Source organism: Malania oleifera, chromosome 11 (genome assembly GCF_029873635.1).
Source record: "Malania oleifera isolate guangnan ecotype guangnan chromosome 11, ASM2987363v1, whole genome shotgun sequence".
In the NCBI taxonomy this organism is placed as follows: Eukaryota; Viridiplantae; Streptophyta; class Magnoliopsida; order Santalales; family Ximeniaceae; genus Malania; species Malania oleifera.
This window is the reverse complement of record NC_080427.1, coordinates 2,366,694-2,655,051: the sequence shown is the minus strand read 5'-3', so window position 1 is coordinate 2,655,051 and position 288,358 is coordinate 2,366,694.

Below are 288,358 nucleotides of genomic sequence, written 5' to 3'. Positions count from 1 at the left end.
AGCATAAACGCACTTACGTATGCCTGAGACTATACCGGGGAGTTTAAGCCCCATCCTTGAGAAAAGAATTATAACTCACCAAGCTTCGTGGACTCATACTATTAATTGGATTTATTTTTTGAGTTCGATTTGTTCCATTACTTATACTATGTTAAAAAATCAATGCACTCTCATAATTAATATCAGTATGAGTAGCTAACATGTCTAATGCATAGTAGAGATGCTTCCTAGATATTTCATAGCTTGAATAAATTCAGGGGGAGCTTTCAAATAAATTTTTAAAGTCTAACTACTATAACTGTTGATATCTTTTAGTGGATTAGACTTTGTGAAAATTGATTATTGTTTGTAATGCATAGTTCTCTTATCTACAACATGATAATGATGGACTTTATGCTTTATTGCAATGATCATACTGGAACTATTTGAGTAGTTGTGACTAAATTGCTAGGATTTATAAACTCAAATAGGTCATTATTTATACAGGATTTGTTTTGAAAACTCCTATTTTCGAACGGCACTCTACCGAATTTTTTCAAAATTTTCCAAAACATATAATGTATAAAAATGATGTTTAGCCATTGCATAGAGTTGCTATTTTTTTTTTTTTTTTTCCCTTTTTGCTATAGCCAAAAGGGAGAGATGAAGAGGCAAAAAAATTGGGTTGAAATTAGACTGCACTTAATGCATATTGTTAGGGGGAGCCATCTCTGGCTATACGCATATTTTTTGCATGATGCATTTTTCATCATTAAAAGGGGGGAGAATGTTGACCTTATAGGTCACGCTTGGCTTTGATAATGACAAATACCTATTGTATTTGATGCATGTTTGAGGATATGTGCAGGTTTACAGTTGACATATCAATGTGATGGCACAAGGAGTTGAAGTTGAAGCCTTGAAGGCCTTATTTATAATTGTATTCAATTTCCATATTCATCATGGGTCTGAAATAGTAAATAGGGTCTGGCTTGTAATATTTGTATGCATCACCTGCATGGTATGTGAAGTAAGCTCAAAATGAAAATTATCTTTGAAAGACCTTAGGGATTCGACTGACGCCGAATTTTTTGGTGTCTTCAAAAAGACCTATAAATGACCATAAGACACTCACTTACTCACTTATATGTGTTATTCATTTGAATAGGGTGTTTGTTGGCTAAAACAAGACCGAAATGCACTAAATGTACACACTCGATCGACCGGCATTTCATATACAATTTACCCCTAGTCGGCCAACTAATGACCGGGTCAATTGGTTGACTATAGCCCGGTCAACTGAACTCTCGCAGTTCATTTGACCTTGGTTGACCGAGCTCCCCTAAAGTCAACTTTATTGACTTCTTGGTCGACCGAGATTATTTTGTATATCACCAACCTGGTTGAACGAGTTCCCAAGTGTGAGAACTCAGCAGTCTGGTCAACCGACCGGCTTAATTTAAAATCATCCCAGTCGATTGAACCTCTCAAAACTGGAAAATCTCCTTTGGACACACGAGTCAGGTTGACCAAACTCATAGTTCATTTCATGCCCGATCGATCGATCCGCAAGAACTTCGGTCAACCGAACTTGTCTTGGTAGACCGATGCTCTCGGGTTGCTCCAAATTTTTTACCGCGGTTAACCTTTTCAAACGACGTTAAATTAATTAAATATTATTAAAAATTTTCTAATTATTCCACTTGTGTCCCTAATGGTTACAATAAGGAGGAAGTCTATATATACCCCTTCATTGGGAATAATTAGGAAGTAGATTAGAAAACCAGATTAGCAAATTTTCTCTCAAAATCCAAAATTCATACTAATCATTTATAAGATCCATACACTCATTCTTACTTTCTTATATTGCCAAAAATCCTTAGTAATTTGTTTTGAGTGTTGATTAGGTTTGCACTCCTAAGTGTTTTTCTTGATTGATACGATTTTTTTTAAAGCAAAACCTTAGGTATTTTTAGGAGACTTTGTTAATAAGTCTCTCATAAGAAGACTTCGATTTAACTTCTAAGTATTGCATATTCATTGCAATATCTTTTGAAGTTCGTATTTCATTTTGGCTGCAAAATGTTTTCAAAACATTTTCAAATATCTTGTGTGTCTTATCTTGACAAACCTCTAAAAAAATATTTGTTTATGTGATAAAAATCTTTGTTGTAATATTCATTGATTTATATCTTTTGTTGAATACAAAGATTAAACTCTTTTTGCAAATCAATCATATGCATTACTTGAGCCTCATACGATTGAGAAAATCTACTGATTGAAATATATATACATATATTGTTTGGCTAATATCTTTGTTTGAGTACTTAGATTGAATACATCTTATGATACAAAGATTATATTGATTGCACTCTCACACAATGATTACATCAATTGCAAATATAGATTATATTGATTGCACTCTCACGCAATGATTACATCAATTTCAAATATATTTGAGAGTTGATATATGAAACCACATTGAGCTTACTCATTATATCTTATTAGTGGTGTATGTGATTGCGCAAAACTGGGTACATATCTGCTTTACATGAAAGCATAATCACTGTACCATTCCTATTGAGAAAATATTGTTGTATTTCCAGGCGTGGCCTGAGGAGGTGGTAATCTAGCCTGGTAAGGATTGTGTAAAGGTTGGGGTCAGCATTGTGAATTTGACCTAGGGCCTTCTCCGCCCTGCAAGGAGAGTTTGTAATAGTTGAGATCAGCCTTGTGCTAATTGACCTTGTTGTAATCGGTGCCGCTCCACCCGTTAAGTGAGCCATTAGTGGAATCTTTGGGCTTGTGAGCTAGAGACGAGGATGTAGGCACAATTGGCCGAACCCCGATAACACATCATGTGCCTTGATTATATTTCCGCACTTTATATTTACCGCACGTGCATATTATGGTGTGAATGATGCACATGATTTAAATCTCTAGATATTATATTTATTGGCGCATTTGGAACTACATAGAAAGACCCTAGATTGTATTGTACAACTATCTCATTTAACCTAGGAGATAAAATTTTAAAATTCAAATTCACCCCTCCCCCCCCCCCCCCCCTCCTCTTGGGAGTACACCAATTCTAACAAAATTTCTCCTACTCATCTCGAAAATATTTTTAGAGAAAAATATTTTGGAGGTTTTATTTAGAAAGGCTTAACCTTATATTCAAGTTTATATATATATAGCTTGATAGCCTTTTTATTATCATTTTCTTCAAAGATCAAATTTCTCCCATACCTTTTATTTGAAAATATTTGGAAAATTTTATTTTCAAATTATCTTGGAGGCTTAAGCATATATTTAAACTCATACATATATTGCTAGAAAGGCTTATTGAATTTTTTTTATATAAAGGTCAATCATTTTAAATGTATACCCTGACTTCTCCTATTCATTTATTTGGAAATATTTTTATTGGAAAAAATCTATGGGTTAGTTCAAGAATGTTTTGAGCATATATGTTCATTGATATATATTGTGCTTGAAAAGCTTCTTGACAATGGCTTGTGCTAATATTCACTTTCATATATTTTTCTCGAAAGCCTTATTTAAATTAAATATTAAAAGGTCATTTTCATAAAGAAAATTATTTTCTATACTCTCATTGGTTTACGTGAAATACCATACTCTACTAAGCATCATTTTAATATCATATGAGAGTGCATTTTAGCTCTACATTGAGTACATTTTTTCTTTGTTTGAGAAGTACTTCTTTGTATCCAAAATTTTATTATTATTGTTGTATTCCTGGCGTGTGGTCAGAAGAGGATTGCACTAGCCTTTTACGTGCACAAAATTGGTTCAGACACGGTTAGGAGAACTAGGAGCATCTTTTTGTATGGTGTAGTTATTGGTTGTGGCTCAGCCTTGAAATTTGAGTTTGGGTTTACCACGCCCCTTAAGGAGAGGTTTTAATGGTATTGCTACACCCAATAAGTGAGCAAAGGTAGTGGAATCCTCTAAGCTAGTTTGGCTTGAGGTGGGGATGTAGGCAGGATTGGACGAACCTCGATAACATATCTTTTGTGTGTGTGTGTGTGTGTCTTTCTCTCTCCCCTCCCCTCTCTCTCTCTCTCTCTCTCTCTCTCTCTCTCTCTCTCTCTCTCTCTCCCTCTCCCTCTCTATCTATCTATCTATCTCATTTAAATTCCACACTTTAATTTCTGCATATTTATAAATGTTTATTTATTGTCATTCTCATTTTTCATACATGCTTTAATTTTTAAATGAGATTTCATGTGGTGAATTAGTGAAGTTTGAATTAGCAATTTTGTTTTAAATCCCAATTCACCCCCCTCTTGGGATCACACCAATTCCAACAATAGTCCTAAGTCAATATTACCTATCAAGTATCTGAAGAATCTTTTTATGGCTATTTGGTGAGATTCTTTAGGGGCTGACTGAAACTAAGCACACATGAATACACTAAATATAATTTTTGGTCTACTAGTTGTCAAATATAGTAGACTTCCTATCATACCTCGGTAATATTTCGTATCTACTTGTTTTCATATTTCATCCTTATCAAGAGTTATGGATGTACTTATTGGGGTTCCTATAGGTTTGCTACCTTCCATATCAAACTTTTTAAGCACATTTCTTATATATTTTGATTGATTTATGAAGGTTCCATTTTTAGCTTGCTTAATTTGAAGTCCTAAGAAGTAATTCAATTCTCCTATCATGCTCATTTCAAATTCATCTTGTATACATTTGACAAAGTCCTTACATAGATCTTTGTTTGTAGCACCAAATATGACATCATCTACATAGATTTGAATGAAAGTATATATTTATTTTTAGATTTAATGAACAATGTGTTGTCCACCTTTCCTTTCGAAAATCCATTTTCCAGTAGAAATCCACTTAACCACTCATACCAAGCTCTAGGGGCTTGCTTTAATCCATATAATGATTTTGTGAATCTAAACACATGATCAGGGTACTGAATATCCTCAAAAGCAAGAGGTCATGCCACATAGACTCCTTCATTTATAAGTCCATTTAAGAATGCACTTTTGACATCCATTTGATAGATTTTAAATTCTTTGTGAGATGTATAGGCTAATAGCATTCTTATATCTTCCATTATAGTTATGGGAGCAAAGGTCTCATGGTAGTCTATTCCTACTTCTTGATTATATCCTTAAGCTACTAGTATAACTTTATTGCGTACTACTACACCATTTTCATCCCTTTTATTCCTAAATACCCATTTGGTTCCAAATACTGAATGATCAGCGGGTTTAGGAAATAAATTCCATACTTTATTTCTTTCAAATTGATATAATTCTTCTTGCATAGTTACTATCCAAAAGTCATTACTTAAGGCTTTTCTCGATGTAGAAATGCATAATGATTGCATAAATTTTTCAATGAGGATCTAGTGGATACACCACATGAAGTTTCACTAATGATTTGGTCTTTTAGATGATTTCTAACAAACTTCCATTCTTTTGGTAGTTTATAATTTTCTATAGGTTCATCATTTGAGATTGAATCATTGCTTTCATCTTTGTCTTCTTTAATTTCTAAGTCTTCTAGTTTTTGTATCGTTTTAGCTTCCTCACTATCAATTGTTTTAGTAAAAAAATTTGCTCCATCAAAGGATACATGCATTGATTCTATGATTTTTAGTGTTATTTTGTTATAGATTCTAAATGCTTCACTATTTAATGCATATCCTAGGAAGATTCCTTCCTTTGATTTTGCATCAAATTTTCCTAAGTTTTCTTTATCATTCAATACAAAGAACATACATCCAAATGCATGAAAATAAGATAGTTTAGGATGTCATCCTTTCCATAGTTCATAGGGGTTTCTATCTTGGCTTGATCTTATGGAAACTCTATTTATCACATAACATGCGGTATTTACTGTTTCAGCCTAAAAATACTTAGGTAATTTATGCTCATTAAGCATGGTCCTAGTCATTTCTTGAAAGAGATATATTCTTCCTTTCAACAACTCCATTTTGTTGTGGAGTTGAGGTACTGAAAAATTGTGATTTATTCCATGTTCATTACAAAATTTGTCAACCTCTTTATTTTTAAATTCTTTTCCTTGATCACTTCTGATATTTAGAACTCGATACCCCTTTTCATTTTAGAGTCTCTTGCGCAGGTTAATTAACATATTACAAGCTTCATATTTGGAGGCTAAAAAGAGTACCCAGGAAAACCTGGAGTAGTCATCAACAATGATGAAAGCATATTGCTTTCCTCCTAGACTTTGTGTTCTAGTAGGGCCAAATAAAATCTAAGTGGATAAAATCTAAGGGCCTACTAGTAGAGATGCGTTTCTTCTATTTAAAACTAGTCTTATTTCTGGAAAGCGTCACAAAAATTGACTTTTACGAAATTTGTGCTAGGAAGACCTTTGACTAATTTATTTTTAGCTAATTTCAATAATAGGTCCATACTATGCCACAACCAACTAGCCTTATTCATGGCTGTTAAGCATGTGATTTCTTGAGATTTTAAATTTTCAAAGTTTATACAATGCACATTATCAACCCTTTTTTCAATGAATAAGACATCATGCTTTTCTTGATTTTCAACTATGCATTTTTATTTTTTAAAGATTATGTCAAAGCCTTTGTCACTTAATTGACTTATACTAAATAGATTATGTTTTAGCCCATTTACTAATCGAACATCATCAATGGTTAAGGAAGGTTCATTACCTACTTTCCCAATACCAATAATTTTACCTTTGGAATTGTCGTCAAAGGTGACATATCCACCATCTTTTTGCATCAGCGTAGTAAATTTTGATTTGTCTCCAGTCATATCCCTTGAACACCCACTGTCCACGTACCATTTGTCTTTTGATGGAGTGGTCCTAAAGCGTACCTATAAGAACAGTTCAAGATGTTACCATTTTGTACCCAAAACCTTCTTAGGTCTTTTTATTTAAGGTTTATTTTCAGATTTGACTCTCCATACTTTATGGATTTTAACATTTTTCCTTTTAAATGGACATTCACACTTTATATGTCCCTTTTTCTTACACAAGAAGCAAGTAGTATGTTCATAATAATTTGTGGAAGATGTGTTGACATAATATTTTGATTCTTTTACAATATATCCCATATAGAGATTCATTTTATTCTTGTTTTCAATTCCATTGTATCCAATTCCTTCTTTATCTAATGACATTCTTTGTGCTCCAACTTGCTTTTCAAAGTTTTCCTTTCTGTTTGTAAAATTGTAGAAGATTTTATCTTTGTCCACAATTTTAGTTTTAAGGTTACTTATTTCTAACTTCTTCTTTTTTTCGCCATTTACTTGTAGCTTTACCAAGTCTTGAGACATCTTGTTTATTTTCTTCATGAGATCATCAATGTGTGAGTCCTTTTCATTTTCAGCTAATTTTGAAGTCTCTAGTTGACTTTTGAGTATTTCATTTTGTTCTTTCAAGGATAAGTTTCTTTTGGTTACTCTTATGAACCTTTTATGCAAATAAAATAGTTTAACATGAATTTCTCTATATGAAGGCATGCTATCACACAAGTTACAACAAAATTCATCACTAGACTCTTTAGATGATTATATTAGAAATATACCTTAGCATCTTTAGCCATCAAGTAGATGTTTACCACATATTGATCACTTGATGGATTTTTTGATGAGCTTGAGCTTGTGTCATCCAATGTAGTAGCTTTCATTGCCTTTTTTTTTTTCTTCTTCTTGTCTTTCTTGAGCCGTGGACAATCAAGTTTTATATGCTCAACCTTTGTACAATTATAACATATAGGAGGTTCATTCTTAATTTACTTTTTACTTGTTCTCCTTTATCAAATTTCGAGCCTCATAACTTTCAAGTAAATTTCTTATTTTTCTTGAAGAATTTTCAAAGTTTCCTAGTAATTAACACTATATCATCATCGTCTAATTCATTTGCTCTTTCTTCTTCACTAGAGCTATCTTTAGAAACTTTAAGGGCTATTGATTTCTTAGGTTTGTTACTTTTTGAATTTCTTTCATTCATGGCCATCTTATATGTAAGTAGTGATCCAATCAATTCACTAAGAGAAGTGTTTTTCAAGTTTTTCCCTTCCATAATTGCTGTGGCCTTACGTTCCCAAATTTGTCGAAGTCCTCTAAGGATTTTCCGGATCATCTCATAGGTTGAGTAATTTTTCCCTAAGGCATTGAGGAACTTTATAATATGGGTTAATTTAGTATACATACTAGTAATGGTCTCATCAAGGTTCATCCTAAATGCTTCATACTCGCTAGTGAGCATATCGATTCTACTATCTCTTACATCAACCATTCACTCACAAGTTACTTCAAGTTTATCCCAAATTTCTTTGGCTGATTTGCATGCCATGACCCTATTGAATTTATTTACATCAAGGGTGCAATATAGTGCATTCATTGAACTTGAGTTGATTTGGAGCATCTTTAAGTCATTATTTGCCTTCCATTTTTATTTTTTTGGAATTTCGTTAGTGTCCATACTTTTGGTAGGGACAAGGTCACCATGTGTGACAACTTTCCAAGCTTTCCAATCCATGGTTTGTAGGTATATCCTCATTCGTCGTTTCCAAAAGATGTAGTTAACACCACAGAAGATGGGTGGTCTAGAAGGGGGGGGGGGGTGAATTGGGTTTTTAAAATTTTCTTTGACAACTCTTTGTTTCACAAGTTCTTTTTATTTAAGTGTTAATCCCAGCCAACTTTCTTTTCAGTAGTCACAAAAACATAATGGTCAATAATCCTTTGAACTTTAACCAACTATCTTTCCAAGTTCAATCTTTTATGTTAACAACCAACTTAATTAAATTCTCAAAATCAATGAATAATGATAATATCAAGATGATTTTCACATGATCAAATAAATCATGCTTACAACTTTCCTTTAACAGAATGATGATTCTTAGCACAATAACTTTAACTTGTGATATTCAACTTATAATAATTCAAATTAGCTTTTCTTTTCAGATTGTAACAACGTTAAGCTTTTCTCAAGATTAATCTCAGCCTTAACATTCAACACTAAGATTTCAAAGCTTTATCAAAAAAGCTCAATCAACAAATCAATATAGTTCTTTTGATCAGTGATCCAGAAATTCCAAATGAACAATTAGCTCTCAGCAATTAATTAAACATACATGCTGTTGATATATTTACAGTAAATTAAAGATAGTAGAGAAGAAGATCTTGAAACCATATTTTTACAAGGTTCGGCCTGCAGCCTATGTCCTTGCCCCAAGCAATTACTATGAGGATTCCACCTTTTCTTAGGCTAAGTTATAACCTCTCTCTTTCTTAGGTTGAGATCCCTCTCTAATAATAATATCCCTTCTTGTTAGCTAACGATTCAAAAACCCTAAATTGTCAAAAACAACAAGAGAAAACAAGAAACGATCTTGTGTACAATAAGAACTCTCAGCACGAGCATATTAGTACAATTGAAAAAAATATATACATCAATCAAAATCAATATAGAAAGATGAAGCTCAAAGTAAATATCACTGGGTTCTTTCTTAGATTGTAGAACTCATATAGAAGAGCTAAGAACTGTGAACTTTTATCAACAAATTCACAATAGTCACTTCAACAAATGTAACTATTAGAATTGGTGTATTCCCAAGAGGGGGGGGGGGTGAATTGGAATTTTAAATTTCTTTCCTAGGTAAAATTAGATGTCAGCTAAATATAACAACCTAGGGTCTTTCTATTCAGATCCAAATACGCTGATGAATATAATATGCGAGATTTTAAATCAAGCGCATCATTCACATAATAATATACAAGTGCAGTAAATATAAAGTACGACAATATACACAAACACACGATATGTTATCGGGGTTCGGCCAACTGTGCCTACGTCCCCGCCTCCAACTCGCAAGCTGGAGGATTCCACTAAAGGCTCACTTAAGGGTGGAGCGGCACCTTTTTACAAACTAGGTCAAATTAACACAGGGCTAACCTCAACCTTAACCAGGTCAATTAGCGGGGCTAACCTCAACCTACACGCCTTAGCAGGACGACGCACCTAGCTTTCCTAACCAGGTCTAAGCCAATCCGGGACTATTCCAGGGCTAGTCTCCCTCTTCAGGCCCATGCCTGGATATATAACAAATGTGTATATAATCAAATGGTACAGTGATTGTACTTTTTTGTAAAGCATATATGTACCTAGATACGCGAAATAACATACACCACAATATGATTTAATATGTAAGCTCAATGTGGTCTAGATGGTTCAACTCTCAAGGGTATTTTCTATCAGTTTAATGTGCATGTGAGAGTGTCAAAAAAACAATCTTTGTATCACAAGATATGTTCAATATAATAGTTCACACAAAGATACTAGCCAGACAATGTGTATATTTCAATGAGCAAGTTTCCTCAATCATATGATGCTCCAGTAATATGTATGTTCGGTTTGCAAAAGATATTCAATCTTTGTATTCAGCAAAGGATATGTGAGTTGATGAATATTGAAACAAAGATTTTATCACACAAACAAATATCTCTTCAAATGTTTTTCAAGATAAAAGCACAATAGATATTTGAAAATGATTTTGAAAAGATTTTGCAAACAAAATACTATACGATCTTCTCAGGATATTGCAATGAAGGTGCAAGCTTAGAAGATCTAACAAAGTCTTCATAGGATATACCTATCAACAAAGTCCCATAAGAATCCTTGGGTTTTGCTCTCAAATAAAGTCGTGTCAAGCAAATAAAACAAGGAGATCAAGCCCTTCCAAACACACACTCAATCCACTTACAAATGATGTAGGCACTAATAGAATGTAAGCATGAGTAAATGAGGCTCAAAGATGAGTAGTCTAGGCTTTTGGATTTTTCAGAGAATTTTTCCTTAATCAAAGTGGCATATCCATACTAATTTTCTCAAATGATGTCATATATATAGGTATAGGAGAAAATATGACCGTTGGGGACCTTTTGGGTATTCTTATGGAAGTTTAATGATGTTTAAAACATTTTAACCCTATTTAAAAAATATTTAATTGCGGTAAAAATTAGGGCAACCTGAGAGGTTCGGTCGACCAGAACAAGTTCGGTCGACCAAGTCTCATATCCTTCGGTCGACTAGGGGACTTTTGAACTGAAGGCTTAGTCGACCAGGAGAGGGAGATTTCTCAATTTTTTGAGGTTTAGTAGACCAGGCCATTTTGAACTGGCTGGTTCAGTCGACCAAACCACTGGGATTTCTCTCAAGGACCCTCCGGTCGACCAGGTAGTTGGAGAACAAAAGTGCTCGGTCGACCAGATGGTCAAAATGTTGACCTAGGGAGGTTTCGATCGACCGGGGCTTTTTGAACTACCTGGCTCGGTCGATCAAGGCCTTGGTCAACAGTTGACCCAGGCTTGGTTCAGTCAACCAGGGCATAATGAACTTCCTGGTTCGGTCAATCGAAAGTGCACCAAGTGTGCATTTCGGTCCCGTTTTGAGACATACAAACCCTAATGAAGTGCCTAAAAAACATATGTGCAAATGTGTGTGTCCTAGGGTCACTTGGGGTCCAATTTGAAGGCACCAAAAAAGTCCAGTGTCGGTTAACCGAAGGTTGACTGAAGGGTGTTCCCTAAGGTCATTTTCATTTTGAGCTTACGTATTAAGCCATGCAGGTGATGCATGCAATTATTACAATCAAAGCCCTCTTTACTATTACAGACATTTCCTACTTAAATATTATAGACCCGATTATAAATTACAACAAATAAATTATATCTAGGGTCTTCAGAGTCTTCGTTTTCCTCCAGGTCTCCGAGTGCCATGATAGGATACTACCAAGATAAACCTTCATTTTCCTCCAGGTCTCCGAGTGCCATCATAGGATACTACCAAGAGAAACCTGCACATCAACTCAGAAGTCATTAAATACCTGAGTATTTGTCATAATCAAAATAGGGTATGACCCATAGGGTCCACAGTAACACCGCAATCTGGGTCTGCCAGGGAGCATTGCGTCTCTCCTCCTCCACCTAGATTAGACAATAGGGGGTCGGGCCTTATTGTACTAATAATTGGCCCCAAAAACCAACACGTGTCCTTTTTAGTGTGTTTTTGTCCGCACTTACAAACTTCCTTAGAAAACTTCCCCGAAGATCACCCGTCCCAAGAATACTCCAAGTCAAGCATACCTAACCGTGGAGTTCTTATGGGAAGGCTCCCGGAAAGGATGATGTACATTTTTTATATGGGTTGTAGCATCTAATCCCTTTAAGCCTTTCTTCCACGAGGTATCACATTTTCCCGTACTTACAAAATGCAACGTCCTCAATGCGAATCCACATTTCCAAACCTTGGCGACATGAATCTCATCACACTTTCGATTGGGTAATTTCTTTGATACCATTTTGTAATGCAACAACCTGGGTCTGCCAAGCAGCACTGCATCTCTCCTCCTCCACCTGGATCAGGCGATAGAGGGGCGGGCCTTATCAGACTAATGACTGGTCCCAAAGACCAACACGTATCCTTTTCAGTGTGTTTTTGTCCTCACTCACACACTTTCTAAGAAAATTTCCTAGAAGGTCACCCATTCCAAGATTACCCCAAGCCAAGCACTCTTAACCGTGGTATTTTTATGGGAAGGCTTTCGAAAAGAAAGGTGTACCTTGTTGATATAGCTAGTAACATTTAATTCTTTTAAACCTTTCTTCCACGGGGTATCACAGCAAAAGCATTAGAAAAAGAACTTTTAAGGGTAGAAAGAGTTTAGTTTGATTGCTTCTTGTAGGTATGTTAAATCTTAAGTTTTAACATGTATTTGTAGATAGAGAAACTTAATTTTAGTATTCCTCAAGTTACCTGGGGTGTTTCCAAAGTTTTCACAATATTTGGGGACCAAGTAATTAATTTTGGAAACTTTCCCTCGCTATTTAAAATATAAATAGCCAACAATCAGTCAATTGTGCTTTACAAGGTCAGTCACCTAATCCTATATATTTCAGCAAAATATAAAATTGAGAATGGAGTTAGTAACCTGATGCTATTCTATTTGCTCAATTTATTCAGCAAAAGAATTGTCATTCAACTAAGTGATTATAGTCAGTCGTCTGATCTTACAAGGTTAGTCACTTGAACTTGCAATTTTGCTTTTCAACACTTTAAACATTAGATCTTTGAAAATTTGAATGAGACTTATTTAAAAAACATTTTTAGGGGTTTTCAAAACAAGGTCTCTAAGTCAATAATTGTTCCTAAGAGCTTCATACTACCATACTGAAATCTTTTGATGTACTTACATGAGACTTGTATAATATAAGAATATCTTAAACACTAAGTTTTCATGCTTCAACTTCCATTCTTCATGATTAGCTTGTCTTTCAAGCGTCAACAGTCTTAAGCTTCATAAGATCTTGTAGTAATAACTTTGTGCTTTGAACAGACTTTGTCAAGCACTTTGATATTGATCACTTGAGTCACTTGATATTGATACTTGAGTTATCTAAAACATCATATCTTAACCAAATATGTTAAGTTCCCTTGATTTTTTATCATCAAAGTAAGATTCTTAAGCCTTGTTACGCCAACAATCCCCCTGAGGAAGCTTATAAGTTTTGATTGTGTCAAACCCTATAGGTGGATTTTGAATTCGACACATCAAATAAGTTAAGTGGAAGGTCTCAGGGAATTAATATGTGTCAATTCATTAATTTGTAAGTAATTTAATTTAATAGACGAGTATCTATAGTCTTTATATGAGGAGATAAATAAGCATTTAATAATAGGAACTCAAAAGTTAATTTCGAATATGATAAGGAGTGCAATTATAATTCTTTAGTGATATGAATTATAATTAATGTAATTCAGGGTGAATTCGTTTTGGACTAGGAATTATTAATTACGTGAGAAGCCCTAGTCATGTTTGCCCATAAGTCCTTGTTGTACCCTATATACACGTGCTCTATTCAACAGCTAGGGTGAGATGAGCGAACTCTCATAGAGGTAGACATTTTTCGTGAGAGAAGAAAACCTTAGCATCTACCTATGAGCCCACTCTCTTAAGAGCAATGCATGTTCAAGAAATACTGTAGAAGATTCTTGGTCATCCTCAAGAGCTCGTTTTCATACTTTTAGATTCGGGATCAAACTAGACAAATCTCACAGGTATAACCCTAATCACATAATTAGGTTTTGCATGATTAGATTTTTATTTTATTTTTTTGGTTATCCGTATACACTACAGCTGGATGTTAGGTCTATTCTGCAAGTCCCTTCAATTGGTATCAGAGCCTCAGTTGATACTGTATATGAATAATATTACAATGTTCTTCAAAAATTAAACCAATGCATGTTAATGGTAGAACGTGTGTATGCTCTAACCTCTATTTTACAGCGTTCTGTACAACAATTATAGTTAAACGAATATATGTTTTGTGATTGCGATTGTTTATTATAAGATTCGTAGCATGTGAACTCCGGTTATAGAGGCATAGGTGTTGACCTTATAGGTCACACCCGATTTTGATTATGACAAATACTCATAGTATCTAATGGGTGTTTGAGTTTTTGTGCAGGAACTAAGATTGTTAAGATCAAGATGGGCACAAAGCAAGCAAAACCTAAAGACCAATTTCTATTCAATGTTGTAATATATTTTATTTAATTGGTCTGTAATAGTAACTAGAGCTGTGGTTTGTAATAAGCTCACACACATCACATGTATGATAATACGTAAGCTCAAACAAACCGTAAATGAGAAATGACCTTAGAAAAACCTTAGGGTTTTTCCTTCGGTCGACCGGTCTTTTTCAGTGTCTTAATTTTGGACATAAATGACCCTAGGACACATAGATTTGCACATATGTTTGCTAGGCACTTAAATAGGGTTTGCATGCTTCGAAACGGGACCAAAATGCACACTTGATGCACTTCCGGTCGACCAGCCAACACAGTTCATTTTGCCCTGGTCGACCGAACCGGACCTGGGTCAACAGTTGACTAAGGTTCTGGTTGACCGAACTAGGTAGTTCAAAAAGCCCCGATCGACCGAAACCTCCCTGGGTCAACAATTTGACCATTTGGTCGACCAAGTTAGTTTTGTACTCCAACTACCTGGTCGATCGAGGGTCCTTGGGAGAAATCCCAACGGTCTGGTCGATCGAACCAGCCAGTTCAAAATGGCCCGATCAACCGAATCTCGATAAAATAGGAAAATCACCTTTGGAAGAGGACTTTCGGTCGACCGGCCCTTTAGTTTCAAAATCCCCCTGGTTGACCAAACCATATGAGACCTAGTAGACCGAAACACTTCTGGTTGACCGGACCTCTCGGGTTGCCTTGATTTTTACCACAGTTAAATATTTTTTAAACAGGGTTAAAATATTTGAAACATCATTAAACTTTCTTAATAATACCAATAGGTCCCCAATGGTCATATTTCCTCCTATGTCTATATATATGAGATCATTTGTGAAAATTAGATACGGATTAACTACTTTGATTAGGGGAGAACTCTCTGAAAATCCAAAAGCCTATACTACTCATTTTTTAGCCTCATTCACTCATGCTTACTTACTGATTAGTGCCTACATCATTCGTAAGTGGATTGAGTGTTTGTTTCCATAGCTTTGCTCTCCCTGCTTTAGTTGCTTGATATAATTTTCTTGAGAGCTAAACCTAAGTATTCTTAAGGGACTTTGTTAATAAGTCTCTCCTAAGAAGACTTATACATATATAACTTTTGAGTATTGCACAGTCATTGTAATATCTTGAGAAGTTTGTATTTATTTTTGGATTGCCAAAAATTTTTAAACATTTTCAAATATCTACTGTGCTTTTATCTTGAAAAATATTTGAAGAGGTATTTGTTTGTGTGATAGTGATCTTTGTTGCAATATTTACTCACTCATATAATTTTTTCTGAAAACAAAGATTACACATCCTTTGCAAACCAAGCATATACATCATTTGATACTTGCATGCTTGAGACTTCCTGCTGATTGAAATACTTAAGACTTGACATCTTTGTGCAAACTTATTGGTTGAATATATTGTGAAACAAAGATTGCTTGTTTGACACTCTCACGTATGCATTACACTGATAGAAAATACCCTTGAGAGTTGAACTATCTAGACCACACTGAGCTTACTTATTATATCATATTGTGGTGTATGTGACATTGTGCGTAATTGGGTGCATATCTACTTTACATGAAAGCACAATCACTGTACCATTTGATTATAATACAAATCTTTTATATTTTCAGGCACGATCCTAAAGAGGGAGACTAGCCCTGTAATAGTCCCGGATTGGCTCAGACCTGGTTAAGAAAGCTAGGTGCGTTGTCCTGTTAAGGCGTGTAGGTTAAGGTCATCCCCGCTAATTGACCTGGTTAAGGTTGAGGTCAGCCCTGTGTTAATTTGACCTGGTTGTAATCAATGCCACTCCACCCTTAAGTGAGCCTTTAGTGGAATGCTTGAGCTTGCGAACTTGAGGCAGGGATGTAGGCATAGTTGGCTGAACCCCGATATCATATCGTGTGCCTTGTTTATATTTCTGTACTTTATATTTACCACACATGTATGTTATGGTGTGCATGATGCGTTTGATTTAATTTCCACATCATATTTATCTACGTATTTGGAAATTGCATAGACAGGCTCTAGGTTGTATATATATTGCTATTGGATAGATTAACCTAGGAGAAAAGTTTAAATTTCCAATTCACCCCCCCCCTCTAGGGAATACACCAATTTTAACAATAGGATTTTATAATCTGATGTAGCTTCATCCAATAAGGAGACACAATTGCAGCATGTGAATAGTTGTCGAAAACTGGGTGAAACCCTAGTTACAAAATAATGATCAGATGGTCGGTAGCGGCACATAGCAGTGGCGAAAAATAAGAAAAAACCCTAAAACAGTGATGCGGTTTTTCGTATAGGTTTTGGGGGTGCCACCCTGAGCCCCTGCTAGGGGTGCTATCTCCAGGCCCTCGCCGAACCTTGGCAATGCATAATGGCAAACAAGGATTCACGGTGCTATGATGCAAGCTACTTGTCCATAATACTCGGGATATTTATTATATCATATTTCTTATTTATATATGCTTGCTTGGCATGTTTGTTGTTCTTGTGTTATGTCATTAGCATGTAAAATTTAAAATTTCAATGTTGGTTTATGCATGTGCAACTAGAAAATAAAATTATAATACAAATTTTTTTATAAAAAATATTAAGGGAATTTGAAATTTAATTTTTTGCGTGTATTTAAGTTACGAAAATTGGAATATTAAATTGATTAATTATTAAACACGTGTTTGTATCCCTCATAAATTAAATAACTAAGTGGGTAAGGGAATTTATTACATATAAATCTCATGGTCTCCATCACTCGTTTATAAGTGAAGTAATTGATTTTTTGTGATGATATGAGTATCTTCCTCCCCATTAGATAGAACTAATTACAGACTCACCAAGTATAAACTGTAGTAATTGTTAGTATTGGGTCACCTCTCTGTCTAGGGATTCACTACGGGACAATAGTTCTAGTATTATGTGATGGTATACACTTAGCTATGAATAATAGTATCCTCACCATCTAAGTCAATGCTATTGTGTATAGGACAAAAGCCAAGTCAGCAGTTTAATTTTGCTTGGCATAGTTACTTGCTTAGATAGTAAAATTAATAGGCATTCACATGTCTACGCAAATTTTGAATAGTTGACGACCTCCCATCGAGGTATATTACTCACAATGTGCTGCTGACAGATTCTTTAAAAGAAAATATTGGTAAGGGGAACAATATTCTTTTAATTAAATTAAAAGTTTATTATTGCTCATCATATTTTGTTATAATATGTGATTCTTAAGATTAAAATGACTTTCAATCCCCTGGCTGTTATTCCTAACGAAACAAACTAGTTGGACCTAATTATATTGACTGGAAAAGGAACTTGGATATTGTACTAACTACAAAGGAGTAGAAGTATGTGTTTGTAGAGGTATGTCCATAGAAACTCGAGGAAGGGGCAACCGATGAGGAAACCCAAGCTTACCGAAAGTGGATTAAGACTTATGAGATGGCGTGGTGTTATATTTTGGCATATATGTCGAATGTTCTACAACATCAGCATCAGTCTATGCCTTTTGCCAAAGATATAATGTAGAACCTCAAAGAAATGTTTGGGGATCAAAATCGTGTTGCTAGGTGGACTACTATGAAAGAACTTATGAATACTACTATGGCAGAGGAGACCCAATAAGGGATCATGTTTTGAAGATGATTGGTAGGCTCACCAAGGTTTGGGTCCTTAACTACCAAAAATAATATTTATAAAACCTAACTATCCCAAGTTCAGTAGAAAATGGGTAAGTTGGGTATCAATCCATAGAGACTTGAAGCGCAGTTATTAAATCACTTCCAATTTAGTATACTAAAGCCTTGTTATGAAAAAGAACTCAAAGATGGTATTTTGCAATGGTGATTATTTAACAATTACTGGAAAGCATGTAACTAAAAGCAAATAAATCTAAAATACTAGAAAGCGATACTGTCATCTGAATAAGACATTGGATGCCATGTTTAGAACTACGCTGAACAAGACTTCCATAGAAGTACTAACCCAAGCAGGCCAAAGCGGGAGAGGGGTGATCAAGGGCATAGGGTAGCAAGGGTGCACCAACCGTTTGGAGTAACGGTTGGGAACCAGAGCATATCCTATCTCAACAATAACGAACACCTCCGCAATTTTGTAGCTGACTATTTCCCTCTGACTTATACGTAGCGGTGCTTATCTTTATCTACAATCTTTCATCAAACACACAGCAAGTAAATGGAAAGTAGTAATGAAAGTATGAGTAAAGAGATCATCCCTTTATCATTCAAAACGTCTGTCACTAATGCCAAAAGTATATGAGGAGATCATCTAATATACAAGGCTATTGTATGAGTGCCGCTGATTGTTACAGGCTGTCGGAAACTCCATACATGAACCCAAACTACTCTACTCCTACTCTAACTTGGCTCTTAATGACTTCCTAGATCTGTCATTAACCTAACAGAGGTTAAAGTTGTGTTCGTAGAGAATACTTATAGGCTTTGGGGTTTACAAGGGTTGCTTTATAAGTTAGGAAAGTTTGTAGCAAATCTCATAAAGCAGATCGTCGCTCTCGACCAAAATGCCCTTCTATCATTGTCGTGTGTGCCCTAGTCGGATCTCATGGGAAGTCAATGATTCAAATCTTCAATATCTTTGACTTCGTCACGCCTCAGGTTCTTGATGGTCTAGTAGATGGTTGAGACTTGCAGTATCTCGATCTTTAGGAAATCTTGGTATCTCAACATAGTCACCCCGGAAGGTCTTTTGGTCGAACACTTCGTCGAAACTTTTGGTAATTCTAAATTTTGATTCTATCTCTGTATCTCGACGTGGTTGCTCTAGGGTGTCACTTGGTCACGTACTTGGTCAAACCTTGCAACATTCTGATCCCAGTCTGAACCTTTTAGTGTTCAATGGAAGACTAAGTTGCCCCTGTGTTTGCTAATCGCGCCACATGGTTGAGAATCATCTTCTTTTCTATTTATGATCTGAAGCTTCTAGACCTTGGCTAAATGTCTAAATTCGAGTTTTGAATCTTCCAAATCCTACTTGGCTTCTTGTAATGTCTAACTCCATGGTTTTAACATGTTTTTCTTGAAAAGGCAAACAAACCTTGCATAGCTATAAACAATGATAACTCTAGGTAAGTACATAAAAAAATGAGGATAAATAAAGGTAAATGAGGGTCTAAAATCATGTATTTTAGGGACTCGTGACAACCCAGAACTTACACTTTGCTAGTTCTCGAGTAAATAAAAATCTAAGAAAATTACCAAATCCTACCTATATTCTCTTTTGCGGGAAATACGATCGCATTAACCGTATGCAACAAGACTTTAACCTCATAGGTTGATCCTAACGGATTAATTCTAGTCTCATAAGGGTTTTCAGGGTGATACCCCACAAACACTAGTGAATTAAACGAAATATAAGAACACATGCAACATAATCATACCATTTTACATACAGAGATATAACCTTATTACATACAAATTCCTTCATTCATAACTCCATTATACACACACTCTGCAGCATTTCAATCATGCAAATCTTAACACAACACAACCATCTTAAGACATCACTCACAAGGAATCATCCCATAATTATAATTCAATGTTAATATTAGCATGTAAATCCAAGTATGGATAGGTCGTGTCATAGGGCATGTGTAAAGGATGTGATTTCTCATAATCAGAATGCTCGGAGGCACATAAAGAATGGTCATCTTAACATAGCCTCACTGGTTTATTCCCTCAAAATTCACTCATAAAGAATGGGTTCACTCTCATTCTTGAGGAAGAGTGTCATGATCAAATGTCTCACATATTTGAAGAACTAACACTAGAAGTATGGAGTGAACTAGTCTTATAAGAAAGGAATCAAGCCTTTACTGAGGTGTCAGGTCCTTTACCCTAGCATTTTCTTACTCACTCACTACATTTAATCAAGACCGCCCTAGAGGGACTTATTCCTAGACTTGCGTGAATTCAACAAATGCATTGGTCTGAAGATCCTTCATACGTGCAGATTCGTAGTGTGTGTCCTTAGCTTGACCTTTTTATCTTTTCTCAGAGCAGGTGTATATTTTTTTTTTCTCTACTCATATTTCTTTTTATTTTTCATTTTCCTTCTTTGCATGGTCAGCTGAAACAATCATCAACCTTTTATATTGTCTTCATGTTTCCAATGAGAATGTGGTTCAAATAGAAGTATGTTAGCTTTGATGTATTCCCAAGAGGGGGTGAATTGGAATTTTAAACTTTTTTTCCTAGGTTAAGTCAGAAGTCAATGTGATTTGGTAACTTAGGGTCTTTCTATACAATCCCAAATGCGCAGATGATATAAGATGTGGAAATTTAAATTAGGCGCATCATTGACATCACAACATACACGTGCGGTAAATATAAAGTGCGAAAATATAAATAGACACACGATATGTTATTGGGGTTTGGCCAACTATGCCTACATCCCCACCTTGGTTACACTAGCACAAGGATTACACTATAAGCTCACTTAATGGGTGGAGCAGCATCGTTCACAACTAGGTCAATTAAAGGGGTGGACCTCAACCAACACGCCTTACCAGGATGACGCACCTAGTTTTCCTAACCAAGTCTAAGCCAATCTGGGACTATTCAATAGGGCTAGTCTCCTTCTTCAGGCCCGCGCCTTGAATACAACCCATGTGTATAAAATTTGTACACGAAAATATGCTTCTTGCATAAGTAGGTATGTATACCAGTACAACTCAATATAATCAATGCACCTTAATGATGTAAGAACTATAAGCTCGGTGCTCTATGTGTGCAATCAAGACTCAATATTATGGATAATATGAAATATGCACAAGAGTGTATAAGCAAGATTTTTTTTGAAACACAATACAAAATATCTCAATGCAGGCTTAGGGTTTCAAAGATGCTAATCAGGGTATTCAAACAACCTCAAAAATATTTTCTCAAATGTATCTAGTACAAGAGTTGTCTGAAATCTAGTTTTATAAAATATTTTGCACATAAAAATAAAACTATAGGAATCTTGCAATGACAAGGCAAAGATCCTTACGCTTATGAGTTTATCCCAACACAAGATTTTATCAATAAAAATATGTGGGATAAACTATGCCAAACTCCCCAAAATCAATATCAAATATTCAAGCAAGACAATGGGAGTATTAGCTATACCTAATAAGCACTAGCACACAAAATATACTCACAGTGCTAAGATGTATCAAGGGAATGAATATATGAGAGTATTTGGAGTAGAATAGGAAAAAATAGGCTTTGAGTTTCAGAGGATATTTGCTAATTATCTTGCTAATCTCATGCTAATTATTCTAAATGAGGGGGTATATATAGACTTCCCCAAAAATATAGTCGTTTAGGACACACTTGGAATTATTAGGAAAGTTTTAATACAATATAATTATTTTAACCTCGTTGAAAAATATTAACCACGGTAAAAGTATTGGGGCAGCCCGAGAGCACCGACCAACCAAAGTTCGGTTGACCGAGCTGTGCATGGTTCGGTCATTAAGGAACAAATTGAACTACAAGTTCAGGCAACCGGACATGGAGGTCCAAGGGCAATTTTTTCATTTAGTGCGGTTCGGTCGATCAGACACTTTTTGAACTATCTAGTTCAGTTGACCAGATAGTTAAGTTCCACACGTGGGAACTCGGTCGACTAGGTAGTTGGTTTACATTTTGGGTTCGGTCAACCAGGTGGTGAAAAAGTTGACTCCTAGGGAGTTCATTTGACCGGGTGATAATGAATTGGGTAAGTTCGATCGACCGGGCCATGGTCGAGCTATTGACCCGGCACCGATTTGGTCGACCGTGAGGATTTGTACTTGAATAGTACGGTCGACTGAACATGCAACTTAAGTGCATTTCGGTTCTATAACCTATGTATATTAACCCTATTCATATGATGATTAAATTTAAGAAGATATGGCATATTTTCATGTAGTATGGGGAGTCCTAGGGTCAATCCAGGTCATTTTGAGGACACCGAAAAAATCCGCTGTCAGTCGACCGAAGGGTGTTCCCTAAGGTCTCTCAAAGGTCATGATTTTGTGCAGGGACCTAGAGTCATTCTAAAGTCTTTGACCTTGTAGTTCCTACATGCATGAAATGCAGATTATTACAGACCTTTTCTTAATTAAGATTATAGACCCAAATGGAAATTACAACAAATAAATTGTAGCTAAAGTCTTCACGGTCTTCATTTTCCTCCAGGTCTCCTAGTGCCATCATATTTTATTGCCAAGATAAACATGTACATTAACTCGACAGACATTAAATACCTGAGTACTTATCACAATCAAAACAGGGTATGACCCATAGGATCAACAATCTCCCCCTTTTTAATGATAACAAATACTTGCCTACTTCTCCCCCTTTTGGCAACAGCAAAAAGGGCCTAGATAAATGTTTAAGTATATGTAGGCAAATAAGAGGAAAATATCATTTATATACAAGATATGGTTTGGGAAAATTTTAAGAAAAAATCGGCAGCATGCTGTTTGAAAAACATATAATTTCTCAAATCTGTATCGAAATGACCTGATTGAGTTCAAATTTTCAACTATCCACAACAATAAACTCAAATAGTCCATTATGATAAAAAATAGTAAATATGAGTATAACTACCAACATGCAAGAAATATGATAGTCATGCATTTTAAGGCATAAAAATATTCGCAAAGCATGAAATATAACAACGAGGCACACACAATAGTTTAACTGGTTATTTGAAAGTTTAAAATGACATGTAAAACATGGCTAGACTAGAAATATACAAAAACCACTACAATTGAAACATATCATAAGACCCATGGAAGATTTGAGATAAAGACACACGACATATGATATCAAAAAGAAGGTTTCTGCATAAAACAACCAAACTAGTTCGCATGCATTTTTATGTGAAGTTACGAAACAAGTTATTCAAGTTAAAAGCATATAGAATATAATAATAATAATAATAATAATAATAATAATAATAATAATAAAACTAGAGAGAAAAAATTTAGTTTTGAAATTAGTTTTTGCCAAAATTATTAAAATAAATATAAATATATGTATATATTTAAATATATATCCCCCTTATAATGTTTGCTTAAAGTACTGGGGGTGCCTACTGAAAAAGGAACTTTAATTTTAAAACAAGTAAGCAGCATTTTTCTAGTTTCAGCATTTAAGTACGTTCATAACATAACTGGAAAACCAAAACCATAATGATCCTAAAAATTCAACAATCACATGCAAGATCATATGGCAAACAAAAAAAGTTGTGGCAATATAAACATGCTTCATATTATGATTTTCAGTAAAAGCATTTCATTTAATCACATGCCACAATGAGTTCACAATAGATCTAAGCTAAGCATATTTGTGAGCAAAATCAAATAGGAATTTATGTTTAGATGCTCCCCCTATCAATTTGAGTACGTGCTTTGATTCTTTAACTACTTATACTAACCAAAGATTAATTTCATTATGCTTTGTAGTATAAGCCATCAGTCCAAATCTTTGAAATCAACTATACTGAGTATTTGTCAATTACATTTTTCACTTGATTAGTATAGTTGTCCCTATAGAATATAGATGCATCGGAGAGTATATATTGAGGCGTGTAATAATGTTCATGACCCATGAACATTCCATATTAAATCATAAGTCTCTAAGCACTGGATATAATGTTTACGGTTTTCTCAAAAGCCTCGATATTTAGTAAATGAGAGTGATGCATATGGATCATTTATGCGCTTCCTGTAGGGATGGATCTGAGCCTTTCAGAACGATTGATGATTATGGTAGGGTGAATTTTAATTATCGATTTGGTTTCACTTATCCTTTCAAAAATGTTTTAACATTAATTTTATCATAATAATCTTTAGCACAAGGTCTTATTTTGGAAAAATTCTTATCGAAATTTGGCAATATGTCGTCAGTAAATCAGACATTTTCCCATAAAACTTGTACCTGATAGGTTCAACTAAGTAATTTATAATTAAGTTCAAGGCACGCGAGAACCTATTTTTGCTACCAATATGCAATACACAACATACTGCATTAGCCATGCAGTTGGCGTTCCATACAAGCATGCAAATAAATTAGTTTCTGCAACAGCCTTGCAGTTGGCGTTCCATGCAATCCAGTATTATTCAAAATACTAGATAATCACAAATCACTATCCATCAAGATATAATATGAATAATAAGCAATAGTTGATAGTTATGAGTTTAGTATAGTATTGTTATTGATTAAGGCATATGGACATAAATGTTACAAGATAAAGGGAGCATTTTAATTTATATAAATATGAAGGATAAAAGCTCCCCCCTAAGATATGCACTCAACTCATTTTATGTCTTTTTCAGTTTTTCAACTTATTAAGCCAAGTACCCTAAGATTTTCAACGGTTTAATCTTGGCATGAATGCTTTAGGCTTATTTGATCAAAAAATCACAATGTATATTAGTTTAAGTGTGATAAGCCTATGTCTGCCTCTTTTCTAATAATATTTCAATACATGAGAAAGGCTCGAGTTAGAATGATTTTCGACTTTAAATTACCTTAAGATTTTCAATGGTTCTAATCCCTATGTATATTAACCATATTCATATGATGATTAAATTTAAGAAGATAAGGCATGTTTCATCAAACACACAGCAAGTAAATGGAAAGCAGTAAATTGAAAGTAGTAAATGGAAGCATAAGTAAAAAGATCATCCCTTTATCATTCAAAACATTTGTCACTAACGCCATAAGTACAAGAGGAGATCATCTAATATACACGACTGTCGTATGAACGCTGCTGGTTGTCACAGGCCGTCGGACACTCCATACCCCGAAACTACTCTGCTCCTACTCTAACTTCGCTCTCAATGACTTCCTAGGTTTGTCACTAAACTAAGAGAGGCCAAAGCCGAACCTAGAGCTTGTGTTCATAGCGAATACTTATAAGCTCTAGGGTTTACAAGGGTTTTTTTACAAGTTAGGAAAGTTTGTAGCGAATCTCACGCAGCAGATCATTGTTGTCGACCAAGTCACCCTTTTGTCATTCTTGTGCACGCCCTAGTTGGATCGTGTGGCAAGTCAAGGATTCGAATCTTCAATATCTTTGATTTCATCATGCCTCAGGGTCTTAATGGTCGAGTTGATGGTTGAGACCTGCAGTATCTCAATCTTTAGGAAATCTCAGTATCTAGACATAGTTGCCCCGGAAGGTCTCTTGGTTGAACACTTCGTTGAGACTCTCAATATTTTGGAATTTCAATTTTGTCTCAGTATCTCAATGTGGTTGCTCTAGGGTGTCACTTGGTCACACATTTGGTTGAACCTTGCAGCATTCTGATCTCAGTCTAAGCCTTGGAATTTTCAGGGGAAGACTGAGTCGCCCCTGTGGTTTGCTGGTCGTGCCACATAGTCGAGCATCATCTTTTTGTCTATTTATGATCTGAAGCTTTTGAAGCTTGGATTAATGTCCAAATTTGAGCTTTGAATCCTCCTAATCCTCCTTGGCTTCCATTAATGCCTAACTCCAAGGTTTTGACCTGTTTTTCTTGAAAAGAAAAACAAACATTGCATTGCTCTTAACAATGATAACTCTAGGTAAATACATAGTAAAATGAGGATAAACAAAGGTAAATGAGGGTCTAAAATCATCTATTTTAGGGATTCATCAAAGATTGGTCTTCTCAATGAGCTAGAGATCCTTGGAGTTGAAATCGATGGGGAAACCTAGGTCGATATTGTTCTCCAATCGCTCCCTAACTCTTTCAAGTAGTTTTTCCTGAACTACAACATAAATAAGCTTTCTTACTCATTTGCATAACTACTTAAAGAGCTTCAAGCAGTTGAGCACCTCATCAGGAAGCCAACTATTGCTCTTGTGATTGAGAAAGGTTCTTCTTCTAGGCCAAAAGGCCGAAAGAAGTAGAAAACAGTTCAAAAACTACAAGGAGTTCCTTGAGTAATGCGTGGGCCGTAGGATGGAGTGAAAAAATCTAAGGGAATGTGTTTTCACTACAAGCGGCCAGGACACTGGAAATCATAATGTCCAATTTATCTTGCCAAGCAGAACAATAAAGGTATATTTCATTCACTAGTAGTTGAAATATGTTTAGCGGTGATATTTACCAATACCTGGTGCATAGATACGGAAGCCACTAATCATATTTTCAATTCTTTGTAGGGGCTTTAGCAAACTTGCCAGCTAAGTGACGGGGAGTGTAACGACCTACCTAGTTTACCATTTTTCCCACTATAATAATATCCAATATAACAATCCTAATAAATCATAATCAACCTTGACCCATGGGTACCAGGCATATACCTGAAATGCAACACGGATACCTAAGCAGCAAGAAACGTGAAATCATATACATATCAAATTATCCAACCAACATAATACAAGAGTTTTACTACAACTGTCGTATACATACACGTATCCCAAAAATATCCAAAAGTGGCCTAGGTCATCACCCAAAAATCTGTCAGACCCTAGCAAAATGACTTACCCTTCAGACAGGGTAGAATAGTTAAACCCTAGCGCTACGGCGCTCTATCTGCTTTTCTATCTAGGGCTCCTGAAAAATTTATATAGTTAGGTGAGACACCTCTCAGTAAGGGAAACAAACTAATATCAGTGCATGGCAACATGAGTATTTTTGTGTTATACATATAACAGTATATAAATCATACTTGATAAAACTATCTGTAACATATCTGGGAAAAACATATTTTATCATAACATGGTATAACAAACTAAATTTCTATACATATAAATCATTTCATATAACTATCCATGGAAAACACCCTAGACGGATAGCTAGCTAGTGTCATGTCTTACCCCCACATGATTGGGTTGTACTGCCCGAAGGCCGGACCTAGCAATAGCTGGCCTACCATGCTTGATCAACTTAAGTCTGTAAGTACGATGGGTCTGCCCCTCCTGGTCCAGACACCAGAGAGATGCATGCACTACAATAAACCGCATCGACTTCTGATCTCCCACTTCCCCTTACAACAAGCCGTAGCACTAACATATACATGATTGTGATCATACAACTATAGTAACGTGCTTCGTGAAAGCTTAAACCAAGCCAACCAGGTTTTGATAACATATAATATATTTCCAAATAATGATACATGGCTATTTCATAATAATATCCATCATGTTAATATTTTCATAAAACCTTGCATAGCATATCATATAAAATTTATGGCCCTTATGCCGGCATAGCATATCATATAAAAACACGACCCTTACGCCGACACATCATATAAAATCTTCAGCCCTTACGCCGGCATATCATAAAAATCCATAGTTTGAAAATCCCTGTAACATTTTAATATTTTCCTAAAAGCACTAATAACATGCTTATTTGGTAAACATAATATTTCATCATCATAATTTTCATTGTGAATGTTACTCATGCCATGGAAAAAGGGTATTATTCAAAACATAAATTATGTTATAAAATTATGTTTTTGATATCATATATGAAAAAAAATATTACTGAACAACAGCATTATTCCCAACGTAATTCTACAATATACATATTTACTTGAAATTAAATGTTGTAAAATAATAAATACATTTTCATACGAAACCTAACTTAGTTTATCCCTTTACCTGAATTATGAAAAAGCCTAAAAAATAACTGGTCCTGCACCCACAGTCAACACCCTGAAAACACAAATACCCGAACAAAACTTCAGTATTTCTTCAAATGCTACCTTTTCTATAATTGTAGGAAAGCCAAATACTCAACATAAAGTCTTACCCTAAACTTGGGATGGAGTCCAAGTTAGCCCCATCAACGATCTACTCCACAAGACTTGAAGAGAACTTTCCCAGGAGTAGTGTGGCGGCTTCAGATTGTCGATCTGAAGAAGTATGGACCCAAAATCTTAGAGAGAATGAGGATAATGCGTTTTAAAGAGAGAGAGAGAGAGAGAGAGAGAGAGAGAGACCATTTTGCATGCGAATTTTATGCTGAAACCCGAGCTTAGGGCTATTTATACACCTACCCTCATCAACGAGACACATCACTTCGTCGATGAGGACATGAAGGGAGTTCGTCGACGAATGCTTATTCCTCATCAACGAGACGTGTGTCCACATCTACAATCCCATCAAGCGTGTTCGTTGACAAGACCCCTGTTGAATTCAAATTACAATTTTTTTTCTCTCATCTTCCTATTAATATAATTCACTGGGTCTCTACTGGGAGATTTACGTATTTCTAGGAGATGGCACGAGTGTGTCAGTAGTTGTAGTAGGAGATATTCGCATTTCTTTTGGTAGAGATAGGATTTTAATATTGAAAGAATCTCTTTATGTACATTCCATTAGAAGGAATTTGATCTTAGTTTCCAAGTTCGTTGATCATGGATATTCCGTTTATTTTAATAATTCAGTTGTTATTAAGTTAAATAAACGTTTTATCTGTTCTTGTACATTGGTGGATGGTCTTTATCTTATTAATCATGTTTCTCCTACAGTGCAACTAAATGTATTGAATACACTGATAAACTACCATGTACGAAAAATAAACCATCTGAATTGAACCAAACTTATCTTTGGCACTTACGCCTAGGTCATATTAATCTGAAACGAATTTCAAGGATGGCTCAGAATGGGCCATTAGGTTCATTTGAAGTGGAGGCGCTACCAATATGTGAATCTTGCTTAGAAAGTAAGATGACCAAGCGGCCTTGGGCTATAGAACAAAAGAGGCATTCGAACTGGTTCACTCTAATTTGTGTGGTCCCATGAATATCCAAGCTAGAGGTGGCTTTGAGTATTTCATTACTTTCATTGATGATTACTCAAGGTATGGGCATATTTAATTGATGCACTGTAAGTATGAATGCTTTGAGAAATTCAAGGTATTTAAGGCAGAAACGGAGAAGCGTCAGGCTAAATGTATCAAGACCCTACAATCTGATCATGGTGGTGAGTACCTCTTAGGAGAATTTATGCATTACTTATTAGAGGAGGGAATTGAATCCCAGTTGTCTACACTTGGTATGCCACAACAGAATGGTGTAGCAGAAAGAAGGAATAGGACTCTTATGGACATGGTCAGATCTATGATGAGTTATTTTGATATGCCTAATTCATTTCGGGGCACGCACTAAAAACAACAACTTATATTTTGAACTTGGTCGCATCTAAGTTAGCACCTACTAAAAATTCAGTCTGCGACATGTTTGAATATGGGGTAGTCCAGCGCATGTGCTAAAAGGGAAAATAGATAAGCTTTTTTTTATCAATAAATGGTAAATATATTGATCAAAGGGATATGTACAGTAATCACTGGGCATACCCAGGAGAATGGGAAACAAAGTCCCTATCTATGTTGAAAAGCATTACAATCAAAAGTCAAGCCCATTAACATCCAAGGCATATTCTCAAATCTACAAGGTCTAGTAAAGCTGATAAATATGAGTACATATCATACTTGCCATATACGATTCTATATGTTTGTGTCTGGATTGTCTTCACCAAGCTATCTGGATCTATTCCTTTTTAGAGATGCTTTTAATGTAGACATACTCCTTGTTATCCCTGACCAAGATTTGATAGTGTCCCACACCTATTTGGTTATCCTGCATTTAAAGAATAGGTGGTCTAAAGTTTCCATTTCAGCTCTGCAGTATACACAACTTTTATCTACACCATCCCCTTCTAATTTATCTAGTGCGAACAACTTCCCTTCTATACCCTACCACAAGGTAAAAGCATACTTAGGTAGACTCCCACACTTCCATATCTCCTTTTTCCACGGGACTCTGCAGCCCCTTATTCTCCAGAAATTGTAGATTTCTAAAGTGTAGATCTACCCCTCAACTACCCATTGTTTAAGCATCGTCACTACTACATCTTTTCCCCCCACAAGTTTGTAGGAACTAGTTCTTAATGTCAATGATCTTTTTAAGCGAAGGAGAGTCTTCGTGTTTCAAAACTGTATCCCAAATGCTATATATTTGATTTACCCATTTGGCCCATAGGGCATCAATCTTTTTATGAATATTCCACAGGGCCCTTGATAAAAAAAAAGCCTTGTTCTAGCTTTTTAAATCAAACACCCTAAGGCCTCCTTCTGTTTTTGGTAGACATATCTCATTCTAGGCCACTAGTGGCTTTTCCCTACCTCCCCACAGAAATTTTCTACAAAGCTTAACCACATGCTCCAGCACAGAGATAGGAATGGGGAAGATAGCAAGCCAAAAGTTTTCAAATAAACAGATGTATGTTTATTTGTTGGCTACTTAAGAGGAATGAAAGGTGGTTTATTTTATTTTCCTAAGGATTAGAATGTCATTGCTAGCACCAATGCTCGATTCTTAGAAGAGGACTATGTAATGAACCACAAACCCACAAGTAGGATTGTTTTATAAGAGTTGTGAGGAGATATACCAACTATACTAATAGTGCAAGAAGAACCACCACAAGAAAAAGTTATTGACATCCCATTACCTTGTCGTAGTGGGAGCAATGTTGTAACTCGAGATGAGTCTAACCCATCACATGCAGCTACCATAAATATGCTGGTTGTATAACCAGGGCATAATGATGATGCACAAGGAATAGGATCAACATAGAAAAACGTGCCCCATAGTAGTGAGAGGGTTGTACACCATCCTGATCAGTATATGTTATTGGGAGAGTATTATGATATGATCCTTGATGAACTAGATACCGAACCCGAAAACTACTGTGAAGCACTTCAGGATAAAGATGCAGAACTTTAGCAGAAGGCTATGAAATCAAAGATGTAGTCCACGCACTCTAATAAAGTCTAGGATCTCGTAGAGCCACTTGAAGGGATAAAACCCATTAGATGCAAATGGATTTATTAAGAAAAAGAAAGGAGCAGGCGAGATGGTGGAAACCTTCATGGCTAGACTTGTTGTGAAAGGGTTTACTCAAAAAGAGGGAAACGACTCTGAGGAAACATTTTTGCTGGTAGCCATGTTAAAGTCTATCCGGATTATCTTGTCTATTGCAACTCATTTCGATTATAAAATTTTGCAAATGGATGTCAAGACATCTTTCCTTAATGAAAGTCTTCATGAGTGCATCTATATAGTGTGACTAGATGGTTTTGCAATAGTAGACCAACAGAATATGTTGTGCAAGCTTAAGAAGTCCATTTATGGACTTAAGCAAGCATCTAGGTCTTAGAACATCCATTTTGATCAAGCCATTAAATCATATGGTTTTGATCAATGCCCTGATAAGTCATGTGTATACAAAAAACATGATGGAAACGTGGTGGTATTCTTGATGCTATTTTTGGATGATATCTTACTTGTAAAAAATGATATGGAAGTATTATCTTCGATTAAGGTAAGATTATTCAAACAATTTGACATGAAGGACTTGGGAGAGGCCAATCACATCCTTTGGATCAAGCTTTTGAGAGATCACAAGCAAAGGAAGTTGGGCTTATCACAAGCTACTTATGTCAATATGATTCCTACCTATTTTAGCATGCAGGATTCCAAGAAAAGGTTACTCCCTTTCAAACATGGAATCTCTCTATCCAAGGATCAATATCCTAAAACACTGATAGAGGTAGAGAACATGAAGGCAGTTCCTTATGCATCAGTAGTAGGAAGCCTTATGTATGCTATGCTTTGCACTAGACTTGACATCTATTTTGTCGTAGGCATGGTCAAAAAATATCAATCTAACCTAGGGCGAGAACACTGGATTGTGGTAAAAAATATAATCAAGTATCTGAAAATACTTGGGATTATATGTTGGTTTATCAGGAAGATAGTTGAGTACCCATTGGGTACACAGACTCAGATTTTCAATCAGATAAGGATTCTAGAAAATTAACCTCAAGAAATGTGTTTACCCTAAGAGGTGGATCCATTAGTTGGAGGAGTATCAAGTAATCATATGTAGGTGATTCCACTATAAAGGCCGAATATGTTACAGCCTCTGAGGTAGCTAAGGAGGTCGTTTGGCTTAGGAACTTTCTATTGGATCTAGGAGTGATGTGTTCAGTACAATCACTTATTTCACTTTAATGTGATAAAAGTGGGGCGGTTGGTAACTCAAAGGAACCCATGACCCACAAGAGGGCAAAACACGTCGAGTGTAAGTATCACCTGATGTGAGATATCTTGCAGAAAGGTGATGTGATGGTGACCAAGATTGCATTGGAAAGCAACCTAGCAGACCTATTTACAAAGAGCTTACTAGCTAGGACTTTTTATAGTCATGTAGAGGGAATGGGAGTTAGATGCATGGCAACATGACTTAAGTCTAAGTGGGAGATTGTGAGGGATTTATACTGAAAGACATGCATTATGTAATCGATTTTAGTATTTATTAATACTTTAGTTATTCCATTTTAATGAAAATCTTTGTGAGCAATGTTTGCCTAACATTATTTATTTAATGATCATGCATGTGTGTCTTTTATTATATAGTAGGTGATCTAGTGTGTAGAGTATGACTTATGCACAAAATATTAGATCATTAGTTATTATAGAATATAAGTTTATTGTTCATAGTCTTAAATGAAATTAGACACACCATTGGTAGGATTGTAGCACAATGTTTTAATAGGTCTATATTGACTATTGGAATGGTACAGTTCCAACTCCTTGTGCTAGTACACTTTGTGTGTATTGAATAGGATCGTCTTGAGATAATTATTTTTTACTGAATATATAAAATAATTAATACCTCATGGTTATTATGAGTGCTTGTCCTCTTAATCCTGATATGATTATTGGACACGTGCATATACTGTTTATTACTTTGATTCATAGAAGAGTGAGATTCTTTGTGGGTTAAAAAACTCAATGAGTTGGGTGATGACATTATGTGTATGGTGAACATCAATTATTCATGGAATCCATGCCCCAGTATTGGGATTGATAATGCCCTATTGAGGAAGCTTATGAGTTTTGATTATGTCAAACCCTATAGGTTGATTTTGAATCCGACACATAAAAAAAGTTAAGTGGAAAGTCTCAGGGAATTAATATATCAATTAACTAAATTGACAGTAATTTAATTTAATATACGAGTATCTGTAATCTTTACGTGGGGAGATAAAAAAGCATTTAATAATAGGAGCTCAAAATTTTATTTTGAATATGACAGGGAGTGCAATTATAATTCTTTGGTGGTATGAATTATAGTTAACGTAATTAAGGATGAATTTGGGTCGGATTAGGATTTCTTAATTACGTGGGAAGCCCTAGTCATATTTTCCCAGAGGTCCTTGTTGTATCCTATATACACACGCTCTATTCAGCCACTAGGGTGAGACGAACAAACTCTTATATAGGCAGACATTTGTCATGAGAGAAGAAAACCCTAGCAGTCACTTACGAGCCCACTCTCTCAGGAGTAAGGCATGTTGAAGGAATATAGTAGAAGCTTTTTGGTCATCTTCAGGAGCTCATTTTCGTACTTGCAGATTCAGGATCAAACCAGACAGCTCTCGTAGGTATAGTCCTAATCACGTAATTAGGGTTTGCATGATCAGATTAATCTTTTTTGTTATCTATATGCACTACAGCCGAATCTTATGACTATTCTGAAAGTCCCTTCAATGACACCTTGTGAGGTTATGTTGAGCCTTTTATTTTTTGTGAAAGTCATTTAAATGAACTCCGAGTTCACGAAACTCAACTTTCCTTTTCTGGATATTCTTTGACTGCTAGTCTCTATTTTTGCATTGCTAGCCTGGAGGTGATGTCTAGTAGGGAGTATATACCTAGGTTTTGTAGCCTACTTAAGACGCGAGAATACAACCACCTCTAGAAATAGGCATATTTCATGGACTTTCATTTTGAGCTTAGTTTCCTATTGGTAACAAGAAGACGAAAAAAGTTGTGAGAATTGTCCTAGCCAACCATGAATGAAAAATGTAAAAAGAATGAGTAGAAGAGAAAAAGAAATGAAAAATACCTAGAATACCTACTCCAAATCCAAAAGGGTCAAGCTAGGGACACAACACACATGGTCCTACAAGTATGAAGCTTTTTCATGTGTCCAACGCATATAATGTATTCACATCTAGCCTATGCATAAGTCAATCTAGGGTGGTCTTGGTTGAATGTGGCGAGTAGGTGAGAAGGCGCTAGGGTGAAGGACCCGAAACCTCAATAATAGGTTGGATCCCATTTGTATAAGACTAGCTCACTCCATTTTTAGCGTTAGTTCTTCAAGGTATGTGAGATGCTTGATCATGACATTCTTCCTCACATATGAGAGTGAACCCACCTTCTTAACTGTTTTTGTGAGTATACTAGTGAGGTTGAGTCAAGACGACCACTCTGTAGGTGTCTAAGGGTAACCTGAGTGTGATGAATCATTCACTTTACACTTTTTTTGGGATGTTGCCTATTTATTCTTTAATTTATATGGTAATATTAATTCTGAATTGCAATTACTGGTTGAATCTCTATGAATTACGCTTTTCTTGATGGCTATGCACCGTTGAGACTTGTGTGAGTGATCTGTTTCGATGTTGTTTGTATAGTGAAGTTATATATGATGGAGCCTACTTTTAATTAAGTTATATTCACGTATTTGAAATGACATGATTGTGTTGCATGTTGCTCTTATTGTAAGTCCACCGATATTGGTGTTTATGGGCACCGCCTTGGAAACCCTCACAAGACTACAACTCGTCTACTAGGGTCACCTAGGGGTTTAAAGCCTTGTTGCATATGGTAAATGCAATCGTGTTTCCTACGAAAGAGGAAGTAGATAGGATTTTCTTGTTTTCTTAGTTTTTGCTTTGCTCAAGGACTAGCAAAGTATAAGTTAGGGGTGGTGAGGTGTTCCTAAAATGTAGTGTTTTAGACCCCCATTTACCTTTGTTTTGTCATCATTTATCATGTATTTACCCTTTGTTATCATATATCGGAGTTATGCAAGGTTTGTTCATGTTCAAGGAAAAATAGGTTAAAACCGAGAATTTAAGCAGTACAAGAAGCCAATGGAGTATTTACAAAGCATAAAGCTAAAATTAGATGCTTAACCTAGCCCTTAAAGCCTCAATTCATCAAAGAAAAGAAGGCCTTGATCGACCATACGGTGCAACCAGCAAGCATAGGGGCCAGTAGGTCACAAAAGAGAGACTCCAAGGTTTAGATTGAAAGTTAATTGCTGTAAGGTTCGAGCAAGTGCTTTACCAAGTGACCCTCTAGGGCGAGCAAGTCGAGAACCTGAAGATTGACTGAGCTAGACATACTAAGAGTCTCAACTAAGAGATCTTAAAGGGGTACCAGGTCAAGATCTTGAGCTGAATTGAAGAAGAGATCCTATAAGCCTCGACCAATAGTTTGACCAAGAAGACCCAAGGGTGAGACTAGGTCGAGAATGCCTGAAGTTTGAATCTCCAATTTCCTACGAGCTTTGACTAGGGTGCGACCAGGGAAAGACAGGGTGAAACCTGATCGACAACAACGATTGTGTATGTGAGAATTTCTCCCGAAGTTTCCTATTTTTAATTTTAAACCTTGTGAACCCTTTTAGGTATAAAAGATAGCTTTGTCTATGTTCTTAGGGTTCCTGTTTGGAAAATTTTAGGTTAGTGACAGACCTAAAAAGCCATTGAGAGCCAAGAAGAATAGATTTACTACTTTTCCATTCAATTCCAATACTAGTTCGTGCATGGAATGGTTGAAGGCTTGTCACAAACTTCAAGTTCCTTGCACTGTAGCATAGAGTAGATGGTTCTTAGTTGTATTCCTGGTCATTAGTGACAAACTTTCAACTTGCAATTGAAACCAATTTTATATGCTTTATTTACCTGCTTTCATTACTACTTCCATTTATAAATGGACTTTGAATACCTACACTTTAATTTCTATGCAAGTTTTCATATATGGTTGTGTTGAGATCCTAGGGTAAAGGATAGCCTAGCTAGGGATTCATTCACTTATACGGACTAGGCTATTACTCATGTAGGGGGTGACCTCTTGATCACTATGATAGAGTATACCCTGGTTCTCGATCGTGCTCCAGACGATTGGTACAACTTTGCTACTTTATGCCATCGAATGGTTCACTTAGCCATTAGCCCAAGATGGATAGCTAATTGGACATACTTAGCACGCACGACAGTTTAGGCTTGATGCATAATTTGAGATATGCTTTGTTAGAGTAGTGATAATCTAAATTTACATGCCTTCAGTAGTTGTTAGAAAAGCCTTCCCAAAATATCTCCTTTTTAGTGTTTTACATAAAGTTTAGTAAATTAGGTTAGAAGTGGTTAACAACTGCACACCAGTCCTTGTGGATCGACACCCGACTTACTCATTGTTCCATTGAACTTGAGATAGTTACATTTATAAATTTTATTTTTGGTAATTAAGGACCCAAGCCTTGACGAGCCTACCATAACCATCCATAGTTTAAGCAAATTGTCAACGATTTAGGGGTAACAGTCAACGGTATAAGGAGAAACCATCAATGGTTTGGGGAATTCATCAACGATTTTTGTCGGAATTCCAAACCTAATGGCTATAAATGACTAGTTTTTCAAATATTAAATTGTTAAACATATCCAACAACCATAAAACGGTTATAACTCAAGTTGGCCTATAAATACAAAGCTAAATACTTATTCTAGTATTGTTTTTAGTGATTAACATCCAGCAAATATTATTTCCAAACACTTTGCATTTTTTTAGTTCATCATTCAAGTGCTCTGTAACGACCCCAAAAATAATATGCATGGAAGTGCAAAAAAATAAATAAATTAAAATATTTAAAATTAAAATTAAATTAAATAAAATAATTAATTAATTAATTAATTGAATAATATAATATAATATAAGAATATATTAATATAATATTATAATATTATAATAATTACATATATAAAGGAATAGAAGCTTAAGGATTCAATTGAAAATGAATCAACAGAGACCCCCCACCCCCTTTCTCGCCACACTCTCTCTCCTCCATCCATCTCTCTCTCTCTCTATATATATATTTCATGGATGTTCCTTAGCCAAATCGAAAAAAGAACATCACATTTGGATCCTAGCTCTGCTCTTGAACATTTTAATCGGAGTGGATTCAATGTTTGAACGTCGTAGGCACCACTATAGGGTTAAGGTAAGGGGAATAGATTATGTCAGTTATTTTCAAAATTGAAAGGATTAAATTGAGGGTTTGGACACCGAAATGCTATATATTATTTTTCTAAACTATTTAGGCATTTGGAAACAATGATTTTTGGTTATTATGTGTGTATTTGGGGAAAACCAAGTGAGTAGGGTAATCACCTCCCATTTTCCTGAAAAGTGTATATTGTGAATTAAATAAAAAAATTTATAGATATGATCAAACCATTATTTTCTAAAAAATATATTTTCTCGGGAAGTTTATTATATTATGGCATAAGCATTTAAACTGTGCGGCATGAGAATAATTTATTTTAATTACAGAATTAAATCAGTTGGGAATCTCTTTTATGATATTATATAGGGAAATTGTGAATTTTATACTAGAATATGTATTTTATACTGAGTTATGAATATACATAGTGAATTGTGATTTTATACTGAGTGGTGAATTTACACTGGGTTGTGTTTCCTATTGAGTTGTGAATTTATACTGAAATCAAGAAATGCTTAGAATAAAGTAGAATTTATTAAAATTCACGAAGTTTTATAGATCATGTGATTGTTGAGAATTATATTGTATATTATATAAATTTCAATACAATGTTGGCAGGATATGACGAGGTCCTTATATTGTTATTATATAATATTATGTAAATTGCAATATAACGTTGGTAGGTTATGAGGATGTTAGTATATTGTTATTATATAATATTATCTAAATTGCATTACACGGTTTAAGAACCCTGATGGACTAGTTATGTTGAGAGTACGGTACCATAGCTATAGGAAGAGATATTAATGCAGCTACGCTATTCAAAAAGTGTTTGTAGAGAAAGTTGATTTGGCTAGCGAAAAAGGGTTGAGTATGTTCTCGGTATACGTACAGGTTCAGTAGGCAAATCGAACAAAAAAAAGGAGTTACTTGGACTTAGCATTGGTTGGCTGGCCATGTGCTAAGTGCAGCCTTTGGGCAACACAAACCGTCATTGGGGTTATACATGTCGTTTATCCATATAGGGAGGTTTTTTTACTCATATTGGCAGATATAAAGGAAAGTTTGTATTTTTAGTAATGGGAGTGAGTTGCAGTTATAAAATGTAGATTTATTTAAACTTAGAGTAGTGGTTATATTTTGTCTACACTAAAACTCATGTTAGCCACACACTGATGATAATCTATTCCTTCTTACTGAGACGTGTCTCACCCCAATGAATGATTTAACTTTTCAGGACCTATAGGAGATCAAGCTTACAGAGCTTTGGGAAGGGATTTGTGTTATAGTTAGAGTAATTGTTACATTATACTGAACTATATATGTTTTCTTTCTAATCTTTGGGTTATAATAATGCTACTTAGAGATCTTTATGTTCTGATGGTTTAGTACTCTCATAATGTATTAAGGTTGTTTAAATTACTTCTGCTGCTTGTATAATAGCTGTGGTATCAAAGATTTATAGTTTTAGAGGATTTATGGAATGTGACATTCTGGACCCCACTTTTGGGTTCAAGGTGTTACAAGCGGTGTCAGAGCCTAGGTTATAGATTCTGTGGACTTTAAGGATGGTCATTACCAAGTTATAGGTATGGATGCTAATGAGGATAGGAATGGGTAGACTAGGTATTGGAGCGTTATGGATTCTTGTCTCCTAGCGTAGAGGTAGAAATCCATCAATAGCATCCTATTATATTTTTTGTAGCAGTCGATGATTACAGATAAGCCACAACAAACCAAGAATGGTTTTGCTTCTAATCGGTGAGACTGGATCTTAAATAGAGAACTTAGGGGATTAAATTGACTTAATTGTGCAGGAGAAGTTCATAAGGGAAAGTGGAAGTATTTCAATATGAAGATATAGTGCATTCTATGGTTTTTAGTTAATTTGTTGTGCAGGTCGTGTGTCAACATTAGTAATCTAAAAATATTTTTGTCCTTTCCTCAGAATGGACTTTGGAGGTAAGAATGAGGATGTTAGAAGAGATAATAATGGAGGGGAATTCCAGCGGTAAGGGCATTGCTTCTACCTTAATACTACGCGGGTTGGCCCAGTAGTTCATGGTAGAGCTCATGCGCAATGCTAGGGGGTATAAATGTTCCACCACTAACCTGGGTTGTACCATTAAAAAGTTTACCCGCATGAAACCTCCAACCTTCAGAGGAGGTGCCAACCCAATCATTGCAAAGAATTGGGTGCAGAAGATAGAAAAGATACTAGCAGTGCTGTGCTGCACTGATGAGCAAAAGGTATTATATGCGAAATTTAAGCTGACGGGAGAGGCTGAGCGGTGGTGGGTAGCGGTGAAACTATTGGAGGAGAAGAAGCCAGTAGATTTGACCTAGAACCTCTTTAGAGAGATCTTCTTTGATCGGTACTTCCCCTCCTTTATGAGGGATGCTAAGGCAAAGGAGTTTTTGAACTTGACTTAGGGGCATCTAACTATTCTACAATGCTTAGCCAGGTTTGTGAAGCTATCTCCTTTCGCCCCATACATTGTTCCAGATGAGTCCAAGAAGGCATAGAGGTTCGAGAAGGGCCTGAGACAGGATATTTACGTGTAGATGGCGGTCCTACAGGTGCGGGATTTGTAGAACTGGTGGATAAGGTCACCATAATAGAGACGACTCGGTAGAGAGGTGCAGAGATGCCAGATCGAGGGAAAAAGCCCATGCATCCATATTTTCACACTATTGCCAATCAAGATTCATGGAAGAGAGATAGTGATGACGTGGACCAAACGAGCAGAGTGGGGTTTGGAAGCTATCGGGGAGATCCATTATGTCCTCCTTATCCTAGATGTAACATGAGGCATTAGGGTGAATGACGGATTGGAAATCCTATTCGTTATTAGTGTCGTAGGATTGGCCACATTGCATGCAACTATCATGGGTTGCCAAAAAATGCACCGACTCCTAATTAGTACTAGGGAAACAACCAGGCACCTCGGGGGAACTATTAGAGGAACACCGCCCCGATGCAGGTTTATCACTTATTTTGAGAGGTGCAGGAGATGCTGGTGAAGAGGGGTCAGATAATATCTTTATATTATCAAAGATTGCAATAGTTTTACTCTATTTAGGAGTAATGCATTCACGCATATTTCTGGAGTAACGCATTCACGCATATTGATTTAATGGTATCTTTATTGATTTATTTATGGAGATTTTATGGTGATCAAATCATTAGGGTTTCAGGATACTATTGCTTAGGAAGCAATATTCTAGGTTGTATGCATTAGTTTTGATAGGGATTAACTTAAACCTCTTGAGTCCATAATGGATTTTATTTGGAGTGATCTTTAGCAAATGTCGAGGACGAAATTTTTGTGAGGAGAGGAGAATGTAAGAACCCCAAAAATAATTTGCATGGAAGTGTAAAAAAAATTTAAAATTAAAATAAAAATTTAAAATTAAATTATATTAAATTAAATTAAATTATTTACTTAATTAAATTAATTATATATATATATATATATATATATATAAAGGAATACAAGCTTCGGGATTCAATTGAAATTGAACCAACAGAGACCCCCCACCCCCTTTCTCGCCACACTTTTTCTCTCTGATATAAAGGAATAAAAGTTTTAGGAATCAATTGAAATTGAATCAACAGAGACCCCCCACCCCCTTTCTCGCCACACGCACTCTCTCTGATATAAAGGAATAGAAGTTTCAGGAATCAATTGAAATTGAATCAATAGAGACCCCTCACCCCCTTTCTCGCCGCACTCTTTCTCTTTGTTGACTTTCTGAGTCTAATCCTTGTTTAGATGTTGACAAAGCCTAAATATCTTACTTGTGCACCAAGCTTATGAACAGGGTTAATTCTTAGCATGCACAAATGGTAAGGACACAAAGAGGTCGTAAGGACCACAAAGATAATACTTCATGATGGCTTAATAAAAGGCAAAAATAATGAAGATATTTTTGTGTCGTATTGTAATGCATTTAATATTTGGGTCCGTAATAATTATATTATGTAATATTTGAATCTCATGCATGATAAGGGTTGAATGCTTGAGATACAAATGAACATAGCCTGACCACTAGGACCCTAAAACCTTATTACAAAATGCTATAACTTATTCCAACATTGTTGAATAAGTTTAAGGTCAAAACCAGGGCATACAAAGACTTTGGTCGATTGATGTTTGATTTTTAGGCTTAGTTAAAAAGTTCGGTCGACCAACCCATGGCATTATAAATGCGTCAGTCGACCAAACCGGTCAAAAGTCAAATCATTGACTTTGCTCGGGTGACCGAACGAATTTGGAGCTTAACGTCCATAGTCAACCAACCTTAAAGCTGACCTTATTTACCTTCCCCGACAGACAGAACTATCAGGTCAAAATACCCTCGGTCGACCGAATTGATGCACTCAGCAAACTGGCCATTACTCATGGATGATTGAACTTATGAAGATTTGGTTTTTCACCTTAGCTCGGCTGACCAGCCCTTCACATAGCAAATCAAACCCTAAAATAAATTCAAATTCTTTGAGTCTATTTGACTGACCAACCAAAGCTTGGGTCGACCGAACCTCTCGGGTTCAACCATTTTTACCACAATTAATCAGGATTAATTTTTATTTAATCTTTTCCAAAATTCCCATTGTGTGCCCAATAATTATATTTTTTTTTTTTGGAAAAACTATATATACTCTTTCATTTACCCTGATTAGTGAAAATATTAATATTTGATTAGCAAAAATTCTCTGAAAATTCCTTGATCTGATTTTCATACTCTTGCAAGAAAATACTCCTTTCTTTCATAGTCTCGGTGTTTTCTCACTAACGGGAACATACATTCATTGATGAGTGGCCTTCATGCATTCATCGACGAGGCGAGGGGACTAGTCCATGAGTTCCCTGTTATTCAACCTTATTAACCTTCTAAGATGCATATACACCCTAAGACAAGTGCATTTGAATATTTCATGAAAAACATTCATCCTATGGTCCGTTTATTGGTCATTTTGAGCTTCCAACTATATCTTATGAGACATGTAAATACAAATACGACTAAATGCACCTTACAATTGAAAAATTAGATTATCTCCATTGTTTTGCTCTTCTACTTCGATGAAATAAGCCAAGCCGTATGCGCTTCAAATTCCTTATAGCTTCCATAGCATTCTTACCATCCGTGCATTATAAGTAATTATCATGTTCAAAACCTCAATGCACAGGTAAGATACTAAGTGATTTGTCATTATCAAAATAGGATTGGACTCATAGAGTCAACAATCTCCCCCTTTTTGATGATGACAAATACACGAGGAAAAATGATTTAAGCCTAAAAAAATGCTCCCCCCAAGGATATGCGTAATTTAAAATGTGAAATATTTTCTTACTCAAAATATGTCCAAATTCGCTAGAAAATATTTCTCCCCCTTTACTAGAAAATATGCCCAATTTTGCTAGAAAATATTTCTCCCCCATTTGACATCAACAAAAAGGGCTAAGGCAAAAAAAAAATGTAAGTATTTAAATAAATCTTTAACTTAGAGAAATGTCTTGTTTGAAAAAAAAATATAACTATTTTAGAGAAAAAAAAGTTCATGTTAAAAACAAAACATCATTTTAATCGACATTTATACACACATGCAACCAGTTCAGTTCAGTATAATCCAAAATTAATACTTTTATCAAGATGCATCAAATATCCATAAAATAATTTAAACATATAGTTCACTATGAATAGCAATGGTATTTCTTACAAAGTATGAAGTATATAAGTAAAAATAATTGTGAGAATGCGGAATTTTGGGTTAAGTTGCTCCCCCTCAATTATGCACTCCAATATATCTTTATGCAACTTCTTTACTATGCATCAAGCCTAATTCAAATCTAATTTCGATAAACCTATCCTCTGGAAGTGGTTTCATGAATATATCAGCCCACTGCTCATCTGTGTAGACAAACTCAAGTGCCACATCCCCCTTTTGCGCATGGTCACGAATACAGTGATGTCTAATTTCTACGTGCTTAGTTTCTATGTGCTTTTAGATATTTATTGCTCTAGCATTATGACATTTTATAGGAACATATTTATAGTGCAATCTAGAGTCCATGAGTTGTGCTTTATATACAGCATTTAAACACAATAACTCCCATCCACTATGTATTCAACCTCTGTTGTGGATAATGCATTTACTATCAGCCAAGTCAGCATCAAAATAATTGACAATCTCAAAAGAGGTGCACTTAGGATACCATAATCCTAATTCAATAGTCCCAATAAGGTATCTGTGAATTACGGTGTTATCCCAATAGGGGGGTGAATTGGGTATTTCAAAATTATTTAAGTTTATTTTACCACTTAATCCCTATTTTAATGTTTAACAAAATAATCGCAAGGGCTTCAAATTAATTCAAATTATTATCTCAATAAATACAATTATACCCACTTAATTATCAAGTGCATGTAATATTAATCAACATACAAACATGCAAAAGCTGATAATGAAATGCAAGCGGAAATTTAAAAGTTAAGGCAAGAGAGAGAAGGAAAAAATGATTTTATGAGGTTTACCCAACCCGGCCTACGTCCTTGCCTTGATCAACCCAGTCAAAGATTCCACTAAATCACTACTGCTTTAATCAGGACGGAGCTTCCCTTACAATTCGTTGCTTACAAGAGGCACAGTTTCCTCCTACTCCGCCGCTTACAAGAGATACAACTTTCTCCTCAAACATGGTTCATAGAACGAACTGTGATTACAATATAGAAATACAATTTTTGCAAAAAACTCAAATGCTTCTACACAAAGCTAGTGAATACAATTGAAATTCCTAACACATATTCATATGATAAAACTTGAAACTCATTATGTATGTAACGATGAGATCATTATATGAATGATATGCTTCACAAATTTATCCTTTAAATCAATATCTCCTAAAAATGATTTTATAAATAAATGCTTTGGAGAAACGTATGGTAAAATTTCAGAATAGTTTATGCAATATTAGAAAATAAGATCCTTTCAACAATAATCTTGAATAATGTGCAGATCTATGTTCTTGCTATCAATAATTTATAAAGTTGAATCTTTAAACAAATATATGACTTTGAATATTGCATAAATTTAAACACTATGTTTTAATAATAATATTCCTCGAGAATATGTATTTAGAAGCTCTTAGTATTTGCAATCAAATAATTCTTACACTAATAAAATAGCAAATCTTTGAAAGAAGATATGTTTAAAACTTTCTTCAAGATTTTAGTTTTAAACAAAAACTTTTCTCAAGTAGTGATCTTTCAAAAAATGTATATATAAATAATAATCAAGATCAATCTCTCAAAATGAATATTCAAAAATAAGTTTGCAAGATGAAAAATTCTTTGAGAATAAATAAATAATTAGTTTGATAACCAAACCTCAATACCCAAGTTGTTTGCATAATATTTGCTAGAACTCCTTTTTGAAAATCAACGTAGCCCAAGCTTAGATATGATGTAAATGCTTTGAAATCGAAGGGAAGAGCTTAGCAATATGTTCAATGCTTTCTAGAGTTGTGTATATGTTCAAGGCTCCCAATCATATGCCAAAGGTGAGGCACTAGTGTTTAGAGGTTGTTTTCATAAGTAATCACAGCCTTAGGTTAAGTCTTGATCTTTAAATCAATCTGGTTAAGTGAATAACCCACATGTTTTCTTGCTAAAGTTAATATTTTTAAAGTTTCTTTAGGTTCATACGATTGAGCTTTCAGGTTTAGACGTTTGATGTTCTTTAAAGCACTAAAAATTATAGTGTAGACACAATGTCAAACAACTGAACTATAGGTTCAGTCTTCTGAAGTTCTAGCTAAGACGACTGAAATGAGGGTTCAGAGGTCTGAAGGTGTTTTGCCTATTTTTTATTTCAATAATTAAATCTTCAGATGACTAAACTTATTCCTCAGTCTTCAAAGGAAATTCTTTAGACGTATAAAATAAAAATTTAGTCATCTGAGGTTGTATCCTTAGACTTTTGAGGATACACCTCAGTCGTCTTGGTAGACCAACTGTTGACCTTATTGGTCACAACTAGTTTTGGTTATGAAAAATACTCTTGGTATTGATAGTCATACTGAGAATTGCATGCAAGTTCACCTTGTGCATGCTTTAGGACTGAAAGACATATCATGATGGCATGAGATGTTTGTGCTGAAGAATGAAGATTTATGTGCTGTATTTTGTATTCATTTGACTATTTATTCATTATAGGATGTAATTTATTATGAACTGTGCACATGTATGGCTTGTAATAATTTGCATCATGCATGGTAGGTAGGTATGCTCAAAACAACCATAGTTGGACTTTAGCTACCTACACATACCTTAGGGATCGGTCGACCGACACCAGATTTTTTCCAATAGGATAGAAAGACCTTAGGTCTCTAAACAAATGCACTAAAACGTCCTCATTATCATCTTCATATCAGGGGAATTAAAAGTAGCTAAATATGGACTTAAATTGAAAAGGTTGAGAGGGTTCGGACAATCAAACCCAAGCCGTGTAAATTGGCTCGGGCGATTGAACTAGTTAACTCGTTGACTCTGTATTCGGGCACCCGAAAAAATTTTGAACGTATCTTCCTCGGGCACCCGAATGCATGTCAGAGCACCTTTTTCAACTACATGAGCGACCGAACGTTTACATTCAAAAGAGGCTTGGGCAACCGAATTTCCTAGTTCGGTTAACCGAATTGAGAGTCGAGCACCCAAACTATCGAACATTTGCTACATACTTTGAATCAGCTGACCAACTCTTCGTCCAGGCACCCGAACCTTTGGCCGATATATATTAGTTCATTTGTCTTAATTAAAAGAGGATTAGCAAACTCGATTAGGGCAAAAATTCTCTCAACTCTCAAGACCCTAAAAACCCTATATTAGCCAAATACTTCTTGAAAACACTTACACACTCCTCATTTTCTTTCTCTAAGCATTATGAGTATTTATTTAAGGATATTGTGCTTAAATATCTCTAGCTATTACTCTCTCCGGATATATTGATTGGTTGATTTTATTTGAGAGTATAGCCTAAAGTTCTTCCACCGATTTCATTTGATAAATCTAGTGTGGCAAGACTTTGAGGGTTTTTGGTTCATGCATTATTATTTCAAGTTACCTAAACAAATATTTTTTGTGCTAAAATTCTTTTATAAAAAGCTAGTTTTTTAAACAACTCCATTGTGCTTTATACATTGAAATATCCTATTGAGTTTGTTTGATTTATCTTGCTTAGCATATTTGAAACCCTGATCTGATATTGTGACACTCAAATATTGTGTTTGAAATCTTGCTTAGATACACACTCTAGATCTTGATTGATTATCATACTTGATTGAGTGGTTAGCACACATTAGAGCACTAAGTATATTTACATATCATTCGTGCTTGCATTAGTGACTGAGCTATATTGGTGCACACATCTGCTTGTGTTAACGCACATTTATGTGTACAAACAATTTATACACATTGGTTGTATTCCAAGCACAGACCTGAAGAGGGAAACTAGCCCTATGGAATACTCTCAGATTGGCTTAGACCCGGTTAGGAAAGCTAGGTGTGTCATCCTGTTAAGGCATGTCGGTTGAGGTCATCCCCTTGAATTGACCTAGTTGTATTAGGTGCCACTCCACCCGTTTAAGTGAGCATTATTGTGGTAATCCTTGTGCCGGTGTAGCCAAGGCGGGGATGTAGGCACAGTTGGCCGAACCCTGATAACATATCGCGCATGTTCTTTACATTTCTGCAATTTACATTTACTGCACGTATATGTTTTCTTGATGATTGTGTAGACTGACCCTATGCTTAATTACATTGTTGTTAATATCAGTAGACCTAGGCAACAAATTTTAAATAACCAATTCACCCCCCCCCCTCTTGGGGTTGCACCATAACTATCAATTGATATTAGAGCCTCGTTACTTAGACTTTGAAATTATTTAGTAAAGGATCATGATGGCTCGTGTTAGTGCATCCCCTTCCTATAAGGGAAGATTAGTCACACACCCACCTATATTCTGTGGTATTGATTAAGCTATATGGAAATTTAGAATGATTGTATATGTGTAAGCTCTAAATTGGAAATTTTGGAGAGTCATTGATTAGGGTTATTGTGTGCCTATGAAGTCTATTGGGTGTACTGATGTTCCTAAATCTGAGTTTGAAATGACTAATCATGATACGGACTTAGTACAGGTAAACTTTGATGTCATGAATACCTTACTACATGCTTTAGATTCTAATTTTTTATGTGAGGTTATGGCTTGTAGTAGTGCTAAGCAGATTTGGGACGAACTTGAGTGGAGATATGGTGCATCCATGCAAAAGGGAGTCATCTCTCCATGCGACTCAAGCTCCACTAATCTTAAGGAAGGTAACCAATGTTATGTAGCTTTAACCAATGATGAGATTATTTCAGTTCCTTTTGTCATAGTAGATGAATATGAGCATGATTCTTGTGCTGATTTGAATACTGCATCTGATATTGAATCATATGATAGCACTAATAGTGAAAGCATGCCTACTTATGAGGAATTGCAAATTGAAAATCTTAGGACTCATAAGTTACTTGTTAAATGTAATAAGAAAAATTCTGTTTTGGAAAACAAGTATGAAGCTTGCATGAAAGAATGTGACTCTAAAGTTATTTCTAAAAGAGAAAATACTTTGAAAATCAAAAGACTAGAAAGCAAGAATGAATCATTTGAAAATGAGTTAACTGCTTTGAAATCTAAAGTTTCTAATGATGATAATAAATATTACTTGATTATTGATCTTGAAAGTAAAGGAAACAACATATCTAAAGAACTTTTGAAACTTCAGAATGTTTGCAAAAATTTTGAAAACTCAAAAAGTCAAGATTTAGAGAAGAAAATAGAAGACCAATCTAAGATCATCTATACGCTCACTAGTGGTAAAGAAAACTTTGATAAACTGCTAGGTGCACAAAAAATGACTTCAGATAAAGAAGGTATAGGTTATAATGGGATTGAAAATAAGAAAAGAAAGAGCATATACACGCGGTACTTTGTAAAAGAATCGAAACACTATGCCAGTAGCTCCTCTAGTCCATACACTCACACCACATGCATCTTATGTAAAAAGAAGGGGCACACAAAAGTTGACTGCCCATTTAAAAGAAAAGGTGTGAAACCCAAGCAAGTATGGAAATTCAAAGAATTACCAACTCCTAACCCATCAAAAATAAAAAGAAGAAAAATGTTATGAGTGGTTAAGAAAGAAAAGGAAGGACTTGCTCAAATAGGAGTTACATGATTATATAACTCTTCCTTAGTAGTTAGGATTAGCTGTAGGGGGTAGCATTCTCTAAAGGGTTAGGTAGTGGCTTGGGGCGAATTAATATGAAATCTTGTATTTTCACCAGTCAAAAGCATACCAAGCATCTTGGAGAAATAAGCCAATATGTAAATTCAAGTACAAAACCAATCTGGTCTAAATATATTCTTGTTGGTTTAAATATAAATCATTAGATGTTTAAATAAAAAATCCTCTCCTAAATGGACATGACATGAGTGCCTTGCAATTAATCTTCAAATTTCTTAACCCCTTGCTCAAATATGAACATCTTACGTTAAGCATACTTAGTCCATTGTTTAGCTTTGAGGTTTTGAATTAAAGTTTCAAATCTTGCCCTAATCTTACCTTGAAGCCATTTCAGTGTCCCCCCTACAAATAATCCATAGGGTCTCTTGCTTCAAGAAATAGATCAAATAAGAATAAATAGACCCAGGTTGGGCGACCAAACCCTTAAGTACATTTGCACTTCAGTCGATCGAACCAGAAGGTTGGCCAAGTCGTTGACCATATTTTGGGCGGATGAATCTTTGTGTTCAAATCTACTCGGGCTACCAAACCGTCTTTAGGTCCCCGAATATATATTTGGGCTACCGAACTGAGCATTTCGGGCGACCGATTGAATTAGTTCAAAATCTCTTTGGGTAGCCAACCCTCGAAAATACAAAATGGCGCCTGAAATTTAGCCGACCGAACCTTGCTTTGAGCTGCTGAATAGACTCAGTGAGCCCTCATAATTAAAGCTGTTCGGGTGACCGAACCAATGCTCAGGCGCCTGAACCACACTGATATATATATGGTTCTTAGCGAAAAATGGTTCATTTTCTCCACACATTTGAGAGCCTTCTTAACTTTTCCTCTCACATCCTTCCCCATCCTTTTATTAGATTCATTTCCATGGCTAGAGATGAGAGATGTGTTGTCATGGGTGTCCCATTGGATTAGTGGTTTCCCACACCCGATCGAAGAATAAAATATGAGAGGGTGTTTCATCTGAAGGATCCCATTATAGGAAAAATCCTCGATATCAAATTCATGCAAACCCACTTCAACAATGTTCTAGACATGTTTCGATATCAGGGATGGTATGAGCTCATCGCCTTTCAACCCAAGGGGATGTACCTGCTGCTCGTCCGGCTCTTCTATGCCAACCTTGCCCAAGATGGCCAGGGCTATTACATGAAGGTACCGGAGATAGACATCCACTTCGATAACCTGGTGAAGAATTTTTACATCCAACATGGCGACTTGATCTACCCCGATTCCTTCTCCACCTGGATAGTTGGGCAAGACTTCACTGTGAGTACCTTTGTAAATTTGGTCATGAAAAACCCTATTGCTTACTTGACCCATACCCCCAGCTACAGATCCTTGATTTTGGAGGCAAAGGTGGTACACCACTTGATTTCCTATAATATTTTGCCCAAGTCAAGATCAAGGGATCATGTGTCCTACTTGGACTGCTTCGTCATGTGGTGCCTCTTCACCACGAACAAGCTAGACCTGCCTAGATTGATCCTACGGTGGATGTTTGTCAAAACCATGGGAAAGAGGATCATTTTGTCCTATAGTGGGATTCTATCAAGGATATTCATTAGGGAAAGGCTGAATAGGTCACCATTAGCAACCATCAAGAAGGTGTGACCCTTCGACGTCTTAACTCCACCACCAAAGCTGATGGGATATGAGCTGACTAGAAACATGTGGTTGCCTACTGCACATGAGAGAGAGCCAGGAGCTCAGGAAGTCCCACAGGATTTGCCCTATGTACCATCTACCGCCGAGATCATGGCAGCCATCACCGATCTCTCCACCTCGTTTAAGGAGTTCCGAGTCTCCATGACTGAGCAGACACCTTCTCCTCAGGCTAGACTTGATTCCCTTTACAGCGAGTTCACTGATTTCTAGTCTGAGGTGTGGGCTAACTTCCACATCCTTGGTAAGCGACTGTGAGTGATGAATGACGAGGACATCGGTGAGGATGACCAGATGGAGTTGAGTGGGGAGGAAGGAGATAACAATCATGATGATGGAGAGACCTAGGAGTGCTTCATAAGGATCCAATCCGTCATTCTACAACTCCTCATTTGATCATCTATTTTATTTTATTCAAATACATTTTTTTTATTTGATCTATATTTATACTTAAAACAACTTATATATCTGTTCCTATTTGACTTTCACATTCACCACACACACACAGATACTATGATATGGTGACAGTGCTTTTGATTATGATATATATATATATATATATATATATCTGTAGTACTTTGATTTGCATGTGTTTGTGTTTAAATGGTTATTCTGTTGAAATACATGCTTAGTATAGAAAGACTCCTGCATGGCGGATGTAGTGGATGAGAATTGCTTGCTTGTATATTATAGGTTCTCGCATGCTTTACTCTTGAAATATTGCTTGTTTAAGAATCGTATTTGTGTAGGTTAATTTTGGAAAATGTCCTGTTTACAGGCAACATGCTGCCAAATTTTCTGCAGACATTTGCCCAAAATATTTGAGATGATTTGCTTTGTTGTGTGCAAATGTGATTTATACTTAAAGTCTAAATACTTACGCTTGGCTCATTTGCGTTAAATGATTAAACTCCTTGGGGCTGGTTGTGCGTATTTTAGAATATTGGTAGATTCTTATGGATTGCTTACATCTTTAGACAAAATGCTGGCAAAATTTAAAAAAAAAAAAAAAACTTTGCACATAACCTAATATAATTTTCTTAATGCTAAAACTCCTTAAAACTTGAGTGTGTTTCTAAGAAAATTTGTGAATTTTACTCAAGTTGATTTATAAAGAAAATGCATATTCTTAGGGGGAGTCATTTATCTCAAAATCATTAGGATGAGAGAAAATAAATAAATAAATAAATATATATATATATATATATATATATATATATATATATATATCTTGCATTCACCACTATACCTTTTGGAAAATATAATAACAATTGGTATCAATGTACACATCTTGGTAAATCTATAGTTGATATCATGTTCATTTCAAAACTAACAATATGTCCTTATAACTAGTGGTATTTTTTTTTTTAAATAGTTGGTATCTTCTCTACCACGGAGTTATAACGATTGGTATCAAACTCACATGTTTATTATACTATACTTTATGGGCATACTTGTTTGTTTTGGAAATCAAAGATGATTCTGATAAAATTAACTTTAAAATATTTTTGAAAGGATGAGTGAAAACCAAATGAAAGATTCATCTTCATCCTTGCATAATCATCCATTGGAGGAGTATAGAACATTAAAATTGTTAACGTGCTGCATGCTACTTATGCTTCCTTGATGCATATTCTATTTGGGTTAATTGATTGAAATATGCTATATACTATTCATTACAACTCCAAATAGGTCACTTAAGTACATAGTTATGATTGGGAATAGTCTACTTTCAAATGGCATGCTGTTGAATTTTTTTTTTCTTCCCAATATACCTCTTGTATCTAACTGATGTCCTTGGCCCTCGTGCTTTATTGCTTAACCCTTTTTGTTGTTGCCAAAATGGGGAGAAGAGGCAAAAGTGGGTAATACTGTGCTTAATTATGCTTATATCTCTCATTACCTTTTACTTTAATTATCTTTATGCATAAAGTCAGGGGGAGCCTTTCTTGGTTGAACCCACTTTTGCATAAAGTATTTGTCATCATCAAATAGGGGGAGACTTTTGAACTTATTGGTCGCACCTAGTTTTGATTATGACAAATACTCTTGGTACTCATGATTGTACTGAGAATTGCATACAGGTTCACCTTGTGCGCGCTTTAGGACTGAAAGACATATCATGATGGCATGAGGTGTTTGTGCTAAAGAATGAAGATTTATGTGTTGTATTTTGTATTTATTTGATTATTTCTTCATTATGGGATGTAATTTATTATAAACTATGCACATGTATGGCTTGTAATAAGTTGCATCATGCATGGTAGGTAGGTATGCTCAAAACGACCATAGTTGGACTTTAGCTACTATACAGACCTTAGGGATCGATCGACCGACCCTGGATTTTTTCCAGTAGGATTGAAAGACCTTAGGTCTGTAAAAAAAAATGCACTAATAAATCCCCATTATCATCTTCATATTAGGGGAATTAAAATTAGCTAAATATGGACTTAAATTGAAAAGGTTGAGTGGGTTCGGTCACCCGAACCCAGGCCGTGTAAAACGGCTCGGGCGATCGAACTAGTCAACTTGTTGACTCTGTGCTCAGGCACCCAAAGTCATTTTGAACATATCTTCCTTGGGCACCCAAATGCATGTCAGAGCACCTTTTTCAACTACTTAGGCGACCGATCGTTTACGCTCAAAAGAGGCTCGGGCGATCGAACTGCCTAGTTCGGTTAATCGAATTGAGAGTCGAGCACCCGAACTATCGAACATTTACTACTAACTTTGAATCAGCTGACTGACTCTTCCTTCAGGCACCAGAACCTTTGAAAATTGAATTTTTGACTGTGTATGTTCGGGCACCCGAACCTCGTGGGTTAAAAATATTTATACTCATTTTTAAATAGGGTAAACTGGGTTAATTTTCATAAAGGTCTTTTAGACAATTCTAATTATACCCATTGTGTCCCAAACAGTAAAAAATTCCTCCTTGCCTATATATACTAGTTCATTTGTCTTAATTCAAAGAGGATTAGCAAACTCGATTAAGGCAAAAATTCTCTATACTCTCAAAACCCTAAAAACCCTATATTAGCCAAATACTTCTTGAAAACACTCACATATCCCCATTCTCTTTCTATAAGCATTGTGAGTATTTCTTTAAGGCTATTGTGCTTAAATATTTGTAGCTAATACTCTCTTATGATATATTGATTGGTTGATTTTATTTGAAAGTATAGCCTAAAGTTCTTCCACCGATTTCATTTGATAAATCTAGTGTGGAAATACTTTGAGGGCTTTTGGTTCTTATATTATTGTTTCAAGTTACCTAAACTTAGATTTTGTGTGCAAAAATACTTTTATAAAAAGCTAGTTTTTCAAACAACTCCATTGTGCTTTATACATTGAAATATCCTATTGAATTTGTTTGATTTATCTTGCTTAGCATATTTGAAACCCTGATCTGATATTATGAGACTCAAATATTGTGTTTGACATCTTGCTTAGATACACACTCTAGATTTTGATCGATTATCATACTTGATTAAGTGGTTAGCACACATTAGAGCACTGAACATATTTGCATATCATTTGAGCTTGTATTATTAACTAAGCTATATTGGTGCACACATCTTCTTGTGTTGAAGCACATTTACGTGTACAAACAATTTATACACATTGGTTGTATTCTAGGCACTGGCTTGAAGAGGGAGACTAGCACTGTGGAATAGTCCCGAATTTGCTAAGACCCGGTTAGGAAAGCTAGGTGTGTCATCTTGTTAAGGCGTGTCGGTTGAGGTCAGCCCCTTGAATTGACTTGGTTGTATTAGGTGCCACTCCACCCGTTTAAGTGAGCATTATTGTGGTAATCCTTGTGCCGACGTGGCCAAGGCGGGGACGTAGGCACAATTGGTCGAACCCCGATAACATATCGTGCGTGTTCTTTACATTTCCGCAATTTACATTTACTGCACGTGTATGTTTGCTTGATGATTGTGTAGACTGACCCTAGGTTGAATTACATTGTTGTTAATATCAGTAGACCTAGGCAACAAATTTTAAATACCCAATTCACCCCCCCTCTTGGGGTTGTACCATAACTATCACCAACTTTAGAATTTTTATTTTCAGTTTCAAAATCAATTTTGCTCTCTTGCTTTGATCCTTTATAAAACATTTTTTAGGGTTCAAAATAAGGTCTCTGTGTCTATGTTTAACCCTAGAAGATTTTCATAAGATGCATGTGTAGGGTATATTTTGAGCTTCTAGTTATATCATATAAAATATGTAAATACAATCAATTCTAAATACTCATTCCTATGACGATCTTGAACTTGATGATTGCATCTTCACTCTTTTACTCTTTTAGTTCCATGGATGGTGTCAGGTTGCATATGCTTTAATCCTTATGGCATCCATGACTTCCTAACCTTCCATGCATGCTAAATATTGTTCCTATTCACAATCTCAATGCGTAGATCAAATACGAAGTGATTTGTCATTATCAAAGCAGGATTGGACTCACAGAGTCAACAATCTCCCCCTTTTTTATGATGAAAAATACACGAGCAATAATAGAAAATGGGATATGCCTAACAAGGCTCCCCCTCAAATGATGCACAATCTAAAATTTAGCAATATGAAATATGCTCATACACAAAGTAAAATAGGCAATAGTTTTACAAGTATAACTCATATACTTATGTACTTTTCTCCCTTGCATTCAAAAAAAAATTTGCATATTTTTTTTAACTATTTTTTGCTATAACCTTTTATTCTTCTCCCCCTTTTGACATCAACAAAAAAGGTATATAAAAAAAAAATGTTTTCACATAATTATATCGCATCTTTAAAAAAATATGCAACCTTTATATTTCAAAATTGTATTGCAAAATATGTCTCCTTGTATTATTCAATTTACTTCTCTCCCTTGCTAATGCAAAATTGTGTTGTTGAATTAAATTTCAATGTGAACATACATAGTGTGTCAATTTACCTAGACATGGATAAGCAAAACAGTCATTAAAGTTCAAAGGTTTATGTGAGCATCAACATGTGCAATGTATCCATAACAAAATTTAACATGCAATCAACATGCTTTGAGTTTAATACCAAATGTGAACAAATGAGCCAAATTTGAAAATTCTAACCAATTGTGAATATTAATTGATGTTGCTTCCCATGAATTATTTAATCTAATATATTTCTTGGCAACTTCTCGACTATGTATCAGGCCTAATTCATGTCTAATTTAGATAAACCTATCCTCCGCAAGTGGTTTCATGAATAAGTATGCCCATTGTTCATCTATTCATACAAACTCAAATGTCACATCTTATTTTTGCACATGGTCACGAAGGAAATGATGTCTAATTTCTATGTTTTTAGTTCATGAATGTGATATAAGGTTCTTTGAGATGTTTGTTGCACTAGTACTGCCGCACCTTATAGGAATTGTATCATAGCTTAATCCAAAATCCATAAGTTGTTGCTTCGTGTATAGCATTTGACCAAAACAACTTCCAGCCGCTACGTATTTAGCCTCAGCTGTGGATAGAGCAACTGAATTTTGCTTCTTTGAAAACCAAGATACTAACAAATGTCTTGGGAAATGACATGTGCCACTAGTACTTTTTCTATCTATTTTACTTCTAGCAAAATTAGCATCGAAATAGCTAACAATCTCAAAGGATGTATACCTAGGATACCATAATCCAAGTTCCACAGTTCCTATCAGGTATCTAAGTATTCGTTTGACAGCTAATAAATGTGACTCTTTAGGTGCAGCCTAGAATCTTGTGCACAAACATACACTAAACATTATATCAGGCCTGTTGGCAGTCAAATATAGTAAGTTGTCAATCATCCCATTGTAGAGCTTAACATCTATTGGTATACCTTGTTCATCTTTTTCTAATTTCAAAGAAGAGCTCATAGGCGTCCCTAGTATTTTTCTGTCTTCCATATTAAACCTTTTTAGTAAGTCTCTAATGCACTTCGATTGATTTATGAAATTTCCAATTTTTTTTTTTTTTTTTGATTTGAAGTCTTAGGAAGAAATTTAGTTCAACCATCATGCTCATCTAAAATTCATTTTGCATAGTACTTGCAAACTCATTGCACAATTCTTCATTTGTTGCTCCAAAACGGATATCATCTACGTATATTTGAACTAGGAGCTATTATCATTCTTAGATTTTATGAATATTGTTGTGTCTATCTTTTCTCTGCTAAATACATTATCCAGTAGAAAACCACTTAGCCTTTTATACCAAGTTCTAGGAGCTTTCTTTAAACCGTACAAGGCTTTAGTTAGTCTATAAACATGTTTTGGATACTTATGGTTTTCAAAACCTGGGGTTGTTCTACATATACCTCTTCACTTGTGTAGTCATTTAAAAATGTGCTTTTGACATCCATTTGCTATATTTTGAAATCCTTAGAAGCAGCATAAACTAACAACATATGAATGAATTCCATTCTAGCTACAGGTGCAAAGGTTTCCTTAAAGTTTATTCCTTCTTCCTAGTTATATCCCTAAGCTACTAGTCTTACCTTATTTCTAACAACTATCCCATGTTCATTCTTCTTGTTCTTATATATCCATTTTGTTCCAACAATTGTCTTATCCTCAGGTCTAAGAACTGAAGTCCATACTTTATTTCCCTCAAAATGGTTTAACTCTTCTTGCATGGACATCACCCAAGATTTATCCTCAATTGCTTCACACACATTCCTAGGTTCTTTTTGGGATAGAAATGCACAATTACTAATCATATTTCTAAGTGAGGACCGTGTGGCTACTCTATGGGATGGTTCACCTATTATTTGATCAATGGGGTGATTCTTTATGTACTTCCACTCTTTAGGTAGTTCCTTAACTTCATTTTTAAATTGATTGTTTTCAGCTGATGGTTCCTTAATTTCATTTATCTTAAATGAATCATTTTCAATCGATAGCATTTCAAAATATTTATTTATCTCAATTTCATCTTCATCCGCCTTTTGAGTAAATGGATTGCATTTATCAAATACTATGTGAATGGATTGTACAACGGTTAATTATCGTTTATTATATACCTTGTAGGCTTTACTATCTAAGGCACATCCTAGAAAAATACCTTCATCTGATTTCACATCAAACTTTCCTAGGTGTTCATTGTCTTTAAGCACAAAGCATTTATAGCCAAAGACATAAAAATACAAGATGTTTGATCTATGGCCATTCCAAAATTTGTAAAGAGTCTTATTTAGATATGGTCTAATTAAAACTCTATTGAGAACATAGGAAGTGGTATTTACTGCTTCAACCCAGAAGTACTTGGGTAACTTATGTTCATTAAGCATAGCTCTGGCCATTTCTTGTATAGACCTACTATTTCTTTCAACTACACCGGTCTGTTGAGGTGTTCTAGGAACTAAAAAGTTATGAGATATTCCTGATGAATCGCAATATTCTTCCATATCTTGATTTTTAAATACTTTACCCCTATCACTCCGGATATTTTTGATTGTATATCCTTTTGCATTTTGAATTTTCTTGCGCATTTTAATGAATTGTTCACACACTTCATCTTTGTGACCTAAAAATAGCACCCATGTATATTTGGAATAATTATCAACTATAACAAATGCATATGATTTTCCTCCTAAACTATGAATTGGGTTTGGACCAAATAAATCTAAATGTAACATTTGAAGTTGCCTAGTAGTAGAGATGATTTTCTTCTTCTTAAAACTAGATTTTGTTTGTTTTCCTAGTTTACATGCATCATAGATTTTATCTTTCACGAATTTTGCCTTAGGCAGTATCTTAACTAAGTCCCCCTTAACTAAGTTAGATATTAAGTCCATGTTTGCGTGTCCTAGTCTCCTATGCCAAATCCAACTAATCTAATTCATAGTAGAAAAACAAGTTACATGTTGAGAAGCTAAGTTATCAAAGTTGGTGGTATATACATTTTCATGATGCTCAACATTGAATAGAATTTTGTTATCAGTTTTATGTTCAACAATGCACTTGTCATGTTCAAAAGATACTTTATAACCTTTATTGCACAGTTGGATTATACTTAATAAGTTATGTTTTAAACCATCAACTAGTAAAACATCATCTATAATAAGCGATGAATTGTTACCAACATTACCTATACTTGTGATCCTTCCTTTTGCATTGTCCCCAAAAGTGACAAATCCTCCATCCTTTGGTGTGATGGATGTGAATTTTGCTTTATCCATAGTCATATGACATGAACATACGCCGTCCATATACCATTTATCTTTCGAAGTGGACAATCTCAAGAACATCTGCAAAACAAAATCAGATAACTACTTTTAGTACACAGATTGTCTTAGGTTGACACGGATTAGTGCTTTACTCTTCTTTAACTCTCCATACCTTTTTCATCTTAACATCTCTGCTCTTATAAAGACAATCAAATTTTGTATAACCCATTCTTTTACATTTAAAACATGTGGTATATTTATAAGAATCTTTTGATGGAACATAAGTCTTTGATTCTTTTATAAAATATGTTTTTGTTTCAAATTTTCTTTTCCATTAAAACCAAGTTCTTCTTTATCTAGGGAATTTCTTTGAGCTCCAAGGATTTTTTCAAAACTAGTTTGACCTTCTATAAATTTACCAATAATTTTATATTTATCTTTCAAATTCTTTTCTAACTCCTCAATTTTCAAATCTTTGTCTCTCATCAAGGATGCATGAGATTCATTTTGACTTTCTACTGACATTGAAAGTTGCATCAATTTTAACTTCAAAACAAAATTTTTCTTATTCATTTTCTCAAGCATTTTAAGTATATACAAATATTCATATTGTAGTTCATCATAAGAGAGCATGCTATTTTCATTTTCTGAATCACTGGAATAGTAAGACGTAGCAGAACAAAAAGATTGTACCTCGTGGTCTTCGTGAGTCTTCAGACATAGATTTGCAATCTCGTCATCACTAGATTTAAATTTTGAAATACTAGTTCTGTGAGTATCCCAACCAACCTTTAGTGTCTTATTCTTCTTATTAGACCCTTTCTTCAACTGGGGGTAGTCTGGCTTGATATGTCCAACTTCTCTACAGTTATAGCAGATAAGAAGATCCTCCTTTCGCTTCTTTCTGCTTGTCTCTCCCATTTCTATTTTTGAGCCCTTGAATTTTCTGGTGTATTTCTTGTTCTTCCTCATGAACTTTCTAAATTTCTTAGTGAGAAGAGCTATGTTATCATCCAATTCTGAATCACTTCCTTCGCTGGAGCTGTTAGATGATGCCTTAAGTGCTGTAACTTTCTTTACTTTATTTTGCTCATTCTTCCTCTTATTTATCGCTAGCTCATAAGTGATAAGCGATCTAATTAGTTCATCAACTGACATCTCTTTCATATTCCTTCCTTCAGCTATTGTAGTAGCGTTAGATTCCCAAACTGGCAGTAGTCCTCTGAGTATTTTCCTGATAAACTCATAAGCAGAGTAAGATTTACCAAGATCATTTAAAGAATTCGTGATGTGTGTGAATCTAGTGTACATGGATTGGATAGATTCATCAACAATCATTTTAAATGTTTTGTATACACTAGCAAGCATGTCTATCCTTCTATCTTTTACTTCCTTATTACCTTCATATGTAACTTCTAATTTTTTCGATATCTCTTTAGTAGTGTTATAGGCCATCGCCCTATTAAATTCATTTACATCTAGTGCACAAAATAGCAAGTTCATTTCAGTAGCATTTATTTGTGCTGATTTTCAGTCTTCCTCTGTATACTTATCTTCAGTCTTAGGAACATTTACTTTGTCAACTACTTTTATAGGAACATGATTTCCTTTCGATACAATTTTCCACACTTTCCAATCGACATTTACGAGATATATACTCATTCTTCTTTTCTAATAAATATAATTTACACCGAAAAAAATAGTTGGTCTAGTGGACGAGTGTCCCTCGCCGAATGGGGTTACACTGATGCATGTCATGTGATATTTCTGCAAAAATGACAGTTAAGTCTATGTAACCTTGCTCTGATACCAAATGAGAATTATGGTGTTATCCGAAGAGGGGGTGAATTGGGTATTTCAAAATTAATTAAGTTTATTTTACCATTTAATCCCTATTTCAATATTTAACAAAATAATTGCAGGGGCTTGAAATTAATTCCAATTATTACCTCAAGAAATTAAATTATACCCAATTAATTATCAAGTGCATGTAATATTAATCAACATACAAACATGCAAAAGCTGATAATGAAATGCAAGCGGAAATTAAAAAGTTCAAGGAGGAGAGAGAAGGCAAACACGATTTTACGAGGTTCAACCAACTCAGCCTATGTCCTCGCCTTGAGCAACCCACTCAAGGATTCCACTAAATCCCTGCTCCTTTAACCGAGACAGAGCTTCCCTTGCAATCCGCTACTTACAAGAGGCACAACTTCCTCCTACTCCATCGCTTACAAAAGATACAACTTTCTCCTCAAACCTAGTTCACAGCCCGAACTGTGATTACAATATAGAAATACAATTTCTACAAAAAACTCAAATGGTTCTACACAAAGCTAGTGAGTACAATCAAATTCCTAACACATATTCATATGATAAAACTTGAAGCTCAGTATGTATGCAACGATGAGATCATTGTGCTTCATAAATCTACCCTTTAAATCAATATCTCCTAAAAATGATTTTATAAATAAATGCTTTAGAGAAATGCATGGTTCAATTTCAGAATACTTTATGCAAGATTAGAAAATAAGATCCTTTCAAAATTAATCTTGAATAATGTGCAGATCTATATTTTTGCTATCAATAAATTGTAAAGTTGAATCTTTGAACAAATATACGACTTTGAATATTGCAAAGCTTTAAACACTATGTTTCAAAAATAATATTCCTCAAGAATATCTATTTAGAAGCTCTTAGTATTTGCAATCAAATAATTCTTACACTAATCAAATAGCAAATCTTTGAATGAAGATATATTTAAAGCTTTCTTCAAGATTTTAGTTTTAAATAAAAACTTTTCTTAAGTAGTGATCTTTCACAAAATGTATATATTATTAATAACTCAAGATCAATCTCTCAAAATGAATATTCAAGAATAAGTTTGTGAGATGAAAAAGTATTTGAGAGTAAACAAACAATTAGTTTGATCGCCAAACCTCAATACCCAAGTTGTTTGCACAATATTCGCTAGAACTGCTTTTGAAAATCAACGTAACCCAAGCTTAGATATGATGTAAATGCTTTGAAATCATAGGCAATAGCTTAGCAATGTGTTCAATGCTTTCCAGAGTTGTGTATACATTCAAGGCTCCCAATCATATACCAAAAGTGAGGCACTAGGGTTTATAGGTTGCTTTTATAAGTAATCTCAGCCTTAGGTTAAGTGTGGACCATTGAATCAATTTGATTAAGTGAATAGCCCATGTGTTTTCTTCCTAAAGTTCAAATTTTTAAAGTTTCTACAGGTTCAGATGACTGAGCATTCAGGTTTAGACATCTAATGTTCCTTAAAACACTGAAAAATATTGTTTGGACACAGGGTCATACAACTGAACTATAGGATCAGTCTTCTGAAGTCCCAACTAAGACGACTGAACTAATGGTTTAGAGGTCTGAAGGTGTTATGCCTGTTTTGTGTTTCAATGTATAAATTTTTAGATGACTGAACTAATTCTTCAGTCTACTAAAGAAATTCTTCAGACGTCTGAAGTAAAACTTCAGTCTTCTAAGGTTGCATCTTCAGGCTTCTCAGGGTACACCTCAGTTGTCTAGGCAGATCAATTTCAAAATTTTTATTTTTAGTTTCAAAATCAATTTTGCTCTCTTACTTTCATCCCTTATAAAACATTTTTCGGGGTTCAAAATAAGGTCTCTAAGTCTATGTTTAACCTTATAAGATTTTCGTGAGATCCATTTGTAGGGCATATTTTGAGCTTGTAGCTATATCATATAAAATATTCAAATACAATCAACTCTAAATACCCATTCTCATGACGATCTTGAACTTGAGGCTTGCATCTTCACTATTCTACTCTTTTAGTTCCATGGATTGTGTTAGGTTGTATATACTTTAGTCCTTATGGCTTCCATGACTTCATAAACTTCCGTGCACGCTAAATATTGTTCCTGTTCACAATCTCAATGCATATATCAAATACCAAGTGATTTGTTATTATCAAAATAGGTTTGAACTCATAAAGTCAATAGTATCTAAGTATTCTTTTAACTGCTAATAGATGTGACTCTTTAGGTGCAACTTAAAATCTTTTGCATAAACATACACTTAAAGAGTAGGTACAATTGATTTAGGACTTTGATAACCTAAGGACACCGAATTCAAAATGGTAAGATATTCGAATGCCGATTATGTAGGGTGTGAGATAAATAGAAAAAGTACAAGTAGGACTTGTCCGTTTCTAGGATGATTGCAAGTGTCTTGGTTTTCCATGAAACAAAATTTCGTAGCCTTATCCATAGCTGAAGCTGAGTATGTAGTAGTTAGGAGTTGTTGTGCACAAACTGTATACATGAAACAACAATTAAAAGACTACAATTTAGAATATTCCACCATTCCAATAAAGTGTGATAACACCAATGCTATAAACATCTCTAAAAATCCTTGAAAATCTAAGGTGTAGTCCAAAGTGGGGCTTAATTGGATTTAAAAATTTTCTTTTATTTCTTTTAAAAATTATTGACTTCTTGTTGATTTATCAAATACACAAAAAATACTTAAAACAATATCCAATCTACAACTCTAGTACTTAAACAATCAAGTAACCAATCAATCAACCAAACCAATCAATTTTTCAATCAGTCCACAATATCCAAACTAAGATATAAGATTTGGCTGTTTGTATATTTGCAGGCCCTATATATATGAATGTTTGATTCAAGCTCTGTGATATTGGATAGCTTTCTCAAAATGTAGTGCAATATAAAATTCAATACTCTTTCCAAAATCTTAGATGTTAAATAAACTTTCACCTAAAGAGTCTTTAGGTGTTTCACCAATCAACGTACTCCCTTATGGTTTCCACAAAGTATAGATCAACCAACGTACTCCCTTTTGATTTTTGCAGTCCCAAAAATAAGTTAAGCTTAAGTTTATTTAATATCTAATCCATGTAGTGTATATGATTAAGAAATTTAAATCATCTAGGAAGTTTATATATGCTAAAAGTAAAGAGCAAGGGAAAAAGAGAGTAAGGACATGGTTTTTTCAAGGTTTGGCTTATACCCAGCCTACATCCTCCCCTTTGGCAAACCATCAAAGGATTCACTAACCCAGTTCATTTGCCCGACGAAATAACACCATTTACACACTCCTTCAGTAGGCTAGAGCCCACCTCTCCAAGCGATATCCAATCACTCGGCACTCCTTCAGTAAGCTAGAGCCTGCCTCTCTAAGCGATACCCCATGCTTAGACAACGATCCAAACACCTAAGAATCATAAAAAATACTGCAAGAATACAAAAGAGTAGCTGCGTACAAGAACACTCTCAAACTAGTACAAATTCAGCACTATGTACTTCAAGAATTCAAATACCAATATGAAATAGAATTGAAGCTCAAAATGTAGAGACCACCAAGGGTTCTTTTGTGATTAAGAAAACTCAGTATGAGAACCGTAGGTTGATGTTTCAGTAGCAATTCAGATGATTTTCCCCAGCAAGAGTATGAGCAATAAAAAACTTTGAGAGAGGTTGAGAGATTGAATGCAAGTTTCTTGTGTAATTGTTTGGTTTTTAATTTCTTGGGATTAATATAGTATTTATAGAATTTTTAGGATTAGTTTCCTTGTTCCCCAAGTTACTTCGAGTGTCCACCATGTTTTTAAAATGTTCATATTTAAAAAACTGATTTTTAGAATTTTTCCATTGAGGTTTAAAAATTCAAATCGACGTGGAGTTAGTTGGATGGACAGGCGACTATGTAGTGTATTTCACAGGGTCAGTCGGCTGGACAGGTAGCTAACACCTTTCTATCTTTTCAGAATTTAACCTAAATAAATGTTAGTCGGCTGACTGGACACAGTTCAAACTGTCAGTCAGCTGGGCAGTTATTCATTTTGTTGTTTTGTCAGTCGGCTTGCCAATCTATGTGTTTTTTGGTCAATCGGCTGACCAATCAATATTCAAAAAATATTTCATTTTTCATTTTTGAACCATTTTGTTGCTTGAAAATTTTAAATATAACTTTGTAAAACACATTTTTAGGGTTTTAAAAATCTTGTCTTTAAGTCCATTTTCAACCCTAAAAGAGCTTCAACAATATTTCAAAAGATATTTAAAATATAAAGCACTTGCATAAAGACTTGTAAGAATTTGAAAATTTTTTGCGCTTGAGCCTTCATGCTTATCTTTTCTTTGATCTTTCTTTTTCTTTGCTTTCTTTTGCCTTTATTGTTTTTCTTCAAGCTTTGATATACTTTCAAGTTTTCTCTCATATACTTCAAGCTTTAAAATGTCATATTGAAATCTATGCTTTAACATTCATTTTCATGCTCGATCCTTGTGAGTCTTGAAATATCATTACTCAACAAATACGTGAAGTCTTACTCATTTGTTAGCATTAAAACAAGATATTAAGTCTTGTTAGGCCAACAATCTCCCTATTTTTTATGATGACAAATAAGGAGAAAAAATTTGAGTAAGCCTTAAAAAGACTCCCCCCCTACAATAAGAAACGTCTTAACAATATTTGTAATTTCAAGAATATCATTATTAATCACAAATTTCTATATCATACAATATTATGTTTAAGTTTAAGATCATTCAATGTTAAATACTTCTCCCCCTTTTGCTATGTTCAAAATTTCAAAATTTTTAATACCAAGCTCTCAATTTTTGCTTCAAAACTCCTCCCCCTTTTGACATCAATCAAAAAGAGTAGGATATCAAAATTAAATCTTATTTTGAGCATATAACTATCAAACATACATATCAAGATATAGATCCAAATTGAGATTTTTATTCATTCTAATACCATTTGAACTTTTGAATTTTTTATACCAATTTAAACATTAAAGAATAATACTAATTCAAAAATTATGATACCAATTAAAAAATAATAATTCATGATACCAATTTAATAATTAGGGAAAAATCATAATACAAGCAATGAGTCATAATACTTCCCCTAAATTTAGTACATTCAGATTTTATACCAATTATACTTTCTAAAATGATCATCCTATGTTTTAAAACATTTGATTCATATCATGTATATTCTCTTGGATATCAATATTATATCAATGTCACAACATACTCCTGGATATCATTATACTTGACATGCTCAAATACCAATTTATATATTCATGGATACTAATACACTCTATAGATACCACTGCAAACGTCACATTGTGCACAGCTCAAATTATCCATGTTGATCCATCATAATCATTAATTTCATATTCATATATCAATATCACAATTCATGTTTAAAAAATCATGCATAATAATTTCATTCTTAGATTTTCAATACATGGTGAGTCATTAAATCGTCAATCATTTTCATTTTCATTTTCTTTAGAGATTTCAAGACACCAATTTCAAGATATACACATGTAGCATATACATATCACGTAAACATGGAGTATACATTATCATGTGCATTGTCCTACACTTTTTCTTAGTTTGTTCTTATGTTACTCAAGTATCTCTTATTTTCAAATTAAGTTCAATTTAAGCTTGTTTATAAATTTTACCTTCATTCAGTTGGATGAGCTCCTGTCTAGTCGACTGACCTATCCTTTCTACTTAAATATGTTGTTCAGTCAGTCGGTTGAGCTTTTGGTCAGTCAGCTGACCTATACAATTTTTTTGCCAAGTTTTCTTCTACTTATGCAACAAGTTTTAATTGCTTCAGATATTCTTTTCTTTTGATTTCATATAGACACCATAACTTTATGTATCTTAATGCTTTCTAGTTTAAGGCATGTTTGAATCATTCATTAATTGAGGCCAACAATTTTCATTTTTGTTTTTATTTGTTTTAATAGATAAGCTCTTAAACTTTTCTTTGAGATTTTCCATACAAGGCCTTTTATCTAGGTACCCGTACTTTCTTGGGTCCCGATGATTTATTAAATGATGCTTCTTTAATTCTCCATACTTGTTTTGTTTTCACACATTTCCTCTTTAATGGACATTCAACCTTTTTTCTTACATAGAAAACATGTGGTATGTGTGTAGGCATTTGAGGAGGTGGTTAGCATAATCTTTAGATCATTTGTAAAGTATCCCATGTAAAGATTCTTTTCCTTTTATTTCAATTCCATTGAATCCTATGCCTTCTTTATTTAGTAAAATTCTTTGTGAGCCAATCATTTATCAAAATTTTCTTTTCCTTTAATGAAATTTGTAAATGATTTTGGCTTGATCCTCAATTTCTTTCTTAAGATCATAAATTGAGTTACTTTTTTTATATTTTACCCTTTTCTTGGTTTTAGACATTTTAGTTTATTTTATCCTCTAATTCATAAAATAGATGAGTCTTTCTCATTTTCCATAGAGGGACTGAGATCTCAAGTCTTCTACTTCCTTCAGTAATTTTTCATTCTTTGCTTTCTAATTTCTTGATTTCAAATATTTTTGCTTTCTTAGAAAAATTTTAACTTCTAAAATCTTTTATCACAGCTTCATTCTTATTTTCTATTTCCCCTTGATTATTGAATCTTTTATTTTCAACAAGTTTGAGAGATTCTAACTCTTTTATCACTTCTTCATTCTTTGTGCTCAATGATGTGTATTGTTTAGTTACTTGGATCACATTCTTATGCATTTGACTAAATCTTTTTTGCAGCTCTTCCCATAAATGGATGGCCATCCCTCATCATTGGAGTCATTTTCGATTGACTCCACTCCCAAGACTTATTTCAGGCTTTGGCTGAGGAGGTTGTTGCGTTTTAGTTACCCTTTACACATCTTATGCGCTATGAATAACTCATTTTGGGCTCTTCATAAGATGGACATACACGATCATTGGCTTCATTTTTGATGACTCTCTTAGTGAGAAGAGCAGCTATGTTATCATCAATTCTGAATCACTTCCTTCGCGGAGCTGTTAGATGATGCCTTAAGTGCCTGGTAACTTTATTTACTTTATTTTGATCATTCTTCCTCTTATTATCGCAGCTCATAAGTGATAAGCTGATTCTAATTAGTAACAACTGACATCTCTTTCATATTCCTTCCTTCAGCTAGTGTAGTAGCGTTAGATCCCAAACTGGGGCGCGGAGTAAGTAGTCCTCTGGTATTTCCTGATAAACTATTAAGCCAGAGTAAGATTTACAAAGATCATTAAAGAATTCGTTGATGTGTGTGAATCTAGTTACTGGATTGGATAGATTCTCAACAATATTTAAATGTTTGTATACACTAGCAAGCATGTCTATCCTTCTATCTTTTATTCCTTTATTACCTTCATAGTAACTTCAATTTTTTCGATACTCTTTAGTATAGTGTTATAGGCCATCGCCCTATTAAATTCATTTACATTCTAGTGCACAAAAAGCAAGTTTCATTTCAGTAGCATTATTTGTGCTGTTTCGTCTTCCTCTGTATACTTATCTTCAGTCTTAGGAACATTACTTTGTCAAATACTTTTATAGGAACATTGATTTCATTTCGTACAATTTTCCACACTTTCCACTCGACATTACGAGATATAAATCATTTTCTTTCTAATAAAGATATTTACACCGAAAAAAATAGTTGGTCTAGTGGACGAGTGTCCCTAGCGCATGGGGTTACACTGATGCATGTCATGATGATATTTCTGCAAAAATTGCCAGGTAAGTCTATGTAACCTTGCTCTGATACAAATGAGAATATGGTGTTATCGAATAGAGGGGGTGGGGTGAATTGGTATTCCAAATTAATTTAAGTTTAGTTTTACCATTTAATCCCTATTTCAATGTTAACCAAATAATTGCAGGGGCTTGAAATAATTCCAAATTATTACTACAAAGAATAAATTATACCCAATTAATTATCAAGTGCATTAATATTAATCAACATACAACATGCAAAAGCTGATAATAAATGCAAGCGGAAATAAAAAGTTCAAGGAGGAGGAGAGAAGCAAACACGATTTTACGGGTTCAACCAACTCAGCCTATGTACTCGCCTTGAGCACCCACTAAAGGGATTCCACTAAATCCCTGCTCCTTTTACCGAGACAGAGCTTCCCTGCAATCCGCTACTTACAAGAGGACACAACTTCCTCACTACTCCATCGATTACAAAGATACAACTTTCTCCTAACCTAGTCCCAGCCCCGAATGTGATTACAATATAGAAATACAATTTCTACAAAAAACTCAAATGTTCTACACAAAAGCTGTGAGTACATTAAATTCCTAACACATATTCATATGATAAAAAATTGAAGCTCAGAGGTAGCAACGATGAGATCATTGTGCTTCATAAATCTACCTTTTAAATCCAAATATCTCCTAAAAATGATTTTATTAAATAAAATGCTTTAGAAGAAATGCATGGTTGCAATTCAGAATACTGTATGCAAGATTAGGAAAACAAGATCCTTCAAAATTAATCTTGAATAAGTGCAGAGATCTATATTTTTGCTATAATAATTGTAAAGTTGAATCAGTTTGAACAATATACGACTTTGACTCTTGCAAAAGGTTAAACACTATGTTTTTCAAAAATATATTCATCAAGAATACTATTTAGAAGCTATTAGTATTTGCCCAATCCAAATAATTCTTACACCACCCCCCCCCCCCAAAAATAATCAAATAGCAAATCTTTGAATGAAGATATATTAAAGCTTTCTTCAAGATTTTAGTTTTAAATAAAACTTTTCTTAAGTAGTGTGATCTTTCATCAAAATTGTATATATTAGTAATACAATCAAGATCAATCTCTCACAATGAAATATTCAAGAATAAGTTTGTGATGAGATGAAAAAGTATTTGAGAGTAAAACAAACAATTAGTTTGATCGCAAACCTCACTACCCAGTGTTTGCACAAATTCGCAGAACTTGTTTTGAAAATCAACGTACCCAAGCTTAGAGATGATGTTAAATGCTTTGAAATCATATGCAATAGCTTACAATGTGGTTCCAATTGCTTTCCAGAGTTGTGTATTACATTCAAGGCTCCCAATCTATACAAAAGTGAAGGCCTGGGTTTATTAGGTGCTTTTATAAAGTTAATCTCAGCCTAGGTTAAGTGTGGACCATTGAATCAATTGATTTAAGTGAATATAGGCCCATGTGTTTATTCCTAAAGTCAAAATTTTTAAGTTTTCTACAGGGTTCAGAGGACTGAGCATCCGGTTAGACATCTAATGTCCTTAAAACACTGAAAAATATGTTGGGACAAGGGTCATACCAACGAAAACTATAGGATCAGTCTTCTGAAGTCCTAACTAAGCCGACTGAACTAAGGGTTTTAGAGTGGTCTGAAGGTGTTTGTTATGCCGTTTTGTGTTTTCAATTGTATAAATTTTTAGATGATAATAATTCTTCAGTCGACTAAAGAAATTCTTCAAAAGTCTGAAGTAAAACTTCAGTCTTCTAAGGTTGCATCGGCAGGCTTCTCAGGGGTACACCTCTCAGTGTCAGGCCAGATCAATTCAAAATTTTTTATTTTTAGTTTCAAAATCAATTTTGCTCTCTTACTTTCATCCCTTATAAAACATTTTTCGGGGTTTCAAAATAACGTCTCTACGTCTTAGTTTAACCTTATAAGATTTTCGTGTGAGATCCGATTTGTAGGGCATATTTTGAGCTTGTAGCTATATCAATAAAATATCAAAATACAATAACTCTTAAATACCATTCTCATGACGATCTTGACTTGAGGCTTGCATCTTCATATTCTACTCTTTTAGTTCCATGGATTGTGTAGGTTGTATATACTTAGTCCTTATGGTTCCATGACTTTATAAACTTCCGTGGCCACGGCTAAATATTGTTCCTGTTCACAATCTCAATGCATATATCAAATACCACGTGATTTGGTATATCAAAATCGGTTTGAACTCATAAAGTCAATAGTATCTAAGTATTTTTTTTTTTTCTTACCTGCTTATAGATGGACTCTTAGGTGCAACTTAAAATCTTTTGCATAAACATCACTTAAAGAGTAGGTACAATGAAATTTAGGACTGTGATAACCTAAGGACACCGAATTCAAAAATGGTAAGATATTCAATGCCGGATTATGTAGGGTGGTGTGAGATAAATAGAAAAAGTACAAGTAGGATTGGTCCTTTCTAGGATGATTGCAAGTGTCTGTTTTCAATGGAAACAAAATTATCGTAGCCTTATCCATAGCTGAAGCTTGAGTATGTAGTAGTTAGGAGTTGTTGTGCACAAATGTATACCTGAAACAACATTAAAAGACTACAATTTAGAATATTCCACCTTCAATAAAGTGTGATAACACCATGCTATAAACAATCTCTAAAAAATCCTGAAAAATCTAAGGTGTAGTCCAAAGTGGGCGTAATTGGATTTTAAAAATTTTCTTTTATTCTTTTTTAAAAAGTATTGACTTCTTGTTGATTTATCAAATACACAAAAAAAATACTTAAACAATATCTAATCTACAACTTCTAGTACTTAAAACCATCAAAGTAACCAATCAATCAAACCAAACCCAAACCAATAATTTTTCAATCAGTCCACATATCAAACTAAGATATAAAGATTTAGCTGTTTGATATTTGCAGGCCCCTATATATATGAATGTTGATTCAATCTCTGTGATAGGGATAGCTTTTCAAAATGGTAGTTGCAATAAAATTACAATACTCTTTCCCAAAATCTTAGATGTTAAATAAACTTTACCATAAGAGTCTTTTAGGTGTTTACCAATCAAAGTACTCCTATGGTCCACAATTAGAATCAACCAACGTACTCCCTTTTGATTGTGCAAGTCCCAAAAAATAAGTTTACGGCTTCTTAAGTTTATTAATCTCTAATCATGTCGTGTATATGATTAAGAAATTTAAATTCAATTAGAAGTTTATATATGCTAAAAGTAAAGGGCAAGGGAAAAAGAGATAAGGGACATGGTTTTTTCAAGGTTTGGCTATACCCAGCCTACACATTCCTACCCTTTGCAAACCATCAAAAGGATTCACTAACCCAGGTTCATTTGCCCGACGAAATAACACCATTTACCACTCCTTCGTAGGAAGAGCCATCTCCAAGCGATATCCAATACAATCGGCACTCCTTAAGTAAGCTAGAGCCTGCATCTCTAAGCGATACCCCATGCTTAGACACGATCCAAACACACTAAGAATCATAAAAAAAAAAATATGCAAGAATACAAAAGAGTAGCTGCGTACAAAGAACCACTCTCAAACTAGTACAAATTCAGATATGTAATTCAAGAATTCAAATACCAATATGAAATAGAATTGAAGAACTCAAAATGTAGAGACCACCAAGGGTTCTGTTGTGATTAAGAAAACTCAGTATGAGTTGTTGGAACCGTAGAGTGAGTTTCAGTAGCAATTCAGATGATTTTCCCAGAAGGAGTATGAGCCAAATAAAAACTTTGAGAGAGGTTGAGAGGATGAATGCAAGTTCTTGTGTAATTGTTTGCCGTTTTTAATGTTATTGGGATTAATATAGGATATATAGAATTTTTAGGATTAGTTTCCTTGTTCCCCAAGTTACTTCGAGTGGTCACCAGTTTTTAAAATGTTCATATTTAAAAAACGGATTTTTTAGGAATTTTTCCATGAGGTTTAAAAAAACAAAAAATTTCAAATCGACGTGGAGTTATGGATGGACAGGCGACTAGTAGGTATTTCACAGGGTCAGTCGGCGGACAGGTAGCTAACCACCTTTCTATCTTTTCAGAATTTAACCTAAATAATTGTAGTCGGCTGAGGGACCACGTTCCAAACTGTCAGTTAGTCAGCTGGGCCAGTATTCATTTTGTTGTTTTGTCAGTCGGCTTGCCGAATCTAGGGTTTTTTGGTAATCGGCCTGACCAATCAATATCAAAAAAAATATTTCATTTTTCATTTTTGAAACATTTGTTGCTGAAAATTTTAAATATAACTTTGTAAAACACATTTTTAGGGTTTTAAAAATTTGTCTTTAAGTCCATTTTCAACCATAAAAGAGCTGCAACAATATTTCAAAGATATTAAAAATAAAGCACTTGCATAAAGACTTTGTAAGAATTTGAAAATTTTTTGGCTTGAGCTTCAGGCTTATCTTTTTCTTGATCTTTCTTTTTTCTTTGTTTCTTGCCTTTATTGTTTTTCTTCAAGCGTTGATATACTTTCAAGTTTTCTCTTATATACTTCAAGCTTAAAATGTCTATTGAAATCTATGCTTAACATTCATTTTCATGCTCGATCCTTGTGAGTCTTGAAATATCATTACTCAACAAATACGTGAAGTCTTACTCATTTGTTAGCATTAAAACAAGATATTAAGTCTTGTTAGGCCAACAATCTCCCTATTTTTTATGATGACAAATAAGGAGAAAAAATTTGAGTAAGCCTTAAAAAGACTCCCCCCCTACAATAAGAAACGTCTTAACAATATTTGTAATTTCAAGAATATCATTATTAATCACAAATTTCTATATCATACAATATTATGTTTAAGTTTAAGATCATTCAATGTTAAATACTTCTCCCCCTTTTTGCTATGTTCAAAATTTCAAAATTTTTAATACCAAGCTCTCAATTTTTGCTTCAAACTCCTCCCCCTTTTGACATCAATCAAAAAGAGTAGGATATCAAAATTAAATCTTATTTTGAGCATATAACTATCAAACATACATATCAAGATATAGATCCAAATTGAGATTTTTATTCATTCTAATACCATTTGAACTTTTGAATTTTTTATACCAATTTAAACATTAAAGAATAATACTAATTCAAAAATTATGATACCAATTAAAAATAATAATTCATGATACCAATTTAATAATTAGGGAAAAATCATAATACAAGCAATGAGTCATAATACTTCCCCCTAAATTTAGTACATTCAGATTTTATACCAATTATACTTTCTAAAATGATCATCCTATGTTTTAAAACATTTGATTCATATCATGTATATTCTCTTGGATATCAATATTATATCAATGTCACAACATACTCCCGGATATCATTATACTTGACATGCTCAAATACCAATTTATATATTCATGGATACTAATACACTCTATAGATACCACTGCAAACGTCACATTGTGCACAGCTCAAATTATCCATGTTGATCCATCATAATCATTAATTTCATATTCATATATCAATATCACAATTCATGTTTAAAAAATCATGCATAATAATTTCATTCTTAGATTTTCAATACATGGTGAGTCATTAAATCGTCAATCATTTTCATTTTCATTTTCTTTAGAGATTTCAAGACACCAATTTCAAGATATACACATGTAGCATATACATATCACGTAAACATGGAGTATACATTATCATGTGCATTGTCCTACACTTTTTCTTAGTTTGTTCTTATGTTACTCAAGTATCTCTTATTTTCAAATTAAGTTCAATTTAAGCTTGTTTATAAATTTCACCTTCATTCAGTTGGATGAGCTCCTGTCTAGTCGACTGACCTATCCTTTCTACTTAAATATGTTGTTCAGTCAGTCGGTTGAGCTTTTGGTCAGTCAGCTGACCTATACAATTTTTTTGCCAAGTTTTCTTCTACTTATGCAACAAGTTTTAATTGCTTCAGATATTCTTTTCTTTTGATTTCATATAGACACCATAACTTTATGTATCTTAATGCTTTCTAGTTTAAGGCATGTTTGAATCATTCATTAATTGAGGCCAACAATTTTCATTTTTGTTTTTATTTGTTTTAATAAGATAAGCTCTTAAACTTTTCTTTGAGATTTTCCATACAAGGCCTTTTATCTAGGTACCCGTACTTTCTTGGGTCCCGATGATTTATTAAATGATGCTTCTTTAATTCTCCATACTTGTTTTGTTTTCACGCATTTCCTCTTTAATGGACATTCAACCTTTTTTCTTACATAGAAAACATGTGGTATGTGTGTAGGCATTTGAGGAGGTGTTAGCATAATCTTTAGATTCATTTGTAAAGTATCCCATGTAAAGATTCTTTTTCCTTTTATTTTCAATTCCATTGAATCCTATGCCTTCTTTATTTAGTAAAATTCTTTGTGAGCCAATCATTTTATCAAAATTTTCTTTTCCTTTAATGAAATTGTAAATGATTTTGGCTTGATCCTCAATTTCTTTCTTAAGATCATAAATTTATTAATTTTTTATATTTTTACCCTTTTCTTGGTTTTTAGACATTTTAGTTGTTTTATCCTCTAATTCATAAATATATGAGTCTTTCTCATTTTCCATAGAGGACTGAGATCTCAAGTCTTCTACTTCCTTCATTAATTTTTCATTCTTGCTTTCTAATTTCTTGATTTTCAAATATTTTTCTTTTTTAGAAAAATTTTTAACTTCTAAATCTTTTATCACAGCTTCATTCTTATTTTCTATTTTCTTGATTTTTGAATCTTTTTATTTTCAACAAGTTTGAGAGATTCTAACTCTTTTATCACTTCTTCATTCTTGTTTTTCAATGATGTGTATTGTTTAGTTACTTTGACTAACATCTTATGCACTTTGAATAAATCATTTTGTAGCTCTTCATAAGATGGCATACACTCATCATTGGATTCATTAGATGAATCACTACAAGAATTATTTAAGGATTTGGATGAGGAGGTTTGTTTAGTTACTTTTACTAACATCTTATGCGCTTTGAATAAATCATTTTGTAGCTCTTCATAAGATGACATACACTCATCATTGGATTCATTTGATGAATCACTACAAGAATTATTTAAGGATTTGGATGAGGAGGTTTCCTCATCGTCCCAAGCCATAAAGCAAGTATAAGAAACCTCTTGGTCACTTTATTCACATTTTGAACAACTTGCACTCAAACTATCCCAAGTAGTGGCTTTCATTGCCTTTTTATTTTTCTTTTTAGAGTATTTCTTAAGTAGTGAACATTCCGGTTTTATATGTCCAGTCTTGTTGCAATTATAACATGTGGGAATTTTATTTTCTGATTTCTTTATATTGATTTCTTCTTCATCTCATTCCAAGGTTAGGTTCTTTTTCTGAAATTGTTCTTCTTTCTTATTATTCTTGCAAATTTCTTAGATATAAATGCTAGTTCATCTTCATCCATCTCTTCTTCACTACTAGAGTTTTCTTTTAAAGCTTTGAAGGCTATAGATTCTTAGGCTTTGGTTTCACCATTCATTTCATTCATTGACATTTCATATGTGAGGAGAGAACCTATGAGTTCATCTAAGGAAGAATTTTTCAAATTTCTTCCTTCAGTTATTGCAGTGGCTTTTGGTTCCCATATAGGTGGCAGCCCTCTAATTATTTTTCTAATCATTTCATAAGTGGTGTATGTTTTTCCTAAGGCATTGAGTGAGTTAATTATATGGGTGAACCTTGTGTACATGTTTGTAATTGATTCGTTCGGGTTCATCTTCAAAGCTTCATACTTGCTTGTGAGCATGTCTATTCTACTATCTCTTACATCAATGGTTCCTTCATAAGTAACTTCTAATTTATCCCAAATCTCCTTAGCTGATTTGCAAGCCATGACCCTATTGAATTCATTCATGTCTAAAGAACAATATAAAGCATTCAAAGCACTTTAATTAACTTGCAGCATTTTGTGATCTAAGTCAGTCATACCCTTTTTCTCCTCAGGGGCTTGATTTCCATCTACTAGTTTGAGGGGAATTAGGTCACCATCCATGACAACCTCCCAAGCTTTCCAATTCATAGTTTGAAGATGTATTCTCGTCCTTTCTTTCCAAAATGTATAATTTAAACCACAAAAGATGGGTGGCCTAGTTGAGGACCATCCTTCTTCGAAGGGAGCTACGCCTAAGTGTGCCATTAAGATATTTGTATAGCTTATTAAGATTTGCTATAACTTGTCTCTGATACCAATTGAAAAAATAACATGTAGTCCCAAGAGGGGGAGTGAATTGGATTTAAAAATTTGGTTTTAATTCTTTTTGAATTCTTGACTTCTTGTTGATTTATCAAATACACAACAAATACTTAAAACAATATCCAATCCACAACACAAGTACTTAAACAATCAAGTAACCAATCAATCAACCAAACTAATCAATTTTTCAATCAATCCACAATATCCAAACTAAGATATAAGATTCGACTTTTTGTTTATTTGCAGCCCTGTATATATAAAAGTTTGATTCAAGCCCTGTGATAATGAATTTGCTTTCTCAAAATGTAGTGCAATGAAAAAATTCAATACTTTTTCTATAAGCTGAAACGTTAAATAAACTTTCAACTAAAGAGTTTTTGGGTGTTTCACCAATCAACATACTCCCTTGCGGTTTTCGCAAAGTATGGATCAACCAATGTACTCCCTTTCAATTTTCGCAATACCAAAAACAAGTTAAGCTTAAGTTTATTTAATATCTAATTAACATAGTGTATATGATTAAGAAATTTAAATCATCCACACAGTCTGTATATGCTAAAAGTAAAGAGCAAGGCAAAGAGAGAGTGAGAGCAGAGTTTTTACAAGGTTCGGCTTCAGCTTCTACCCAGCCTACGTCCTCGCCTTTGGCAAACCACCAAAGGATTCACTAAACTAGTTCCTTTTCTGGGTGGAACAACACCGTTTACACACTCCTTTAGTAGGCTAGAGCTTGCCTCTCCAAGCGATATCCCCTCACTCGGTCACTCCTTCAATAGTCTAGAGTCCGCCTCTTTAAGCGATACCCCACACTTAGCCAACGATTCAAACACTTTGGAATCATCAAAAATACTGCAAGAATACAAAAAGTAGCTACATACAAGAACACTCTCAAATATAGTAGATTAGTACAAATTCAGCACTATGTACTTCAAGAATTTAAATACCAATATGAAATAAAATTGAAGCTCAAGTGTAGAGATCACCAAGGGTTCTTTTGTGATTGAGAAAATTCAGTATGAGAACTGTAGGTTGATGTTTCAGCAGAAATTCAGATGATTTTCCCCAGCAAGAGTATGAGCAATAGAGAACTTTGAGACAAGTTAAGAGATTGAATGCATGTTTGCTCTGTAATTGCTTGGTTTTTAATTTATTGGGATTAAGGTAGTATTTATAGACTTTTTAGGATTAGTTTCCTTGTTCCCCAAGTTACTTGGAGGTTCCATCAAGTTTTTATAACGTTTATATTTGAAAAAATTATTTTTAGAATTTTCCCATTGAGGTTTAAGAATTCAAATTCTTGTGGAGTCAGTTGGCTGGACAGGCGACTGGGTAGTGTATTTCATAGGGTAAGTCGGCTGGACAGGCAGTTGACACCTTTTTGTCTGTTTAGAATTTAACCCAAATAAATGTTTGTCAGCTGAATGGACACAGTTCAAACTGTCTGTCGACTAGGCAGTTATTCATTCTGATGTTTTGTTAGCTGAATGGCCAATCTCAGTACTTTCTGGTCAGTCGGCTGACCAATCAATATTCCGAAAATATTTTATTTTTCATTTTTAAACCCTTTTGTTACTTGAAAGATTTAAATATAACTTTGTTAAACACTTTTTCTAGAGTTTTAAAAATCAGGTCTCTAAGTCCATTTTCAACCCTAAAAGAGTTTCAACAATATTTCAAAAGATATTTAAAATATGAAGCACTTACATAAAGATTTCTAAGACTTTGAACATTCTTGGCGCTTGAGTCTTCATGCTTGTCTTTTCTTTTATCTTTCTTTTGCTTTGCTTTCTTTTGCCTCTCTTGTTTTTCTTCAAGCTCTCTCTCATATACCTAAAGATTTAAACTGTCATCTTGAAATCCATGCTTTAAGCTTCATTTTCATGCTTGATCCTTGTGTGTCCTGAAATATCATTACTCAACAAATATGTTAAGTCTCACTTGTTTGTTAGCATTTGAACAAGATTTAAAGCCTTGTTAGGCCAACAATCCTATATCACACTCAAGAACAAAACACATTGACATAAGACATCACTTTCTAAGAGGTCATGTTCAAAAATAAGACATCATACTTGAATTTATACACACAAATGACCAATGAGCGGATATTTTTCAAGACCTCTGTTCGAAGAAAGATTTATATCCATTAGAATATAACATGGGTTGTTACATAGTAGGGAAGTGATTTAGGTAGGTTTCATATTGAGCAAAATGAGAAAAATAAGAATTTAGGGACTTCAGGCGATTGAGCACTTTAGACTAGAGGCTCAGGCGCCTGAGCCAGCAGACCTTAGGCAACTGAGGTGCTACTATCTATTGAGATTCCAATTTTATAAATCTTCAGGTGACTGAGCTTAATCTGCAGGCACTTGAAGTCATAGGATCTATATATTTAACACACGAAAAGTGTAAGTTCAGGCTACTAACTGCTGCTCCATCACTCACCCGAAGTTCTACCTTTTCGTATTTCTTCCTTCCTTACTCAAAAATCTTTTAATTAAAGCCTCAAAACCCTTTTCCTACACTCTTTCTCTCTAATTCTAGGGTTCCATTCACCAAAAACACAATGATGCCTCGCACTGACTCCATGGGAAATCGAGGATCTTCTACCAAAAGGACGACAACAACATCGAGCATTGGTTAGCCACTCCCCAATCTAAGCTTCATTGTCATTCTAGTCTCCATTCTATGGACCCAATCTTTGGCAAGGTGATTGACACGACCTTTTTCAATTCCGAATTCCCTAAAATACAACCTATGTTGAGGAATATAGAATGGAAAAATTTTGTCCTTTATCAAGCCAAAGGCATGTATCCCAACTTCATCAAAATCTTTTATGGCAACATGATTTTCTGGGGCAAGTGTTCTCACTACTGAAGTAAGAGGCAAGAAAATTGTTTTGACTCTTCAAATTCTAGCTCCCATTTTGCATATCACCCCGAGAGATTTTGAATGTCCCGCCTTTGCTCAATCTTGCATTCTTGAGGAAGGCTTCACACCAGAAAAGGTTTTGCCTCTAATAATGGTAAACAAACCTATATATTTGGGCCATCCATCCATGTATAAGAAATTGAACCTCTCGGCCCAAATACTTCACAAAATCATCTCCAATAACATCCTACCTAAGGTCGAATCCTATGATCATCTTTTCTACATCAACTGTTTTTTTTTATGGTGTTCACTAAAGGGTAAAAAGATTGATCTCTCAAGCCCCATTTGAAATCGATGTGGGCTAAGTTGGAAACCACTCATGTCACACTTCCTTATGGAGGTGTGTTAAATCTTATATTTGCTCAACTTGACATTACCACACCTTTTTAGTTGTTCATCAAACGTACCCGATATGATCTCTTCATCTCCACAACCCTCAAGCAGATGGGCTATGAAAACCACAATCAGGGTTGGTTCTTGAAATGAGGTAGACCTTGAAGAGCACCAGCAGTTGTACCTCCTCCTCCAGTTCAAGACCAAGGACCTTTTGCTAATCCACCTTCATGGTTCATTCCCTTTCATCATGAATTCTCCACCTTCAGCAGAGACATGAGATCCAGACTTCAATCCCTTCAGGAGGATGTATCTTCACTTCACACTACCTATTCCTCACTCGATCATTGCCTCACTCATATTGAGAAGTTTCAGGCTAGCTCATCTCGTGGTGTTGATCCTATGGACACTAGTTCTGCTCCTCATAGTGATGATGAATAATTAGAGGAAGGCATAGAGGAAGGTGATGAAGAGGAAGGAGATGAAGAATAAGAATCATAATGGGAAGATGATGATGCTGATAACAGATTTAGTTTGTCATTTTGTGATGTATTAAGTACTCTCTATATATTAGCTATTATGTTGCTTTGTTTTTTTTCATTTTGCAGTTTGGCTTGTACCCTCTATTACTTATACCCTTCTGTAATATAATTGTGCTTTTCATGCACTCAACCACTTTGTGTCTATGACACTCAATTCCTTTTGAATGATGTAAAAGGGGAGAAATTTTGAGCACAACATGAGCAAACATGAATAAAATAATAATAATAATAATAATAATAATAATAATATGGCATATGAATACAAAATAAGAATATGGCGAATATGTGAAGCATACAAAATCTTGGCATATTAGCAAGGGGAGGTAAAAGCTAGAATGAACATGAAAACGATAATGCAGATATGTACATGACATGAGCTATAATGAAATTGTGCCTTATTTTTTAACTTACTCATACTTGAAATCATCATTTTTCATATTTATTTTAAAAGCATGCTTATTGTAAGGAGGGGGGGGGGGCATTTTTCAAAGGATCTCTCACATTTCCTCCTTGTTCGTCATCATAAAAAAGAGGGAGATTGTTGGCCTAACATAGCTTTTGAATCTCGTTTTGATGATAAAAAATGAAGGTTGATTTAACATGTGTTGTTAAGTGATGATGTTTCACGAATGCTTAAATGACAAAGTTCAAAATATCAAAGGAATTGCAACTTCAAAAATCGTCAAGGACCACGAAGCCACACTTGTTCTCAAAGTGATCCAAAGGAAGCTCAAGTGGACCAAAATGATTCAAATCATTTGGAAACCTGAAGTTGACTCAAGCTCAAATTCTAAAAGGATTCAAAGCAAAGACACCATGAAGACTTCAAGCTTAGAGTTTTTAAGGCTTTAGGATGAAACAATATTAGTACTTCATTTCAAATATCATGAGAAATGTTTTAAAGCTCATTAGGGTTTGTCTTAGAGTTAGAGACCTTGTTTTAAAAACCATAGAAAATGTTTTTATAAATTAACAAAGCAAGAGAACCAAGTTTTTTTGAAAAATAACATGAAAAACAAACGTTGGCCTCACAAGGCTAAAAATCTTGTTTTAAAGAAAAAAATCAGAGGAACTTAACATATTTGGTTAAAGTGACGAAATTTCAGGACTCAAGTATGAGAATGCAAGGTCAAGTGTTCACAAGGATCATTGAAAGCTTATACTCCAAAGAAAGATGATCAAATGAAGCTTAAAGAATATTAAGGCATGGATTCAAAGATGATCTAATAAAACTTGAAGATCATGAAAGGATGAATATTAAAGAGAATTTTCTAAAAGCTTAAAATGTATTGAAGCTTGAAGACAAGATGGAGTAAAATAAAGACAAACATGAAGACTTAAGTGCTTAGAATGTCAAAGTCTTAAGAAGTCTTTATGTAAGTATTTCAAACAATTTCAATATGGATGCATTAAGCTCTTAGGTTAATTTCCTGCACCTAGATACCTTTTAAAATACTTCGAAAATATTTTATAACATGAAAAATTATTTCAAAAAGGTTAAGATTATTTTTGGAATGAAAAGCACCAAAATAGGATTTTCCAAATTTTGTTATTTTTTCTATATCCGCATTGATGTGTATTTTTCTTTATCCAAAACTCTTTATCTTAAAAAGTGTTCAACATGAACGTTCTGAGATTTTCTCTTAGATTTCTGCTCATAGCAAGAACGTCTAATTGGAGTTGCATAAAAAAGGTTATGACCAAAATACTGAAGGGGAAGTTGTCAGGCGACTAACCTTGTCTATTTAGGCTCCTAAACAGTAGACAAAATGATTTTTGGCGATTGACCCTATGAGTTTAGGCATCTGACGCTGTACTGACTTCAAAAATACACTGAAGCTAAACTTCAAGTGGCTAACCCAATGTGTTCAGGCGCCTGAACCTCGTAAGGGCTATTTTTTAACAGCTAATAAAACCTTTTCAAAAGTGATTGCTTGGGCACCAAACTTTCTATGAACATGCGAAACACTCCAAGTTACTTCGAGAACACAAAATAGATTTGCTTTCTCATCTGTAAATAACCCCCCAAGGCTAAGGATTAATTACACCAAGAAAATACAACAATCAAGCTTTCTTATTCTCAAAATTTAAATTCTCTCAAAGCTGTCTTATGCAATAAATTTCAAAGTTTCACTACTGAGGTTTGCTGTGAGTTTCTTAAAAAACATTTGAGCCGACTCCTAATTCTTTCAACCTAGAAAGAAGATTTACGGTGATATATTTTTGAGTTTCATCTTTCCATATTGTGATTTTGATTGAAGTTGATAGATTGAAATTGTACTAATCTACTCTATTGAGAGTTTCTTCATACACCAATATTTGTTTCTTACTTTGCAGACGGTTCAGGTTCTTGAATCGTTGTTAGATTGAGCATGGGGTATCGCTTGGAGAGGCGCACTTTAGCCTATTGAATGAGTGACCGAACGTGGGGTATCGCTTCGAGATGGGGCTCCATCGTAAATAAGGGAATATAAAAGGTTTGTTTCACCCAAAAAGGAATGGTATAGTGGAATCCTTAGATGGTATTGGTCTAAGGCGAGGATGTAGGCTGGGTGTGAGCCGAACCTCATAAAAACTCTTGTCTCCCTCTCTTCCCTACTCTAATTTAATTTCCCTTTTATATTAACTGCATTGTTGGATTTTAATTTTTGATCATATATACTATGTGGATTGGAAATTAAATAAACCAAGGTTTAATTCAATTTTGGGATTGCGGAAACCGAAAGGGAGTATGTTGGTTGATCAATATAAATTGTGGAAACGTTAAAGGGAGTACGTTAATTGGTTAACGCCGAAGACTAATTAATTGAAAGTTTATTCAAAGTTTGAAAATTGTTGAATGTTTGAGTTGTGGTTTACATCGAGAAAACAAGTCCATAAATACAAGGCTTATTATTAGCAAGCATTCATTCTCAAACTCAACTTTGAATTACTTAAGTGCTGAAACTTGGAAGCATTGCTAAGATTGTGTTTTTCTGAATCTTATCTTGGTTACTTTGATTGAAATTGTTTGTTAAATAATTGCTCAAAGAATTTTTGACTAATCAATAAAGCATTCAAAGTAAGCATACTCATTTGTTAAGGTCAATAAGTAACTTAATATTCCGTGTACTTATTATTGTTAACAAACTTTACATGTGTAATTGTTAAAACTAAAGAGGATTCAGAAAGAGTTTAACAAAAAGGAATTAAAAAAATTTTAAAATTCCAATTCACCCCCTCTTGGGAATACACCTTCCTTTTCAATTGGTATCAGATTAGGGTTATAGCAAATCTTAACCTAGAAGCTACACAAAGATCTTTATAGCAAACCTAGGCGTAGCTCCCTTTGCTGAGGGTCAATCCTCATATAGACCTCCTCTCTTTCGTGGAGTCAACTATACTTTTTGAAAACAACGAATGAGAATATATCTACAAACCATGGATTGGAAAGCTTGGAAAGTTGTCACATATGGTGACCTTATACCTACCAAAAACATAGATAACAAAGAAATACCTAAAGAGGAAAAAGAGATGACCGGCAATGACCATAATATGTTGCAAGTAAATTCAAGTGCTACGAATGCTTTATATTGTTCTATTGATGTAAATGAATTCAATAGAGTCATGGTATGTAAATCGGCTTAATAAATATGGGATAAACTAGAGGTAACCTATGAAGGAACGGTTGATGTTAAAGATAATAGAATCGACATGCTCACAAGCGAGTATGAGGCCTTTAGGATGAACTCGGATGAAACCATCACTAGTATGTACAGTAGGTTCACCCATATAATAAACTCCCTCAATGCCTTAGAAATGAATTACTCAATTTATGAAATGATCCGAAAAATTCTTAGAGGACTTCCATCGATTTGGGAACCTAAGGCCACTACAATAACTGAAAGAAGAAATTTGAAAAAACACCTCCCTTGATGAGTTAATAGGTTCTCTACTCACTTATGAGATGACAATAAATGAAAGAAGTGGAAAATGTTAAAACAAGGAATCCATTACGTATAAAGCCTAAAGTGAAAGCTCTATTGATGAAGATGAAAAAGAGATGGATGTAAATGAAATGGCTTTTATAACCAAGAAACTTGCAAAAATCCTTAAAAAATGAATAAATTTACAAGAAAAATTCGGAACTCAAAATTAGATGAAGATGAAGAAAAGGAAAAAACTAAGAAGAAAACAAAGGCTAAACTTCCAAGATGTTATAGTTGTAAGAAAGTTGGACACATAAAACCAGATTTTCCACAACTAAAGAAAGATTCCAAAAGGAAAGAGAAAATGTCAATGAAAGCCACTACATGGGATAATATTAGTAGAAGTAGTTCAGATAGTGAATCAAGTGACCAAGAGGTTGCTTGCTTTATGGTCTGGGATGATGATGAAGAACAAACTCTTTATCCAAATCATTTAATGATTATATTGATGATTCATCTAATGAATCCAATGATTAGAGTATGCCATCTTATGAAGTACTACAAAGTGAATTATTCAAAGCTCATAACATTTTAGTTAAAGTAACTAAATGATATACTTTGTTGAAAAATAAAAGTGAAGTTGTGATAAAAGAATTAGAATCTAAAAATCTTGTTGAAAGAGAAAAGGTTCTAAAAATCAAGAGATTAGAAAACAAGAAAAAAAAAGATGACTAAAGAACTAGTAAGGCTGCAAGCTAATTGCAGAAATACTTTGTCTTGCAAAGAAAATTGAGGATCGAAATAAAATATTTTACAACCTCACTAGAGGAAAAGAAAATCTTGATCAAATGATTGGCACACAAAGAATGTTCTTGAATTAAGAAGGCATAGGATTTAATGGATTTGAGAATATGAGGGAAAAGAACCTCTACATGGGATACATTAGAAAATCCTCCAAAGATTATGATAGCACCTCCTCAAATGCTTACTCTCACACCATATGCTTCCTATGTAAGAAGAAAGGACACATAAAGTTTGAATGTTTATTATAGAGAAAGGGTGTGAAAATTAAACAAGTTTGGCATTTAAAAGAAACATCATTCAGACCCAAGAAAGTGTGGGTACCTAGATGAAAGACTAGTTCATAAACCAATGACTCCATAGATTTTAGGTATAGGTATTCTCTTATCAGGAGTCAAGAAATCTAAAATTATGCTAAAATAAAATGGATTAGTAATAACTCAACAGCCTATAGAACTTAAGTTTGCCAATCCTAAAAGAAATAAAGTGATAATTAAAAATGTGCTATGAAAATAGACATGCTTAACTCATAAAATATAAATATATATATGTGTACCTTAAAGATTTAATGCATAATATGGAAGTCTTTATTAACTATGCATATCATGGTAAATATTTCAGCTATAGCTAAAGGGATGAAAAAGCATAACCTTAGTTGAATTGTTATAATTACTTAAGGTTAATTTTTTTTAGGAGCACAACATATGATATTATTTGCACATACTTGAGTTTTGAAAGAACAATCACTAACAACGCTCATAAGTGAAAAATATGGAATACAGCTAATAAAAGTATTGTAAGTGCAATGAACTTGTTTTGTGCTCATAACATATGGTTGTCTCAAGAAGAAAATTATCCTAAGGAAAATCATTTCATAATACAAGGATATTAAACAAGTTGAAGTAGGGGATAAGGATGAGTTTCCGTGCTTATTGATGATGCTTATCATATTGAAACAAATGAAAATAATACTATTGGCCACAATCAATGGATAAATTGTCTAAGGCTTATTTGCCTTGTGCTGCTTTTTGCATTAGAATGCATATGCTTATTGATACCTTCTTTATTTTATTAATGTCAAAAAGGGGGAGAGAGAGTTGAATTGAAAAATTAGTATCTATGAAAATAAATTGATATCCATGAGCAGCGCATGATATGATATTAGTATTAGTATCTGTGAAATATATTGGTATCCATGAGCATGTTAATTGATATTTGAGCATGACTTCATATTTGCATCCATAAGCATGTTATGATATTGATTATATTGATATGATATTGGTATTATTCTTGATATTGGTGTCCATGAGCACTTACATGAAATTAATTGATATTTGAGCATGGCATGATAAATTTAAAAGCATGATTAGTAATCTTGACATCTTCATGAATACATAGTTTATAATTCACGAATGAAAGTCTGAATTTATTGAATATGAAATATACTTCATTCATGGGGAGTTAAACTTGTTAAACAGTGATATCATGATTTATGTTGAAAATCTTTGAAAATTCTGATATACAATCCTTTGTATTTTCTTATGCTACTTTGGGAACTTATTGTCTATCTTTTTATGCATGTTGAATGCAAAGTTTCTATTTTGAGCCTTCACTAGATCTATAATTTTTCTTATGGTTGTTCATTGCCTTAATATTTATATGTTTTTCTTGATATCTTACTATTTTTGATTGATGTCAAAAGGGGGAGAAGTTTTAGGCAAAAATTCAACATAATACTGTATACCTAAGCATGTATATTAGTTCAACTATGAAAGTATTTGATCCTGAATGATGCGATCTTGATCTTGAATGATGTGATCTTGATATATGAGCATGATATTGAAATTAATATTGAAACTGATCTTGATATTACAAATATTGTTAAGTTGATGTTTATTGTAAGGGAGAGCCTTCTTAAGGCTTACTCAATTTTTTGCTCATTGTTTGTCATCATCAAAAAGGGGGACATTGTTGGCCTTATATTTAAAATCTTGTTTTGATGATAAAAAATCAGAGGAACTTAATATATTTGATTAAGTGATGATATTTCAGGAATCAAGTATGATAATACAAAGTCAAGTGCTTACAAGGATCATTGAAAGCTTGTACTCCAGAGAAAGATGATCAAATGAAGGTTAAAGAATATTAAGGCATGGATTCAAAGATGATCTAATAAATTTGAAAGATCATGAAACCATGAATATTAAAGAGGACTTGCCAAAAGCTTAAAATATATTGAAACTTGAAGACAACACGGAGTAAAAGAAAGACAAGCATGAAGACTTAATTGCTTAGAATGTCAAAGTCTTAAGAAGTCTTTATGTATGTACTTCAAACAATTTCAATATGGTTGCATGAAGCTCTTAGGTTAATTTCATGGTCTTAGATACCTTTTAAAATACTTGGAAAATATTTTCCAAATTTCTTGGAATGAAAAGCACCAAAATAGGATCTTCCAAATTCTGTTATTTTTTTTATATCCGCATTGATGTGAATTTTTCTCTATAAAACATTCCTTATCTTAAAAAGTGTTCAACATGAACTTCTGGGATTTTCTCTTAGCTTTCTGTTGATGACAAGAACGTCTAATTTTGAGTTGTATAAAAAAGGTTATGACCAAAATACTGAAGGGGGGTCGAAGTTGTCAGGCGACTAACCTTGTGTGTTCAAGCACCTAAATAGCAGAAAAAACTACCTTAGGTGATTGACCCTATGAGTTCAAGTGCCTGATCCTGTATTGAGTTCAGAAATACAATGAGTTTCAATTTTAGATGACTAACCCGATGAGTTCAGGCGCCTAAACCTCATAACGACTATTTTTTAACAGCTAATAAAAGTTTTTCGAAAGTGATTGCTTGGGCACCAAACTTTCTATAAACTTGGAAAACACTCCAAGTCACTTGGGGAACACGAAATATACTTGATTTTTAATCTATAAATAACTCCCCAATGCTAAGGATTAATTACACCAAGAAAATACAGCAATCAAGCTTTCTTATTCTCAAAAATCCAAATTCTCTCAAAGCTCTCTAGTGCAATAAATTTTTGAGTTTTACAACTGAGGTTTGTTGTGAACTTCTGATAAAAATTGTGAGCCTACTCCTAATTCTTTCAACCTAGAAAGAAGACTTACACTAATATCTTCTTGATCTTCATATTTCCATATTGTGATTTTGATTGAAGTACATAGATTTCAATTGCACTAATCTACTCTTTTGAGAGTGCCTTTGTACACAAATATTTTATTATTATTTTATAGATGGTTCAGGTTCTTGAATCATTGTTAGGCCGAGTGTGGGGTATTGCTTGGAGAGACACACTCTATCCTATTGAAGGAGTGACCGAGCATGGGGTATCGCTTAGAGAGGGAGCTCCACCCTAAAGGAGGGAGTGTAAAAGGTTCGTTTTTCTTAGAAAGGAATGGTATAGTGGAATCCTTAGTTGGTATTGGCCTAAGGCAAGGACATAGGTTGGGTATAAGTGAACCTTGTAAAAACTCTCCTCCCACTCTCTTCCCTAGTCTAATTTAATTTCCTTTTTATATTAAATGCGTAGTTGGATTTTAATTTTTGATCATATATACGTGTATTGGAAATTAAATAAACCAAGGTTTAATTCGGTTTTGGGATTGCGAAAACCGAAAGGGAGTATGTTGGTTGGTCAATATAAATTGTGGAAACCTTAAATGGAGTATGTTGATTGGTTAATACCCAAGACTAATTAACTGAAAGTTCAATTAAAGTCTGAAGATTGTTGAATGTTTGAGTTGTGGTTTTCATTGAGAAAACAGGTCCATAAATACAAGGCTTATTATTAGCAAGCATTCATTCTCAAACCAACTTTGAATTACTTAAGTGCTAAAACTTGGAAGCAATTCTGAGATTGTGTTATTGTGAATCTTATCTTGGTTAGTTTGATTGAATTGGTTTGTTTGTTGGATAATTGCTGAAAGAATTTTGGACTAATCCATAAAACATTCAAAGTAGGCATGCTTATTTATTGAGGTTAATAACTAATTTAATCTCCCGCTATACTTATTATTGTTAATAAATTTTACATGTGTAATTGTTAAAACTAAAGTGGATTGAGAAAGAGTTTAATAAAAAGAATTTAAAGAAAATTTTAAAATCCCAATGCACCCCCTCTTGGGAATACACCTTCCTTTTCAATAAAAAAATTGTTTGTTCAAGCGACTAAAGTGTAAGCTTAGGTGCCTGAGGAATTTCCTTAGGCAACCGAAGAGTAAGTTTTGGCGCCTGAATATTTTCTTGATGAATTTCTAAAGAGGCAATGTATCCTCAGGCGGCTGACCCTTGTCACCTTAGGTGCCTGACCCTGTTTTCATTTCAAAAATTATTGTTTTAAAGAATCTCAAGTGACTGACCTCGACTCCTTAGGTGACTGAACACTGTTAACAGCTATATTTTTTTAAAGTTTTAAAATCTAAAATCAAGTTTCTTAAACCCCAAACTTTGTAAAAACTTGAAAATACTCCAAGTAAACTTGGGCAACATGAAATAAGCTTATAAGCATATAAATACATATTTTTCATGAATCAAACATACACCAAGCAATTGAAAAATCAGCTCTTAAACTGGAAGCTCACTTATTCTCTCCAAGCTCTCTCTTGCTCATTCTTCATTTAGAATTCCTGAGATATTTTGAAGCACTGATCACTCTTCCTTGAGCTCTAATCATCTGAGTTGCTGATTCCTTGTCAAGAGAAGTATTCTAGTGAAATTGTTCTCGAGCTTTAACTCTATTTCATTTGGTATTTGCTTTTGAAGTATATAGCAGTTTCAATTGTACTAACCAGTTCTATCTGAGAGCATTCTTTGTACAAAAGAAATCATTTTCTTGTTTCTTGTTTCTTTGAAGATTTGGTATTTGGATCGTTGTAACCAAGCATGGGCTATCACTTGGAGAGGGGGCTCCACCCTAAAGGAGGGTTGTAATCGGTTTGTTCTGCTCGGAAAGGAAAGAGTTAGTGGAATCCTTAGGTGATCTTGCCTAAGGTGAGGACATAGGCTAGGGATAAGCTGAACCTCGTAAAAAATATTGGTGTTATTCTCTCTGCCCTTTCTATTTAAATTTCAGCATATACAAATTGTGTTTCAAAGTGCAGGTTTGCTAAAAATCTGAGATTGAGACGACCCTTTAATCTAAGAAAGTATGTTGGTTAATATTTTTTGGAAACCTTTAAAGGAGTACGTTGATTAACTTCTTGTGAAAACGTTGATTAAAATGAGTGCATAAAAAATTCATTCATATAGGGCCATAAACTTAATTCTTGCGAACACTGAAAAACAATGTGCTACATATCTCATAAAGTTTGCTAAGTATTGTGTGGTTGGGTGATTGTTTATTATTTGTTTTATTATTGGTTTTTGTGAGCGTGGTTGATTTGTTTGAGTATTTAAAATTAACAACTTCCTTGTGTGTTTGATTAAGTATACAAAAAGCTGAAAATGAGTAATAACTCTAAAATAAATTTTTATAAACCCAATTCACCCCCTCTTGGGATAACACCTTGACTTTCACATCTCTATTTTTGAATTCTCTCCCTCGAACACTCCTAATATGTTGAATACCATATGCCCCTTCATTTTGAAGTTTCGTGCATAGATTGATCAACATCTTACAAACTTCATCTTTGGAAGATAAGAAAAGCACCCAGGTAAATCTAGAGTAGTCATCAACTATGACGAATGCTTATTGCTTTCCTCCTAAGCTTTGAGTGTTGGTGAGACAAAAAAGATCTAGATTTATATGCTCTAGTGGTATTCCAGTAGAGATATGATTTTTCTTATTAAAGCTTGTCTTGGTTTGCTTCCCAAGTTGACAGGCATCACACACTTTGTCTATAACAAACTTAGTACTAGGCAATCCCTTGACCAAGTTTTTCATTGCTAATTTTGACAACAGATCAACACTTGCATTTTGTATTATCTTATGTCACAACCAACTATTCTCATTTATGGTTGTGAAGCATTGAGCTTCTTGAGGTATTAGGTTCTTAAAATTTATGCAATAAACATTATCAACTCGATTTGCAATAAACAAGATTTTATGATTTTTATTATTTTCAACTGTGCATTTGTCTTGTTTAAATGTTACTTGAAAGACTTTATCACTTAGTTGATTAATGCTAAGAAGATTATGTTTTAACCTTCAATTAACAACACATCATCAAACTCCAAGGAAGGTTTCTTATCGACTTTACCGATGCTAATAATTTTGCCTTTAGCATTGTCTCCAAAGGTGACATATCAACCAGTATCCTTTAATGTTAATGAGGTGAACTTGAACTTATCTCTAGTCATATGCCTTGAGCACCCACTATCCAAGTAACATTTATATTTTATTGGTGTGGACCTAAAACATACCTACAAGAAGGGATTCGAGGTGTCACTTTTGGTACCCACACTGTCTTAGGTCATTTTGAATTTGATTTGTTTTCAATTTTTTCTCTCCATACTTTCTTAATTTTGACACTATTTCTTTTTTATGGACATCCATATTTTATGTGTCAATTTGTTAGCTTTACCGTGATCCCAAGAGGGGGCATGAATTGGCATTTTTAAAATTTTTCTCTCTTAGGTCAAATATCCAACAATAGTATTACACAATCCTAGGTTCAATCTAAGGCGGATAATAAGATGAATCAATAAATGCAGATGAAATTAAATTTCACAAGTAAATTATTGAAGCATGCACAGTAAAACAAGTAGGACACTAGATGTGTTATCGAGGTTCGGCGAATGTGCCTACGCCCCCACCTTGGCTCACAAGCACAAGGATTTCACTACGGCTCACTTAACAGGTGGAGCATCACCTAAATACAACCAGGTCAAACTAAAACAGGGTTGACCTCAACTTTTACAACCAATCCTTCTAGGCTGGATTAACGCCCCCTTAGGCCATGCCTGGAACACAACAAGTAATCAATACAAATTTTGTGTAAAAAATATGTGCTTCTCTAATAAGCAAATTTGTACCAATATAATAAACAAACTACAGTATGATAGGATATAATAAGCTCAACGTAGTTTAAATGTCTACTCTAAAAAATAATGCAACTATAGCAATCAGAGTACGAGAGTGTAAGTATTACGATCTTCATGTGTAGATAATAACATCAATCACAAAGTGCAGTAACAAAGATCTTAGGCACACATGCAAATATCTAAAAAGTAGTTTTCTCAAGATCAACCACAAGAGATATTTGAAATCGGTTTGTAAAAATGATTTCAAAAATAAACACAATACAAGCTCCTGAGTATTGCAATGATAATGCAAAACTCACAAGCTCTAAAGAGTTTTCCCAAGGAAGACTTATTAACAAAGTCTCAAAGAAAAAATCAAAGCTTACTCTAAAATAAAATCAATCTCAATCAAACACAATCAATGAGAGTGTAAGATTTATAATATAATCTCTTAAACACTCTTACTAAACGATTTTTGCAAAAAGGATGAGTAAGAATGGAAGTGGTGAGCTTGAATGTGAAAAATAGGGTTTTGGAATTTGTGAGAGAATATTACTAATGATGTTTTCTAATCAAGCACTAATCAAAGCAAATGAGGGGGTATATATAGACACCCCAAAAAATATAACTGTTGGGGACCATTCGGTATTTTTAAGAATGTTGAAGTAGGGTTAATAAAAAAAATAACCATGTTTTAACCTCGGTAAAAATCGAGAAACTCGAGAGTTTTGGTCGACCATATTTAAGGTTCGGTCAACAAGATAACTAAGTTTGGTCGACCAGGGCATTTTTGAACTAAGGTTTTGGTCGACCATATTTGAGGCGATTTTGAGCCCTCCAAGGTTCGGTGGACCAGACCAAGTTTGGATGACCAAATTTAGAGGTTCAATCGACCAGGTCATATTACAACTATAGGTTCGGTTTACCAGAGTATTGGGAATTAGCCACGTGCCAATTCCGTCGACTATGGATGGTTTGTTAACAAATGGTCAGTCGATCGTATGAAGTTAAATTGTTGACTTTCGTATGGTTCGGTCGACTGAATCTTTTATGCTATATATGTTCAATCGACCGAGGCTTTGGTTCCTAAGTTAACAGTGCTTCAGTCAACCAACACATTATAACTAGGCTAGTTCAATCGACCGATGCCCTTTCAATAATCATTTTAGCTCCTGATTTTGTATTAATGGTCACCCCTACTCACATGGATATAACTTTTAAGTTATGGGAGATTTTTTATGAGGTGCTTGGGGACCTAAGGTCAATCTATGGTCTTTGAACTTATCTTTCCTATCATGCATGAAATGCAATAATTATTATAGACCTTTAATATTATAGACCCAAAATAAACTAAAATAAAAATTACAACCATACACACTTTGGGTCGTCATTTTCTTTCAAGTCCATGTGCATCATATGATACTTCCAATTGATCTTGCACACACACTCATCAAACATTAAATACCAAAGTATTTGTCATAATCAAAACGGGATATGACCTAAAAGGTCAACACTCTCCCCCTTTATGATGATGACAAATACACCACACAAAAGTGGGTACAGCCAAGAAAGGCTCCCCTTGACAATATGCATAATGAGAATGTTAAAGATTTTATAAATTCAAACATTTTCTCATGGTACCTAATTTACCAAATTTTTCCTAACTTCTCCCCCTTTTGGCAACAACAAAAATGACCATGATAAATTTTAAACATACAGGCAAGGCATTGAGTAAGAATCATTTAAATACAAGATATGGTTTGGGAAGATTTTTAGAAAAATTCGACAGCATGTTGTTTAAAAATAGAGCATTTCTCAAAAATATTTATACAAAAATGATCTGATTGAGTTCAAATTTACACTTATCCACAATAGCTGACTCAAATAGTCCAGTATGTTCAAACACTAAACATGAGTATAACTATCAACATGCAAAAGATATGATAGTCATGCATTACAAACCACAGACAAATTTATAAAGTATAAAGCAAAGGAACATTTAATTTTTAGAGCCATAGATTTTTAGAACAAGTAGCTCCCTTTAAGTTTGTGCACTTAATCATGTTTCTAAGTGGCTTCTTTACTATGCATTAGACTTAGCTCACGTATAATCTGTATAAACCTATCTTCGTGAAGAGGTTTGGTGAAAATATTAGCCCACTGCTCATTAGTACACACAAACTCAAGTGTCACATCCCCTTTCTGCACATGATCACGAATGAAATGATGTCTAATTTCAATATGTTTGGTTCATGAATGTGAGATTGGATTTTTAGAGATATTAGATGCACTAGTATTATCACATTCAATTGGATTCATATCATAGTGCAATCCAAAATACATGAGTTGTTGCTTCATATAGAGCATTTGAGCACAACAACTTCTAGCCACAATATATTCAGCTTCGACTGTGGAAAAGGCAACTAAGTTGTGCTTCTTGGAGAACGAGGAAACCAGAGATTGTCCTAAAAATTGATAAGTGACACTACTACCCTTCCTATCAACTTTACAACAAGAAAAGTCAGCATCTGAGTAACTCACAATCTAAAATGATGTGTACTTAGGGTACCACAAACCTAATTCAATAGTCCCAACAAGGTACCAAAGTATTCTTTTAACGACTAACAAATGAGACTTCTTAAGAGCGGCCTAAAACCTAGCACACATACACACACTAAACATGATATCAGGTCGACTAGCTATAAGATATACGAGACTACCAATCATGCCACGATATAATTTCACATCAATCGGGATGCCTTGCTTATCTTTATCAAGTTTTGTGGAAGAGCTCATGGGAGTTCCCAAAATTTTTCCATCTTCCACATTAAATTTCTTTAGCAAGTCCCTAACATATTTAGATTGGCATATAAAGGTTCCACGTTTAGCTTGTTTGATTTGAAGACCTAAGAAGAAACTCAGTTCACCCATCATGCTCATTTGAAATTCACTTTGCATACATTGTGCAAACTCATTACACAAATCATCATTAGCTGCTCCAAAGATGATATCATCTACATATATTTGAACAAGGAGCACACAATCATTTTTAAATTTGATGAAAAGTTTAGTTTCAATTTTACCCCTAGTAAAACCATTTTCTAAGAGAAAACCACTAAGCCTCTCAAACGAAGCTCTAGGAGCTTGTTTCAATCCGTACAAGGCTTTAAACAACCGATAGACATGATTAAGATATTTATGACTTTCAAACCCTCGTGGTTGTTCTACATGCACTTATTCATTTATATAGCCATTTAAGAAGGTGTTTTTAGCATCCATTTGGTACAATTTAAAGTTCTTAAAAGCAGCATAAGCAAGCAACATATGAATGGCTTCCATTATAGCTACGAGAGCATAGGTTTCTTCAAAGTTTATCCCTTCTTCCTGATTGTATCCCTAGGCTACTAGTTTAGCTTTGTTTCTAGTTACTACCCCATTTTCGTCCTTTTTTTTTCTATAAACCCATTTACTTCTAATAATAGTATGATCATCGGGCTTGGGAACTATAGTCCAAACTTTACTTCAATCAAATTGGTTAAGCTCTTCCGGCATAGACATTACCCAACATTCATAATCTATGGCTTCCTTGATATTTTTGGGTTCTTCTTGGGATAAAAATGCAAAATGACTAACTAAATTTCTTTACAAAGATCGGGTGGCTACACCTCGTGAAGGTTCACCTATAATTTGATCTAAAGGGTGGTTCCTAATGAATTTCCAATCCCTAAGCAGCTATTGAACCTCACTTTCAACTTTATTTTCTTCAATTGATTTATCATTAATGTCTGAATTTTTGTCCATATCATTTTCAATAGATAGCTTATCTAATCCTTTTCCAATATCAATATCATCTTTATCATCTCTTTTAGAAAACGGATTAGATTCATCAAACACAACATGAAAAGATTCAATAACAGTTAATGTTCTTTTATTTAAAACTATGAATGCTCTACTATTAAGTGAATAACCTAGGAAAATACCTTCATTAGATTTAGAGTCAAATTTCCCTAGGTGCTCATTATCTCTAAGTACAAAGCATTTACAACCAAAGACATGAAAATAGGAAATGTTAGGTCTACAGTTATTCCACAATTCATATGGAGTCTTATTAAGTGAGGACCTGATTAACACTCTGTTCATTACATAACATGCAGTACTCACAACTTCGGCCCATAAATATTTTGGTAATTTATGTTCATTTAGCATCATCCTACCCATTTCTTGTAAGAACATATTCTTTCTTTATACAACTCCATTTTTTTGTGGGGTCCTAGGTGCAGAAAAATTATGTGAAATGCCCTCTATGTCACAATAGTTTTCTATGCCATCACTTTTGAATTCAGTTGCCTTATCACTTCTTATGTGTGTGATTTTGTAGCTTTTTTCATTCTGAATTATTCTACATAATTTAGTGAATTGTTCACATGATTCATCTTTATGAGAGAGAAATAGCACCCATGTGAACCTAGAATAATCATCCACGATAACAAAATCATATAATTTCCACCTAGACTTTGAACTTGATTAGGACCAAATAAATCTACGTGTTGCATTTGAAGTGGTCTAGTGGTAGATATGAATTTTTTTTTTCGTAAAACTTGATTTAGTTTTCTTACCCATTTGACATGCATCCCAAATTTTATCTTTTACAAAATGTGTTTTTGGTAAGCCTTTAACTAAGTAATTTTTCACAAGTTTTGATAAAATATCCATACTAGCATGTCCTAAACGTCTATGCCACAACCAACTACCTTCATTTATAGTAGAAAAACATGTAACTTGTTGAGAAGTTAAATTATCAAGACTAGTGGTGTACACATTTTCATGAAGTTCAATAGTAAAAAGTACTTTGTTATCAGATTTACTCTCAACAATGCATTTATCATTTTTAAAAGATACTTTATACCTTTTATTACACAATTGGCTAATACTTAACAAATTATGTTTCAAACCATCAACAAGTAGTGCATTATCAGTAACGAGGGAAGGTTCCTCACCAACCTCACCTACATCGATGATTCGGCCCTTTGCATTGTCCCCGAATGTCACGAACCCTCCATCCTTGGGAGTGATGGATGCGAACTTGGCCTTGTCATCGGTCATATGCCGTGAGCAGCTGCTATCCAAGTACCGCTTGTCCTCGGATGAGGACGATCTAAAAAACACCTAATCACCGTGTGCCATCAGGCACAAGTTAGCAACCTCTGAATCACTGGAGCTTGAATTTGAATCACTACTATTCTTTTAATCCCACGAGGTGTCTACTTTCATAGCTTTTTTCTTTTTCATAGACTCCTTTTTCAGCAACAGGCAGTCAGGTTTGATATGCCCGACGTTATTACAATTGTAGAACATGGGAGCGTTTGATTTTTTTTTTCTTTTACTAGGCTCTCCCTTCTCAGATACCGAATCTCTAAATTTTCCATATGGTTTGCTGTTCTTTCTAAAGAACCGCTGAACTTCCTAGTAAGCATAGCCATGTCATCTCCCGATTCAGATTCACTGCACTCGCTAGAAGTATTAGTAGACATTTTTAAAGACGTCACTTTTCTCATTCTATTATGCTCATTTAGTCTCTCATTAATAGCAAACTCATAGGTGATAAGTGAACCTATCAATTCATCTAGTGACATAGCCTTAAGATCTCTGCCCTCAAACATGGCCTTAGCCTTTGCTTCCCAAACAGGAGGCAAACCCCTCAGGATTTTCCTAATCGTTTCATATGTGTGTGAAGCGAGTGTACATGCTCTAAATGGACTCTCTAGTATTAATTCTAAATGCATCATACTCACTGGTCAACATGTCTATCGTACTATCCTTAACATCTCTAGTACCCTCATAGGTTACTTCAAATTTATCCGATATCTCATTTGCATAAGAATATGCCATAACTCTGTTAAATTCATTAACATCAAGTCCATAATAGAAATTATTCATGGCAGTAGCATTTATACTAACAACTTTCATATCCTCTTAGGAATTCTAATTTCACCTTCAGTTTTTATGGGAACATAGTTTCCCTAAAAGACAACACTCCACACCTTCCAGTCAATATTCTAAAGATATATATGCATCCTTTGTTTCCAGATGGTGTAATTAGCACCGCTAAAAATAGGAGGACGTGTGGAAGAGGGTCCCTCAGGGAAAGGGGTTACAGTGTCATGAGCTATCTAGATCTTTATTCAAATTAATGATCAAGTCTAAGCAACTAGGCTCTGATACCAATTGTTAGCTTTACTATAATCCCAAAAGGAGGCTGAATTGGTATTTTAAAATTTTTCCGTCCAAGGTCAAATATTCAGCAGCAGTACTACGCAATCCTAGGGTTAATCTATGGTAGATAACATGATGAATCAATAAATGCAGATGAAATTAAATTTCACAACTAAATTACTCAAGCATGCATAGTAAAGCAAGTAAGACATCGGATGTGTTATCGAGGCTCTATAAATGTGCCTACGTCCCCGCCTTGGCTCACAAGTACAATGATTTCACTACGACTCACTTAACACGTGGAGCGGAAGCTAAAAACAACTAGGTCAAATTAAAGCAAGGTTGTTCTCAACCTTTACAACCAATTCTTCTATAGTGGAGTAACTCCCCCTCAGGCCACGCCTAGAAAACAAGAAGTAATCAATAAAAATTTTGTGTACGAAATATATGCTTCTCCAATAAGTAGATTTGTACTAGCATAATCAACACACTACAATATGATAGGATATGATAAGATGAATCTAGTTTAAATGTCCACTCTAAAAAAGAATGCAAGTATAGCAATCAGAATATGAAAGTGTATGTGTTAGGATGTTTGTCTCTAGATAATAATATCAATCACAAAGTGCGATAACAAAGATATTAAGCACACATGCAAATATCTCAAAAATATTTTTCCTAAGATCAACCACAAGTGATATTTGAAATCAGTTTGTAAAAATTATTTCACAAACAAACACAATACAATGTCTTAAGTATTGCAATGACAATGCAAAACTCACAAGATCTGAAGAGTTTTCCTAAGGAAGACTTATTAACAAAGTCTCAAAAAAAAACTCAAAGCTTACTCTCAAATAAAATCAATCTCAATCAAACACGATCAATAAGAGTGTAAGGTTTATTATATAGTCTATAAAACACTCTTACTAAATGATTTTTGCAAGAAGGATGAGTAAGAATGGAAGTGGTGAGCTTGAATGTAAAAAATAGGGTTTTGGAATTTCAGGGAGAATATTACTAATGATGTTTTCTAATCAAGTGCTAATCAAATCAAATAAGGGGGTACATATTGACGCCCCAAAAAATATAACTGTTCAGGACCCATTCGGTATTTTTTAGAAAGTTTAAGTAAGGTTAATAAAAAAAATAACCACGTTTTAACCTTGGTAAAAATTGAGCAACCCAAGAGTTTCAGTCAACCATATTTAAGGTTCGGTCGACCGAATTACTAAGCTCGGTCGACCAGGGCTGTAATGACCTGAAGAATAATTGAATTTAAATATTAAAGAGAGGGAAATGGAAGGTGGCAACAGACTTCATTGACAAATGCTTTGTGTTCGTCAACAACGTGGCAACTCAAGCAACTCTAAACTTCATCAACGAAGGGGAAGTTCATTGACGAATTATCTCTTAACCTCGTTGACAAGGTGACGTGGCTCATTGAAGAGAAGATGCCGAGAGGCCATTATGTATAGCTATGAATTTCATCAATGAAGGGGAGCACTCGTCAACGAAGTTCCTTCTTGACCTCATCGATGAGGTGACGTGGTTTGTCGATGAAGTCCAGTGTATAAATGGGTAAAAACCTTATTTTTGGCCGAATTCTCATGCAAAAACTTCTCTCTCTCTCTCTCCTTTACGTCCCTTCTACCTTCTCTCTATGATCTTGGGCCAGATTTACACCAATTTGATGATCTAAAGCCACCACGACGCTCCTGTGGAAGTTCTCTGCATATTTGCCATAGTAGATCGTTGGCTGTTTTGAGTTGAAGTTCGTCATTGGTTTACAGTAAGGCATTTTATTCAGAATTTGGGTTTTCCATAGTTATAGGAAAGATTATTCATGGAAAAATACTGAAGTTTAGTTCTGGGAGTTATTGGTTTCAGGGTGTTGCTCGGGAAACCCTGCGGGGTGTAGGACGAGTGAATTTTTAGTGGGGGCTTTCTTCTTAGTGTCAAGTAAAGGAATAAACTAAAGCAGTTATTTTCCATGCAAATTACTAGTATTCATCAACAAACTAATTTTCAAAAAAGCATGTATTATATCCATTATTGAGTAAATGCATATTTGGGGAAAATACTGCTGTTATACAGGAGTTATGATTTTAGAATAAAATGTATAATTTTATTCAGCATTGTGTGTCATGAATATTATTTTTACATGATGTGTATTATATTATGGAAAATTACGAGTAAGCATGTTTTCATGAATTATGAAATAATGTAGTATATGATGATTTTGAAATATATGACAAATGACTTATTTACTCAGAGTGATATAAATATATGAGATTTTTGACGCAAGGCCGTGATTGATAGCCAGTGTATGGCCGTGTATGTTATATGTTTGGTGCAAGGCCGTATTTATGAAAGTATAGAAATGCTATCAATCCTTTTATGTTAAACGCTATATTATCATGTACTATATGTTATCAGAACCCGAATGTTAGTTTAGTTCAATTTCAGGAGCACGGTACTAAAGCTATATAGATAAGATATCTATGTTCAGATTTGTGCTAACTGCCCCATAAGGGGGTGGGAGATGGATAGTTAATGTGGCTTTCAATGTAGAGTTGTAGACATCCACCTGGCAGTCTAGATCTGGGTGTGGCGGGCCCATTGTACTTACAAACATTTTTGACTAGGCAGTGGTCAGCCAGCCATTGTCGAGTCCCGCCTTCAGGTTGCACAACCCATCATAGGGGGTAATACATGACACCAGCTAGATATTCATCTTTGGTATGTTTTCAGTATCATTAGTTATACCAAACACATATGATCAGTATGATTTACTAGAAATATGAAAGTATACGTTTATGCAGTTATTAAATAGTTAATGTTTTCTGGTATGTAAAATTTATTATATATTTATATTACTGTTTAATATTCATATTGCCACATAGCTGTATTTAGCTTATTCTTCCTTATTGATAATTGTCTCATCCCGAACATTAAATAATTTTCAGGAAACCCAGAAAGGCCGGCGGATCGAGCCCGCCGTTGAGTCAATCGAGCTACCCCACTAGGAGGGTAAGTTTGGACTAGGATAAGAAGTTTTTGATGTGGATCCTAGAGATATATTTTTTTATTCATTTGGGAGATGTATATAAACTCCATGTCTATGGATTATAGTTAACTCTGGTATTATATATTTTGTGGTTATGACGATGATGGTTTACATTTACTGTTGCTTAGGTTTCGCTGTGTATGAGAGATGTCCCCGTTACCCACGGGTTCAAGTTAACTTATTTATTTAATATGTTTTATTATATGATGAATTAAGCAGGTCATTACAAGGGCATTTTTGAACCAAGGTTTTGGTCGACCATATTTGAGGCAATTTTGAGCCATCTAAGGTTCGGTCGACCAGGCCAAGTTCAGTTGACCAAATTTAGAGGTTCGGTCAGCCAGGTTGTATTACAACTAAAGGTTCGATTTACTAGAGGATTGGGAATCAACCACATGCCAATTCGGTTGACTATGGATGGTCTGTTAAAAAATGGTCGGTCGACTATACAAAGTCAAATTTTTTTCTTCCGTACGATTTGGTTGATTGAACTTTTATACTGTATACGTTCGGTCAATCGAAGCTGAAGTCCCTCAATCAATAATGCTTTGGTTGACCAACACATTATAACTAGGTTGGATCGGTCGATCGAGGCCCATTCAATGTTCATTTTAGGCCCTAATTTTGTATTAAAGGTCATCCCTGTTCACATAGGTATAACTTTTAAGTTATGGGGGACTTGTTATAAGGTTCTTGGGGACCTAAGGTTAGTCTATGGTCTTTGAGCTTTTCTATCCTATCATGCATGAAATGCATTAATTATTACAAAACATTAATATTACAAACGCAAAATAAAGTGAAATAAAAATTACAACCATAAACACTTTGGGTCTTCATTTTTGTTCAAGTCCATGTGCATCATATGAAACGTCCAATTGATCCTATACACAAACTCATCAAGCATTAAATACCAAAGTATTTGTCATAATCAAAACGGGATATGATCTATAAGGTCAACACTTTTTTCCTTACATAGGAAACACGTAGTGTGTTCATATGTATTAGTTGATGATGTATCCGCATAATTGTTGGAGGCTTTTACAATGTACCCCACATAGAATTTCCTCCTCTTAGTGTTCTTAATTCATTAAAACCTATTCCTTCATTGTCTAGAGACATACATTTAACTCCAACAAGTTTCTCAAAGTTCTCTTCATTTAGTAAAGTTATATATGATTTTAGCTTGGTATTTAACTTTACTTTTAAGACTACAAATTTCTATGTCTTTTGCACTTTTACTATTTACTTGTAGTTCAACTAGTTCTCGGGACATCTTATTTATTTTATCCATGATTTCATCAAATTGAATCTAAGGTTAGGTGAAATAAACTGCTTATACTTAATAAGGATCAATTTCATTAAGTATGCCAAGTAGTATAAGCAATCATTTTTAAGTCTTTTAAAACAAATATACTGGATTACGATTTATTCATTTTAGCATTCAACCAGTATAATCATCCTTATAGGTCACACATGCATCAGAAAATATATATTAAGGCTTGAGGTAAAGCACCTAATCAAGAACAATCCATATCAAAACATAGAGCTTTAGAAGCGGGATATGATGTTCAGGGTTCTTAGAAGAGCCTCAATATTCAAAAAGTAATGCATAATGCATATAAATTCTTTATGCCTTTCTCTAGGGATGGAGTTGAGCTCCTCTAACTATTCGATGATTATGCTAGGATGAACTTTTGATATTTCTATTTAAGTTTTCACTCATCCCTTTAAAAATATTTTAACATTTTTATCATCATAATCATCTATGTACATGGATTTGTTTTGGGAAAATTTTACCGAAATTTCAGCAGCATGCCGATTATACCTATCTAAGTCTTCTTGTGTTTGAGTAGTTTGTACTTCTTAAAATTTTATTGGTTCGTTGAATAACCTTTTTTCATCAAAGGTTACATGAATTGATTTCAAGATTGTAAGAGTTCTTTATTGTATATTCTATAGCCTTTGCTTTTTAATGAATATCCTAATAATATCCCTTCATCAACTTTTGCATCAAATTTGCCTAATTCATCTTCATCATTCAATACATAGCATTTAAAACCAAAGACATGGAAGTAAGAGATGTTAGGCCTTCTACCTTTCCAAAGTTCATGGGAAGTTTTATTCAAATTTTTTCTTATAGAAGCCATATTTATTACATAGCATGCAGTGTTTACAACTTCAGCCCAAAAATATTTTTGAAGATTATGTTCATTTAACATTGTTCTTGCCATTTCTTAAATTGTTCCATTTTTTCTTTCAACAACTCCATTTTGTTATGGAGTTCTAGGTGTTGAAAAATTATGATAAATTCCATGTTCATTACAAAATTTATCAACATCTTTGTTGTTGAATTCTCTTCCTTGATCACTTCTTATGTTTGAAACATTATATCCTTTTTCATTTTGAATCTTCTTGCATAGATTTATCAGCATATTACAAGCTTCATCCTTGGAGGCTAAAAACAATACCCAAGTAAACCTAGAATAGTAACCAACTATTACAAAGGCATATTGCTTACCACCTATGCTTTGGGTTCTAGTAGGACCAAACAAATCCAAATGTATAAGTTCTAAGGGTCTAGTAGTAGATATATGTTTCCTCTTTTTAAAACTTGTTTTGATTTGTTTTCCAAGTTGGCAAGCATCACAAATTTTATCTTTTATGAACTTTCATTTTGGTAAACCTTTAACTAAGTTCTTTCTAGATATGTTTGATAATAGGTCTATGCTTGCATGTCTTAGTCTTCTATGCCAAAGCCAACTAGCTTCATTTATGGTAGCAAAGCATGTTACTTCTTAAGAAACTAAGTTTTCAAGATTTATACAATATACATTGTTTACTCTATAGTTTGTGAATAGAATTCCATGATTTCTAGGATTTTGAACTATACACTTATCTTACTTAAAGATTATGTCATGACCCTTGTCACTAAGTTGAATTATACTTAAAAGGTTATGTTTTAATCCATCAACTAACAAAACATCTCCAATAGTTAGTGAGGGTTCTTTACCAATTTTACCTATATCGACGATTTTACCTTTGGTGTTGCCACCAAAGGTCACATAGCCTCCATCTTTTTGAACTAGGGACGCGAACTTTATTCTATCACCCGTTATATGTCTTGAACACCCACTGTCCAAGTACCATTTTCCTTTAATGAAGTTGTCCTAAAGCATACCTACAAGGAAGGATTCATGGAATCACTTTTGGAACCCAAACCTTCTTAATTATATTTAAGTCATTCATAGTTTTAGTGTTTACTTTCCATTCATTCTTGATTTTGACGTATTTCTTTTTAAGTGGATAATTGAATTTTATGTCTCCATTATTTTTACACAAGAAGCAAGTAGAGTTTTCATGTATGTTCGTAGAAGATGTGCTTGCATAGTATTTTGCTTCTTTCACAAAATATCCCATAAATAAACTTTTCTTCCTTTTGTTTTCTATTCCATTGTAACCTATTCCTTCTTTGTTGCTAATCATCCTTTGTTGACCAACCATATTTTTAAACTTTTGTTTTCCTCTAGTAAAATTGTAAATGATTTTATCTTTATCTTCAATTTTTCTTTTAGGATCACTTATTTCTAGCTCTTTCTTGCTTTCATCATTTACTTGTAGTTTTACTAATTCTCGAGACATATTGTTAATTTTCTTCATTAGATTATCAATATAAGATTCCTTTTCTTCTTCAACCGATTTAGAACTTTCTAGCTAATCTTAAGATTTTCATTTTGTTATTTTAAGGTTATGTTTCTCTTAGATGCTTTGATGAACCTGTTGTGTAGGTTGAATAGTTTAGCTTGGATTTCTTTGTTAGAAGGCATACTTTCACATGAATTATTACTAGATTCTCCACTAGATTCTTCCGATGAACTATAATAAGAATTTACCTCAACATTGTGTGCCACAAAACACATGTTAGCAACTTCTTGTTCAGTCGAGTCATCCTATGATTAGTTTGAGCTTGTGTCGTCCCATGTAGCTTTCATTGCCTTATTTTTCTTTTTCATGTCCTTCTTCAGCTGTGGACAATCGAATTTAATGTGTCCAACTTTCTTACAATTTATAATATGTCGGTGGATCGTTCTTAGTTTGCTTAGTGTTTGTTTTTTCTTTGTTTTGTTTTTGATCCTTTATACTTTCGAGGAAATTTTATGTTCTTCCTGATAAGTTTTCCAAGTTTTTCAGTGATAAAGGCTTGTTCTTCATCATCCAATTCATTGTCTTCATCTTCATCGCTAGAACATTCTTTACTAGCTTCAAGGGCTATTGATTTCTTGTTTTTATTATTGTTCTCTAAATTTCTTTCATTCATTGTCATCTCAGATGTGAGTAGAGAACCTATTAATTTATCTAGGGAGGTTCTTTTCAAGTTTCTTCCTTTCGTAATGGCAGTGGCCTTTGGTTCCCAAATTGGTGGCAGTCCTTTAAGGATTTTTTAGATCATTTCATAAATTTAGTAATTTTTCCCTAAGGCATTGAGGGAGTTTATTATGTGAGTGAACGTAGTATACATACTAGTGATGGTTCCATCCAGGTTAATCTTAAAAGCCTCACACTCAGTTGTGAGCATGTCGATTCTACTATCTCTGACATCTATAGTTGCTTCATAGGTTACTTCTAGCTTGTCCCAAATTTCTTTGGCTGACTTACATGCCATGACCCTATTAAATTCATTAACGTCTAAAGTACAATATAGTGTATTCATGGCACTAGAGTTTACTTGCATCATTTTAGAATCATTGTCGGTCAAGTTTCTTTCTTCCTTAGGCACTTCTTTACCATCTACGAGTTTAGTAGAAATGTAGTCACCATGTGTGACAACCTTCCATGCTTTCTAATCAATGGTTTGAATGTATATCTTCATTCTTTATTTCCAAAATGTATAATTTAAACCACAAAAGATAGGCGGTCTAGTAGATGATTGGCCTTTTAGCAAAAGGGGAAACACCTAGGTGTGCCATTTAGACCTTTATATAGCTTCTAATTAGGATTTGCTATAACCTGACTCTAATACCAATTAAAAGTCAATGTGTTATTCCAAGAGGAGGGGTGAATTGGTTTTATAAATTTTTTGTTTAGACTTATTACCAAGTTTTAGCTTTTTATATACTTAATCAAACACACAAGGAAGTGGTTAATTTTTAATACTAAAACAAATAAACCACACTCACAAAAACCAATCACAAATCAAATAATAAAAAGTCACCCAACCACATAACAATTAGCCAACTTTGTGAGAGCTACCGCACTTTAGTTTTCAGTGTTTGCAGGAATTCAGTTTATGACCTTGTATGAATGAATTTTTTATGCGCTCCTTTTCATCAATATTTTCGCAAGCGGTTAATCAACGCACTCCCTTAAAGGTTTCTGCAAAATATTAACCAATGTACTTTCTTAGATTAAAAAGACTTCTCAATATCAGATTTTCAGCAAACCTGCAATTTGAAACACAATTTGTATATGCTGAAATTTAGAAAGAAAGGGTAGAGAGGATGAGACCAAGATGTTTTACGAGGTTAGTGTTAGCCTAACAAGGCTTTCACCTCTTGTTTTGATGATAACAAATGAAGAAAAGGTTAATGACATTATGTGTTCAAGTAATGATGTTCTTAGGAATCTGAAAAAACCAAACTCAACAAAGCTTCGAAAGATCACCAACAAGCTTAAAGATGTATGTTGTGTCATGAAGTGATCAAACCAGGAAGCACAAAGACATCTGAAGATGAAATGAACCTAAAGCTTTAAGATGATCATGATGTTTCAAAGAACAAGAAATGTTCGTATTGTTAGGAAATCTTCATGTAAGTACTTCAAAGTTAAAAATGTCATTGTGAATGAAATGAAGCTCGTTAGGGGATAAATATGAACTTAGAGACTTTATTTTAAAACCCCAAAAAAAAGTTTTTTAAGAGTAAGAAAGCAAGGAAATCAAATATCTTTGAAAAAGAATGAATGAATCATATTTTTTGTTTTGTCCAGGCAACTGAGGTTTTACTCTCAGGCAACTGAGGATTTTATTTAACCAAATAACAACAGACAGTGTGTCTTCAGATGCTTGATCCTATTTCTTTAGGCTCCTAAACCTACTTCAGGCTACTGAGGTTGCATTTTAGGCAATCGAAGTACGGCAACGGGCAGATTTTTCAAACTTCTCTTTTCAAATTTAATTGACTTGCGTCCTAATATTTTTGGAAACTTTGGGGGAACTCCAAGTAAACTTGGGGAGCATGAATGAAAGTGTTTTTGAAACCTATATACATGGTATATGAGAAAAAAAAACACCACGATTGAAAATTCTTTCAAGATCTCTCACTCAAAGCTTCTTGCTATTTGTTTTAAAGCTCTGAATTGCTGCGAAATTTATAAGAAATCTTTAAGCTTTTACAACTTCTCTAAAGTATATGATTTAGGTTCTTGATCCTCATCAAAGAGAAGTAAATTGGTGATATTTATATTGAGCTTCTTATTTCATTCTTTTTATATTTTAAATTTGAAGTATATTAGTTTCTAAAAGTGTACTAATCAGCTTTTTTTGTGAGCATTATTTGTACGCATCTATTTGAATTATTTCTTGTAGATTGATGATTCCAAGGGTTGTTTGGATTGTTGGCTAAGCAAGGGGATATTACTTAGAGAGGCGGACTCTAGCCTATGTAAGTAGTGACCGGATGAGGGGATATCATTTGGAGAAGGCGGGCTCTAGCCTTAACCAAGGAGTGTTGTAAAGGTATTATTCCGCCCATTAAAGGAACAGTTTTAGTGAATCCTTTGGTGGTTTGCCAAAGGCAAGGAGATAGGCTGGGTATAAGCCAAACCTTGTAAAAATATCCGTCTCACTCTCTCTTTCCCTATTCTTTATTTTCAGTACATATTTAAATTGCGTGGATGGTTTAAATTTAAAATCATCTAAACTACGTATATTTGGAAATCAAGTAAACCTTAAAGTTTGATTTTGATTTAGGTTACGGAAACCGAAAGGGAGTATATTGGTGAAACCATTCTTTGCGGAAACCATACGGGAGTACATTACTTGGCTAAACATCCCAAAGATAAATTAACTTAAGAGTTTATTTGAATTTTCCAAAGTTTGGAAAGAGCAATTGGATTTTATATTGAACATCATATTAACGAAGAAATTTCATATATACAGGGCTTTGTTCAAAACATACATTCACCACAGGACTAAAAACATCAAAATCTGAAAGTTACATATGTTATATTGATTGTGATTAGATGGTATAAAGATTTGTTTTATATTCCAATAGTCTTAAATCTTGAATGATTTCATCAATCTAATAGTGCTGCAGTGAACTTATATTTGGTAAATAAATTGTGGTTGTGTTGGTTTGGAGATTGTGATTAATTGTTTGATTGTTTTTACATTCAAAGTGTGGTTGAAGATTGAATGTTTAATTGTGTTTAATTGTATTGTTGATTGATTGTTCAAAAGAAATCAAGTTTTTTTTTTTTTATTGACAAAATAAATAAACAAGCTAAAGAATTGGTTAAATATTAAAAGAAGTTAATGACTTTCAAAGAACTGAAGAGAAAGTTTTAAAAAGCCAATTCACCCCCCCTCTTGGGAAGCAATTCCTAATTTGAATTGGTATCAGAGCGGGGTTATAGAAAATCTTAATTTGTAGCTATAGAAAGATCATAATGGCTAACTTAGGCGTAGCTCCCTTTGGAGAGGGACAATCTTCAACTAGGCCTCCAATCTTTTGTGGACACAACTATACATTTTGGAAAAAGGGAATGCAAATATATCTTCAAACTATGAATTGGAAAGCATGGGAGGTTGTTTTGGAAGGTGACCAAATTCCCACTAAGATAGTTGATGGTAAACAAGTCCCTAAGGAGAAAATTGATATGAAAGACTTAGACTATAAGATGCTGCAAGTAAATTCTAGTGCCATGAATTCTCTATATTGTGCTTTCAATGCCAATGAATTTAATAGAATAATGACTTGCAAATCAGCTAAAGAGATATGGGACAAACTAAAAGTAACATATAAAGGAACTATAGATGTTAGGGATAATAGGATTAATATGGTTACAAGTGAATATGAAGCGTTTAAAATGAACCCAGATGAATCCATAACTAATATGTTTACTAGGTTCCCTCACATAATCAATTCCCTAAACGCACTAGGAAAAACCTAAACTACTTATGAGATGATTGGGAAAATTCTTAGAGGGCTGCCACCAAAATGGGAACCAAAAGCCACTACCATAACTGAAGGAAAAAATCTAAAAACCACTACCTTAGATGAGCTTATAGGTTCTCTACGTACATATGAAATGGCTATAAATGAAAAGAATGGAAAAGCCAAAACCCAAGATTCAATAGCCTTCAAAGCCTTAAAAGACAACTCAAGTAGTGAAGAAGAAATGGATGAAGATGAAGTAGCCTTCATATCTAAAAGGTTAACAAGAATACTAAGAAGAAGAAACAAATTCAAAAGAAGAAATCAAAAATCTGAATCAGATGAATCAGAAGAAGAATTTAGAAAGAAATCAAAGAATAAAACTCCTACATGCTACAATTGCAATAAAGTTGGACATATAAAACCAGAATTTCCACTACTAAAGAAAGAATCTAAGAAGAAAAAGAAAAAGGCCATGAAAGCCACTACTTGGGACATGATGAGTACAAGTAGTTTAGAAAATGAATCAAGTGACCAAGAGGTTGCTTATACATGCTTTATGGCTTGGGACAATGAGGAAAGCTCCTCATCCAAACCCTTAGATAATTCTTGTAGTAATTCATCTAATGAATCCGATGATGAGAGCATGCCATCATATGAAGAACTTCAAAATGATTTATTCAAAGTTCATAAGATGCTAGTTAAAGAAACTAAACAAAATACTTCATTGAAAAATATGAATGAAGGTATAATGAAAGAGTTTGAAACCCTTAAGGTTGCAAAAAGAGAAAAGGATTGTAGAATCAAGAAAATTGAATGTAAGAATGAATCTATGACAAAAGAATTAGAATCCAAAAATCTTGCTAAAAAAGAAAAAGACTTGGAAATCAAAGAATTAGAAAGCAAGAATGAAAGAATGATAGAAGACCTTCGATCCTTATCCTCTATGGTGTGTGAGAAAGACATATATATTTCTCAATTAGAGGATAATGTAAGAAAATTATCTTTAGAATTATAGAAATTACCAAAGAAGGTTGATAATAAGAAAGACATTGAAATAAATGATCTTAAGAATCAAATTGAAGATAAAGAGAAGATCATTCATAACTTCACTAAAGGGAAGGTTAATTTTGATAAAATGATAGGCTTACAAAGGATAACTTTAAATAAAGAAGGAATTGGTTTTAAAAGGGTTGAAAATACAAAGAAAAAGAAACTTTATATGGGTTATTTTTCAAAAGAATCCAAAGACTATGCTACCACATCTAGCAATGCCTACTCTAATACAATATGCTATCAATGTAAGAAAAAAGGGCATATCATATTTGAATGTCCATTTAAGAGAAAAGGTGTGAAGACTAAACAAGTGTGGAAAATAAAAGAAACATCCCTTGACAAATCAAAAGGAACCAAGACGATATGGGTATCACAAATGAAATAATACAAAAAAAAAAAAAAAATAGAGAGTAGAAGGATCAATAAAGGTTGGATGTTTAAATGAAACAAAAAGAAACTCTAAAAGCTTATAACATAAGTTCTATTAAAAGATAGGTATACATCAATAAAAAGAGAAACTTGAACCATTATACAATAAGGGAAATAAGTTAGAAAGGTTCAAAACAAGGGAATAAGGAAATTTCAGAAGTTGAAGAACTTCGGTTGAATGAGCTGATAACTTCAAGCTCCTACATGTACCTCAGACACCTGAGCTCCATACCTCAGGCGACCGAACAGCTACTGCCCATCGAATTTTAGCCCAGAAAATTCTTTAGGTGACTGTACTTATTCTTTAGGTGTCTGAAGTCACGGAGTCCTTATATTTTAAACGTGTGAAACCCTATTTCTTCTAAACTTTAGGCTCCTGAACCAAGCTCTATCAGTCACCCAAAGTTCCAAACACCAAACCTCCTTCAATCTCCAGGGCTAAAACCTTAGATTTCAAGCTTCTAAGTTCAATCATACGCACTCTAGGGTTTGAGAGAAGGCATCTTCTACTCCAAGAAAACCTCACAATGCCTCGAACTACGCAAACCACAAATCATGGCTCATCTTCTGGTAGAGATGATCCTAATATCGATCGATGGCTGGTATCCTCTCATGCAAAGCATGTTTATCGAACCTGTCTTTAGTTCATAGATCCTATATTTGGTAAGGTCTTTGATGTTCAATTTTTCAACACAGAGTTTCCAGATATTTTGTCGTTGTTTCAAACCATAGGATGGAAGAACTTAATTGTTTACCAAGCTAAAGGACTTTTTCCAAATCTTGTCAAAATATTTTATGCTATTTTAGTTCAAGGAGAGAATAGCTTATCAACTGAATTCAAGGGTAGGAAAATAATTCTCACTCCTTAATCGTTGGCTCCCATTCTTCAAATTACTCCAGGAGAGTTTGAATGTCCTGCATTTGTCCAATCTTGGATAATTCAACAAGAGTTTACACTAGAAGAGTTTTTGCCACTAATCATGGAGAATGAACCCATGTACTTTAGACATCCGCCACTCTATAAGCAACTAAACTTGAGAGCCCAAATCCTTCAAAAGATCATCACAAATAACATTTTGCCATAAATTGGATCATATGATCATCTCTCATATATCGATTGTTTTGTGTTGTGGTGTCTATTAAAAGGGAAGAAGCTTGATTTGGTTAGTCTTATTATGAAATGGATGTGGGCAAAGATGGATGTAAAACGAGTCACTCTTCCATACGAGGGAGCTCTTAATATGATATTTACAAATCAGAATATCACATCTTCATCAGACTTTTTCATAAAAAAGGACCAGATATGAACTCTTTACCTCAACCACTTTCAAACAGATGGGATATGAAAAATGAAATCGGGAGTGGTTCTTAAAAGAAGGTAGACAACGAAGAGCAGCTGCTGCACCTCCTCCTTCACCTCAGGATTAGCCAGAAGGTTCAGCCTATGAAGCTCCCTCATAGTTCATACTATTCTATAATGAATTCACATCCTTTAGCCGAGATATGCGCGAGGGTCTTAAAACTTTATAGGATAACTATTCCCTTTTAGATCAGCATCTTATGAGCATTGAGGAGATTCAGGGTAGTTCCTCACACGGTGATCCTATGGACACTAGCTCCATACCCCGTAGTGATGACTCATCAGTTGAAGAATCAGAAGAAGAGAAAGAAGGAGATGATGAAGAAGAAGAGGAACCTAGTAATGACGAGGAAGAGGAAGATGATGATGATGAAGAAGAAGAAGAAGAAGAAGAAGAAGAAGAAGAAGAAGAAGAAAGCTCACAACAATCCAAAGGAAATAGAATTGTTGAAGATAGTGACACTAATTCTGATACATAGATTTTTGATGGTGTTACGCATGCTAAAATTCTAAATGTATTTTGCTCTTTTGTTGATGTAAAAAGGGGAAGCATATGTAATCAAAGACTATAAGTCTCCATATGTATTTGTTTCTAGCTCTGAAACTCTGAACCTATGAAATGTTTTGTTATAAGTTTGATGTACTATAAGTTCTAATGTTAGTGTTAAATCTGAAACTTTGAACCTTCTAAACTTATGACTTAAAAGATATTATTGAGTATGCTGATTGACAGGGGGAGTGTTATGATTTATCACTTGTGTATAATCATTTTTCTATTAATCAATTGATATCATGCATTATATTTTAAAATTGGAAGGACATGATGATTGACATTTCTTAGCTTTAAGACGTAAACTTAAAAACAACCCTTTTTGTGATGCATTGTACTACTATAGTTCACATCTTAGTGATGTGTTTTTGAGTTGTACTACTTATGGTTCTCTAGATGCATATCTATATGGTTCTTTGCTCTTTGTATTAAAATTGTGTAACCCTTTTTGTATGATGTCTAAAGGGGAGAGATGGTTTAGAGAGCAAAAATATGAATTGAATATTTGAGCTGAATGGAATATTGAGTTGAATTGAATATGCACGAAATTGAATGTGGAAAACATTATATGTTGACTATATAAAATGTTGAACTGAATATATGAAATGGTTTAGAGAAACACTATGCTGAATGTTGAAAAATGCAATATGAAAATTTGACTATATAAATAAACTATGCAAATGCAAATATTAGGAAATATTACTTGAATCTATGCTTATTGTAAGGGGGAGCATTCTACAAGTGTTTTCTAAATTTTTGCTCCTTGTTGGTCATCATCAAAAAGGGGGAGATTGTTAGCCTAACAAAGCTTTCACCTCTTGTTTTGATGATAACAAATGAAGAAAAGGTTAATGACATTATGTGTTCAAGTAATGATGTTTTCAGGAATCTGAAAAAGCCCAACTCAACAAAGCTTCAAAAGATTACCAACAAGCTTAAAGGTGTATGTTGTGTCATAAATTGATCAAACCGGGAAGCATAAAGACATTTGAAGATGAAGTGAACCTAAAGCTTCAAGATGATCATGAAGTTTCAAAGAACAAGAAATGTTCATATTGTTAGGAAATTTTCACGTAAGTACTTCAAAGTTAAAAATGTCATTGTGAATGAAATAAAGCTCATTAGGGGATAAATATGGACTTAGAGACTTTATTTTAAAACCCCAGAAAATATTTTTCAAAAGTAAGAAAGCAAGGAAATCAAATATCTTTGAAAAAGAATAATGGAATCTGATTTTTTGTTTTGTCCAGGCGACTGAGGTTTTACCCTCAAGCGACTTAGGATTTTATTGAAGCAAATAACAACAAACAGTGTGTCTTGAGGTGCCTGACCCTATGTCTTCAGGCTCCTGAACCTACTTCAGGCTACTAAGGTTGCACTTCAGGCAACCGAAGTACGGCAATGGGCAGATTTTTCAAACTTCTCTTTTTCAAATTTAATTGACTTGCGCCCTAATATTTTTGGAAACTTTGGGGACACTCCAAGTAAACTTGGGGAGCATGAATGAAAGTGTTTTTGAAGCCTATATATACATGGTTTATGAGAAACAAAAACACCAAGATTGAAAATTCTTTCAAGATCTCTTTCACTCAAAGCCTCTTGCTATTTGTTTTAAAGCTCTAAATTGCTGTGAAATTTCTGAGAAATCTCTGAGCTTTTACGACTTCTCTGAAGTATCTTATTTAATTTCTTGATCATCATCAAAGAGAAGTAAATTGGTGATATTTATATTGAACTTCTTACTTCATTCTTTTGATATTTTAAATTTGAAGTATATTAGTTTCTAAAAGTGTACTAATCAGCTCTTTGCGTGAGCATTATTTCTACACATCTACTTGAATTATTTCTTGTAGATTGATGATTCCAAGGGTTGTTTGGATCATTGGCTAAGCAAGGGGATATTTCTTAGAGAGGCAACCTCTAGCCTACGTAAGCAGTGACTGGACGAGGGGATGTCGTTTGGAGAAGGCGGGCTCTAGCCATAACCAAGGAGTGTTGTAAAGGTATTGTTCCGGCCGTTAAAGGAACAAGTTTAGTGAATCCTTTGGTGGTTTGCCGAAGACGAGGATGTTGGCTGGGTATAAGCCAAACCTCGTAAAAATCTCCATCTCACTCTCTCTTTCCCTATTCTTTATTTTCAGTACATATTTAAATTACGTGGATGGTTTAAATTTAAAATCATATAAACTACATATATTTGGAAATCAAGTAAACCTTAAAGTTTGATTTTTGATTTGGGTTGCGGAAACCATACGGGAGTACGTTACTTAGCTAAACATCCCAAAGATAAATTAACTTAAGAGTTTATTTGAATTATGATGTTTGGAAAGAAAAATTGGATTTTATATTGAACATCATATTGAAGAAGAAATTTGATATATACAGGGCTTTGTTCAAAACTCACATTCACCACAGGGCTGAAAACATCAAAAGCTGAAGGTTACATATATTATATTGATTGTGATTTGATGGTATAAAGATTTGTTTTATATTCCAAGAGTCTTAAATATTAAATGATTTTATCAATCTAATAGTGTTGCAGTGAACTTATATTTGGTAGATAAATTGTGGTTGTGTTGGTTTGGAGATTGTGATTAATTGTTTGATTGTTTTTACTTTCAAAGTGTGGTTGAAGATTGAATGTTTAATTGTGTTTAATTGTATTGTTGACTGATTGTTCAAAAGAAATCAAGTTCTTGTTTGATTGAAAAAATAAATAAACAAGCCAAAGAATTGGTTAAATGTTAAAAGAAGTTAAGGACTTTAAAAGAAGTAAAGAGAAAGTTTTAAAAAGCCAATTCACCCCCTCTCTTGGGAAGCGATTCCTAATTTCAGTTTGGCTTGTCCCCAGCCTACATCCTTGCCTTAGGCAAGACAACCTAAGTATTTAGCTAAGTCGTTCCTTTTCAGGCAGAACAAACTGATTACAATGCTCCTTTAGGGTTGAGTCCCCTCTTCAAGCAATACCCCATGCTTGGTTACAACGATCCAAATACTTGAAATGTCAATGAAACAAGAACAAGAAAACAATTTCTTTTGTACAAAGAATGCTCTTAGATAGAACTGGTTAATGCAATTGAAAGTGCTATATACTTTAATAACAAATACCAAACAAAATAGAATTGAAGTTCAAGAACAATTTCACTAGAATACTTCTCTTGGCAAGGAATCAGCAATTCAGATGATTAGAGCTTAGAGAAGAGTGATTAGTGCTTTAGAATATCTCAGCAATTCAGAATGAAATAATAAGCAAGAGAGATCATTGAGAGAATAAGTGAGCTTTCATCTTAAGAGCATATTTTTGAATTGCTTGGTGTATGTTTGATTCTTGAAAGCATGTATTTATAGGCTCATAAAGCTTAATTCATGTTGTCCATGTTTATTTGGAGTATTTCCCAAAGTTTTACAAAATTTGGGGCACAAGAAACTTGATTTTAAATTTTAAAACTTTTAAAAAATATAGTCATTAACAGTGTTCAGTCACTTGAGGAGTCAAGGTTAGTCGCCTAAGGTTCTTTATAACAATAATTTTTGAACTGAAAACAAGGTTAGGCACTTGAGGTGACAAGGATCAGTCACCTGAGGTTACACTACCTCCTCAAAAAATAATCATTAAAATCTCTAGGCGCCTAAACTTATTCTTCCATCGCCTGATGAAATTCTTCGGGTGCCTGAGCTTACACTTCAGTTGCCTAAACAGACAAATTTTTAGTTTTTCAGGTTATTTTTCAAAAACACTTGGTTCTTTTGCTTTGTTACTTTATAAAAGCATTTTTCAGGGTTATTAAAATAAGGTCTCTAAGTTCAAGACAAACCCTAATGAACTTCAAAACATTTCTCATGATATTTGAAATGAAGTACTTACACTGTTTCATCCTAAAGCCTTAAAAACTCTAAGCTTGAAGTCTTCATGGTGTCTTTGCTTTGAATCCTTTTAGACTTTGGGCTTGAGTCAATTTCAGGTTTCCAAATCCTTTGAATCATTTTGGTCCACTTGAGCTTCCATTGGATCATTTTGAGAATGAGTGTGGCTTTGTGGTCCTTGGTGATCTTTGAACTCGCATTTCCTTTGATATTTTGAACTTTGTCATTTAAGCATTCATGAAACATCATCACTTAACAACACATGTCAAATCAATCTTCATTTGTTATCATCAAAATGAGATTCGAAAGTTATGTTAGGCCAACAAGATGTGTGAGGATTGTTGTACTAAACATGGAATATCACACAACTTATCAGCTCCCCATGCACCTCAACAAAATGGAGTTGTTGAGAGGAAAAATAGGTCATTTCAAGGAGATGACTAGGACCATGCTGAATGAACATAACCTGCCTAAATATTTTTTGGCTGAAGTGGTGAACACTGCGTGTTTTGTAATGAATAGAGTCTCACTTAGGACTAGCTTAGAAAAGACTCTATATGAACTCTGAAAAGGAAGAAAACCAAATATATCCTACTTCCATGTTTTTTGATGCAAGTGATTTATTCTGAATGACAAAGATGGCCTAAGAAAATTTAATGCTAAATCTGATGAAGGTTTCTTCCTCGGATATGCTGAAAATAGCAAAGCCTTTAGAGTCTACAATAAAATATCTCTTTAAATTGTAGAATCCATTCATGTTACATTTGATCAGGCTAATCCATTTTTTTCAAAACCTATTGAAGTTGATAAAGCTAAATTAAGAAAAAAATTAGAAGATCTAGCAATTCAGGAAGTAAAAGATGAGAGTTATGAAATAAGTACACCTTTAAATGACAACTCTCGAAGTCAAGCTGAATTGCGTAAGGAGTGGAAGTTCGTAAGAAATCACCCCAAAGATCAAATTATTGGGGAACCTTCACGAGGAGTATCCACTAGATCATCATTAAAGAACTTTTGTAATCATTATGCGTTCCTATCTTAAGAGGAACCAAAGAACATAAATGAGACAATTGATGATGAATCATGGAAAGTTGCCATGTAGGAAGAGTTGAATCAAGTTGATAGGAATAAGGTTTGGGAGCTTGTCCCTAGACCTGCTAATCACTCTACAATTGGCCCTAAATGGGTATTCAAGAATAAAAAGGATGAAAATGGAATTGTAGTCCGTAACAAGGCTAGATGATTACGCGTACAAATTGCATAATTAGGTGTTTAAAATAATGCATTAAATATTATATTTTTAATTAAACACTTAATTATGTTCAATAATTTAACATTAAGCTTGAATTACAATATTTGGATCGTTACTCGATAATTTACGGATTTTTGGTAAGTTATTATTGTAGGATAATTTTTGGACATTAAAGTCGAGATTAAAAATGAACGTGCGTTTACATGAGCAAGAGTTCAAATCAAGGTCATGTGCATGAAGTCAAATATCAAAGACTGGATCGTAAGCCACATGCATGCAAATGACAAGCCATCCACGTAGTTGCTTGAAGTCGTGTGCGTGTGTAAAAATTGAAGAATCCATGCTATGCAATGTGATAATTTTCTAAATTAAAAGAAACATAAAAGAGAATCGGGTGCCGTGTGAGAAGACTATGTAGGCTTTATCCACATGAATCTGCCTTTTCAATAATAGTCAAAAAGATTTTATGAAAATTGAGCATTTTCGTATAGAAGATGGAAAACAAATATTGGACATTCTAGAAAAACATTTTGAAATTGAATTGTAAATAACTAAAAATGAATAGTTATAAGATCAATAGTTTATTGAATTCCTATGCATGTACAATTTACGTTCTGTGAGCCTGCTTAGCTCAGAGGTTAGAGCATCGCATTTGTAATGCAAGTCATGCAATGAAAAGTAGGCAACAATCTAAGTCCGAAATTTGCTAGGAGATAGCCTGAATGTATTTCAGTATTTTTATCATAACGCTTTCATTTGACATCAGATTGATGTGATTCAAATGCATTGGAAATCTTACTAAGATATCTAAAATTCATTGTGAAATAGCCCTCTGCTCATTCAAACGTTTACTAAGTCAACATTGGGCTTGAAAGTGAAGTAACTGTGTTGGGCCGTGCACAGTGCTTAAGGAAAAAAGGAGTCTTAGGCCACCAAAAAATGGCCCATGCGCCTATCTCAAGAGGAGACACGGCTAGGGCTAAATATTAGAGGGGGAATATGATATTTTATGGAGGAGGAGGGGTTTATAAGGGAAAAAGAAGCAGCGGGAGGTGGCGGTGCACATGACAGCAAAAGACTGTCGGCCTCTCTCAGATTTTGGGCTATCTCTCTCTCTCTTCTCTCTTCTCTCTTCTCTCTTCTCTCTCCTCTCTTCTCCCTTACTTTCCCATCTCTCTCTTTCTTTGAACTCAATTTTGTTAAAATTAATTTTATTGTTATGTTTTTAATTTACTCAAAGTTTGGATTTATTTTTGTTTAAAAATAGTTTGTTTAATTTAAGAACTTTCTTTTTACTAGATAAATTTTTGTTTAAATCTCTCTCTCTCCCTCTCTCTCTCTCTCTCTCTCTCTCTCTCTCTCTCTCTCTCTCTCTCTCTCTCTCTCTCTTTCTCTCTCTCTCTTGCATTTAAATTCTTGCTTGAGCATTATTATTGTTAATTTCAATTTGTCTTCTTATTTAAAGTTTTTTATGGATTTAATTATTTTGTTCGGGTGTTTTATTGTTAAAGTTGGTGTTTTTATTTAAAGTGTATTCTTGCTTGGGTTTACGTTTAAAGTTAATATTTTTATTTAGTTGAATGATTGCAAGGTTTAGTTCTTTCATTATTTTGGCATTGAATTCGGTATTTATTTAAGTTATTTCATGCATATTTAATTTTTAGTTAAAATTTAAATTCTATTGCAAAAACCTCAAAAATCTCGGTAAACTGAATCTGAACTATGTTCAGTAAATTTCCCTTTTCTTAATTTCTTTTTGAATTACACGAGTTTGGAATTAAAATGTGTTCCATCAGGGAACGATCTAGCCTTTGGGCTAAGTATTACACGACTGAACTCCTATACTTGGAATAGCTTTTGAGCTGCTCATTTTAGAGTGAGTCAGTAGACTAGTAGCACAAGGTTACAATCAGGAGGAAGGAATATATTATGATGAAACCTTTGCTTGAGTAGTTAGAATGGAAACAATAAGAATGTTGCTAGCCTATGCATCCCACAAAAATTTCAAACTTTATCAAATGGATGTAAAGAGTGCTTTTCTAAATGGATTCATAAATAAAGAAGTATATGTTGCACAACCCCCAGGGTTTCAAGAGTTTCATTTTCCAAATCATGTATTTAGACTAACAAGAGCCTTATATGGATTGAAACAAGCTGCTAGAGCTTGGTACAAATGACTAAATGGCTTCTAGTTGGAAAATGGATTTTTTTAGATGGAAAATGGATAGCACCCTATTCATTAAATCTGAAGATAATGATATGCATATCATACAAATTTATGTTGATGACATTATCTTTGGTGCAACGAATGATGATTTCTACAAAGAATTTGCCAAATGCATGCAAGACGAGTTTGAGATGAGCATGATGGGTGAGTTAACATACTTTCTTCGTCTTCATATCAAGCAAGCTAAGAATGGCACATTCATAAACGAATCTAAATATATTGGACTTACTTAAGAAATTTGACATAGAAGGTGGAAAGCCATTAGGAACTCCAATGAGCACTTCTATGAGTCTTGATATAGATGAGAAAGGAAAATCGGTAGATATGAAATACTATCGAGGCATGATAGGAAGTCTACTCTATTTAACTGCTAGTAAAGCTGACATTATGTTCAATGTCTATAGGTGTGCTCACTTTCAGGTAGATCCTAAAGAATCTCACCAAATAGTTGTAAAGAGGATATTGAGATATTTGATAGGTACTAATGATTTAGGTCTTTGGTATCCTAAAGACACAATTTTTGAAATGATTAGCTATTCGAATGTAGATTATATCGGGCATAAAATAGAAAAAAAAAGTACTAGTGGTACTTGCCACTTTTTAAGACTTTCTCTGGTGTCTTGGTTCTCCAAGAAACAGAACTCTATGGCAATGTCTACTGTTGAGGCTAAATACGTTGCAGCAGGTAGTTGTTGTGCACAAACTCTATACATGAAACAAAAACTTCAAGATTTCAATTTGTAATATTCGATGGTTCCAATTAAATGTGATAACACAAGTACCATAAATATTTCAAAGAATCCTACCTCTCACTCGAAGACTAAGCATATTGATATTGGTCATCATTTCCTAAGAGATAATGTGCAAAAAGGATACATAGTTTTTGAATCCATAAATACAAATGAAAAATGGGCTGACATTCTCACAAAATCTGTTTCAGAGGATAGATTCATCTCAATATAATGAGAATTAGGTCTATTACATTGTAGAGAGGTGAGTTAAGAAGGAGACACTAAAGTGATCAAGGGGGTGAGCTAAAAGAATATATACATATATATGTCACTTGCCTAAAGGGCAGGCGACTGACTCAATGAAGTGTAGTTGACTGGCTCACTCCTGGCTTGTGAAATTTGAAGGAACACACATGTCAGGCGACTAACTCTTCAAGCATAGTGAACTAACTCACGACGGTATATATACTTACTGTGCATAAAAACCCCAAATTTTCACATTGCAAATGACTGACCACATACCTTCACTCTCCTAAAGTCTCTATTTTTAGTCTTGAAGTCAGATTTCATGAAGATTCAACCAATTAAACTTCAAGATTTCCTTTAATCTTTCATTTCCACTTCATTTCCAAGGACTTCGCTAGTTAGTTCTTTAGAAAAAAGCCTAGAACCAAGTATGTGACTAATATAAGTTCTTCTTCTAAAAAAGACGATGCAAATGACATCGGAAAATGGTTGGATGCTCCTTAAGAAAAGCAAATCTGTCAAAAACGTCTTCGATCCACCGAACCCATTTTAGGTAAGGTTTTGGACCTTGAGTTCTTTTGAGATTAATTTTCGAATATTTTACCAATGTTTAATGCTCCGGGATGGGAAAGATTCATAACCTATCAAGCAAGGGGCATGCGTCCAAATCTTGTTAAGATCTTTTATGCAAATCCGGTGAAAGGAGAAAATGTAATTTCTACTCAGGTCATAGGTACTGTTATAGCTTTAACTCCACAAATTTTAGCTACTGCATTTGGAATTCAAAATGGAGATTTTGAATGTCCTCTTATTGGAACATCTTGGATATTGGAGCAAGGTTTTACACTAGAAGAATTTCTACCATTGATAATGAAATAAGTTCTTGTTTACTTTGGTAATCATCCATTGCATCATCGAATAAATCTTCAAGCACAAATCCTACAGAGACTCATCACATACAATATTTTGCCTAGGATACGATCATATGATTACATTTCCTACCTCGACTATTTTGTGATGTGGTGTCTGCTTAAAGAAAAGAAAATTTATCTACCTAGTCTTATTTTAAAATGGATGATCACACAAGAAGAGGCTAGACAAGTTATTCTACCTTATGGAGGAGTGTTGAATAAAAATATTTGATTATTTAGGTGTTACCACTTCATCTACCCTATTAATAGCTCGATCTCGCTATGACATGTTTTCATCTACTACGGTTAAGCAAATGGGTTATGAAAAGCATGATCAAGGGTGGCTTCTAAAAGGTAGATGTACACGTAGATAAGGAGGTCCGAAACTTTAACAGGCTTTTGATTAGCAGCATGATTCATCACCAGCTAAGGATGCTCCATCCTAGTTTATAGCTTATCAACAATAGCAAATGCTTTCTATGGTGAAGTGTGAGTGAATTTTAGTTCACTTCAGTCCTGCTATAATTCCTTGGATCAGCGTGTTGGATGCATTGAACAATTAATGGGAAGTTCTTCTTCATCACATGGCAAACCTCCAATTCAAAAAAAATTTGGGGATGATGAAGATGATAAGGAAGGCACCGACTTATATGGAGGCAATGAAGATTAGTTCATTTCTCTTCTGAACAAACAACTTTGGCTTGTAATATTTGAGTTGTTATTTTAAGCTATTTACACTATATTTTTGGACATGGCATATTTAGGTGCTTGATTGTGCTTCACTTGAATATTTTTTTACATGCTGCATGAATACTTGTAATTTTTTGAATATCTTTTTGGTTATTGCATGCTGTGTTGGCTTGCATTTAGCATTTTTGTTGATGTCAAAAGGGGGGAAAATATATGCAAAATGAGATATATTTATATGTTGGCAAGTTGGAGAAATATGTGCAAAATGAGATATATTGATATGTTGACATGTTGGAGAAATATGTGCAAAATAAGTTATACTGATATGAATGTTTGAGAAACATAGAAATATGTTTATGAATATATGACTGATATGTGTCATGGAGAAATATATGTTTAAAATCTTATGATTGAGTTCATTGGAACATATATTCAGGGGGAGTTACTATGCGTGAGTTATTGAAAAGCATGCTAAATATTGAAAATTATGAATGCTTGATTGACATGAGTTATTGAAAAGCATGATATAAATTGCCAATTCTAAATGCTTGAAATTACTCTGATATATATGTTGAAAGCATGATATTCTAAACATGTGATGTATTACGATATGTATAAATGACATTTTAAGAGTATGCTTATTGTAAGGGGGGGCCTTTTAAGGCTTTCTCATTTTTGCTCCTTATTTATCATCATCAAAAAGGGATAAATTGTTGGCCTAACAAGACTTGATCTCGTTTTGATGATAACAAATCAAGGTTACTTAACATGTCTTTGTGAGTATAAGTTTCAAGATTTAAGTGATCTTATGGTTTCAAGTGGATATACATGAACAATCTGAATGGAAAATCACACTTAAGGCTCTAAGACATGAGAAACATGAAAGTTCAAGTCATGTGAGACATGAAGCTCGTTCAAGTAGTGCATAAAACCCATAAGACATTTTGGAAGCTTCACAACATGAAGATTTAGTCGCTAAGATAGGAAAATCATATGAAAGTCTCATGTAAGTACTTCAAAACTCAATATTAATTGATTGGAGCTCCCAGGATGTGTCATTGGACTTAGATACCTGAATTCATTCATGGAAAATATTTTCTCAAAGTCCAAATTAAGTTTTAAAATACATAAATTATGTTTGGAACCAACAATTATTGAAAAACAAGTTTTGCTGAAAAGGCAGGTAACTGATATTAGGTCATAAGGCGACTGTAGATCTTCTATGTTTGAAAATATTTAAACAAAATAGGCACAGATGACTGACCTATGAGGCATGATGCGAATTCCAGCCAAAATAGCGAGACCAGACAACAGAAAAAGGAACCCAAGATCGTTTTACCTTTAGAATTCAATGATAAACCTCGACCCATTATTTACGACAAACAAGAACCTTGGTATATATGACCTCAATCCATTGTTTATTGCGAAACAAGAACCTCAGTATAAGGAAGACACCACAAACGATGGTGGAAAACCATTGGATAAGTCGTTGGTCAACACCGCAGGAAATCTTGATAAGTTCGAATAGTTATTTAAAGAACCACAGAGAAAATACTCTTACAATTTACTGAATAATCACTTTGTTCTTATAATAAGAATGCTTTTATAGGCATAGTCTGGGATACAAAGCATTACACTTCAAACCACTCTCAACAACTCTAAAAAAATTACAAAGATTTCTTGCAAGATTACAAATTAGGCTCAACAACTCTCAACAACTTACCAAGACTTCTTACAAGATTACAAATTAAATATAATACAAAAGTCAAAGGTAGGCTTAACAACTCAACAACTTACTAAGACCTTGCAAGAAAACAAGTGTCTTTAATGATTACAATTATAACACAAAAGTCAAAGAGTCAAATCCCATATTTGAATAGCACACCATTATTACAGCATTTAAACATGCCAATTTAAGCTTGGCCTTGGCTAGATTCTTCTAAAGCTTCAATCATGTTGATGAATCTGTGTTGCTCACGTGGGTCATGCTCAATGGGCCTCCATGAATTTGCTTGAGTCCATGCCTCTTGAATCAATCCATTGAGTGCATCTATAAATTTCCTTACTATTGCTCTCGTAACAAGCCCAATTGGCACTTGGACAAGTTCATTTGAAATTGTGCTATGATTTGCATCATTCCGCTCATCTTGAAAAGGATTTGCCCTTAAATCATCACCTACATCAAAAGGACTCAAATCAATAACATTAAAAGTGGCACTTACATCGTACGCACCAAGTAAATCTAACTTGTAAGCGTTGTCATTGATGCGCTCTAGGACTTGGAAAGGTCCATCTCCTCTTGGAAGCAATTTGGAACGTCTTTGCACTAGAAATCTCTCTTTTCTCATATACAACCAAACCCAATCTCTGGGTTTAAAAAGCAACTTGTGACGCCCCTTGTTGGTTTGTTTTGCATACTGCTCCATTCTTTGCTTAATGTTGAGTGAAATTAGGAATAGCTTCCCAAGAGGGGGGTGAATTGGATTCTTTTTAATTTTAATACTTTTTAAGCTTTGCTTATGACACCAAGAAATACACAATAAATAACTAATAATCATACTTAAAAATACTGAAATTTAAATTCACAAGCCAATCAATTAAACTTAAACAATTCAACCACTCAAGCAAGAATCTTAATACTTTTATCAATTTCCTTGTAGATGTTCACAACCTTCTTTAGATAACCTCTTTGTTTGCACTTCTCTTGATCAAGAATTCCACGGATTAACCAACATACTCCATTTTGGGTTTCCACAAACGGTCAATCTAAACGTACTTTCTAAATATCAAGAGTCTCTCTTTATTTCTAATTTTAGAACCTGCAACCTGCACTTTAAATCATACAACAACAACTTGTATAGAGAATAGAAAGTAAAGAAGAGAGAAAGACACAAGGTTTTTACGAGGTTCGGCTTTAACACAGCCTACATCCTCGCCCTTGGCAAAATACCAAAGGGTTCCACTATAGCAGTTCCGTTACCGGGTGGAACAATGCCTGTTTACAATCACTCCTTGGCCAAGGCTAGAGCTTGTCTTCTCCAAACAATATACCCATGTTTGGTCAATGATCCAATAGCCTGGAAGCATCCAAAATCTACAAGAGAAATAACAAGAAGCTGGTGTACAAGAGATGCTCACACAAAGAGCACGTTAGTACAAATTGAAACTATGTAAATCAAAAGAAAAATATCAAGAAAGAAATACACTTTCGAAGCTTAACAAGGATTTCACCAAATTCCTTTTCTCCAGATGAGAAATCAGTAATCTAACTTCAGGAATTGATGAGCTAGAATCTCAGAATCACGGCACTTTCAGTTTGCAAGAGATGATCAAGATGAGACTTTGAGAGCAAGTGAGCTTATAAGAGATTTTCAATGCTTGGTGTAATTTGATTTACAAAAATCATGTATTTATAGGCTTTCAAACAAGTTTCCTTGTTGCAAAAGTTTCTTTAGAGAGTTTCCCAAGTTGTTAGAAAATTTGGAGCTCAAAACAGCTATTATTTAAAATATTAGATTTTAAAAAATTTTCCCGTTGAACAATATTCTAATATCTGAAGAGTCGAGTTCAGTCATATGAAGTTCCTGAAATGCTTTAACAAATGAACTGAACACAAGGTCAGATGACTGAAGAGTGGTTTCAGACGTCTGAATAGATACTGCTTGTTTCAGTTTTGTCCTAGAAAATCTTCAGATTTTTTAGCTTATTCTTTAGACGTCTGAAGTAATTCTTCAGACATCTAAACATGAAGTTCAGCAAATCTGAAGTTACCACTTCAGTCATCTGAACAAACAAAAAGGTTGTTTTAAAAATATTTTTCATTAAAAATGATTTGCTTTCTTATTCTGTTTTTTACAAAACTTGTTTCAATAATCCTAAATAGGTCATTAGGTCCTCATAATCTCTTGTAAAAGCTTCAAAACATATTTCAAACAATATTTAGCTTTGAAATACTTATAATATGTTTCTTAAGACTTTATATGCCATGCTTGAGATCATTCTCATTCTTTGCTCTTGAAGTTCTTTGGATATTTTCTTGAGCTAGCTTTATCTGCAAATGCCTTAGTTTCTCTTTGGATCATTTGTTAGTTTATCTTCCTTGATGACCCACACTTGATCTATACTTGATCTTCATTTGATCCATACTTGATCCATATTTCCTGAAACATAAAAACTCAACCTTTCCAAGTTAAATTGTCCTTTGTTTGTTATTACCAAAACTAATTGAAAGACCTTATTTAGGCCAACAATCTCCCTCTTTTTGATGATGACAAACAAGGAGTAAAAATAAAGGTTTTATATGAAATGAAGTACTCCCCCTTACTACAAGCATTAATAAGCAAGCCATGTAAATAGCCATGTAGATAAGTTCATCATATGCTCATTCATCATCTATCAAATATTAAGTTCATCATATGCTCATTCATCATCTATCAAATATTCTTTATTTTATCCAATTGATGAGTTGCATAGTAAGTTATTGCTGATATCATATAACCATGTCAGCTAAAACCATTCAGTCATTTATCTGAAATATATATTTTTTAATCTTTACTGAGACCACTTTACTCTCTCCCCCTTTGTCATTAATCAAAAAGAGTAAGTGGATTATGAAAATTTATCAAGAAGAAACTCTCATAACAAGATGTAGTTAGTACAAAAGAGCATCTATAGATCAACTCAAAATATCAATACATAGAAGTTTCATGTGTACCCTTACAAAAAGTTTCATAGTGTTATGATTACAAAACATTCAAGGTACATTTTGAAATCAACATAAGTCCTAATACTTCATTACATGCAAAAATTGTTATGACAACCTAGGTTAAGAAGTTCTAACTATCGTATCCTTCTTCTTCAGTATCACCTCCTTCTTCTTCTTCTTCTTCTTCTTCTTCTTCTTCTTCTTCTTGGGATCCTTCTTCTTCAGCATTGGCTTCATCTTCCTGGTTTCCTTCTCCTTCAAAATCTCCTTCATTTTTTGTAGAGTCATTATCAGAATTATCATCTACACTTGGAGGTGCAGAGGAAATGTCCATAGGATCACCTCCCCTAGAAGATTTAGCCTGATATCTTTCTATATGAGTGACACGCTTATCAAGTGATGTAACCTTTTCTTTAATATTTTGAAGCCCAGTGCGAACTTTAGTTGAAAAACTGGAGAAATCCTTTTAGAAGGATAAGAACGATGAAGGTGTGTCATGAGATGAACCAAGATCCTGTGTAGAAGAAGATTGTGCTGCTGCTGATACTGGTGCTGAGGCCGAGGCTGAGGCTGAACCCGAGGCTACTGTTGAGGCAGGTGTTGCATGTTGAATCGTTCTTGACTTCAAGTACCATCCTGAACTCCCCTTGTCATACCCTATTTGCTTAAGGGAAGTCTCATTGAAAAGATCATATCGGGTTCTTTTTATGAAGATTTCAGAACTATTGGTAACATGAAGATGGTTAAAGAGAAGAGTATTCCTCCATAAGGAAGAACAACTTGAGAAGATTCCAGTTTGGTCCACATCCACCTAATGATTAAACTAGCCAAGTCTAGTTTCTTTCCTTTAAGAAGACACCAAAGAACAAAACATTCAATATAGGAAAGATGATCAAAAGATCCTTGTTTAGGTAAGATATTGTTTGAAACAAGTTTGTGTAGAATCTGGCCTTTTAAGCTTAATCGTTTGTATAACGGAGGATGCCCAAAATAGATAGGTTCATTTTCCATGATAATTGGAAGAAAAGCTTCAGGAGTGAATCCTTGTTCTTGAATCCAAGATTGAGTAAACATGAGACAGTTAAAATCACCTGGAGTAATTTAAAAAATGGGAGACAATATTTCATAATTCAGCAAAATTTTCTTTCCTTTAACTTCCAAAGAAATAATCCCATTTTCATTTGTCATATTAGCATAGAAAATTTTGACAAGATGGGGAAAACATCCCTTGGGTTGTTGAGTGATGAAATCAAACCAACCAACAACATGAAATAATGGAAGGATATTTGGAAACTCAGTATTGAAGAATGAAACATCCAAAATTTTACCTAAGATTGGATCTACTATACCGAGTGAAGTACAATAAAGATTTTGAGCTCGAGGAGCCACAAGCCACTTGTCAAGGTTTTGAGCATCTTTCCCCGATGAAGAACCTTTGTTGGCAGTTTGCTTGATTCGAGGCATGGAGATACTCGTGGATGCCCTAGATTGCGTGGATTGAATCTTTGAAGAGGAAAACAAGCTTCGGATTGAAGATTTGTTGAGTGAGGAGAAGAAGAAAGAGCGAGGAGGATGTTCAGATGAGTTGAGCAATAAACTTAGAAGTTTGAAATTAGGGTTATAGACTAAGTTATATTTAAACATCGAGACTTCAGATGGCTGAAGACTAACTTCAGTCATCTGAAGATTTTTAATTCTGGAATTTGAAGAAGCAGTAGCCTCCAGACATCTGAAGTTCCAGGTTTAGTCATCTAAACCTATTTGCTACAGTGCTCAGTCTTCTGGGGTGTGAAGTTCAAACATCTGAAGTGTAGAGGAATGCTGAAATTTCTTTTCTAATATATCTCTATGCTATGGATTAGCCCAAGTTCTCTCCTAATATGTATAAATCTTTCTTCACTTGGGGATTTTGTCAATATGACAACCCATTGATCACTTGTATTTATAAATTCAAGAATTATATCCTCTTTTTGAAGATGATCTCTCAAAAAATGATGTCTTATGTCTATATGTTTTGTTCTTGAGTGTGAAATTGGGTTTTTAGATATATTTACGGCACTTCTGTTATCACACTTTATTGGTATTGTTTTATACACTAGATTGAAGTCTTTTAATTGTTGTTTCATGTATAAGATTTGTGCACAACAACTTCCGGCTGCCACATATTCAGTTTCGGCGGTTGATAAGGCTATTAATTTTTTTTCATTGAGAACCATGATACTAAGGATTGTCCTAAAAAGTGACATGTGTCACTTGTACTTTTTCTATCAATCTTACATCCGGCATAATCAGCATCGGAGTAACTTATCATATTAAAATCAGTGTCGTTTGGATACCATAAACCTAGATTAAGTGATCCTACCAAGTACCTAAGAATTCTTTTAACGGCTGCTAGGTGGGATTCCTCAGGTGCTAATTGAATTCTAGCACACATACATGCACTAAACATAATATCAGGCCTACTATCAGTTAGATATAGTAAACTATCAACAATTCCTCTATAGTGTGTTATGTCTACTTGTTTTCCTTTTTCATCTCTATCAAGGCTTGTGGATGTACCTAAAGGAGTTCCTATGGGTTTACTTTGTTCCATATCAAACTTTTTGAGCATATCTTTGATGTATTTAGTTTGATTTATAAATGTTCTGTTTTTAGTTTGTTTAATTTGTAATCCTAGAAAATAATTTAGCTCCCCCACCACACTCATTTCAAATTCTTTTTGCATACATGTGGCAAATTCCTTGCATAGATCTTCATTTGTACCTCCAAATATAATATCGTCAACATATATTTGAACTATCAGCATATCTTTGTTTTTGGATTTAATGAATAAAGTACTATCAACCACTCCTCTTGTAAATTCATTTTTAAGTAGAAATTTACTTAACCTCTCATGCCAAGCTCTTGGAGCTTGTTTCAAACCATAAAGAGCTTTTGTCAATTTGAATACATGGTTTGGATTTTTAGAATTTTCAAAACCTGGAGGTTGTTTGACATACACTTCTTCATTTATATATCCATTTAGGAATGCACTTTTTACATCCATTTGATACAACTTAAAATCCTTATGGGTTGCATAAGCTAGAAGCATCCTAATTGCTTCCATTTTTGCCATCGTAATCAACTCCTTCTTCTTGATTATACCCTTGTGCTACTAACCTAGCTTTATTTCTCACAACAACTCCATTAAACACCCATTTAGTTCCTACGATTGATTTATCTTTGGGCTTAGGTATAAGTTCCAACACTTGACTTCTTTCAAATTGATTTAGTTCCTCCTGCATAGCTATAATCCAAGAATCATCATTTAAGGCTTCTTCAATGTTTTTGGGTTCATCTTGGGATAAAAAGGCATAATGGTTGCAAATATTTTTTAGTGAGGCTCTAGTAGTTATTCCTTTTGATGTTTCACCAAGAATTTGTTCTTTTGGGTGATTTTTATCATACTTCCATTCTTTAGGAAGTTTTAGATTTTCTGTAAGGTTTTTGTTTGGAGCATCATTATTATTTTCTTCCTTTATTTCAAGGTCTTCTTCTTTTTGTGGAGTATCTTCTTTTTCATCATTCTTATCTTTAATGTCATGATTATTTGATTCATCAAAAGTTATGTGTATTGATTCCATAATGGTAAAAATTCTTTTATTATAAACCCTATGAGCTTTACTATTTGTAGAGTAACCTAGGAAGATACCTTCATCCGACTTTGCATCAAACTTTCCTAAATCATCTTTACTGTTGAGGATAAAACATCTGCATCCGAATACATGAAAGTATAAAATATTAGGTTTTCTACCTTACCAAAGTTTATATGGTGTTTTCTCTATTTTTGATCTTATTGATACCCTATTTACAATGTAGCATATTGTATTTACCGCTTCTGCCCAAAAGTATTTAGGTAGATTATTTTCATTAAGCATTGTTCTTGCCATTTCTTGTAGAGTTATATTTTTCCTTTCTACAACTCCATTTTGTCGTGGAGTTCTAGGTACTAAAAAATTATGAGTTATTCCATGTTCATTACAAAATTTATCAACTTCCTTGTTTTTAAACTCTCTTCTTTAGTCACTCCTAAAACTTGTTATATTATAGCCCTTCTCATTTTGTAATTTCTTGCATAAGGTTATTAATAGATTACAAGCTTCATCTTTGTTTGCTAGAAATATTACCCAAGTAAATCTTGAATAATCATCTACTATTACAAAAGCATATTGTTTTCCTCCTAAACTTAAGTTTCTAGTTGGACCAAATAAGTCTAGGTGCAAGAGCTCTAGGGGTCTTTTGGTGGATATATATTTTTTCTTTTTGAAGCTTGTTTTTACTTGTTTTCCTTTTTGGCATGCACACACATCTTGTTTTTAATGAATTTTTTATTTGGTAGTCCTTTTACAAGATTTTTCTTAGATAATTTGGATAGTAGGTCCATGCTTGCATGTCCTAGTTTCCTATGTCATAACCAACTTACTTCATTTATAACTGTCAAACAAGTTATGTTTTGATTTGCTAATTTCTCAAGATTTATGCAATAGACATTATTTATTTTATGAGCTATAAATAGAGTATTTTTCTTTTTAGGATTTTGGATAACACATTTTTCTTTCATAAAAATTATTTTGAACCTTTTGTCACTTAGTTGACTAATACTTAAAAGATTATGTTTTAGTCCTTCTACTAATAGCACATTATCTATAGTGAGTGAAGGTTCTTTACCAATTTTTCCGATGCCAATGATTTTACCTTTGGCATTGTCGCCCAAGGTGACATATCCCCTATCCTTTTGTTTTAATGTAGTGAACTTCGTATTGTTACCGGTCATGTGCCTTGAGCACCTGCTATCCAAGTACCATTTAGCTGTTGATGTTGTTCTCCTAAAGCAAACCTACAATGAAGGATACTATGTGTTAGTTTTGGGAACCCAAATTCTTTTGACTTTCTTTGTTTTGTTATTAGTTCCACTATTGGCTTTCCATTCTCCTTGAACTTTAACATACTTTCTTTTTAATGGGCAATTAAACATTACATGACCTTTAGTCTTGCACATATAGCAAGTGGTGTGTTCATATTTGTTGTTTGATGAAGTGCTAGCATAGTACTTAGCTTCCTTACAAATTATCCCTTGTATAACTTTTTATTCCTTTTATTTGCTTCACCGTTGTAGCCTATTCCTTCTTTGTTCCCATGAAGTCTTTGTTGTCCAATCATCTTTTCAAAGTTTTCTTTACCTTTGGTAAAGTTATAGATAATCTTTTCTTTATCCTCAACTGCCTTTTTGAGTTCATTTATTTCTAGATCCTTTTTATTCAAATTATCTTTATGAGTTTTACCTAACTCTTGTGTTGCTATATTTATTTCTTCTTCCAACTTCTTAATATGAGAATTATTTTCTTCTTCAATAGCTCTGAATGATTCAAGTTGCTTCACTAGATCTTTATTTTGATCTTTCAAAGTTATATTTCTCTTAGAAATTTTTATGAATCTTTTATGTAGTGATAAGAACTCAACTTGTAATTCTTTATAAGAAGACAAACTATCACACGACTCATCACAAGACTCATTTTGAGATTCGGTTGAAGAGTAGTAAGAATTTACCTCTTCACCATTCGCCATGAAGCACATATTTGCCATCTCTTGTCCACTTGTTTCGTTTTTTGTTTCGCTAGAGCTAGAGTCATCCCAAGTAGCCTTCATAGTTTCCTTCTTTTTCTTCTTGTCTTTCTTAAGCAACGGACAGTACGATTTGATATGCCCTGGTTTATTGCAATGATAACATATTGGTGGTTCATTCTTACCTTTATTTTCTTTCCTACTTGTCTCTCCTTTTACAAGTTTCTTTTTATTGAACTTTCTAGAAAACCTTTTATTCCTTCTGTAGAATTTGCCTAGTCTCTTAGTAATGAATGCTAATTCATCTTGAACTAAATCACTTGTTTCACTTTCCTCTTCACTAGTGCTGTGACTAGATGCTTTAGTGCAATGGATCTTTTATGCTTATTTCAAGGTTTCTTTCTTTTAAGGCAATTTCATAGGTAAGAAGTGAGCCTATAAGTTCATCTAATGAAGTGGTCTTCAGGTTTCTACCTTCCGTGATAGCTGTAGCCTTTGGTTCCTATATGGAGGGAAGGCCTCTTAGAATTTTTCTGATTATTTCGTAGGTAGTATAAGTTTTCCCTAAGGCACTTAAGGAATTTATTATGTGGGTAAATCTGGTGTACATACTTCATATTGTTTCATCAGAATTCATCTTGAATGCTTCATATTCGCTTGTTAACATGTCTATCATATTGTCTCTAACATCAACTATTCCTTCATATGTTACTTCTAATTTGTCCCAAATTTCCTTAGCTGTTTTGCAAGCCATGACTCTGTTAAATTCATTAGCATCTAATGCACGGTATAACGCATTTATAGCGCTTGCATTTATTTGAAGCATTTTATAATCTAAGTCGGTCATATCTTTCTTTTCCTTTGGAATGTGTTTTCCATCATCTATCTTAGTGGGAATAAGGTTTCCATCCTTAACAACTTTCCATGCTTTCCAATCCATGTGTTGGAGACATATTTCCATTCTCTTTTTCCAAACGGTATAATTGTGTCCACAAAAGATTGGTGGATGAATTGAGGATTGGCCTTCACCAAAGGGTGCTACTCCAATGTTTTCCATTTGATCTTTTTATAGTTTCTTGTTAGGAATTTCTATAACTTAGCTCTGATACCAATTGAAATTAGGAAAAGCTTCCCAAAAGGGGGAGGTGAATTGGATTCTTTTTAATTTTAATACTTTTTAAGATTTGCTTATGACACCAAGAAATACACAATAAATAACTAATAATCACACTTTAAAATACTGAAATTAAAATTCACAAGCCAATCAATTAAACTTAAACAATTCAACCACTCAAGCCAGAATCTTAATACTTTTATCAATTTCCTTGTAGATGTTCACAACCTTCTTTAGATAGTCTCTTCGTATGCACTTCTCTTGATCAAAATTTCCGCAGATTAACCAATGTACTCCCTTTTGGGTTTCCGCAAATGGTCAATCAAAACGTACTTTTTAAATATCAAGAGTCTCTCTTTATTTCTAATTTTAGAACCTGCAACCTGCACTTTAAATCATACAACAACAGCTTGTATAGAGAATAGAAAGTAAAGAAGAGAGAAAGACACAAAGTTTTTATGAGATTCAGCTTTAACACTGCCTACGTCCTCGCCCTTGGCTAAATACCGAAGGGTTCCACTATAGCAGTTCCGTTACCAGGTGGAACAATGCCTGTTTACAATCACTCCTTGGCCAAGGCTAGAGCCTGCCTTCTCCAAACAATATACCCTTGTTTGGTCAATGATCCAATAGCCTGGAATCATCAAAAATCTGCAAAAGAATTAACAAGAAGCTGGTGTACAAGAGATGCTCACACAAAGAGCAGGTTAATACAAATTGAAACTATGTGTGAGCAGGTTAATACAAATTGAAACTATGTACTTCAAAAAATAAATATTAAGAAAGAAATACACTTTTGATGCTTAACAAGGATTTCACCAAATTCCTCTTCTCTAGATGAGAAATCAGTAATATAACTTCAGGAATTGATAAGCTAGAATCTCAGAATCACAGCACTTTCAGTTTGCAAGAGATGATCAAGATGAGACTTTGAGAGCAAGAGAGCTTATGAGAGATTTTCAATGTTTGGTGTGATTTGATTTAAAAAAACCATGTATTTATAGGCTTTCAAACAAGTTTCCTTATTGCAAAAGTTTCCTTAGAGAGTTTCCCAAGTTGTTAGAAAATTTGGAGCCTAAAACAGCTATTATTTAAAATATTAGATTTTAAAAAAATTGCCTGTTGAATAGTGTTCAGATGTTTGAAGAGTTGAGTTCAGTTATCTGAAGTTCCGAAAACCCTTTAAAAAATGAACTGGACATAGGGTTAGATGACTAAAAAGTTGATTCAGACGTTTGAAGTATCGGGTTCAGATGTTTGAAGTGTCGAGTTTAGACGTTTGAACAGCTACTGCCTGTTTCAGTTTTTTCCCATAAAATCTTCAAGTGTCTGACCTTATTCTTCAGATGTTTGAAGTAATTCTTTAGACATCTAAACATGAAGTTCAGCCATCTGAAGTTACCACTTCAGTTATCTGAACAGATAAAAAATCAGTTTTAAAAATATTTTTCATTAAAAATGATTTGCTCTTTTATTCTGATTTTTACAATACTTGTTTCAAAAATCCTAAATAGGTCTTTAGGTCCTCATAATCTCTTGGAAAAGCTTCAAAACATATTTCAAACGATATTTAGCTTTGAAATACTTACAATATGTTTCTTAAGACTTTATATGCCATGCTTGAGATCATTATCATTCTTTACTCTTGAAGTTCTTTGGATATTTGCTTGAGCTAGCTTTATCTACAAATGCCTTAGTTTCTATTTGGATCATTTTTTAGTTTATCTTCATTGATGACCCACACTTGATCCATACTTGATCTTCACTTAATCCATACTTGATCCATATTTTGTGAAACACAAAAACTCAACCTTTCCAAGTTAAATTATCCTTTGTTTGTTATCACCAAAACTGATTGAAAAACCCTGTTTAAGGCAACATTGAGTCATGCTTTCTGATGAATCTGCTTGACAAAGTTAGCTTTCTTTTTTCAATCTAAATTAACATGCTTAGTTAAAGATAAAGGAGATAAATCAAACGGAGTTAAAGGATTAAATCCACACACAATTTCAAATGGTGAAAATTTAGTAGCAGAATGAATAGATCTGTTATAAGCAAACTCAACATGTGGTAAACACTTTTGCCATGTTTTGATGTCCTTTTTAATGATTGCCCTCAATAAAGTAGACAAAGTCCTATTTACTATTTCAATTTGACCATCAGTTTGTGGATGATAAGTAGTAGAAAACAATAGCTTGGTACCAAGTTTACACCACAAAGTCTTTCAAAAATAGCTTAAGAACTTAGCATCTCTATCTGAAACAATTGTTCTTTTTCTCTTTCATTTTTCTTAGCCTCTCTCTGATTTTCACTCATTTTCTTTTGTTCACTCTCTTTTTGCAATCTCACTTGATCCATATATACTTGCTGCGGACTCAATGGTACAAGAGTGATTGATCGTTGATTAAGTACAAAGGAGTGTTTGTTTGTAAATCCATCATGCTTCACACGCCTGTCAAACTACCATGGATCCCTTAGCAATAAGTGTCCAGCTTGCATCGGTACTACATCACACAACACTTCATCTTCGTATTTACCTATTCAAAATGCAACTAACACTTTCTTGTTCACCCTTATCTCACCACTATCATTTAACCATTGCAACTTGTACGGTCTATTGTGCTTCAATAAGGGTAATCCCAATTTTTTCACCATAATTGTGCTTGCAACATTAGCACAACTACCACCGTCAATAATCACACTACATACCTTGTCTTTGACGTAGCACCTAGTGTGAAGGATGTTCTCCCGCTGCACTTCATGAACTCCTTTTGCTTGCCAGCTCAATTCTCTCCTTGCCACCAATGTCAATGCATCAGGGGCTAAATATTCCTCCTCGAAAACATCCTCCAATGGTGGCATGTCGTCATTGTCTGAATCTTCATTGTCGATCACAATTTCACCATTGTTTTACAACACCATGACTTATTTTTTTGGATATTAACTTGCTATGTGTCACCTGCCTTGACATTTAAAACATTTAATGTCACGATTCCTAGAGCTAGAAGTGTCAATTTTACCTTGAAGAACGTGTCAGGTGTTTGTGGACTTGGGCTCGGCTTTGGATGTTTGTGACTTGTCCATCTGCTTGGTATAACTTGGTTTCTAAGAAGTAGAACTGGAGTTATGGGCTGCACAAGACACACCCCCCTTCTTGAGTTGTTGCTCCACTTTGATGGCCATGTGCACCATATCTTCCAACTCCACAACCTTATCTTGGATTTCCCGGTTTAATCCAAATAAAAACCTAGCCATTGTAGCTTCTCGGTCTTCCTCTACATTAGCCCAGATTATAGCAATCTCCATCTCCTTGTAGTAATCCTCTACACTTCGACTTCCCTACCTAAAACTTTGTAGCTTTTTGTAAAACTATCGGTAGTAGTAACTCGAAACAAACCACATTCTCATCATTGTTTTAATCTCCTCCCATGTTTCTATGGTCGTTCTCTATTCAACCTCCTATTTATAACAAGTTGATCTCACAAAGTAATAGCATAGTTAGAAAATTCAATCACAACTAATTTTACCTTCTTTGTTTCAAAATAGTTGGGGCAGTCAAATACGTAATCCATCTTCTTCTCCCACTCAAGGTATGCTTCATGGTTGGATATACTTTGAAATGATGGAATCCTCATCTTAATACTACCCAAATTGTTATCTTCTCGGTTCGTAGCTTCTTTAAACCACCCTCCATGTCTCCTATTACTAACAACAGAATCCCAATCATCTTCTTCATCAAAGACAACCCCGTAAGGCTCTTCTCTTCAACCCTCACTCCCCTTGGTTGAACTTTTTCCCTTCTACACACATCAGGGGCGTTTTTTGGCTGCTTCTCATGTGTATTCTCCATTTGATCTATCCATTCGTGAACCTACTCCAGTTCCAACCTCATCACACGCCTCATCTCACTCATCATGGCCTCCATAAACGCTTTCGGATCAGCCAGTGTTGTAGCATCTTCGGCAACGCTTTTAGCATTGTTGTGAGACATGATTGCTGCAGGGCAAAGTTAGAAAAAAATAAAAATAAAAAAAAGGACCTCACAATTCTCTCCCTTACGTGTTTACACTCAAGAAGGTGAATCACATTACACTCGTGTTTCACTCAAAAAATACATGGCTTTTAACCCTCTAATGTTCTCACCACTCTTGCCTTTTTCCACTCGATAATTCTTTTCAAGTTCTTTTGAAACTAAACAATACTTCAAAATTTCCAGTAACGATTCACCAAAAACTCATCAAGAAATTTCAGATAGCAGGAATACAAGGAATATGTTTTTTTTTTTTATGATCCTTCTTTTTCTTCTTCTTCTTCTTCTTCTTCTTCCTCTTCTTCTTCTTCTTTTTTATGATCAGCAACTCGCTTTTGACAATAACAGAATAAGATTTTGAAATAAATTAGAACAAACAAAATACAAGTGGAATGGGGTAGAGGAAAATTCGGCTAAACTAAGGTATGCAAATCGAATTTGGAGACTACAAGAACACAGAATAAAGAAACAAAAGAAAGGTTTTAAGGGATAGGCAAACCTGAACTAGAACTTGTGCTCTGATACCAAATTATGCGAGTGCTCACCAAAATAACGAGATCCGAAAACAAAAAAAGGAACCCAAAATCATTCTACGTTCATAATTGAATGATAGACCTCGACCCATTGTTTATGACAAACAAGAACCTTGGTATATACGACCTCAACTCATTGTATATTGCGAAACAAGAACCTTGTGAAACTAGGAATAGCTTCCCAAGAGGGGGAGTGAATTGGAGTTTAAAAATTTCTTTTAATTCCTTTTTAGAATTCTTAAACTTCTTTTATTTCTTTTAACCAATCCTCGACTTGTTTGTTTAATTCTATAATCTATCACGAACTTAGTTCTTTTATCGAAACAATAACACAATTAAACAACCAATCAATTAGACACAATCTTCAAGCCAAACAATCAATTTATTTGCCAAGTACAAGTTAAACAACAAACAACCAAACCAAGATATAAGGTGTTCAGCACTTTGGTAATATAAGATCTTGAGATAGTTTGTTTGTTTATATAATCCCTGTGATTATGAATTTGAAAACCTTGTGAAGAATGTAATTTAATATTCAACAATCCTTTCACCAACACAATAAAGCTTTTGTTGTCAACCTTAGAAATAAATTTGAATCAAGCCCTGTATAAATGGATTTGCTTAATATGATGTTCAATACAACATTCAATCACTCTTTCCAAAAATTCAAAACTCAAATAAACTTTCAGTTTATTTATCTTTGAGTGTTTAACTAAGAAACGTACTCCCATATGGTTTCCGTAAGATATGGTTTAACCAACGTACTCCCTTTTGGTTTCCGCAACCCAAATAAAAATTAAAATTTAAGTTTGTTTGATTTCCAAATATACGTAGTTTATATGATCTTCAAATTTAAACCATCCACGCAATTTAAATATGCACTGAAAATAAAGAATAGGGAAAGAGAGAGTGAGATTAGTACAAGATACAAATCAAATATTTGTGTACAAAGAATGTGCTCCTAAAAGAGCTGATTAGTACAACAATTCAGAACGATATACTTCAAAGTAAATAACAATATGAATATTCAAATTGAAGCTCAAGGAAGTATATCACCAATTTAATTATTCAATGAATGAAATATTGAGAATTTGTAGCACAAGATTGGTGAGTAAAATCAACAAGAACTCAGTAAGCTTCGTGCAAGTTGAGAGCAAGAGAGAGCCTTGAGAATTTGAGAGCAATTTGAGAGAGTTGCTGAATTTTAATTCTTGGGTGTGTTGATTCAATGATATTTGAGACTTATTTATAGACATTAAGAGGTAAGTAACTTGGTCCCCAAGTGTGTTGAAATATCCCCAACTTTCCATAAATATCAAGCCATAAATAACCCCAATTAAAAATTTGACCGTTATGAGAAAAATCAAAATAGCCACGTGGCAGTCGCCTGCCCATTCCGCTAGTCGCCTACCATGAAATTATTTAAAGGAAGAGCAGAGGTAGTAGCCTGGCAGTCGCCTGCCAAAACTAAGGCAGTCACCTGTCATGTCCACTCAAGCGCCTGGCATGTTCAGGCAGTCGCCTGGCATGCACACATGCTGCTGTCAACTTCGAATACCCTTCTGTTTTTTAAAAATAACTTTTTATGTATAACTCAAAATTTGATGATCCTTGTGTCAAATAAAATCTAGGATAAAAGCCTACAACTTTCATGTTGAACACGTTTTAAAATAAAGAGTTTGTGATAGAGAAAAATACACCTCAATACAGATGTAGAAAAATTATCAACATTTTGAAAATCCTCTTTTTGATGCTTTTCATTCCAAAAATGATTCTAACATTTTTGAAATAATTTTTGACCTTATAAAAATATTTTCCAAGTATGTTCAAAGGTATCTAGGTCCAAGTAATTAACCTAAGAGTTTCATGTATCCATACTGAAATTCTTTGAAGTACTTACATGAAATTTCCTATAAACTCTTTCAAATTTTCAATCATTGAATTCCTTGAGGTCTTTATGATTACTTCATCTTTTTTTGAGCTTTCCATGTTGATTGCTTGGGCTTTCATTCTTGAAGCTTTTTCTTTGATATCAATGTTCTCATGAACTTCAACTTTTAATCCATGCCACAAGCTTTGATATAATCATCCTTCTTTGAAGTACAAACTTTCATGAATTCTTTAACAATGCATTCATTATTGAGTCTTGAAAATGCATCACTTAAACAAAGCATGTTAAGTTCTACTTGTTTGTTAGCATCAAAATAAGATGTTAAGCCTTGTAAGGCCAACACCTTGGTATAAGGAAGACGCCACAAATGGTGGTGGAAAACCGTTTGATAAGTCATTGGCGAACGCCACGGGAAATCCCGATAAGTTCGAATAGTTCTTCAAAGAATCGCAGAGAAAATACTCTGACAATTTAATGAAAAATTACTTTGTTCTTACAAAAATAATGTTTTTATAGGCATAGCCTAGGAGACAAAGCATTAAACACTTCAAACCACTCTGAACAACTCTCAACAACTTACTAAGACTTCTTGCAAGATTACAAATTAGGCTCAACAACTCCCAAAAACTTATTAAATTTCTTACAAGATTACAAATTAAATATAACACAAAAGTCAAAGGTAGGCTCAACAACTCAACAACTTACTAAAACCTTGCAAACAAACAAGTTGTCTTGCATGATTACAAATATAACACAAAATTCAAAAAGTCAAATCCCATATTTGAATAGCACACCATTATTACAGCATTTAAGCATGCCAATTTAAGCTTGGCCTTGGCCAGATTCTTCTAGAGCTTCAGTCATATGGATGAATATTTGTTGCTCGCATGGGTCATGCTTAATGGGCCGCCACAAATTTTCTTGAGTCCATGCCTCTTTAATCAATCTGTTGAGTGCAGCTTTAAATTTTCTTGCTTGTGCTCTCGTAACCGACCCAATTGGCACTTGGACAAGTTCCTTTGAAGTTGTGCTATGATTTACATCAAGGCATAGTCGACTGACCCCATTCTGATTTTTAGAATATGCTAATTTTAAAAAAACACAGAAAACTAACCCTTCAGGGATAGGCGACTGATGCAAGTGTTAAAATATTAAACAACGCTGATCTTATTTCAAAATATTGCGTGAATGGTTCCCAAATTGAGACAAAATTCAACGGAAAGTTTTTGAAACCCTAGTGCTCTATTTAAACATATAATTCTTGCACATTAGGGTAAGAACACGAATTGAAAAGCAACGATAGGCACAACTCTCTTATATTTTCTTTACTGAAAGGTTACTGCTGTGTTCTTGATTCTTTCACTTGGAAAAGACTGATTTGATCTTCAAAACTCACATATTTCAATCAATTCTGGTGATATACTTCAAGCTTCAACTTTTATATTTTTTTTGAAGTATAATCTTTGAATCTAATGTGTACTAATTTGCTCATTTAAGGAATTTTTTCTTGTACAAGCAAGCATTTGCTGATTCTTGTATTTTTTACGGTTTAGGGGATTGAATCGTTGCGCAGCGGGAGGGGATTCTTGTTAGAGAGGTGAACTCCACCTTTAAGGGAAAAAAGGTTTTAACTTCACCTGGTATAGAATTTGGAAAAGGAATTCTCACAGCATGTTGCTAAAGGCAAGGATGTAGGTTGCGGCTGACCCTTGTAAAAAAGAACGATGTTTTGCTTCTTTTTTCCAACTCTTTTTATTTTCTGTAAGTTATAAACTATGTGCATGATTTTATTTTTGTAAGAACTTTTTGAATATAATGTCATGCTCAATATTACATCTTGTTAAATATTTGAGGTTGAGCTAAATATTTGAAAATTTGTTGAAAAGAGAAATCTTGTCAAACATGGTGAACTTGCTGAACCTATTTTGATTAAGATCAAATATATGACAATTGTATGAGCAAAGCATTGATTTGAACATTCAAAAAAGTTTACATCTCTGAGCTTGGAAATAAATAATCTAAGGATTAACTTGTTGGTGAATATATTTTTTGAATAAAGTATACGTGTTGAAATATTTTACAAAATCTATTTTGAAAAAACTATTCAAGCGACTGAATCGTAGACAAAAGAATCAATCACCTAGGTCATTAAAAACATTGAAAATTCAAAGGCTGCAAGGTGCTAGTTGACAAGTTTGACAAGAGTGACTCCTCTAGAAGCTTCTGCCTGCTGTTCAATCGCCTGTACAAATATTGTCAGTCGCTTGACAACTTCGACCACCCTTCAATGTTTTGGTCATAACGTTTTCTATACAACTCCACGTTAGACGTTCTTGATATCAAAAGAAAGCTAAGAAAAATTCTTACAACTTTCATGTTGATTATTGATGAGGATAAAAATCATTTCATAGAGAAAATTTCACATCAACGCGGATATAGAAAAAAGAACAGAATTTTGAAAATCCTGTTTTTGTACTTTTCATTCGAAAAAATATCGTTAACCTTTTTGCAATAACTTTTTAGTTTATAAAAATATTTTCCAAGTATTTTAGAAGGTATTTAGGTCCAACAAATTAACCTAAGAGTTTTATGCATCCATATTGAAATTGTTTGAAGTACTTACATAAAGACTTCTTAAGATTTTGACATTCAAAGCACTTAAGTCTTCATGCTTGTCTTTCTTTGAGTCCATCTTGTCTTCAAACTTCAATATACTTTATATCTTTGAATCAAAGCTTTTCTTTCTTCAATTTTCCTTTGTTTCATCATGGGCCAACCATAATCTTCATATGAGTTTCTTTACAAACACTTGAGCTTGATCCTTTAGAGACTTGATCTGATATAAAAACTTTGAGCTTGATCTCTTTTTATGAAAACTTTTGGGCCCTGAAACATATCTTAGAAAAACATGTTAAGTTTCTTTAGTTTGTTATCATCAAAATAAGATTCTAAGCCTCGTGAGGCCAACAATCTTCCCCTTTTTATGAGGACAAACAAGGAGTAAAAAAATTGAGTAAGCCTTAAAAAGAATACTCCTTTCAATAAGAATCATCTTAATAATATTTGCAATGCAAGATCAACTTTAATATCATGTTTATATATTTCATTTCATAGTTGAACTAATATACATGCTTAGGTATGCAGTGTCATGCTAGAGTCATGCTTAATTTTTGCCTAAAAATTCTCCCCCTTTTGACATCAATAAAAAAGAGCAATAAATATAAATATCAAGTAATGAGCAACCATAAGCCAAGGTATCTAGTGAAGGAAGAAAATAGAAACTTTGCATTCATCATGCATAAAAAATAGAAAATATGTCCCAAAATATCATGAAAAAATTACAAACGATTTTATATCAAAATTTTCAATAATCTCCATAAATCATGATTTCATAACTTAACAAATCGAAATCCCCCTAAATGAAATGTATTTCATTTTCAATAAATATATAATTTCATTCTTGAAGGACAAACTATGTATTCATGAAGGTGTCACGATTACCAATCATGCTTTAAAATTTATCATGTCATGCTCAAATATCAGTCGTTTCCATGTAAGTGCTTATGAATACAAATATCAATAATAATACCAATATCATATCAATATCATCAATATCATAACATGCTCATATTTAGAAAGTTATTTCAATTTTGCAACTCAATCCCTCTCTTTTGATTTATCATTTTATCAAGCTTCAAATGAGCTTCTAAATTGGCTTTTTTAAAGCAAATGACTTCCTTGAATTCGAAGATAAGCATTGTACAATCCAAGCTTTCTTGATTTGTGGCAAACAATACCATTTTTGTATTCATTTGTTTCAATGTTATAGTCGTCAATAAGCTCGTAAACTCTTCTATAAGATATTCGATTTCAACTAGCTCAATATCCTTGTACTAAATTGGATTAAGTAGCTTTCCACATATTGACCAAAGAAAATTTTTTTTCTTATATTTGAATTGGCTATCTTGAATCATGTAGCCTATGGAGGCATCCATTTTCATTTTAGTATAGATTTAGCTTCATTTCTAAAAAGGGAATGACTAATCCTAGTATCTTTGGATTCCTTAGTTTGTGAACTTGGTACCCATACTTTCTTGGGTCCGGATGGTTTAACAAGAGTTGGTTCTTTTATACTCCAAACTTGTCTGATTTTTGCACCCCTTCTTTTTAATAGACATTCAAACTCAATGTGTCCTTTCTCCATACATAGAAAACATGTGGTATGTGTGTAAGCATTCGAGGAGGTGCTAGCATAGTCTTTGGAGGCTTTTGCAAAGTACCCCATGTAGTGGTTCTTTTTTCTTGTATTCTAAACTCCATTGAATCCTATGTCTTCTTTATTCAAGGATATTCTTTGTGCACCCATCATTTTATCAAGATTTTCTTTTCCTCTAGTGAAATTGTAAATTATTTTATTTTGATCCTCAACTTTCTTTTCAAGATCATAGATTTTCAAGTCTTGAGCATTTTTACCCTTTTCATGATTTTGAGACATTTTGAGGATTTTGTTTTCTAGTTCGGAAATATATAGATCTTTCTCGTTATCAGTGGAAGTTTGGGATCCTAGATCTTCCAATTCTTTCATCTTCTTTTCATTCTTGCTTTCTAATCTCTTCATTTTTAAATCCTTTTATCTTTTACCAAGATTTTTAGATTCTAATTCTTTCATAATAGCTTCATTATTATTTTTCAATGAAGTGAATCATTTAGTTACTTTAACTAGATTTTTATGACCCCTGAATAGTTCACTTTGTAAATCTTCGTAAGATGGCATACTCTCATTATTGGATTCATCAGATGAGCAAGATTCATTGTATGAGTCATTTAATGATTTGGATGTGGAACTTTGTTATTCATCATCGTCCCATGCTTTAATGATTTGGATGTGGAACTTTGTTATTCATCATCGTCCCATGCCATAAAGCAAATATAAGTAACTTCTTGGTCACTTGATTCACTTCTAAACTACCTGTACTTATATTGTCCCATATAGTGGCCTTCATTGCCTTTTTATTTTTCTTCTTCGAGTCCTTCTTAAGTTGTGGACAATCCAATTTTATGTGTCTAGCTTTCTTACAATTATAACACGTTGGAAGTTCAACCTTTGTTTTCTTCTTACTAATTTCTTATTCTTCATCTTCATTTGATTTTGAGTTCCGAATTTTTCTTGTAAATTTATTATTCTTTCTAACGATTTTTACAAGTCGTTTGGTTATGAAGGCTACATGCATCACTTCTTCATCTTCATCATTAGATCTTTCACTTGAGGCTCTAAATGCAATCGATTCCTTGTTGTTAGATTTTCTACTTCTTTTTTTTATTGCCATCTCATAAGTGAGTAAAGAACCTATTAATTCATCTAGGGAGGTGTTTTTCAAATTTCTTCCTTCAGTTATTGTCATGGTCTTAGGTTCCCAAATCGGTGGAAGTCCTTTAAGAATTTTTCAAATCATTTCATATGTTGACTAATTTTTCCCTAAAGCATTTAAGGAGTTTATTATATGAGTAAACATAGTATACATGTTAATGATAGTTTCATCCGAGTTCATTCTAAAGGCCTCAGACTCACTTGTGAGCATGTCGATTCCACTATCTTTAACATCGACCGTTCCTTCATTGGTGATCTCTAACTTATCCCATATTTCTTTAACTAATTAACATGCCATGACCCTATTAAACGCATTTACATCCAAGGCACGATAGAGTGCATTCATGGCACTTGAATTAACTTGTAGCATGTTAGAATCATTATCGGTTATGTCTTTTTCCTCTTTAGGTACTTCTTCGCCATCAACTAATTTAGTGGGGATTTTATCACCATTTGTGACAAGTTTCCATGCCTTCCAATCCATGGTTTGCTAGTATATCCTCATTCTTTGTTTCCAAAAATTATATTTGATACCGCAAAAGTGGGGTGGTCTATAAGAGGATTGACCCTCAGCAAAATGAGCTGAGGAGATACACCTAGATGCGCCACAGGGATCTTTATGTAGCTTCTAGTTAGGATTTACTACAACCTCACTTTGATGCCATATGAAAAGGAAGGTGTATTCCCAAGAGGGGGGTGAATTGGAAATTTAAAATTTCTCTATACCCTCTTCAATTAATTATTTGTTAACTCTTTTTGGTTTCAACAAACACACATACAAAGTTGGTTTACAATCACAAGTTCAGCGGAAAATTAAAATAGTTATAAACCTTTATGAATGAGAGTTCTAACTTGAATACTTCTTTCAGCAATTTAGTTCAGCTAACCAAGATTCCCAAAACAAGATTCATAATATAGAATGAATTTAGCAATGCTTCCAGATTTAGCAATTGAGTAACTCAAAGTAGAGTTTAAGAATGTGGCTGATAAAAGCCCTGTATTAGTTAACTTGATTTCTTAATATTAAGCACAATGTAAATTTCCAACACTCTTCCAAAAACTCAGAATTTAAATAAACTTACAATTAATGAGTATTGGGTGTGAACCAACCAACGTACTCCCTTACGGTTTCCGCAATAAGTATTGATCAACCAATGTACTCCCTCTAGGTTTCCGAAATCCCAAAGTCAAATTAATTTTTAGTTTATTTAAAACTCAATCCATGTAGTTTATATGAGCAGAAGCTTAAAATCCAAGCACGTAGTGTATATGAACAGAAAATTAAATGAGACTAAGGAAAAGAGTGACACCACGAGTTTTACGAGGTTCAGCTATGCCCACCTACGTCCTCACCTTAGGCAAACACACCCAAGGATTCCACTATACCGCTCCTTTATGGGTATGAGCAACCTTACAAACTCCTTTGACGGATAGGAGTAGCCTTTTGCAATCCCTCCTTCAACTAGGGTGGAGCCCCCTCTCCAAACGATACTCCACGCTTGGTACAACGATTTCAACAATATTGAACCATCAAGAAAAATAAGAAACAAATTTGGTGTACAAAGACACTCTCTTCAATGGCAGATTAGTACAATTGAAAACAATATACTTCAATCAAATAGCAATATAGAAGATGAAGCTCAAGTTTATATCACCGAGTTCTTTCTTAGATTGAAAAATTTAGAATTTGTGCGCAAAGATTGGTGAGAAATTCTCAACAAGACTCAGTAGAAACTTTATCAAGTATGTGAGCAAGAGAGCTTTTTGAAGATATAAGCTAAGAGAGCTTGATTGTTGGTTTTAATTCTTGATGTCTTGAATCCTTTATCTTGGAGGGTATTTATTGAGTTTAGAAAGTGTATTTCGTGTTCCCCAAGTGACTTTGAGTGTTTCCTAAGTTTTCTTAATATTTAGAATTCAAAAACTTAATTTTGGAAACTTCCCGTTACTTTTAAAAATCTAAATTTCAAAGAGTCAGTCAGATGGGTTTGAAGAGACAATCGCCTGAATCCTCTCGATTTTGCCCAATTTCATTGTCCTTGTGTTAGTCGCCTAGGTCGACACATTCAATCGCCTGATAGCTTCAACCTCCATTCAGTATTTTGATCATAACTTTTTCTATACAACTCCAAATTAGACGTTCTTGGTAAACTTTCATGTTGAACACTTTTTAAGGTAAGGAGTGTTTGATAGAACAAAATGCACATCAATGCGGATATAGAAAAAAGAACATAATTTGGAAAATCCTTTTTTGGTGCTTTTCTTTCAAAAAATAATTTTAACCTATTTAAAATAACTTTTGACCATATAACAATATTTTCCAAGTATTTTGAAAAGTATCTAGGTCCAAGAAATTAACCTAAGATCTTCATGTATTCATATTGAAATCACTTGAAGTACTTACATGAGACTTCTTAAGACTCATACTTTATAAGCACTTAAGTTTTCATGTTTGTCTTTCTTTGAGTCCATCTTGTCTTCAAACTTCAATATACATTCTACATTTGAATTCAAGCTTTCTTTTCTTCAATTTTATTTTGTTTCATCATGGACCAAGCATAATCTTTATGTGAGCTCCTTTACAAATACTCGAGCTTGATCCTCTAGAGACTTGATCTGATATAAAAACTTTTGAGCTTTTTATGAAGCTTTTGAGCCCTGAAACATATATTAGAAAAACATGTTAAGTTCCTTTAGTTTATTATCATCAAAATAAGATTCTAAGCCTTGTGAGGCCAACACTTAGGTACATTGTTGTGAATCTTCTTGAATCAGGCTGAAAGTTATAATATGAACAAGTGTTGAACTGAATGTGTTATCTCATATTGTAAATTTAGTTTCGGTATCCATATTCATATCTAAGGACTTGTAATTAACATAGTTTTGATTATTGTGTATATATATATATATATATATATATATATATATATATATATATTGGAAGGTTGAATAGGTAGGGGTTGAAGTATTTCAAATTCCGTGAATAATTTTTAAATAGCCCAATTCACCCCCTTATTGGGAATACATCCTAATTTCAAAAAATGTTCTCCCTCAGTTATGCACTCTATACATTACCATCTTATGCCTTTATCTTCTTTTCATTCTTCCTGTTCTTAGCCAAGTGCCCTAAGATTTTTAATGATTTAAACTTGACTTTGAATTTATAGGCTTAGATGACCAAAAAGTCACAATGAATACCTCTTTAGATGTTTTAAGCTTGTTTTACCTCTTTATTATCAATTGTAACACGTGAGAGGCTCAAGTTCGAATGGCTTTGAATTTTAACTGCATGTGCATAGATTTCCTTGAATTTGTATTCTTTCATCTAGATTGACACCTAATGCAACCACTTTAGCCATTCAACACCATTTTAAGGATATAAAGCTCTAAATAATTTGACTTTAAGTTTGAGAGATTGTGAAAGGAATTAGAGTAAATACTCCTAAAGATTAAATATCTATTAAGTTCAGAAAAGTATTTAGGAGAAGTAGGACATTATTCAAAATGTTTTCATGCCATAGCTAATATGTCATAACATTTAGGCACAAAACATTTTGGAGTATATGATCTTTCTTAAACAATGTTCTTTGGTGATTTTCAATTTCCCACAGATGGAAGGTATCCTTTAAGTATGATCACATTTTTGAGCAAAGATACGAACCAACGAAAAGATGAATCTTTACTAGATTTGATCGTGGTTTGGTAGATATTTCTTATGGAGGAGACGACCTTTTGCATGAATCAAGATTAGAGGATTTTTACATTTTAAGTACAAAGGGAATAATTTGATTTAACTTGCTGAAAAGCTTGAATCCTTTAGTGGATGCCCCCTAATTCAATTATAAATGAATTACTATAAATAAGCAATAGTAGATTAGGAATTTATGATACTCAGTGCTTATGACCAGAGTGATGACTAGATTTTGATCAAGGCTTTTATGCTAAAAAATGAGTTTTGGGTAAAATGATATATAGTATGAGAGTGATCCCTAAAGCTCAATTATGTTCAATGGATAAATAATGCTTAACTTAAGATATTCATATTTAGGAATTGGTTAAGCATTAAGAATTATGTTCAAAGCAAAGATGCTTTTGTCCATTTGGAAGTGGATTTATTTAAGCATGCTTTTGAGATTCTATTTAAGGGTTGATGATTTGTGTTACTCATCATAGAAATACAAAGTTAAAGAGATTTTAGCTAGTTAAGCCCTCAACCTTTACTTTGAACAAATCAGAGGAATGATATGAATTATGTCTTGATAGGAATGGTGTATTCCCAAGAGGGGGGTGAATTGGGTATCTAAAAATTTCCTCCCTAGTTAAAGTGTGTTCAGTTTTTACTCACAAATAGTATTCGCAATCTAGGGTCTTTCTATGCCAATACCAATACCCACAAAAATTTAAAGCGCATATTCAAAACAATTAAGGAAATAAATAATTAGACATATATGTGAAGAAATTCAAGTGCAAGAATTTAAACAAGATAGAGAGAGAGAGAGAGAGAGAGAGAGCAGACACAATATTTGTTATCAAGGTTCAGCCAATTCAACTTACGTCCCCACTTTAAGCTAACCAGCAAGAGGATTCCACTAAATTGTTACTTAATCGGGTAGAGTGATGCCACTTACAACTTCTCCTTACGAGGCGGAGTCTCCCTAACTCAATTACAACACTGAGCCACAACTAGTACTCCTTACTAACTGGAGTCACCTCAGCTTAATTACCAAGCTGAGCCAAAATGGTTCCTCCTTACAGTGCAGAGTCTCCCTAACTCAATTCACCAGGCTAAGTTGAACCGACACAACATATATGAATTTACACACAAAGATAATGCTCCTCAAAATGCAGATATGTACAAATTTAAGAGCTAATATGCGCTTTCAAATGATATGAAATAAAGCTTAGTAGAGTATGTTATTTTTCTAAAAATAATTTTTGCAATCTTTGAATATGATGTATATACTAAATGCTTCAAAGACTTAAACCCAAATTCTCCAAAAATATTTGTCAATAAAATGAAGGAGAACCTAGGGTTTTTCTCTCAAATCATTTTAGCAATTAATATTTATCTATGAAAGCACAAATGCAAAGATGTTTTTCAAGCACAATATACTTGAATGAAAATATGTGCTCAACCTCTTTTGAATAGCTCATAAAACTTCTCCAAAAATGATTTTTGAAATGAAAGATGGAGATGAGAAATTTCTGTAATACAAAATCTACCAAGAAATGTATATGAGTTTATATATTCTCAAAAATGTATATTAGTTGGATTTTTGTATTAGATCCTAGTTTCAACTTTTGGCGACTTTGAGGATTGTATATTTAAACTGTATGTGGTGGAATTTTGGTAACTCTAGTATAATGTATCTTATGGTTTGGTGAATGAAATTTATATTTACTGCTACTTAGGTTTCCGCTGTGTATGATAGGTGTGCCCCCGTTAACCACAGGTTTGGGTTGACTTTGTTATGTTTTAAGTTATTGATAATTTATTGGTGGAATATGTAGTAAATTAGGTAGGTCGTTAGAATTGTTGAGAGGAAGATTTACTTTGGGCATTTATTTTAAAAATCAAAGCTCTTCTAATTTTTTATTTTGCAAAATATTCTTGAAAAGCATACACTATTGTTTTCTCCTACTTGCTTATATGAAAACTCTTCTTGGAAGAAAATTATCTTGGGTTTTATTTCTTTTAAAGAATCTTGAGAATATATAAACTCATATACATTTCTTGGTAGATTTTGTATTACAGAAATTTCTCATCTCCATCTTTCATTTCAAAAATCATTTTTGGAGAAGTTTTATGAGCTATTCAAAAGAGGTTGAGCACATATTTTCATTCAAGTATATTGTGCTTGAAAAACATCTTTGCATTTGTGCTTTCATAGATAAATATTAATTGCTAAAATGATTTGAGAGAAAAACCCTAGGTTCTCCTTCATTTTATTGACAAATATTTTTGGAGAATTTGAGTTTAAGTCTTCGAAGCATTTAGTATATACATCATATTCAAAGATTGCAAAAATTATTTTTAGAAAAATAACATACTCTACTAAGCTTTATTTCATATCATTTGAAAGCGCATATTAGCTCTTAAATTTGTACATATCTGCATTTTGAGGAGCATTATCTTTGTGTGTAAATTCATATATGTTGTGTCGGTTCAACTTAGCCAGGTGAATTGAGTTAGGGAGACTCTGCACTGTAAGGAGGAACCATTTTCTTCCAAGAAGAGTTTTCATATAAGCAAGTAGGAGAAAACAATAGTGTATGCTTTTCAAGAATATTTTGCAAAATAAAAAATTAGAAGAGCTTTGATTTTTAAAATAAATGCCCAAAGTAAATCTTCCTCTCAACAATTCTAACGACCTACCTAATTTACTACATATTCCACCAATAAATTATCAATAACTTAAAACATAACAAAGTCAACCCAAACCCGTGGTTAACGGGGGCACACCTATCATACACAGCGGAAACCTAAGTAGCAGTAAATATAAATTTCATTCACCAAACCATAAGATACATTATACTAGAGTTACCAAAATTCCACCACATACAGTTTAAATATACAATCCTCAAAGTCGCCAAAAGTTGAAACTAGGATCTAATACAAAAATCCAACTAATCTTAGCTCAAAACATACTCTCCTAACGAGGTAGTAAAAACTGTCTCAATGGCGGGCTCGATCCGCCTGTCTTTCTAGGTTCCCTGAAATGTTTAAGCTATAGTGAGACACCTCTCAGTAAAGGAAATAAACTAAATGCAGTTATGTGGCAACATGAATATCTGCGTGCTATAATAAGTATATAGTACATGTCACAAGCTTGAAAACAATGATAATATCATAACTGAGTAAGCATATAATTTCATAATTCTACTAGATCATACTGTATCTAACTGTTCATAAAATCATCTTATATAACTAGTTATTCTAAAATTTACCCAGGATGAATAGCTAGCTGATGTCATGTATTAACCCCCATGACAGGTTGTGTAGCCTGAAGGCGGGACCCGACAATGGCTGGCCAACCACTGCCAAATAAAAAATGTATGTAAGTACGATGACCCGCCACACCCTGGTCCAAACTTCTAGGTGGACGTCTATAACTCCACACTGAAAGCCACATTGACTATCCATCTCCCACCTCCTTTTCTAGCAGAGGAAGTTGGCACAAGTCTGAACTGAACTGAGTTGTATAGCTACGGTATCGTGCACTTGATAACTAATCTGAACTATCATTTGGCTTCTGATAGCATATAGTATATGATAATATATTGTTTTAACATAAATAGATTTATAGGATTTCTGAATTCTGTAATAACATAAATAATTACGGCTTTGCACCGAACATATCATAAATATTGAACTGAAAATATGTACTGTTTACCATTTACTCTGAAATAATATTTTACTGTATTATCATGTTGTTCTTGTAAATAACTGCAAATATGCTTTTTTTGTAAATCTAACTTAACATATTATAATATACATAAAATAATATTCATGCCACAGAAACAGAATAAAATCATGGATTCCGTTCAAAAATCACATATCCTGACATTCCATACTAAAAATATATTTTCCTGTGTAATAGCAGTATTTTCCCAAAAATACATTTTCACAAATATACTCATATATAACACATGCTTTCTGAAAATTAATCTACTATTAAATAATAATAAATTTAATGGAAAAAGACTGTTTTAGTTTACTCCCTTACCGGACTACTGAAAAGTCCCTACAGTGTCTAGTCCTACACCCCTAGGGTTCCCCATTCAACACCCTGAAAATAATATCTCCCTGAACAAAACTTTAGTATTTCTTAGAGTACTACATTTTCTACAACTGTGGGAAAGCCAAATACTAAATAAGAAGTTTTACCTTGAATTTGGGATGGAGTCCAAGTTAGTCCCACCAACAATCCACTCCAGCAGACTTGGAGAGAAACTTCTCAAGAGTGTCGTGGTGGCCTCGGATTGTCGAACTAGAAAAAGACCAGCCCAAAATCTTAAAGAGAAGGAGGAGGGGATGAATAGGAGAGAGAGAGGGAAATTCCGCGTGAAAATTATGCAGTGAAAACCAAGTTTGAGCTATTTATACACCTGCACTCGTCGATGAGCCATGTCACTTCGTCGACGAGGCCATGAAGGGAGTTCATCGATGGACACTCATTCCTTATCAATGAAATTCAGATATGAAAATAGCCTCTCGATAAACTTCTCATCGATGAGACATGTGTCCCCGTCGACGATCCCAATACCTGTTGTGACCCCCTTTGCAATTTCTCTTTTCCTCCCTCTTTTATTGTTTAAATACCATAATTCTTCGAGTCTCTACATTCTTCCCTCCTTATAAAAATTTCATCCTCGGAATTTACTCTCCATATGATTCACCATCCCTTAAAGAAAATAGTCTACTTATTTTATTACTTATGCTCACTTATGACAGAGGAATACTGTGGTTACATTCAGAGTTTTAGGAGATTACATGTATATAAAATAAAATTGTCTCAAAACCAAAATACTACTCACTAACTAAACTACTACATATACTCATTAACTTGCAAAAAAAACATTATACAATGACTTACACTTTACCTGATTATAACTAAACCGCACGGAACCATTTCAGGTATTTCTACCTTATCTATTCCTCAAGCTCCCAAGAAACTTCTTCTATTGCATAATTTCTCCATAGGAGTTTCACTGGAGAAATCTTCCTATTACACAATTCCTACTCTTTCCTGTCGAGAATTTGTAATGGTACCTCCCCATAAACTAGTGAATCACTGAGCTCTAATTCACCATAACTAATCACATGAGAAGGGTATGGGATGTATTTCCTCGACATAGAAATGTGGAATACGTCATGTATTCAGGACAACACAGGTGGTAAAGCTAACCTATAGGCAACCGGCCCCACTTTCTCTAGAATCTCGAGCGGGCCAATGAACCTAGGGCTAACTTTACCTTTTCTTCCAAATCTCATAACCCCTTTTAATGGAGCTATTTTCAAAAACACATGATCACCGATATCAAACTTTAATTTTCTATGGCGGGTATCGGCGTAACTCTTCTATCAGCTCTGAGCTACACTAATTCTATCTCTGATGAGTCGAACCTTATCATATGCTTGTTGCACTAACTCTGGTCCCACAACTCACTGTTCTCCTATTTCATTCCAGTATAGAGGAGAACAACACCGTCTAGAATAGAGTACCTCAAACGGTGTTATGCTAATGCTAGTCTGATAACTGTTATTGTACGCAAATTCTACCAGCGGCATAAACTAAGTCCAACTTCCCTCAAAATCCAACACGCATGCTCAAAGAATATCTTCTAATATTTGAAGTGTCCTCTCAATCTACTCATCTGTCTGAGGATGGAACATAGTACTGAAAGATAACTAAGACCCTAGAACCTCCTACAAGCTCCTCCAAAATTGTGACATGAAACGCGGGTTTCGATCTGACACTATAGACACTGGTACTCCATGAGAATGGACTATCTCCTTAATATAAATCTCTTCCAATGTGTTTATGGAGTAGCTGATCTTGATAGGAAGGAAATAGGTGATCTTAGTCAAATGATCTGCAATCACCCAGATTGCATTCTGGCCATGCAATGCCGATGGCAGCCCTGAAACAAAATCCATAGTTATGTGATCCCATTTTCACTATGGGATAAAAAGTGGCTGCAACTGACTTGCGGGCCTCTAGTGCTCAACTTTTACCTGCTGGCACGTCAAACACTGTGCTACATACTTAGCAATCTCCATTTTCATACCACTCCACCAATAAGACTCTCGCAGATCCCTATACATTTTTGTACTGCCGAGATGAACTATGTACAAAGATCTGTGAGCCTTATTTAGGATGGTCTTCCTGATATTAGCATTAGAACAAACACATAATCTTAAACAGAACCACAAAGCTCCGTCATCCGTAATACAAATATCCTCTCCCTGACCACTATGTACTCTGACCATTACATCTGCTAATTCTGGATCCTTCATCTGAGTAGCTTTAATCATTTCCTGTAGAGTGGGTTGCACCACTAAACTAGAAATACATGCCTGAGGATCACTCTCGACCAACTCTATGTCAAGTCTTTCCAGATCCATCATGATTGAATACTGAATCTCTATAGCTATCAGCGTTGGTCCCACAAACTTCCTGCATAACATATCAACTCCCACGTTTTCTTTTCCTGGGTGGTAACTGATAGTGTAGTCAAAATCTTTAATAAGTTCCAACCACCTTCTCTGCCTTATGCTCAGTTCCTTTTTAGTGAAAAAGTACTTTAAACTCTTATGGTCGGAGAAGACTTTGCATCACTCGCTATACAGGTAATTCCTCCAAATCTTCAATACATGTACTACTACAGCCAATTCAAGATCATGGGTAGGGTAGTTATTTTCATATTCTTTCAACTACCTGGAAGCATACACTACTACCGTACCATGCTGCATCAATGCATAGCTATGTCCTTTCAAGGACACATCACTATAGATAACATAACTCTCACCCCCTGACGGGATGATCAACACTGGTGCCATGACAAACTTTTTCTTCATTTCCTAGAAACTCTGCTCAGAAATGCCGTCATATTCAAATATGACGTTATTCCTAGTCAGTCACGTCAGAGGCCCTGATAATGTTAAGAATTCTTCAACAAAATGATGGTAATAACCAGCTAGTCCAAAGAAATTCCTGATTTCCTAGACGTTCCTCGATCTAGCCCAATTCACTACCGTATCAATTTTACTAGGATCCATAGAAATTCCATCCCCTAAAATAACATGCCCTAAAAACACAACCTTCTCGAGCCAGAATTTACATTTGCTAAACTTGGCATATAACTTCTTTTTCCTGAGCATCTGTAAGACCTACCTCAAATTCATGTCATGCTCCTCACAGTTCCCTGAATAGACCAGTACATCATCAATAAAAACAACAACAAACTGGTCTAAATATTGGTGAAAAATTCTATTCATCAAATCCATGAATATTAGAGGAGCATTCGTCAAAACAAAAGGCATAACAAGAAATTCATAATGCCCTTACCGGGTCCTGAAGGCCACCTTTGATGCATCTTATGCCCTTACTTTTACTTGATGATAGCCTAACTTGAGATCAATCTTAGAATACACCCATGTACCCGGGAGCTGGTCAAATAAATCTTCTATGCAGGGTAAAGGATACTTATTCTTGATTGTCACCTTATTAATATCCTTATAATCTATACACATCCTCATGGACTTGTCTTTCTCCTTCACAAATAATAGTGGAGCTCCCCACAGAGATACACTATGTTGTATAAATCCCTTATCAAGCAAATCTTGCAACTAATCTTTTCGTTCTTCCAACTCTATTGGCTCCATTCGATAAGATGCTTTAGAGATTGACACTGTACTTGGAAGTAGATCAATAGGAAAATCTTCCTTGCGACTAGGTGGCAAGCCTGATAGCTCTTATAGAAAAACATCGGTAAACTCTTTTACTACTGGCGTACTAGTGAACTTTAATTCATTCCCTGACATTTCCTTCATAAAGACAATGAATCCCTGGCAACCACTCAAGAGCAGTCTCCTCGTGTGAATAGCTGAAACTAACAAAGGAAAGGATTACACTCGTGACCCTATAAACCTGAATTCTGGTCTTCTCGGAGGTCTGAATATCACTTCTCTTAAATAGTAATCTTTACTGGAAAAGTTAGCTGCTAGACAATCCATGCCGAATATGACATCAAGCTCATGCATGTCTAGCACTATCAAATCAACAGACAAAATTTTTCCCTTAATATCAACTGGACAGCCTCAGAGCACCCTACTAAACCTCATTGCTAACCCAGTTGGTGTAGTCACTAACACCTCAGTGTCTAATAATTGTGTTTCTACCCAATATAATTTAGTGCACTCAATAGACACGAACAAGTGTGTGGCTTCTGAATCAAATAATACAATAACTTTAAAGGAAAGCATGCTAACCATACCTATCACCACGTCGCCAGCTGTCTCAGCATCACCCAGCGTCAATGTATAAACTCTCGCTGGAGCCGTATTCCTTCGCTGACCTCCACGTGGCACTTGATAGCCTCCCCGAACAGATCTAGGAGTAGGAGCAACTCCAATCTAAGCTTGAAAATCCCTCATCATATGCCCTGGCTCCCCATATTGGTAGAAGATACCTCGCTCGCCATGACACTCACCTGAATGTCTCTTTCCACAAATCGGGCAAGCTGGAAAAGGCTGCAAACCTTGAAAACCATGATTCCCTAACTCCTGCCCCCGATCCCTGCAATTGCAACATTTTTTCCGCGATCCATAACAGAACCATTGTTGAGAACCAGAAGGAGTGGATCTCTTCTTATGTCTCTACTCCTCAGCCTCCAACCGCTCTTTAGCTTCTACCATGGTTGCCCTGTCTACTAGCTTGGAAAAATCTTGCAAATTCAGTATCGACACTTGCTTATGTAATTCTCTCCTCATACCTCTTTCAAATTGCCTTACCTTCTTCGTCTCATCTGGAATAATATATGGGGCCAAGTGAGACAACTCAATTAACCTTGTTGCGTACTGCTGCACTGTCTGCTGTCCCTATTTTAGGTTTAGGAACTCCTCTATCTTGGCTTCTTTGGACGACACTGGAAAATATCTATCAAAAAATATTTCCTTAAATCGCTCCCATGTCATCTCTATAGGAACTGTCCTCTACTATTCCAAGAGTTTCATTGTCGTCTACATCTTTAGCCTCTCTAGTTAGTTTATATGTAACAAACAAAAACCTCTACTCCTCAGTACACTGTAGCATTGCAAATATTTTTTCAATCTCCTGTGCCCAGTTTTCAGCGACTACAAGATTAGTTCCTCATGAGAAAACTAGAGGGTTCATCTTAATAACTTCTTAATCGAACAGTCCTGGCTTACAGATGAACCACCCTACTCCCTGGAGTTCCTAGGAATTTCAGTCATGACTTGTTGAGCCACGCTACGCAGTACTGCATCTGAATCACCACCTACCTCACCCGAGAGCCCAGCACCCTCATTACCACTACCATGGGCACTACTACCTCTAGGGTCCATCCTGAAAAGATAATAAACTTAACTTAGGACCCCATTAGCATAACATATCATCTAACTAGTATATTACATCCTTAACTAATTCATTATCCCTGATCTTAACTCAAGGTTCAATCCTGCACCCTAGATACCCAACCCAAAAATATTTTACCATGGCTTTTCTAAAATCATCATCCCAAGAAAGGCACAAACCATCATGGGAGTCTTGCATCTAGACTACAAAATCGGACCTCAAATTCCTTTATCCTATAATTTGGTATTGTTACTACTACATTCTAGAGTCTACAAAACCTAGCATCTTAGGATCTGATACCAAACTATAACTACCTTCCTAATTTACTACATATTCCACCAATAAATTATCAATAACTTAAACATAACAAAGTCAACCTAAACCTGTGGGTAACGGGGACACACCTATCATACACAGTGGAAACCTAAGTAGCAGTAAATATAAATTTAATTCACCAAACCATAAAATACATTATACAAGAATTACCTACATTCCACACCATAGTGTTTAAATATACAATCCTCAAATTCGCCGAAAGATGAAACTAGGATCTAATACCAAAAATCCAGCTGATCCTAGTTCAAAACTTACCCTCCTAATGGGGTAGTAAAAATTGTCTCAACAACAAGCTCAGTCTGCCAATCTTTCTGGGTTCCCTGAAATGGTTTAAGTTGGGGTGAGACACCTCTCAGTAAGGGAAATAAACTAAATACAGTTGTGTGGCAACACGAATATCTGCATGCTATAATAAATATACAGCACAAGTCACAAGCTTGAAAACACTAATAATATCATAACTAAGTAAGCATATAATTTCATAATTCTACTAGACCATACTGTGTCTAACTTTTCATAAAATCATCTTATACAACTAGTTATTCTGAAATTTACCCTGGATTAATAGCTAACCGATGTCATGTATTACCCTCCATGACGGGTCGTGCAGCTCGAAGGCAGGACTTGACAATGGCTAGCTGACCACGGTCGAATAAAAAATGTATGTAAGTATAATGGGCCCGCCACACCCTAGTCTAGACAACCAAGTGGATGTCTACAACTCTACACTGAAAGCCACATCGACTATCCATCTCCCACCCCCTCTACTAGTAGGGGCAGTTAGCACAAGTTTGAACTGAACAATTGTATAGCTACGGTACCGTGCTCCTAATAACTAATCTGAACTATCATCTGGGTTCTGATAACATATAGTACATGATAATATACTGTTTTAACATAAATAGATTGATATCATTTATGAATTCTATAATAACATAAATAAATACGGCCTTGAGTCAAATACATGAATAACTGCAACTTTGCACTGGCTATCAATCACGGCCTTGCACCGAACATATCATAAATATTGAACTGAAAATATGTACTGTTTACCACAATCATAATTTATTGTATTATCATGTTATTCCTGTAAAAAACAACAAATATACGTTTTCTGTGAATCTGACTTAACATATTTTAATATACGTAAAATAATATTCATGCCACACTAACTGAATAAAATCATGGATTTTATTCCGAAATCACATTTCCAGACATTTCATACTAAAACTATATTTTCCTTTGTAACAACAGTATTTTCCCAAACATTCATTTTCACCAATATACTCATATATAACACATGCTTTCTAAAAACTAATATGCTATTAAATAATAATAATTTTAATGGAAAAAGACTACTTTAGTTTACTCCCTTTACGGACTATTGAAATGCCCCTACAGTGTGTAGTCCTACACTCACAGGGTTCCCCGTTCAACACCCTAAAAATAATATCTCCCTAAACAAAACATTAGTATTTCTTCAAGTACTACATTTTCTACAACTGTGGGAAAGCCAAATACTAAATAAAAAGTCTTACCTTGAATTTGGGATGGAGTCCAAATTAGTCGCACCAACGATCCACTCTAGCAGACTTGGAGAGAAACTTCCCAAGAGTGTCGTGGTGGCCTTGGATCGTCACACCGGAAAAGGACCGGCCTAAAATCTTAGAGAGAGGGAGAGGGGGCAAACAGGAGAGAGAGAGAGAGAGAGAGAGAGAGAGAGAGAGGGAAATTTTGCGTGAAAAATCTGCGTTGAAAACAAAGTTTGAGCTATTTATACACCTACAATCATCGACGAGCCACGTCACATCGTCGACGAGGCCACGAAGGGAGTTCTTTGACAAACACTCATTCCTCGTCAACAAATTTCATAGCTAAAAATAGCCTCTTGGTAACTTCTCGTTCACGAGGCACGTGTCCCCGTTGACGATCCTAATAAGCCACTTCGTTAACAAATGCTTTGCTATGACCACCTTTACAATTTCTCTTTTCCTCCTTCTTTTATTGTTTAAATACCATAGTTTTTCGGGTTTCTACAACAACCCTAAAGAGCAATAAAGATTTGCAATGAAGGGAGTGAAAGAGTATAAATGCTCTTTTAAGAAGATTTTCAAAGAAATGAGTATAAGCGATTATAAATTAAAGAATAAAAATTTAGAAGATTTTTATAGCTAATCAACTAAATAATTAAGCTTATGTGAGGGCTATATATAGACTTTCTAAAAAATTTGACTGTTAGGGATACGAAGGGCATTATAAAAATTGTTTAATTAAAAATTAAACACACTTAGGGCTGAAAATTATGACAAAACCAAGAGGTTCGGTCGACCGAGGGATTCGTCGATTGGCTGACCTTAGTTATATTTTGAAATTTTTTTGTGGGTCGGTCGGCTATGGAAGACATTGGTCAGTTGGCCAAGGCGACTTTCCAAACCTTCGTAGGTTCGGTCAGCTAGGTTTAAGGTCGGTCAGCTGGGCCTTGTAGGCCGGTTAGCTGAGGTTGTTTTTTGAACTAAAGTTGCTAGTCGGCTTTCCTTTATACACTGGGCAAATACAAAGGCCGGTTTGCTAGGCTTTTGTAGTTTAAAACAGGTTGGTCAGCTAGGGCATTCAAATAAGGCCAAAAATAACTGCACGGTTGACCGAGGCAATTTTAACTTGAAAGGACCAGTCGAACGAGGTCAATGAGAATCTTAAGTTTGGCCCTATTTTTAACATTAAACCAATTTTAGAACCTTTGTTTGATTTCATCATTTTAGAAATGGTTTCTCATGAAAGGGTTGATGCCTTAAGGTCAATCTATGGTCTTTGTTTGAGCTTAAAATCCATATTATACCAAGCATGCATTTTACAATTGGAAATAAAAACTAAATGCAATATAGTATAAAAATAAACATCTTCTCTTCTTTTGCTTATCAATTCTTCATGGAATACTCCAGACGGTATAAGTTTTAGGTCCTTCAGGCTTCCTTTTTTCTTTTTCCTTATGTGTGCACTGAATAATAGACCTATTCTTGTAATAAATGTACATATAAGATACTCATGCTTTGTCAGCATCAAAACAGGGATCAAACTCAAAAAGTCAATATGACTCATTCCTTTTCGCTTCAAAGTTAGCATATATATATATATATATATGTGTGTGTGTGTGTGTGTGTGTGTGTGTGTGTGTGTTAAGTTATTAGATTGGATATTTAACTTGTGATTTCATATTTGCTTGATTCTCTAGGATTCTTAGTATAACTATAGTGTATAGTGCATGCACAAACTAAGATTTATCATTTTAAGCACAGACCACTTCCTAAGCCTCTTATCATTACTACCCCCTTTGACTAATCGTAAGAACAAAGTAAGAATTAATTGTTTATGTAATTCCAATTAGAACCCATTCTTCCATTGGCCTTCTGGGGTTTGCTTTCCTAACAACCCAAACCATTTTCTTATCCATGCCTCTGACACCTCTAGATGGACAGATATATCTAATATGCCTTTTTCTTTCACAATATAAGAAAATTTATATGTACGTAAACGATATTTCTTATTTGATCTATTTTTACTTGATGAGGCATAAAAATGATCATGGGATTTATAAGCTGAACATGAACCCTTTTTGAAAAGATTTATCTTTTTAATGCCCAAGGGTTAGTTCGAGTTATTTTCTATACAACCTTGCATGTTGTTCCATAATGATTTTTCCATTTTTCACTCCAAGCAAGTGATTTTCTAGACCTTCACAATCTTATTCTTTTCTAAGGTGGCATGATATTCTTTTAGATCCTCTAATTCTATTGGCACCCTTTTATTTTCATTTTTCAATATTTTTTTCTTCATATACATCCTAACTAGAAACTTATGTATTTTAAATGAAGCTTTTTCTAGTTCTCCATATGAAGGCATGCTTTCATCATGAAATTCAACATATGATTTAGCACACAAATTATCACAATAATTGTCATATGAATCAATGCAAGAAATATTAACAATCATCACTAGGGCTATCGGATGATTCATCACATGAAATACTAAATGATTTAATCCAAAAATCATTAAATGCATCAATAATTGTGGTAGAATGGGAAGCATATACCTCTTCGTTTGTTAATGCAATTCGCCCACAATTTACCTCCTCTTGACCATTTGGGCTTGAAACATTCAGAGTAGTAGACTCCTCCTCTTCGATTCCCCTATATCTCCTTTCCAGCTCTTCCCACATTTCTCTCAAATTTTTACATGCCATAATATCATGAAAAATATTAGGCTCTAAGGGGCAATATAACGTATCCATGGCATTTGAATTTGCATGTATTAAACTAATATCATTTTCATTCATTGACGTACATATTCCCTTAACAACCACTTGCCAAGCCCTCCAATCAATTTATTTTATAAAAACACTCATTCTTAATTTCCAAGAGGTGTAATTGACACAACAAAACAATGGAGGCTTGGTAAATGATTGGCCCTCACAAAATTGAGGATGCACCAAGTTGAGCCATTGCGATCTTTTACAAAAATTTTTAAGTCTATGAAACATGACTCTGATACCAATTGATAGGAATTGTGTATTCCTAAGAGGGGAGGTGAATTGGGTATTTAAAAAATCCTAGGTCAAGTATGTCCTATTTTAAATTGAAACCAGTAATACAAAACCTTGGTTCTTCCTAATGCAATCTAAAATCCTAAGTATTAATGTGTGCAAATATTTTAAAAAAATATAACATTCATAATAGATTAAACATAAACATACAAGTGTGGAAAAATAAATATCATAAGGAAAGAGAAAGCAAACACAATATTTTTATCAAGGTTCGGCCAAAGCTGCATAAGTCCCGGCCTCAAGCCAACCTACTTGAGGATTTCACTACCGTGCTCACTTAACTTGGCGGAGCGACATCATTTACAATACTCTTTACAGGGTGGTGTCCCCCCAGCTCCCTTATTTGGGCAGAGCTAAATCGTTACACACCTTACAGCACGGTGCCCTCCTAGATCCTTTAGCTGAGCGGAGCCAAACCGTTATTATAATAACTGGAAAATTTATGCCATTCTTTTTTATACTATAATATCATATTACCTGATACCCCAAATAAAATTTTCTATAACATACCTTTGCAGTGGAAAACATAAAATCGTAAAACCATAATTACAATAACGAAATTTCAGTATTATCCCCAAAATATACATACACATCACTCCATAAACATCCCTACCTCCTAAACCACTCAAAAATAAATCTACCTAAAACACTTACGCTGCGGATAGGGCAGTACAAATGTCCTTTCTATCGCCGAGCCTGATCTGCTCGTCTAGTTGGATCACCTGAAATATTTAAATTACTGGGATGAGACAACTCTAAGTAAAACAAAATATGCTATTATTAGTGTGGCAGATGAGTTTGCATGAATAATATATAGTTAAACAATTGAAACTGAGATAGCATGTAAAATAATATACAGTATAACTCACCTATCTAATTTAAAATACAATTGCAATAACTGATTTTTCTATTTAATTAAACTTCTAATAACTATAAATGTATCGGCTATTAATCTATAAATCTGTATATATGTATATAACTGTGAAAACTTCCCTAGATGACTATATGTCATGATTTAACCCCTTATGATAGGTCTGTGCAGCCCGTAGGTGGGACTTAACACTGGTTGGCCTACTAGGATAAGTCAACTGTAACCTCTGTCAATAGACTGGCCGCCTTAACCCAGACTATTGGGAGCTTGTAATCTCTCCCAAAGAATGGTCGATAACTCACAAAATCCATGCACTATTTGCGATAAGTGGTTGCACTTTGATCTTAATAGTTGTGCACCCGTGCCTTGAAATATGAACTGATCCATCAAAGTTTGATACTATATAATACTAATTTTATATTTATCTCACTATTTTACCATGATTTTGTTCAACTGTAATAACCACAACATTGTAAAAGCTTATTTGAATAAACTGAAATTATCTGAATAAACTAAAATATCTGAATGTTATGATTCTGTAATCTATATATCATGGTATACTGCAAATGCTCTAAAAACATCTTTCTGCTATATATGCTGTAAATCATCATCCTGTAAATTCCATAAATCATCTTTCTATATATATATATATATATATATATATATATACATATATACTATAAATCATGATACTTTAGAGACTGTGTAAATTTTGAACTGAACTGATGTTTACTTATGCCACACTATTAAATAAATAAACCCATGTATTGTAACTGCTAAAACCTATATAATTTTTCCCTGAAAATTCTTATTTATATACTATATAATTTACTAGTAAAAATCTCTAATTTAGCTGGCATAGCACATTTCCCTTACTCGGATAACTGAACTCATCTATCGATCCCTAACTCACGCCCTCAATGCTCATAATTTCAAACCCTAAAATTATGCACATATATCTCCCAATCAATCAACTGAATATCCAGAATAATTATCATACTCACATTTTTCTAAACTATAAACTATTTATCATTTTACCTGGGTTCCTGATAAAATACCCACTAGGGTCCTTAGCCTGCCTGCGATATACGCACCAAACCCAGCATTTCAAATATTCCTAATTCCTCGGTTCAATTCCTAGAATCGCATTCACTTACACAATCTTAAGCCTACACCTTTAATAAATTAAATAAACTAACCATAAATACCCAAATAATACCCTTACCTCAGTTTTAGGTTGGTGCTTCGGAACCCCAAACTGAAATTTCACTCTACCTAGATTGTAGAGAATCTTACCAGGAACCTCGTGGTGGCTCCTAGTCATCGATTTAGGCTCAGAATGGAGTAGAGTTTTAGAGAGAAGGGGATGAGGGTTCATGAGTTTTAAGGGAGATAGAGAAAGAAGTAAATTTGCTAAATAAAATGAGCCTATAGGATTTTATACTTTCAGCACTACTAGAGAAAACCGTTGTCGGTGTTGACCTTATAAGTCACGCGCGGTTTTGATTATGACCAATACTCATTATATCTAATGGGTGTTTGAGATTATGTGTAGGAACCAAAATTTTCAAGATCAAGATGCACATTGAAAGAGTGAAGAGTTAAGACCCAAATCATTTTATGTTTTAATATATAATTAATTTACATAAATGGTTTATAATAGAAATTAGGGTTCTTACTTGTAATAATCACACACTCCACGTGCATGGTCTAATAGGTAAGCTCAGTCTGAAAATATAATTGAAATAGGACCTAGAAAAAACCTTAGGACACTCACCATTGCACTTGTATGTGTTACGCACTTGAATAGGGTGAATATGGAATGAAACAGGACCGACATGCACAAAATGTGCACCTTCGACCCACCGTCCTATGCAGTTCATTTTGCTCCTAGTCGATCGAACTCGGTCTAGGTAAACCGGTTCACCACTATCTGGTTGACCAAGCTTTTGAAGCTCATTTGACCTTGGCCGATCAAACCCCCTTGAAGTCAACAGTTTGACTTTTTGGTCGACCGAGCGAAATTTGTATTGCACCAACTTGGTCGACCGATTTCACCCATGTGGGAACTCAATGGTCCAATCAACTAACCGGCCTAGTTCATTCTAGTCCTGGTCGACCGAACCCCTCTAGTTTGAGAAAATCGCCTCGGTCGTACGTTTTCGGTCGACCGAACCTAGAGTTAATTTTTGGTCCAATCGACTGAGCCTCAAGAACTTTGATCGACTGAACCTATCGTAGTCAACTGGTGCTCTCGGGTTGTCCTGCATTTTTACTGTGGTAAAATATTTTTTAACAGGGTTAAAAATGCTAAATCGCATTAAAACTTTTATAATAATCCCAACCTTGTCCTCAACGATTATAATTCATGGGGTGTATATATATACCCATTCATTTGGTAAAATTAGGAAGAAGATTAGAAAACACGATTAAGAAATTCTCTCTCATTTTCAAAAATCCTATTACATATTTCTCATACTCCTTTCACTCAAACTTACTTTCTACTAGTGCCTAAACTCTCTGTAAGTTGATTGAGTGTTTGCTTCAATAGGTTTGCTCTCCCATTCTTGTGTGATTGATTCGATTTTAACGAGAGCTAAACCTAAGTGTTCTTAGCAGGCTTTGCTAATAAGTCTCTTCTAATAAGATTTGTATTGAATTTTCAAGTGTTGCATTTTCATTGCAATAACTTAAGAAGTTTGTATTTGTTTTTGGTTTGCAAAAAGTTTTTCAAAAACATTCTCAAATATCTTGAGTGATTTATTTTGATGTATTCATGGAAAGATATTTGTTTATGTGATATTAATCTTTGCTGCAATATTCATTAACTTACACATCATTTGCTGAATACAAAGATTATATATCTTTTGTAAATCAAGTATATACATTATCTAATATTCACATGATTGAGATATCCTACCGATTAATATTCGTTAGACTTGCTTGATATCTTTGTGTGTACACGTTGATTGAATATCTTGAGATACAAAGATTGCTTGTTGACACTCTTATGCACTCATTACATAGATAGCAAATATATTTTAGAGTTGAAATATTAGACCACACTGAGCTTACATATTAAATCATTTTGTGGTGTATGTGACTGAGCGTATTTGGGTACATATCTGCTTTACATGAAAGCACAATCACTATACCAAGATTATTTGATTGTAAAATCTAAGTATTTTCAGGCATGGCCTGAGAGGGCGGTAATCCATCCTAGTAAGGATTGGTTGTAAAGGTTGACGACAACCCTCTGTTGATTGACCTGGTTTGTTTAGGTCCCGCTCCACCCGTTTAAGAGAGCAAGTATGGTGGTAATCCTTGTGCTTGTTAGCAAAGGTGGGGACGTAGGCAATTGACCAAACCTTGATAACATCTCTGTGTGTCACTTTTACTTTAATGCTTTCTGGTGCATGTTATGTTGATTAAATTGCATTATTTAATTTCTGGTATATTTACGTTGCTTGCACTAGATTGACAATAGGGTTGTGAATATACTAGTATTAGAACATTTACCTAAGGATTAAAAATTAAAAATACGAATTCACCCCCCCCCCCAATTGAGAATCATGGTAAAACTAAAAAGTGGTATCAGAGCCACGTAGCATAGACTAGCTGTTATTTTGCAAAACGATCACTTATGGCTCATAGCTCTGTGACCCCTTTCTCCGAGGGACCATCTTCCACACAACCTCCTATTTTTAGTGGTGTTAATTACACCTTTTGGAAACAGAAGAAGTGCACCTACTTTCAGAATACTGATTGGAAGGTGTGGAGGATCGTCTCTAAGGGAAACTATATCCCTATGAAAATTGTGGGTGTAGCTAGGGTTCCTAAGAATGCGAATGAGTATGATGATGATGATATGAAAGTTGTTAGCTTAAATGCCACTGCTACGAATATTTTGTACTTTAGTCTTGATGTAAATGAATTTAATAGAATTATGGGATGTTCTACTGCAAAAGAAATATGAGATAAGTTAGAGGTCACATATGAGGGTACTAAAGATGTGAAGGACAGTAGAATAGATATGTTGACCAGTGAGTATGAGACATTTAGGATGAATATAGGTGAGTCCATTCAGAGCATGTACACTAGATTCACACACATCATAAATTCACTTCATGCATTACGAAAGACCTATCCCACATATGAGATGATTAGGAAGATCCTTAGAGACTTACCTCCTATTTGGGAAGTGAATGCTATGGCCATTGCTGAGGGTAGAGACCTTAAGGCCATGTCCCTAGATGAATTGATAGGTTCCCTGATCACTTATGAATGAACCATAAATGAGAGTATTAATGAGCATAATAGGGCTAAGAAAGTGACTACATTGAAAGCTTCCACTAACACATCTAGTGAGTGTACTGAATCTGACACTGATGATGAAATGGCCATGCTAACCAGAATATTTAGTAGATTCGTTAGAAAGAACAGGAAGCCATATAAAAAATATAGAGAGTCTACTATTGAGAAGGGAGATTTTAGCAAAAGAAAAGAAAAATCAAATGCTCCTACGTGCTATAATTGCAACAAGGTCGGGCACATAAAACCAGATTGCCCACTGTTGAAAAAGGAGGCTAAGAAAAAGAAGAAAGCCATGAAGGCTGGGATATCATGGGACAAATTTAGCAGCAGCGACTCAAAATTAGACCACAGCAACTCAGAGGTCGCTAATTTGTGCTTAATGGCACACGAGGATGAAGTATCTTCTTCGAGCTCGTTGCCTTCATATTATTCATCTGATGATTTTAATTCTGATTGCATGCCTACATTTAGAGAGTTGCAATTCGAATATATTCGTGTATATGAAATGTTAGGCAAAATGACCAAAGAAAATAATGATTTGAAAAGGAAATGTGAAAGTTGGTCAAAATTGTTTAATATTGCAAAAACATCTCATGCTTCTGTTTTAAAAGAAAAAGATGATACTATTGTTGAACTTGAGAGGAAATTGGAGGATAACTACAAAATCATTTTTAAATTCACCGAGGGCAAACGCAATTTTGGAAAACTACTTGGTGCCCAAAGAAACTCCTTAAGTAAAGAGGGTTTCGGTTTTAATGGTATTGAAAATACTAGACGATCTGATCTTTACTTAGGACATTTTACACGTGAGTCAAAGTTGCATGTCCCTCCTAAAGATCCTAAGTGTAGCTTAAGATGTTTTAAATGTAAACAAATTGGTCATATTCAATTTGATTTTTCACTTAGAAATAAGCATGCTAGAACTAGGAAAGTATGGGTAGTTAAGGGAGATCCGGCTACTAACCCCCGTGGACCCAATAAAATTTGGGGACCAGCATCTGTTACTTAGTTTATTTTGTAGGTTTGCCTAAGATCATCCTCCTCCAAGGACCGGTGGTATCTGGATAGCGGGTGCTCACGACACATGAGTGGTGACAAAGGAAAATTCACTTCAATTGTTCCCAAGGATGGAGGCTATGTGACATTTGGCGACACTACAAAAAGACGCATCATCGGGGTAGGTACGATTGGTAAGAATTCCTCTCTTACTATAGATAATGTTTTATTGGTTGATGGACTGAAGCATGATTTACTAAGCATAAGTCAGTTGTTTGACATAGGATATAATGTATCGTTTGAAAATGATAAATGCATAGTAGAAAATAAATCAGATCGCAAAGTTCTTTTTACTGCCAATCATCATGAAAATGTTATACTACTTCTCTTGATTACATAGCTTCACAACAAGTAACATGTTTTTTTGCTATAAATGAAGCTTGTTGGTTATGGCATAGGCGCTTAGGACATGTTAGCATGGATTTATTTTCTAAACTTGTTAGAAAAGAATTAGTCAAAGGCTTGGCTAGGATTTCTTTTGTAAAGGATAAAATATGTGATGCATGTCAAATGGGTAAGCAAACAAAGTCTAGTTTTAAGAAAAAAAAAAATTCATATCTACGACTAGGCCACTTGAGATGCTTCACTTAGATTTGTTTGGACCTAATTCTGTGCAATGTTTTGGTGGTAAATCGTATGCTTTTGTAATTGTGGATGACTTTTCAAGATTCACATGGGTGTTGTTTCTTGCACATAAAAATGAATCATGTGAACAATTCACTAAACTTTGTACTAGAATTTAGAATGAAAAAGGATATAAGATAACTCATATAAGAAGTGATAGAGGCATGGAATTCAAATATGAGAGCATAGAAAAATATTGTGACTCAGAGGGCATATCACATAAATTTTCTGTACCTAGGACACCTCAACAAAACGGTGTGATAGAAATAAAGAATATGTCACTGCAAGAAATGGGTAGAACTATGTTGAATGAACATAACTTACCTAAATATTTTTGGGCCGAGGCCATTAATACTACATGCTATGTTATGGATAGGGTGTTGATTAGACCGTCAATAGATAAAACCCCTTATGAATTGTGGAACAACCATAAACCTAATATTTCCTATTTTCATGTGTTTGGTTGTAAATGTTTTGTTCTTAGGGATAATGAACACTTAGGAAAATTTGACTCTGAATCTGATGAAGGTATTTTCCTAGGTTATGCACTTAATAGTAAAGCATATAGGGTTTTCAATAAAAAAACACTAACTATCATTGAATCAATTCATGTTGTGTTTTATGAATCTAATCCATTTTCTAAGAAAGATGATGAAGATGATATTGATATTAGAAAGTGCTTAGATAAATTATATATTGAAAATAATGCAAGTGAAAACCCAGAAGAAAATGAAAAATCATCTAAAGATAATGAAAATCAGGAGTTTCCTAAAGATTGAAAATTCATTAGAAATCATCCTATGGATCAAATCATAGGTGAACCATCCCGTGGTGCAGCCACAAGATCCTCCTTAAGAAATCTAGTGAATCATTCTACTTTCTTATCTCAATAAGAACCTACAAATATTAAAGAAGCCATAGAGGATGAGTCTTGGGTGATGTCCATGCTAGAACTTAATCAATTTGAAAGAAGCAAAGTGTGGACTCTAGTTCCTAGGCCTAGTGATCATACCATTATTGGAACCAAATGGGTATATAGAAATAAGAAAGATGAAGATTGGGTAGTAACTAGAAATAAGGCTAGACTAGTTGCCCAAGGATATAATCGGGAGGAGGGGATTGACTTTGATGAGATATATGCTCCCGTTGCTAGATTAGAAGCTATTCGTATGTTACTTGCTTTGCCACTTTTAAAAATTTTAAATTGTTTCAAATGGATGTTAAAAGCGCTTTTCTAAATAGCTACATTGATGAAGAAGTATATGTAGAACAACCACCCAGTTTTGAAAATCATAAATATCCAGATCATGTTTACCGTTGTCTTAGGCCTTATATGGAATTAAACAAGCTCCTAGAGCTTGGTGTGAGAAACTTAGTGGTTTTATACTAGAAAATGGGTTTACCCGTGGCAAAATTGACACTACACTCTTCATCAAATCCAAAAATGATGATATGCTCCTTGTTCAAATTTATGTGGACGATGTCATTTGTGGAGCAACTAATGATGAGTTGTGTAATGAGTTTTCCAAGTGCATGCAAAGTGAATTTGAAATGAGCATGATGGGTGAACTTAGTTTTTTCCCAAGGCTACAAATTAAGTAAGCCAATCATGGAACTTTCATATGCCAATCTAAATATATTAGGGACTTGCTAAAGAAATTTGATATGGAAGATTGTAAAATTCTTGGTACACCTATGAACTCTTCCATTATGCTTGATAAAGATGAGCAAGGAATCCTTGTTGACGTAAAATTGTATAGTGGCATGATTGAGAGTCTCCTATATCTCACAACTAGTAGGCCTGACATTATATTTAGTGTGTGTATGTGTGCTAGGTTTCAGGATGCCCCTAAGGAATCTCATCTAAACTGTTAAACGAATCATTAGATATCTAGTTGGAACTATAGAATTAGGCTTGTGGTACCCTAAGCATAGTACTTTTGAGATTGTGAGTTATATTGATGCTGACTTTGCCGGTAGTAAAGTTGATAGAAAAAGTACCAACGGAACTTGTTATTCTTTAGAACAATCTCTTGTTTCTTGGTTCTCCAAGAAACAAAACTCAGTTGCCCTATCCACAACTGAAGCTGAATATATTGCGGCTGGAAGTTGTTGTGCCTAAACTTTTTATATGAAACAACAACTTGTGGATTTTGGATTGCACTATGATACAATACCAATTAAATGTGATAATACTAGTGCAATTAACATCTCTAAAAATCCTAGCTTACATTCACGAACTAAACGCATTAAGATTAGACATCACTTCGTGATCATGTGCAAAAAGGAGATGTGACTCTTGAGTTTGTATGCATTAATGAACAGTGGGCAGATATATTCACTAAACCACTTCCCGGGGATAGGTTCATAAAAACTAGACGTGAATTAGGCTTAATGCACAGTAGAAAAGCTTCTTAGATGTTTCATAATTTTCATATTTATAGGGGGAGCACTCAAGTGAAATTTAACAAGTATTAGCAACCAATATCATTGTTGATTTGTCTTCTTGCCTTAGACTTTGTGAATGTTGATTATTGCTTGTGTGCACATGTCTTGTATCTATAGCATGATCATATTGGATGTCATGAATATTGATTATTACTTGTGATGTACAACTCTTTTTCCACTTCATGATGATATTGAAATTTATATTGGATTGTTGGACCATACTGGACTGTTTGAGTAGTTGTGGATAAACTATTAGGCTATATAAACTCAAACAGGTTACAATTTATACAAGATTTATTTTCGAAAGTCCGATTTACAAATGACACTCTGCCGAAATTTTTTAAAATCTTTCTAAAATTTCTAATGTATAAATGTAACACTTACCCATTTCCTAGAGTGTTAATTCTTATAACCTTTTTTGCTATTGCCAAATGGGGGAGATGGAAAGGGGCAAAAAACAATTCGGTAAAGTAATTTGGTTAAAATAAATTGGATGCATATTGATAAGGGGAACCTTCTTAGGCTTAAACCCATATTTTTGCTGGTTGTATTTGTCATCATCAAAAAATGGGAGAATGTTGACCTTATAGGTCACGCCCGATTTTGATTATGACAAATACTCATTATATCTAATGGGTGTTGAGATCATGTGCAGGAACCTAAATTGTCAAGATCAAGATGCAAATAGAAAGTGTGAAGAGTCAAGACCTAAATCATTCTATGTTGTAATATAAAATTCATTTACGTAAATGGTCTATAATAGTAATTAAGGTTCTTACTTGTAATAATCACACACCCCATGTGCATAGTCTAATAGGTAAGCTCAGTCTAAAAATATAATTGAAACAAGACCTAAAAAAGACCCTAGGACACTCACCATTGCACTTGTATGTGTTAAGAACTTGAATAGGGTGAATGTGGAATGAAACAGGACCGAAATGCACAAAATATGCACCTTCGGTCGACCGACCTATGCAGTTCATTCTACCCCCGGTCGACCAAACTCGGTCTAGGTCAATAGGTTGACCAAAATGTGAGGTTGAATGTTGATGGAATAAGTAGAGGTAATCCAGGTTAATGTGGGAGTGGAGGTACTATTCGAGATTCGTTTAGCAACCTTAAAGGGGCTTTTTCTTCTTGTTTTGGATAAGGTATGAATAATGAAGTTGAGATTCGTGCTTTGCTTATGAGGGTGTTGTTATGTAAGGATATAGGTTTTCATAATATTGTTATTGAATGTGACTCTAAATTGATTGTTGATTAAATCAATAATGATAAATGCACGATGTGGAATTTATGGGATCTTAGGAGCAGATTGTTTCAGCACTTCAAGGTCTTCAGTTCTTTATTTGACACATTTGTAAAGAGGCTAATCAAGTGGCAGACTACCTTGCTCTTCAAGGTGAAGAAGGTATGATATATTGTTTTGAGGAGGGGAATGAACTTCTGAGGAAGCTTAGAGGCATATCGAGACTTGATAGAATCAGTTTCTGTTGGCCTTACGAGGCATAAAATCTTATTATCTTGTTTTGATGCTAAAAAACAAGTGGAATTTAACATATTTGTGTGAGTAATGTTATTTCAAGGCTCCTATATGAAAAATTAAGGTGAAAGTGCTCACAAGAATCAAATGAAGCTTAAATGAGTCAAAACATGGATTTAAAGATGATATATGAAACCTTGAAGAATATGAGGACATGAATGAGTTGTTGAAAGCCAAGGCATATTAAAGTCCAAAGAGCCAAAGAAAGGCAAAGTAAGAAAGCTCAAAGAATATAAAGGCTTGAAGAAAATATTGACTCAATCCAAGGACAAAGCATGAAACTCAAGATCTTAGATTGTTAATATCTTAGAAGTCTCATATAAGTGCTTTAATGTTTAAAATATCATTTGAAATATTTTCAAGCTCTTAGCTCAACTTTTTAGACCTAGATACTTTTTAAAATACCTAGAAAATACTTTTATAAGGTCAAAAATTATTTTAAAAAGGTTAGAATCATTTTTGGAATGAAAAGCACCAAAAAGAGTTTTCCCAAATGCAGTCAGTTTTTATACAGCCGTATTGAGGTGAATTTTTCTCTATCAAAAACTCATTATTTTAAAAAATGTTCAACATGATTGTATTATTTTCTTCTAGCTTTCTTTGGACACCAGGAAGACCTAATTTGGAGTTATACATAAAAAGTTATGGCCAAAACACTGAAACGGGGTCACTGTTGTCGGACATCTGAACACTGTTCATGGGAGGGACTTCAGATGACTGAACAGACGTCTGAAGATTAAGTTCAGACATTTAAAGATTTTTTGGATAGAATATAAAGAATGTAGTAGCAGTTCAGATGTCTGAACTCACAACTTCAGATGTTTGAACACTGTTCAACGGGCAAAAATTTTAAAACTCTTATTTTTAAATTATAGCCGTTTGAGCTCCAAACTTTCTAAAAATTTTGGAAACTCTCAAAGGAAACTTTTGTAACATGGAACAAGTTTGAAAGCCTATAAATACATGGTTTTTCAAATCAAAATAATTCTAAGAATTGAAAAATCTGCTTGTAAAGCTGAAAGCACTTTTGTTTTTCCAAAGCTCTCTTGTTCACTCATTGCAAAACTCTTTTACTGAGATATTCTGAAGTGCTAATCCTTCCTCCTCTAAATTTTTATTGCTAATCCTCATCTAAGAAGGATATTGGTGAATTCTACACTTGAGCTTCATTGTATTTCATATTGGTATTTTACATAGATATTAGAAGATATGCTTCGAGCATGCGTAGTGGACTTTGGGGGTAGGCGGACTCAGTTCATGCCGCTTGTAGAATTCGCGTATAATAACAATTATCAGGCTAGCATTGGTATGGCACCATTTGAGGCACTATATGGTAGGAGATGTCGATCTTCATTATATTGGAATGAGACGGGTGAGCGGCGAGTTGTGGGACCAAAGCTTGTGTAGTAGGCGTACGATAAGGTTCAGCTCATCAAAGATAGAATCAGTGCAGCTCAGAGCCGACAGAAGAGTTATGTGGATAATCACTATAGAAAATTAGAATTTGATATTGGTGATCATGTATTGTTGAAGATAGCTCTGTTAAAATGGGTTATGAGGTTTGGAAGGAAGAGTAAACTTAGCCCTAGGTTTGTTAGTCCGTTTGAGATTCTAAAGAAAGTAAGGCCAGTTGCCTACAAGTTAGCTTTACCACCTACGTTATCCAGGATGCACGACGTATTCCATATTTCCATTTTGAGGAAATACATCCCAAACCCTTCTCATACAATCAGTCATTGTGAATTAGAGCTCAGTGATTCGTTAGTCTATGAGGAGGTACCAGTACAGATTCTGGATAAATGAGAACAGTTACATAATAAGAAGATTCCTTTGGTAAAGGTTCTATGGAGGAATCATGTAGTAGAAGAGGCTTCTTGGGAGCTCGAGGAACAGATCAGATAAAAATACCCACAATTGTTCCAAGAAATTCATATGTAAATAGAAAAAATATATATGAGTAAGTATATAATATTTCTTTTGCAGGTACATGTAATAGTTTAGTTATCAATGGTCTTTTAGTTTTGAGATAATTTTATTTTAATTTATATATGTAACCTATCAAAACTTGAAATGTAACCATGGTATTCCTCCGCCATAAGTGAGGGTAAGTAATAAAATAAGTAGACCATTTTGCCTTTAGGGATGATGAGTTATATGAATAGTAAATTTCGAGGACAATATTTTATAAGGAGGGGAGAATGTAATGACCCGAAGAATAATAGTATTTAAATAATAATGAGAAAGGAAAATGGAAATTATAAATAGGTGTTTGATCTAAATGATGATCTTTGACCTAAATACAAGACATTCAATAGGGGTTTTTCAAAGATCTAAAACCCAAATAATATCTCCTAATAATATTTTTCAATGTTAAGCGTACGAGATATTTGGGAATGTGCCTACCAAAATATTTATGAAATTGACTTAGTGCTAGCCTTTGTATCTTGCAATGATAATGCAAAGACTCACAAGCTAAAAGGCGCTTTACCAAATAAATATTTATCAAGGAAAATAATATAGGAAATGCTTTAGAAAATCACTCTCACGGTGATTTTCAAAGATGAAGTGTGTATGAGAGTGAATGCTTGAAAACATATGCCTAAAATAAAACTTCTTTCAACAATCTCTCAAGAACAAGGGACTTGCAAGCAAGGGAGTGAAAGAACAAATCAAGACTCTCTTGATAATGATTTTGATATTTATGATAGTAAGGGAGTATGAAAACTAAACTTTGAAGATGAAAATTATGGTAGCAACATTTGAGAGGGTATATATAGGTATTGACCAAACTATGACCGTTGGGGACACAAAGGGTATTTTTGAAAATATTTAATTAGGTTTAATGAAAAATAACCCTATTTAACCTCGACAAAAATTGGCAACCCAAGTGTTTTCGGTCGACCGTACTAATGAGTTTTGGTCGATCGTGACATTTTTTAATCGGGAATATGGTCGACCGTATTCAGGTGATTTTGAATCGTTTGTGGTTCGGTCATCAAACAAAGAGTTTGGTAAGCCATTCATACAATTCGGTTGCCTGTGGTCAATTTGAACTGAAAATTTGGTCGACCGAACCGTTGGGGTGTCAAACACATGGTAGCTCGCTCGACTGACGAAATTGGGTTAAAAAACAGATGGTCGACCATACTCAAGTCAAATTGTTGACTTCGTTCGGTTCGGTTCAGTTGATCGAATTAATTATAATGCAAAGGTTCGATCGACTAAAGCCCTGTCAATGTTCATTTAAGGTTTTGATTTTTATCACAAGTCACCCCTATTCATATGGGTATAACTTTTAAGTTATGGGGGACTTTTCATGGGATGTTTAGGGACCTAAAGTCAGTCTATGGTCATTAAGCATTACAATCTATACCATGCATACAATGTATTATTACAAACGAAATTTATAACAAAAATGCATTTACAATTTAAACAGTCTTCTTCTTCTTCTTCTTCTTCTTTACTTGTTCATTGAATGCGCCAAATACATATTATCTTCGTTTCTTTTCTAGCTTCCAAATACCTTGATCTTATGTGTGCTGAAATTTAGACCTATTCACATACTTAAACACACATAAGATACTAGTGCTTTGTCAGTGTCAAAATGGAGATTAGATTTAAAAAGTCAACAATCTCGCTCTTTTTGATGATAAGAAACACCGAGGAGCAAAATGAGTTATGTCCAAAAGAGGCCCCCCCTAAGAATATGCATAACTTAAAAATGAACAAAAGACCAAGCATTTTCACAAAAAGAAGACATCTCAAATAATATGCATTTAATTTTGACAATAAATTACATACATGTGGAGTGCAATATATAGCTCGGAAATTTTATCATTTTGCGCTCCCTCTCCCCCTTTTGGCATCATCAAACGAGTTAAGCTAAGAAAAAATAGTGGATCATTAAAAAAATCTTAGCTTAAAATGGCATTCCCCCTTTTTGATATAAGATTTTGAAAATATAACTCCCCCTTTTGATTTAAAAATTTTGGCATAGCAATTTAACACACAAGCAAGAAACAAAATATATCGCATGTAAAATCATTTCTTGCTAGATAAAATTATAAATATGTATATATAAATACATATCCTCCTTCAAGAAGTACTGGGGGTGATGCATTGCTGAAAAAGAAACAAAATAAGCCACAAGCAAGCATCAATATTCTGGTTTACCATTTAAGCACACACCAAAATATAACAACAAAGGACAACCATATAGATCCAAAAGATTTATCAAGCACATGTAAGATCATATGGAAAATTCAAAGACAATGTGGCAAGTATTATATTTTTCACTTTAGGTATTCAATAAAAAAAATATAATAATCAAGCACGTACACATTACGTTTCAATACACATCTAAGCCTAAGAATATTGGTGAGCACAAACAAGATAGAAAGTTTATTTCAAGAGCTCCCCCTATCAATTTGAAATCTAGCATAGATGAAGTAAACTGCTTATATTAGTTAGAGATTTGTTTCATTATGCCTAGTGGTATAAGCACACTTCTAAAATATTTTATTATAATTGTACTGGATATTGATTAATTCTTGCAACCAGTATAATTATCCCTATAATTCACACATGCATCATAAAAGTGATATCAAGGCATGATATGATGCTCATAAACCAAGAACATTCCATATCAGATCATGAAGCTTTAAGTGCTGGATATAATGTTCAAGGTTTTTCAGAAGAACCTTAACATTTCAAAAGGCAAAATGATGCATATGAGTCTTTTATGCTCTCTCTCTATGACGGGAGCTCAACTCCCCCAAAGTACATGATGATTATGAAAGGATAAAGTTTAATTATTTATTTGAGTCTTGACTCTTCCTTTCAAAAATATTTTAACTTTGTTTTTATCATAATCATTTTTATACAAGGTTTTATTTTGGGAAAGTCTACCGAAATTTAGGCAACATGTCATTTCTAAATTGGACGTTTTCCCATAAAACCCGTACTTAATAAATTCAAGCAAGGAATATATATTTCAGTTTAAGCATGCAACAACCTATAATCCGCTACCAGTATGCAATTCACATCCACTGCATCCGCCATGCAGGAGACATTCAACACAAGCATGCAATCAGGTAGCTCAAATACAAATCATGTAAAAAAAAACTATCCAACAATTATTATCAATCAGTGCACTGTGCATGGCAATGTGCATTTCAGTTCCCATAAAGGTATATGAGCATATAATATGATATAAGATCAAGAGAACATTTCAATTTATAACCATAAAAGATAAATACTCCCCCTAAATTATGCACTAATCCATCATATGCCTTTTCTTATTTTTCAAGTTCTTTAGTCAAGTGTTCTAAGATTTTCAGTGATTTAGACTTGGCAATGAATGCTTTAGCCTTATGGTCCAAAACGTCACAATGAATATTCATTAAGGTGACAAGCTTATGTCAGCCTCTTTTCTTATGAATCTTAATACATGTGAAAGGCTCAAGTTTAAATGGCTTTTATTTCTTAACATTCATGCATAGGTTTCTCAATTATTGCATTTTCATATATGTTGAAACCTATGGCCATCATTCTAGCCATTTTACTTAACTAAAAAGATACAAAGCTCTAAGGATTTGACTTGAAGGATTGAGAGCTTGTGAAGCGAATTTGGATAAATACTCTTATCAATTTAAATTTATGTTAGGTTCAAAAGAGTATTCATTATGAGTGGACAGGGTATGCCTAATTTAATATGTTTATATTTAAGTGTGGGTTAAGCATTTTGAATTATACCAGACGTAGTAGCCTTGCCCATTTGGAAGTGGATGTCTATACTAAGCTTCTACATTTTAAACCTAAGCCACTTCCCAAGCCTAATGTCATTACTAACCCCTAAATCTAGTCCTAGGGTCTAAGGAAGAATTAACTGATTTGGTAATATTATTTTAAATCCATTTTTCTTTAGGTCTTAATGGGTTTGCTTTCATGACAACCCACTCCATTTCTTTATCCGTACCTCTGGCACCTCTACCTAAACAAGTGTATTTAATGTGCCCTTTATTTACAATGCATAAGCAAGTTTTATATGCACATGAACGATTACAATTATTTGTTCTACTTCTACTTAATGAGGCATGTCAATGAGATTTATAAGATGAACCCTTTTTGAATGATTTCCTTCTTTTAAATCCTAAGGGTTGATTACGGTTATCTCTTTTATTCGTGGGTTCGAAAATCATTTCAAGAAAATGATTTTCAAGACCTTTTTAATCTTTTTCTTCTCAAGGATAGCATGATGTTCCCTTAATTCTTTTACTTATTTAGCTATCCCCTTATTCTCATTTTTCAAAAGTGCTTTTTGTTTATTCATCCTAACTAGAAACTTATGCATTTTAAATAAAGCATTTTCTAGTTTTTCATTCAAAAACATGCTTCCATCAATAAATTCGTTATGTGTTCAATACAAAATTTAAAACAATAATTATCATGTGAATCACTATATGAATTGTCAGCCAAAACGTCACATGAGCTATCAAATGATTCATCGCAAGATATGTCATAATACTGGTTATCAGAATCATTGCATGCAATATCAGCAGTATAATCATAATTTTCAATAGATGATTCAACGCATAATTTATTCCCATATTCTATGTGAGAATCATCAAATGCATCAATAATAGGATTATCACAATATTCAATATATGATTCAACACATGAAGCAACATAGCATTCAACACATGAATTATCAATTGAGCTTCAGTGGGAATCATATACCTCCTATTCTGTGAGTGCCCTAACTCCATGATTTACCACTTATAAATAATTTGATCTTAACACTATTGAAGTCGTGATCACTTTCTCATGGACTCTCCATATTACCTTTCTAGCTCTTTTCATATATCTTCTGCACTTTTACATACCATATTCTTATGAAAAATATTAGTCTCTAAAACACAGTATAATAAATCCATGCCATATGAATTCACATGCAATAAATTTATACCATTTTCGTTAGCTAGCATACAAATTCCTTTGACAATCACCTACCAGACCCTCCAGTCCATTGATTTTATAAATATGCTCATTCTAATTTTCCTAGTGGTGTAATCAACGCCACAAAATAATGGAAGAATGGAAGGTGATCATCCCTCTCCGAATGGGGATACACCATAGTGAGCCACTCGATCTTTAAAGTCGATGCCATGAGGCTATGATACCAATTGTGGGAATTGGTGCATTCACAAGAGGGGGGAGGGTAAATTGGGTATTTAAAATTTTTCTCTTACGTAAATTCAAATTCCACAAATAGTATTACACAAGTCAAGGGTTTTCCTATATAATCATAAATCCAATCAAATTTTCAAACAACCAAACACATGTATTGCATATAATAAATTAAAACTGCCTACGTCCCCGCCTTATGCTCACAAGTAAGAGGATTCCACTATGGCTCGCTTAATGAGTGTAGTGACACCTAATACAACACCTTACCAGGATGGTTCACCTAGTTCTCTCAACCGAGTCTGAACCAGTCCGAGACTATTCATAGGGCTAGTCTTTATCTTCCGACAACTGGTCGGGAATACAACAAGCATTCAAATAAAATATTCTATACAACCAAATTGCTTCTAATACAAGCATATATATACCACTATGCACAATCAATTAATGCACTCAAGTATGATATGAATATAAGCTCAAGTAAGTATGCGTGATTTTCTCTCAAAGATATTTTTATGTAAAAATGTGAGAGAAAATAATAATGATGATCGTTGATCAAAACACAAGACATTCAATAGGTGTTTTTCAAAGATTTGAAAACCAAATAATATCTCCTAAAAATATTTTGCAAAGTTAAGTGTACGAGATATTTGGGAATGTGCTTACGAAAATATTTATGAAATAAACTCAGTGTAAGTATTTTAATCTTGCATTGATAATGCAAAGACTCACAAGCTAAAAGGAGTTTTCCCAAAAAAATATTTTCTTGGAAAATAATATGGGAAATGCTTTAGAGACTCACTCTAACATTGATTTTCAAAGATGAAATGTGTATGAGAGTGAATGCTTGAAAAGATATGCCCAAAATAAAACTTCTTTCAAGAATCTCTCAAGAACAAGGGATTTGCAAACAAAGGAGTGAAAGAACAAATCAACACTCTCTTGAAAATGATTTTGAGATTTATGAGAGTAAGAGAGTATGAAAAATAAGCTTTGAAGATGAAAAATATAACAGTAATATTTAAGAGAGTTTTTCAGTTAATCATCTTGCTAATTATAAGTTATGAGGGGGTATATATAGGTATTGGCCAAAATATGAGTGTTAGGGACACAAAGGGTATTTTTGAAAATGTTTAATTAAGTTTAATGAAAAATAACCTTGTTTAACCTCGGTAAATATTGGCAACCCGAGATTTTTCGGTCGACCGTGACATTTTTCAACAGAGAATATTGTCGGTCGTATTCGGGCATTTTTGAACCGTTTGCGGTTCGGTCAACCAACAAAGAGTTCATACGATTCGGTCGATCGTAGTCAATTTGAACTGAAAATTTGGTCGATTGAACAATTGGGGTGTACGACACATGATAGTTCAGTCGACCGATGACATTTGGTTAAAAAGTAGACAGTCAACTGTACTTATGTCAAACTATTGACTTCCTTAAGTTCGGTCGACCGAATTAATTACACTGCAAAAGTTTGGTTGACTAAAGCCCTTTCAATGTTCATTTAAGGTCCTGATTTTTATCAGAAGTCACCCTTGTTCATATGGGTGTAACTTTTAAGTTATGGGGGACTTTTCATGTGATGTTTAGGGACATAAATTCAGTCTATGGTCATTGAGCATTACAATCCATACCATGCATGCAATGTATTGTTACAGACCAAATTTAAAATAGAAATGCATTTACAATTTAAATGGTCTTTCTCTTCTTCTTTGCTCATTCATGGAATGTGCCAAAATCATATGATCTTGGTTTTTCTTCTGGCTTCTAAATCCCCTGATCTTATGTGTGCTAAAATTTAGACCCGTTCCCATACTTAAACACATATAAGATACTAGTACTTTGTCAACATCAAAACATAAATCGGACTCAAAAAGTCAACATCTACGAGCAATGACCATATACTGCTAAGAAATTTCAGCGAAGTTCTTAAAGAGAACCTAGACCTCAATCTTGTGTTTAGTGAGGAAACTACATCCACACTATGCATCTACCAGTGACTTGTCTCTCTCAGCCAACACTTCATAGAAGGTATGAACCAATTGCCGCTTAGTGACCTGATGATGTGGCCATTTATGTAATAAGTCCCTAAAGCGCTCTTAGGTCTCAAAAAACAGTTTCCCATAAAACTGAAAGAAGCTGGTGATGGCCCTTTGTAGCTCATTAGTCTTCCCAATTGGGAAGTAGTTCTTTAAGAATTCGTGTTGCATGGTGACCCGAGTGGTCATTGAGTTTGGCTCTAAGAACGCTAGCCAATATTTGGCCTTATCCTTCAAAAAGAATGGGAAAAGCCTTAGGCAAAGGGCATCATCCTCAGAATTATGGACGTATACGGTTGAACATATCTCGAGAACTTCATCTAGATGTTAATAAGGATTTTTAGAAGAATTCCCATGGAAGGTGGGTAGCAAAGAGATGATGGAAGTTTTGATCTCGAAATGCACCGCTTAGACATCTGAAAACTAGATGCAAGATGGCGAGGTGTGTGTGTGTTGGCTACAAAGTAGTCTTAAAGAGGCCTACGTGGTTGTTCTCCCACCATAGGTAGGCGGGGAGTTTGGGATTTCAGAATTTGGTTAGCGGGAACCCAGCCATTGCTTTATGTTCAAACAACTCAGCAGGCTAGGGATTTGAAATTGCCTTTCGAAGGGACCTTTGGAATCTCTCATTCTGAGGGTCTATAGGAATCACCTCTCGATCCAAAGATCGCAAACTCACATTACACATTTTCGAGCACACAGATTCAAATCTTCAGAACAGCAAAGGAAAAGCAAAAACAAAGAAAAAAATAAAGATAAAAGAAAAGCAGAGCAAATAAGAAAGACAAAGCAAGAACACACTAAAAATAGAAGTTGGCTAATAACCATGACTTAATCCCCAGTAGCGGCGATGATGAGTCCCTAAAATGCATGATTTTATACTCTCATTTACGTTATTTATCTTTGTTTTATTTTGTATTTACCCATTGTTATCATCGTTCAGAGCTATGCAAGGTTTGTTGGTCTTTTCAAGAAAAATGGGTTAAAACTAAGGAGTTATGCATACAAGAAGCTAAAGGAAAATTTGGGGACACACAAAGCTTAAATCTGATGCTCAGCCAAACTCCTGAAACTCCAGATCATCAAAAGAAAAGAAGGCTTTGCTCAACCAAGTGTTGCAACTAGGAACACAAGAGGCAACCAAGTCCTTACCCACGGATTCTAAGGTTCATACTAAGGAAGAATTGGATCAAGGTTAGACCAGGTCCTCAACCAAGTGACTCTTTAGGGCAACCATATTTAGACACTAAGGTAGACCTAAAACCAGAACTACTGAGAGCCTCGATGGAGTGCTCGACCAGAGAAACCATGAAGGGGGACTATGTCGAGTTATTGAGATGCCTTGAAGTTTGAGATCCTCCAAACCTCGAACATCAACTCGACTAGCAACACCCGATGGCATGACTGAGTTGACGATGCTAAAAATTCAAATCCCTATTTTCCTAAGAGAATCGACTAGGGCAAGATCAAAGGAAGCTTAGGGGTGACTTGGTCGACAGCAATGATTTTCTATGCGAGATTTTCTACAGACATTCCTAAACTAACAAACAAACTTATTAAACCCTATAGCCTATAAGTATTTGCTACGAACATGAGCTATAGGTTCCTTTTTGGCCTCTCTTAGGTTAGTGAGATACCTAAGATGTCATTAAGAACCAAGTTAGAGTAGGAGTAAATTAGATTTCAATTCCTATTTTTGATCTGTGCATGAAGTGTTTGACTGCCTGTGACAAATGGCAGCGTTTATATGCTCTCAGTGTATATTACACGGTCATTCTCTTATACCTTCTGAATTTGTGATGGACGTTTTGAATACTAAAGGAATGATCTTTTTACTTGCTTTCTCCCTTACTGCTTTCCATTTACTTGGTTTGATTTATTAGTGTGTGTGTGTGATGAAAGGCTGCTTATAAGGATAAGCATTACTACGTCATAATGAGAGGGGAATAGTCAGCTACGGATCCACGGAGGTGTTCGTGATCATTGAGACAGGGTATGCTCTAGTTCCCGACCGTGCTTCGGACGGTTGGTGCACCCGTGCTACCTTATGCCCTTGAATGACCCTTTATCACTTTGGCCTGAGATTCTTGGGTTAGCACTTTTATCAAAGTTTGAAGAAGCATAGTCAGAGGCATGACATCCAATGTCTGATTCAAACCTCAGCATCGCTTTGTAGAAGTATGGTAATATAGATTTTACTTTCTTTCTTTTACATGCTTTCCAGTAGATTTTTAGAATACATCCATTGCAAAAATATCACATTTTTATTTTTATTTTTACACAAGGCTATAATAAACTAATTTGGAAGTGGTCTAATAACTGCGCTTTAAGTCTCCATGGATCGATACTCGACTTCACCCACTTTGTACTGAACTTGAGATTAGTTAAGCTTTATAAATTTTATCTTTGGTGGCAAAGGACCCAAGCCTTGACGAGCCAACCAAATTTTGGCGTCGTTGCTGAAGACTTAAGCCAACATCCATTTTAGAGTACTGTTGCCTTGTTTTATGATTTGCACTCCTTTTATTTTTGTATTTTTCTTGTTATTTTTATTTTTGTTTTCTATTTATGAAGTCTTTAATCCACGTGCTTCAAGCGTGTATGTTTGGTTTATGTTCTCAGGACCCAAAAATAGTTCCGATAGATCACGAGATTGAAAGATCCCATAGGCCTTTAGGAAACTTACCTCTAATCTAGAGATTTCTAAGTTGTCTAAGCCCAAAGTCATAGTCGAACAAGACCCACTGGTTATTGTTGATCAACTCCCAAAACTCCAAACTCCCCACCTACTTGAAGTGGGAAAGCAACCACTTTGACCACTTAAGGACTACTTTGCGCTTAATACATACACATCACCATCCTACATCTGGTTCTCGGATGTTCAGATGGTACAATTCGAGATTAAGACTTCGATCATCTTGATGCTACCCACCTTTTATGGGAACTCCACAAAAAATCCTTATCAGCATGTGGATGAATTCTTGGAGATCTGCTCCAGTATCCAAATACCCAATTTTAGTGATGACGCTCTTCATCTTAGGCTCTTTCCATTCTCTCTAAAGGATAAGGCCAGGTATTAGCTAATGGCCTTAGAGCAAAACTCAGTGACCAACTAGACCATATTACAACATGAAATCCTAAAAAAGTACTCCCCAATTGGGAAGGCAAACTAGCTATGAAGGTCAATCACGAGTTTTATGCAGACAGATGGGGAACTTTTCTTTAAGACTTGGGAGGGTTTTTAGGGACCTACTGCATAAATTCCGACACCATCAGGTCCCTAAGTGGCAACTGGTGCAAACCTTTTACGAAGGGTTAGCTGAAAGAGATAGGTCTATGGTAGATGCCTCGTGCAGAGGTACTTTCCTCACAAATCACGAGAATGAGGCATAGGTTCTCTTCGAGAATCTTGTTGAGAATTTTCAGCAGCACACTGTTGAGCTCGTAAACCCCCCAACCCATCCACTTCCAAACCTAAGAGAGTTTATGAGTTGTGTGGACCCTATGGGTCATACCCTGTTTTGATTATGACAAATACTCAGGTATTTAATGACTGCCGAGTTGATGTGCAGGCTTATCTTGGTAGTATCCTATGATGGCACTTGGAGACCCAGAGGAAAACGAAGACCCTGAAGACCCTAGATATAATTTATTTATTGTAATTTATATTTGGGTCTGTAATGTTTAAATAGGAAAGGTCTGTAATAGTAACTAGGGCTCTGGTTTGTAATAAGCTCACACACATCACATGCATGATAATACGTAAGCTCAAACAAACCATGAATGAAAAATAACCTTAGAAATACCTTAGGGTTTCCCCTTCGGTCGACCGACACCGGACTTTTTCGGTGTCTTCAAAAGGACCCACAAATGACCCTAGGACACACACCATTATACCTATGTATGTTAGACACTTGAATAGGGTGAATGTGTATTGAAACGAGGCTGAAATGCACACTTGGTGCACTTTTAGTCGATCGGCCAAAATAGTTCATTTTGGCCTGGTCGACCGAACCGGACTTGGGTCAACTGTTGACCAAGGTCCCGGTCGACCGAACCATTTTAGTTCAAAATGCTCCAGTCGATCGAAACCCTCTTTGGTCAACATTTTGACCATCCCGATCGACCAAATCATTTCAGTTCAAAAATCTCCGGTCGACCGAATCCCTCTCTGGTCAACATTTTGGCCACCTGGTCGACCGAACCAGGTAGTTCAAAAACTCCTGGTCGACCAAAACCTCCCTGGGTCAACATTTTGACCATCTAGTCGACCGAGCACTTTTGTTCTCCAACTACCTAGTCGACCGGAGGGTCCTCGGGAAAATTTCCAGTGGTCTGGTCGACCGAACTAGTCAGTTCAAATTGGCCTGGTCAACCGAACCTCAAAAAATTGAGAAATCGCCCTCTCCTGGTCGACTGAGCCCTTAGTTCAAAATTCCCCTGGTTGACCGAACCATATGAGACCTGGTCGACCGAAACATTTCTGGTCGACCAAACCTCTCAGGTTGCCCTGATTTTTACCACAGTTAAATATTTTTTAAACAGGGTTAAAATATTTAAAAAGTCATTTATCTTTTCTAATTATTCCAAGTGTGTCCCCAACGGTTATATTTTGTGGGGTATCTATAAATATCTCCTCATTTGGGATAATTAGTATGGGATTAAAAATATTGATTAAGAGAAATTCTCTGAAAATCCCAAAACCTATAATACTCATATCCAATCCCCATTTACTCATGCTTATATTCTTCGATTTCTTAAATCCTTTGTAAATTGATTGAGTGTTTATATTAATAGGTTTGCTCTCCCATTCATATTTCATTGATTTATTTTCATTGAGAGCTAAACCTAAGCATTCTTAGGAGACTTTGTTAATAAGTCTATCCTAAGAAGACTTTCATTTGATCTTCTAAGATTGCACCTTCATTGCAACATCTTGAGAAGATTGTGTTTGTTTTTCATTGTAAAATATATTCAAAATACTTTCAAATATCTAGTGTGCTTTATCTTGATAAATCTTTGAAGAGATATTTGTTCGTGAAAGAAAAATCTTTGTTACAATATTCATTGATTTATATCTTTAGTTGAATATAAAGATTAAACTCTTTTTGCAAACCAAACTTATACATTGCTAGAGCTTCATATATATATATTGTTTGGTTGATATCTTTGTTTGAGCAATTAGATTGAATACGTCTTGTGAAACAAAGATTGTAGTGTTCGCACTCTCATGTACTTACTACATTGATAGTAAATATATATATATCTGAGAGTTGAAACATTGGGCCACATTGAGCTTACATATTATATCATTTGTGGTGTATGTTATTGCGCGCATTTGGGTACATATCTTCTTTACATGAAAGCACAATCACTGTACCATTTGATTGTAATACACATCTATTGTATTTCCAAGCACGGGCCTGAAAAGGGAGACTAGCACTGGAATAGTCCCGGATTGGCTTAGACCCGGTTAGGAAAGCTAGGTGCGTCGTCCTGTTAAAGCGTGTAGGTTGAGGTCAGCCCCGCTAATTGACCTGGTTAAGGTTGAGGTCAGCCCTGTGTTAATTTGACCTGGTTGTAATTGGTACCGTTCCACCCTTAAGTGAGCTATTAGTGGAATCCTCTGGCTTGCGAGCTAGAGGCGGGGACGTAGGCACAGTTGGCCGAACCCCGATAACATATCGTGTGCCTTGTTTATATTTCTATGCTTTATACTTACCGCACATGTATGTTATGGTATGAATGATGCGTTTGATTTAATTTCCACATCATTTTTATCTATGCATTTGGAAATTGCATAGACATATCCTAGGTCGTGCATATATCGTCATTGGATAAATTCATCTAGGAGAAAAAGTTTAAAATTTCCAATTCACCCCCCCTCTTGGGAATATACCAATTCTAACAAGTTGACTGTAACTAATGACTTAGCCCCTACCCTGCACTCCATATCCAAAAAGCTAGACCAATGCTTGTTCTTAAAACCGCAATCGCATATAGTGGCTGATGCAGAGGTTTGTGAAATTTGCTCAAACTCTTCTTATACATGCTATAATTGCCCACACGTGCCTTCCCAACCTGAGCTTGTGCAGAAGGAAGTGAAACCCACCTACAATTGGCATGAGAGGCTGTTAAACGACCCCTACTCTAATAGCTACAACCCTTGGTGGCAAAAAACATTTCAACTTCTCTTGGTGGCCGCAAGCTCCTAGTTTTCAATCCCAAAGACCTCTGCAACTTCCCTCAGCCGAAGTATGACACATTTTAAGAGATGGTAATGAAAGCTCTTAAAAACATTGAGGTTGATCATCAAATAGATCGGCAACTTCTTCATTCCCACTCCTAGTCAATCGTGAAGCTAGAAGCCACCCTAGGGCAACTAGCTACTTCTTTGAGTCAGAGAGACGAAGGAAAACTGCCAAGTTATCCCTCAGTGAACCCAAAGGGACAATACGAGGTGGAATATGAACTAGACATTGGACCCTCATCATATCTTGAGCAGGCCTAGTCGGTGACCACTCTACAAAATGGTAGAATGATAGATAATGCAACCGAGGAGCAATTGAGCGAGGTAAAGAATGATGAAGAAAAGATGGTAGTACCCCATGCTGATTCTTGCATCATATCTTCCTCTAGTTTAGTAAATAAACCCCTTAATCCCACATATGTAACTAAAAGGACAAAACCTCACTTTACCCCTTATAAGGCATTTCATGTCCCTCAAGTGACTCATTCTACAGCTCCTCTTGTACCTTCTATGTTTTGGAAAGAGGCATTAACTGTGTCCATCTAGGATATGTTTAAACAAGTAAGGGTTGACAAGCCTTTCCTGGATGGTATCAAGCACTCACTTGCATTCACCAAGTTCCTTAAGATCTTGTCATTGCAAGAACAAGAGTCAAGGGTGCATATAGATAGATTAGTTAAGTAGGCCAAGCGCATGGGCTTAATGATATTAGGGCACCTCGTCCCTCAGCTAAAAGATCTCAGCTCACCCACTTTTTTTTGTGTAATTGGCGGTAATGCAATTGACGGGGCTCTTTTGAATTTAGGGTCAAGCATGAACATCCTCTCGTACTTGGTCTACTAAAAACATAACCTTGAGAAGCTACAGCCCACTCGAGTCACATTGTGCTCTTCTAATCGATCTCTAAAGAAACCCAGGGGTGTGGTCGAGGATGTAGTGGTCAAAGTGGAAGAGTTCCATTACCCTATTGATTTTATTATCTTAGATATGGAGCCTTCCTCAAAACCAATCCCTGTCCTTTTGGGATGACCATTCTTAGCCATGGCTAACGCTTGCATTCAATGCTGGACAGGGATTATGGACATCTCTATGGGCCACAAGCAAAATAAGTTAAACATATTTAATGCTCCCTAACATGCACTTAAAGCCATCCATGCTATAGATGTAGACATGATTGATAAAATTGTTAGGGAAGCGGCTCCCTCAATTTTTTGGAGGGACCCTTTGGATAGTGCACTTCAACCTGAGAAACCCTCCACCGCTGAAACCCTCCACCGCTTAAGTAGGGGACCCTTTTAAGCAAGTTTGCACATCATTACTCGGTCTTCTGTCTAGCGAACAAGTTGTGGCAAGCAAGAACAGGAGTGGCAAGGAAAAGGTGGAGGATAAATTTAAGGATGAACAAGGATGGGTTCAAAATGAGATTAAGTGCGTCTGGCTAAAGACGGTAAACTTAGCGCTTCCAAGAGGCAACCTGCGAATTTTTATTTTCTTCTTGAGTCCATAGGTTGTAGAAAGTAGATTAAGTATGATTAGAGTCATTAGAGTAAAGTTGGGGAAACCAGCACGTACAAGGGTGACAGGGTCTAGCCTTTGATATGTTCTAAGATTGGAAAGTACCAAGAGACTAGACCATGGTCATGACTGTAAACACCCCAAAAATCTATACCATTTTTTTTATATTAAATAAGCTACAAAATATAACATTAGATCACTCCTTTATAATATGCTATAACATCTTAGGCCCCAAGTGAGCACTGAGGAAACTTGGTTATATTACACACTTATGCAGTAGGAAAACATAAAACTGTCCATCCATATAAACAACACCTGAATTTTAGCAACTTATACCCACCATACACACATATATACACATCACCCCAGTAACGTCTACTCAAAAATACTATCCCCTGTATACACTAACCCAGCAGATAGGGTAGTGTACTCACCTTCTCTATCTGCAAGCTTGATCTGCTTGCTTAACTGGATCACCTAAGAAATATTAAATCACTAGGATGAGACAATGCTCAGTAAGAAGAAATATGCTATTACTAGCGCGTGGAGACTGAGTTTCATAAATACTATACTGACAATATCTCAAACTATAAAAGCTAGTAAATCAATACATAGTGTAACTTATATCTAGCATAGTTTAAAGTATAACTTTAATATCCAAGCTTTCTACTTTTTCATACTTCTAGTATCATACAATATCCGCTGATATTCTGTAAATTTGTATACATGTACATAACTGAGATGGTTACCCTGAAAAGCTATACGTCACGATTTAACCAATCGTGATATGGTTGTGTAGCCCATAGGCGGGACTTAATCCTAGTTGGCCTTTCGGGTAAGTCAACTGTAACTCTACTAGTCCTCAACCTAGCCAAACTACAACCTCTCCTAGGCACGAAACTAGTAAATACCTCGTCAAACCGGCCACCTCAACCCAGTCTTACGGGGAGTCTGCAATTCGTCCAAGCATGGTTGATGAAAACCTTTAACACACTATCTAAGACGTGTGGTTGCACTATGATCTTGTAATAGCAATGGTACCATGCTCTGATAACTGAATATTTACTGAACTGATTCATCAGGGTTTGATACTATATAGTTCTGATATACCTAATTATCTTGTTGTTCCATCATGATTCCAAAATAACCATAACACTGAAAGCTAATCCTGAATATATTGTAATATCTTTACTGTGTAAACGGCAATACCATAGTGTTATGGAAAATAACCATAACACAAAAAACTGATATGGAAATACTATATTATTCGAGTTGTATAAACTATAAAAACATAGTGTGATTGTTTTGGCATTTTGAAAAATCATGGTAATCTACATATGCTGTAAAATATCTATTTGTATAAACACCGTAATTCTTACTCTCGTAAAATCTGATAAAACATATCTGTGCATAATAATATAAATCATATCAATCTAAAAACTGTTTTGTTTCTTATCGATCTGATAAGGTCTCGTAAACACATTTCTATTTAGATACTCTAAAACATAATAATCTAGAAACTATATATTTCATATACTGATCTAATACTGACTTATGCCACACAACTACATAAATAAATATCTCATAGACTGCTATTATATTTTCTGTTATACAAATAATTTATTTATTGAATAATAATCTTAAAAACATATAATTTATTAAGAAATATTCTAACATTCCTAGCATAGCATATTTCTCTTACCTAACTGGCTGGGAGGCTCGCCTTCAACTCTATTCTCATGCTCACAGCGTACTATCCCCCAAATCCTGAAATAATGCATATAGCCCTATTTTAAATAAATCAACTAAATTTCCCAAACCTTCACACACATAATTTTCTAAACTATAATTTACTTGCGCTCTTGGAAAAATATCCATTAGGGTCCTCAAACCATGCCTGTAAGGTCCTAAAATACCCTAACCTTGAAAATATAACACCTTAATTTTATTTCATAAAACTCTAGTAGATTCTCATAAAATACAAAATATGGACCCAAATAAACCTGCTGATACTGAAAAAACCTAAATAATGTACTTACCTTGATTTTGGGATGGTGCCCAAATTGCTCAAACCAACAATATACTCTAGTAGCCTTGTAGACAATCTCCCCGGGATCAACATGGCGGCTTATGATCATCAAAATAAGGAGAAATGAGCCAGAAACGTATAGAGAATAAGTGAGGGCTAAGCAGGAGAGAGTGAGAGCAGAGAGAAAACAAATTCCTTGCTGAACTATCATTTTCTGCTATTTATAGACCTTTCGCCACGTGGCCTCGTTGAGGAGCCACGTCACCATGTCAACAAGTCAAAGAAGGGAGACTGTTGAAAAACTCATTATCCTTGTCGATGAGTTTCAGACCCTTGAAAATAGTCCCTCAATAAACTCTCTTCGATGAGACATGCATCCACTTCGACGAGCACAAGAAGACTTTTCAATGTTCGTTAACAAAGCCCTATTGTGTTCCCCTTTAAAATTTCCTTTCCTTTTCTTTTCTTTATTATTTAATTCTCATAATTATCCGGGTTACTACATTCTCCCATCCTTATAAAATTTCGTCCTTAAAATTCACTACCCGTATTGAACACCATCCATTAAGGAAAATAGGCTACTTATTTTATTAATTACCGTCATTTATGGTGGAGGAATACCGTGGTTACATAAGCAATTCTGGGAGATTAAAATTATACCCATAAAAGAAAATTTCTCAAAAAATGAAAACACTACCTGCCCTATATTCTAAAATACAACTATACTTTCATCATTCTATACTGATTAAAATAAAACCATCGTTATTTGAACAATACTGACTATTACTGTTTTCCACTAAATTGGTGTGGGTATTTCCATCTGATCTCCTCTTCAAGTTCTCACGAAGCTTCCTCTATGGCATGATTCCTCCATGGGACTTTTAGTCACTTAATTTTCTTGGTACGTACTTTCTGTTCCTTTCTATCTAAGATCTGCACTGGCGCTTCCTCATATGCTAGTGTATATCTGAGCTTTATCTCTACATAGCTAATCACGTGGGAAGGGTTTGGGACATATTTCCTCAACATAAAAACATAAAATATGTCTTGTACTCTAGATAAGGATACCTATAAGCAATTGACCCCACCTTCTCAAGTATCTCAAATAGGCCAATGTATTTAGGGCTCAACTTACCTTTCTTCCCAAATCTCATAACTCCTCTCAGTGGAGCTACTTTCAAAAATTCTTGAATCTCTCACGTCAAACTCTAACTTCATGCAGTAAGTATCTACATAGCTTTTCTATCAAATTTGAGCTGCACTGATTCTATCTTTAATAAGTCGGACTTTATCGCACGCTTGGTACACCAACTTTGGTCCTAAAATTCGCCTTTCTCCCACTTTATCCTAATATAATGGAGATTGACACCTCCTACCATATAAAGCCTCGTAAGGTCTCATCCTGATGCTGGCCTAATAACTATTATTGTACGCAAACTCGACCCATAGCAAATACTGGGTCCAACTACCCCTGAAATCTAGCACATAAGCACATAGCATATGCTCAAGTATTCAAATTGTTCTCTCTATCTTGCCATCAGTCTTATGATGAAAAGCGGTCCTGAATGCTAACTGTGATCCCATAGCATTTTGAAAGCTCTTTTAAAATCGTGACGTAAATCACGAATCTCAGTCTGAGACTATGGATACTGGCACACCATAGGAGCGCATTATCTCCAGAATGTACAACTAAACTAATCTATCCACATAATAGGTGACTTTGATATGGATGAAGTGAGCAGTCTTCGTTAATCGATCTACGACCAGCCAAATAGCATTTTGTCCCTATCGTATTGGCTGTAGCCCTATTAGAAAATCCATAGACACATGATCTCATTTCCACTCAGGGATGTAGAGTGGCTACAATTGCCTCATGGGTCTCTGGTGCTTCGCTTTTATCTACTGGCATGTCAAGCACAACTTTACAAATTTAACAATCTCCTTCTTCATGCCACTCCACCAGATGGATTCTTGTAGTTCTTGATACATTTTAGTACTACCTGGATGTACGGTGTATAGGGATCTGTGTGCCTTCTCCAAAAAAACTCTCCTGATATGAGCATATGCAAGAACACATAATTTACTACAAAACCCTAGAGCTTCGTCATCTAATATACTGAGCTTTTCTTCTCTATCAACTCTACTAGTTTGAGATTAGTTATCTAGGCGGCTTTAGTCCTTTCTTGCAATGTAGGCTATAATACCAGGTTAGTAATAAATGCCTGGTTATCACCCTTTATTAGCTCTATGCCTAACCTCTCCAAATCCATCCATATAGGGTGCTGAATCTCCACTGCTGACACTGCTACTCCTGCTATTTTCCTACTTAATGCATCAGCCACCACATTTGCTTTCCTTGGGTGGTAGCTGATAGCACAATCATAGTCTTTGATAAGCTCCAATCATATTCTCTGCCGCATATTCAAATCTTTCTGCGTGAATAAATACTTTAAACTTTTATGATTAGTGAAAATCTCGCATTTCCCACCATAAAGATAGTGCCTCCAGATCTTCAGAGCATACACCACTGCTGCGAACTCTAGGTTGTGCACAGGATAATTATTTTCATACTCTTTAAGCTGTCTAGATGGATAGTCAATGACTCTTTCATGCTACATTAACACACATCCAAGTCCTTTCAAAGATGCATCACTGTGTATCATAAACCCATCCTCTCCTGATGGAATAGATAGTACCAGTGCAGAGACCAATTTCCACTTTAACTCCTAGAAGTTCTGTTCACAATCATTGGTCCAATCAAATTTCACATTCTTTCTCATAAGTCATGTTAGTGGACCTAACAATCTAGAAAAACCGTCCACAAAGTGTCGGTAATAGCCTGCTAGACCCAGAAAACATCTGACCTCATAGACATTTCCTAGCCCTACCCAACTCACCATTGTCTCAATCTTACTCAGGTCAACTAATATTCCGTTCCCAGAGATCACATGTCTGAGGAAAGTAACCTACCTCAACCAGAATTCATATTTCTTCAACTTCGCATAAAGCTTCTTTTCTCTTAATACTTTTTTGATACCCTCCTCAAATGATGCTCATGCTCCTTAAAACTCATTGAATAGAACAATACATCATCTATAAAAACCACAATGAACTGGTCCAGGTATTGATGTAACACTCGATTCATAAGATCCATAAATACTACTGGTGCATTAGCCAATCTAAATGGCATTACCGTGAACTCGTAGTGCCCGTTTTTGGTTCAGAATGGTGTCTTTGATACGTCCTCTGCCTTGACTTTCACCTGATGATAACTTGACCTAAGGTCAATTTTAGAATAGACCTAGGTCCCCTATAGCTGATCAAATAAGTCATTAATCCTGGGAAAAGGACATTTATTCTTGAATTTTAATTTGTTTATCTCTCTATAATCTATACACATCCTCATAGTCCTATCTTTCTTTTTCACGAAAAAGACTGGTGCTCCCCAAGGCGACACACTAGGTCTGATACACCCTTTATCCAATAATTCTTACAACTGATCTTTCAATTCCTTCAGTTTAGTTGGAGCCATATAGTATGGTTCTTAAGACACTAATATCGACCCTTGTAGTGGATCCATTGTAAATTCAATCTCTATGCTTGGTGGTAAGCTAGGTAACTTGTATGGGAAGACATTTGGAAATTTTCTAACCATTGGGATGTCAGCCTGATTTAGTTTCTTCCTTTGGAAACTCTTTTATGTAAGCTACATATCCCTGACATCCACCTTGAATTACTCTCCTCACCTAAATAGTTGACGCAAGTTGTGGCGAGTCATGCAGACGTGAACCCACGAATCTATATTCTTGCTCACTTATAGGTTAGAAAATCACTTCCTTCTGATAGCAATCTATGCTGGCGTGATTAGCTGCCAGCCAATCCATACCCAATATTACATCAAATCCCTGCATATCTAGTATCACAGGATCAGCTGGTAGCACTTTCCCTTGAATGGCCACTGGAAAATTTCTAAGTACCCTCCGACACCTCACAATAAATCCAGTCAATGTGGATACCAACAACTCAACATTTAACAATTGTGCTCCTATCCTAGCCACTTTAACATACCCTGACGATACAAAAGAATGGGTGGTACCTATGTCAAATAAAACAAAAAATTTATATGGAAAAATAGTAAGTATACTTTTGACAACATCTCCAATAGTCTTAGCATCTCCAAGCGTCAATGCATATACTCTCGCTAGTGCAGTGTTCCTTTACTGGCCTCCACAAGGTGCCTTCTGTCGTCTGCCCCAACCTGATCTGGGAGCTGATGCATAGATCGATTGTCACCAATATGATTGAGCCATATGACCCGGTCTTCAACATCGATAACAGACATTCTTACCCAATCAGCACTTGCTCGGATGTCTCCATCCACACCTGGGTAGTTAGGATAAATATTCCCTCCCTGATATTCATTGTGTCCTATCATCTTCCTTTAACACCCACCCATATCGCTTCCTTTCCATGGACCCCAACTAGAACCAGTCTAAAAATCTGGAGGCGTGGGCCTCTTCCTCTTGCTCGATCCTCCTACATCTCCCATCGTGCTCTCCTCTATTACCATGGCTCTATCAACCAGCTTAGAGAAATCATGTATCTTTAATACTGCCACCTGTTTATATATATCTCGCCTCAAATTCTCCCAAACATCCTAACCTTCTTAGCTTCATCTGGAACGAAATATGGGCAGAAGCATGAAAACTAAATGAATCTCGCTGCATACTGTTGGACCGTCATCGATCCCTAGAACAGGCTCAGAAATTCCTATACTTTAGCCTCTTTGACTATGGTGAGAAAATATCTATCAAAAAATGTCTCCCTGAATTTGCTCGAAGTCATATCCATGGGTGTATGTTCCTCCAACAACTTCGTAGCTGCCCACTATCTCTCAACCTCACCTGTTAGCTTGTATGAGGCTTAAAGAACCCATAGTTCATTGGTGCACTAGAGCACCAAAAGTATTTTCTCGATCTTTTGCATCAAGTTCTCAACAGCTACAGGATCAACTCCTCTTAAAAATGCTGGAGGATTCATCTTTGTGAACTTCTCTATCATGCATCCTTCAACTGTAGATGGACCTCCCTATCCCTTAGAGCTCTAGGCAATCTCAGCCATGACTTGCTAAGCTACGGTGCATAAAATAGCATCTAAGTCCCCGCCTCCTACACAAGAAGGCCCTGCTCCATCATCGCCACTAGCATGGGCGCTACTACCTCCTGGATCAATCCTACAATACATAAAATTATCTTAAGAATTCAAAAATTATAATACTATTTTATCTAAAATACCCCCACACTTCCTATCACTAATTTAAGGTCTAGTCATACCATATGGAAATAGAAATCGACGATAGTTTACTATACTTTTCCTAAAATTGTCACTTCATGAAAATCATAGAAACCACCCAAAAATTATACCTTCGGACCATATAACATAACCCTAAATTCTCATCCTAATTCCATAACATTAACTCACAAATATCCTATTCCACTCTTCTTAAAATTCCATTCCTATATTCTGTTATTCTTTTCTAGTGTACTATAGAGTCTACAGAACCTAACAACCTAGGCTTTAATACCAAACTGTAACAACCCAAAAATCTATACAATTTTTTTTATATAAAGTAGACTACAAAATATAGCATTATATCACTCCTTCATAATCTGCTATACACATCTCAGGCCCCAAGTGAGCACTAAGGAAACCTAGTTATATTACACACCTATGCAATAGAAAAACAAAAAAATGTTCATCCATATAAACAATACTAGATTTTTAGTAACTCATCCCAACCATACACACATATATACACATCAACCCAGTAACGTCTACTCAAAAATACAATCCCTTGTATACACTTACCCGGCAGATAAGGTAGTGTACTCGCCTTCTCTATTTGCAAGCCTGATCTGCTTGCCTAACTGGATCACCTAAAAAATATTAAGTCACTAGGATGAGACAATGCTTAGTAAGACGAAATATGCTATTACAAGTGTGTGGCGACTGAGTTTCGTAAATACTATACTAAAAATATCCAAAACTATAAAAATGGTAAATCAATATATAGTATAACTTGCATCTAACATAGTTTAAAGCACAACTGTAATATATGAGTTTTCTACTTTTTCATACATCTAGTATCATACTATATCTGCTAATATTCTGTAAATTTGTATACATATACATAAGTGAGATGTTTACCTTGGAAAATTGTACGTCATGATTTCACCCCTCATGATAGGGTTGTGCGGCCTGTAGGTGGGACTTAATCCTGGTTGGCCTACCAGGTAAGTCAACTATAACTCTTCCAATCCTCAGCCCAGCTAAACTGCAACCTCTTCTAGGCATGAAACTGGCAACTACCTTGTCAAAATAGCCACCACAACCCAGTCTTATGGGGAGTCTACAATCCCTCCAAGCACGGTAGAGGGAAACCTTCCACACACTATTTAAGATGTGTGATTGCACTCTGATCTTGTAATTTCCATGATACTGTACTCTGATAACTGAATATTTACTAAACTGATTCATTAGGATCTGATACTATATAGTACTGATATACATAATTATCTTGTTGTTTCATCATGACTCCAAAATAACCATAACATTGAAAGCTAATCTTGAATATACTGCAATATCTGTACTGTGTAAACTGTATTACCATAGTGTAATGGAAAATAACCATAACACCGAAAACTGATATGGAAATATTGTATTATCCGAGTTGTATAAATTGTAATAACACAGTGTTATGGTTTTAGTATTTCGGAAAATCATGGTAATCTATATATGCTATAAAATATCTATCTGTACAAACACTGTAATTCATACTCTCATAAAATCTGATAAAGCATATCTCTGCATAATAATATAAATCATATCAATCTGAAAACTGTATTTTTTCTGTACTGATATGATAAGGTCTCTTAAACATATTTCCATTTAGATATTATTAAACATAATAATTTGGAAACTATATATTTCATATACTGATCTATTACCGACTCATGCCACAAATCTACATAAATAAATATATCATATACTGCTACTCTATTTTATGATATACAAATAATATATGAATTGAATAATAATCTGGAAAACATATAATTTCTTAATAAATATTGTAACATTCCTAGCATAGCATATTTCTCTTACCTAACTGGTTGGGAGACTTGTCTCCAACTCTATTCTCACGCTCACGACATACTATCCCCAAAATCCTGAAATAATGCATATAATCATATTTTCAATAAATCAAATAAATTTCCTAAACATTCATACTCATATTTTTCTAAACTATAATTTACCAGGGCTCCTAGAAAAATATCCTTTGGGGTCCTTAAACCATGCCTACAGGGCCCCAAAACACCCTAACCCTGAAAATATAACACCCTAATTTTATTCCATAAAACTCCAGTTCATTCTCATATAATAAAAAATCATGACTCAAATAAGCCTTCTAATACTAAAAATACCTAAATAATCTACATACCCTGATTTTGGGACGGTGCCCAAATTGCTCAAACCAACAATCTACTATAGCAGCCTTGTAGAGAATCTCCCTAGCATCAATGTGGCGGCTTCTGATCATCAAAACAAGGAGAAATGGAGCTAGAAACGTAGAGAGGAGGGAGGGCCAAGCGAGAGAGAGAGAGAGAGAGAGAGAGAGAGAGAGAGAGAGAGAAACTGAAAGAAAACAAATTCCTCACTAAACCATCATTTTTTTCAATTTATAGACCTTTTGCCATGTGGCCTCATCGACGAGCCACATCACCTCATCGACAAGTCTAAGAAGTGAGATCATTGACAAACTCATTATCCTTGTCAATGAGTTTTAGGCCCCTAAAAGAAGCCCCTCAGTAAAATCTCATCAACGAGACACTCATCCACGTCAACGAACCCAAGAAGACTGTTCGTCAAAGAGGCTCTGCTGTATTCCCCTTTAAAATTTCCTTTCCCTCTCTTTTATTTATTATTTAATTCCCATGATTTTTTGAGTTACTACAATGACCATCACTGAGATGGCATGTGACCTGATCGAAAGTTAATAGCTCCCTAGAAATAATTCCAGTAAGCAATAAACATTGAGTGGCGTGCGACTAGGTCTAGTATACAAAATGTTGTTTAAAACAATGGTTAGCCCTCGACTGTCCCACTCCTGCTTGTTCCCCTTCATGGTCGATCTTCGTTGCCCCCTTTAAACCAGCCACTAGACCTCCCTCTATCATTCCTCCATCTCTGAAGGCCCCTTGGTCATTTGGATCAATTTTGGCCACCCGCCATCTGTCAACAACTCAAGGTTCGAACTGTCTCTCTCGCGATTTGTGAGTATTATCCCTATTGGAGTTCCATTCATGATGTCTCCCCGACCTCCTTCTAGGCATGACTCATCCTTACCCACTTCTAGGTGACTACGGCTTCGGGCCGTGCCATGATAGGGTTCCTCTCCGCGGGACCACTCAACTCCAATGAGAGGCTCTCCCATAATGGGTCGACTATCATCTGGGACCCAAGAATGTATTCCATATGGGGAGAGTTTGGCCCACTTGCACCATGATCTTGAACTCCTCCATTCTACAGTGGTTCAATCACTAGTAGAAAAACATGAACAATATGTGCAGGGTTCTTGGATGGTAATGACAATCCTTTGTCAAATCTTCCCCCATGCCATAGAGCTGGACCACCTTCTCACATTTCTAGACCTACAAGCTCCTACTAGGATTCCACCCATTGTGCCTATTTCAACAGAATTTCCAGCGGTGCCTAATAATACCTCTGAGGGTCAAGAGGATGTTATGCATACCTAGTCTGTAATGGATACCATCTACTACATCCAAGGACTTAGGAGGCAGCAAGTCCAATGACAATGGTAGAGGATTGACCGAGGATGAGTAGGATAGGTCCAAGGCTAACCACTTAGGATCATATCGCTCACTATTGGGTTTTTTCTATGTTGTGCTTCTACAACACACTTTCTTGTTCTTTTATTTTATTTTCTTTGCTAGGAATTTTCTAGTATGCGCTAAACCATGTTTGTGAGGACCATCCAATGCTTGTAATGATCCCAATTTCTTGCACTGTCTTTGACATTAATGCAGTTATCATGGTGTTTTTCTTGAAGTATTTTTTGCAATAGTGTATTATTGCATGCATGTTGTTTTTGGATTTTATATATTTAATGTAGGCACACTAATTTCTATTCATTGCACCATACAGTGTCCTTTCCCATTCTGAGGTTCTGTTCTTTCTTTGCGCACTACAGTGAGGACACTGAAGTCTTAAGTTGGGGGTAGGGGGTAGGTAAACACTGCATGGAAAATATTTCAAGCACAAAAATGACAAACATTAAAATAAAAACTTTAAAATTTTAAAACTTTCAATGAATATTGTTTATTTTATGCCTTGCTAGCACTGTTTACACTCTTCACATACATTTATATCACTTACATGTTACATGGCCAGGTTTAGCTATTATATAACTTTATTATGCTCATTAATAAAGTAGTGATTTACTTGTGTGTTAGTCTTGAATAATGTAGTCCATGTATGCAATGAAACTCTGAGATAGTTGACTAATGATTCATTCATGTTAATATGATGGTGTAATGACTGGTATTTACATGGTATCTTATGAGGCCATAATGCACTTACATGTGATTTGTAACACTTAGGGTTCCTCAAGAGCACTGGGAGAACAACCGTGGATACTATAACACCTTGGGAGGTACTATTGAGCTATACATCTATTTCCTAAGTTGTTGATGTCAAAACTTTGAGTTTTTGAAACTCAACTTTCCTTTCTCGGGATATTCTTTGTATACTAATGATTATTTTTGCATTTTCTATCCTAAAGGTGACATGAAGTGGGTAGATAGAAACTTAGGTCTTGTAGCCTACTCAAGATGTGGAAACTGAGCCACCCTTAGAGATAGACATAGTTCACGGATGCCTATTCGAATTTAATTCCCATTGGTGATATGAAGACAACAACAAGGCTGTAATAATTGTCCTAAATGACCATGAAGGGAAAGTAAATGAAGAATGAGCATGAGAAAGGAAAAAAGAAAAAGATACAAAATAATGAAATACACCTACTCCAAATGAATGTTAAAAAAGTCAAGTTAGGGGCATGGCACCATATCGTTACATGAATGAAAAGTCTTTAGTTGACCAATGCACCTGTTGTATTCAAACCTAAGTCTATGAACAAGTTGATCTAGGGTTGTCTTGATTTTATATGGTGAGTAAGTGAGAAGATGCTAGGGTGAAAGACCCAACACCTCAGGAATAGGTTAGATTCCTTTCGAGACTAGTTCACTCCATATTTTTAGCGTCTGTTCCTTAAAGTATATGGGATATTTGATCATGACACTCCTCCTCACATATGACAAGTGAACCCATCTTCTTGAGTGTTATGAGGGCATACCAGTGAGGCTGAGTCAAAATAACTGCTCTATCAGTGTCTAAGGGTATCTTGAGTGTGACAGGTCATGCACCTTACACATGCGCTATGATATTACCTATCTATACTTGGTTTTACATGACTATATTGACTCTGAGTTACAATTGCTAGTTAATTATCACTGAGTTATGCTTTTGCTGATGATTATATTATGCTGAGACTTACATGGTTGATATGCTTTGAAGTTTTGTGTTTCATGGAGTCATGTGTGATAGAGCCTGTGTGTAAATATGTGATATAGCTATATATGAAAGGGAGTGACAATGCTGCATGTGTTTCTATTATTCATTGGAATAGGTGTTTGTGGGGATCGCTCTGGAAACCCTTCACGAGACTAGAACTCATCTATTAGGGTCAACGTAGGGGTTTTAAGAATTGTTGCAAATAGTAAAAGAACCTCTGTTTCCCGCAAAAGCGGAGGTAGATAGGATTTGGTAGCTTTCTTAGTTTTTAATTTGCTCAAGGACTGGAAAAGTGTAAGTTAGGGGTTGTCATGAGTCCCTAAAATGCATGATTTTAGACCCTCATTTACCCATGTTTATTGATCAGAGCTATGCAAGGTATGTTGGTATTTTTAGAAAAAACAGGTTAAAATTGAGGAGTTAGGTGTATGAGAAGCTAAAGGAGAATTTGGGGGCACACAAAGATCAAATTAGATGCTCATCCAAACTCTTAAACCTCCAAATCATCAAAGGAAAAGAAGGTTTTGCTCGACCAAGTGGTGTGACCAGCAACACAAGGGGTAACCAATTCCTCACCCATAGATTCCAAGGTTCAAACGGAGCAAGAATTGATGCAAGGTTTGACCAAGTCCTTATCCAAGTGACTCTTCAGGGCAACCACATCTAGACACTGAGATGGAACTAAAACTAGAACTATCGAGAGCCTCAATGGAGTGCTCAACTACAGAAACCAAGAAGGGGGACTATGTCAAGTTTCTTATATCCTCTAAAGATCAAGATCCTACAAGCCTCGACCATCAACTCGACTAGTAGGACCTGATGGCGCGACTGAGTCAACAATGCTGAAAATTCAAATCATTGCTTTTCTGGGAGAATTGACCAAGGCACGATCAAAGAAAGCTTAGAGGCAACTTGGTTGACAGCGACGATCTACTATGGGAGATTTGCTGCATACTTTCCTAAACTAACAAACAAACTTTGTAAACCCTAGAGCCTATAAGTGTTTGCTATGAACATGAGCTCTGGGTTCCTTTTTAGCCTCTCTTAGGTTCGTGACAGACTTAAGATGTCATTGAGAACCAAGTTAGAGATGGAGTAGATTGGATTTCAATTCCTGTTTTTGGTTTAGGCATGAAGTGTTTGACGGCCTGTGACATCCGGCGACATTTATGTGCTCTCCATGTAGATTATACGATCATTCTCTTGTACCTTCTAACATTAGTGATAGATGTTATGAATACTAAAAGGATGATTATTTTACTTACTTTCCATTTACTTGATTTGATTTATTGTTATGTGTGTGATGAAAGGCTGCATGCAAGGGTAAGCACTACTACGTCGCAAATAGAGGGAAATAGTCAATTATGGATCCATGGAGGGGTTCGTGATCATTGAGACAGGGTATACTCCAGTTCTCGACCGTGCTCCAGACGGTTGGTGCATCCTTGCTACCCTATGCCCTCGAATGACCCTCTCCTGCTTTGGCCTGAGATTCTTGGGTTAGTACTTCTATCGATGTTTGAAGGAGCATAGTCAGAGGCATGGCAACCAGTGTTTGATTCAAACCTAAGCATCACTCTATAGGAGAAGGGTAATAAAAATTTTACTTGCTTTCTTTTACATGCTTTCCAGTAGATTGTTAGAACACATTGTTGACTTTTTGAGTCCTATCTTGTTTTTGGTAACGACAAATACAAGGTATTTAGTGTTTGTCAAGTTTGTGTGCAGGATAATACTAGCAAGATCATATTGATGGCATGCGGCAACATGAAGAACAATGAAGACCCCGACCTATTTACTTGTTGTATTTTCATATTCGGGCTTACAATACTTAAATTCAAAAAGGTCTGTAATAATCTGTATATCATGCATGTGGGACTATAAGCTCAAGACCTTAGAAACACCTTAGGGATTAGGTTGACTGACACCAGATTTTTTTGCAAGAAAAATGACCTTAGAAAGACCCTAGGTCCCTGCACTTTCACATAAGAAATTCCTTACTATAACATGTATTATATGGGGAATCACATGTTTTGAATTAGTGCTTAAAATGCAAAATCATATGACTTCGGGCGACTGAACTTGGCAGTGTATTTTACCTCAGTCAACCGAACAAGTGGACATAGTGCCTTCAGTCAGCCTAACATATACTAAGAGTTGGTTCAACAACACGGGTGCCCGAACGACCGAATTGGCAAGTTCGAGTTACCGAACTTAAGAATAGGTGACCAAACCTTGAGCATTTGAAAAATTTTCTAGTTCAACCACCCGAATATAAATTTGGGGACCTGGACATGGAAAACTTGCTTTTTCCATTGTATCTGTTCGGGTGACCAAACCTTGGGCTTAGTCAACCGAAAGTCTTAGGTTGGCATATTTTTACTATGGGTTAAAAGGGGTAAATCAGGGTTAAGTTTTTAATCCTTACTTGAAACATTTTTAATAATACCCTACCCAACAGTCATAATTCTTCTCATCTCTATATATAGGGCCTAATTTGCAAGATTAAGTAGAGATTAGAGATTTTGATTAGCTAAATTCCCTCTGAATTTTTAAGGCTATTTCTTCAAATTTAAACCCTAATACTCCTCACTTTTGCTATTCCCTTGCGAAATCTTTTGAGTGAGTGTATCTTGAGAGATCCGACAAAGCTATAACTCTCATTGTGTTTAGTTGTGTGATTGATTTTTGATTGAGAGTTTATCACAAAGTTTTTCCCCCCGATTTAATTAATAATCTTTGTGTGGGGAAAACTTGGTAGCTTGTGAGTCTTAACATTTGTAGTGCAAGACTCCTAAGCTTGTGTTCTGATTTGTGGAGCAAAATTTTTTTACAAGCTTTCACTACAAATATCTCTTGTGTTAGATTGTTGAGAAAACTATTTTTTGAGATATTTTTTATTACACTTGTTGGACATCTTTGAAACCATACTTGTCATTAATATACTTTGGTTTATTGTTTCAAAGATTGCTTGATTATACACTCTTGTGCTTGATTGAATATTAATATATGATTGAGTGTTTAGCATACGTATAACACAGAGCTTATAGTTCCTATCTATTTGAGGTGCATTGGTTATTACATGTGTTGAATTGGTACATAGTCTGCTTAGTTGAGAAGCACTTTTTGTGCATGCAAAATTATATTGATTGTTGTATTCCAAGCGTGGGCCTGAAGAGGGAGACTAGCCCTATTGAATAGTCTCGGATTGGCTTAGACCCGATTAGGAAAGCTAGGTGCACCATCCAAGTAAGGTACGGTCGTAGGTTGAGGTTAACCCCATTAATTGACCAGGTTGTAAACAGTTCCACTCCACCTGTTAAGTGAGAGTGGGATCATCAGGCTTGCAAGCTAGAGGTGGGGACATAGGCAGTATTGGCTAAACCCCAACATATCATGTGTGCACTCTTTATATTTCCGAAATTTATATTTCCACCCATTTATGTTATATTGTGAATGTTGTGCATTATTTAATTTCTACATATTATGTTTAAATGCGCATTTGGAATTGCATAGACTCTAGGTTGTATATATATTGCTGCTGGATAATTTAACGCAGGAGGTAAATTTTTAAATTTCCAATTCACCTCCCTTGGGAATACACCAAAGTCAAAATACATCCATTGCAAAAATACCACCTTTCACTTCTTTTTACACAAGGCTATAATAAATTAATTTGGAAGTTGTCTAATAACTGTGCTTTGAGTCTCCGTGGATGGACGTCTGACTTCCCCCACTTTTTACAGAACTTGTGATTAGTTAGGTTATATAAATTTTATATTTGGTAGTTAAATACCCAAGCCTTAGGGAGCCTACCAAGCGCCAAAATTTGGTAGGCTCGCCAAGGCCTGAGTCCTTAACTACCAAAAATAATATTTATAAAACCTAACTATTCACAAGTTCTATAGAAAGTGGGGAAGTAAGGTATTGATCCACATGGATTAGAGTGTAGTTATCAACCACTTCCATATTACTTTATTAAATCTTTGTGTAAAAAGAAGTGTAAAGATGGGACTTTTGGAGATGTTTTTTATTAACTACTTGAAAGTATGTAAATGAAAGCAACTAAATCTAAGTGAACCTGACCTAGGATGTCATGTGTGTGATCTATGTTCGGTCAACTATTCGTAATAGGACTACACAGTGAAAAGAGCCATTTGATGGCATAGTGCCGCAAGGGTGCACCAACCGTCTGGAGCACAGTCAAGAACTAGAGTATACCCTATCACAACAAACCCAAGAACCTTTTTAGATCCGCAACCTATTACGTATACTTGACTGAATCCATAGAAGTGCTATCCTATCTCTCAAGATATCAACATAATCAAAGAAATAAATCAAATGAGTAAATCAGAGCATGCAAAGAAAGCAGTAAAGGAAAGCATGTAGAATGATCAATCTTCTTGCAACTGAGTGTTTGCCACTAAAACCAAGGAATACAATCGAATGATCTTCTAATCTATGAGGAAAGCCTGTAAAAATGGCTTCTTACTGCAAATGAATAGTCTGTCACTAACGATTAGAAGTGCAAAAGAAAATCAAGACATGAATGTAAAGGAAAGTAAATAAATCTACCCTAACGTTGGCTCTCAATGGCATTTTAGGTCTATCACTAACCCAAAATCGGCCAAAGGTTAACCCAGATAAAAAGTTCATAACTATTATTTATACCCATTAGGGTTTTCAAAGTTTGAAATTCGAAATAGGAAAGTTTGTAGAAAATCTCGTGCAGAAGATCGTGGTTGTCGACCAAGTCTCTCCCATGCTTCCCTTTATCGCACCCTAGTTGAGACTCGTGGGAAATCAGGAATTTGAATCTTTAGTGTCATTGACTGCATCGCGCCAAGGGGACTTTCTAGTCGAGTTGATGGTCGAGACTTGCAAGATCTCAAGCTTCGGGAAATCTCAAGAACTCATCGTGGTCGCCCTTTATAGTCTCCCTAGTTGAGCACTTGGTCGAGACTCTCAGTATCTCGAGTTATGTATTCTTTAGGTCACTCGACTTGGTCACCCAAGAGGGTTACTTGGTCGGACTATTGGTCAAACCTTGCAGTAATTCCTCTTCGGTCTGAACCTTGGAGTCTGCGGTTGATGACTTGGATGCCCCTTGTGTTGCCTGTCACACCACTTGGTCAAGCCTAGTCTTTTTTTCCTGTGATGAACTAAGGCTTTGGGAGTTTGGCTGAACATCTAATTTTGGCTCTAGTTTTCCCAAATACTCCTTCGCTTCTCATATCACTTAACTCCTTAGTTTTAACCTATTTTTATTACAACACGAACAAACCTTGCATAACTCTAAACTATGTTAACTAAGGGTTACATACAAGATAAAAGAGGATAAACAAAGGTAATTAGGGCCTAAAATCATGCATTTTAGGGACTCATCAGTGTTCTCCTCTCCCTCAGTTTCTCCATACCTTATATGGTTGCAAAATTTTCTTAGCACATAAAACAAGATATGATTTTTTCAAAAACATTAGTAACTAAGGCACAATTTAAAATATGCATGATACTAAAAATGATATGCATTAAAACCATGTCATTCTCATTCATTTCATTTACAAATTAGGAAACCTTCACATTTAAAAAAAAAAAAAAAATTTTCATTGGGATAGAATTTCATTTGACAAAAGCCTTCTGAAACCTCCAATGATTTTACAAAAAGTAGACATTTTCAATTTTTAAATGGTAAAATCTGTATAATAACAGCAGTGGAAGATTTGCAAAGGATTGTCCCTCTCAAAAAAGGGATGTATCGAAGAGCCATTGCAATCTTTATGCAAACTCGACTAAGCTTATTGCAACTGGGCTCTGATACTAATTGAGATGAATGGTCCGATTGCAGGAGGGGGTGAAATGGGTTCAAAAAATTTTTGCAGATAATTGAGTTGATTCACCAATCAATATCCCAATCAAAATATAAATGCATGTATGTAAAACAATTGTAACAATAAATACAAACATACAAATGTGGAAATTAGATTGTGGAAATATAAAGAGTAAAAGGGAGAGAAATAGAATGACACAAAGATTTTAACAAGGTTCGACTATACTCACCTACGTCCTCACCTTGGGAAAACCCCCTAAGGATTTTACTAAGTAGCTCCCTTAACCGGGTGGAGCCAAACCGTTTACACTCCTTACAAGGTGAACCCCCCCCTATCCAAGTGATACCCCATGCTTGGTCCTTGGCTCTTATAGGCGAACGAACCTCTCTGAGCAATGTACCCTCGCTCAGTGCAAATCACACCACAACAACTCCTTCAAGGCAGAGCCACCTCTCCAATTGATGAACCCGAACCGTGAAGGGTTGTTTCAAGAAAATTTTTTTGTATAATTATAAATGATTCTATAAAGGCTAGTTTGTACACTTTGAGATTCTAAATGCACTCTCATATGATTTATAAAGTGAAGCTCAATGGAGTTTGGTTTTCCTCTCAAAATAATTTTCAATTAAAAGCCGAGAGAATGAAAATTGATTTTTCCCAAATATTTGACCTTAGAAAATATCAAGAACAATAATTCTTTGAAGTAATAAATACAAGTGTAATTATACACAAAGCATTTAAGACTGAGAGGCCTTTCAAGCAAGTATATATAAATGAAATATATGCTCAAAGCACCCTTGAGTAACCCAAGTGACTTTCTCCAAAAAGATTTTCGAAATAGGTAAAAAGGAGAAACTAGGCTTGTTGGAATTGGTGGAGTCCCAAGAGGGAGGTGAATTGGATATTTAAAATTTTTCTCCTAGGTTCAATTTAACTAGCAGTCAGTAATACACAACGTAGGGTCTTCCTAAGTAAATACCAATTACTCAACAAGAATTTAACTAAACAAATAATCAAAGCATGTATAGCAAGCTCAGTTACCTAATCATTCACAATAATAAAATGCAAAAATTCAAGTGCTGAAATTTAAAATGCACAAATTAAAAGCAGGCACAAGAAATGTTATTGGGGTTCAACCAATACTGCGTACGTCCTCGCCTCAAGCTAACAAGCAAGAGGATTCCACTAGTTGCTACTTGCGGGTGGAGCAACACTGCTTACAACCTCCCTCTCCTTATTGGGCAAGGGAATACCCTATGTCAGATTAACATGGCCGACCCCAACCTTTACAACACCCTAATAGGATGGTGCACCTAGTTCTCTTAACTAGGTCTGAACTAGACCGGTGCTCTCCTAATCGAGTCTGAGCAAATTCGGGACTATTCACAAGGCTAGTCTCCATCTTCTAACCACCCATCAGGACCACAAAAAATATTCAAATAATTTTTGTGTACAAGAAAATGTGCTTTTAAACTAAGTAGATGATGTACAACAGTATGCTTAATACACTCACGTATGATAAGGATTTTTGCTCAAAGTGAGAATGTTATTTTTACTAAAATAATCTTTGAATAAAAATGTATATGATGAGTGCTCAAAGATTTTTTACAACCCAAAGAAAATATCTCAATGAGATTTTTCAAATATCAAGCACAATAGATATGAGGGTTTATGGCTTACCAAAAATATTTTACTAAAATAACCAGACAAGCTCTTGAATCTTGCAACAAGTATGCAAATACTCACTAACTCAAGAAGGTCTTTCCCAAAATAAGATTTATGAATCAAATCACAACGAGAAGAACTTGTTTACTCTCAATAATATAATATCAAGCAAGTATATGCAATGAGAGTAAATACTATATGATTCGAAAATAAATGCCCTAATATATGTAAAACACTCTCTTTAGAAAATGATTTTTCAAAGTAATAATAAAGAGAGGATGAAAAAATAGGCTTAGGAAGATGAAAATAGGATATCAAAATTTGAGCGGTTTTTCTAACTAATCATCTTGCTAAATATGAATAGTACACGCTGGGTATTATTAGAAAAGTTAAATTAATTTTTAAGCATGTTTAAACATTTAAAAATGGCCTGACCTGAGAGGTTTGGTTGACTGAGGGCAAGGGTTGGTTAACCAAATATAAAAGTTTGGTTGACCGAGGAGAACTGGTGGTTGGCTGAGCACTAATAGGGAATTCAAATTTTAAAAGGTTCGGTTGACCGAAGAAATCGGCAGTCAACCAAAACAAGGCGAACTGGAACCTTTCATAGGTTCGGTCGACCAAGGCACTTGGCTAATTGACCATTCATATGGTTCGATCGACCATCAAGATTTTGAACAACATATTTGGTTGACCAAGTAGTTGGGGAGACAAACACTTTATGGTTCAGTAAACCAAAGGAGGTACGTTCAAAATAGAACGGTCGATCGAGGGAAGTCAACGTGTTGACTTCTGACTGGTTTGGTCGACCAAGGCATTTATATTACCAAGGGTTCGGTCGACCGGGACCACTTAAAATGTGCATTTAGGTTCATTTTGGCATCTGTGCTTGTTGACCTTATAGGTCACACCCGTTTTTGATAATGACAAATACTCTTGGTATTTAATGTCTGTCAAGTTTGTGTGCAGGTTCATAATAACAAGAACATTTGATGGCACGTGAAGACTTTAAGACTGAAGACCCAAAAGACTATCTTGTTGTAATTTGTATATTTGGGTATGTAATAGTAATTAGGATATCGGTCTATGATAGTCACTGCATGTCATGCACGTAGGTATTTGTAAGCTCTAAAAAAGCCCGTAGTTTGACCATAGGGACCGAATGACTTTAGAGCACCCTAGGTCCCAACACTTAGTGCACAAAGTCCTCTACATCACTTATTATAATCAGGGGAATCAAAGTAAGGCTAAAATGAATTTAATGGGAAAAGATGAGAGGGTTTGGGCGACCGAACCCATGCCGTGTAAAGCGGCTCAGGCGACCGAACTAGTCAACATGTTGACTTGGTATTCGGGCACCCAAACCTATTGTGAACGTATCTTCCTCGAGCACTCGAATGCTTATCAGAGCACTTTTTTACTACTCGAGCGACCGAAAGTTTACGTTCAAAAGAGGGGTCGGGCGACCGAAGTGCCTAGTTTGGTTAACCAAACTGAGAGCCAGGCACCTGAAGTATTGAATAAAATACTACTGACTTTTGTTCAAGCTACTAAACCTTCACACAGGCGACTGAACTGATTAAAATGGCTTTTTCAAGATGAGTCTATTCGAGCAACCGAACCTCGGTTTAGCCACCCAAATCTCGCTGGTAAAATTATCTCTTACTGGGGTTAAAATCAAGTAAATAAGGTTACTTTTGCTAAACTTTTTTAAACAAATTTAAGAATACCCTGTATATCCCCCAACGGTCATAATTTACCCTTTTCTATATATAGGGGCTCATTTTCCAAAATTAGTGGTGATTAGCAAATAGGATTAGCCAAAAAGTTTCTCAAATTTCCTAAACCCTATTTGTTCATTCCAACCCCATAACACTCAAACACCTTCATTCCTTTGAGAAATCTTACTCTGTTAGTGTTTATTTATTGCTTGATATTGCTAGATACTCCCACTATTTTGCTTGATTGATTGTCATTGATTTTGGAGAGTTAAGCATGAGTTTTCCCAAAAAGTTTCATTTGATAAATCTTGTGTTGGGAAAATCTCATTAGCTTAAGGATCTTTGCATTGCCATTGCAAAGATTCATATAGCTTTATTTTTTTTTTTTTGCAGATTAATTTTTTGCAAGCTATATACTTCAAACTACTCTTGTGCCTATTTCATTGAAAGAAAATATTTTGAGTTAGTTTCAATACTTAATCACCATCTTTGAAACCCTAATCTAGTATTAAGATTTGTTATATCTAGTTTCAAAGAAATAGCTTGTTAGAACACTCTTGTGCTTGATAATTTATAGACATAACATTGAGTGTTGATTGCACATATACACCACTGAGCTTATAGTTCCTACGTGTTTGGTGTGGATTGATTATTACATGCGCATATTGTAATACATATCTGCTTAGTGTGAGAAGCATATTTTCGTGTACACAAATTTTATACACATTTGTTGTATTCCAGACGTGGGCCTGAAGAGGGAGACTAGCCTTGTGGAATAGTCCCAGATTGGCTTAAACCTAGTTAGGAAAGCTAGGTGTGTCATCCTACTAAGGCGTGTCGGTTGAGGTCAGCCCCTTGAATTGACCTAGTTGTAATTGGTGCTGCTCCACCCTTTAAGTGAACCTTTAGTGGAATCCTCGAGCTTGTGAGCTAGAGGCCGGGATGTAGGCACGGTTGGCTGAACCTCGATAACATTTTTGTGTGTACTTTATACTTTCCGCACTTTACATTTCAACACATATATGTTATAGTGAATGATTTAATTTTCACACATTATTTGCGCATTTGGGGGTGTGTATATAGGAAGACCTTAGGTTGTGAAATACTGCTAGATTAGCCAAACCTAGGGGATTAATTTTTAAATACCCAATTCACCCCCCCCCCCTTCTCTTGGAAATACACCAAAGCTAACAGTGCTTTTTCAACCTTGTGTAAATAAGCATATGTCTTTTGAGTCAAAGGGTATTGGTCAAATGAGGCTTTTTAATTAAGCCTAAAAACCTAAGGTTGGTAGACCGAAGTCTTTCTATGATCTTCTAATTTTCCCTATGGTCAGACTATGACCTTAAAGCATAAACCTATCATGCATGAGATGCAGTTATTACAGATCATTATTATAGACAAAATTTAATTATTAAATGCAATACAAATTAAGACAAATGTCTTCTTTATCTTCTTTACTCTTTAATCTTCATGAAAAATGTCCGATCATATGAGCTCTATGCATCTTTGGCTTCCATTCTTAGTCCTCTTATATGTGTGTTTGAATTATAACATGTTCAATCACTAAATACACACATAAGTAACTTGCAATTTGTCATTATCAAAACCAAGGATTAGACTCAAAAAGCCAACAACGGTTTTTGCTTAAAATGATCGACCTTATAAATTTGCAAGAAGGCACACAACCAAAATATATGAGCAAGGATATAAGCTCATGCCTTCAAGACAAATTCAAAAGAAATTTCTCCATAAGTATTTTTCCAAATAAAAGAGCATGGGAGAAATTTGAACTTTGAAAATAAAGGGAATAAAAGGGCTATTAAGCATAATATATATGAAATATAATATATTCGCAAGCCTTTTAAAATACAACCCAAAAATATTTTCTCCAAAAGTGATTTTCAAGAAGAGTAGGAGAAAATAAGAATTTAAAACATAAATTGGTATAAAAATGAGAGAAAATAAAAAAAGATGTTTAAATAAAATTCAAAGTGATTCTCTAACCTTCTCCAAGTGATTTGGGTTGGTATTTATAAGCAAATCCAAATTATAGCCATTATATGACCATTGGGCATTTTAATAATATTTTAATTTCAAAAAATCTGAGCATTGGAGGCCAAAATGCCCTGAACCTGAGAGGTCCAATTGATGAGCTTCAGGTTTGGTTGACCGACCCTAGGGTGATTTCCTTATTCGTGAGAAATGGTCTGCTGGGCTCAAGATCTAGTCGACTGAGCTTCAACCACTTTGTGTCTAAAAAGTCAAAAATTAGTATATGCATTTACTATACAAACTTTTAAATACTAAGAATCTTGGAAAATCAAGCCATTATGATTTCTTTTAAGTGATATCCAATTTGAACTTAATACATATATATATATATCATAATAATTGGATAAAATATAAAAATATTAGTTAAAGCCTGCTAATGTTGATTTGTTCAAAGTAAAAGGTTGTAAGCTTAACCATATAAATTATTAGGAACCTTATACTTCCAAAATGAGTAACATAAATCATAAATTCTATATCTATCAAGTGCTTATTAAAAGATATCCCGTTATAATCAAATCAATGGAGTTCTTTAGAGGATCCAAATGGTTTATCAAGACATTTTAATGAATATTCCTTTTGTGATTAAAATATGAAATTCCCCAATTTTGATTTACGCTAAAGCTATGTCTTCAATAAGAAATCTTTAGCATACCACGATCATATCCGGTAAAGATTCATCTATCATAGGCTTGTACCCTTACTTAAAATTGAAGACATACTTATAAGGTACCATCCAATGGTGGGATAATTAGAATTACCTTAAGAGCAACATTCATCAAACCTAAGAAGTTGGACATATTCACTTCCACAAAAATATTATGAATAATGTCCACTCATAATGAATACTCTTTTGAACTTAATAACAATTTAATTGATAAGATTATTTGTCGAATATCACTTCACAAGCTCTCAAACTTCAAGCCAAATCTATTAGAAGCATTTGAATATGTCAAATGGCTATGTTATTTGCAATAGGTTTCAATATAAATAAAAATGCAAATATCTAATAAACCCATGCGTTGAGATCCATAAGAAAAAAGACAATATAAGCTTAATGTTCGCTTTGGTGCAACCACAAGAGGGGGGGTGAATTGGGAACTTAAAAATTATCACCTAGGTCAATCGGTTTAATAGTAGTATTACACAACCTAGGGCAATCTATGCAATCAACAAATAAACATACATGTGTAGTAAAAGTAAAATGTCGAAAAGTAAACAATACATGCAATATGTTATCAAGGTTCAGCCAAATTGCCTACGTCCTTGCCTTGGCTATACTAGCACAAGGATTCCACTACGAGTCACTTAAATGAGTAGAGTGACACCGGTTACAACTAGGTCAATTCAAGGGGCTAACCTCAACCAACATGTCTTACCAGAATGACGCACCTAACTTTCCTAACCAGTTCTATGCTAGTGCAAGACTATTCAATAGGGTTAGTCTCCCTCTTCAGGCCTATGCCTGGAATACAATCAATATGAATTCACATACATAAAAATGTGCTTCTCAACTAAGTAGATATGTACTAAAATATGAACAATATAATCAATGCACCTCAATGATGTAAGAACTATAAGCTCTGTGTTCTACGTGTTGAATCAATAGTAAGAATAATGACTTTATCTAATCAAGCACCAGCGTGTATATCAAAGCAAGATTTGAACACAATATTTGAATATCACAGTATCAGATCAAGGTTTCAAATATGCTAGCTAGATGATTCAAACAGCCTTAATAAGATGTTCTCAATGTACTAAGCATAATGGATGTGTGAATGCAAGCTTAGAAAACTATTTTTGTACACAAAAAATATATACACTAAGGTAACTTGCAATGACAATGCAAGAACCATAAGCCACTAAGTCTTCCCACACAAGATTTATCAAATAAAATTAATGGGAGAACTTAAAGCTTTGCTCTTAATAATAAAAACAATAAGCACACCAAATGAGAGTATGAGCTAATGAGGATTAAGCTCAAGCACTCTAAATATACTCACAACACTTGAAAAAACAAAGAAATTGAAGTTCTGGAGTGTTTGGGAGTAGTATAGGCTAAAATAGGGTTTTGGATGGTGAGAGAATTTTGCCCTAATTAAGTTTGTTAATCTTTGCTAATTATGACAAATGAACAGGTATTTATCGGCAAGGAGGATTTTTTGACTATTGGGGACTAAATGGGGATAAATAGAAAAGTTTAAAACAAGTTTAATGAAATTAACCCATTTTATCCCTTTTAAAAAATCAGTAAAAATATTTTAACTTGAGAGGTTCGGGTGCCCGGCCTAAGGTTCGGGTTCCCAAACAGACTCAGTTACAAAACCATTATTTAATGGTTTGGGTGCCCGGATTGTGGATTGGTTGCTTAAACCAAAGTCAGTAGGTAAATGTTCGTAGGTTCGGGTGCTCGGTTCCAAATTCAGTTAACCAAATCAGCCAATTCGGTTGCCCAAGCCCATTTTGAACATGATCATTCGGGCGCTCGGGTAGTTGAAAAGAAACCTGGCACAAGTTCAAACCTTAGGGAGCACCCTTCGGTCGATTGACGCCGATTTTTTGGGACTATCTCAAAATAGCCTTAGAAAAGACCTTAAGTCTTGCACAATCACTTAACTAAGTCCCCAACAACACTCTTCATAGCAGGGGAATTAAATATGGCTAAAATGGACCTTAAATTGAAAAGGTTAAGAGGGTTCAAGTGACCAAACAAAGCCCTGTGAAACGGCTCGGGCGACTGAACCAGCCAATTCGATCACCCGAGCCCATTTTGAATGTGATCGTTCGGGCACGTGGGTAGTTGAAAAGGAACTTGACACAGGTTCGGGTGCCCGAGGGAGATAGGCTAGATATAGGTTTGGGTTCCAGAATCATGAAGTCAACATGTTGACTTGTTCGGTCGCCCGAGTCGTTTTACACGGCTTGGGTTCGGTAGCCCAAACCCTCTCAACCTTTTTAATTTAAGGTCTAATTTAGCCAAATTTAATTCCCTTGATATGAAGAGTGCTATTGGGGACTTTGTTAAGTGATTGTGCAAGACCTAAAGTCTTTTCTAAGGCCGTTTCAAGGTAGTCTCAAAAATATGGCGTCGGTCAACCGAAGGGTGCTCCCTAAGGTCTTTTTAAGGTCTTGAGCTTGTAGTCCCTACATGCATGATATGCATTAAATATTACAAACCTTTTTCCTGTTTACTATTACAGACCTGAATTGAATGATAATATAAATTACAACATCAACTAATCTTCAAGGTCTTCAGGCTTCAAGCTTTCACGTGTCATCAAATATGAACTCCCAATAAGAACCTGCACACAAACTTGAAAGCCATCAAATACAAAGAGTATTTTTCATTATCAAAAGTGGGAATGACCCATGGGATCAACACTTATGACCATGAAGAAGAACTGTTTATGACTTTTTGGTCCTCTAAGCTAAAACATTCAATGCCAAGCTCAAATCATTGAAAATCTCAAAACACTTGGCCAGGATCGTGAGAAATGGTAAAGGCATAAGAAAGCAACAGTGCATAACTCAGGGGGAGCATTTCTTTTTAAATTCATGACACTATGCTCTCATAATTTTTTTTTATGCCCATATGTCCTTATGAAAACAACATTGCAAATTATTATTCATATTATGCTATATGATTAAATTTCCTTAATGGATAGTTTGTAGTTTATGATTTGTTAGTTGAGCTACCTAATTGCATGTTTAATCTAGAATGCCACCTGCGTGGCTGATACAGTTATGAAAATTGCATGCTGGTAGATATCTTAGGTTGTTACATGCTTGAGATAAATTACTTGTTGAAAACAACCAGATTGTAGGTAGATGTTTTTATGGAAAAAGCTCAATTTATAGATGCATGCTGCCATAATTTCGTTAAAACTTTCCAAAATAAAACCATGTGAAAAGATTATTATGGTAGAATAAATGTTAAACTATTTTTGAAAGGATGAGTGAATGCAAAATGAAAATTTTATCCTCATTCTTATTCGATAATGCATGCTTGGAAATATTTAGGGGAACTAAACTCCATTCCTAGGGAAAATGCATAAAGAACTCATGTGTATCATGGTATTGCAATAGTTGGTCTAAGATGTTTTAAAATGTTTGGTTATGTGGCTTGAAATTATCAGTGAAATTAATCCTTGATGAGTATAGGCATTTTATTTCATCTACGCAAGTATTCAAACTGAAAGGGGGAGCATCTAAAATTTATTTCCTATCTTGTTATGTTCATCAATATTTTCATAATTACATATGCATTATGTTGTATTGTGGTATGTGCATTAAAGTGTGATAAATTTTTTATAAATCTGAAATGAAAATATTTTACTCTCCCACAAAGGTTCAAAATTTTTTGTATGATCTTGCATTTAAATGTCTATATTTATTATCCATATAGTTAATCTTTCTAGTTATATTCTTTTTGGAATGCTCATAAATAATTAACTAGAAAAATGATGCTTGCTTGATCTTTCATATTAAAGTTTTTTTTTTAACAAGCATTGTCCCCAGTATTTATTAATAATCATTAGGAAATGTACACATTTATGTCATGAAATTTTTTTTATGGGGCATAGCATGACTGGTTTGTTGATTACACATGAAAATGCATGCGAACTAGTTAGACAGAAATCGTGCTCAAACCTACTATTTTGCTATCATTTTCCGCATGTTTTAAATTCTAATCTTTGACTAGTCTTATGATATGTTCTTTAAAATTAAAATGGTTTGTAGACATTTCTAGTCAACCTATGCTTAACATGTCATTTTAAATTTTTTTTTAATGGCCAGTTATACTACTGGTATGAGCTTAAATGCCAAAAAGGGGAAAGTTTTTCAAAAAGGGGGGAGAGTTTTTTTTAGCTAAATAAAAATTGTTTCAAAAAGGGGGAGTTCCTTTTTAAAGCTAAAATTTTTTTGTTTTTACACTAAGCTTAACTCTTTGGCTAATGCCAAAAGGGGGAGAGATTTGCTGAGCAAAATGATATATTTCTTATGTTCTTTAAATGATATACTCCTTGTATTTTTACAATAAATATAAATTGCAGATTGTGCTGAACTTAAAATTCTCAACTTGAAATATCTCAGTGTCTTTTCTATGGATATAATTGAATTACAATGTCTATTTCGAAATTTATGCATTTTGCTCTTGTGTTTGTTATCATAAAAAAAGGAGAGATTGTTGACTTTTTGAGTCCGATCCCGTTTTGATAATGACAAAACACAATTTTCTCATCTTTGCATTGAGCTTTTTAGTAGGATCATTATTTAGAACGCACAGATAATATGAATGTTATGGAAGCGATGAGGAACTTGAAGCGCATTCAACCTGGCAGATTCCATGAAATTAAAATAGAAAAAGGATGAAGATAGTTCATATTTTCAGTTGTAATGTGTGTTTAGTCTCAATTGTATTTACATATTTCATATGATATAGCTAAAAGCTCAAAAAGACCTTATACTGATCTTAGGGCTCATGCCTTTCATGAAAAACCTATTTACATTAGTTTTAGGTTGGATGGACATTTTAGAGGCAAAATAATTCAGAAAAATAGAGGCCTCGTCGAGGAACCTCCTGGCCTCGTCGACGAATTGATATGGTCACTCAACCATGAATAAAAGTGTTCATCAATGAGAACATACCGAGACATCATTTTTCTCAGACATACCATTCGATGATGAACCTATGTTCTCGTCAATGAATGAGTGTTGAACACTCGTCGATGAATGTGTGCAATTATCGATGAATGTGTGTACTCGTCGACGAGTCTTTCGGGCAGACTGACACTCCAGCATGCAATAGGCAGATTTTTTATTAAAAAAATATTTTTTAATGATCCAACAGTCAAGATACGCCCATCTACTTACCATGTTTATAAATACCAACCCTAAACCCAATATGAGCAATTTTTATATACTTCGCCTACACTCTATCACATTCATACATCTTTTGGGCATTCCCTCGACCTTTTAGGAGCATTCTCGCATACATCTTGCTAGCACATTTGATATTGAGGTTTGGTACACAATGTTTTATATTTGGGCATTTAATATTCATTGTAAAAGTTTTTCTACTCTCATATTTTTATTTAAAATTTTTTGAGAGCAAGAACCCTAACTTTTCATATATCCACTGTTTGATAAATCTTTCGAAAAAAGTTTTTCTAAATTTTTAATTTTTGAAAGCATTCACGTGTATACCTTATTCAAAGATTTCATCGTATTTCATTATTGCAAAACCTATGTGAGAGCGAATCCTAAAATCTAAAAAATATATATTTTTTAGATATCTTTTGTGGAGAAATATTTTAAATAATGTTTAGATATTTGAAGCAAACGTATCATATATATATTTTTATATACAAAGATCATAGATTTGATTATTGCAAAAATATTATTGAAAACATCACAAACACTCATTGTGCTTCAAGTTATATCTTATAAATGTGTTTTAGGAATTTTATTGTACTCATTAGTTTGTTGAGAAACATCTAAGTGTTCAAGAATTTTATGAATATATTGTATTGACGGTTCGGGTTGTGAACTGAGGAGGAGAAAGTTGTGCCTCTGATAAGCAGCGGAGTAGGAGGAAGTTGTGCCTCTTGTAAGTAGCAGAGTAGAAGGAAGTTGTGCCTCTTGTAAGTAACTGAGTCTAATGGAAAGCTCTGTGGAATTTTAAGGAGTGGAATAGTAGGATCCTTGGGAGTTTTGCCCAAGGCGAGGATGTACGCTGAGTTTGGCTGAACCTAGTTAAAAATTCGGTGTCTGCACTCTCTCGCTTGTTTCTCTTTATATTTCCACACTTATATTCATATTATATTTGCTGTGCATGTTTTAAATATCTGTATATATGAATATCTAAAGTACGTAAGAATAATTGGGTAATATTGAATTAATTAAGATATCCACTGATTAAATCAATTAAATTGTATAATACTGAAATCAGTGTATATCCAAATTTGAGCTTGTATGGTTGGGTTTTCATAAGGATTCAAATACCAAAACATTTTTAAATACCCAATTCACCCCCCTCTTGCAATTACACCTAAATTAAAAATTTTGTTTTGGTTGGTCCACTGGGCCTGATAAGGCTTTTAAGAGCCAATTGAATGGGCCTTTATAAAATTGGTCATTTGAACACTCCAATCGACCGGGCCTATAAGGCTGATCGACTAGCCCTTAAGAAATCTTGAGTTTTGCCTTCTTTTTAAGTTCAGACCCATTCAAACCTTTTGTAAAAGTTTTAACATTTCAAATAAAAGTTTTTCCATGTTACTTGGAGTTCCCTAAGGTCAATCTAAGGTCATTGGTTGAGCTTCAAAATAAATCATGTGAGCATGCATGCACAATTAAAACTAAATAATAATACAACTGAAAAGTACATAAAGTCTTCAATCTTTTGCTCCTTTGCAATTTATGGAATATGCCGGGATATGATTGTTTAAGTGCTTTTACGACTTCCATATCGCAGCATCATCTGTGCTTTCATAAGGATGAACTTGTTCATACACTAAGCACACTAATGATATTTTTTGGTTTTTCATAATCAAAACAGGGATCAAACTCAAAAATTCAACACCAGCTGCATTACAACTAAAAATAAAGTCCCCTATAAGGGATTCATCATCTTTTTCTAGTTAAATCAATTATGAGCTATGTGAGGATTCGATCCCCCATATGGCGGTATGTAGGCAACCAGTGACTCAAACTGTAGGTTCAGTCCAAATTTCCAAGTTCAAAAGAATCAAAATGAAGGAATGTTTTAAGCCTATTAATCCATTTTTGCGAGTGCGTTGGAACCGATGGCCACATTTTGTTCTAAGTAAAGCCCATTTAAAGATTTTTATTTCACCCACATGACGTTCATTTCACTTACAAGGTTCCTTAGATGCAACCTTTTCTCGCACAATTGAATTGGATTTGAATCTTTCCATTTGAAGGCCAATGTTTTCATAAGGATTCAAATACCAAAACATTTTTAAATACCCAATTCACCCCCCTCTTGCGATTACACCTAAATTAAAAATTTTGTTTGTTGGGAACAATTAATGTATCATTTGTTGCTCTTCATGAAATTTGGTTGGGCCTGATAATGTGCTCATAGTCCTTCTTTTAATGTTCGAGATCCAAAGGTGTGAATTGAGGAAATGGGCCATTTTAGTGCAAAAAATGGATCCCTTGTTGGTCATTTGTCCACAACACTCCAATCGTATTCGTAATGGCGTATTCTAAAATTAAGGCTGCCACCAAAACTAATTAACGACAATTAATTAGCCTTATTCTTTTTCCAGCAAATCAATATTGACAATAAGATATTTAACCATGCAAATATTTTTTTCTTGTATTTGAACAATTAATTAGTCAATATTAAATAGTTTCAGCAGATTAAGCCAAGTCTGAATTTTCAGCTTGCAACAGCGTTCGATCTCAATATGTATTTAAATCATCTAAAACATCCACAAATCAATATAAGCATGCATACCAATCACAAGTCTATAAATCATTCAAAGAGATGAATATTAATATATATGTGGGAGAAATTAAAGAGATAAGGGAAAGAAGAACACCAAGATTTTTTACAAGGTTCGGCATGTGCCTACATCCTTGCATCAAGTAACCCACTTTGAGGATTTCTTTAACTCTCTCCATTCGATAGGTGGAGTTACGTCTCTCCTTTTAGTAGGTGGATCACCTCTCTCCGTTCAGTAGGTGGAAATCCCTCTCTAGTAAGAAAACCCCTCTTGCTAGGCCTATTCTATCATCGAATCGATCGTTCAAAAATAATTACAGCAGCAAATTTACGAACAAGTAGAAACACTCTCAAAAGAGTGGATTTGTATAGATAAAAATCACTAATATACTCTCAACAATAAGATGTTATCCAGCTCAGCACGCTTTCTAAGGTTTTCTAGATTCAAAGATGATAAATTAAGAGTAAAAACCATAAATTGATTTGATATAGTGAAGAACGCGCACAACAATCTACAAAGGTTGAAATCAAAGAGTATTTTGTGTGATTGGTTTCCCTAATATGATAAGGTTTGCCCTTAAATAGTTGGGTTTTGAAACCTAACCATTCACCCAATGTTTGGAAACAATATCTTCTAAAAATAGAAAGAAATCGTCTTGTTCGCAACTTAAATGAAGAACTTCAGTCACCTAGACTGATAGCTCAGTCACCCGAACCAATTAAAGGATAGGAATGTCAAACATGAAGTTTCAATTCGGTTGTCTGAACTTTAACTGTGGTTGGCTAAACATGTTCGGTTGACTAAACATTTAGTGTAGTCACCCGAACCAACACTGTTTGGGCTTTTTGCAATGGTCGTACCTGTTTTATAACGCCCCCAAAAATATTCCATAGTAAAATAAACAAACTCTGGTACCACAAGACAACATCCACGGACCTAGTAGGATCCAGGGTAATACCATCCCATAATTAAATTAAACAAACAAACAACGGAAGTGAAATATTCTTCTAATGTAATACATACTAGAGTACTACTCTTAATTTTTGCATCAATATCTCCCAAAACATGATACAACCCAAAATGATCAAAACAACTAAATATAAACAAAATAGTTTTCTACCAACACTCACTCTCACCTAGCTCGTCTAGATCCCGTCCTGAAATTCCTAGACTCGATTTCCTATAGGCCTAGAAAAGTTGATGTATTTATTGGGGTCAGACACTTCTCAGTAAGGTGGAAGAAGTTATTATCAGTGTGTGGCTAACATGAGTTTCGGAGAAACCAAACACATTCTTTAATTTACTTTAGCTGACAAATGTTGCATTTGGATAATATAACTCACACCTATACAAATGGAAATACCCATTTTCTTTATAATATAAATCAGCACCGTAAATAATATCATTTACATAAATTCACATATATGCATAGAAGAAACTCTATTTTGGACAAACAACATCATCATGTAATAACCCCACATGATCGGGTTGTGCGGTCCGTAGACTAGACTTAGCCATGGCTAGCCTAGCCCCAGGCTAAGTCGGTAAATCTTGTCTATTAGTTTGATTTGCTTACCCATTCTGGTCTGGACTCCAGAGGGGTACAACAACTCTTCGTGGCCAAATCAACTGTCTAAAGGCCTACACGTCCACTACCGTGCAGCAACACTAACTCATTCACTAGCAACGGTACTGTGCTCTCATCACATCTAGTCCTCAGGGTTCTTAAACCATATAATGCAGTTTAAGTAATAAAACTTTAATATTATCTCATTTTCGTAATTTAGTATAAAACCTGCCATATCAAACCCCGAAATTCAGCTATCATATCAAAACCCAAAATTTAGCCATCAAATCATAACCCGGCATTCAGCCATCATATCACAACCCAGCATACAACCATCATTTCGCAACTCGGCATACCGCCATCATATCACATTTCCAATATTTCCATAAAACCGTATAAATCCCATTTTCCACTGTATAATATTATAATAATACTTAGAATCAATTATGCAATAAAATGATTTAATCTCATGCCACATGATTTACACATTAATTCGTAATACAATAAATTGCCTGGGAAAAATATATTTTCGCTAAAAACTAAGTCTGACCATCTCCATAATTTTCTATACCTGTGTTATAAGAAAAAGGAGATGACCAACCCTACACATTGTGATTTTTCCCCATATACAAATAATAATCAAAACTATCATTTTCATGTGCCTCAATAATTCACAAAAACATAATTAGTATTTCTGTATCCTTATTCTCTATTTAATCGATTCAATTTAGAAAATAATCCGACATAATTTATTCCCCTTATCTATTCCTAAAAATATGCCTAGAAAGCTCAGAAGACGGAACCCCAGCTTTCTTAAACTTGCCATGGGAATTGAGTCGGCAAGCGGAGAGAGGAGAGAAAGACAAACAGAGTGCGAAAGCGGATCCCGAGAAGTCTTAGGAGAGAGAGAGACACGTGAAGGAGAAAGGAAGACAAAGAGAGAATGAAAACCTAAAAGAGATAGAAAGAGAGGAATGAGAGTTGTAATTTTTTTTTATGTTATCTCGGTACTTTAGGACGCTCAGCCCACTCGAAACCATCAACGGTTTTCCTAAACTTTATGAAACCGTCGATGGTTTCGCTACTTAAAAAGCTCTTGGTTGTTTTAATCTTCGAAGATTTTTCTAAGACTCCCTAAAACCGTCGATGGTTTGGCCTTGTGCCAAATCGATTTTCTTCTTTTCTTTCTCTTTTCTTTTCTTCTATTTATTTTCTTTTCTTTTCTGGGTTCGAGTTCGTATATGTTTGGTCGACTGAATGAAGTGTCTGGTCACCCGAACTCACTATTGCCAGAACAGTTTGTCCAGATTCTTATGAAATTCAATCTTCTTTATTTCAAAACTCTTTTGTCAAAAAATATTTTGACTTTGAAAGGATATTTTCTGAGTTATTGAAAGGTCTCTAAATCAAATTTTTTTATCCTATCGGCTTCATAAACAATCGTAAAATTGAGAAGTAATTACGTGAGACTTCTAATACATTTTAGAAAAAATAAATTATAAGTCCTCACATCTTGAAGCTTTAACTTTATCCAAGCTTTAGCTAATCTTCATTTATTCTTCGTGGCTTTTAAGCTTTAAATAAGATCCATTGTGCTTGTGAGTTATGATACCTATAAAATCACTTAAAGCATGATTAAATTCCTTTGTTTGTCATTATCAAAACTAAAATAAGCCTTGTTAGGCAAACAATTTCAACATCAAGTTGTGCCTTTTTTCATGTAATGGCTCCTCCTTCGAGTCTTCCAACACCAGATCATGTTTTTTTACATGTATTGACGTCTAGTTTGTAGCTTTTTCACACTAGGTTATGCCCTTCTACACGTAATGACTTCTAGTCTCCCTATCTTTTAATATCAAGTGTGCCTTATTGTCCACAACAACTCATGATTTTGATTCTTTGAAAACCACGTTATGCCATTTTTCACATAATGGTTCTTAGTTTCTAGTCTCTTCACACTAGGTTATGCCTTTTTTTTTCACATAGTGGTTCATGATTTCCAGCTTTCTACACCTGGTTATGCCTTTTTGCACATAATGGCTCTTGGTTTCTAATTTTTAAACACTAGGTTGTGTCCTTTCGCATGTAATAGCTCATATTTTCTAGTATTTCCACGCAAGGTCATGCCTTTTAGCATATAATGGCTCTTGGTTTCTAATATTTCAACACTATTTCGTGCCATTTTTTATGTAATAAATCCTAATTTCCCCATTTTTAACGTCAGGTTCTGTTTTTTTTGCACATACAACTTCTTAGTTTGAATCTTTCAACACTAGGTTGTGCCTTTTATGCACATAGTGGCTTATAGTTTCTAGTCTTTTCACTCTAGGTTGCGCCTTTTGAATGTAATGGCTCCTGGTTTCTCTATCTTTTCATGCCAAGTCATTCCTTTTTTCTCGTAATGGCTTAAGGTTGCCTATCTTAAACACTAGAGCATGCCTTTTCACATAATGACTCTTGGTTGTTTTCTTTTTGGGACATGTTCGTGCATACAAAACGTATTCTCATGTTCATTCAATTCCATTTCTCAATTACATCCAAGGTAAAGTGTGAAATCCCTATGGATGCTCCGGTTTCTCTTTTTGTTCTACCTCAGTACTCGCATTCTAGGATTATTTAATATAAGCTATCAATCCCTATTGAATGGCTCAATTTGTCATGTTTGTGAACTCCTCTATGTCAAAATAAACATCTTTTTCTTTGCCCAATGTCATCCCCCCCCCCCCTAAAAAACATTTATTAAATGGGGGTAATTGTTGATGCCCATTTTGACTAAATTTTTTCCCTTTAATTCATAAAACTAGAAGAGACCCCATTACTATGTTTTTATTCCATGCCTAATTGCACCCTGGGAGCCTTTAAGAGCTATAATTATGACTCTAAGGTCTTATCATGGTTAGAATAGGCCTATGTTAAGTTGTTTTAAGCCTTCTTGAATGCACAAACATCTCGAAGGACAAGGAGGTAATTCCTACTTACTCCCAATGGCACTTTAAGAAACACATCTTTTATCCTTAGCCTTTGCATATAAATATAGGTCTTAGGCTAGGGAGCTGGACAAAAAAAAAAGAAAAAAAAAATATGGTGGAGGTTCATTAAAGATTAAGAAAGGAGGCAGGAGAGAAAGTGGGTTCTTTTGCACACTGAAAGGGAGATAAGCATGCACTAAACATGCATAAGTTTGCATGTTAGAAGAGGTGTTCATGGATATAGAAGAAGTTCCATACTTGCAAGAGGTGAAGGATGTTCATGAGGACATATGCTAGTAAATATGAATGGGTTTTCATTGACTTTCTTCATGAGAGATATTTTTGGGCTAATTTGCTTAAGGAAGGTTAGTATACTTCCCCATTTGATTCGATTTATGTGCTTTGTGAGCACCTTTATGCAATCTATGATTTGTTTGTTTTATCATTTTAACCATGTGTGAAACCTCTTGTGTTATGTTCTTACATATATATATATATATGAATCTCCATTGATATTATGTTCCTAGCTTGCATGAACCTCTGTAAATTTTTCCTACGGTAAAAAAATCATAGGTGGTATGGTTTGAGTCAAGCAGACTAAAGCTGCAAGTCAGTTCGGTTGTGGCCATTGGAGAGGTGAAATGGCAAAGAGAGATAAAATAGATCGATTAGGGGTCTTCAATGGTAGTTAATTAGAGTCACATAAGCTCCGACATAGAAAATGCATGGGTTTACGGGATGTTTGGTAGAGTTTGGGAGCAAACATTGTGCTTTTATTCCTTTCTGGTTACAAGGGCTTTAGTTCGGTGAAGAGAGAGATAGGGGAGGGTGTCCTTGTCAACAACAATCACTTCAAGGGTTGCGAGGGGGTGGCAATAGATACCATATGGTCATGGCATGCATTGAAGGTGGCTAATGATGAGGAAGTTCCCTACTTTGAAGTAGTGGCTATTCTTTTGAATGAAAACCTAGCTAAAAAAAAAAAATTGTTGTTGGCCTTACAAGGTTTAAAATCTTGTTATCTTATTTTGATGCTAACAAACAGTGAAATTTAATGTATTTGTGTGAGTAATGATATTTCAGGGTTCATATGTGTGAAAGTAAGGTCAAAGTGCCCACAAGGATCAAATATGATGGAAGCAAGGTCAAATTGCTCACAAGGATCAAATGAAGCTTAAATGAGCCAAGACATGAATTACTTGTTGAAGAACATGAGGACATGAATAAGTTGTTGAAAGTCAAGGCATATTAAAGTCAAAAGAGCCAAAGAAAAGCAAAGTAAGAAAGCTTAAAGAATATGGAAGCTTGAAGAAAATATGGATTCAATCGAAGGACAAAGCATGAAGACTCAAGAACTTAGAATGTTAATATTTTAGAAGTCTCATGTAAGTGCTTTAATGTTTAAAATATCGTTTGAAATATTTTGAAACTCTTAGGTTAACTTATTAGACCTACATACTTTTTAAAATACCTGAATAATATTTTTATAAGGTTAAAAATTATTTTAAAATGGTTAGAATCATTTTTGGAATAAAGAGCACCAAAAAGAGTTTTTTCCCAAATGCTGTCAGTTTTTATACAGCTGCATTTAGGTGAATTTTTATCTATCAAAAACTCATTATTTTAAAAAGTGGTAAACATGAAAGTTGTAGTATTTTATCTTATCTTTCTTTTTACACCAATAACACCTAATTTGTACTTATATAAAAAACGTTATGGCCAAAACACTAAAACGGGGTCACTGCTGTTAGACATTAAAAAATTGTTCAACGGGCAAATTTTTAAATTTCTAATGTTTTAAATTATAGCCATTTGAACCTTAAATATTCTAATAAATAGGGAAATTCTTTAAGGAAACTTTTGCAAGTTTGAAAGCCTATAAATACATGGTTTTGCAAAACAAATAAAATACTAAGAATTGAAAAATCTGTTTTGAGAAGTTGAAAGTATTCTTGTTCTTCCTAAGTTCTCTTGCTCACTCATTGAAAAAATCTTTTGCTGAGAACTCTGAAGTGTTGATCCTTCTTCCTTTGAATTCCTACTACTAATCCTCTTCTAAGAAGGATATTGGTGAATTCTACACTTGAGCTTCATTCTATTTCCTATTGATATTTTACATTTAAGTATATAGTGCTGAAATTGTACTAACTTGCTCTTTGAGAGAGTATAATTGTACGCAGATTTTATCTTATGTTTCTTGTAGTTCATTGATGTTCCAAGGTGTTTGGATCGTTGGCTAAGCAAGGGGATATTGCTTAGAGAGGGAGACTCTAGCCTATGTAAGGAGTGACCGAACGAGGGAATATCGTTTGGAGAAGGCAGACTCTAGCCTTAACCAAAGAGTGTTGTAATCAGTTTTGTTCCACCCGTCAATGGAACAGGTTTAGTGAATCCTTTGGTGGTTTGCCAAAGGCGAGGACGTAGGCTGGGTATAAGCCGAACCTTGTAAAAATCTCTGTCTTACTCTCTCTTTCCCTATTCTTTAATTTCAGTTCATATACAACTACGTGGATGATTTAAATATCTAAATTATACATACTATGCATATTTGGAAATCAAGTAAACTTAAAATCCAATTTTGATTTGGGTTGCGGAAACTGAAAGGGAGTACGTTGGTTACACCATATCTTGCGGAAACCATACGGGAGTACGTTACTTGGTTAACACCCCAAAGATAAATTTACCAAGAGTTTATTTGAATTCTAAATATTTGGAAAGAGTGATTGGATTTATTTATACAAGGCTTTACTTCAGTAAGCATAAATTATAATTCATAATCACAGGGCTTATATAAACAAATAAACTATCTCAAGATCTTATATTACCAAATTACTGAATACTTTATATCTTGGTTTGGTTGTTTGTTGTTTAACTTGTACTTGGAAAATAAATTGATTGTTTGGTTTGAATATTGTGTTTAATTGATTGGATAAAAGAACTAAGTTCTTGATTGATTAAGGAATTAAAAAATAAGTCAAGAATTGGTTAAAATAAATAAAAGAAGTTTAAGGTATTTTAAAAGGAATTAAAAGAAACTTTTAGAATCCAATTCACCCCCCCTCTTGGGAAGCTATTCCTAATTTCAATTGTGAATAGTGAGGGCATTCCCAAATTCACAATTTCTTTTTCACTAAGTAACATAATAACAAGTTAACTCGACCACTATCGGCATACAGAAACTAATGTATTATTCAATTCTTGTCTTACCATTATTATAGTGCATAAATCTTGTCGATAATCATTTTATACCCTACAAGACTAAAATTGAGTTAAACATGTGAAAAAAACTAAGCCAAAAATGCAAAGGCAATAACACAATTGAGGAGTAGTCAACTAGCCCCTTTCCCATCAATTTTAGCTTTGATGCCCTTATCATTTGTTGACCGACCATAGAAAATTTAAAATCTTGAATTATTTTCTTGTGATTAGTTAGGGAATTTGGGCATACTCTATGTCTTATTCGAGGAGTGATTTTAGAGAGAGAGAGAGAGAGAGAGAGAGAGAGAGAGAGAGAGAGAGGTGCTCCACTTGATCTACACAGTGGTATTTTTCATCAAGTATAGTGCCTACACTTTCTTCTTCTAAATTTTTGTTCATTTCCAGGAATTTTTGAATGCATAATGCATGGAGGCTATTGTACGTTTACAATTAAATTTTTTATGTTTTTGGCTTCATTTTCATGTTTTTAAGTGCATGTTAGTTGTGTTAGGATGTTTTTATTTTGATTTTATAAAAACACGGACAATAAAAATCAACAAAAATGCATTGGCATACATTTTTGCATTAGAAATGTTTGACCAGCCCATTCAAGTTGTTGATCACACCCATATCTTTTGAAAAAGTACTCATTGGGTTACAAGGTGGTCCACAACTCCTCTATAAGTGGTCAACCGCTGAATATTGAAAGTGCATTTTTTACACATTTTTCATACTTTTCCCCCTAGGATTCCTAGTGCTTTTTCATCTTTACAATCATTGGATTGTAGTTGGCTGAGGTTGCTTGCTATTTTGGTGACGTTTTCATTGATTTTCCATAAAAACCTAAATTTTACACTTCAAAAACAATTTTCACTCAAGGTTTTCAAAGTTCTCAAGCTTTTTACAAAATTTTTCAAACTTCCTCAGAGTCGTACATTCGGGTTGTGGCTTTTGGATGTTCTCTAATTTCCAACATTGATTTCAAGGTAGGTTTGTGGTTTTCCCACCAAAATTCCACAATTATTTTTGGTCAAAATATATCTATTTTTTTTCAAATTAATCACCAATGAAATGGCTTCAGGGTTGAAAAAGGGATTTCTTAATATTTTCTCAGCATGTACAAGCTAAGATCTATTGCCTCGATAGGAATGACTATCCAAAAATATGATAATTGCCCTTTTATCTTACACTTCTTAGGCTCACAAAATCACCACTAATCTTTTTTCTCTAGGTATGGTGTAGTTCACCTAATTACTGTTCATTAATTTGTCTCAAGTTATTCCTAGGGTCCATGTTGGCCTAACAAGGTTTGATCCCATTTTGATAATGACAAACCAAGGCATCTATTTGTGCTATTAAGTATGTTCACAAGAATTAAGGTTTTTAAGCATGATAAAAAGATGCAAATTGGAAGCCATAAAGCATACAAGCTAAATTTATTTGGCTATGATCATGGATTTAAAGGCCTAGAAAATTTTAATGATTAAATAATTAGGGAAATAATAAATGGAATAGATAAATAAAGGATGAGGGAAAAAGGGAAAATTTTGGAAAGAGAATAGCAGATCTCGTCTACAAGTATTCTACATGGGATCGTCGACGAAGTTTAGTCCCTCATCAATAGAAAGATCCTGAGTGAGTGAATTCCGGACTTTAAGTTTCGTCGACGAATGCATCCTCTCGTAAACGAAGTCACTTCTATGGTTCGTCAATGAATCCACATGGCAACATCGAGTATAAAAGGCTCCAAGGAAGCTTCTTTGCGAAGAAAACAATTTTTCCTTCGTTTTCTCTCTCTAGAAACCGTTCCCTCTACCTTCAATCTTCAAATCTAGCCCAGATTTAGCTCAAATTGAAAAATAGAAACCGCTACGGTGTTCTAGGGAAGATTCTCTACACATTTCGTGAAGCATATTTCTAAACTGGGCTTTTCAGGAAATGTTCAAAAGTTGAGGTAAAGGTTAGGATTCTTAGTTTTTAGAGTTTAAATGTTTATTTGAGGTTTATGGGTTGAGAAAATGCTAAAATTGTAGGTTATTTGGGGTTTATCTGATTAGACAAGGGTTTTTGATTCAGGGTTCAAGTGAGTGCCACAGACATCATTTGGGGTTCCTATTGGCGTAGTTGAAGAAAGCAGGTAAGGGGAATATATTAAATTAGGAATGTTTTTGAAATTAATCTATAAAAATGGAAAATATATGCATTTATGTATATGATTATTATGTGGGTTCTAAAATGCCAACCTTATAAACTGTAAATTTCTGAGCCTAAGGTTGTGTTACTAGTTATATTTGCGAAAAAGGAAAGATAAAATGACTGATTTTCTAGATAATTGTGTAAGAAGTTAAATGTATATTTTTAGTATATTAATGATGATTATGGTTGGCTTATTTTTAGTAAATGCATGATTATATGTTGTTAAATTGTGTGGCATGAGTAAAAGGAAATTTCTGTATCGAATTATGATATATGTATGAGATGCAGGAAATATTGGAAATGTATTAATAATCAAAATGGGATATGGTTTATTGTGCATGTGTTTGGGACTATTAAATAGCAATCTATGGTTTGAGAACTTTGGTAAATTGGAAACTAGTAAACTCGAAAATGGGCACATTACTGTTGCAAATTTATTTTGCGGAGCTAGTGCACCCACATGTCTTAGATAGAGTGTAGAGATGGGATGGTCGATTGTGTTGGGAAGGGTAGTACCCCCTTGGAGTCTAGAATAGTGTGGGAGCAGCCAAACGTACCTATAGACAGTAGCATGTGGTTGATTTAGCTCTTGTAGGCCAACCAAAGTTAAGTCCGACCTTCAGGCCGCACAACTCATGGGGCGGAAGCATGACTATGATCTTTGATCGGTATAGAGAGTTCTAAACACATAATTTTTATTTTAACCATGGATAATAGGGAAATGGTAGATATAAGAATAACAGATATGAAAACTGGCAAATGGAAATTATATGAACAAGGATGATATGGAAAGAGGTTATAAGAATATGGAATATGAATATGAGTGTAATGAATGAAATGGAAATTATAGATATGGAATAAAGAAAGAAATGTATTATATATTGTATTATTACATGTATTTGGGGTGGCGTATTCTCTTAGATGTAGCTATAGGCTGCATAACGTGTTAGAGCAGAGGGAAGTTACTTGTATGGACGGGTATTCTTCCCTATTCTCAAGAACTTTTACCAGTAAATCTTCGTGTGAATGTGTGAGTATGAGATAAACTAACCACTTGAGGGCTTACCGAGTAAGGTAAATGCCCTAATATGCTTCAATTGTGATAGTAGGTTGCTTAAAGTATCATAGTAGAGGGGTGCTACTTGTATGGGAGGGTATTCGCCCCAATCCTTAGGAACTCTCGTTTGTAAAATACTTTGCATATGATTGAGTAGGAACAGAGAATGATTTTATTTAAACATAATGAATGTATATGTATATTGTACACAAATCTCATATTGGCCACACACTGCTTTAATATCTTTCTTCCTTACTGAGATGTGTCTCATCCGATTGTTGAATTTCATCTTTTCAGAACCTCCACAAGATCAAGTTTAGAGAGCTCGGGGCTGTTGTAGCATTTTTGTTGAGTGAGAGGGTATAAACTCTAGTATATTTTGTTAAGGATATGTTGTTATTTTTGCTGTGTAAATTGTTATACAGCCAGGTATTATGATATCAGATACAGGTGAGATATATCAGAGATGTATTTCGTATAACACTTCGGACCCTAGTTTCGGGTTTTTGGCGTTACATTTTGGTATTAGAGCATTAGGTTTTGGGATTCTACAGACTCAAGGATGATTAATACCAGAGTGTAGAAATAGGTAACAATGATGATAGGAGATGGGTAGACTAGGGATTGAGAAGTATATGATTTTGTCTTGTAGCCTAGAGGTGGAAATATATCAATGATTTCCTATGATTTTTTTAAAGCAGTCATTTGCCTCAAAAAAGCCATAGTAAACCTTAGATGATTTTCTTCCTAAGCCATGAGACTAGTGCTAAATTGAAAAGTTTGGTGTATATTGAAATTTAGATTAATGATTGTGTTGATAGGATTATGATAATGAAATTATTATCCCTTTTCAGTTCTATTTTCATGATGGATCCTAGGGATGAGGATGTAGGAGCTGAAGGAAAGGATGATTCCGAGACTTCTAGTGATGAGGACATTGATACCTCCACGATGCTACGGGGTATAGCCCGACAGGTCAGGGCAGAACTAAGGAAGGATACTAGAGAGCAGAACTACCCACTTGCTGATCAGGGCTGTAGAATTAAGGAGTTTATGAGACTGAACCCTCCTACTTTTGAGGGAGGATGTGATCTAGTGACAGCATGATTACGCGCTTAAATTGCATAATTAGGTATTTTAATTCATGCATTAAGGCCAATAATTTTTAATTAAATACATAATTATTCTCAATAATTTAACATTGTGTCCTATTTATAATATTTGGGTTTCATTGAACAATTTATGAATTTTTTGTTTTTTTTTTTACCACAAGGCAATTATTAGAAGCTAAAACCGACGCTACTTCGTAATCTATGCGTAATGTTTTCCATTCGAGATCCGATCAAGATGATTCAAAATGCTGTGAAAGAGCTGAGAAAATTATCTACAACTTTTGTGTTTTATGCTTCAAGTGATACGGGCTTTAGGATGATCAAAAGTGGGCTTGTTTGCCAAGGAGACAGAAAATTAAAAAAGATGAAACAAATGAAGAAAAAGAAAAAGTGAATTGACCCAGCCATGTAGCCAAGTCCTTCAAGCCATGCACTGGGTATGGTAGCCCCTCTCACTCCCTTAATATTTCTTTTCTTTTTATCTCACGGAGATAGCACACGCACCCCTTATTCTTCTCTGTCGCCCCTCCACAACTCTCTTTCCTCTTTAGCTCCCTTCTCACTCTCCTCTCTTCTCTCCCACTCCCGGTCTCTCTTCTCTCCCCTTTCCTTGTCCTTCTCTTCTCTTCCCTCTTCTCTCCCCTTTCTCCTTACTCTTATTTTCCTCCATAGCTGCTACTGCCCCTAGCTTGCCGAGAGCTGTTGCTGCTCTTCCCTGCTACGTTGCGGCTGTCCACGGCCTCCATCAAGCCAAAGTCCCTACTATCCCCTTCTCTCTGTGTCATTGGGTGCTGCTTCAATTCTGGCCAACCCGAGACCATCTTAAGCAACCTGAGTGCTTGCTACTATGTGCAAAAAACCCATATGATCATCTTTGCTTTTCTTTTATCTCTTCTCTCCTCACTCTTTTCTTTTATTAAGATATTGCAAAATTTTAATTTTTTTGAGTATTATTATTATTTCCAGATTGTGTTTTTTTATATTTCATTCTTACATTAAAATAGTTGAAGTTTTTAAGTTTATTGGGGATTGTTGATTCAAGTGGTCTTTTTATTATTTAAATATTGTTTTAAGATTCGAATAATTGTTTGGATACATTATTAATAAAGTTTGTGATTTTTTTATTCATTATTCAGTAATCGTTCTAGACTTTAATTCGTTTGGTCTAAATATAAAATCACGTATTTTTATTTAGAGGAAGCTCATTCATATTATCAAGTTTAGTCTTTTATTAGTGCTGGAGCAGAATCGTGTTTGAGTTAATTACTAGTTTATTTATTTACTAGAGTCTTATTTTATTGTTTAGTGTAGTTTAATTTTATTTAAGTGAATAATTGTAAGGTCTTTCTTTCATTATTCTGGTATTGAGTCTGGTTTATATTCAGTTATTTTGTGTGCGTTTACTTTTTAGTTAGGGTTTAAATTTCATTGCAAAATCTCAACAAATTGGAAAATCCGAATCTGAACTGTGTTCAATGCTATTTTGTTTCTTATTTTCTGATTGGAATTACATAAAATTTGGGGTTGTCTTTATGAGTCCAATCCTATTTTGATAATGACAAATCACTTGGTATTTGATTTGTGCATTGAGAATGTGAGTAAGAACATTACTTAGCATGCACGGAAGGTGATGAAGTCATGGAAGCCATGAGGATTAAGGCATATATATATATGTATATAACTTGGCATTATCTGTGGAACTAAAAGACAAAGAATGAAGATGCAAGCGTCAAGTTCCAAATCATCATAGGAATGGGTGTTGACTCAATGAGTCCAATCCTATTTTGATAATGACAAATCACTTGGTATTTGATCTGTGCATTGAGATTATGAATAGGAGCTATATTAAGCACGCACGGAAGGATAACAAGTCATGGGAACCAGAATAAAGCATACATATCTTGGCAAGATCCTTGGAACTCAAAGAGTATAAGAATGAAGATGCAAGTGACAAGTTCAAGAACATCATGGGAATGGGTACTTCGAACTTATGTATTTACATTTTCATATGATTTAATTTGAGACTTAATATATACCGTAGAATGACTTTAGGACTCATGCATTTCATGAACATCATTAGGGGACTTTCATGGGCATAGAAATATTTTCAAAACCCTAGAAAGTATTTTTTATAAAAGACTCAAGAAAGAAAGCAAAGCATATTTTTAAACTAGAAAAGAAAAATTCAAAAAATAGGGACTTCGGTAGCCTGAAGTTAACCTCAGTCATCTGAAGAATTTCCTCAGGAGACCAAAGATTAAGTTCAATCACCTGAAGAATAATGGTGAAACACAAGAATCTGGCCAAGGCACTTCAGTCGCCCGAACTTGGCACTTCAACCACGTGAACCCTACTTCAGTCGCCTGATCCTATATCTACAATTGATTTTTCGAACCACTAAGGAACTTCAGCCGCCTAAGCACTCGACCTTAGTCACCTGAACTTGCGGGAAAGCTTAAAATTTATTTTTTATTAAGAGAACTCGCGAGATATTTTTTAATCCAATGGCCAAGATTGATTCTAAGGGTAAAACACCAATATATACATCATCTAAACCCTAGTGCATAAGCTAAGACTCTTAAGAGAAGAAAAGAACATCTTGTTGACATAGATTTGAGAGACTTGAATGTACTGATATATGATTGCCTTCACTCCAACTTACAATCACCAAGCTTGGGCAAATCAACTCAGAAAATCAAAGGGAATCTATTTACACATCTTGATTTCAACTTGGTATTGAGGTTTGGTAAATCCATTTAGTGTTTTTCAAGAGTTTCTCATATCATCATCTATTATTGAATATCGTTAGAGAGTTTGATTTTGAGTGTTGCTAACTGTATAGAGATTTTGTTTGACAAGTTTGTTACTTAAGAAAGCTTTATTTTGCAATTGATATATATTTTTCAAATAGCTTCTCATTTCAAAATCTATTGTTGAAATAAGCTAAGTAATTGATAGTGAGTATACTTTCATATAGATTTTTTAGATAATCTCACTACTAGATAAAGGGTTTCATCATTGGTTGAATAGATTTGATTCAAGTGTGTGTTCTATTAAAGGATCTATATTTTAGAAATTAAAACACTTGATTAAATATCTTTGGTACTCACAAATATATATTTTATTTAGGGATATTTTTTGAAAGATATTACATTGGATTTTTTTATCTTTGGAATATATATAGTATATATATACATATATATATATATATATATGCATATTACTAAGATCACGGTGTGATTGAATAGTTGAAAGAAAGATTTTTGATTTAGAATTTACAATATTCAAAACAAAATTTTAACAAGATTATACTTGATATTTGTGCATCTTGTCTTCGAGGCTATTAGTCGTACAAATATTTTGCAGGATTTGATAAAAGAGAATTTGCGTGTTGAAGCATATCATTCATAAACGATTGTATCATTTCATACATTATGAGCTTCAAGTTTCATCATATGATTATGCATTAGGAATTTGAATTGTATTCACTAGCTTTAGTAGAAGCAACATTAAGTGTTTTGTAGATTTGATTATATTGTAATCAAGGTTTGGGTTGTGAACCGTGTTTGAGGAGAGAGCTATATCTCTTGTCAGCAGCGGAGTAGGAGGAAGTTGTACCTCTCGTAAGCAATGGATTGTAAGGGAAGCTCCGTTCCAATTTAAGGAGCAGTGATTAAAGTAGAATCCTTAAGTGGGTTGCTCAAGGTGAGGACATAGGCTGGGTTGGCTGAACCTCGTAAAATCGCATTTGCATTCTCCCTCCCCTTATCTCTTTACTTTCCACACTACATTTCATTACTTACATTGCATGTATGTTTGTTGAATAATTTCACACGAACTTGATAAGTAATTGGTTATATTTAGACATAGGGGCTAAGTGGTGAACAAGTTTCAAAGAATTTTTAAATACCCAATTCACCCCCCCCCCTCTTGGGATTACGCCTAAATTAACATTTGGTATTAGAGAGGGTTTACATAGACTTAATAGTTTATTTGTAAAAAGATCACATGACACACATTGGTGTAACTCCATTCGGTGAGGGACACTTATCCACTAGACCACCTATTTTCTGTGGTGTAAATTAAACCTATTGGAAACCTAGGATGAGCATCTACTTGTTAAATGTAGACTGAAAGGTATGGAAAATAGTCACTAATGGAAATCATGTTCCCATGAAAATAATTGATATGGTCAATCTACCTAAAACTGAAGATGAATATGCTAAGGATGACTGGAAATTGGTACAAATAGATGCTACTACAATGAACTTGCTTTTCTGTGCATTAGATGTAAATGATTTTAATAGGGTAATGGCATGTAACTCGGCTAGAGAAATTTTGGAAAAATTAGAAGTTACATATGAAGACACTAAGAAAATAAAATATAGTAGGATAAACATGCTCACCAGTGAATATGAAGCATTTAAAATGACAGCCAATGAATCTATAGATTCCATGTACACTAGATTCACACACATCATAAATTGTTTAAATGCACTTGGAAAAACTTACCCTACTTATGAGTTGATCAGGAAAATACTCTGGGGACTACCTACAGTGTGGGAAGCAAAAGCTATGGCTATAGAAGAAGGGAGAAATCTCAAGGAGATGTCGGTTGACGAACTGATTGGACTGCTTATCACCTATGAGCTTGCAATAAATGAGAGGAAAAATTAGAAGAATAAGGCAAAGAAAATAGCAGCACTTAAGGCATCGTCAAGCTACTCAAGTGAGGGAAGTGACTTAGAATCAGATGACGACATGGCCTTACTAACTAAGTAGTTTAGAAAGTTCTTGAAGAAGAATAAGAATTTCAATAGAAAATTTTAGAACCCAAAATCAGAAAGAGGAGAGTCAAGCATGAAGAAAAAGAAGGAAGATCTGCCTACATGCTACAAATACAGATAGGTTGGGCACATCAAGCCCGAATGTACCAAATTAATGAAAGTCTCCAAGAAAAAGAAGAAGGCACTAAAAGTCGGTTGGGATACGCACAGCACTAGTTGTTTAGAATCAGGATCCATTCATGATGAAACTACATATCTGTGTCTAATGGCACATGATGACCTTGAGGTACAATCATCATTCACATCATCTTCATATTATTCTAGTGATTTTGAAAATGGAAACGACATGATTTCATATAACGAACTGAAACAAGAATACCTATACTCTATTAAAATACTTGAGAAGAAAATAAAGAAAATTTCTGAATTGAAAAGTAAAGTCAAAGAACTTTCAAGTTTAGTTGAACACCAAAATGAATTTCATGCATCTTTCATAAAAGAGGAAGATTTGAAAATTGAGGAGTTAGAAAAGGATTTGAAAGATAAATCTAAAATTTTTTGTAAATTTACTGAAGGACAAAATAATTTTGAAAAATTCCTAAAAGCTCAAAGAAATTCCCTAGAAAATGAAGGTGTTGGTTTTAATGGGAAAGAAAATCTAAAACAAGGACATCGTTACATGGGATATTTTATGAAAGAGTCAAAATCATATGTTCCAACTAAGGATTATCATAGAAATATTACATGCTTTAAATGGAAGAGGTTTGGCTACATAAAATTTGACTATCCTTTCAAAAATAAAGATGTCAAAATTAAGAAGGTATTGAAAGTAAAAGGAGAATCTAGCAGTAGCCCCCCTGGACCCAAGAAAATCTTGGTACCAAAGCTATTTGTCTAATTGTGTCTTGTAGATATGCTTCAGATCATCATCCTCAAAAGACAATTGATATATGGATAGCGGATGTTCAAGTCACATAATCGGGGATAAAGCAAAGTTTACATCCATCACACCCAAGGATGAGGGATTTGTAACTTTTGGATATAATGCTAAGGGAAGGATCACAGGTGTAGGCAAAGTTGGTAATGATTTGTCATTAATTATCGATGATGTTTTACTGGTAGATGGTTTAAAGCACAACTTATTGAGTATAAGCCATCTTTGTGATAAAGGTTACAAAGTGTCTTTTGAACATGACAAGTGCACTGTTGAACACAAAACTGATAATAAGATATTGTTCACTACTAAGCGTCATGAAAACGTATATACGGCCAGTGTTGATAACTTGACCTCACAGAGTGTGATATGCTTCTTTGCTATGAATGAAATTACTTGGATTTGGCATAGGAGAATAGGACATGCAAACATGGATTTAATCTCAAAACTTTCTATGAAAGAATTAGTTAAGGAACTTCCTAAGACTAAATTCGTGAAAGATAACATATGTTATGCATGTCAACTAGGAAAACAAGCAAGAACAAGCTTTAAGAAGAAATAAATCTCCACTACTAGGCCACTCCAAATGCTACACTTAGACTTATTTGGACCAAACCCAATTTAGAGTTTAGGAGGAAAATCATACGCATTTGTCATAGTTGATGATTTCTCAAAATATACATAGGTACTATTCTTAGATCACAAAGATGAAGCATATGAACAATTCATAAACCTGTGCAAGAAAATCCAAAATGAAAAGGGATATACTATCACTAAAATTCAAAGTGATAGGGGTAGGGAATTTAAAAATCAAGGCATGGAAGACTACTGCAATTCATTAGGAATAGACCATAATTTTTGGCCCCTAGAACACCACAATAGAATGGTGTAATTTAAAGGAAGAATAGGTTTATACAAGAAATGGCCATAACTATGCTTAACGAACATAAATTACCTAAGTATTTCTTGGCTGAGGCAGTGAATACTGCTTGCTATGTTCTAAATAGAGTTCTCATTAGACCATCACTTAATAAGACTCTGTAAAAATTATGGAATGGCCATAGACCAAACATATCATATTTTCATGTCTTTGGCTGTAAATGTTTTGTGCTTAGAGACAATGAGCATAGAGGAAAGTTTGATGTGAAATCTGATGAAGGTATCTTCCTAGGGTATGCCTTAGATAGTAAAGCCTATAGAGTATATAACAAATGAACTTTGACGATTATACAATCTATTCATGTTGTGTTTGATGAGTCAAATCCCTTGTCCAAAAGAGCTGATGAAGATGAAGTTAAGATAAAAAAGGAATTTGAGAAACTATCCGTTGAAAATGATTCAGAAAAGAAAAATGAAATTAAGGAACCATCCAATGAAACTAATCAAATTGAAAAAGAGGCTAATGAACCACCTAGGGAATGGAAGTACATAAAGAATCATCCCATTGATCAAATAATAGGTGAACCATTACGTGGAGTAGCCACTCGATCCTCTCTTAGGAATATAATTTGTTATTTTGCATTTTTATCTCAAGAAGAACCTAAGAATGTGAGTGAAGCTATAGAGGATGAATCATGGGTGTTGTCCATGCAAGAAGAGCTAAAGCAGTTTGAGAGAAACAAAGTATGGACATTGGTTCCTAGACCTGAGGATAAGTTGATCATTAGAACAAAATGGATATATAAGAATAAGAAAGATGAACATGGGATAGTTGTTAGAAATAAGGTTGGACTAGTAGCTCAGGGATATAACGAGGAAGAAGGTATAGATTTTGAAGAAACTTTTGCACCTATACCTAGAATGGAAGCCATTCGAATGCTTCTAGCATATGCAGCTTTTAAGGATTTCAAGCTTGTTGACCTTATAAGTCATACCTGGTTTTGATAATGACAAATACTCAGGTATTTGATGGCTTTCAAGTTTGTGTGCAAGTTCATATTAATTTGATCATTTGATGGCACATGAAAGCTTGAAGATTGAAGACCCAAAAGATCTATTTTATATTGTAATTCATGTTATATTATGGGTCTGTAATAGTAATTAGGAGAAACAGTCTGTAATAATCTCTGCATGTCATGCATGTAGGTTTTGTAAGCTCAAAATGACCGTAGATTAACCATAGGGACCAAATGACTTTAGTGCACCCTTGGTCGATCGACGCTAGGTTTTTTAGGCGTACTTAAAAAGACCCTAGTTTCCTACACCTCGTGCACAAAATCCCCTACATGACTTATCATAATCAGGGGAATCAAAATAAGGCTTAAATGAACTTAATGAGAAAAGATGAGAGGGTTCGGGCGACCGAACCTATGTCGTGTAATGCGGCTCGGGCGACCAAACCAGTCAACATGTTGACTTGGTCTCTAGTAACTCAAACCTGTTTTGAACGTATCTTCCTCGGGCACCCAAAAGCTTGTTAGAGCACTTTTCAACTACTCAGGCGACCGAATTGCCTAGTTCGGTTAATCGAACCTAGGACCGGGCACCCGAACCTAGAAAGAAATGTTTTAGACTTTAATTTGGGCCACTGAACTCTAACTCGGGCAACCAAACCTATTTAAAGCTTGATCATTTGATGGCACATGAAAGCTTGAAGACTAAATACCAACAAGATCTACTTTATATTGTAATTCATGTTATATTATAGGTCTGTAATAGTAATGAAGAGAAAAGGTCTGTAATAATCTTTGCATGTTATGCATGTAGGTTTTGTAAGCTCAAAATGACTGTACATTGACCTTAGGGACCGAATGACTTTAGGACACCCTTCGGTCGACCAATGCCAGGTTTTTGGGCGTATTTGGAAAGACCCTAATTGCCTACACCTTGTGCACAAAGTCCCCTACATCACTTATCATAATCAAGGGAATCAAAATAAGGCTCAAATGAACTTAATGGGAAAATATGAGAGGGTTCGGGCGATCGAACCTATGCCATGTAAAGTGGCTCGGACGACCAAACCAGTCAACATGTTGACTTGGTCTTCGGGAACTCGAACCTATTTTGAACGTATCTTCCTTGGGCAACCGAAAAATTGTCAGAGCACTTTTGAACTACTCGAGCGACCGAATGTTTACATTCAAAAGTGGGGTCAGGTGACCGAATTGCCTAGTTCGGTTAATTGAACCTACGAAGAAATGTTTCTGACTTTAATTTGGGCTACCGAACTCTAACTTGGGCAACTGAACCTATTTAAAGACCTTTTATGACCGTGTCTATTCGGGCGACTGAACCTTGGTTCAGCCACCCGAATCTCGGTGGGTAAAATTTAATTTAACCACGGTAAAATCGGGTTAAGATGGGTTAAACGTGCTTAAACATTTTGAATCTTTTCTAATAATTCCCAACAAGCCCCAAACAGTTATAATTTTACCCTTGTTTACAAATATGGGTTCATTTGCAAAATTAAGGGGTGATTAGCCAAAAAATATTAGCAAAAATCCTCTCTATTTCTAAAATCCCATTTTGCTCAATCACCCTCAAATACTCATTCCTTTGATAAATCTTGGTATTGTAAGAGCTTAGTGAATGTGCTTGTGATTGCTAGTGAGTGCTAAAACTCTTATTTTCTTGTGTGATTGTTGATATTATTTTTGGGGAGTTTAGCTTAGTTTGTCCCACAGATTTCTATATTATAAATCTTGTGTTGGGATAGACTAACAAGCTTAGGGGTCTTTGCATTGTCATTGCAAGATTCCCTTAGCTTCAATTTTGTTGTGCAAAAATATTTTCTACAAGCTATAATATTTTTCAAACAACTCGTGTGCTCATTTCACTAAAGGAAATCTTTTGAGTTAGTTTGAATATTTGACTAGCATCTTTGAAACTTTGATTAAACATTGAGATTTGATATAAACTTGTTTCAAAGACACAACTTGCTTAGAACATTATTGTGATCATATCTTGTCGAGTGTTATTTGCACATATATACACATCACTGAGCTTACATTTACCTACATTGTTGATGTGTATGTGATTGTGCATATTGGGTACATATATGCTTTATATGAAAGCATAATCACTATACCATTTGAGTTAAAATACTATTGTATTGCTAGGCGTGGCCTAAGGGGCTTTGATCTAGCCCGGAATGATCAGGTTGGGGTCAGCCCTGTGAGTTTGACCTAGGGCCTTCTCTGCCCCGCAAGGAGAGTTTGTAAAGGTTGAAGTCAACCCTCTTTTAATTGACCTGGTCGTATTAAGTGCTGCTCCACCCGTTAAGTGAGCATTAGTGGAATCCTTGTGTTGGTGTAGCCAAGGCGAGGAAGTAGGCATAGTTGGCCGAACCCCGATAATATACCTTGTGTGCACTAGTTATCTTTCTGCAATTTACATTCCTGCACATGTATGTTATAGTTGTTGAATGTTGCGCATGATTTTAACTTCTGCAAATTATATTTATCTGCGTATTTGGAACTGTATAGATAGACCCTAGGTTGTGAATGTATTGCTACTATTTAGGTCAAACCTAAGAAAAAGTTTTAAATTCCAATTCACCCCCCCTCTCTTGGGAATACATCAAAGCTAACAAAGCTATATCAAATGGATGTCAAGAGCGCATTTTTAAATGGCTACATAAGTGAAGAAGTGTATGTAGAAAAACCCCTAGGATTTGAAAATCATAAGAATCCAAATCACGTTTGTAGACTAACAAAAGCCTTGTACGGTTTAAAGCAAACTCCTAGAGCTTGGTATGAAAAGTTAAGCGGTTTTCTACTAGAAAATGGATTTTTAGAAAGAAAGATAGATACAACTCTGTTCATAAATTCTACGAAAGATGACTTGTTCCTAGTGCAAGTATATGTAGATGACATTATATTTGGAGCTATGAATAAAGAATTGTCTAATGAATTTGCCAATACTATGTAAAATGAATTTGAGGTGAGCATGATGGGTGAACTAAATTTCTTCCTAGGACTTCAAATCAAATAAAAAAATCATGGAATATTCATAAATCAATTGAAGTATATTAGAGATCTACTCAAAATTTTAATATAGAAGATGGAAAAATACTAGGTACACCTATGAGCGCTTCATTGAAATTAGAAAACAATGAACAAGGTATACCAGTAAATGTCAAGCTTTATCATGGAATGATTGGTAGCTTACTTTATCTAACTGCCAACTGACTTGACATAATGTTTAGTATATGTTTGTGTGCAAGATTTCAGGCTGCACCAAAAGAGTCACACTTGCTAGCTGTTAAAAAAATACTTAGATACTTGATAGGAACCATGGAAATTGGATTATGGTATCCTAAGTACACATCTTTTGAGATTATCAGCTATTTAGATGCTGATTTTGCGGGTAGAAAAGTGGATAGGAAGAGCATGAGTGGTACATGTCATTCTTAGGACATTCATTAGTCTCCTAGTTTTCCAAGAAGCAAAATTCAATTGCTCTTTCCACAGCTGAGGCTGATTACATAGTGATAGGTAGTTGTTATGCTCAAACGCTATACATGAAGTAACAACTGAAGGATTTTGGATTAATCTATGAAACAATTCCCATAAGATGCGATATTACGAGTGCAATAATCATCTCAAAGAATCCTGTATTACATTCACGAACTAAATATATAGAGATAAGACATCATTTTCTTCTTGATCATGTGCAAAAAGGGGATGTGACACTTGAATTTGTATGCATAGATGATCAATAGGCAGACATATTCACGAAACCACTTGTGGAGGATAGGTTTATGCAAATTAGGCATGAATTAGGCCTAATGCATAGTCGAGAGGTTGCCCATAATTATATTAGATGACAATTCAGGAGGAGCAACATTACTTAAGATGTAAACATTTGGTAGCACATTAATTAACATTTGGTATCCTCACATAATCTTTGAAATTTGGCACACTGTGTATGTTCACAATGAAATTTACATTTCACAACACAGATTTATGCATTAGCATAGGGGATGGTTGATGTAAAAAGGAAAGAAGTAATTTTTCTTGGTCAAATCTGCTAGTTGAACAAGTTTAAAACCTTAAGATTTCAAATGGAAGAAGACCATAAGGTCATGTACACTCATGCACTATCTTTTATACACCTTTTTGTTTATGTCAAAAAGGGGAGAAAATTAAGGAGCAAAAATGTTGTTGGCATCACTAGATAAATATAAGGAGCAAATATTGTTGGAAGCAAAGGGGGAGAAGGATAATAGCAAAAATTTTTGAAAAATCAGAAGCAAAAATTGTTTGGCAAAACTAATTGTGTAGATAGGAGAAGAATCGGGCTAAACAACTTGTGTATGAACATAAGCATATTTCATTTGGCAAGAACATATTTCATTTATTGAATATTTAAAGCTTTATTTGAGGGGACGCCTTGTCAGGCGTAACCTATTATCTTTTTTTTATGCTCCTGTATTTGTCATCATCAAAAAGGGGGACATTGTTGACTGTATGAGTCCAATCTTATTTTGATAATGACAAATCACTTGGTATTTGATATGTGCATTGAGAGTGTGAACATGAACTATATCAAGCATGCATAGAAGGATAACAAGTCATGGAAGCCATAAAGAATAAAGCATACATATCTTGGCAAGATCCATGGAACTCAAAGAGTATAAAAATGAAGATGCAAGGGACAAGTTCAAGAATGGGAATGGGTACTTAGAACTCATGTATTTACATATTCATATGATTTAATTTGAGGCTCAACATATACCCTACAATGACTTTAGGACTCATGCATTTCATGAACATCATTAGGGGACTTTCATGGACTTAGAAATATTTTTAAAACCCTGGAAAGTATTTTTATAAAAGACTCAAGAAAGAGAGCAAATCATATTTTTAAACTAGAAAAGAAATATTTAGAAAATAGGGACTTTAGTATCCTAAAGTTAACCTCAGTCGCTCGAAGAATTTCCTCAAGAGACCAAAGATTAAGTTCAGTCGCCTAAAGAATTAATAGTGAAACACAAACTTCCGACGGAGGCACTGCGGTCGCTTGAACTTGGCACTTCAGGCACCTAAACTCGTCACTTTAGGAGCCTGAACCCTACTTCAATCGCCTGACCCTGTATCCAAAATTGATTTTTCGAAGCACTAAGGAACTTCACTCCCCTGGGCACTAGACCTCAGTCACCTGAACCTGCAGGAAAACTTAAAAATTTAATTTTTATTAAGAGAACTCGCGAGATACTTTTTAATCCAATAGTCAAGATTGATTCTAAGGGTAAAGCACCTATGTATACATCATCTAAACCCTAGTGCATAAGCTAATACTCTTAGATTTGAGAGACTTGAACATATTGATATACCATTGCTTGCAGTCCAACTTACAATCGTCAAGCTTGGGAAAATCAACTCCGAAAATCAAAGAGAATCTATTTACACATCTTGATTTCAACTTGGTATTGAGGTTTGGTAAATCTGTGTAGTGTTTTTCAAGAGCTTCTCATATCATCATCTGTTATTGAATATCGTTAGAGAGTTTGATTTTGAGTGTTCCTAACCATATAGAGATTTTTTTTGACAAGTTTGTTACTTGAGAAATTTTTATTTTGCCGTTGATATATATTTTTCAAAGAACTTCTCATTTTGAAATCTATTGTTGAAATAAGCTGAGTAATAGATAGTGAGTGCACTTTCATATAGATTATTTAGATAATCTCACTACTTGATAAAGGGTTTCATCATTGGTTGAATAGATTTGATTCAAGTGCGTGTTATGTTAAAGGATCTATATTTTAGATATTAAAACAATCCTTGGTACTCAAAAATATAGATTTTATTTAGGGATATTTTTTGAAAGATATTACATTGAATTTTTTTATCTTTCGAATACATATCGTGTGTATATATATATATATATATATATATATATATATATATATATTTGCATATTACAAAGGTCATGGTGTGATTGAATAGTTGAAAGAAAGATTTTTGATTTAGATCTTTACAATATTCAAGACAAATTTTTAACAAGATCATATTTGATATTTGTGCATCTTTTCTTTGAGGCTATTACTCATACAAATATTTTCGAGGATTTGATAAAAGAGAATTTGCATGTTTAGGCATATCATTCATAAACGATTGTATCGTTTCATACATTATGACCTTCAAGTTTCATCATATGATTATGTATTAGGAAATTGAATTGTACTTACTAACTTTGTTAGAAGCAATATTGACTATTTTACAGATTTGATTATATTGTAATCAAGGTTCAGGTTGTGAACCGAGTTTGAGGAGAGAGTTGTATCTCTTGTAAGCAGCGAGTAGGAGGAAGTTGTACCTTTTGTAAGTAGCAGATTGTAAGGGAATCTTCGTCCCAATTTAAGGAGTAGGGATTATAGTGGAATCCTTGAGTGAGTTGCTCATGGCGAAGACTTAGCATTACAAAAAAAACTAGTTTTTAGTGACGAAACTTCAAACCGTCATTAACAGTTTCGTCACTAAAAATCGAAAAATATAGTGGGAAAACATTTTTCCCACAAAAATTATTACGAGAAAATATTAGCGACGATTTCTGCAGTATTAGTGATGAATTAAATCCATCACTAAAAAACACTTAGTAGTGACAGTTATATAACCGTCACTACTATTATTTTAAAATATATATATATATATATATATATATAGTTCAGAGTATTAGTGACGAATTGAAGGATTCGTCACTATTACTCACTTAGTAGTGACGGTTTGGGAACCATCACTAATACTTCCTTTATTTAAAAAAAATGAAAAAAAAAAATAGTTTAGAGTGTTAGGGACGAATTTGAAGATTCCTCACTAGTAACGCCTTATTAGTGACAGATTTGTGGACTATCACTAATACTTCTTTTATTTAAAAATATAAAAATAAAAATATAGTTCAGAGTATTAGTGACGAATCTTCAAATTCGTCACTATTAGCCTTTATTAGTGACGGATTTGGGAACCATCACTAATACTTCATTTATTTAAAAAAAAAAATTAGTTCAGAGTATTAGTGACGAATCTTCAAATCCGTCACTAATGAAAAATTCGTCACTATTAGTCCTTCATTAGTGACGGATTTGGGAACTGTCACTAATACTTCCTTTATTTAAAAAAAAGAAAAAAAATTTAGTTCAGAGTATTAGTGACGAATTTGAAGATTCATCATTATTAACCCCTTATTAGTGACGAATTTGTGAACCATCACTAAATTTTTTTTTATTTAAAAAAAAAAAAAATATATATATATATATATATATATATATATATATAGTTCAGAGCATTAATGACGAATCTTCAAATTTGTTAGTATTAGCCTTTATTAGTGACGGATTTGGGAACCGTCACTAATACTTCCTTTATTTAAAAAAAAAAATTTAGTTCAAAGTATTAGTGATGAATTTGAAGATTCGTCACTATTAAGCCCTTATTAGTGACAGATTTGGGAACCGCCACTAATAATTCTTTTATTTAAAAAAATTTAAAAAAAATTAGTTCAGAGTATTATTGACGAATTTAAAAATTCATCACTATTAGCCTACTAGTAGTGACGGTTATGAATTCATCACTACTACTTCTTTTATAACTTTTACCCCAATCTTCCTTCTCTTCCCTCCTTTCCTTATCTTTTCCCGCTCCTGCACTTGTCTCCCTACTCTCCCAATCCCCCTCTTTTCCCTCCTCCCTTCTTTCCTCCTCCCTCCTTCTTTCTTCGCCACCTACACCTTCCTCCCCCAAGAGCCCCAGCTTGCTAGGCCCTCGGAGTAGAAGCCGCAGGCATAGCCGCCGCCGCCACTACCTACTTAAGATGCCGTCGAGTCCTCTGCCTCCCAACCCCGCCTCCGGCTGATCTCTCCCAAGTCAGGTATGGTTTTTTAAATATTAAATTTGGCCAATTTTGAAGTTTCCCAGTTGAGATATGAGAATATACAGCATCATCCATGGGTTTTTTATTTTTCTTATAATTATTTATATTTCCCATTATATATATATATATGTATAAAATAATGAATTCTTATACATTCCAATTATAAGCAATATAAGATGAGATTTTGGAGAAGAGGGGAGATTTTGGAGAAGAGATTAAGGCTAAGATTGAAGATGAGATGGCAACTCTTGTCGAGACAAATGGTGATTAGAGAAGAGATTTAGGGTTTTAGTTTGTTTTATTTTATTTTTTTTAGTTTTGAGTTCTTATTTAGTTAGGGCTGTTTTAGTTTTTCTTTTTTAAAAATTATATAATTATCTTAATATAGTTAACTATTTATATAACAATACTATAAGTATATTTAATTATATATATCATATATAATTATTGGTATCGGACGTTTGGTTCGGGTAACCATCGATTCGGGACCAACACAAATAAAAACCAAACCGATATCCGATATTTGAAAAAATATTTAAATTGAAATTGAACCAACAAATCGGTTAATTGAAATTATGATTTGGTTCAGTTCGGGTTGAATTTTCAAGTCGGATTGGGGGCATCCTTTTACCTAATTTGGATACATTGATCCTTGAACTCGTTTTTTATTTTGATGTGTATTGTGATTTAAAAATACATTAGACTACAAGGTTTAATTAAATTTAAGTGATGAGAATTGTTTACCTATTTTGCTACCTTGGATTTTGAACTTGTATATATGTTGGTTCAATGTCCTTACAGGATAAATGAAATTTTATATCCAAGTTACATAAATTATTCTAAATTTTACGTGATGATCAGAGGCTAGCTTGGTGCCAATAGGATACTTGGAGGCAATTTAAAAAGCCCTTAAAATTGAGTAAAATAAAAATATGGATTTAGTATTCAAATTGAGTCTAAGCTACTTAGGAGGAGGCATTTATTTACAATAGGTATAATCTTTTGCCCAAAGTAGAGATTGTTTAAAGTGCTGCTAGAGTTAATGATTCAACTACTAAAGAATGTTAAGGTGGTTATAATTGCTTCCAAGCAATGATGAGAGTGAAAAATGATAAGGAAACTATAGGAGGTTTAAATCGCGTCTAAAATAACATACAATTGCCTCTAGATGAAGTCGTATACCCCGTTAGTCACTTTAACCACATCTATGTGCTACCAATTGTATTTTGCAATGCTCATGACGTAGTTTCCGTAGCTACCTATAGGTCACGTGAAGGCATTTTCAACGCCTCTAGATGAAGTGGTATACGCCGTCGGTCACTTTAACCACATTTATGTGCTACCTAGTGTATATTGCAATGCTTGTGAGGTAGTTTCTGTAGCTATTGCTAGGTAGTTTAGAGGCATTTTAAAGAATGTTTAGAAAAGGAATTATGGCACAATGACATGAATTATGATGCGATGACTTTGTGCACAAGGGGAACCATTGACTTCCTATTGATTACCTCTTTCATTTAATTTAATCTCCATTGTAAATTGAAATACTAAAATACATGCTTGTGTTGAATGCTAACTGCATGGCTGATGCAGTACATTGTGAATTGCATGCTGGTAGTGGATTTAGTTTCTTGCATGCTCAAACTGATTGGTATCTACATGATGCATAGTATTTTGATTTGTTTGCTTGAATCTATCAAGTTTTGGTGCAGGAATTTTCTCATAAATGTTCAATTTACAAATGGCATGCTGCTGAATTTTCACTAAAGTTTTTCCATAATAAAACTATGTAAAAAGAAATGTATGCAAGATTAGTTAAAACTTAAAATCATTCTAACTCGCGCCTCTCACGTATTGAAATTTGTAAGAAAAGAGGCGATCTTAGGCTTATAATAGAAAATAAAAAAGACTTGGCTAAGAACAACAATCTTAAGTGCATAGTGAAAGGTCAAGAACTAAATGCCATATGAAGTAAACTGCCAAATTAATTACTGCCATTTCATGTATTCATTGAAGCTTAGACCTGTCAAAGAACGGTTACTATACATTCGTACCTAATCCTAAATATGAGACCAATCAGCTGTTATATTTCAATTGATTATTAGTCATACTATGTTGACTAATAATCACTTGAACATGTTAATTATTTGTTTCACTTACGATTAGTAATGTTTGTATTTCAACCATTCTTTGATTCTCCAATGTGGATAGTTCAGGAAGTTGTATTTACATTGTTTTCATCATTCATGCTTTGTCAATTGTCATTATATATTTCAAGCGTGTCACTACTTGTGTTCTCAGGGTATATAGTGGGGTGTCATGACAATTTCTTAGTGAAGGAAAACTAGCAACATGTTCACTTCCCCCATCTCATGTACTTGGAGAGACATGGGGACATGCTGTCGAAATTTATAATGATTACGACGAAGGAATTTGAGCGATTTATCGCAATGTAAATGCAACATTCTTGAATGAGATAGGATCCGTACCCTTTAGAGTATGATGGTGGATTATAGGATTCACGATGCATGCGTTATACACATATTAAGAACCAAAATAATAACACCATTTACTTGAACATGTTATAGGGTAATTAATAAACATGGATAAGAGTTGGATGAATGCTCGGGGTAGATTTTTGCCAGAATACATGAAAGGGTGCATGATTTCATAGAGTTCGCATGCCCTCGTGCAGACAAAGCCAGTAGAATAAGGTGTCATTGCAAGAAATTCCAAAACATAACATTAAAACACATTGATTTTGTAACTTCCTACTTAATTTAACATAAAATGAAACAAAATAAATAGAAAAGTTAACCCGAACCCGTGGGTTATGGGGACAGCCTAACATAAACAGCGGAAACCTAAGTAGGAGTAAAAATAAATTACACCCATCAAACCATTAATTACATAATACCAGAGTCTACTACATTCCCAAAATACAGTATTTGAATACAATCTCCAAAACATCAAAATAACCCTAGGATCATACAACAAAATCCCCCTGATCCTAGATCAACGCTTACCCTCCTAGTAAGGAAGCTCAACAAGCTCAACGGAGGCCACGACCCGTCGGTCTCTCAGGGTCTCCTAAAAAATTAATTAGGTTTAGAGGTGAGACACTTCTTAGTAACGGAAAATAAACTAAATACAACTGTGCGGCAACATGAATATTTTTTGTAGTTATACATACTCAGTACATTTCATATATCTAAAAGCATACATCATAACATGGTGGAATAATCATATACTTTCATATTTTCTAATAATTCATACTGATCATGAAATGTCTATTATAGCTAATAATATTGAAAACATATCCAGGATGAATAGTTAGTTGATGTAATGTATTACCCCCCATGATGGGTTGTGCAGCCCGAAGGCGGGACCCAACAATGGCTGGCCGACCACTGCTGAGTCAAAAATATTTGTAAGTACGACAGGCCCGCCACACCCCGGTCCAGACTGTCAGGTAGACGTCCACACTCTACTGAAAGCCACATCGACTATCCATCTTCCATCCCCTCGTGGGGTGGTTAGCATCAATCTGATCATAGATATCTGATCTATAAGCTACGGTACTGTGCTCCTGAACTAAACTAAACTAACATTCGAGTTCTGATAACATATAATACATGATATTATAGCATTTTTCATCATTTCATAAATACGGCCTTGTGCCGAAAATCATTTCATAAATACGGCCTCGCGCCGAAATCATTTCATATATATATACGGCCCCGCACCGAAATCATTTCATACATAACATTCTAAAAATAAATCAATTATTATGTATTTTCAACATCATTTGTACTGTAACATTTCATATTCCTGAAAACATACTTCATTCGTAACAAAGTCACATCATAATACATTTCACGTAAAGTAATATTCATGCCACACATTTTCTGTATAAAGCCATACATTGTGTTCTAAAAATCATAATTTTTGGCATCTCATACATATATACACATTTCAACATAATAACAGTATTTTCCCAAATGCGCATTTCCTTTGTAATATACAGATATAATACATGCTTTCCTGAAAATAAATTTACTCATATATAATAATAATTTGCATGGAAAATAACTGCTTTAGTTTATTCTCTTACCTGGCTACTGAGAAAAGCCCCTATAAATTCTGGATTCACACCCATAGGATTTCCTGATCAATACTTAGAAAATGAAAACTCTCAATACTAAACTTCAGTATTTTCATGTGAATATCATTTCCTATAACTATAGTTGGACCAAATTCGGCATAAAAAGCCTTGCCTCAACTCAGGGATGATTTTCAACGGAGTTCCACTGACGATCCGCTCCGGCAGATCAGGAGAGAATTTCTCTAGGAGTGTCGTGGTGGCTTCAAATTCTCGAATTGGCAAAAATCTAGCCCGAAATCGAAGGGAGAAGAGGAGGGAGCCGAATGGAGAGAGAGAGAGAGAGAGAGATTTATTAATTATGAAGTTTAAATTTGGGTTTTTGATATTTATAGGACTGGATTCATTAACGAGACATGTCACCTCGTCGACGAGTCCTGTAGAAAGTTCGTTGACGAACCTGCACCTTCGTCGACGAATTTTAGGTTTCCTCAAAACCCTCTCTCGGTATCTTCTCGTCGACGAATCTTGTCTTCGTCGACGAGGTCCTTTTATACCCTCATTGACGAATCCCCTATGTTTTTCGAAGAAGCCCTGATAATTTCCCTTGGTTATTCCTTTCAAAGTGAAATGTCGTCGACGAACGCGATGAGGTCCTCTTATACCCTCGTCGACAAATCCCCTGTGTTCGTCGACGAGGCCCTGATAATTTCCCTCGGTTATTCCTTCCAAAGTGCAATGTCATCGACAAACGCGACTTCCTCCTTTTGTTATTGTTTCCATTTCCCTTCCTCTTTATTATCCATTATTATTCGGGTTGTCACATTCCCCCCTCCTTATAAAATTTCGTCCTCGAAATTTACTATTCATATAATTCATCATCCCTTATTAGGCAAAATGGTCTACTTATTTTATTACTTAACCTCACTTATGGCGGAGGAATACCGTGGTCACATTTCAAGTCTTGGGAGATTACATATACCAAAAGAAAATTTCCCCCAAAACTAAAATACCATGTACTAATTAAAGAATTACATGTACTTGCAAAAGAAACATTACATATTTACTCACATTTCTTAATCACGTATGGACTTCTTGGAACAATTGTGGGTACTTATGTCTGATCTGTTCCTCGAGCTCCCAAGAAGGCTCTTCTACTGTATAATTCCTCCATAGAACCTTTACCAGCGGAATCTTCTTATTACGTAGTTCTTGTTCCTTTCAATCCAGAATCTACACTGGTACCTCCTTATATACTAGCGAATCACTGAGCTCTAGCTCACCATAGCTGATAATATAAGAAGAATCTGGGACATGTTTCCTCAACATGGATACGCGGAATACATCGTGCATCCTGGATAGTGTAGGTGGCAAAGCTAGCCTGTAGGTCACTGACCCCACTTTCTCTAAAATCTCAAACGGACCGATAAACCTAGGGTTAAGTTTACCCTTCTTTTCGAATCTCATAACTCCTTTCAATGGAGCTATCTTCAAAAACACATGATCACTGGTGTCGAATTCCAAACTCCTGCGGTGATTATCGGCTAACTTTTCTGTCGACATCTCCCACCCTACAGTGTTTCAAATGGTGCCTTGCCAATACTAGACTAATAACTGTTATTATACACGAACTCTACCAACGGCATGAACTGAGTCCAGCTACCCCCAAAATCTAATACACATGCACGGAGCATATCTTCTAGTATTTGTATTGTCCTCTCAGTCTGTCCATCTGACTGAGGATGAAATGTCATGCTAAACGATAATTGAGACCCAGAGCCTCCTGCAAGCTCCTCCAAAATAGTGACGTGAATCGTGGGTCTCGATATGACACAATAGATACAAGCACCCCATGAGAATGAACTATCTACTGAATGTAAATCTTCGCTAAACGGCTGAGGGAATAGCTGATCTTGATAGGGAGAAAATGGGCGGTTTTAGTCAACCGATCTAGTACCACCCAAATTACATTCTGACCATGCGATGTCAACGGCAGCCCTGAGACAAAATCCATAGATATATGATCTCACTTCCACTCAGGGATAAATAGAGGCTGCAACTGACCCGCTGGCCTCTGGTGCTCAGCTTTTACCTGCTGGCATGTCAAACACTGGCTACATACCCAACAATTTCCCTTTTCACACCACTCCACCAATAAAACTCTTGTAGATCCCTGTACATTTTTGTACTACTGGGATGAACCATATACAAAGATCTGTTAGCCTCATCCAAAATAGTCTTCCTAATGTTAGTATTGGTAATAATGCATAATCTGGAATGGAACCGCAAAGCTCCGTCATCTGAAATGCAGAATTCCTCTCCCTGACCACTCTGCACTCTGTTCATCACCTCTACTAATTTTGAATCTTCCTTCTACGTAGATTTAATTCTTTCTTGTAGTGTAGGCTACACCACTAAACTGGCGAAACAAACTGGAGTATTACTCTCAATAAATTCAATGCCAAGTCTCTTTAGATCCATCATGATTGGGCGCTGGATCTCCATAGCCCTCAACGCTAATTCCCTAGATTTCCTGCTTAGTGCATCAGCTACCACATTTGCTTTCCCTGGGTGGTAACTAACCACCTTCTTTGTCTCATATTCAATTCCTTCGGAGTGAAGAAATACTTTAAACTCTTATGGTCGGAGAAAATCTCGCATTGCTCACCATACAGATAATGCCTCCAAATTTTCAATGCGTGTACCACTGCAGCCAACTCAAGAACATAGGTAGGGTAGTTTTTTTCATAGTCTTTCAACTGTTTGGATGCATATGCCACCACCATGTCATGCTGCATCAGTACACAACCAAGTCGCTTCAAGGACGCATCGCTGTAGATAGTATAACCCTCACCCCCAGACGGGATGATCAATACAGGCGCTGTGACTAACCTCTGCTTTAGTTCCTTAAAACTCTGCTCACAGCTGTCATCCCATTCAAATCTAGCATTCTTCCTAGTCAGTCGTGTCGGAGGCCCTGATAAAGCTGAGAACCCCTCAACAAAACGATGATAGTAACTAGCTAACCCTAAGAAACTCCTGATCTCCGTATGTTCCTTGGTTTAGCCCAATTCACTACCACATCAATATTATTGGGATCTATAGAAATTCCGTTTCCTGAGATAACATGCCCCAAAAACACAACTTTTTCAAGCCAGAAGTCACATTTATTGAATTTTGCATACAACTTCTTCTCCCTTAGCATCTGCAAAATCTGCCTCAAATGTATCTCGTGCTTCTCATAGCTCCTCGAATAGACTAGTACATCATCAATAAAAACAACTACAAACTGATTTAAATATGGATGAGAAATCCTATTCATCAAATCCATAAATAACATAGGAGCATTCATTAGACCAAATGGCATAACAAGAAACTCATAATGCCCATATCTGGTCTTGAAGGCCGTCTTCAATAGATCTTCTGCTTTCACCTTTACCTGATGGTAGCCTGACCTAAGATCGATCTTGGAATACACCCGTGTACCCTAGAGTTGATCAAATAAATCATCGATATAGGGTAGAGGATACTTGTTCTTGATTGTCACTTTATTAATCTCCTTGTAATCTATACACATCCTCATAGACCCGTCCTTCTTTTTCACAAACAGTACTGGAGCTCCCCATGGAGATACACTAGGTCATATAAAGCCCTTATCAAGAAAATCCTGCAACTGATCTTTCAGTTATGCCAACTTTACTGGCACCATTCGGTATGGTGCTTTAGAGGTCGGCGCTATACTTGGAAGTAGATCAATAAGGAAATCTACCTCACGATCAGGCGGAAAACCTAGTAATTCATCTGAGAAAAAATCTGTAAATTCTTTTACCACAGGCATATTGATAAGCTTCAATTCATTTTTTAACATTTCCTTCACAAAAGCCACGAATCCCAGACAGCCATTCTGGAGCAGCCTCCTTGCCTGAACAGCTGAGACCATCTGAGGTAAAGAATGCACTCGTGACCTTGTAAATCTGAATTTTGGTTTCCCTGGGGGTCTGAATATGACTTCTCTAGCACGACAATCTATAATAGCAGAATTAGTTGCTAGCCAATCCATGCCAAAGATGATGTCAAACCCATTCATATCCAGCACCACCAACTCAACAAATAGAATCTTCCCTTAAACATCAATTGGACAACCACCAAGTGCCTTACTACACCCCACTTCTGACCTAGTCGGTGTAAATACCAACAATTCAACATATAATGATTGTGTTTCAGCCCCGCATAATTTAACACCCCCTGAAGACACGAATGAGTGTGTAGCTCCTGAATCAAACAATGCAATACCTTTAAAAGAAAGCATAATAACCATACCTATCACTATGTCACCGGCTGTCTTAGCCTAACCCGACGTCAGAGTAAACACCCTGGCTGGAGCCGTATTCCTCTACTGGTCTCCACGTGGTTCCTGGTAGCCCCCTCGAGCAAGTCTAGGAGCAGGAGCAGCACCAATCTAAGCTTGGCAATCCCTTATCAAATGCCTTCGCTCCCCACATCGATAGCAAACACCTCACTCGGCACGTCACTCTCCTAGGTGCCTCTTCCCACAAGTCGGGCAAGCTAAAGGTGGTTGTACACCCTAAAAACCGTGATTCCTGGTCTCTTGCCTCTGGTCTCTGTAGTAGCCACCCCTCTTCCATGAACCACATTTGACCCCTTGCTGGGAACCAGAAGGTGTGGACCTATTCTTCTATCTCTGCTACTCGGCCTCCATCCAATCACCAATTTTTGCTATAGTGGCTCAGTCAACCAGCTCGGCGAAGTCCTGCAACTTTAGTATCAATACCTGCTTGAATATTTCCCTCCTCAGGCCTCTTTCAAACTATCATACCTTCTTCACCTCATCTGTAATGATGTACGGGGCGAAGCGAGATAGCTCGATGAACCTCACCACGTAATGCTACACTAACAGCTATCCCTGCTTCAGATTCAGGAACTCCTCAATCTTAGCCTCCCTGGAGGAGGCTGGAAAATACCTGTCAAAGAATATTTCTTTAAAGCACTCCCACATCATCTCCATAGGTATAGTCCTCTGCTGCTCTAATAATCTCACCGCCGACCACCATCTCGCGACCTCTCCAGCTACTTTGGCATTTTCTCGGTGGTTGATATAGCTGCTTTGGCATTTTCTATTATTGGTGTTCTCTTCAGTTTTTCTCTTGATTTGTTGGCTGCTTATTGTTTTTATTGCCTTGCTGGTTTCTTGTCTTGGGTCTTCCTGCACTTTGGTATCTTTAGGCCTCTAACTTGAGCTTTGTTTATTAATGAATTCACTTGATTTTACCTTTCAAAAAATTAAAAGGTAATTACCCATAATATATATAAGTAGTTGCAAGTATAGTTGTGTGTGTATCTTCTCATGGTTATTCAAAGACCCTTTCATCCCTTCGACTTTACAAGCTACCTTTCAAGTGTGCAACTCAATGGAAATATGTGAACTCAGTGTTTAGCTTTAAATACTGACATTATTTTTTTCATTATAGATATTACTACCATACTTTGTAATATGCATGATTATGAAATCTTTGCGAATTTGTTATATCATATAATTATTTTTCTTGATTATACTAAGCGTCAACTCTCCATTTGCATACTAATTTTTTTTAATGACTCTTAATTTGTAGGGTTCGCGGCTGTCATAACATCAGCATGATGTCATGCATGCATGCACTACAGTCGTCGGGTGCAACTTTTGACTATTTCTTTGTAATTTTTATTGTTACTTGAACAAATGGAATTTTTGTATTTTGATTTGAATTTGTACTAGTATGTGTATTTGAATTTTGAATATTTTGAAATTTTTTTGTTGTTTGAACATATGTTATTTCTTTATTTTAATTGAATTTGTATTTGAATTCAAAATTTTGAATGATTTACGAATTTTGTAGTAATTATGGTTTCAGTTTATGTATTCGAAAATGTAATACAGATTTTTGTATAGGAATTGATGATTAAAAAAATTAGTATTAAAGGTTTTTTAATTTTTCTAATTATTAGAGAAGGATTCAAATTCGTCACTAATACCTTACTATTAGTGACGAATTTGAATCCTTCACTAATGCCCTAGTATTAGTGACAAAAAATTAAATCGTCACTAATACCCTACTATTAGTGATGAATTTGAATCTTTCACTAATGCCCTAGTATTAGTGACGAATTTGTAATTCGTCACTAAGACCCTACTATTAGTGACGAATTTGAGTTGAACCGTTCTAAAATTTATAGTGACGGTATTAGGGTTTTAGTGACGGTTATGATCTGTCACTAATATTCCATTATTAGTGATGAAATTTCAATTCATCACTAAAAGTTAGTAACTATTTTAAAAGCGTCACTAATACTCATAAATTCCACTAATATTAGTGACGAATTTATGAGTATTAGTGACGGATTTGATCATTCACTAATACCCTGATTTTTTGTATTGTAGGTCGAGTTGGCTGAATCTCGTAAAATCACATTTGCATTCTCCTTTCCCTTATCTCTTTACTTTCTGTACTACATTTCATTACTTACATTGCATGTATGTTCGTTGAATAATTTCACACGAAATTGATAAGTAATTGGTTATATTTAGACATAGGGGCTAAGTGGTGAATAAGTTTCAAATAATTTTAAAATACCCAATTCACCCCCCTCTTGAGATTACACCTAAATCAACAATGGGTATTTAGAACTAAATATATTTACATATTTCATATGATTTAATTTGAAGCTCAAAATATATCCTAGACTCACCTTAGGACTCATGAATCTCATGAAAATCTTTTAGGCATTTTTCATTGAGTTAGAGACTATTAAAACCCCTGGAAAATGTTTTATGAGGAAGTAAAGCAAGAAAGCAAAAATGGTTTTTGAAAACAAAATTTAAAAAAAAGCTGAAGTTGAACTACCTAGACGATTGTGGATTACCCTCAGAAGTCTAAAGCTGCAACTTCAAATGACTGAAATTTTACTTCAGACGTCTAAAGAATTTCCTCAAAATACTGAAGAATTAGTTAAGTCATTTGAAGAATTAATTTTGAAACACAGAACAGGAAGAACACCTTCAGACGTCTGAACCTTCAGTTTAGTCGTCATAACTAGGGACTTCAGAAGATTAAACCCTTAGTTCAATCGTCTAATCCTATGTCCAGATTATAATTTTCAATGCTTTAAGGCACATCAGACGTCTGGACCTGATTCTTCATCATCGAAATTTGTGAGAAGTTTAAAAATCTAATCTTTAGCGAGAGAACATGCGGGTTATACACTTGGTCAAATTGATCCAATGGTAAGGACTTATCCTAATGCTGACATTACCTATATAATCAACCTCTAAACCCTAGTGCCTCAAGTTTTTGCAATAGAATTGGGAGCCTTGAACGTATACACATCCCTAAACATTGTTGAACTTATTGCTAAGCTCTTGTCTATGATTTCAAAGCGTTTACATCATATTAAAGCTTGGGCTACGTTGATTTTCAAAAAGGGTTCCAGCAACTATTGTGCAAACAACTTTGGTATTGAGGTTTGGTGATCAAACTAAGTGTTTGTTTGTTGTCAAGGAGCTTTTTAGCTCACAAACTTATCATTGAATATTCATTTTGAGAAGTTAATCTTGAGTTATTGTCTATATATATATATATATTTGTGGAAGCGCACTACTTGAGAAAAGCTTTTATTTAAAACTAAAATATTAAAGAAAGTTTTAAATATTTCTTCATTCAAAGGGTTTCTATTTGATTAGTGTAAGAAGTATTTGATTGCAAATCCTAAGAACCTCTAAATACATATTATTGAGGGATATTGTTTTTCCAAACATAGTGTTTAAATCTTTACTATATTCAAAGTTGTTTATTTATTCAAAGATCCAACGTTACAGATTATTGATAGAAAGAATATAAATTTGCGCATTATTAAAGATTATTTTTTAAAGGATCTTATTTTCTAATCTTGAGTAAAATATTCTGGAATCGAATCATACATTTTTCCAAAACATTTATTTATAAAATCGTTCTTGGGAGAAATTGGTTTAAAAGATAAATTTGTGGAGCATATCATTCATATAATGATATCATCGTTACATATATACTAAGCTTCAAGTTTTATCATATGAATATATGTTAGGCTTTCCATTGTACTTACTAGCTTTGTTAGAAGCAATATTGAGTTTTTGCAGATTTAAAATTTTATATTGTAATCACGGTTCGGGTTTGAACCGGGTCAGGAGGAAGTTATGCCTCTTGTAAGCAGCAAATTGTAAGGGAAGCTCCGGCCTGGTTAAAAGAGTAGGGATTTAGTGGAATCCTTAAGTGGGTTGCTCAAGGTGAGGATGTAGGCCGGGTTGGCTGAATCTCGTAAAATCGTGTTTGGCTTCTCTCTTCCCTTATCTTTCTAAATTTCCGCTTGCATTTCATTATCATCTTTTGCATGGTTGTATATTGATTTATATTATATGCACTTGATAATTAATTGGGTAAAATAGAATTTATTGAGATAATAATTTGAATTAATTTCAAGCCCCTGCAATTAATTTGTTAAATATTGAAATAGGGATTAAGTGGTAAAATAAACTTAAAGATTTTTTAAAATACCCAATTCACCCCCCATCTTGGGATTACACCTTAATTAACAGGGGTTAAACTGCATTCCCTAAGAAGACGATCTGGCCTTTGGGCTAGGTATTACATGACTGAACTCCTAAACTTGGGATAGCTTCTGAGCTGCTCATTTTTCGAGTGAGTCAAGTTTTTGGTGTTGTTGTCAGGGAGTGCCAACTTTAATTTCAAAATTTGTGCTTTTCCAATATTTTTTATTTTAAATTGAAAAATAAAAAAATTAATAAAAATTAAAAAAATTGAAAAAAATTTGATCATGCTTGTTTGCTGTTGTGTTGGTGAATTCCAGCTGTTTGAATTGATGTTTGATGCCTTGGGTCTAAGATATTTTGAATAGATTGTCCAAAATTATATTTAGCACCAAGAGTGACACATAAAGCATAGAATCTGATTGTTCACCTGTTACTTTTACGAGTGGTTCTGAAATTAATTTGAGTAATTTATTTAAAGAATTCTTTGAGGAAGTTATGGCTGCATATGCATGACATACACTTCAAGATTTTCTACAACCTACACGCACATCTACACCTTCCTACATTGTGTTACCACAAGATGCACCAAACTACACAATTAAGCATGACATGTTATATGTGATAACCTAGTTTCACAGGATGGGTTTTGAGAGTTCATACCAGCATTTGACAGATTTTGGGTTGGTGTGCACCACTTTCATTAGTAAGGCTGGAACTGATGATTATATCAAACTTCACTTGTTTACTTTTTCTTTGAAAGATAAGACAAAAATCTAGTTTAATTCTCTGTGACCTAAATCTATTACTAGCTGGGCTGAAATGTAGCATGAGTTCTTACATAAGTTATTTCCTATTCAGAGAACTCAGTACCTACTTGAGCAGATCAGTCAGTTCATGCAGAAAGGTGACAAGATGTTCCAAGCTTACTAGGAGAGATTCAAGGACTTTATGAATATATGTCCACACCATGGATTTGAATTTTGGAGATTAGTGAATTATTTTTATACTACTCTTACCCCTGAATGTAAATAGTTTGTCCACACTATGTGCAATGGGGAGTTCTTCATCAAGGAACCGGATGAGGCTCTATCATTCTTTGATTATTTAGCTGAAAGTGCCCAACGGTGGAATACATGGTACGAATGGGCACCAATGGCAGCACAACCTCTCAGAGCAATCGGTGGTGGAGGTAGATACGAGGTCAAAGAGGAAACCAATTTACGAGAAAAAAATAGAGGTTTTGGAGTTAGAGAAAGTGAAAGCTGCGAATTCGGTGGATGATTGTCCGCCTTTACCAATATTGAAGGAGAATGGATTTGATCAGAAGTAGTCAATAAATTGGATCAACAAATCTCAAAATCATCCATTATCGAACATTTATAATCTGGGATCGAGCGATCACCCGAACTTATCATGGAGGAACGATCTGTCTGGTCCATCTTCCTCTCGGTTTCAACAAATTCCTCAATCCTATGCACTATCTCCGCAACCGCTATATAACTCAGTTGTAGCTCCTCAACAGCAGTATCAGCCACAACAGGTCTCTCAGAGCTACGCACCTTCGGGATTTCAACCAAATTTAGCTCCTATTCCATCAAAGAAATCTTTTGATGATAGCATGACGCAGATGGCAAATATGTTTCATTAATTCATATAGATTTATGTCACGACCAATAGTCAGAATACTAAAGCCATTAGTGAACTAAAAGACACCATCAATAAGATAATTACAAAGTTTAATACCTTAGAAAAAGGGAAATTTCCTGCACAGCCTTAGCCTAATCCCCATGTATATCGACAACAACAGCAACCAGTGCATACTGTTTTAGAGGATTCTATTAAAACGGTGAAGGTGCTTATTACCTTGAGAAGTGGAAAAGAAATTTCCCATCCTGAAATGCCCATTGATCAACAAATAGTTGCTCCAACACCTGAAAAGCCACCTGAGACAGATGAGGGAAATGAAAAATTAGACGAACCATACTTAGATTCAAAGAAGTCAAATAATAAGAAGGATGGGACTATTAAAGAGTATCAACCTGTGGTACCCTATCCTCAAAGGTTGACATCTGATCAGAAGAATAAGTATCACACTGAGGTTCAAGAAATCTTCAAGCAGGTGAAGATCAACATTCCACTTCTTGATGTCATACAGCAAGTTTCTGCATATGCAAAATTTTTGAAAGACCTATGCACAGTAAAAAGGAAACTGAACGTGAAGAAAAAGGCTTTCTTGATTGAGCAAGTTAGTGCGTTGATATTGAGTCGGAGTCCTTAGAAACTCAGAGACCCTGGTTCTCCTACTATTTCTATCATAATTGGTCAATCTCGTATTGGGAGAGCCTTACTTGATTTGGGGAGTAGTGTGAACTTGCTCCCATTTTCAATATACGAGCAGTTGGGTTTAGGTGAGCTGAAGAAAACACCCATGATGCTACAGTTGGAAGATATACCACTAAAAGCTACACGAGGTGTTATTGAAGATGTGTTAGTACAAGTTGACAAATTTTATTACCTAGTGGACTTTGTGGTTTTGGATATGCATCAGCCTATCTCCAACACCTACTAGGCATCTATTATTCTTGGGTGACCATTCATTGCCACTTCTAATGCCTTGATTAATGGTCAAAGCGAAGTACTTAAGCTCATGTTCAGAAATATGACGTTGGAGATGAATGTGTTTAATAAGACACCGACTGGGTGTGATGATTCAGAGGTACACGCAGTAGATGTGGTAGATGACTTGGATATGTTAGAATTGTTGTCACCATTTGGTTTTGATGGTGCATTTGAGAATGAAGTTCCCAAGAAACCTAACGTATTCGATGAAAAATTTCCCTTGATTAGAGAGATACTCGAATCAGAGGGGCAGTCCAAAGAGATAGATGCAATACCAGTCTGTGATGCAGAATGGAGACAAAACCCAACCATGAAGAAGGTTGGTGTATTTTAAGAAATCAAGTAAGGGGAATATATTAAATTAGGAATTTTTTTGAAATTAACCGGTAAAAATGGAAAATATATGAATTTATGTATATGGTTTTTTATGTGGGTTCTGAAATGCCAACCATATAAAATGCAAATTTCTGAGCCTAGGGTTGTTTATTAGTTATATTTGCAAAAAAGGAAACATAAAACGGAAGATTTTCTAGATAATTGTGTAAGAAATTAAATTTATATTTTTAGTATATAAATGATGATTATGGTTGGCTTATTTTTAGTAAATGTGTGATTATATGCTCTTAAGTTGTGTGGCATGAGTAAAAGGAAATTTCTGTGCTGAATTACGATATATGTGTGAGAAGCAAGAAATACTAGAAATGTATTGATAATCAAAATGGGATATGGTTTATTATGCATGCTTTTGGGATTCTTAAATGGCAATGTATGGTTTGAGAACTCTGGTAAATTGGAAACTTGTAAACTTGAAAATAGGCACAATACTGTTGCGGATATATTTGGCGGAGCTAGTGCACCCACGCATCTTAGATAGAGTGTGGAGAAGGGATGGTCAATTGTTCTAGGAAGCGTAGTGTCCCCCTGGAGTCTAAACTAGTGTAGGAGTAGAGAATCGTACATACATACAATAGAATGTGGTTGATTTAGCTCTAGTAGGCCATCTAGAGTTAAGTCCAAACTTCGGGATGCACAACCCTTCATGGGGCACAAGCATGACTATGATCTTCAATCAATATAGAGAGTTCTAAATGCATAATTGTTATTTTAACCATGGATAATATGGAAATGGCTGATATGAGAATAATGGATATGGAAACTGGCAAATGGAAATGATATGAACAAGGATGATATGGAAACAAGTTATAAGAAATATGGAATATGAATACGAATGTAATGACTGATACGGAAATAACAGATATGAAATAAAGAAAGAAATGTATTATATACTGAATTATTACATGTATTTGGGGTGGGGTATACTCTTCGCTCGAGGGTTTGCTGAGAAAGGCGAGTGTCGTGATAGGTATCAGATGTAGCTGTAAGCTGCATAACATGTTAGGGCAAAGGAAGCTACTTGTATAGGCGGGTAATCTTCCCTGCTCTTGGAAACTTCTGCCTATAAATCTTTGTGTGAATTTGTGAGTACGAGATAAACTAACCACCTGAGGGCTTACGTAAGTGCCCTGATATGGTTTAGTTGTGACTGTATGTTGCTTTAAGTATCAGACCATAGGGGTGCTACTTGTAGGGGTGGGTAATCACACCAATTCTTCGGAACTCTCGCTGGTAAAATACTTTGTATGTGATTGAGTAGGAACAGAGAATGGTATTACCATTATGGTTTCATTTGAACATAATGAAGGTATAAGTATATTGTACGCAAATCTCACATTGGCCACACACTACTTTAATATGTTCCTTCCTTACTGAGACGTGTCTTACCTAATAGTTGAATTTCATCTTTTCAGGACCTCTATGGGATCAAGCTTAGAGAGCTCGGGGCTGTTGTAGTATTTTTGTGGAGTGAGAGGGTATAAAACTTTGATTATGTTTTTAGGTTGTAATATATATTTATGTTTTCAGAGATGTACATGGATGGTTGTGAATACTGGATGTTAGGTTATGTTTTGAGATGTATATAGGTATAGAAACTCTGGTATATTTTGTCGAGGATATATTGTTATTTCTGTTGCGTAATTGTTATAGAGCTAGGTATTATGATATCAGATACAGGTGAGATATATCGGAGATATATTTCATATAACACTCTGGACCCTAATTTCAGGTTTCGGGGCATTAGAGTGGAGCCTATAAAGACCAAGCTTGAAGGCTTGCAGAATTTATTTATATATATTGCAATTAGGACCTATGTAAATACACTACCTTTGAATATTGTTATGAAGCTCATAGGTGACTTTGTTGGACTCTAGGCGCTCTAAAATTCATCGGAAATATTTTATACAAGTTAAAAACTTATTCCAAAATGCTAAGATCATTTTTGGAATGAAAAAAAAAAAAGAAAGATTTTGTAGCTCCAAGATTTTAAGGCGCCTGAAGTAAAGACCTCACTTGACCAAATTGATACTATTTGAAAACTGGTCTAGCTCCAGGTAGTTCAGGCAACCGTATTGCGTTTCTCTTAGGCTTTGTGTTTAAGTGGGGTCAAAATAATCTAGGTGAATTAATTCCAATGGCCTTCCAGTAGAGATTTTTTGCATTTTCTTAAAACTTATCATGGTTTGCTTCCCAAGTTGGCAAGCATCACAAATTTTGTCTTTTGTGAACTTTGGTTGGGTAAACCCTTAACTAATTTCTTTCTAACTAAGTTGGACACCAAGTCTATGCTAGTGTGTCCTAATATCCTATGTCATAGCCAAATAGCTTCATTTAATGTTGTGAAGCATTTAACATCTTGAGATACTAGGTTTTCAAGGTTTATGCAGCATACGTTCTCAACCCGGTTTGCAATAAATAGTATTTCTTGTTTTTTGGTATTCTCAACTATGCATTTGTGCTTTCAAAATGTTATATAAAAAATTTTATCACTTAGTTGACTAATGCTTAGTAGATTATGCTTTAACCCTTCAACCAACAAAACATTTTCAATTATCAAGGAGGGTTCCTTACTAACTTGTCTAATTCTAATATTTCTACCTTTAGCATTATCTATAAACATGACATGTCCACCTTACTTTAATGTCAACGATGTGAACTTGGACTTATCTTTGTCATATGCCTTGAGCAACTAATATCCATGTACCACTTGCCTTTTGATGGGGGTGGACCTAAAACATTCTTACAAAAAGGATGTAAGATATTATATTTGGTACCCAAACCTTCCTAGGTCCTTATAGGTTTGTTTTAGAGGTATTTTTAACTCTCCGCACCTTTTGGTTTTAACATTTTTTCTTTTAAATGGACATTCAAATTTTATGTGTCCTTTCACTTTACATAGGAAGCATGTCGTGTGTGCATATGCATTAGTTGATGAGGTATTAACATAGTTTTTTAGAAGCTTTTAGAAAATACTCGATGTAGAGGTTATTTTTCTTCTTATTTTCAATTCCATTAAATCCTATGCCTTCCTTGCCTAATGAAATTTTTTGAGATCCAACCAGCTTATCAAAGTTTTCTTTTCCCTTTGTAAAATTGTAAATTATTTTAGATTAACCTTCTATTTTTCTGTTTAGACTGGTTATTTCTAAATATTTCACAGCTTTACAATTTGTTTGTAACCTTACTATTTCTTTGTCCATTTTGTTAATTTTATTTTCCAGTTCAGCAATATACAAATCGTTGTCTTTTTATGTTGATTGAGTTGAATCTAATTTGTTCATTAGAATTTCATTTTGACCTTTTAATGTGATGTTTCTTTCAGGACACACTAATGAACCTTTTACGTAGTGAAAACAACTCTTATTGTATTTAAGTACAAGATGGCATGCTTTCACACAAATCATTACAATGTTCATTGCAAGATTCATTACTAGATTCTATAAGTGAGTTTGACTAACAATTTACCTCATCATTTATCATCATAAAGCAGAGATTTGCTACTTATTAATCACTCGAGTCACTTTCCGAGATACTTGAGCTGGAGCCGTCCCAAGTAATGGCTTCCATTGCTTTCTTCTTTTTTATTTTTAACTTCTTTCTTTAGCTGTAGACAATCAAGTTTTATATGGCCTACCTTTTTACAATTATAACATGTTGGTGGTTCAACCTTTGTTTCTTTCTTACTCGATTATCCTTTTTCCATTGTTGAACCTCTAAATTTTCTAGCAAATCTCTTATTCTTTTTTAAGAATTTACCTAGTCATCCAATCTATAGTGCTAGGTCATCATCATCCATCTCATCATCTTCATCATCACTCGAGCTTTCCTTAGAAGCTTTGAGTGCTATAGATTTCTTATGATCGCCAACTTCAGTCGATCTTTCATTTATAGCCATCTCATATGCGAGAAGTGACCCAATGAGTTCATCTAGGGTAGTGTTCTTTAAGTTCTTGCCTTCAATTATTGTAATGACCTTGGGTTCCCAAATAGATCGAAGTCCGCTAATGATTTTCCTAATCATTTCATAAGTTGAATAGTTCCTCTCAAGTGCATGTAGCAGTTTATTATGTGGATGAACCTAGTGCACATACTATATATAGTGAGGGTTATGGTGTAATCCCAAGAGGGAGGGTGAATTGGAATTTTATAAACTTTTGCAGATAATTTAACTGATTCACCAAACAATGTCTCAATTTAAAATTAATGCGTATATAAAACAATCACAATAATAATTAAACAAACCTACACATGCAGAAATAAAATGAGATAAGGGAGGGAAAAAGACACAAAGATTTTTAACAAGGTTTGGCAAAACCTGCCTACATCCTCGTCTTGGGCAAACCCCCCAACGATTTCACTAAAACTGCTCCCTTAACTAGGCGGAGCAAACTATTATACACTCCTTCAAATAGGATGGAGCCCTCCATTCCAAGAGATACCCCATGCTTGGTAAGGTTCAAAATCTAAACTATATATCACTCCTTCAATAGGGTAGAGCCCCTCTTTGAGTGATGTACCCTCACTTAGTACTTATCACACCATATACCACTATGAAATTGGAATAGCCTCCCAAGAGGGGGGGTGAATTGGGTTTTAAAAATTTTATTCCCTTTATTCTTAGTTCTTTTGAGTTATAATAACAATCAAAACTTAGATACAATCACAATCAACATAGCAAGATCAATCACTCAATTTATGTAACATAACCCTGTATATATGTGAAAATTTGCTGAACTTGTTATAAGCCCTGTATCACAATTATTCTTCTTTCTAATGTTCATTTTTTAAATAAACTTTCAAATTAATAGGTCAAGGACAATCAACCAACGTAGTCCCTTTCGGTTTCCGCAATCAATGTTGATTTATCCAAAACGAATTACCATCCGGTCTATTTAACAATCAAACATTTAGAATTGAAATTTAGAGCATTCACGCAGATTATATCTTTTGTAAAAAAATAAAAATAAAGAGTAGAGTAGAGAAAGAAGAACACAAGGATTTTTACGAGGTTCGGCTTCAACACAGCCTACGTCCTCGCCCTTGGCAAAACCACAAAAGGATTCACTATTACCATTCCTTTACCAGGCGGAAAAGACCAATTACAAGCACTCCTTGGGTATGGTTAGAGCCCACCTTCTCCAAACAATATCCCCTTGTTTGGTCCAACGATTCAGCACTCAAATCGTCAACTAACTTGTTACAAAGATATAAAACAAGACGTACAAGAACTTGCTCCTCAAAGAGCTAATTAGTACAGTATTTGAAACATTGTGTACTTTAGTAAATTCAGAACATGAATTTCATAATGAAGCTCTTAGGAACTTATCACTCTAGGTATCTTTCAATGGATGAAAGAATCAACAACTTGATGCACAAACTTAGTGAGAAACTCAGCAAAGCTTTTAGAGAATTTCGTGAGTGATGAGAGCAATAGAACACTTTCAGAATTTTTGTACGCTTTAAGAGAGAATGAGAGCTGAATTGATTTCTTGGTGTGTAAAACAATGATCCTTGAGAGTATTTATAGAGGTAGAAAACTTCCTTGCTTATTCCCCAAAAATACTTAGAGTTGTTTCCAAATATTAAATTTATTTAAGCTTCCAATTATTTGAATTTCAAAAATTATATTCATTGGAATTTCAAAAACTTCCGCGAGCCAGACAACTGTGAGGTCCTGACAGCCGTTTGTCCATATGTTATAACTGTAAAAACATAGACAAAGAAGTGGCAGTTGTCTGTCCCTTGATTGGCAGTCCTCTATCACCTGTATAATTAATATAACTCAGTGAGGTGGCAATTGTCTGTCCATATGGTGACAGTCATCTATCTATGAACAATTTAAGTTTTTCAATAGCACAGAAGGTGGACAGTTTTTTGGTAAAACATTTTGACATCAACAAAAAGGTAAACTACAACCAGAACTAAAGTATGTGGAGCATACAAAAACAACAAAAAAAAATCTATGTTTCAAAATCAGTGTAACTATCTACAGCAATGCCTTTACCTTTGGATTTCTGTGAACCTTTATCTTCTTCTTCTTCTTTTTCTTCTTCTTCATTCTCAGCTGCTTCTTCTTATTCTTCTTCTTCTTCTTCTTCTTCTTCTTCTTCTTCTTCTTCTTCTTCTTCTTCTTCTTTACCTTCTTCATTTTTAGCTTCTTCTTCATCAGAATTCTCATTACCCTCATTATCTGAATCAATGTTATTTTTAGTGGCATGATACTCTATTTTAGCAGTTCGATTATCTAACACGGTATATTTGTCATCGATGGTTGAGATTTTATCCTAAGAGAAGCAAAATTTTCCCACATTTCAAAACTAAAACTGGTATAATTCTGATAAAACATAACAAACCAAGGTGGCATATCAGCTTCTTCAGGAGCTGGATTCCTTTCTTCTTGAGCAGGTCTTTCCAATCTATTGCCCTGAAACATCCATCCCTCAGTATACTTTTTGTAACCCATCCGTTTTAGTGTAGTAGATGAGAAAACATGATAATGGGTTCGCTTCACTATTTTTGAAGCTGGAGAGAGAACTTGAAAATGAGCAAAGATCAAGGAAAGAATGCCACCATACGGAAGCCCAACTCTAGGAGATTCAAGCTTCATCACCATCCATTTCAGTATAATTCTTGATAAGTCTAATTTCTTCCCTTTTAGTAAGCACCACATAATAAAACAATCGAAGAATGACACATGATCAAAGGATTTAGACCTCAGAATTATATTGTACGCAATGATCTTATGCAGGATTTGTGCTTGAGGATTGAGCTGTTTATATGGTGGAGGATGTCCAAAATGAACAGGTGCATCGTTCATCACAAGAGGAAAAAATTCTTGTGGTGAGAAACCCTGATCCATAGTCCATTTCTTTTCAACTGGAGTACACTCAAAATTTCCATGCTTGATGTGAAGAATTTTCCTTAAAGAGTGTGGGGTAAGAGTAATCTTTTGACCATAAATTTATGTAGCAATTCCAACTTCTTTCTTAACCAAGTTTGAATAAAAAAGCTTAATATGATCTGGGTAATACCCTTTCACTTGGTGAAGAATGAACTTGTCCCATCCTAGAGTTTTGAACATTTCGATAATTTCAGGAAAATCCTCTTCAAAGAAAGTGACATCTAGTACCTTGCATAACATTGGATCGATTGCCAAAATATGATTTTGATATAATGCTTCCACATGCGAAGAAACCAGCCATTTCCCTATGACATTATTGTCTGTTGGCTTTGAAGAGGACGAGGAAGATTTGTCCCTTTTCCAAACTGTTTTGTTATGAACCATTCTGGCGAAGCTGAATTTTTAAGAAACCCTAGGTGTGAATGGATTAGGGTTATGATGAATGATTGTTGGGAGTAGTTTCGGACAGAAAGAACTTTGAATAAAAGAAAGAGAAATTGATTTAGAGACTGATTAACAAATGGACTGACGTTTGGGGGGTTTTAAAATAGTGTTTTTATGTGGGATAAACATGACCCGCCACGAGACAATCATCTGTCACTTAGTGGACAGTCATCTGTCCACTGTATTTTACGTAGACAGTAGCTTGCCAGTCGCCTGCCAGATCTCTAGCAGTCGTCTGCCCTGACCAATTGTTCTCCTTCTCGTTTAGTTAACTTCTCTTATATGTAACATGCCTAATTCCCATCAGATAAATACAAATTGATCCTCAGCTAATGGTTTGGTAAATATATCAGTTAATTGATCATGAGTATTAACAAATTCAAGTACTATTTCTTTCTCGTCTACATTATCTTTTAAGAAATGATGACGTATATGAATATGTTTAGTTCTTGAATGTGATACCAGATTCTTTGAAATATTTATCGTGCTTGCATTATCACATTTTATGGGGATTGTTTGGAATTGAATTTTGAAGTCCCTTAGTTGTTGTTTCATATACAAAGTTTGAGCACAACAGTTCCCTGCTGCTATGTATTTTGCTTCAGCTGTAGATAATGCTACGGAATTTTGTTTCTTTGAAAACCAAGAAACTAGTGAGTGTCCTAAGAAGTGACAAGTCCCACTAGTGCTTTTTCTATCTATTTTGCATCCCGCATAATCTGCACCTAAATAACTCATCATTTCGAAATCAGTTCCTTTTAGATACCATTACCCTAAATCCAGTGTACCTAGCAAATATCTAAGGATTCATTTCAAAGCTATTTGATGTAATTCCTTAGGAGCCAATTGGAACCTAGAACACATACACACACTAAACATTATATCTGGTATACTTGCTGTTAAGTAAGTAAACTTCCTACCATGCCTCGGTAATGCTTGGTATCAAATTGTTTCCCTTTTTCATCCTTGTCTAGACTAGTTGAGGTGCTCTTGGGAGTTCCTATAGGTTTACTTTCTTCCATATCAAAATTCTTTAACATGTCTTTAATATACTTAGTTTGATTTATGAAAGTTCCATTTTTAACTTGTTTGATTTGTAATCCTAGAAAGTAATTTAACTCTCCCATCATACTCATTTCAAACTCTCTTTGCATAGTTATAGCAAATTCATTACACAAGTCTTCATGAGTTGCTCCAAATACAATGTCATCAACGTAACTTTGTACTATAAGCATGTCATAATCTTTGGTTTTTATAAATAACATGCTATCCATCTTTCCTCTTGAAAATTTGTTTTGAAGTAGGAATTAGCTTAGTCTATTGTACCAAGCTCCTGGGGCTTGGTTCAATCCATATAGGGCTTTAGTAAACTTGAATACATGATTTAGATTTTTAGAGTCTTCAAAACCTGGAGGTTGTTTAACGTAAACTTCTTCATTAATATAGCCATTTAGGAATGCACTTTTTACATCCATTTGGTATAATTTAAAGTCTTTATAGGCTGCATAGGCAAGAAGCATCCTTATTGCTTCCATCCTTGCTACAAGAGCAAAGTTTGCTTCATAATTAATGCCTTCGTCTTGATTGTAACCTTGTGCTACAAGCCTAACTTTATTTCTTACAACTACCCCAGTTTCATCCTTTTTATTTCTAAACACCCATTTAGTTCCTATGATTGACTTATCTTTGGGTTTAGGTATAAGTTCCCATACTTGACTTCTTTCAAATTGATTTAGTTCCTCTTGCATAGCTATGATCCAAGAGTCATCTTTTAAGGCTTCTTCTATATTCTTGGGTTCATCTTGAGACAAGAAAGCATAATGATTATAAATGTTTTTTAATGAGGCTCTAGTGGTTATTCCTTTTGATGGTTCTCCAATAATTTGGTCTTTTGGGACTTTTAGCATATCTCCAATCTTTAGGTAGTTCTAGATTTTCAATTGTGTTTTCTTTTGAAGCTTCATTATTGTTTTCTTCTTTTAACTCAATATCTTCTTCTTTTTGTGAAATATCTTCTTTTTCATCAATCTTGATTTTGTTAACATGATCATTTGATTCATCAAACGTTATGTGTATTCATTCAATAATTGTAAGGGTTCTTTTATTGTAAACCCTAGAAGCTTTACTATGTGTTGAGTAACCTAAGAAAGTTCCTTCATCAGATTTTGCATCGAATTTTCCTAGATCATCTTTAGTATTAAGGATAAAGCACTTACAACCTAATACATGAAAGTAAGAAATATTGGGTTTTCTTCCTTTCTATAATTCATATGGTGTTTTGTCTATACTATATCGTATGGATACTCTATTTATGATGTAACAAACTGTATTCACAGCTTTTGCCCAAAAATATTTTGGTAAACCATTTTCGTTTAGCATGGTTCTTGCCATTTCTTGTAAGATTCTATTTTTTCTTTCAGCAATTCCATTTTGTAGTAGAGTCCTTGGTGCTAAAAAATTATGGTTTATTCCATATTCATTACAGAATTTTTCAACATTTTTGTTTTTAAATTCCCTACCTTGATCACTTCTAAAGTTTGTTATATTATAGCCCTTTTTCATTTTTAAATTTCTTACATAATGTGATTAGCATCTCACGGGCTTCATCTTTGTTTGCTAAGAATAACACCCAAGTGAATCTTGAATAATCATCCACTATTACAAAAGCATATTGTTTGCCTCCTAGGCTTAAGGTTCTAGTTGGACCAAATAAGTCCAAGTGCAGTAATTATAGGGGTCCTTTTGTAGATATGTACCTTTTCTTTTTGAAACTTGTTTTAACTTGCTTTCCCTTTTGGCATGCATCACACATTTTGTCTTTTATGAATTTGGTATTAGGTAGTCTTTTGACAAGATTTTTCTTGGATAATTTGGATAATAGGTCCATGCTAGCATGTCCTAATTTCTTATGCCATAGCCAACTTATTTCATTCATTGCTGCCAAACAAGTTACGTTCTAATTTACTAAGTTGTAAAGATTTATACAATAAACATTATTTATCCTATGAGCTATAAACAAGGTTTCATTGTTCTTAGGATTTTGGATAATGCATTTTTCTTTCTTAAAGGTTATTTCAAACCCTTTGTCACTTAATTGGCTAATACTTAAAAGGTTGTGTTTCTATCCTTCTACTAATAGCACATTGTCAATAGTGAGAGAAGGTTCTCAACCTATTTTTCCAATGCTGATAATTGTACCTTTGGCATTGTCGCTAAAGGTGACATATCCTCCATCCTTTTGTCTTAGAGAGGTAAACTTGGTCTTATCGCCAGTTATGTGCCTTGAACACCCGCTATCCAACTACCACTTATCCATTTACGGTGTTGTTCTAAAACATACCTACAATGGAGGATTCTTTGTGTTAGTCTTTGGAACCCAAATTATTTTAACTTTCTTTGTTTTGTTGTTAGTTCCATTATTGACTTTCCATTCTCCTTGCACATTAACATACTTTCTTTTTAGTGGGCAATTGAAATTACGAGACCTTTAGTCTTGCATATATAGCAAGTGGTGTGTTCATGTTTGTTATTTGAGGACGTGCTAGCATAGTGCTTGGCTTCCTTAACGAAGTATACCATGTATAATTTCTTATTCTTTTTATTTGTTTTACCATTATAACTTATCCCTTCTTTATTTCCATGTAGCCTTAGCTATCCAATCATCTTTTCAAAAGTATCTTTACCTTTGGTAAAGTTATATATAATTTTCTCCTTATCCTCTACTAATTTCTTAAGTTCATTTACTTCTAAATCCTTTTTATTCAAACTATCTTTATGAGTTTTGCCTAATTCTTGAGTTACTTTATTTACTTCCTCTTTTAACTTCCCAATACAAGTGTCTTTTTCTTTCTCAATGATTTTAATTGAGTCAAGTTGCTTCAATAGTTCTTTATTTTGATCTTTCAAAATTATATTTCTCTCGTAAATTTTTATGAATCTCTTATGCAAAGAAAACAACTCAGCTTGCAATTCCTTATAGGAAGGCATGCTATCACATGACTCATCACACGACTCATTGTAAGATTCTATAGAGGAATAGTAGGAGTTTACCTCTTCTTCATTCACTATGAAGAATATATTGGCTAACTTTTGTCCGCTTGATTCGTTTTCTATCTCACTGGAGCTTGAATCATCCCACGTAACTTTCATAGCTTCCTTCTTTTTCTTCTTGTCTTTCTTGAGCAACGGACAGTCCGGTTTGATATGCCCTAGTTTCTTGCAGTGATAACATATTGGAGGTTCATTCTTACTTTTATTTTCTTTCCTACTTGTCTCTCCGTTTTCAAGTTTCTTTTTATTGAACTTCCTAGGAAATCTCTTATTTCTTCTATAGAACTTACCTAGTCTCTTAGTGATGAATGTTAATTCATCTTGATATAAAATACTTGTTTAACTTTCCTATCCACTAGAGCTGTGGCTAGATGCTTTTAGTGCAATGGATCTTTTATAATTTGGTTCAGGATTCCTTTCTTTTTATGCCATTTCATAGGTAAGAAGTGAACCTATGAGTTCATCTAAAGAGGCGGTCTTAAGGTTTCTACCTTCAGTGATAGTTGTAGCCTTTGGTTCCCATATTGAGGGAAGGCCTTTTAGAATTTTTTTGATAATTTCGTTGGTAGTATAAGTTTTCCCTAAGGCACTTAAGGAATTTATTATGTGTGTAAATCAGGTGTACAAGCGTGATATTGTTTCATCTAAATTCATCTTGAATGCTTCATATTCGCTTGTTAACATATCTATCCTATTGTCCCTGACATCTATAGTTCCTTCATATGTCACTTCTAATTTGTCCCATATTTCTTTAGCCGTCTTGCATGTCATGACCCTATTAAATTCATTAGCATCTAAGGCACAATATAAAGCATTTATAGAGCTTGAATTGATTTGAAGCATTTTATAGTCTGAATCGGTCATATGCTTTTTTTCTTTTGGAATCTGTTTTCCATCTACTATTTTAGTGGGAATAAGGTCTCCATCCATAACTACTTCCCATGCTTTCCAAAACGTATAATTATGCCCACAAAACGTTGGTGGACGGGTTGAGGATTGCCTTCACCAAAGGGTGCTACTCTTATATTTGCCATTCGATCTTTATATAGTTTCTTGTTAGGAATTACTATAACTATGCTCTGATACCAATTGAAATTGGAATAGCCTCCCAAGAGGGGGGGTGAATTGGGTTTTAAAAATTTTATTCCCTTTAGTCGTAGTTCTTTTGAGTTATAATAACAATAAAAACTTAGATACAATCACAATCAACACAGCAAGATCAATCACTCAATTTAAGTAACAATAACCCTATATATATGTGAAAATTTACTGAACTTGTTATAAGCCCTGTATCACAATTATTCTTCTTTCTAATGTTAAGTTTTTAAATAAACTTTCAGATTCATAGGTCAAGGATAATCAACCAACGTAGTCCCTTTCGATTTCCGCAATCAATACTGATTTATCCAAAATGAATTACCTTTCGGTCTATTTAACAATGAAACATTCAGAATTGAAATTTAGAGCATCTACATAGATTATATCTTTTGTAAAAATTAAATAAAGAGTAGAGTAGAGAAAGAAGAAAAGTGGGATTTTTACGAGGAACACAGCCTACGTCCTCACCCTTGGCAAAACCACCAAAGGATTCACTATTACCATTCCTTTACCAGGCGGAACAAGACCAATTACAAGCACTCCTTGGGTATGGCTAGAGCCCGCTTTCTCCAAACAATATCCCCTTGTTTGGTCCAACAATTCAACACTCAAACCGTCAACTAACCTATTACAAAGATATAAAACAAGACATATGAGAACTTGCTCCTCAAAGAGCTAATTAGTACAATATTTGAAACACTATGTACTTTAGTAAATTCAGAACATGAATTTCACAATGAAGCTCTTAGAAACATATCACTGTAGGTATCTTTGAATGGATGAAATAATCAACAACTTGATGCACAAACCCAGTGAGAAACTCAGCAAAGCTTTCAAAGAATTTTGTGAGTGATGAGAGCAATAGCACCCTTTCAGAACTTCAATAGGCTTTGAGAGAGAATGAGAGCTGAATTGATTTCTTGGTGTGTAAAACAATGATCCTTGAGGGTATTTATAGAGGTAGAAAACTTCCTTGCTTGTTCCCCAAGAATACTTAGAGTTGTTTCCAAATATTAAATTTATTTAATCTTGCAATTATTTGAATTTCAAAAATTATATCCGTTGGAATTTCAAAAAATGCCGTGAGCTAGACGACTGTGAGGTCCTAGCAGTCGTCTGTCCCTTGATTGGTAGTCGTTTGTCACCTGTATAATTAACATAACTCAGTGAGGTGGCAATCGTCTATCCATATGGTGACAGTCATCTGTCCGTGAACAATTTAAGTTTTTCAATAACATAGAAGGTTGATAGTCGTCTGGTAAAACATTCATAGACTTCTCACTTTGCATTGACAGTTATGTGTTAGAGCCTTGACAGTCATCTGTTAGGCTTCTGTCTTCAGTTAAGCTGTGCTAAATTAGCCAGTCATCTATCCATAACCAAATAGTCGTCTGTCCAGGTAGTTTTTCCTCTTTAAGCCCTTTTTGATTTCTTTTTTTTATTTTTTTTTTATGTTTATCTTGGAATATTAACTTGTTTAACTTTTAAAAGCATGTTCCAAAGCTTAAGCTATGGCCTCTAAGGCTCTTTTTGCCTACTGAGCTTCAAAATGAAAAATTCATATTTGAATTAACTTGAAGTACTTACAAGGACTTTGACCTAAGTTGATTTGACATTTTCTTGGCTTTGAGTCCTTTCAATGCCACCCTTCAATCTCTTAGACATCTATTGAAGCTTTCATTTATAGAGCTTTGATATTCTCATGAACTTCTCTTTGTTCCTTGATTCTTGTAAGTTTTCATATCAGGATATATGTATTTTGAGCAATTCATCTTTACCTGTAATCATATCACTTGAAAATATATTAAATAACTTTTACTTTGTTATCATCAAAACCAAAAGTTTGTAAGCCTAACTAGGCCAACACACTCCTTCTTGGCAGAGCCACTTCTTTAAGTGATGTACCCTCACTTAACACGTTTCATAAACTGAACTGCCAAGGGCTTGTTTTCAAAAACAATTTCGTGTACAACAAAATACTCCTTTAAGAGTTGATTTGTACATTTTAAAACTATATGCACTCTAAAATGATTTATAAAATGAAGCTTAACAGAGTTAGGGTTTTCCTCTAAAAATATTTTTCAAGTAAAGCTGAGAGTATGGAAAATGATTTTCCTTAAGATTGACCTTTTGTAAAATCAAGTACAAGAAGCTTTTCAAGCAAGTATATATGAATTGAATATATGCTCAAAGCTCTCTTGATTTACACAAATATTTTCTCCAAAAACAATTTTCTAAATGAAGTGTATAAGAGAGTTTTATCTTTGAGAATAACACAAGAAAGAAAAGGCTCTCAAGCTATATATATAAACTTAGATACAAGCTCAAACCTTTTTCAAGAAACCCCTAAAAAAAAATTCTCCAAAAATATTTTTCAGAATAAAAGTGGGAAAAGATTGAATTTGATCTTTGAAAAAGAGTATAAAAGATAATAAGAAATCAAAGAATAATCAATAGAGCTTTCAATATAATTCTCTAACATTTTCAAAGTGTTTGCACATGGTTTATATAGGCATTTTCAAAATATGGCCATTATATGACCGTTGGGCATTAAAATAATATTTCAATTACAATTTTTCTGACCATTGGGGCTCAAAATTGCCTCAACCTGAGAGGTCAGACCAACCGACAGAGGGGCTAAATCCTTTTTTCGTGAGCTTTGGTCTGCCAGGTCTTTTGATCTGGTCTTCCGAATCAAGTTTTGTATGAAGGTCAGTCAACTGGGCCAAGAAACCTTTTGAGAGGCTGATCGACCGGACTCTTTGTAAATTGCCCATGTGGTCGATCTAGTCAACTGAGATGAAAAATCTAGTCAACGGGCCCTTTATAAATTTGGCCAATAACACTATCTGGTCGACTGGCTGTTAAGGCCTAGTCGACCGGGCCTTAACAAAAATGAGTTTAAGGCCTTTCTTCGATTTTAAAAATATTTCAAACCTTTTAGAAATGTTTATCTTTGAGTATACAAAGGTTTTTATTAAAATACAGGGTTCCTAAGGTTAATCTATGGTCATGATAGAAATTAAATTTTAAATCAAACAAAATGCATGCACAATTGAAGCCTAATTAGTATTACAACTCAAAAATGAATAAAGGCATCAATATTTGATCTTATGATGTTCATTTAAACACCTCAAAGTATGATCGATGAAGTACTTTCAAGGCTTTCATATTGTATCATCATCCATGCTTTCTAAGATTTAACATGTTCCACACTTAGCACACAAATGAGATGTTGTGCTTTATCATAATCAAAATAGGGGTCGGACTCAAAAAGTAAACAATCTTCCCCTTTTTGATGATGACAAATACAAAAGCAAAATTGTGTTAGCCAGAAAAGGCTCCCCCTGACAATATGCATAATATTAAAGATATTCAACTTAAGTATAGCTTGGTTCAATGTACGTTTTATATTGAAGCCAACTTTTAAGAGAATTTTCAATTAAGCACAAATTTACATGATACAAAAATGGTATAATTTTAGCAAAAGGCATCATGTCTATCCTTTTCCAAATAATCAAAAAAGGCTAAAGGATACCAATTGCAAAATAAATAAATTAAGAATTTTGCTCATAAAACTTTCTCCCCCTTTTGTCAATAGCAAAAGGGCTAAAAAAAATATCTCTTTTGGTGAGAAGACTATTTAAGCAATGAGCCCTTAAATTTAGGAATTTCATGACACAAAAGGAATTTTTAGAAAAATTTGCACATGTCACGAATTTAAAAAAATTTCCCCTTTTAATATAATCTTTAAGTCTTATGGATTATGCTTGCTAAAAAAGAGACTTTAACACAAAGGTTCATGCAATCTATGTTCTTCTGGTAGACAATTAAGACAGAGAATTATGGTGCAATCCCAAGAGGGAGGGTGTTGACTTTTGAGTCCGATCATTGGTTTTGATTATGACAAATTACATATTACTAATGTGTGTGCTCAGTATTTGAACAGGCCATTAATTCGGTACACACACATGAGAAAGGATTGTTGGAAACCTGAAAGACTTAAAGATCATACTCCTAGCATACTCTACAGAGAATCCGAAGAGCAAAAGAAAGAAGAAGAAGATCCTTATTGTAAATGCATTTATGTTTTAAATCAGTCTATAATAATCTATATCAGTCTGTAATAATCTCTGCATGTCATGCATGTAAGTAATTGTAAGCTCAACATGACCATAGTCTGACCATAAGGAGCTAAAGGACCTTAGGGTTCGGTCGAATGACGCCGGATTTTTGGGACTATCTCAAAACGGCCTTAGAAAAGACCTTAGGTCCCTACACATATGCACAAACAGTCCCCATAATAACTTGCTCAGTTAAGGGATCAACTTGAAATGAAATTGAACATAATTGGCATAATTTTGAGAGGTCGAGCGACCGAACCCCAGGTGTTCAAAACACCTCGGGCGCCTGAACCGTTGGGAAGTCTACGGTTTGAACTGGCTTTGGGTGATCAAACCAGAAGTGAACCTCCCATCCACGGGCGACCAAACAAGTGTCAGAGCACTTTTCACCGACCCGGGCACCTGAACCTTCACATTTAAAAAGGCCTCGGGCTACCAAACTTGCTAGTTTGGTTAACCGAACTTATATCTGGGCATCTGAACTGCGGACATAACGTTTCTAACTTTTGTTTAGCCAACCAAACTTTGACTCGGGCTACCAAACCTTTTAAAATGCCTTTTTGAGTTGAGTCTATTTGGGTGACTAAACTAAAGTTCCGCCGCCCGAAACTTCTCGGGTTGCAAAAAACTTACCGAGGTTAAAATGTTTTAAACTAGGTTAATTTTTCTAATGTGTTTTAAAACAATCCTAATAATACCCTACATTTCCTAAACGGTTACATTTTGGTCTTTATCTATAAATATGGGTTCATTTTTTAGAAATAGCATTACATTAGTAAAAAATTATTAGCAAAAATCCTCTCTATTTTCAAAATCCTATTTTGCCCAAATATTCTCATTTCTTCATTCCCTTGATACATATTAGTATTGTGAGAGTGTTATATTGTGTTATTGATTATTAGAGATTGCTAATACTCCCATTGCCTTGATTGTTTATTGACATTGATTTTGGGGAGTTTAGTTAAGTTTATCCCACATATTTGAACATTATAAATCTTGTGTTGGGATATACTAACAAGCTTAAGGATCTTTTCATTGTTATTGCAAGATTGCTATAGCTTTGATATTGTTGTGCAAAATATTTTTCTACAAGCTATAATATTTTCAAACTACTTTTGTGCTTATGTCATTGAAGGAAAATATTTTGAGTTAGTTTGAATATTTGATTAACATCTTTGAAACCCTAATTTGCTATTAAGATTTGATACAACTTGTTTCAAAGATATAGCTTGTTTAGAACACTCTTGAACATTCTAGTGATCACATCTTGTTAAGTGTTGTTTGCACAAATATTCACATCACTGAGCTTAAATTTTCCTATATAGTTTATGTGCATGTGATTGATTACATTTGGTACAAATATGCTTGACTGAGAAGCATGATCATTGTATCCTATTACATTGAAAATACTGTTGTATTCCAGGCATGGCTTGAGGGGGCGGTAATCTAGCTCAGTAGGATTGGTTATGAAGGTTGAGGTCAGCCCTGCGTTAATTGACCTGGTTGTAAAGGTTGAGGTCAGCCTTGTGCTAATTAACCAGGTTGTTTAGGTGTCATTCCACCCATTAAGTGAGCTTATAATGGTAATCCTTGTCCTTTTTAGCCAAGGCGGGGGTAGCCAATTTACTGAACCTCGATAACATTTCTAGTGTCGTCCCCTTTACTGTTTGATTGTGCATGATTGGTTAAATTTCTATTGCAGTTTCAATTCCACTGTATATTTACATTGATTTATTTTATATGCACTAGATTGACTTGTGTAATACTGATGCTAGTGGATTGACATAGGGGATAAAATTTTTTAAATACCAATTCACCCTCTCTTGGGATTGCACCAAAGCTAGTAGGGGGTGAATGGGGATTTTTAAAAATTCTATGTCTCTCAAGCCCTAATTTTAAAATCACAATCAGCATAACATAAACCTAGCATTTTTCATGCAATCTAAAATCCTCCCAAATAATAAAGAGCATAGGGAAAGAGAATAACACAAGTATTTTTATCGAGGTTTGGAAAAGGCCATTTACATCCCTGCCTTGGGCAAACAACCCATGGATCCCACTCCCTTGCTCTCTTAATCGGGCTGAGCGACGCCATTTACAATTCTCCTTAGAGGATGGAGTCTCCCTAGCTCACTTAACCAGGCAAAGCCAAATTGTTTCTCTTTGCAAGGAGGAGCCTCCCTAGCTTACTTGCTGAGTGGAGCCAAAATCGTTCTCCTCATAGGGCAGAGTCTCCCTAGCTTACCTACCTAGTGGAACGAAACTGGTTACAAATGATATGAAAATAAAGATTTTCGTGCAAGATGAATGCTTCTCAAATAAACAAATATGTGCACTCTAACAAGATATGAAATAAAGTTCAGTAGAGTTTGGATATTTTCTCAATGAAATTTTTGCAATATTTGAATAAAATGTATATGATAAAAAATCAAAGATTCAAACCCCTATAAATATTTCTCCAAAAATAATTTTCAATAAAAACATAGGAGAGCCTAAGGTTTTACTTTCAAATGATTTTTTTGCAAAATATGATATATCTATGGAAGCACAAATGCAAATAGGCTTTTCAAGCACAATGTATGTGTATGTAAATGTGTGCTCAAGCCCTTTTGGATAACTCAAAAAATTTCTCCAAAAATGATTTTTAAAATGAAAGAGATAGAGGAGAAATTTTGATGTAAAATATAAAGTCTTTCAAGCAATATATTTGAGTTTATAAAAGATCAGGACTTTTAAAAATCAACTCAAAAATATTTTGCAAAACAAAAGAAGTAACGATGAAGAGAGTAAGTATGCTCATGTTTTTTGAAGGATGAGTGAGAATTAAAGCTTCGTAAGGAATTTCTCCAACAAGATTTTTCAAAAAAAAAAAAATGTAGGAGAAAGATAAAATTTTGCTCTTCAAGAATTATTTTAGCAATAAAAGAGTAGAAGAGAGAGCTTTGATTTGAAAATATATGTCCAAAATATAAAGAAAATGAATCCATATGCTCAACAACCATCAAATATGATTTTCACAATGTATGTAAAGAGGTCTTCAATTTTTGACCATGATCTTACCATTGGGGAATTTAAAATTATTTTATTTCAAAAGTTATAGCTATTGGGAGCTCAAAACGATCACAACTTGAGAGGTCCAGTTGACTAGGAGAGGCTCCAGTCGGCTGGCCCCCAGGCAATTTTCAAATCCTTGAGAAACGATATGTCGGCCTGATCATCCAGTTGGATGGGCTTTATAATTCTGGCCTAAAAGGAGCAAGCCAGTTGACTAGTGCAAATAAGGCATGGAAGGCTGGTCGACTGGGGTGGCTTGGCCGGTCAACTGGGGCTACAAGGTTGATTGATTGGGCCCTTTAAAAATCATGCCTTTAGCCCATTTTTGTACTGAAAAATATTTTTAAAACCCTTGTATGATTTTAGAATTTTTAGAAAAGGGTTTTTCATGAAGATCAGGTCCCCTAAGGTCTTTATATGGTCATGTTTGAGCTTAGCGTCACATTATATAAGACATGCAATAAAAATATTCTAAATGCATTACAATTATTGTTGACCCTATGGGTCATACCCTATTTTGATTATGACAAATACTCAGGTATTTATTGACTGCCGAGTTGATGTGCAGGTTTATCTTGGTAGTATCCTATGATGGCACTCGGAGACCCGGAGGAAAACGAAGACGAAGACCCTAGATATAATTTATTTGTTGTATGTTGTATTTGGGTTTGTAATAATTAAGTATGAAAGGTCTGTAATAGTAAATAGGGCTTTGATTGTAATAATTACATGCATCACCTGCATGGCTTAATACGTAAGCTCAAAAGGAAAATGACCTTAGACAGAACTTAGGGAACTCCCTTCGGTCGACCGACACCGGACATTTTCGGTGTCTTCAAATTAGATCTTAAGTGACCTTAGGACACACACATTTACACATATGTCTGTTAGGCACTTCATTAGGGTTTGTATCCTTCAAAATTGGACCGAAATGCACATAT